This window comes from Neolamprologus brichardi, chromosome 16 (genome assembly GCF_056152115.1).
Source record: "Neolamprologus brichardi isolate AB-2024 chromosome 16, ASM5615211v1, whole genome shotgun sequence".
Lineage (NCBI taxonomy): Eukaryota > Metazoa > Chordata > Actinopteri > Cichliformes > Cichlidae > Neolamprologus > Neolamprologus brichardi.
Genome location: NC_142119.1, coordinates 9,790,385 through 10,037,323, shown reverse-complemented (window position 1 = coordinate 10,037,323; position 246,939 = coordinate 9,790,385). Strand labels below are relative to the sequence as shown.

The 246,939-nt window shown below is 40.6% G+C and overlaps 16 protein-coding genes, 1 long non-coding RNA gene and 3 pseudogenes across 21 annotated transcripts in view; 11 read left to right on the top strand and 9 right to left on the bottom strand.

The window, feature by feature from the left end:
* Positions 1-5,017: 5,017 nt before the first annotated feature.
* Positions 5,018-5,410, bottom strand: LOC148098153 (uncharacterized). Its single transcript, XR_015720781.1, has 2 exons — positions 5,270-5,410; positions 5,018-5,187 (listed from the first exon to the last, which is right to left on the bottom strand). It is a non-coding gene; the product is annotated as an uncharacterized LOC148098153 (long non-coding RNA).
* A 621-nt stretch (positions 5,411-6,031) lies between these two features.
* On the top strand, positions 6,032-6,934 carry LOC148098152 (olfactory receptor 6N2-like). Its single transcript, XM_087853094.1, has one exon. It carries the CDS (start codon positions 6,035-6,037, stop codon positions 6,932-6,934), a length of 900 nt encoding a protein of 299 aa, XP_087709220.1. The 5' UTR covers positions 6,032-6,034.
* Positions 6,935-16,073: 9,139 nt separating this feature from the next.
* On the top strand, positions 16,074-17,030 carry LOC148098151 (olfactory receptor 13C2-like). The gene has a single exon (XM_087853090.1). The coding sequence runs from the start codon at positions 16,083-16,085 to the stop codon at positions 17,028-17,030; it is 948 nt and encodes a 315-aa protein (XP_087709216.1). The 5' UTR covers positions 16,074-16,082.
* A 16,165-nt stretch (positions 17,031-33,195) lies between these two features.
* LOC102791947 (olfactory receptor 6N2-like) lies at positions 33,196-34,173 on the bottom strand. Its single transcript, XM_006808157.3, has one exon. The coding sequence runs from the start codon at positions 34,171-34,173 to the stop codon at positions 33,196-33,198; it is 978 nt and encodes a 325-aa protein (XP_006808220.3).
* A 980-nt stretch (positions 34,174-35,153) lies between these two features.
* Positions 35,154-101,009, top strand: LOC148098147 (uncharacterized). The gene is made up of 9 exons (XM_087830028.1): positions 35,154-35,283; positions 35,426-35,576; positions 38,818-38,981; positions 39,086-39,383; positions 39,720-40,197; positions 40,309-40,696; positions 40,753-40,943; positions 98,469-98,484; positions 100,549-101,009. Exons 1-9 carry the CDS (start codon positions 35,154-35,156, stop codon positions 101,007-101,009), a joined length of 2,277 nt encoding a protein of 758 aa, XP_087686154.1.
* On the bottom strand, positions 51,996-52,931 carry LOC102792237 (olfactory receptor 6N2-like). The gene has a single exon (XM_006808158.3). The coding sequence runs from the start codon at positions 52,914-52,916 to the stop codon at positions 51,996-51,998; it is 921 nt and encodes a 306-aa protein (XP_006808221.2). The 5' UTR covers positions 52,917-52,931.
* Positions 56,853-72,469, bottom strand: LOC148098149 (syncytin-A-like). Its single transcript, XM_087829993.1, has 3 exons — positions 72,424-72,469; positions 66,392-66,933; positions 56,853-57,125 (listed from the first exon to the last, which is right to left on the bottom strand). Exons 1-3 carry the CDS (start codon positions 72,467-72,469, stop codon positions 56,853-56,855), a joined length of 861 nt encoding a protein of 286 aa, XP_087686119.1.
* On the bottom strand, positions 57,729-66,331 carry LOC148098150 (uncharacterized). 4 transcript variants are annotated; one of them, XM_087830150.1, is made up of 7 exons: positions 66,053-66,331; positions 64,961-65,024; positions 62,207-63,437; positions 60,956-61,983; positions 60,258-60,413; positions 59,370-59,462; positions 57,729-58,881 (listed from the first exon to the last, which is right to left on the bottom strand). In XM_087830150.1, the coding sequence occupies exons 4-7, from the start codon at positions 61,973-61,975 to the stop codon at positions 58,555-58,557; spliced, it is 1,596 nt and encodes a 531-aa protein (XP_087686276.1). In that variant the 5' UTR covers positions 61,976-61,983; positions 62,207-63,437; positions 64,961-65,024; positions 66,053-66,331; the 3' UTR covers positions 57,729-58,554. The 4 variants fall into 4 exon arrangements, with proteins under 4 accessions (XP_087686276.1, XP_087686275.1, XP_087686278.1 ...); XM_087830149.1 differs by lacking the exons at positions 64,961-65,024; positions 66,053-66,331 and having other exon boundaries at positions 62,207-64,000; XM_087830152.1 differs by lacking the exons at positions 64,961-65,024; positions 66,053-66,331 and having other exon boundaries at positions 62,150-62,209.
* Positions 75,368-76,270, top strand: LOC118455487 (olfactory receptor 6N2-like; annotated as a pseudogene).
* On the top strand, positions 92,745-93,701 carry LOC148098148 (olfactory receptor 13C2-like). The gene has a single exon (XM_087830154.1). The coding sequence runs from the start codon at positions 92,754-92,756 to the stop codon at positions 93,699-93,701; it is 948 nt and encodes a 315-aa protein (XP_087686280.1). The 5' UTR covers positions 92,745-92,753.
* A 4,360-nt stretch (positions 101,010-105,369) lies between the features above and the next one.
* Positions 105,370-106,329, bottom strand: LOC148098146 (olfactory receptor 6N2-like). Its single transcript, XM_087830153.1, has one exon. The coding sequence runs from the start codon at positions 106,327-106,329 to the stop codon at positions 105,370-105,372; it is 960 nt and encodes a 319-aa protein (XP_087686279.1).
* Positions 106,330-114,893: 8,564 nt separating this feature from the next.
* LOC118453500 (olfactory receptor 6N2-like) lies at positions 114,894-141,450 on the bottom strand (annotated as a pseudogene).
* On the top strand, positions 127,587-130,204 carry LOC148098145 (uncharacterized). Its single transcript, XM_087829992.1, has 4 exons — positions 127,587-128,755; positions 128,869-129,066; positions 129,200-129,307; positions 129,443-130,204. Exons 1-4 carry the CDS (start codon positions 127,691-127,693, stop codon positions 130,202-130,204), a joined length of 2,133 nt encoding a protein of 710 aa, XP_087686118.1. The 5' UTR covers positions 127,587-127,690.
* Positions 141,451-143,707: 2,257 nt separating the features above from the next.
* LOC102792540 (olfactory receptor 6N2-like) lies at positions 143,708-144,667 on the bottom strand. The gene has a single exon (XM_006808159.2). The coding sequence runs from the start codon at positions 144,665-144,667 to the stop codon at positions 143,708-143,710; it is 960 nt and encodes a 319-aa protein (XP_006808222.2).
* A 30,049-nt stretch (positions 144,668-174,716) lies between these two features.
* On the top strand, positions 174,717-175,646 carry LOC102792837 (olfactory receptor 5M5-like). Its single transcript, XM_006808160.1, has one exon. It carries the CDS (start codon positions 174,717-174,719, stop codon positions 175,644-175,646), a length of 930 nt encoding a protein of 309 aa, XP_006808223.1.
* An 8,683-nt stretch (positions 175,647-184,329) lies between these two features.
* Positions 184,330-204,319, top strand: LOC102788978 (MAGUK p55 subfamily member 4-like). Its single transcript, XM_006808148.3, has 21 exons — positions 184,330-184,415; positions 185,841-185,898; positions 186,870-186,991; positions 187,080-187,157; positions 187,881-187,964; positions 188,113-188,244; positions 192,116-192,197; positions 192,437-192,522; positions 192,841-192,912; positions 193,166-193,362; positions 193,676-193,734; positions 194,078-194,095; positions 194,891-194,932; positions 195,040-195,060; positions 199,481-199,519; positions 199,813-199,980; positions 200,522-200,602; positions 202,061-202,154; positions 202,334-202,442; positions 202,569-202,703; positions 202,835-204,319. The coding sequence occupies exons 2-21, from the start codon at positions 185,877-185,879 to the stop codon at positions 203,018-203,020; spliced, it is 1,827 nt and encodes a 608-aa protein (XP_006808211.2). The 5' UTR covers positions 184,330-184,415; positions 185,841-185,876; the 3' UTR covers positions 203,021-204,319.
* LOC148098144 (uncharacterized) lies at positions 195,187-196,847 on the bottom strand (annotated as a pseudogene).
* A 2,655-nt stretch (positions 204,320-206,974) lies between the features above and the next one.
* Positions 206,975-212,809, top strand: LOC102789473 (CD209 antigen-like protein C). The gene is made up of 5 exons (XM_035915498.2): positions 206,975-207,100; positions 207,913-208,014; positions 209,257-209,558; positions 210,672-210,781; positions 212,600-212,809. Exons 1-5 carry the CDS (start codon positions 207,031-207,033, stop codon positions 212,754-212,756), a joined length of 741 nt encoding a protein of 246 aa, XP_035771391.2. The 5' UTR covers positions 206,975-207,030; the 3' UTR covers positions 212,757-212,809.
* A 27,994-nt stretch (positions 212,810-240,803) lies between these two features.
* On the top strand, positions 240,804-244,177 carry vtcn1 (V-set domain containing T cell activation inhibitor 1). 2 transcript variants are annotated; one of them, XM_035915497.2, is made up of 5 exons: positions 240,804-240,938; positions 241,490-241,554; positions 242,847-243,197; positions 243,438-243,689; positions 243,936-244,177. In XM_035915497.2, the coding sequence occupies exons 1-5, from the start codon at positions 240,907-240,909 to the stop codon at positions 244,052-244,054; spliced, it is 819 nt and encodes a 272-aa protein (XP_035771390.2). In that variant the 5' UTR covers positions 240,804-240,906; the 3' UTR covers positions 244,055-244,177. The 2 variants fall into 2 exon arrangements, with proteins under 2 accessions (XP_035771390.2, XP_087686115.1); XM_087829989.1 differs by lacking the exon at positions 240,804-240,938 and having other exon boundaries at positions 241,446-241,554.
* A 2,251-nt stretch (positions 244,178-246,428) lies between these two features.
* trim45 (tripartite motif containing 45) overlaps positions 246,429-246,939 on the top strand; it is a 22,857-nt gene continuing 22,346 nt past the window's right edge. The window contains exon 1 of the mRNA XM_006808149.3: positions 246,429-246,939. This exon is cut by the window's right edge and continues 225 nt beyond it. Within this exon, the coding sequence (XP_006808212.2) occupies positions 246,677-246,939 (263 nt within the window). The 5' untranslated portion in view covers positions 246,429-246,676.

Below are 246,939 nucleotides of genomic sequence, written 5' to 3'. Positions count from 1 at the left end.
TGTATTGTATTAATTGCAGATTGGGATTTTTAATCAATTTAAAGGTTTTTAAGCACATCTGAGACCAGACGTTTTGGTCTAAGCTGACTGATAAATCTGCTTCCCACTTTGCAATAGGAAGGGATATTGATTCATCTATTTTAGAAAGTGTTCTGTATATTTTAGATAATAGTTTGGGGGATTTAAGAGTAAGAAATTGAACCACACTTGGTGGTGTTTGTAATTCAACTTGACTGAGGTTAAATTTCTTTTTTACTATGGATTTAATTTGTTGATATTCTAAAAATCTTTTCTTGTTGATCCCATATTGTGTAACTAGTCTGTCAAATGGAATAAATTCTGTTCCCTCTAATATATGTTCTAAGTATTTAATTCCTTTACAACTCCATTCTGGGAAATTAATCATATTATTGTTTTGTAATATGTCAGGGTTATTCCAGATAGGTGTACGTTCGCATGGGATTAATGAAGACTCCGTTATTTTTAGAAACTCCCACCATGCTGTCAGAGAAAAGCTGATGTTGATGCTTTTAAAGCATTCATGTCTTTTGATGTTTGAGCTAATAAATGGTAGGTCTGAAATCCCTAGATCATTGCATAGTGCCTGTTCAACATCTAGCCAGGGCTCATCTAAGAGGGTACATTTTAACCATTCTGAGATGAACTGAAGCCTGTTGGCTAAGAAGTATTGGTGAAAATTAGGCAGATCTAATCCTCCTCTATCCTTGGTTTTTTGTAGCGTTTTTAAGCTGATACGCGGGGGTTTATCTTTCCAAAGGAATTTAGAAATATGTGAATCCAGAGATCTGAACCAATCTTGTGATGGTTTGTTGGGGATCATTAAAAATAAGTAATTTATTTTTGGCAAGATCATCATTTTTATAGTGGCGACCCTTCCCATGAGTGATATGGGTAGAGATTTCCATCTAGTCAGATCGTCTTCTACTTTCTTTAGAAGTGGGATGTGGTTTAATTTAATTAAGTCTGAAAGCTTAGGAGAAACATTAATACCTAAATATTTAATATTTCCAGATTGTAGTGGGGAAGAAGATGAATTATGGAAGGAGCAGTTAATGGGAAGAACTGTAGATTTTGGCCAGTTAATTGAATAATCTGAAACTCTTGAAAACCAGTTTATTAGAGTAATTACCTCAGAGAGGTTGGTTTGTGAGTTTTGCAGAAAAAGCAACACATCATCCGCATAAAGACTGATTTTATGTTCTACGTTCTTACATTTTATGCCCTTAATTGTTGTAGCCTGTCTAAATGCTGCTGCTAGAGGTTCGATAAAAATTGCAAAAAGTGAAGGGGAGAGTGGGCATCCCTGTCTGGTGCCCCTCAGGAGACAAAAGCTGGAGGATGTCTGGTCATTTGTTCTGATATGAGCTGTTGGGGAATTGTATAATATTCTTATCCAATTTATGAAAGAGTTTCCAAAACCAAATTTGTGTAAAGTTGCAAATAAAAATTTCCAGTTAACTCTGTCAAATGCTTTTTCTGCATCTAGAGATAATATTATGGTTTCAATGTTTTTATTGTATGAGTAGTCTATTAAATTAAGTAATCTACGAGTGTTTGTTGAGGAGTGCTGACCTTTTATGAAACCAGTTTGGTCAGGATGAATTAAGAGGGGGGTTATTTTCTCTAATCTCTTTGAGAGAGCTTTGCAGATTATTTTAAGGTCTACATTTATAAGGGATATTGGACGATAACTTGAGGGAAATAAAGGGTCTTTTCCTGGTTTTAGCAGGAGACTAATGTTGGCAGAATTCATATTTGGTGGTAGTCTGCCATTTTTCTTGATTTCCTGCAACAATCCATGGAATACTGGTGCCAAAATTGTCCAGAATTCTTTGTAGAATTCTGCAGGAAAGCCGTCTGGACCTGGAGCCTTGTTATTGGGCATACTTATCAGGGCTTCCTGGAGTTCACCTGGCGTCAGTGGTGAATCCAGTGCCATTGCTTGACTGTCTAGTAATTTTGGAAGAGTTACGTTGTCAAGAAACAAATCAATTTCATTTTTAGACGGGTTTATTTGTGGTGAATATAAAGTTTCATAGAAATCCCTAAAAATGTTGTTTATTCTTCCAGGGTCATATATTGTGTTCCCCGATAAATCTTTAGTAGCACATATAGTTGTTTTTTCTTTATTTATTTTTAACTGGTTTGCTAGAAATCGACCTGATTTGTTACCGTGTTCAAAATTCTGCAAGCGAAGTCTTTGTACAAGGAATTGTGTTTTTCTATTAATAATTTCCTTTAATTCTAGTTTTGTTTTGCATATTTTGTTCATTACTTCTTGATCTTGGTGGAACGCGTAGGCTTCTTCTAAGGATTTGATGGTTTTTTCTAATTCCTGAATATTTTTGTTTTCTTCTTTCTTTTTGTGTGATGAGAAAGAAATTATTTTACCTCTCATCACAGCTTTTCCTGCTTCCCATAGAACAGAAGCAGATGTTCCGGGAGTGTCATTAAAGTCTAAATATGAAATCCATTCCTTTTTAAAATATTTAATAAAGTCTTCATCTTTAAGTAGTGATGTGTTAAATCTCCAGTTTTTACTTGGCGTAGTATTATTCTTGTGCATTAGTGTTAAAGATACAGGAGCATGATCGCTGACAGCTATAGGGTGAATCTCAGTGTCTGAAATGTCACTCAGCAGTGAGCTGCTGACCAAAAAATAATCCAGACGAGAGTAGGAGTGATGAACATGTGAGAAGAAAGTATATTCCTTACTGTTGGGGTGAAGGGAGCGCCATGCATCGCAAAGGCCATAGTCGCTCATATACTGTTTGATTATATTTGTGGATTGCCAATTGCGCTGAGTTCCTGTTGTGTTGAGCCTATCCATTTCTTCATTTAGTCCAAGGTTGAGGTCGCCTCCGAGAATGAGTGTGCAATCAAGGTGTTCAGAGAGTGCACTAAAAAATCCGTGGAAGAATGAGGGTTCATCAACATTTGGACCATATATACTTACAATACATAGTTTTTTGTTCAATATTGATAGTTTAATAATTAGAAATCTACCCTCTGGATCTATAACTGTATCGAGTACTGCAAACACATTAGGAAACTCAGGTGTTTTAAGTTCGTTTAAACCTGTAACAGGTCTGTGAGTTTCTTGTAATAAAACAACATCTGCCTGTAGTTTTTTAAGCTGGTTAAATATCTTTAACCTCTTTCCTCTGGTGCCAGCCCCATTTACATTCCATGTGACAAACCTCAGCATGCCCATAATTGTGTGTGTATGTCTAATGATGTAAGCTGGGTGTTTCGTTTAGACGGGTGGAGAGAATGTGGAAACATCACTTGTTTGTAAATAGAAAGAGAAAAAAGTGTGGTGATAGGCTCCATAAGTCTGACTATGTGTGTGACTATTCACTAATATGAACAAGCGTGGCTTGTGTATGTGTCCTGTAAGTCTGTGCTTGCTGTGAGGCTGTTGTAAATGTGCTGCCGTTGAGCGCATGTGTTTGCGTGATCGTGGTGTGAAAATATGGAGAAATAGAGGGCGTTGTTTGTGGGTGACTGGGGAAGTAGGTGATCACAGCAGTGAAAGACAAGAGAAAGAATGAAACCACATAAACTGTGAGCGACAACAAAAAAAGAAAAGAAACGGAAACATTCCAATTAAAGTAATGACGGAGGGTGACGGTGTTATATCTGCTATGACATCATACTGATATTACTAGGTTAAACCCATGTTAAAGGAAAAAGTGTGAATGAGTAAGAAAAGAATGTAGCGGGTTCTTATCTGGAGTGCAGTCAATATAACCACGGTGTGGTGCCGGGGTCGCGGTAGAGCTGTCCGTCCACGTAGAGCCGGTCCACGGCGATGACAGCACGGGAGCTACAAAACAAATATAGCAGCATAACCAGTTTATTTGACGAAATAAAATCAAAATTGCACTAAAATGCAACCTGTGTTGTCTGTATTATTCTTTTAAAGATATCAGAACTTCAAATACAAGTACACTCATCAATCAAATGCATATAGTCAATCATATGTATGTGGACTGAAGAAGAGTTTTATTGGTTTGCTTCAACCTTGAGGGAGCTGAACTGTGAAAGTCAGTTACATCATTGTTCAGCCTCTTTTACTTGAGGCTTTAGTAGTTACAGCTAATGGATCCTAAGTTGCAGCTAACAATGACAATGATCAGCCAACTTCTATTAATCTAGTATAGAATTTTAATGTAGCAAGATTTTATTGTTGAGTGTATCCTGGCTTTTGTGCAGTCGGGTTCATATCTTATTTCATCAGGAGTTTTTATTTGGTTTCCAGTTTAGGTGGTGTGGTCTTATGCCTTGTGTACATTTTCAGTGTAAAAAAAACTTGGATAACTACCATACTAAATAATAATAATAATAAAAATAATAATTAAAAAAAACAAAAACAAGGACATCAAGCTTGTGCATTGCAAATGTCTTTTCATACGTTATTTTATTTATAGCCTATAAATAAAGCCTATATATAGCATACATGGAAAAAATTCCCCCGCTGGCCCCTGCGGGCGGTCTATCCTTCAAGCTCGGGTCCTCTACCTAACACACACCTAACACTAAGACTAGGGCCTCAGCACAGTCAAAATGAACATACTGTTATGTCTTAATTTCCTTTTATTCATGTTGCCACTCCTCCCTCCTCTGATATACTTTAAGGATATACACTCTGTGGTGTCTAAATTTATTTGGAATGGGAAAAGGCCTAGAATACGTTTGTCAACATTGCAGCGGGCCAAATTACTTGGTTGTTTGGCAGTACTTCGAGTTTTACTACTGGTCATTCAAAATCAGGGTGCTTAGGGGTTGTTCATGAGGCTACTACTGCATGGAAAATGATTGAATCCGGTAAGGAAGCACCACAATATACACACCAAAAAGCTCAGCAACGACAACAAATTTGGGCCTATTATTGCAAACTCTATAAAGGGTGTAGTTTCTTTGTGGCAGAATAGACTGACAAAACCAAAGTGTTCCTGTCACGGTTGTTAAAGAGTGGACTCAGGCGCGGAGCTCAGAAATAATGACAGTGCATTTATTTACAGTGCAGCAAGGTGACAACAGTTCAAAATGTGCAACGATGGTGATAGTGCGTCCCTCCTTCCGTGTAAGCCCGTGCGTGGTAGTGAGTGCCCGTCTCTCCTCCAAGTGCTTCCTTTGTGTCCGTAAATCCTCCGTCAATCCCTGGGTGAACACACACACGACAGCAAAATGAATACGAAGATCTGACAGTACTTCTATAACGTTAGCGACTCGAAACCACTACCAGGCTTAGTGCAATACTCCAGCGCTGTCTGTCGCTCAGCCACACCATTAAGTAGCCCTGCTGAAGATTGTCGTTGATGGGCAGCAGCTGGTGGATTGGCTGCAGGTGCGGCAGCTCCGGGCGACAGCACTTCCGGGTCGGAGGTAGCCTGTTGCTAGGTTACCTCCTAACACACAGCAGAGCCGGAGGGGAAGACAGGGTGATAGGAGAGACACATACACACGCACACAAATATACACACACTGGCAGGTCGACCGGTCAGGGCGCCGTCAGATCCTGACAGTTCCATTATTTAGAGCCCACACTTTTTTACTAACTTTTCCAAGTGTTTTGCTCTCTATAATAAATTCCTATAAGCAATAGAATTTTCTTAAAATACATTTATTACTTATGAGAATCGCATGGTTTGTTGTGTTTAGTGCACCTAACGCTGAATTATTTTTTTTCAAAGTGCAAAGTGTGGTTAGGAAGATAAAAAAAGAATGTGCACCCATGTAGGTAAGGTCTAACAGCTAACACTCTCTTAAAGTGGTCAACATAGTAGCAAGTCCATGTGGACGGTTTAATGAGACCCATAGAGACTGAAGTTTCATTATATAGTTGATGTAACTTGAGTTGTTCACTTTTAAAAAATGAACACACACCAAGTTTAGGTAGGTATCAATAAGACAATCTACATAAAACAAATATTTTATATACACTGCTTGTTACATATTCTACCTGTTTTACATTTTAGTTCAGTTTCTGATCTTCACAAATGCTGAAATGAATCTAACATATATAACCTTCAGTGGTCACGTGGAAGTGGAGAAATACCGTTATCTTTATTTTGTGATCATGTTTATGGTGTATGTTCTAATAATTTGCAGCAATTCCACTATTGTGTGGCTTATCGTAGTTCAAAAAAGCCTTCATGAGCCTATGTACATTTTCATTGCTGCTTTGTTAGTGAACTCTGTTGTTTTGAGCACTGTCATCTACCCGAAGCTTTTGATTGACTTCTTATCTGAAAAACAGATTATTTTGTATCAAGCCTGTCTCTTTCAAGTATTCCTGTTTTATGCCTTAAGTTGCTCAGAATTCCTACTGCTGTCAGCTATGGCTTATGACAGATATGTGTCTATATGTAAACCTTTGCAATATCCAACTATCATGAGAAGAACAAGAGTCAATATTTTCCTGCTTTTGTGCTGGTTTTTACCTGCTATTCAGGTTGCAGTGCCAATAGCAGGAAATGCAAATACACCACTCTGTAACTTTACTCTGAAAGGTATTTTTTGTAACAATTCGGTCAACCATCTTTATTGTGTCAATTCAAGAGAATTATCTATATATGGTATGGTTGTTCTATTTAATGTTGCACTTTCTCCTATGTTTTTTATACTTTTTACATACATAAAGATAATTATAGTTGCCTATCAGAGTTGTGGAAATGTCAGAAAAAAAGCTGCACAAACCTGTTTGCCTCATGTGCTAGTTCTAATTAACTATTCTTGTTTGCTTACGTATGATATGGTTATAGTTAGACTGGAATCAGAGTTTCCTAAAACTGCACGTTTTATAATGACATTACAGTTTGTAACATATAACCCTCTCTGCAATCCAATCATATATGGACTAAAGATGAAAGAAATTTCTAAACACCTCAAACTACTGTTCAGTTAATTGCAAGCAAACCAATTTATTAATTTATACTCTTTTTTATTACTCATTTTTTATGCATTGAAGAACACTAAAGACAATCACCTTTTTCAGCAGTAACTGATTCTTCAGCTTCTGCAACTATTAAAAATGTTTTACTCTGTTGTCATTCAAATTTTTAGATTAATTATTAAAAATATTACTTTCTGTAGTTGTATTCTAATTATTCTTTTTAAATATAGAGCACAGGATCATTTGAACTGCACTACAGCACAGTTCGATGTTCAAAAACTGGCTTGATGTTTTCCTCCTATAACTGATAATTGATCATTATTTAAAAACTAAAATGAAAAGTAAACAGATATTAAAATGAATCTCTGATATCAGTCTCCTCATGTATATTTCTTAATAATACATTTGTTAAAAGTTTCATCTAATGTGATTGCCCCTATTGATTTTCACAATGAAATCAAACGTGAATATCCTTCTTAATGGATACTAACACAACATCAAGAGAAATGAAAAAAGGATGAAGTAGAGTAACATAAGGTCGAGTACTTAAAAAAATGAGATAGTTATCATGCCAGTCACGTTTTATCTTGTGGCTCTGTGTAAATGAAATTACATTACAATCTTGTGTTACATACAGTTCAGACACCTCAAAATACATTTTATTTTACATTTAAAAACTATATATCTTGATTTTTTTTCCAGTTTGTTTTCTTTTGGAGTGCAAGAAAATGTAGTTTAGCTAGTAGTTATGACTTTCTTTTTCTGGAAAGGATCCTTTATTTGGTCTGTGTGGTGGGGCGTGGTCTGCGGGGCGTGCAGGGAGGGCGGATGCACCTGCACGGCATCCGCAATCACGCCCGCCAGGTTAAAACACGGGGACTCAGGTGTGTGTTGTATTCTGGTGTGTGGTGAGATGTAAATCAATAAAATGGCTCAAAACACTGATCCCTGGACCCGCCGTGCCTTATTCTCGCCACAGTCAGTTTTACTATTTTTGTTCTGGAAGGCATGGGTGTAACCCGAAGTCTCTGTTGAGATGATTTCAATCTATAGAGGCCTTCAGGACCAGCCAGGCTTCCACGCAGAGTATTAACCAATTGAAGAGATAGTACAGGACCTTCACTGACACAGAATGCGGTATAAAAACACAAAACAAAAACAAACAAACAAACAAAAACCTCAGACGTGAACAACCATACCTGTTGATTATAATAGACTGATATACAATACAGCTGGACTTGAACCCTCAAGTAACGTTTTTGGTATTCTGGCCTTAATAACTAATAGGACAGTTTTTGCAAGGCGTAGGGAATCTCTTGTCTCATCCAGTTTTTTAACTGTTGTTCATCTACAACCTACAGTTTCTTTGCTACCTCCATTCACCTTGCTAAGTTTAGTCTTTTTAATGTTAGAGCACTTGATAATAAGACTTATTTTTAAATGATTTTACAGTTTTATATTTTTAACAGGAATGTGAATAAACTCTGGAGAGGACTGCCTAGTTGGTGAACTATGCCCTCCCTTTATGATTGTTTTAATTGGCCCAGAGAGGGTGAAGTGGCCAGGGTGAAGTTTCGGCTGTAGCATTTCTCAAATGTTCACTTTTTAAGATTGATGAAGTCTGTATCTCTGAGGTTCTGGTTTTTGAACTAAAATGTGAAAAAGCTACTGTGTGTACAGTTATGTAACAATCTATGTAAAAATCTGTTATCTATGGGATAATAAAGGTGTATTCTATTCTATTCTATTCTACGATATTAGATATTTTTATCAGAAAGGCCCGGATGGGTTGCCCACTGCCAAAGGGTGAGTCCCAGAGGACCAGAGGCAACAGGCAGTCAACACTGCTGGAGACTGGCTTTCCTAGCAGTTTCTTCATGGTTATTTGTTTGTGGGATTCCCAGGTACATCCAACTACATTTTTCCAGTACAAATTACATTCCGATGTTGTTACTGTCAATGACTCAGGGGTTTCAGGCATATGCAGAAAACAAGTGGGGAAAGCGCATCTCCTTGGTAAATCCCGCACTTGATGGCGACTTGTGCTATAGGCTTGAAGTTCGCCACATCCACATCAAATTTTATGATTCAGGCTCTTAGTATCCTTTCTATCTTGAACAAATCTATGCATTCCAAGATCTGTGTGTGGGGCATCGAGTCATAGGCTTTCTTGTCAATCCAGGTGATACATAAGTTGCTGAGCCTGGTCTTGCAGTATTGGGTACCTTGTACCAGTAGCTGGTGTGTTGTTTCTCTGCAATTACTTCTTATTCCCTTCTGTGTATTGAACCATATGTCTGTTCATCTTAGTAGGGTCATGTGGTGTGGCAACCTCTCCCTCATGGTGGGGACCTGTTCATTTGTGCTGCCAGACGATCATGGACTCTAGTCAGCTTCTTTAGCGTTTTAAGCACTATTTTCCTAAATCCAGCAACACACACTGTCAGTTTGTGAGAGCTGGGCTCCATCATGTAAATTAGCCTCTATAAATGAAGTGTTTCATGTCCACTTTAAAGGCCTGTGGTATGTAGCCCATATTTAAGACTGAGGTTAGGGATGCACCGATACCACTTTTTTGGAAACTACTACGAGTATGAGTACTTGCATTTCAGTACTCACCGATACCGATACCGAGTACTTAATAAAAACATGATTTAAATTTACAGGTAACAGCTTTAGTCCTATAATTTAACAAAAAAAAAGCAAAAAAAAAAAAGGGACTGGTTTGGAATTAAGAACATTTATTTAAAATGAAAAGCATGTTGTATGCAACATATTACAGAATAAATAATTATGAAAAAAAAATTTAAACAGTGACAGTGCAACTCAAGTATTTTTTTCAGTTTATTGTTAACTCTGCCGCTTTGAACAACACAAGGGGCATTAATAAACATCTTTGCTATTTAGTGCACAATATTTGAATAAACTAACAATGACAACAACTAACGCTTTTGCTCAATGAGGGACTGGAGCATGTAATACGTGCTGTTCCAGCGCGTCTGTACGTCCTGCTGCAGTCTCTTTATTGGCTGGTTGAGCTGTCCCTGAATGTCCTCGAGGCGGGAGTAGGCTAAGGCGGAATGTTTAAAATGCCCAACTATTTTCCGTCCCACTCCTATAGCATCAGCTATGCTCCTCTGTGCTAATAAGCATGGGTAAACTCTTTGTACTCGTTGTCGTGTTGGGATTTTGGTGCTTGATTAAATTACTTGTGTTAAATGCGCTGCCTTTTGAGCCTCCTCTGGACAATTTCGCTGAGCACAATTTGCAGTCCGCCTTTGTTTTTGAGTCTTCATTCACTTTGAAATAGTTCCACACGGCTGACTTGTCTTGCCTGCCCCTCAGCTCTGAGCTGCAGCCGGGGCCTGGGGGCGGGCACTCAGGGCTTGGGGGCGGGCACTCTGCACCTGTGATTAACCCCTTACATGCCGCTCAAACATAGACAGGTCTCAGACCGTGGTATCGGTCCCCGGTATCGGGGGACTTTTAACGAGTACGAGTACTTTAGAAAATGTGGTATCGAGGCTGATACCCGATACTGGTATCGGTATCGGTGCATCCCTAACTGAGGTATAATTTAAGGTAGGACCTCTTTGAGCAGTCTTATTGGAATGGGGTCTACTAGCTGTAGTGATAGATGTACTGTGGTGTTACCAAGTGATAGCAACACCAGGAAGAAGGAACATGAGAAGCTTTAGAAGTACCAAGGGCTGAGAGAGGAACCTGAGAAGATGTGGAGGGTGAAAGAAACAGTGTTTCACATAGTAATTTTAGGACTTGGGGTAATGAAGGACATCCCAGATCTCTGTCCAGAAAAGGGCAGTCCAAATAACAGCAAAGATGCTGCACAGGACCCTTAAGCTCCTCAAGATTATATTAGTAAATATATTGGACACCAGAGAACTTTGACTTCGGTTAACTTAACTACTAATAATGTAGGTATAGTGGTCTGTTGTTTACAAACCCTCAGATACGATGATATACTGGCAGCCATGAAGAGGACCAGATGATGGGGGAAAAAAGACATACACAAAAAAGAAAAGAAAAAACCACAACAAACTTTGTTTGTTGTCATTTTCCAGTGCTCTGAATATATTTCTTTTAAGGATTTAGGATTTAAGGTTCAACAATCTCACCAGCAGCACATCTTAACATAAACATCATTCCTTTGCCACAAGAAACTCTTGGGTTGCTTTTGCACTCTGCTGTAGATGATGTGTGAAGTTTTAAGGTAACACTAAATTACTTCTAGAAAAAACTGTTTTAATACCAAAATAAAGCCAATTTCAGGAAAAAACAATGGTGAAAACACACTGTATTACAAGCTTGTTGTTAGCTAGCAATTCTACACCCATGTGCTACTCTTATATTTCTTATTATGTTTGAGTAATTTGTCACTCTTCAGTCTGATAACATGGCAAAAGAATACTTACATATACAAGGGGAAGGTTTCATTTAACAGCAGGACCCAAATCTGCATTATTATCAACAGCTATGTTTCTTTTCCTATCAGTGCCCACATGAAGAGCTGCCTTCATAATTAATTTTCTTTTTGTCTTTACTTTTTTCTATTGCATATGATTTTGAGAAGTCTGTCAACATGTGGCTATAAATGTGACTGTTAGTATAGAAGTCCTCACCAATTTATAAAAGAAGACTTCATCACATCAATAAAATGTTGATTCTCACACAAAGTGAGAGATTGTTAAATAAATAAGTAAAAGTATAATTGTTAAGTACAAAGAGATATTAATCAATATTTATATAGGAGATATATCAATATAAAGAATATCTGATAAAATAAACAATAAATTTGCTTCAGGGATCAACATCAAACATCTCACTATACTTTGTTGTACATCACTTTTCTTAGCAGAACAATCTCTTTAGGTGTTTAGAAATTTTTTTCATTTTTAGTCCATATATGATTGGATTAAATAGTGGATGATATAAAACCACTTGCAAAGTCATTATTAAACGTACAGTCTGTGAAATATCAGATTCCAGTCGAAGTATAATAACTTCACATGTACAGAAGAATGAATAGTTGAATAAAACCAGCAGGTGAGGTAAGCAGGTCTGTGCAGCTTTTTTCCTGACTTCTCTACACCTTTGCAATAATAAAGCTGCAATAAAAATATACATGGGCTCATGAAGGCTTTGATGAAACAAAATAAGACAAATAATGGTGGAATTAGAGAAAATTACTGCAGCATATATTGTAAAAATAATCAGAAAATAGACATATCTGTACTTTTCCACCTCTACATACCCATTAAGTGTTATGTAAGTTAAATTTAGTTTATTGTCCATTGAGTTACCTGGCTGGGAATTGTATTTACAAGATCCTATCCACAGTTCTAATGCGGCCTACTTTGACCATGCAGTATGTTTTTAATCACACTACTTCACCCTCCACGGGTTTCAGCAAACCCTCCACCACAACATGCATTCATGTGACCTTCTTTAATCTGTGAAGAGTTGTTTTGACTTTAAGGCAGCTTTGCAGTCCAGAAGTTGACACCGACACCAAACAGTGTCTAATAAACAGTGGCCAAGATATGTAACTTAATGAGTCTACTTTATTTATACCAAAATTTGCTTTACAGAAAAATGATAGCATTTGGCATCCCTTCAAAAACACACATACCTAATAAAGATATAAACCTCACTGTAGCACATATATAGTAATTTAATATTTCAAATCAAAAACTGTTCTTATGTAATTCAGTGACAGAAACTGGGACAAAGCCATTTTTATAACTGTGGTGGGGCGTGGCCTGCGGTGCCGTGCAGGGAGGGCGGACGCACCTGCACGGCATCCGTAATCACGTCCACCAAGTTTAAAACACTGGGACTCAGGTGTGTGTGGTGTGTGGTGGTGAATAAAATGTCTGAATACGCTGATCCCTGGACCCGCCGTGCCTTATTCCTGCCACAGTGGTGCCGAAACCCAGGAGGCGGCATGGCGGGTCCAGGGATCAGCGTATTCAGACATTTTATTCACCACCACACACCACACACACCTGAGTCCCAGTGTTTTAAACTTGGTGGACGTGATTACGGATGCCGTGCAGGTGCGTCCGCCCTCCCTGCACGGCACCGCAGGCCACGCCCCACCACAATAACGCTTTGTCCTGCAACTCAGCTAGGATAGATGTTTTCACTGTTAAAGAGAGGACATTTTTACCCATTTGTGAACATTTTCATCATGCATTCTAGATTAATTTAGTTACTGGTCTATTAAAAAACAAATTATCATGATCCAGGTGAGTGCTGGGCTTTTACACAACACTGGGAACCCCTTTGGCAGAGACTCCAATCAGCCTTCACACCTGACTGCAATCAAGTCACCGGTATTTAAGTTCAGCACTCACAACAGACCTCTGCCAGATCTATACCTAACTTATTTTTGTGCTAGGCCGTCAAGCTCTCGTTAAATCCTTTAATGTTTTGTGGTTTTACTCATGCAGTTGGATAGTGTAGTGGTAAGACTACACACCTTCGGAAAAGGAATCGCAAGTTCGATTTCCACCCAGTATAAGAGTCCTGGTTAGACCTCCCATCGTAAAACCAAGCCCTGGAATGGCACGGCCTGTTTGCAGCTCAGACACAAACATTTCACTACATGTTGTACTTTTTATGTGGCAAATAAAATTTTAATTAGATTTTTTGATTTCATAGTATTTTCTTTCTGCCGTAGTTACCCACTTGGTCATCATGTTTCACAGCTGGAACAATACTCACCTCTGTTTGGATGCTGGTTTTCTGCTATCAGGTCAGGCTCCCTTCATTGCGGCACTCCACCTGCCTGTCTCCCTGCCAGCCTGTTGGATCAAGTACATTCAGGACTCTCTCTGGATCATTGCTCACCCGGACCCCTTGGACTCCCTCCTCCCATAACGTCTTCACCTGCAACTGTAATGTAAGCTATTGCAACATCATTTAACCAACTGGCCCTGATTCACTGGATTTCCACCCAGGATCCGTTCATGGACTTTTTGAATCTAGCCAAAGTTCATAGTTTAGGTTTCACGTTTCATAGTTTTCTCATAGTTCATAGTTCTCAACCTCACAGTTCATAGTTCATAGCCTTCAGAATTTCTTGCAAAATTACTATTCATTGTTATCAAATTAGTCACTGTAAATAAATTTATCCACGTCAATGTTTCCTCCGTCTATGTCTGCACTTGAATTCACACACAAAGCCTGGCCTTTTCGGTCGTAAAACACTGTTTTCAAGCTTACCCTCTTGTTCTTTTTTTTCTGAGGTAGTTCTGGCATAGCTTGGACTTGGATTGTTCCGGGTCATTATCTTGCTATAGGATGAATCCCTGACCAACTTGGTGCATACCAGAGGGGATTGCATTGCGCTCCAGAATGCTGTGGTAGCCCTTTTGGTTCAGGGTGCCTTTCACTCTCTATAATCTCTGTATCATACTTCCTCCTCTATGTTTGGCAGTTGATGGTACACACTCTGGAACCATCCTTTCGCTGACCCAATGGCATACAAAGACCTTGCATGATGAACAGAAGATTTAAAATTTTGATTACTCAGTCCAAAATACATTCTTCCAGCCTTCAGTAGTCACCACAAGTATATACAGCAATGACATCGGAATTTTGTTCGGACTGGATAAGTGTAGCTGGATGATAACGAAGAGAGGGAAGGTAGTCAGAACTGAGGGAATGGAACTACCAGAAGGCAACATTGCAAACACTGAAGACAGCTACAAGTACCTGGAGATCCCACAGGCAAATGGGAACAAGATCTGGGCTATCAACACCTACGCCCTGCCCTTGATCAGGTACCCTGCTGGCATAATAAGTTGGCCAGTGGTGGAGATAGAAGTCAGTGACATCATGACCAGGAGACTCTGACCATGCATGGAGGGTTTCACCCCAAATCCAGCACCCTGAGGCTGTATGCTAAGCGAAAGAACACGCTCTGAGTACAAGATTGATAGAAGCTGGGGTCTATCACACCACCCATATAGAAAAGAAATAGTATCTAGTATAATATCTGTTTTCACTCTTGTATGCTTTTCATACAAGTTTCACACAACAGATACAAACTTAAGATTTATATATATCTTTTTCATATGGGCAGGCAAGACCCCATGTGCAGGCTGTGTAAAGATGCCTCTAAGCAATCCAGCACATAACGGCAATGTGTACGATGCTATCAGGCAGGGCATACATGGAACACCATAACCAAGTGGTTGGCATGGTATATAAAAACATATGTGCTGAATATGGCCTTAAAGTCCCATGGTCAAAATGGGAGATGCTCCCTAGGGTGGTGGAGAATGACCGAGCTAAGTTCCTGTGGGACTTCAACATACAGACGGACAAAATGGTGGTGGCTCCAAATGACGGCAACATCAGGAAGAAGGAACACAAGGAACTTGAGAATTACTAAGGGCCCAATATATATATATATATATATATATATATATATATATATATATATATACACACACTATATATATATATACACATAGGTTTTACTTATAGGCTATAAATAAAACAATGTATGAAAAGTTGGACATTTGTAATGCATAAGCTTGATGTCCTTGTTTTTGTTAAAGTTTTTTTTTAAATTATTATTATGTTATGATTATTATTATTATTTAGTATGCTAGTTATCCAAGTTTTTTTTTACACTGAAAATGTACACAAGGCATAAGACCACACCACCTAAAATGGAAACCAAATAAAAACTCCTGATAGAATAAGATATGAACCCGAGTGCACAAAAGCCAGGATACATTCAACAATAAAATCTTGCTACATTATTAAAATTCTATACTAGATTAATAGAAGTTGTCTGATCATTGTTATTGTTAGCTGCAACTTATTGTCCATTAGTTGTAACTACTAAATCCTCAAGTAAAAGAGGCTGAACAATGATGTAACCGACTTTCACAGTTCAGCTCCCTCAAGGTTGAAGCAAACCAATAAAACTCTTCTTCAGTCCACATACATATGATTGACTATATGCATTTGATTGATGAGTGTACTTGTATTTAAAGTTCTGATATCTTTAAAAGAATAATACAGACAACACAGGTTGCATTTTAGTGCAATTTTGATTTTATTTCGTCAAATAAACTGGTTATGCTGCTATATTTGTTTTGTAGCATTTTTTTTTAAATTCATGGACGAGGAGTTAAATACCACATATGTAACTCTAGATGGATACATTGAAGTTAACAAGTACAGATATGTTTATTTCTGTATTATCTTTACATTGTACATTATAATAATATGCAGTAATTCTACCATTGTGTATGCGATCTGGATTCATAAAAACCTTCATGAGCCTATGTACATTTTCATTGCAGCTTTGCTACTGAACTGTCTCCTTTTCAGCACAAATATTTATCCAAAACTTCTGATTGACTTTTTATCTGAAAAACAAGTCACAACATATTCAGCCTGTCTCTTTCAGTTTTTTATGTTTTACACTTTAGGCAGTTCAGAGTTCTTTCTCTTGGGAGCCATGGCCTATGACAGATATGTGGCTATTTGTAAACCTCTTGAATATCCAACTATCATGAACAAAACTACTGTGATCATTTTCCTGGTCGTATCTTGGCTTATACCTGCTTTTCATATTGCAGTCCAAGCAATAGGGAGTGCTGAAGCAACATTGTGTAACTTTAATTTAAAGGGAATATTTTGTAACAACGCAGTTTACACTCTTCAGTGTCAAAGATCAAGATTAATTACCATCTTTGGTGTGGTTGCATTACTAGATCTTGTAATACTTCCTATGATCTTCATAGTTTTCACATACACAATAATATTTATTGTTTCTTATCAAAGTTGTAAAGAAATTAGGAAGAAAGCTGCAGAGACCTGTTTACCCCATCTGTTAGTTTTAATCAGTATTTCCTGTTTAAGTATCTATGATGTAGGCATAGCTCGAGTGGAATCAGATTTTCCAAAAGTTGTTCGATTACTAATGACATTACAATTATTACTCTATCATCCATTGTTTAATCCATTCATTTATGGGCTCAAAATGAAGGAAATTTCTAAACAGCTAAAAAGATTCTTTTGTCATCCCAGAATCATTACGTGTATTAACTATGAATGCTAATGTGCCGTAATTGTTATGTAATCAGTTTGCTGAAGTTACTGAAAATGTTTTTCATTTAACATAATCAAAAAGTAAAACATAAAAATGTCATTTTTACTCATTTAATTATTCATAAATTATTGCTATTATTTTTCGCAGGTATAGTTCATATTGATAATAGGACAAACAAGTTCTAAGTTTATTTTTTAAATATACTATTCCTCAACAAGTTTTTCTTTAGTTTCTCATAATTACAAGTCTAACAGAGTAATCAATCTTTTTAAAGAAAACATATTTAAGCAAAATAAATGACATAGTTTTAATTCATTTCACACATTTATTTTTTTAAGTTGTATGTTGCAGTGCTCCGTACAATGCTCATCTAAACAGGATGTAATATCGACAGTTTCAGAGCTACAGAGTTTTGGTTACAACCTAGGAGCTTTGGAGAAGCAATTAATGAAAAATGTATGCACTTGTTTTAACATAAACATATTCATTCTGCCATAGGTAAAATGATAGGTAATTAAATCAATTTTCAGATTAATGTCTTTAAACTTTTATATTTCTTCATTTTTACATTATTGCTAATTCTTATTTATGATATGCTAGTGGAACATAGTGAAACATAGATTCTCCATTAAAGGAATAAGTGGTAACACTTTGTAACTGTTGCCCAAGGACCTGCATCTTCACCACTTGTCACAATTTATCGGTGAGTGTGAGTTATTAACCAAACAGATGTATGTAGAAATTTTCATAAACCCACAATATTATTAACAACAGAACATTAAAAAACATGTCAAATGTTTTGAAATGAAACTACAATATTTTACCATTTCATGAAAAATATTAACACCTTCACAGACAGATATGTTATAAAATCTACCTTCACAGTCTGCAATTAACTTATATAAATAATTTGTAAAACAAGTGAAACTTCTAAACTCAATCTTAAATTTTTCTTTTGTCAGATCTAAGTATAATAAATATATAATTGGGAAAAGTAGATGAAAATTTAAACTTTTTTTTTTCATGATATGACATCTTTGCCATTACTTTTGTTGTTGCAGGGTGGGTTCAGAATCTTCCCCATGATATCTAATATGGTATCAAGAATTTTCCTGGTTAATATTTATCGAGTTTGAAATTGTAGTACTATAACAACCCAATTAGTCATCATAGCTGTTATTTTATCAGACCGATTACCTTACCGTAATTATCTTAGAGATTCATATGATATTTTAATGTGTAGAGAGAGATAATGAAAATTTATTTTTCCTTAGTGTATTGATCACCTGTTCTGACAATAACACATATAACAGGCTTATTTGAACCATAGTGGGACAGACACTCATCACAGCAAGACCACCCTAGAACATGATAATCTGCAAAACATATCCCTCTGTGGGTATGACTGTTACTGCTTTACTGCTTTCACGGAGTAGATGCTGTGTGTGTTCCAAGGAAGAACCAAGGTATAAACCATCAACACCTTATATGGAAATGATAAGTTGTGCTACAAGTTATGAGAGTTGTGTGTCTGTGTGCCTGACTGTATAAGGGAAGCCCAGCTCTGCTTCCGCTTTAGAGACGCTGGCTTGACTTTGACTGACTGGACTCTCTCTCTTGCTGCAACGTAAATAAAACTCACTTCAAAGTCACACATCAAGTGTTTGTATTTCATTTTTTAAAAATTCCACGACAAGATATAGGTGAATATTCATATCTGTGCATTCCCAGGTGCTGCCAGCTAAATCTAAGTTTTATCACTCCCACTTTTCCATTCAAGCAATCTCCACCACCAGCATCTTGGCTCCGGGGGGATTCTGCAGTAATCCCTCTCATAGCTTTGGTTCCGTTCCACCAAGATGGACCATTGAATTGCACTCAGTCAATCTATTCCGTCATTTCCATGTTTACTCAATTTTGAATTATGAAAAATATCTGAATATAATAACCTTTTTGTGTTGACTGTCAAGTTTACTTTATTTATATAGCACAATAATTAACAGAAGTTGACCAAAAGAAAAAAGGACACTTACATTTACATTCCAAGTCTTAAAGAAACCCAGTTCCTAAATATATGGCAAGCTGACAGGTCTGTTTTATTGTGTTAACTATTTCTTGTGGAAGGTGATTTAATTGTCATTAAAATGTGCTCAGAATTTTCAAATTGATGATGATTTATTTGATAAATCAAGACACGCGGGTCTCTGCCATATAAGCTACCTTTATAAGTTAAAAGTATCAAAATCAGTACTCAGTATCAGTAATGCTGAACCTGTATTTACTTTGCAGTGTTGCAGACTACTAGGAGCCATGATTCTCATTTGACTGTCATGAAACGTCTGTGTGCTGGCAGGAGAGGACCCAAACACAAACTCATGGAAAACGGGATGTTAGGTTTTGTAATGTTGATTGTCATTTATGCTTAGAAATATCTACTTATATATGCTTAGAGTTTTATAATTAGTTTTAGATTGGTAGAGGTGTTTAATTAATTGTGTAGTGATAGGATGTGTGATCTTTAGCAGGCTGCAAAGGCTTGGTGTGCATTCAGAGTATTCTGGAATCCACACCTATATCCTGGGAGCATGGGAAGAGGTCGTACCTTGTTTTATTGTTTTATGGTAGGATAGACGTGGCTATATCTGTTTTAGTCTAAGTGCCTTTTGTTTAGATAGACTGCTGGACTTTCCAGACCAGTAGGTTTAGGGAAGTCATTTATGGGGTCATACTCTGACCCCACACACACACACCACACACACACACACACAGTATTCTTTGTTCACATGTATACCTATGGAAGATGTTATATGTTAATGACCCTATGCATATTCATGTAACCACAATAAAAGGAGTGCTATGGGGAACCTGGCTGAGAGTCTGACGGAGGTCAAGTGGTGGAACGACACTTGGCTCCAGGCAGGTCTCCCTCATGCATGAGTAACATGAAGAACTTTGCCTACTTTGTGTCTTGCTTTGCTGTGTAATTATATTGTCTTCAACGTTCCAGCGAATAGGTTCAAGCTACAAACCTATCACGGGACTTAACTCAAAATACAGCTTTATTACAGAATGGGGGGAAATGCGATACAAGACAATGCTAATCTAAACTGGGAAATTCAAATGCTAATCTAATCTAATTACTCGGGGAAACACGGGGAGAGACACGCAGCCATGAGGGAGGACCGAACTGAGAGAGACGCTGACCTAAATACACAGAGGGATGACAGGGACGTGAGGACACGCACAGCCGATACGAATAACCATAACGAGACAGGGGAAGCTAGACTAAACGGAATGAACATGAAAATATGGGACCTTTACAATAAAACAGGAAACATGATGTGTAAGTGGAGGAGAAGCAGGCTAGAGGGATCACAGGAACACGAGGGAGAGCACAGACCTGACGGGCTGGGGAAACATGATGGACTAAAACACAAGGATGGGAAACAAGGCACAAGGACTCACACAACTAAATAAACACAGATGCACAGGGGGAGACAGAGGGCAAAGACACAAGGGGAAATCTAATAAACCTGTCATGATTCGGCTGTGTGGCAGGCAGGAATGGACCCAAACGCAAACTCACGGGGACAGAACTTAAACTCAAAAGCACAGCTTTATTGCTGGGAAAACAGATCATACCAACAATACAAAACTAAACTAAACTGGGAAAAACTAATTATAATGTGCACCAGGAGACACAGGGAGGATCACACAGCTATGAGGGAGAACGCAACACAGAACTGAGGGAGACGCGGACATAAATACACAGAGGGTCAACGAGGAAAGTAGGAGCACATGGGGAACACAGCTGACACTGATAATCATAACAAGACATGGCAGGAGTAACTCAACACTGACTCATACTGACGGGAGACTGTCAAAGTAAAACAGGAGGTACACAGGGGCGCAGACAGGAGGGCAGGAGAGAACACGGGGAGAGCACAGACATAACAGGCTGGGGAAAACATGGGATAAAACATTAGGAGAGGAAACAAGGCATGGGGACTCACAGATGCGTGGAGACACATGGGGTAAGGTCACGAGGGGAAATCTCATAAACAAAACTGAACAACCTCGGAATCATAGAATAAATAAAGAACAGAATACAAAAACACAAGAAAACTAAGAACGCTGGGTCAAAAGGACACAGGACCATGACAAAACCATAGTGAACAGAATAACCTAGAAAACAAATGTGATGTTTACAGAACTTTTATTTTGAAAGGTCGAATGTAAGGCAGAAGGAGGATATAGAAAAAAGGAGACAACAGAAAACGGTAGATGAACAAGTTAGCGCTGCAGACTGTGTTGCTGCTGCAAGCCTGAGAATTAAAGAATGGAACTGAGAAATACTGAAGGTGTCATTATTAATGTTTGAGGCATGCAAACATTACATTGGCGACGAGAGTAAAGGTTACAACCAAAGCAAGACGAAGGAAGTTGCCCTACTCGGAGCTTAGGAGACAAGAACATGGCTGCACACGCTACTCCACTTCCACCCTTCGACATGGAGACCGACCTCGGTTTCGTCGGATCTCGCTGCACGAAATGGCTTCAGAGGTTTGCAAACTATACCACTGCAATGAATATTACTGGAGATGCGAGATTAAGAGCATTATTGCTGCATGTGGCTGGTGAAAAAGTGCATGACGTTTACGACACGTTAGCAACGGATGGCGACAAGTACGCAGATACAAAACAGAAATTGTCAGCGTACTTTGCGCCTAAGAAAAACGTGCAGTATCAGATTTATCTGTTCAGGAAAGCGGTGCAGGAGTCAGGTGAAACGTTGGACAACTATCACACCAGGCTTAGGATTCTAGCCAAAAACTGTGAGTTTGCAGACATGACTGCAGAAATCAAAACACAAATTATCCAAAGCTGTACATCATCACAGCTGCGTAGAAAAGCACTCAGAGAACCTGATTTAACGTTGGATGATCTATTAAATCATGGGCGTGCATGTGAGTTGTCTGAATTGCAAGCTACAGGGATGGAAGCTGACAAGACAGCTGCAGTTAATAAAGTACAGCACAAAACAGGACGTGACACCACGGCTAGAAACAAATGGACACCCTCATGTCGCTCAAAGAGAAAAGAGACACATTGTGGAAAGAAGTATAAGAAAAATCTGCCACCGCAAACTGTTCATCAAGTAACAGATAGCGCTGCACATGTGGAGACAGGGCACACATCCAGCAGTGATGACGCCTATGTATATGTGGTGAACACAACTAAACATCCTAAACTCCCATATACTGAAATCAGAGTAATGGGCACCCAGATACCAGTGCTAATCGATTCTGGGGCCACTGCTAACTGCTTAACTGAAGCTACCTACAACAAACTGACACCACGTCCTACATTGACTTCTACAGACGTCAAGATTTACCCATACCACTCATCTACGTCTCTCCCTGTGTGTGGTGCGTTCAGGTGCAGTGTGGAAAAACAAGACAAAACAGTTAGGTGTTCCTTCTTTGTCATTAAAGGAGGAGGTTTCAATATTTTGAGTTTTGAAACCTCAAAAGCCTTGGGACTCCTCCATATTGTCACTGCGGTCTCTTCTCAGTCTCAACGTTCTGTTGCAGACAAGCTAGTAGAACAACACCCAGAACTTTTCCAGGGCATTGGAAAACTCAAAGATTTTCAAGTGAAACTGCACATAAACACAGATGTAAAATCAACCTGTCAACCACACAGACCAGTTCCTTTTCATTTACGTCAAAAAGTGGAGGACGAACTTTAGAAGCTGATGACATTATTGAAAAGGTTACGGGACCAACACCGTGGGTTTCACCCATTGTAACACTGCCAAAACCAAAGAATCCGGATGACGTACGGATATGTGTGGACATGAGACAAGCAAACACTGCAATCGAACGAGAACGACACGTCCCGCCCACGATTGATGATGTAATCCATGAGCTGAATGGATCTACGGTGTTCTCAAAACTTGATCTCAGGGCAGGATGCCACCAACTTGAATTACACCCTGACAGCCGCTACATTACGACGTTCATTGCTCATCTGGGACTTTGGCACTATAAAAGACTGAGCTTTGGAGTCTCTTCTGCAGCTGAAGTGTTCCAAAATGCTATTTATCAGACGCTGCAAGGACTGAATGGAGTCAAAAATCTCAGTGATGACATTATAGTCTTTGGCAGGGACCAGGCTGATCATGACAGCAATCTTACAGCTCTCTTTAAGCGACTATCAGAGTCAGGTCTTACTCTGAATCGAGAGAAGTGTGAATTTAATAAAACGAAACTTGAGTTTTTTGGTTTCATCTTCTCTGCAGGTGGCGTATCAGCAGATCCTAAAAAGGTTGCAGCAGTTCAACACGCTCCCAACCCAAAAACACCTGCTGACATCAAAAGTCTCCTTGGCATGGCCAATTACTGCTCAAGGTTCATCAGAGACTTCTCATCGATCTCTGAGCCACTGCGCAGGCTCACACACAAGGACACCCCTTGGACATGGGGTCAAGACCAAGAAACTGCGTTGCAGGCACTCAAGGTCAGTCTCACAAGCGACACGACGATGTCCTACTTCTATCCCAGCAGACAGACTGAACTGATAGTTGATGCTAGTCCAATAGGACTGGGCGGCATTCTCTGTCAAAAAGATGAAAAGGGGATGAAGCACATTATTGCATATGCAAGCAGAGCACTGAGTGATGTGGAAACGAGATACTCGCAGACTGAGAAAGAAGCACTCGCCATTGTGTGGAGTTGCGAACATTTCCATTTGTATGTTTATGGACATCCATTCACACTGGTGACCGATCACAAGGCACTCGAAATCATCTGGAATAACCCAAGCTCAAAACCACCTGCCAGAATAGAAAGATGGGGACTGAGACTTCAGCCATATAACTTCAGAGTGGAATACAGAAAAGGTGCTGATAATCCAGCTGACTTTATGTCACGTCATCCAGTGCCAACACAGGAGAATGAAAGTGCTCGTGCATGTAAGGTTGCAGAAGAGTATGTTAATTTCTTCTCTTATCACTCCACCCCAAAAGCCATGACACTTCACGAGATAAAAACAGAGACTCTGAAAGACCAGGTTCTGCAGGAAGTCATCGGTCACATCAGGAACAACACGTGGCATCTAACAGATAAATCCCAGCATGCTGACATTTTGAAATCATTCAAACATGTTCAAAGTGAACTAACAGTAGCCGACTCATCTGACTTCATACTCAGAGGCACGAGGATAGTCATTCCAACTGTCCTACAAGAAAGAGCAATACAACTGGCACACGAAGGGCACCAGGGTATCGCCAAGACCAAAGCGCTGCTACGTACCAAAGTATGGTTCCCAGAGATCGATCGGAAAGCAGAATCTGCAGTTCAAAACTGTCTGCCATGCCAAGCTAGCACACCTGTCACACACACTGACCCTCTGCAGATGTCACCATTACCTGAAACGCCCTGGCATAGTGTCAGTGCAGACTTTTATGGACCGCTCCCTACGGGGGAATACCTGCTCGTTATCACAGACGAGTATTCTCGCTATCCAGTCGTTGAAAGTGTACGCTCAACATCAGCATCTTCTGTTATCCCAGTCATTGACAAAGTGTTCTCCATGTTTGGAATCCCAAGGACAGTAAAAACTGACAATGGTCCTCCTTTTAACAGTGAGGCTTTCTCACAGTTCGCAGACTACCTAGGATTTCATCATCGCAAAATCACACCTTGTTGGCCTCAGGCGAATGCCATTGCTGAGAGATTTATGAGAACCCTAGGCAAAGCACTGAGAGTTGCCGAGACGCAGGGCACATCATGGAAACAGCAACTGAACATCTTTCTTCGTGAGTACAGATCTACACCTCATAGCACAACAGCGAGCTCACCAGCTGAAATACTGTTTCAACGCCAGCTATACACCAAGCTCCCTTTCGTTAACACCACTCCACGGAAGTGTTCAGATGCTGAAGTGAGAGCAAGGGATGATAGTGCAAAGATCAAGATGAAGGTGATCGCAGATGCAACTCGTCACGCCAGACCACACTCAGTAAGTCTGGGTGACACAGTGCTGCATCGCCAACCGAAGCACAACAAATTATCCACACCATACAATGCAAAACCCTACAAAGTGACTAAGGTTAAGGGTTCTGAAATTACAGCTACAAGGGATGGACACTCAATTGTCAGGAATGCCTCATTCTTCAAGAAAATCAGACATGGACTTGAAGATGCCCCACCTGGACGGCATGTCGACCCCGCCTTAACAGACAAGCCCAGATACCCAGTCAGATCAAACAGACGCGTACCTATGCATCTGTCTGATTACATCAGATCTAAGACTTGAATATCTGAGTGACCAGTTAAAGGTTATGCTGCGTGTAACATGTTTGTTGTTCCTGAATCTAACACTGTAACCAGTATTATAGTGTTGAATGTTGATAGTGTTTAGTCAGAGATCTGCGCAAATGCAGTGCTGTTTAAGTGATGTTTAGGTGTGGAGACACTCAAGTAATAAGAACGTTCAGTAATTTTATTAGGTGTCGTTGTCATAGGTTCAGATTAATAATTCACCTCGCTGAGTACCTAAGTTTGTTAAAGAAAAAAAAAAGGAGGTGATTTTGATGTTTACAGAACTTTTATTTTGAAAGGTCGAATGTAAGGCAGAAGGAGGATATAGAAAAAAGGAGACAACAGAAAACGGTAGATGAACAAGTTAGCGCTGCAAGCCTGAGAATTAAAGAATGGAACTGAGAAATACTGAAGGTGTCATCATTAATGTTTGTGGCATGCAAACATTACACCAAATAATACAGAATGATCAAAAATGTATGAAAACTAAAAAAAACTGGATCAAAAGACCCAGGGCCATGACATTAACCCTCTGGGGTCCAGGGTGACTACTACTACCACTACTTTTGATTTTATCTCTATATTTCTATGGCGTTATTTTAGTGCCTCTATTCTGAGCGCACCTAAAAAAAAATTGCAAGCGCAAATGTTGCATGTTGAGGAGAAAATTATTTTGCCAAACAAAATTCATTTCTGTGTGCAAGAAATATATTTCAGTGTTTGCGATTATCATTACACACAATAACAGCATTTTGTCCAAAACTCAAATGAGACAGTAGCAGAGGAACACAGAATGGCAGAGTTTAAAATATTAGTCTTTCTGGATCACGAAATAAACTGATGTTGCCATATAAACTTCAAATATCTGCTCAATTTACCAAGACATCACATATTTGCAAGAGTGCTCTAACTTTTTCGGAGATGCCTGTTACCCACCAGCTGACCCCAAAGCTGGACTGGAATTGGGCGTACTGGGAATTTGCCCGTTGGGCTGATGGTAATTTTATGTTTGTTTGTTTGTTTTTGTAATGGTATAAACAATGAAAGGTGGTGGATTTGCCAATTGGTCATGATGGACTCTGGGCTGGACCAATTACAATATGTCCGTATTGAGATGAAAAGGAACGCAATTTGTTCTGTACTTCTGCTAGAAAGAAAAAAAGAAAAGCTGGAGTTATTCTGTGTTTTTACGCTGCACAGCTGTCTCTTCTTCTCTCATTCCCCCCCCCCCCCCCCCCCCACACTCCTGTTGCTACTTCAATCATGAAACTAGTCAATGATCAGCCGATTAGCTTTTTTCTTTTGTTTGTTTATCGCCCACTTTGCACCAGAAAGAGGAAACCAGCGGATTTCGCGCTAAACAACAGCAGCACATTTAAGCAGTTGTTGTTAGAATTCATTTAATATTACTTTCTAGTATCAGCTGATGTTTACTGGAGCCACAGCCGTAAAAGCTGCTTGTCATGATATCGGTTTGGATATCTGGTGAGAGGGAAACACGAAGGTGAAATCAAGAGATGTCCTTAAGTGGTCATCTGATGTAAACTGTTTAGAGCTCATACATATATACCAACAAGACAGTGTACATCACTGTCACAACAGCGTTTGCTTTCATCCAAAGGCTTTATGGTTTTTTCTATAATACCTGGTGGCCACTCTCTAGTCAAAATGCCCGGACCGATTTTTTGTCCCAGTCCAGCTGACCAGGTGGTCAAGGTGTGGACTCAAGGTCTCTTGCTTCTACAGCCGAACAGAGCAGGCGGGCTAAAACTTTGTTATCGGTAAGCTGAAGAAATTAATCTCTAACGAGTTAAAATACCATCAGACTTTATGCTGCTTACTGCTTAATTTTTTGATGTCAATCAGTTGTTTTACAATACAGTGGAACCTGGACTTACGAATACCCCATTTAACGGAAATTTCAAGTTACGAAGGCACTTAACGGCATTTAACGGCAAAATGCCCGTGTAACGAAATCCGCTGGCTCTGATTGGCTGATCTTAGAATGCCTACAATGCCCACAATGCCTTCCAAATCATGTGACAACCCCCTTGGCTTTCGTACTTGCGCTTCGCTGTTCCACTTGAACGACATATTGTTGTTGCAGTTACCAATTAGCCTATAACCTATCGTTCACTCAAAAGGCGTGATGGGTGCTTCGACTAATTTCGTAAGTCGGGGTTCAACTGTACTCAGTATTGAATACTTGGAGGTAATTTTTAGTGTATTTCCACTTGTACTAGTAGGCCTATGATACAAGCGGGATTAAGCACATCTATTCTAATACTCCTATTCGTGGACTGAGTCCTTGTGTTTACATGTTATTGAAATTATTTGCACTTTGTTCGGTTTCTGATAAGCGTTTGTGTATTGCTCCAACAATGATTTTATATCTGATGGATCTAATGAATGTTTACCATGAAAAGTGAATTATATGGTGACTATAATTCCTGAATGTTTGAAGCCTTGTAGATAATCTCTAACATTGCTGCAGGTTACAACTAAATTTTGAAGACTGATACTTTCAACTTTGAAACTTGATATCTTAATGTTGTACAACATGACTGAACTGATAATGATTGAATTGATGATAGCTGATCTGAATAGTAGTTACTGCAGTGTGACACTACTTTAGTTTAATTTGTGAGAGTTATTCTTAAATTGTTCGTGACATATATTGGACCATTGTTTATAGGTCAGGTTTTTATATGGGACGAATCCAAAGACCAGGTCAGCGATTCCAGAACCCAGAGTGTTCCAGTGTTCACTGGACGGCGAGCCAACCCAAGATCCTAGGAGACGATATACATACACACACACAATCATTTGCACATTGATCGACTACAATCCTCTACTGTACAAGTAGTATGGTAGGACAAACAATCACACACACACACTCCTCATCGGACGGACTCTATTGCAATACACCCGTTTGTCATGGGCCCCACCGTTACCATTTGGACTTAAAAAAAGACTAATTCTTCACTTGTGCACAATTTTATTTTATTCTATTTTTTTGCTACTTTGGGGGAATTTTTTATTTTTGAAGATCTGTTAAAACCTGTTGTAATTCTGTGTTGTTAAAAAAATAGTTGCTGGTCCGTCTGTGTATCCACCATGCTTCATCTGTGTGTTCTCCCTGCTGTCATCTGTCGTCATTCTCCGCTGCTCATCCTCCTTCATGATCATGTCTTGGTTTGTGTTCACTAGTTTAGTTGTTCTCAGTTTAGATAGCCTTCTGTTCCTTTTGCCGTTTGCCCATTTTTATTTTGTGTTTAATAAACCACCCTCACACCTTTAGTGCCTGCGTTTGGATCCTCCTTTTCTTTCTTCCACACAGCTCACTCAACTCGCCGTGACAGTACGGACCAGCCAGATATGGATCCAGTGGCATTCAACCCACCCAGGGAGCTTCAGGAGGCCGTTATCGACTCCGCTTCAAGGTTAATCAATCTGTGGGTAGAACATGAGGGAGAAGCGTTTCTCTATGCTGTGGAAGACAAGCTACAACAACTTATTTCCGGTTACCCCTGGTTATTGGGCTCACTGCACCCGCTAGTACAGAATTTTGTTCTTCACGAGCTTTACCCTCCCGCCGCTACCGCTCGCCCACTTGCTTCGATGGAGGACGTGCTGTCCGACCCGCCGGACGAGGAGTTTCCCGGCCCGCCGGCGCGGCACTCCACAGCCAGATGTTGGGACATATGAGCAGCCGGCTGTGGTGAGTGAAAGGGACACTTTTTCTGCTGCGTCAGGTTCTGTGACTGTGTTTTCTGGAGCTATTTTTTGTGTGTCTTCTGAAGATAACAATGATTTTTCCGTCGCACCCGTGGCCACTGCTCCAAAGACTGCCTTTGCTGAGCCCACATTCAGGGTTAATGACTGTGTTCATGCTATTGTTTCTAAACCTGGAGTTACTGAGTCTAGCACTACGAGTTTAGGGAATGACTATGTTAGGGGAGCCTTTTCGTCTGCATCAGTTCCTTCAGGTAAAGCAATAAACTTCCCTGAAACAGTTTTTCCTGACCATATCCCCCCATCCACACCTTCACCACAATTCAATGTGGGGTCTGTAACACAGTTAGCAGTACAGTTATCAGTTCAGTCTGGGTGTCAGTCACCAGCCAACTCTGGACCCCTAGAGGTCAAGACGCCAGTGCCAGCAGCTCCACCAGAGAACTCACCTAAATAGTCTCGGCTCTCAGCACCCCCTGAGAATTCAAGTGAGTTCACCCATCCGCCTCCGTCCTCTGCTGAGTGTGTTGGGGAACACTTTCAGCTCTTTGAGGACTGCAACCCACTGTTGCTGCCTGAGTCTAGCCACTGTGCTGCTCAGTCCCAGCTAGTGTCCGCACTGCCAGAGGTTTCCGTACCTGCTGCTTCGGTGTCTGTCTCCACTGGAGGGCCCGAGGAGCCCTTCCAGTCTCGTCAGCTGGGGGTTCAGGAGAACCCAGCCAGCCTCAAGTTTCGTCAGCTGGGGGTTCGGGAGAACCCAGCCAGCCTCAAGTGTCGTCAGCTGGAGGGCCCGAGGAGCCCGTCAAGCCTCAAGTGTCGTCAGCTGGAGGGCCCGAGGAGCCCGTCCAGCCTCATGCCACGTCTGCTGGAGGGCCCGAGGAGCCCGTCCAGCCTCATGTCACGTCTGCTGGAGGGCCCGAGGAGCCCGTCCAGCGTCATGCCTCGTCTGCTGGGGGTCCTGGAGGACCCAGCAAGCACATCCTCGCGTCTGCTGACGGTCCGGGGAAGTCTGTTCAGCCGTCACCTGCTGAATCATCCCCTGCGACTTCTACACCGTCACTGGCAGCATCCACATCACCACCTGCAGCATCACCACCTGCAGCATCCGCATCTCCGCCTGCAGCATCACCATCAACTGCAGCATCACCGCCAACTGCAGCATTACCGTCAACTGCAGCATCACCGTCTGCAGCATCACCATCGTCAGATTCTGCAGCCATCCCGCTGCCGTCAGGTCATCCACGCCTGGTCCAGCCTCTGTGTCATCATCAAGCCTCGCCTTTCCTGGTCCAGCTTCAGCCTCGCCTTCGCCTGGTCCAGCTTCAGCCTCGCCTTCGCCTGGTCAAGCTTCAGCCTCGCCTTCGCCTGGTCAAGCTTCAGCCTCGCCTTTGCCTGGTCCAGGTTCAGCTCGCCTTCGCCTGGTCCAGCTTCAGCCTCGCCTTTGCCTGCTTCGCCTTTGCCTGCCTCGTCTGGTCCTGCAGTTGCCACACTGTCATCAGTTCCAGCTCGTCCTGTTCCGCTTCACCTCTGCCGGTCGCTTTCCTGGCCTCTAGTTGGGCATCATGGCCGTCGAGGCCGGCCTCCTGAGACAGTTCGTCGCTGCCGCTGGCATCGCGACCGACCTCCGGACCTGCTCTGTTGCCGCCACTGCCTTCCGCGTGGCCGGCCTCCTAATTTGTTTTGTCTGCACCGCCGCCATTGCCGTGTGCACGGTCGGCCCCAAGAACTGTTTGCCCGTCGCCGCTGTTGTTGTCCGCACGGCCGGCCCCCTGAACTGTTTTGGCTCTTGTGCTGTCCCTCCCTCTCTGTCTTTCACTCACATAGACACGCACACCACCACTATCAACTTTGCTAAATTGCTAATGAAAAACGTTGATCAGGCAGCTGTGATTGAGTAGCAATGTCCATCCAACTATATTCACGGTTGTTGTGGTCATGATAATATTGTGAGGCCACATTGAAAAGGCTTGGATGAGCTTGCCAAAGTTATACAAGTTGTGCCTCCATCGCTTGTGTCCAGATCACACGCTGCACTGCTGTGCTGCCCCATCTTTTCACTTTCATTACTGTGTTTGCGCGTGCGCAGTGTGAGAGGCTGCGTTGACACCCTCACAACGGCCGACAGGATTTCAAACAGGTTTGATTTTCTTACGACCAAACGACTGATGATCTGGAGCTGGTCGTGAGGTGTTAATCGCTTCTCGTTACCCCACGTATACTACACGATGCATAACACACGATGAAGGCGAAACTCGGGACGATCACCAAAATGGTTGCAAAACTGAAAAATCGTCTCAAAATGAGCCAAAAATCGCACAGTGTATGCCCAGCATTAGGGAGATTAGCCTTGATGTAGCCAACAGCCCTCTGTCATTTCTGGTAAGCCAACAAGTCCAATGTTATTCCTGCGACCCCTGTGCTCCAGATCTGTGAGCTTTGTAGCGAGTTGGTCAAGTTGTTTCTTTAGATTGATAGTCAATCGTCTGTCCTCTCGTGCAGCTGCTTGCACTGAATCCACTCGGTCTTGAGTACACTTAGCCATTGTAGCCACTCTCTCGAGTTCGCCGCTAACATCATTTACCACTTCATTGGTCTTTTGAAGTTCTGTGCATAAGTTGTGTAAAGCAGGGACCGAGACAGAGTCCATAGCTTCTCTGACTGCCAAGGCAACTAATAGGCAACTATTGAGGGACTTTTGTTGTTCTTGAAGTGCTAGCTTTAAGCCATTAGCAATAACCTCGTTGAAGTCATCCTTAGTAACGGAGGATTCTTTAAACTTCTTTAAGGGAGATTGAACAATCTCCCTTTTCCATGAGTCTCTGGTTAATGAAGTGTCCATAGTAGGATAGGCCTCAAAATAACTAACTTGTATGACAGGATACGTGAAAAACTGTGACTATGTGAGCAGAGCTAGAAACTATTCTGGCATCGCTGCCGAAGGGTCACGTCACAAACTTAATTTCTTAATTGCTGAAAATGCATGACAATTTCTGTCCAGTCATACTTGTCCAATAATTTGAACATCACAATCAAAAAACAGGACATGCTCAGATGAAAAGGGTTTTCAGATTTGCAGTCATCAAGTGAAATTTTTTAAGGTATGGCTAAAAAATTCCTAGCAGTAACATGCTTGTTGACAATAGATTTTAACCATAAAAAACATTTTAAAAAGCACTTAGTCATGGTAAAAGTGCTGTATGAATATGTTATTTATTCACAATATGTTATTTTGTGAATAAGACTTCTTGTGGAAAGTGCTTTGAGTGCATAGAAGGGTGGTATAAAAGTACCAGTCCACTTATGATTTGTTAAGGTTTTTAACTATATTATGTTTATAAATAATGAGATATGGAAAGTTCAAAAGAATTTTTCATTTAAAATTTTTTTTAAGTGTTGTAAACTTCATGTAGCTGATGGAGGTGATTTTACAATTGGTCATGCTAATTTTTATTACCTTATTTAGCTGCATAAATATATATAACTGAGAAAACAGTTATATATATTTAAGGGCGACCGTGGCTCAGGGAAGCGCATCTGTAACCGGAAGGTCGCCGGTTCGATCCCTGGGCTCTTTGAGGGGCCGATGGCGCGATATGGCAGCCTCGCTTCTGTCAGTCTGCCCCAGGGCAGCTGTGGCTACAACTGTAGCTGCCTCCACCAGTGTGTGTGAATGTGAGAGTGAATGAATAGTGGAATTGTAAAGCGCTTTGGGTGCCTTGACAAGCGCTACATAAATCCAATCCATTATTATTATTAAAACAGAAGACACTGTGATGAATATTCATATGCTTGTCAGCATCAAAGAGAGACTTCTACTAATTGATTCATTCTACTAAATTATTTTTATGTGAATATACAATAGTAAATAATAATCTATGACAATAAAGAAGGGAAAATGTGAAATGCAGGCATATAAGCTGTTTAGAATTTAAACATTACCAGAAACAGTTTAAGAAATTGTTTGTCTTTGTTTTATGACCATTATGCTTTCATCAATAGAAGAACAGAAATCAACATTTACATAAATGTCATGACATTTCTATAAAATTGATCTCTTTTCCTCTGTCTGGAGAAAAGGTACTCCATTATCTAGTTTGCATTACAATTTCAAATTATATGCCATACATTTGATAATAGGGCATTAACACCAGTGTTATTAAACCTGACAACAATATTTTGATATGTTTGAAAATTGCATTCATTTTAAGTCCATATATGATTGGATTTAAAAGAGGATGGAATAAAATTGACTGAAACGTCAATGTCAAACGAAGAGTTTTTGATAGATCAGAATCCAGTCGAACTATAATTACATCAAAGAAAATAAAACAGGAAAAGTTGATTAACACCAGCAGGTGGGGTAAACATGTCTTTACAGCTTTTTTCCTCACTTCTCTACAACAATGGTAAGATATTCTAATAATCCTGATGTATGTAAAAAGTATGAAAAGCATAGGTAGAAGGGCAATGTTTATCAACATGACCATACCATATATAGATATTGCAACCGAGGGCACACACTGAAGCTTGTAAAGTGAATTGTTACAAAAAATTCCTGTCAGAGTAAAGCTACAGAGTTTGACATTCGAATACAACACACCCAGTACTGAGGTTTCAAAAGCAGGTATAAGCCAAGCTAAAATCAGACATACATATATAGTTATTCTATTCATAATAACTGGATATTGCAGGGGTTTACATATAGACACATACCTGTCATATGCCATTGCTGCCAACAGTAAAAACTCTGACCCAGCTGAGGTGTAATATAAAAATCCTTGGAAAAGACAGAGTGGATATGATATAGTCTGTTTTTCAGACAAAACATCAGATAAGAGCTTTGGATAGATAATCATGCTGTAAAGAACACAGTTGATTAACAAAGCTGCAATAAAAATGTACATTGGCTCGTGAAGGTTTTTGTGAGTCCAAATAAGGTACACTATAGTGGAATTAAAGCAGAGAATCAGAATATATAACGTGGATATAACTACAAAATAGAGATACCTGTATTTGTGCAATTCTGCAAACCCACCAAAAGTTACCAATGTTACATTTAATTCAACATCCATTGACAAAAACAAAAACATTACTGACTATGGAACTATATTACATAAATGGTATTCAAGAATAACAAAAGAAAATGCAACTGTTACTGTATTGGAATAATATATTTTCAGCTCTAAACTAAGAAGGTAAGTGACTGACTATATGGCTTTGTTTTATTAGAAATCTTCCATCCTCTATGGGACTCATTAGGTTCTCCACTAACATGTAAACAACTTCAGGAAATCTGACCTATAAACATCTGATCTGATGTTTATATCACTGTGCAATTCATTGAATTTGCCCATGCATTGTTTTTAAATCGTTGAACTAGTATAGGCTTACTATATACTTTTGCCAGGCTTTTATGCCAGCAGGGTACCTGATCACAGGCAGGGTGTAGGTGTTTATAGCCCAGATCTTGTTCTTACCATTCATGTGACTTCTCAGGATTTGCCTGAACCTCTGCAGGTACTTAGTGGTTGCAGCTTTCCGAGTGACCTCTTTGTGGTTCCCATTTGGCCGCATGATCCCCAGGTACTTGTGGCTGTCCTCGATGCTTGCAATGTTGGCTTCTGGTAGTTCGATCCCCTCAGTTCTGACTACCTTCCCTCTTGTCGTTATAATCCGGCTACACTTATCCAATCTGAGTACTGACAGGGACTAGAAAGAGAGTGCATATTTCTCTTACGGTGTGTTCACACCGAAAGCGATAGACGCAACCAGAGCATCAGGTTTACATGTAAAGTCAATGGAGGAACGCGATGAAGCGCGACTGGGGTCCCGCGAAAATTCAGAAGCAGATTTGCATCGTGAAAACGCATGAGTCGCGCGAGTAGCGTGACTGACACGTTTGAAGCACGAATAAAAATACATGCGGCAGTTTGTGTGCTGCATTTTGTGCATTCGCGCATATCCAGCTTCAAGCCGCGCCACGACAACCAATCAGGAGCCTGGTGACATGATGCTCTGACCGTAGTTAAAAGGGGCAGGTCCAGCCAAAGCCATTTATTCTTCATTCAATATGGAGGAAAGGCTCATCAACGCCGTAGCAAACCACCCGGAGCTGTACGACACCAGCTGTTTTCTCTACCGAGACAGGACTAAAAAAGGCCTAGCTCGGAGGAAGATGTGTGAAGAGATCGGGCAACCTGGTAAGTTCATTCATTTCTCTTTTGAAATTTTTGACTGACCCGGGGAAGCCGCACAAAAGCTAGCAAGCCGCCTACTGTCCCGCTATTTTCCTACTGATGTACAAATACCTTTCTGCTAACGAGATAATGTACTTATTCAGAGGACATCTGCAGGAGAAAGTGGAAGAGCCTCAGGGACACATACTCCAAGTAGAAGAGGATGGAGAAGGAGAAGAGGAGCGGGTCTGCAGCAGGATCGGAATGAGATGGAAGTTCTTTGCGGTCATGGGGTTTCTGGCAGCAGGGGAGTCCCAGTCAGAAGGTATGTTTACAATGAATTAATGTAGGCAGTTAATTTATGCATGTTGTCATATGGGAATATATGTTATTGTTAACATATATTCAGGGCATCAGTTTCCTCATGTGCAAATGGTTACTGGACTTCCTGACCAACCACCCCCAACATGTCCGGCTGGATAACCACTGCTCATCTACAATCACAATGAACACCTGTGTACCACAAGGCTGTGTGATGAGCCCTTTCCTCTACTCCCTCTTCACCCATGACTGGAGACCTGCCGATGGTTCTAACACCATCATTAAGTTTGCAGATGACACCACGGTGATTGGCCTCATCAGTGACAACGATGAGGCATGCCTACAGGGAGGAGGTGGATCATCTGGCTGAGTGGTGCGACACAAACAACCTGCTGCTTAACACTGAGAAGACCAAGGAGCTCATCGTGGACTACAGGAGGAATGCTGACCCACATCCACCCATCTACATTAAGGGGACGGCTGTGGAGCATGTGAGCAGCTTCAAGTTCCTGGGAGTCCACATCTCCGAGGATCTCATCTGGACGACTAACTGCTCCAAGCTGGTCAAGAAGGCTCACGAGTGCCTCTTCTTCTTGAGGACTCTGAGGAAGAACCACCTGTCCTCAGACATCCTGGTGAACTTCTATCGCTGCACCATCAAAAGCATCCTGACCAACTGTATAACAGTTTGGTATGGGAACTGCTTTGCCTCGGACCGGAAGGCGTTGCAGAGGGTTGTGAAAACTGCCCAGCGCATCGCGAGAGCACCACTTCCTGCCATAAAGAACATCTACAGGAAGTGGTGTCTGAAAAGGGCTGGGAAAATCATCAAAGACCCCAGTCACCCATCACAAGGACTCTTCACCCTCCTGCCCTCTGGGAGGCGCTACAGGAGCCTCCGGACTAAGACCACCAGGTACCGAAACAGCTTCTTCCCCACAGCTGTCAGACTCCTGAACTCTGCCTCCTGACATCAGACCCACATTAAACACATGGGCTATGTCCCATTTCAGGGTTTGCACGCTTGAAGTACGCGCACTACGCGTACTACGTACGGTGCGTACTATAAGTACGAGAAGTGCGGAAGTGAGAGGCGTGTGAAATGGGACGGTATATGCTTCGTCGCGCTGTTCAGGTTGCCTAGCAACCATGATACTAACCGCGAGACACGTTACATACAGCTTTGTGTGACATAAATGAAGGAGAAAATTGTTTTGTCGGTCAATCATTTTTGTCATGACATTACTTTGATTATTTGAGTATCTGAGGCTGAGACCACAGGACTGTAAAACATGATTCAAGGGCTTCATTTCTGTACTGAACAGTCATTTAAGATTAGCTAGTAAATAATAATTAGTTAATGTTGTTCATGAGACTAAAGTCATCTCACTATGGTAATGTAAATATAATATGGCCAATATTATAGTATTGTCAGATTATTATGATATATATCTATATATATCTATATCTATATATATATATATATATATATATATATATATATATATATATATATATCTCACTGACTTTCAGTTTGTTGTGTTTGTGGATATATGACTGACTTTAATTATCCATAAAATCATCAGATTCTCTGTAAGATTAAGGTCGACTATATATATATTTAGAAGTAGAGGCTTCAAAACCAAGTTAATGCTGAAAGTACAAACATCTCTAATGTCACACAACTTTGCCGACATGTGGCCAACAGCAATGTTTTAATGTTCTTCATTATTAAACATTCGCACATGAATAAGTGACGTCATGTTCAGTACTTACTTTTGACAGTTCACTTTTCGGCCGCTCCCTTCTGCCGTATTTTGCGGCAAAATTATCCACACCCACCGCCGCGCTATGAATTGTGGGATATATGGGACCACGAAGCGTGCACCGGACCACGCTTGATATTTGGGGAAATCGACGGCGCATTTGGAGTATGCATTTGAAGTACACTTCGAATTGGGACAGCCGTCGTCGCGTGGCGGTGACGTGATCACACTTGAAATGCGTACTTCAAGCGTGCATACCCTGAATTGGGACACAGCGATGGACTGGACATACACACACCCACAACCACCTACACACACAATGGACAACTGTACCCTCATACACACAATAATAACATGGACTGAACCACCACTCTCAACCACTAGCACTTTATATAGCCTTTGTAGAAATTATCCACATATCTCACTTATCTTAACTGCACTACTGTATAATTCTGTATAAATATTCATTCTGTATAATACGATAATTTTTAATTCTACAACTGCTTATAACTTGCATAGTTCACATTTCTGTATAGCTGTATATCTCATATTTCTGTATAGTTTTTTTTTTTAAATTTCATATTTCTGTATAGTTTTTTCATATTTATATCCTGTTCATAGCCTGTACTTAGCTTGTACTTAGGGCTGGGCCATATTATACTGTTCACGGTAATACCGGTACAATGTTAGGCAACGATGAGAAAATTAAATATCATGATAGGATATGGGTAAAACTGTCACGGACTGCCGGGGCAGACCGTGCGGAGTGAGTGGAGGACCCAAGAGCAGACGAGCAGAGCCGAGGACACAAAACTGGACTTAACAAAAAGCGAGCCTTTATTTAGGGCCGAAAACTCACGGAAAAAACAACAACAACAAAGTAACTGAGGGAAAACCTGAACATACACTGGGAAACTATGACTCTACTGAGATTTAGACTATGACTAAACAACATACAAACTATGACTTACTATGGCTGGGAAACTGTGACAAGGGGTAGGGGAGATAACACAGACAACGTGACACTGAACACAGCAAGACTGAAGACTAAATACACACATGAGGTGATCAGAGGAAGTGGAGACACATGAGGACACAGCTGACACACATAACCTAATGACAGGACAGGGGAAGTGAAAACTAAATGCAATGAACAAAGAACAGAGGACTCTTTCAAAATAAAACAGGAAACATGATGAGACAGACCAGACAACATGGGCTTGACAACATGAGACGTGGAACACAAAGGGCAAATGAGACTAAGATCCAGGGGAAGGGGAAATTAGGAGATCCACTAAACAGAACTAAGGCTGAAAAACTTAGGGGTGTCACGGTCCTGGGTCAGTGACTCGGTATTTTGAGTTTCTTGTGCCTCTGAGTTTTTTGTATTATGTTCTTAGCCTTGTGCCGCGGAATTCTTCACCTCCCACGTCCAGCTCTGACCACCGCTCACCTGCCTCTTTCCTCGCAGCAATGTGGTCAGAGGAGGAGGAGTCAGATTCAACCTCTCTGCCATTACCGGCAACCACCACTATCTCTGCTCCCGTCTCCAGGGAGAAGCGGCGGCAGCACAGGCAGCGAAAAATGCCACCGCCAGAACCCAGGACTTCACCAATGCAAACGCCTGCGGCGAGTGTAAATGAAACTACAGTTTACTGGGTCTGAAGGCCCAAGATCTGCTTATGTTGGGACTGAGGTGAAAAAGACTGTTTCGTCTGAAACCAAAATTTCCCATTTAGGTAACCTAGAAGACTATTCTTCTCATGCTCCTCCTAGCCATAACAACGCAAAGAACTGTGGTAATCCTGTTACGTTTGAGCCTGGACTAATTAACTCCGTGTCTGCTAGCTCAGCGGATGTTAAGTCAGAGATTATTAATTCAGAGACCGTTTTTCCAAAAGCTGCCCAGCCTCCTGAAGCTCACTTAGCTGCCCAGCCTCCTGAAGCTCACTTAGCTGCCCAGCCTCCTGAAGCTCACTTAGCTGCCCAGCCACCTGAAGCTCACTTAGCTGCCCAGCCACGAGCCCAGTCTCCATCTCCTGTGTCCCCGCTAGCTGCGTCTCCTGTGTCCCCGCTAGCACAGTCATTTACTCCGCCACTAGCTCCATTTTCACCTCAGCTATCACTCCAGCCTCCTACGTTGCCTTTAGCCCAGTCTGCTAATCATTGTTCGATTCAACCCTTAGTTCGGCCACTTGTGCAATCCATAGCTCAATTACCCGTTCAGTCCTTTGCTCATGTGCCTATTCAATTCCGAGCTCAGTCTCCTCCATCACCACCGGTTCAGTTCCCCGTAGCACTTCAGTCTCCCTCAGTTTGGTCTGTCACTCAGTTGCCCTTAGCTCCATCATCCACACTACCACCCGTTTCTCTCCCACCACAACCATCACTACACTCAGCCATTCAGGCTGCTACTCAGCCAGTCATTCAACCTATAGCCCTGCCATTAAGGCACTCTGTAGCTGAGCCATTAGCCGCCCGACCCGCAGCCAATTCAGCCACTCCTCCACCCGTTACACCTCCACCACAACCGTCACTGCAGTCTCCAGTTCAGTCTCCTGCAGCTCAGCTTTCCCCAGTGCAGTCCCCAGTGCAGTCCCCCTTAGCACAGTCATCCACTCATCCACCAGCACCACTACCGTCACTACTACCTCTAGTTCAGTTTCCTGTGCAGTCACCCCTAGTTCATTCCCCTGTGAAGTCCTCAACTCCACCACCTACTCCACTCTCACCACCACCGTTACTACAGACATCATTTCAGCCCCCTGTGCCAGTGCAGACGCCCTCAAATCAGTCTCTCGTGCATTCATCTACTTCACCACCGTTAGTAGCCCAGCTCCCCGTGTCTCCCGTGCAGTCATCTACTTCACCACCGTTAGTAGCTCAGCTCCCCGTGTCTCCAGTAGCTCAGGTCCCCGTGTCTCCCGTGCAGTCATCTACTTCACCTCCACTAGTAGCTCAGCTCCCCGTGTTTCCAGTAGCTCAGCTCGCACCTGAATCATTGGCCCAGTCCCCGGTAGCAGTACAGTCTTCTGGTCAGCTTAACATTCAGCCAGGGGTCCCAATACCCTCTGGCTCTACATCAGCCCCTGCTGGAAGGTCGGATAAGTCCATCCAGCACTGTGCGGCCTCGTCGGCTGGGGGTTCTGGTGAGCCCGGCCAGCCCTTCCTCGTCTCCGCTGGGGGTTCTTGCGAGCCCGTTCAGCCTCCTGTCTCCGCTGGAGGGTCCGAGGGGCCCGTTCAGCCACCCGTCTCCACTGGAGGGTCCGAGGGGCCCATTCAGCTTCCCGTCTCCGCTGGAGGGCCCGAGGGGCCCGTCCAGCCTCTTGCCTCGTCAGCTGGGGGTCCGGGAGGACCCAGCCAGCACATCCCCATGTCTGCTGACATGGGGATGGCGAGACCATTCAGCCACCACCGGCTCCACCGCCTGCAACCTCAACATCCACGCCACCTGCAGCATCAGCATCAGCTTCTGCTTCCGCCTCGCCTGGTCCGGCCTCCGAGCCTTCGTCCTCCACGCCTGGTCCGGCCTCCGAGCCTTCGTCCTCCATGCCTGGTCCGGCCTCCGAGCCTTCGTCCTCCACGCCTGGTCCAGCGGTTGTTACACCCCCGTCCAAGGTACGTCCAGCACCTCAGCATCGTCGGCCAGTTTCTGAGCCTCTAGCCGGACGTCATCGCCGTCGTGGGCGGCCCCCAGACCGCCTTCGCCTGAGTCGCCGCCGTTGCCTTCCGCACGGCCGGCCTCCACACCAGCTCTGTTACCTGTGCCACCCACCTGGTCGGGCCCCCGACCGTTTAACTTATGAACTCTTGTGCCGGCGACCTCCGGGTCGGCCCCCCGCACTGTTTCTCTGTTGTTGCCGTCTTCACGGCCGGCCCCCTTAACTGACCTGTGTTTTTGTTTTCTGTTGAATAAAGTTTGATTTATCTGACTGTTTTGTTTCGCGCCTCTTTTTAACTTCAGTGGATATTATATACATGGTTATGCTGAGGATATGTCAGCCCATTTCTACTGGAAATGCCTTTTGGTTAAACTTTCAGCAAGGAATTTGCACTGTTAAATGTTTATATAGCTTTAATGCACATAAAAAACAGCTGCTTGTTTAAGTGAAAATAAATGGATGGGGGTTTTTTTGTGCTAGTAAAGTTGTGGAGTTGTATTTTGTCTCGCAGAAATTATATTGTCAGTTATATCAATATCGCAAATTTTCAAATATATATCGTGATATATTTTTTTGGCCATATCACCCTGCTCTACTTGTACTCACTACAGCCTGTACATACTTATAGTTATAGCATATTCATAACATACCTTCATACTGTGTACATTATAACATACCACAATAGACCCATTTCTGTAATATACTTACATATCTATATTTTTGCTAATATATATTTGTAATATATCTATATCATGGCTAAAGCACTTCTGGATGGATGCAAACTGCATTTCGTTGCCTTGTACCTGTGACATGTGCAATGACAATAAAGTTGAATTCTATTCTATTCTAATATTATTTCAAATAATTCTTTTTTAATAACTAATGTCTCAGTTCTACTACACAGCAAAAATATTAGCACACAACTTGACACATGTAGATTTTTTTTCATAGTATACTAATGAAAAAATATACAACTATATAGGAACATAGTGAAGACCAATTATTTAAGACAATAAAGAGAGGTTAGTTTATTTTGGAGGCAAGCTCCATTTATTAAGTAAATTTTAAAAAGGCAGGAATGCACTTTAGAGGTTTGTGGGTTGCTCCCAGGCTGTACTTCCAGGCTGGACTACTGCAATTCATTATTATCAGGATGTCCAAAAAACTCACTGAAAAGCCTTCAGCTAGAAGTAGAAATGCTGCAGCAAGAGTACTGACAGGGACTAGAAAGAGAGAGCATATTTCTCCTGTTTTGGCTTCCCTTCATTGGCTTCCTGTTAAATCCAGAATTGAATTCAAAATCCTGCTCCTCACATACAAGGTCTTAAATAATCAGGCCCCATCTTATCTTAATGACCTTGTAGTACCATATCACCCTATTAGAGCACTTTGCTCTCTCACTGCAGACCTACTTGTTGTTCCTAGAGTATTTAAAAGTAGAATGGGAGGGAGAGCCTTCAGTTCTCAGGCCCCTCTTCTGTGGAACCAGCTTCCAGTTTGGATTCGGGAGACAGACACTATCTCTACTTTTAAGATTAGGCTTAAAACTTTCCTTTTTGCTAAAGCATATAGTTAGGGCTGGGCCAGGTGACCCTGAATCCTCCCTTAGTTATGCTGCAAATGCTGGGGGATTCCCATGATGCATTGAGTTTTTCCTTTCCAGTCAGCTTTCTCACTCACTATGTGTTAATAGACCTCTCTGTATTGAATCGTATCTGTTATTAATCTCTGTCTCTCTTCCACAGCATGTCTTTATCCTGTCTTCCTTCTCTCACCCCAACCGGTCGCAGCAGATGGCCGCCCCTCCCTGAGCCTGGTTCTGCCGGAGGTTTCTTCCTGTTAAAAGGGAGTTTTTCCTTCCCACTGTCGCCAAAGTGCTTGCTCATAGGGGGTCATGTGATTGTTGGGTTTTTCTCTGTATCTATGAAGCGCCTTGAGGCAACTTTTGTTGTGATTTGGTGCTATATAAATAAAATTGAATTGAATTGAATTGAATTGATAGCACACCACATCCATGTTATCAGTGTATAAACTGATAGTTTAACATATATTAGCATAGGTATCAATAAAGGACTACTGTATTAAACACTTTTACCAGGCATATGGACAGGCGCTCTGCAGGTGGGATTGAGCACCTGTAGTTGGTGTCCAGGCGGGTGATGCTTGGACCGACGCGGGACAGCAGCTCCTCAAATTGGGCGAGGGTAAGACAATGGTACCGCTGAAAGCGGCCATCATCCAGACGGAGCTCCTGAAGCAAATGGTGAAACTCACCAAACTGCTCACGCTTCTGGAGGACCTGATGGTCCCAGGTACGGCGAGGAAGTCCTTTACGCCGCTGCTCTGCTCTCTACAGTTAATAGAGAAGGGAGACTCTCTCTTCAAACGCTAGATCAACAGCTGCCATCTTGCAAACATACCGTCTGGCACTACTTCCTCCCACATTTCCGCTTCACGCGTGTGAGAATTGCATATTTTTAAGTGCGACCAGTTTGCGTTGGATGCCCTTCGAGGTGCGAATGTGAACGCGACCAGCTTGGGGCTTCTGGCGCTTGTTAGTCGTGTCTATCGCGTTCGGCGTGAACGCACCCTTATACTGCCTTCCCTTCACTGGCTTCCTGTTAATTCCAGAATTGAATACAAAATCCTACTCCTCATATACAAGGTCTTGAATAATCAGTTCCCATCATATTTTAATGACTTTATAGTACCAACACCCCATTAGAGCACTTTGCTCTTGCACTGCAGGCTTGTTTTTCCTAGAGTATTATAAAGTAGAATGGGAGGCAGAGCCTTCTGTTTTCAGGCTCCTCTTCTATGGAACCAGCTTCCAGTTTGGAGTTTGGGGACAGACATTATCCCAACTTTTAAGATTAGTCTTAAAACTTTTCTTTTTGCTAAAGGATATAGTTGGGGATGGATCAGGTGACCCTGAATTGTCCCTTGGTTATGCTGGAATAGGTGTAGGCAGCTGGAGGATGATGCATTGAGTATTTCTTGTTCAGTTTTTTTAATTCACTGTGTGTAGATAGATATATGGAGGACCACAAGAGCCACGCGCATCGAAATAAAAAATCCTGTGCTTAATTAATGAATTGTAGAATAAAATCTGCATTTGTAAATTCATTTTTGAATTCCAATTTAATAAACTGATTTTTAAAATGCTTTTTAAGTCTTCATTTCAAAAAACATTTTCAAATTGCACTTTAATAAACTTCATTTCAAAAATCTTTTTTGAATTGCACTTTAATAAACTTCATTTCAAAAACCTTTTTCGAATTGCACTTTAATAAACTGCATTTCAAAAACCTTTTTCGAATTGCACTTTAATAAACTTCATTTCAAAAATCTTTTTCGAATTGCACTTTAATAAACTTCATTTCAAAAACCTTTTTCGAATTGCACTTTAATAAACTGCATTTCAAAATCCATTTCCCTTTCCTGTTCGCTCAGGGATTAACATGTGGATTAGCATTTGGATTAGCAGTTGGATTAACAACTTCATTTTAAAAAACCTGCTGCTATTCAAATGAGCCACACCGTGGGATGTAGCTCTCTGATTGGTTGGTCAGACACAGGCTGTCTGCCAGCCTGGATGTTTCTAGCTCATAGCTTCGCCCTGCTAAGAAGCCTGTGTGCTTGTACAAAGGCCGTTCAACCTCGGGATTTACACTCGGCTCGACACGGATATGTGAAGAATGAAGGGACCCTGCAGCGAAACGGAGAGCCAACCTCTGGCTGAGTGCCTGTTTACAAAGTCTGACCACCTGTGAAGGTAACGTGCTAACGTGGCTAACGCTAGCATCACCGCACGTAGCCCCGTTATTTTAAGGTCATTTCATTCATTCATTTATTCATTTATTTGTTCATTTCAGGCACAACAAAAATACATATATTAAATATAAAGTGCACAAAAACAAAAAACAAAAAATTACCTGAAAAGGAGTGGGACGAAGAAAACTTATTAAATCCCACCCCTATACTCACTCATCAACAAAAAACAATAAGCTTCCCACAGCTACGCCCATCGTTGCAACCAAACAAACCATCAACAGCCCCGGGCACATGCAAGCATCTCAATGGCAGCTCGCAACAACAAATAGGACCGTCATAACAGAATACAGAATATATATTAATTATAAATTGCGTTACCACAGGTAACAGGCAATAATAATTACATAGTGACAAACACACATACATATTAGAGATGGCACGATACCACTTTTTTATGTCCGATACCGATACCGATATCATAAATTTGGATATCTGCCGATACTGATATGAATCCGATATAGTGTGTTTTTTAATCAATAAAACGTTTTTTTAAATATCTTGTTGCATTTTGTATAAGTTCATACTCAAGTTTAAATAAATAACAACACTAAAGCTATTCTGTTATACCTGTATGTAAAAAATACACTGCGCCGAAAATATTTCATAGTTCAGCAACACTGATCAATCTAATAAACTTAAACCTGCACCATCCTCCCTATTCTGGTATTTTAAAGAGTACTTAGCAGAAATATTAAGCAACCTAACTAATAGGGTTGCAAACTCCCAGAAAAAAAAAAAATAGGGAACCACCCTCCACCTCATGATGCTTAATCGATGTAATCAAATTTAATTTGATGCAGGGAGGAAATGCACAAAAATAAATTATTTTTCAAGAATAATTAAATAGATTCAACATCTTTCTTCAACAGAATTGCAGACTGCACAGATGGTATCTTCCCAAAGGAAAAAGTACTATAGCTTACTAGGGTATATTAGACTTAACAGTTACTATATACAGTAATGGACTTCTATATATTTTACATCAGATTAAAACTTTGGGTGTAAGAGTCAGACAATTATTTTTAAAAGTTAGACATTTTAAATGAGAATAAGAAAGAAAAGTATGTCTTTGTGCCCCCTTTTCCCTGTTCATGCCCTATCGGCCCCCCTGGCTAAACTTTGCTAGATCCGCCCCTGCACAGTTACCAGCTGTCAGCTGTAGAAAAAGATCCTGGTGTAGAAAGTAATATTAAATAAATTCTAACAACAGCTTATCAAGCTTAATAGTGCTGCTGTTGTTCAGCCGCTGGTTTCCTCTTTCTGGTGAGAAGTGGGCCAAAAACTAAGAAGAGAGACGGACTCGCGACAGAAAAGCCGATCAGCTGATCATTAAGCAGTTTCACGATTGAAGTAGCAGCAGGAGAGAGAGAGAGAGAGAGGCAGTCGCTCCATATATCGGTTGTTAAGCTTAAGGTGGGAACGCTTTACAAACATTCAGAGATGAACTTACACACTTGCTTTACTTCTCTCTGGGAAAACTTCCTCGGAGATGAAATGCTGGTTTGCTAGCTAGGCTACAAATACACACAGCGGCTCTATCATGTGAGGCATACTGCTGCGAAGTGCTACGGTTATGAGCCGAGTTACGCCGTGTAGCAAGCTTTGTGAGGTGCTTTTTTGATATTTAATGGATCGGATTACATTTTTTATTTCTCGCCGATATCCGATCCAGTAATTTGGGTCAGTATCGGACCGATACCGATAGGTAATATCGGATCGGTCCATCTCTAATACATATACATACATACATATATATCTACACACACATGTACATACATATGCACACACTTTTTTTTTTTTTTTGAATCCATACCAGCAATGGTAAGAGAACAAACATTACAGAGCACACTATAACCATCATTGAGTATACTGTGACCAAACAAACTGTTTGTAGAGGAATTTAAATCTATGAATATTTTTGCATTGTTTCAGTTGTAAACTCAGACTGTTCCAGATTTTCACACCACGTACAGACACACAAAAACCTTTACGGGTTGTTCGAGTTCTGGGTAATTTGAATTCTCCGAAGCCTCTCACATTATAAACCCTTTCTCGAATTTCAAATATAATTTGTAAATTTGCAGGTAGAAGTTTATTAAAGGCTTTGTATAAGATTATGGATGTATTGTAATTAACCAGATCCTGGAATTTAAGTAACTTTGCCTGAAGAAAGAGTTTGTGAGTATGATCTAGATAACCGGCCTTGTGAATAATACGCAGTGCTCGTTTCTGTACTGTGACTAATGGATTAGTTGTATTTTTATATGTGTTTCCCCACACTTCCACACAATATGTAAAATATGGAAGAACCAGGGTACAGTACAGAGTACGAAGTGCATCTTTATCAAGGTATGGTTTCACTTTGTTCAAAACTGCGAGGCTTCTGGAAATTTTGGTTTTTATGTGTCTGACGTGGGGTTTCCATGAAATTTTGTTATCAATTACGACTCCCAAAAATTTGTTTTCACTCACATTATCAATTGGTACACCTTCAATGATAATCGGTAATTCTATATTATATTTTAAATTACCGAAAAACATTGCTTTAGTTTTATTTATATTTAATGATAATTTATTTATATCCATCCATTTTTTTATTAATTTTAGCTCCCTGTTTACGGTCATTACAAGATCAGTATAATCATTGCTACTGAAAAATATGTTGGTGTCATCTGCGAACAGTATGAGTTTAAGTACTTGAGAAACATCAAAAATATCATTTATGTATATATTGAAAAGTTTTGGTCCCAACACTGACCCTTGGGGAACACCACATGTAATACCAAGTTTCTCTGAATGGTAATGCCCTATGCTAACATATTGTTCCCGACCCGTTAGGTAACTTTTTAACCAGTTACCAGCTTTCCCTCGAATACCATATCTTTCCAATTTATCCAATAAAATTGAGTGATTGATTGTGTCGAAGGCCTTTTTGAGATCAACAAAAATACCAACTGCATATTTATTTTTATCCAGTGCATTAGTAATTTCTTCTACTGCCTCAATTATCGCCATTGAAGTGGTTCTTTGCGTTCTGAAACCATACTGACCAACATTTATTATTTGATGTTTTTCAAGAAATTTTTCTAATCTTGAATTAAAAAGTTTTTCTAAAATTTTTGAGAATTGAGGCAGTAGAGAAATAGGCCTATAATTGGTAAAACTGTGTTTTTCATTACTTTTGTATAGTGGTATTACTTTTGCAATTTTCATTTTTTTTGGAAAACAACCGGACTGAAATGATGACTGATTTGATTTTATATTACTGATGTTTTCATTTTTTTGACACGGGATGTCCGCTGCTAGTTCAGGGCCAATATTTATAAAAAATTTATTAAACCCATCTACAATGTTACTCATGTTGAGATTTTCACCATTTGCATCAATGAAACATTCAGGATATGATGTTCCAGAAGATCCTTGTTTAATTAAGTTATTTAACACATCCCAAGTTCCTTTTATATTGTTTTTATTTTCATATAATCTTCTTCTATAATAAAGTTGTTTACTCGTTCTTATAATATCAGTCAATTTATTTCTATATGCTTTATATCTTTGTTCCACTTCTTTTGTTTTTACTTTGATGAACTGTTTATACAGATTGTTTTTCTTTTTGCAAGCATTGATAATTCCTTTTGTGAGCCAAGGACTTTTTATCTTTTTTTTCTTTGTCTTGTGTTCATTTACAGGACAATGTTTATTGTACAACATAGTGAAAATATCTAGGAAATTGTCATAAGCCTTGTCCACATCTGACTCTTCATACACCGAACTCCAATCTTGTTGTGCTAAATCGAAATTAAAGGCATGAATTGCTTCTTCATTTATTGTTCGCTTTGCTATCGTAATCTTGGTATCTATTTTTTTTAAATCACAGTCACACAAAGTAAAAACTGGTAAGTGGTCAGTTATGTCACAGACAAGCAGGCCACTATTAATTTGGAAATCCATGACATTAGTAAAAATGTTGTCAATAATAGTGGCGCTATGTGATGTTATTCTGCTTGGCTTTGTTATTGTTGGATATAGTGATAAGCTGTACATCGTGTCAGTAAAGTCATCAATGGCTTTTAACCTTGTTGGGTTTAGCAAATCAATATTAAAATCACCACAGATGAATAGTAATTTTTGGTTCACCGAAGCAAACATTTTTTCTATCCATTCATAAAAAGTGTCAATACTTGAACTGGGTGTCCGATATATGCAACTTATTATAACATTTCTCTTTTTTTCATTCATGATCTCAATAGTCAAACATTCCAAAATTCCATCAATAGCCATAGACATAGTTGTTACAACATTATATTTTATAGAGTTATGAACATATATAGCAACCCCTCTCCTGCATGAAGTCCAGGTGCTGGTTTTCCAGTGTGTGCGTCTGATGGCCCAAAGCTGACTCAGAGCCGTAACACCATCAATGGCTGCAGTATGGAACAGGTGTGGGTGTGTCCTCATCTCCCAGAGGAGTCCAAATCGTCATCAAACAGCCCTACAGACACAAAAATGTGAAAATATAAACAACCAGACTATCAGCAGTGATTTAAGTACTTTAAGACCTCTGTGAAAATCATTTACAGTATACATCACAGAATTTAAGGCCTTTATGATCACAGAGCATACAGAGAAAAGTACTAAACTGAATCAATTTCAGCTTTCGTTTCTCATGACGTATATTGTATTAATAATTACATTTCATTATCTGTAGCTTTACCACACATTTGCCACACAGGTGTAGATACTGTAGGTTCAGTGAATGCTTAGATTGCAGTGATTAGAATATACTGGACATTCAAAGCTAAGATTCAGCGCACTGTGTTACAGGCTGGGGTTTGATGAATTCATCATATATACAACCTTTGATCATCGTTTATGTCCAGTTGAATGAATCTGCACTCACATATTAAATGAACTGAAATCAGTAGTGTGATCTCCAGTCTTTATATGCTGAATGAGAGAACTGAAAGCTGTTATTTTAATCAGCCTGTTTCAGTTGTTTTAACTCACAAGTATCACAAAGTAATGTGGTAACATCTGGACTGACGAGTTTACTGTCAGCATTTTAATCGCTAGTTTAAAGGCTATAGGCTGCAGCCGTTGCTCTAACACTGTATAAATGTAACGGGCCTCAGTGCTGGTTCTAATAGTTTGAGCTGCTTCCAGCTTTATTTGTGAAGAGCACAGCAGCTTACAAAACACGTAGCTAGCTCGTACAGCTGCGACGTAAAACTTTCATAAGCTAAAATGACCTTAAAATAATGGGGCTACGTGCGGTGATGCTAGCGTTAGCCACGTTAGCACGTTACCTTCACAGGTGGTCAGACTTTGTAAACAGGCACTCAGCCAGAGGTTGGGCTCTCCCTTTGCTGCAGGGTCCCTTCATTCTTCACATATCCGTGTCGAGCCGAGTGTAAATCCCGAGGCTGAACGGCCTTTGTACAAGCACACAGGCTTCTTAGCAGGGCGAAGCTATGAGCTAGAAACATCCAGGCTGGCAGACAGCCTGTGTCTGACCAACCAATCAGAGAGCTACATCCCACGGTGTGGCTCATTTGAATAGCAGCAGGTTTTTTAAAATGAAGTTGTTAATCCAACTGCTAATCCAAATGCTAATCCACATGTTAATCCCTGAGCGAACAGGAAAGGGAAATGGATTTTGAAATGCAGTTTATTAAAGTGCAATTCAAAAAAGGTTTTTGAAATGCAGTTTATTAAAGTGCAATTCAAAAAAGATTTTTGAAATGCAGTTTATTAAAGTGCAATTCGAAAAAGGTTTTTGAAATGCAGTTTATTAAAGTGCAATTCGAAAAAGATTTTTGAAATGCAGTTTATTAAAGTGCAATTCAAAAAAGGTTTTTGAAATGCAGTTTATTAAAGTGTAATTCGAAAAAGGTTTTTGAAATGAAGTTTATTAAAGTGCAATTCGAAAATGTTTTTTGAAATGAAGACTTAAAAAGCATTTTAAATATCAGTTTATTAAATTGGAATTCAAAAATGAATTTACAAATGCAGATTTTATTCTACAATTCATTAATTAAGCACAGGATTTTTTATTTCGATGCGCGTGGCTCTTGTGGTCCTCCATATTAGATAGACCTCTCTGCATTGAATTTTTAACATTACGTGTTATTAATCTCTGGCTGTTTTCCACAGCATGGCTTTTGACCTGTCTTCCTCCTCTCACCCCAACTGGTTGCAACAGGTGGCCGCACCTCTCTGAGCCTAGTTTTACTGGAGGTTTCTTCATGTTAAAAGGGAGTTTTTCGTTCCCACTGTTGCCAAAGTGCTCGCTTATAGCGGCTCATATGATTGTTGGGTTTCTGTCTTCACACTGAAGCAACTGTCGTTGGGATTTGTATAAATAACATTGAATTGAAACCAATATGAACTGTTAAAATGTATCCCAGTTTCTGTTCATTCACCCTAGTTATCCAGTTCTTGTTCACCATGTTTTACACACATATAAATGAACAAAAGATTACTATATATTGTACAATAACTTGTCATTTTATCCAATTTCGACTTTTTTCTATCACTCACCTTTACATTAAATCAGAGAATGAACCTGTTCTATATCAAGGAAGTCATTTCCTTTATACACTCACACCCAACAGTCCGGTTTGCTGTCCTCGTGGAGACATTTAATTGACATATTGCTTTCTTTCGCAACTTACCCTAACCCAGTGATTCGCAAACTGTGGTAAGTGTACCAGTGGTGGTACTTGGGCTCCCTCTAGTGGTACCCGGGAAGTCCAGATTGTGTGTGTGTGTGGGTGTGTGTGTGTGTGTGTGTATGTATACATATATATGGATAGATGTAATTGGCATGTGATAGATATATTGATTTGCTGTAGTAAATTACAGATTTTGGTCCCCACAAAGTAAAAACCAGTACACACACACACACACACAAAATACCAGCAGAATTTGACTCTTTTTACTAAATCATTTTCATAACAGTGATTAATAATCTGTGATAAAGGGAAAAGAAGGAAAAACCTGAAATCCAAGCATGTTTAGACTTTAAATATTACCAGCATCAGTCTAAAAAGTTAAATATCTTTGCTTTATGACCATTACATATGTCAGCACTAAGAGAATAGACTTGAACACTTACATAAATGCCATAAATAATAGTGCAGTCATTTCAGTGTTATTTAACTAGACACAATAATATCTTGAGATGTTTAGAAATTTCATTCATTTTGAGTCCATATATAATTGGATTTAAAAGAGGATGAAATAAAATCAACTGAAAGGTCAATATCAAACGGAGAGTTTTTGATAAGTCTGTTTCCAGTCTCACTATAATTATATCAAAGGAAATAAAACAAGAAAAGTGAATTAAAACCAGCAAGTGGGGTAAACATGTCTTTACAGCATTTTTTCTCACTTCTCTACACCTTTGGTAAGATATTTTAAGAATCTTGATGTATGAAAAAAGTATGAAAAGCAGAGGTAGAAGGGCAATGTTTATCAACATGACCACACCATATATAGATATTGCTACTGATGGCACACACTGAAGCTTGTGAACTGAATTATTACAAAAAATTCCTGTCAGAGTAAAGCTACAGAGTTTGACATTAGAATACAACACACCCAACATCAAGGATTCAAAAGCAGGTATAAGCCAAGCTAAAATCAGACATACATATATAGTTATTTTATTCATAATAACTGGATATTGCAGGGGTTTACATATAGACACATACCTGTCATATGCCATTGCTGCCAACAGTAAAAATTCTGAACCAACCGAGGTGTAATATGATAAACCTTGGAAAAGACAGAGTGGATATGATATCATCTGTTTTTCAGACAAAACATCAGATAAGAGCTTTGGATAGATAATCATGCTGTAAAGAACAGAGTTGATTAACAAAGCTGCAATAAATATGTACATTGGCTCGTGAAGGTTTTTGTGAGTCCAGATAAGGAAAACTATAGTGGAATTACAGCAGAGTATCAGAATATAAAGTGTAAATATGACCACAAAATAAAGATATCTGTATTTGTACAATTCTGCAAACCCACCTAGAGTTAACCATGTTACATTTAATTCAACATCCATTCAAATGGTATTCATTAAAAAAACAAATGAAAAGACAAGTCTTACTGTATTGTAGTAATACTTTTCCAGCACCAAACTAAGAAGTAATTGGCTCTGTGGTTTTGTTTTATCAGAAAACTTCCCATTCTCAATGGGACTCATTAAGTTCTTCAAGAACATGTAAACAACTTCACCAAACTTTATCAGTTGATATTTTTGTATGTATGATCTATCATCATACATCATACAGAGGTGGGTAGACTTAGTAGTGTAGATAAAATAATAATAAAATATCATTATTATTATTATTATTATTATTTGTATATAACTTTACATAACCAAAGTGTTTGCTGGTACAGGAGAAGCACTTCTAGTATATATTCTGAGCCCAGGCCATGAAGGACAGGTAATTAGTAAAATCTTAAAATCAATTCTAATGCAATATGTTAATTTTTCTTAGTCTTTAGAAGATGTCTAGCTGCTGTACTTTGCACGATCTACAGTCAATTTAATGCTTTCTGAATGGTACCTGTTAGAAGACCATTACATTACTGTATTTCTTGGATTATAAAGGTGCACTTTAAATCCTTGATTATGTTGAATGATGAATTGAAGGCAAAAAAATACTGAATGCAATTCTAACAAGCTTGAAAGTCAATATGTGTTCAACACAGCTTGAACTCCTTTGAGCAAATTTTACTGAATTTCTTTAAATAGTCTTCGGGAATAGTTCTCCAGGCTTCTTGAAGGGCATCCTAAACCAGTAATGTTGAGGTCCTGGTGCTGTGGACACCAGTCCATGACTGACAGTGTTCTGCAGTGTTGTTGTTTTTTTCGTTGTTGTTTTTCTTTTAAATCCAGGTTATTGAAAGCCATTGCTAATTAGATATTTTCTAAATTATATCACATGGTGGATCAAACTCTGACATAACTTATGAAATTCAATTCAATTCAATTCAATTCAATTCAATTCAATTCAATTCAATTTTATTTATATAGCGCCAAATCACAACAAAAGTCGCCTCAAGGCGCTTCATAGATACAGAGAAAAACCCAACAATCATATGACCCCCTATGAGCAAGCACTTTGGCGACAGTGGGAAGGAAAAACTCCCTTTTAACAGGAAGAAACCTCCGGCAGAACCAGGTTTAGGGAGGGGCGGCCATCTGCTGCGACCGGTTGGGGTGAGAGAAGGAAGACAGGATGAAAGACATGCTGTGGAAGAGAGACAGAGATTAATAACAGATACGATTCAATACAGAGAGGTCTGTTAACACATAGTGAGTGAGAAAGGTGACTGGAAAGGAAAAACTCAATGCATCATGGGAATCCCCCGGCAGCCTACATCTATTGCAGCATAACTAAGGGAGGATTCAGGGTCACCTGGTCCAGCCCTAACTATATGCCTTAGCAAAAAGGAAAGTTTTAAGCCTAATCTTAAAAGTAGAGATAGTGTCTGTCTCCCAAATCCAAACTGGAAGCTGGTTCCACAGAAGAGGGGCCTGAAAACTGAAGGCTCTCCCTCCCATTCTACTTTTAAATACTCTAGGAACAACAAGTAGGCCTGCAGAGCGGGAGCGAAGTGCTCTAATAGGGTGATATGGTACTACAAGGTCATTAAGATAAGATGGGGCCTGATTATTTAAGACCTTGTATGTGAGGAGCAGGATTTTGAATTCAATTCTGGATTTAACAGGAAGCCAATGAAGGGAAGCCAAAACAGGAGAAATATGCTCTCTCTTTCTAGTCCCTGTCAGTACTCTTGCTGCAGCATTTTGGATTAACTGAAGGCTTTTCAGTGAGTTTTTTGGACATCCTGATAATAATGAATTGCAGTAGTCCAGCCTGGAAGTAATAAATGCATGAACTAGTTTTTCAGCGTCACTCTGAGACAGGATATTTCTAATTTTAGAGATGTTGCGCAAATGGAAGAACGCAGTCTTACATATTTGTTTAATATGTGCGTTGAAGGACATATCCTGGTCAAAAATGACTCCAAGGTTCCTCACAGTGTTACTGGAGGCCAAGGTAATGCCATCCAGAGTAAGAATCTGGTTAGATACCATATTTCTAAGCTTTTCAGCGCCGAGTACAATGACCTCAGTTTTATCTGAGTTAAGAAGCAGAAAGTTAGTGGCCATCCAAGTCTTTATGTCTTTAAGACATTCCTGCAGTTTAACTAATTGGTGTGAAGAAGTATGAAAGTGACCAACATTATTAGAGACAAGGAAACAGAAGCAGGGCTACAGAGTCAGAATACAAACAGACTAAAGAAGTCTCTCCATAAACAACCACTGCCCAGTATTTACATCATAAGTGCCAGAATGCTCAGAAATCAAACAAATAAGTTGGAATTTGTTTGATTCCAACTCATCCCCAGCATGTCCAGTTTGGAAGTCGAGGTATACCATCACCTCGACTTCCTTCTTTTCTTGTGGCGTTCGTGTTGCATATAAATTATGTCAGGGGATGTTTGGCGACATCGCTTTTATGATCCCACTCGGTGGTACTCAATTTAAATGTAAACAAGCTGAGTCAAGTTGAGTTGCCTTGAGCTGATCAGAGTATGTTCTAATTGAAAAGGGGTATTACTGTGATCTCTTTGCACAAGAAAACCTAGAGAACTACACAACCACTCTCCTGTTTTATATAAAGAACTGTCTGAATAGTGTCTATTGATATTCTCCTGATAGAAGATTCACCATGTGCGTCTGTACCATGGGCTTGCTTACAAATCCAGGTCTTATGGAAATGTGGAAATTCTTAAAGGGAGATAGCATGTTAATTCTCAAACATCTCACAACTCTGGCAAGCAAACTGCTGGATCCCCTGCTGGTCACTTACTATCCTAGTATTGGGGTGAATGATGCAGTCATGTACCTCCTGCACAGATCACTGTCACACCTGGAGAGTACTGGAAGCACTGTGAGAGTCATGTTTTTTTTTTCTCCCTTCCTAACTGCCACCTCCAGAAATTCTCTGATGATACAGTCATTGATGGATGTCTGAGGGGAACGATCTAGAGTAAAGGAAGATCATCACCGACTTCATCATCTGGTGTGAATTCAACCAACCACCATCCATCGCACCAGTGAACATCCATAGTTTGGATATTGATGTGGTCGACACATACAAATTCCTGGGTGTTCACCTTAACAAGTTCCATCTGCTGGGCAAGCTGAGGTATTTTGGGTTATGCAGGACATTGCTGAGGACCTTTTATGACACTGTGAAGGCTTCCGCTACCTTTTATTTTGTTATCTGCCCTGGAGGTGGTTGCACAGAGCGGGACAGGAAAAAGACTGATAGACTGGTAAAGAGCGCCACCTCTGTCCTGACCACTCCAATAGATCTCATAGAGGAGGTGGGTGATGGTGCCCATGCATGAGACTGTGGAGGCCCAGAGCACCTCCTTTATCAGTAGGCCGTTACAGACACAGAAAAATATAAATAAGGAGAATCTTGGAGTATTTTACTGTATAAAGTAACCATCTGTACATAGTATAGTACTTGGTCTTTTTTATGTTTCTTATTCTTTTTTTCTATTATATTGTTTTCTAGTATATCTGTAATTCAACTTTTTCTTCCTGCCCCTTTTACTGCTGTTAGAAGTAAATTTCCCTAGTGTGGGATTAAAAAGTCTATATTTCTATGTATAATGCTGGGTGGCCAGAAAGCTATGTTAAACAAAATGAAATAAAAAACTTCAGGCAGCCCTTTTTCCTGGTAAGAGCTCAGAACTGCTTGTTCAGCTTCTTACTATCGCTGTGGGAAGATTCAGATAAAAATATCAGAACAAGTTTTATAAAGAACAATCAGTTCTAAGTAATAAAAAGGTCATCATGCAGTATTCTATCACATGTAAACTTATATCATTAAAAGCTTATATTGACTACTAAGTACAATTTTCCATTGACATTCCCTCCTGTTGTCACCTATAACATTTAAGTGAGATATCAGTATGTAACATCTTGTTGTACATTTTCTGTCACATCATCATGTTCCAACAGGTCGGGGTCATCATCATCATCATTTGTCACGGCTATGTATGCAGCAACAGTGGAAACAATTATGCGGTTAATCATGAGTTTTAGACATGGCAGGATACATGTTACAAAAACACAAAATAAAAGTGAAAATATTCCAATTCCAATGAGTAATCTTTTTAGCACCTGTAGCCAGGAGCCAGTGTAAAGCCAAGAAAACCAGTCACTTATATTACTTACACTCTAAGAAATAAAACGTTGGATTTAATTGACAAAGTTAAGGCAATCTTTTCCACAAAACCTGGTCAATTAAACATAAATCAATATGGTTGTTATCTGCAATTTCAATGGTGATGTATATCAGAAGTGAAATTGTTCATTAAAAGCAACAGCTTTCCTTTCATTGTTACTATTTAACACCATTAATTAGAATTTAAACACCTTGTTCATTTTATTAACTGTATTGCTTTAGGTTCAATTGACAATATTAATTTGAATTTAATGGCACCATTTAGATTGTGCTTTGGACCTAATTAATTTGATTAATTATGATTTAATGAATAGTTTCATCTATATGCTAAATGTTTAGGTACCAACAAAACAAGTCTAGAAAGGTTCCTGAGTTGTCATCTATACATTGTAATTAGGTGTTTGGACCTTTCAGAGGTCTTCAGCAAAGGTCTAACACTTAATTACACAGTACAGGTGACAACTCAAGAACCTTTTTACACTTGCTCACACGTTACCATTTAGAACATTCAAGATTTTTGCACTTCAATAGAAAACTCTTACACCAAAGCTTACATAAAGTGTAAATGCAAAAAAAAAAAAAAAAAGGGTGCTGCATCAACAACTTTATTTACGGTAAGCCTTAACAAGGCAAAGCTTCTACAGGGAACAACACCGCATAAGGCAATATTAAATGCTTAAAGTGCATGACCAAAATTTAAACACTGGAAACAACTTTCGAGTTTCAACAAAGTGACATTGTAGTGTGCCGTAAGATGTCAAATTCAATACAATTGGTGATTAGTCAGATCCACAAATTTACCACAGAAACTTAAAAATCACTGTATAATGCAATTACAGAAAATACTTAAGTGACACAAAAAGGTAAATCTGGACAATTTAGTCCCCAGTTCCAAAAATCAGATTCAGAATTATAAGTTTTCTATTATATAATAAATTTTACAATAAAAGAAATGCATAAAGCAAATCTCAAAATATTCTTAATTAAATCTTAATTAAATTAAAAGTACAGGTGACAACCTTAGAACCTTTTCACATTTATAACACTCAAGATCCTTGACCTACAATGGAAACCTGGTACACGAGAACTAATATGAAGTGCAAATACAAAAAAATTTGTGTTGCTTTAACAACTTGAACAAAAGCCTTCAATGAGGCAAAGCTTAAACAGGGAAACAACACTGCATAATGCAACATTATATGAAGTGTGCAAAATAAAATGTAAACATCTGAAACAACTTTCCAGTTTCAACTAAGTGACAGTGTAGTGGCATTGGCATGTGGTAATGGCATTCAGTAAATCTCTTAAATATTAAAAGCTATGACAAAATATTTATAAACAAGGATCAACATATGCATATTTATAAACTTTTAAACAGTAAAACAGAGCACTTATTTTGGGGGACATTTCGATCTAGAAGAGTCATTGCGTCTCCTTTTGGCAGAGTTTGTTTTTCAGCACTTGTATTTTGTTAGACAGTTTTTTGTCTTCCAGTCTCATGAGCACCTTCTGGAAGAACTCAAATGTGTAGCGAAGTGGCTTTGGGTAACTCAGATTGAGACAGTAAATTAGCCCAAACAAAAGTGCACACCCGCTCGCCACATCGAGAAGATCCGGCAAGACGGTGCATCTCTCGATAATGATGCCAACATCTTCAAGGGAGTCATCAGGCTGTGCTCCTTCATGGATTATTTTATAAACACCCAAATCCATCCTCTCGAGCTCTTCAGCTTCCATCACATTGACATCCTGAAAACAGGAAAGACAGAAATATTTTAAATCCGTTGTATTTTGGTCATCGCATCATCTATTCACTCCATTTTAGTTAAAATGGTCCACACTACCCTAATTACACATATCTCTGAATGAGACTGAGGAGAACAGACCAAAGAAAAATGTGGATTTAAGACTATCACCAAATAAAGACCAAGAAGAAGATACATGAAACATGGACAGAGGGCAGAAGGAGTATGCATTAATAATATTATCAATATTCTGCTGACCAAGGTTATTTTCTTTAGTTTTGCATAAAACAATTTAAGTGAATGGAAACAAAATCCTAGTATTTCCCATGCACTTTATTGTTGGAAGCTAATTTAAAGAAAACTGATTGCTGCCAGATCAGGAGAATGCCTGGGCTTGTTTAGAAAATACACTTTTCAACTTACAAAACTCTGGGAATTATGACAGTCAAAATTTTACTGAGGGGTGGAATATCCCTTTAAAAATAAACTTACCATGTACTCTTTGATGAGATTTTCAGGGTTCTCATTCAGGTATATAATCACAGCTTTAAGGATGCATTCACGCTTCACTTCGATTCGGGAACTCTAAACAAAACAACACATGCAGCACAATTACTTTTTTGAAGTTTTTAGAGACCCCCACAGAACTTAAGTCAATTTTTATTGTTGTTTAACCAATTCATAATTGTTTCTAAGTAATTTTAAACATGCTTTTTGCAAGCAAGTAGTATTTTGTGTTAGAGAATGAGAAGCTTACCAATTCATTCCCATAAAGATGATAAGTTATGAGTCCAATTACACTGATTGCGATACATTGGGTCATGGAAAATGCAGCTTTAGCGTGGTGTACCACCCGAATAAAGGAAGAAAAGTGTTGTTGCATAGGAGTGTTGTTCAAAGGAATCAAAAACATTTTGATAGATATTTCCAAAAATTAATGACAAAAACTACACACTGTCATGTTAATATGAGGTATGCGGGTTACCACCACATTTGCAGTATTTATACCAAGTTTGAGTGAAAAAAAATAATCTATTGTGTCACTGAGTTGTGGCGAAATGTGAAATGTCCTCTGCCTTTGTCTTTTCTCAGTGTAGCTAATTATTCCTTTGGACAATTAATGAGTAACAAAAAAAGAAAAAAAAAAAGCTACAATGCCAGCAGCGGCACTTATGGCCTCTAGGGGCATGAGTTACTTAGTTCTGCTTTGTGTCAGGACCAAATCCAGAATATAAGCCAAAAGCGAGATGAGAAGTATAACGCAAGAGAGAACAAGCAGAAAATGACCCAAGAAAGTTAAAAATACAGGTTAATAACCAGACCTGAGATCAACCTGCAACTAATCTATTAGTTACAGAACATTTTAACAAGACAGAATACCTGTGAAATTGCAGACAACGCTGCTGTGATCCGCCGCGCTGTTTCCCCTCCTTTTTTTCGTAGAATCTTCATCAACTGGTCAGAGTACTGGTCAAGACTGCTCATGAATGTGGACAGCAGTGGAACTGTGGTGATTCGGGTGAACTCCGCATTGATCTACAAAGTTCAAAAATACAATTTTTAAATAGTTCAGCTAAAAACAGGACTAAATCCAGACCAAACCTGATCTAATCCCAGACAAAAACTTCTGGTGCTGTCCAGGTTTGATTTAAAGAAAAAAAAAAAAGGGGAGGGGGGGGGGAATCGATTAATCAGATGGGAATGTGCAAAATCAATTACGATTACAAAAAAAAAAAAAAAAAAGATTTTTAAATCGACAGAAAAGTTATTCCAACATGCCACCCAAAACATTTATAGATGGACCGGCAGAGTCAGGTGGCTGCAAAAGAGTGCCTCACCCATGCAGTACGAAAATCACAAAATGCACAAATTTTGCACTTTAGTTGTAAAAGGAAACTCTGACGTGTATCATGTTAGCAACGTCCTGTTTTCCCAAAATTTTTCGTTCCATTGGAGCTGCCCTTCTCACAACACAATTTAGCTGCACTAAGCTGAAAAGACATCAGCTCGGTGACATCAGCTTTGTAGCAGTACTTTTCTGTTCACGGACAGTTTTTAACCAAGACTCAAACTCATACCTCAGGTACTTTGAAGAGGGCCGGCCATCTGCTCTTGAACTCTGCGATGAATGGCATCTCTTCAATCACCTCTCTTCTTCTGTGTGCAAATGTCTTATCCATCTTTGTTTTGATTATTTGATCGTTGTTTGTTTTCTTCACCTCAATCAGTAGTGCTTGTCGTTCTTCCTCCAGACTTTTCTTCGTTTCTCCTGCAGGGTATTGTGGTAAAAAGTTCACTTCTGCTTTCCGTGGCTTTTTGACGTTGTTTCGACGTGGACTCTTCTCTCGTTCTCTCTTGTGTTGTAGAGTGTTTATTGCCACCTCTGGGCACCCTATGTTTCTCAGTGTTGTCCGGTAATTGGCCATTTTGTATTTTAGGCTTACTTTCCAGCCTTCACAGCCCGTCACAGATCCGGTCTCTTTGAGAAAGGGATATTTTTGAATTAACGCTTTAGCGACATCATCAATATCTCCACTTGATGGATAAACTTTGTATTTTGCAATTTCTGAGGCCAACATATCTAATATGTCAGATTTGAGTTTTGGGCTCGGGTCTAAGAGAGTCCCATTGTTTTCATATTCTTGCTGGGCTCTGTGTAACTGAAACTCCACATCAAAACTAAACTTTGGTATTGGAAAGTTTAAGGGCCATTTCCGCAAGCGAAGAGATGAACAAGAGGCACTGGAGTCTGAGGAGGAAAGGATGTCAGTGTCTGGCAAGGATGGTGCATCAAACTCTGGTAATGTCTCTCTGGAGGCAGCTGTGGGTGCTGTGGTGGGCACAGTGGACGGCGCAGAGTTTAAATTAGTGTAAATTACTTTGACTGTACTGTTGTCTTTAATGTCCTCAGTTGTGGTTAGATTCATGTATTCATTGTTAAACTCAACATCTCTATATTGAAGCCTGAAATCTTCAGTCAATCCAAACTGTCTTTGTATTTCCTCTTTTAAAATGTCCACTGAACCAGGGATTCCAGAAGGAAGCATCAACTTGGATGAATTGTCCACTCCAAGTATCACCCTCAAAGTAGCAGCCATTCTTCAAGCTGAAAAACAAGACCAGTGCATAGATTATCCATAGGGATTTTTTTAAGAAATACTGTCCAGCAGACAATATTTCTAAATACATACATAGATAATTCCTGGATCATGAAACACTACTCAATACAGTCTAAAGAACATGACATTTTTATTTGTAAAAAATACACTTACTTGTTGCCACAAATGTTTGTTTACCTAACAATGAGTGAAAACAAATAAAACAATTACCAATGTGAATATATCTTTTTAAGGTGACCATCCGCAAGTGTCCCACTTCATAGTCGCATAGCGGGTATGGGTCGGCCAGCTCTGTTATGGATACAACAACAACATCTGTTGTTGTTTGTAGGTGAAAAGCTCTATAGTGCTCCATGTACCATGAATTTAGTCTTTTCAGAATAAGGAGGGTCTCTTTTTTAATAATGCACAAATGTTGAATTTCACAGAAATCTGGTAGCCCACCACATGATCCGTGCACAACAATCATCCCCTTTTTGTACTGAATATTGTTCACAAAACCGCCAGTGGCTAAGTTAACAGCAGTCGCGTCTGGATGTTTGTTAGAGATACTTTTCACAACATTGTCTTTAAGGACATCCAACGGCACTTCTGTCACGCGAGTAACATCTGTAGAGTTTTCATCATCAGGACAAAGCATTCTATACGCAACCATTAACTGATGTTTACGAGCTAAAGAGCCGGCCGGCTATGTTTCTGAAGCTTTTGATGTTCCGAACAGCCTGTTTGAAGAAACTATGCTTGGCCTCAAATCTCATCGTCCATAACGAGACAAGAGGACCAAAACATTTGATCATTTCTGCATAGTGCTCAATAAAGTGGTGTTTAGGCATCAGTTTTTGGTTAGGAAATAGTTGTTGGTAACGCTTTCGGTGCTCTGAGACCTTACATTCCAAATATGCAACAGATTGAAGACTGTGAACAGGAGCTACTACAAGCTCGACAATATCTTTTAAGTCTAAAATAACCAGCCAGGCTGGTTCATCAGCAGGGACATTTGGTCCAATGATAAAAGGAAGCAAGCGAATAAGACACCAGTTTTCGTGTGCGTTACCCCCAAGAGAACGTCTCTTCTTCTTACTTACAGCTTTTGATAACACAGTGGGGCGATTAGTTTTATCTCCTTCCTTGTAAGGAAAAGAACGAATACGATTGTTCAGTTGTTCGAGAGAAAAATACTTTTTTGACACGAGAAGGTCAATACACTGGGCCAACTCGACAGGAACGATTCCTTCAAAGAAATCGTGCACAATGTCGGGAGGGTAACCAGTAACAACATTAAAATACGAGAGGTTATCCGTTAAAACACACGATTTTCTTACACCTAAACAGTTCACACCTTGTTCTTGAGCAGTCTTGATATGAAGCCGATGATTTTCCTTTGTTCTTCGTTCAAATGATCCTGTCTTTACCTCACACGTATTTATATCAGAAAGCTGGGCTGTACAGAAACGACAAAAATAATTAGCTGAAAAATTCTCCACAAATCCTCCAAGCCCATGGGCCCCCAGATTATCAGCAACGACACACTGAACGGTACCCTTGATAACCGAACCAAGGAGGGGCACGAATAAACCTTGCTTCTCAAGTCTGACTAAATCACGCAGCAGAGGCTCAAGTACTTTTTCATAACCAAAAGATTTAATTAATTCACTTTTACACAACAGTGCCAAGTAGATTGAAGAAAGGGCTGAGCTGCAACCAGAAGGCAAGTTGCCCAGAATCCAATAAACCGCACAAAGTTTATGTTTTTTGCGAGATGTTCCTAGTGGGTTGCACACTTCAAAATCATCAATATATAGGCATAATGAAATTCTGAGCTCTTCACTTGAAAAAAAAATATTGTTCTTCTGATTCTCACCGTCCTGAAAACATGTAAGCAGTTGTGAATTTGAGTGACTCCTTTTATAGTTTTCAACTAGCTTTCCGACAATATCTTCACGTTGAAGTAACTGCTCCAATAACTTTAGCAGTGGAATATATTGAAAGGTTTTTTTTTCCCCTCTAGAACATTTTCCTCTAGAACATATTCCTCTGGCTCAACAACATTAAACTTTTCATAGTAAAACTTCTTGCGCTTAAATGTTGTTTCGAGTGATCCTCCTTTTGCAATACTTCTAAGTAGTGGATTTCCAGTGTATAATGCAGTGCACAACTCATTCACTAGTGATGCACTAACCTCAATATTATGCTCCTTGAGAACAGCCAAAGTTAAGCTATTTGTTAAGGGTAAAGCAGAAGTAGTGAATAGAAAATGTAGCCCCTCGAGTAAATTGTCAATTGCTGATGTTGGTACATGTGAAAAGATCTCCAACTTTAACAAAACCAAGGCAAGGTTTTTAACTACAGCTTCCTCCAAATTTTCACTAACTACACCAGCTTCACAATGCAAGTCAGAGGGCCCTTCATCTGCAGACTCCTCAGAAAGATCATTCTTACTTGTAAATTCAGTTCTTTTCACTATTTCATTTTTGAAATCTTTTAGCGTGCATGAAGAATGTTTTCTACTCTTGTGTGTCTGGAAAGTACCATATACATTAGTTTTGAAAGAACAATTTTGATAAACACAATCTACTGTCTCCAACCTCTTGAGATGTTTATTAATATGGAGAAAGTATTCTCTGCTTGTTGATATGTGGCTTTCAGGACAAGAAGAACAAGTCAAAATAACATGTTCTACAGTGTGAGAGGGCTTAGCAACATGTGCACGACTTAGATGAGTCCTAAGACCACCCCATGTTTTGAAAGTACAAGGACAATGACTGTAAATGCACGGATATGAGCGTCTCAGACCAAGAATGGAGTGTTTAAGTCTCAAGTGTTTTAGAATTTGGTACCTTTTAGATACACTTAAAGAGCAAAGCTTACAACACCACATTCATAACCTAAAAGACCAAATAAGAGAATTCAAAATGTAAAATTGCGTATTAAGGAAAAAGTAAATAATATGAAAGCATTAGGTACCTTCAACATGCACTTTTGGAGCACAGCTCAAATCTCCGCAGCTCCAAATTCCACAACCAGCAACCTGAGAGAAAAAGAAAACCAGAAAAAATTAATCGTGTACAGTGAGACACAAAGGGGTAGCACAGAGATGGTCTAAACTTAAGAACAATCCTGTTTCTTTTAAAATTTATTAATAATAGAAGTTAAATTTCAAATGCTCTAAAATTTCTATTACTCATTTCATAAATCTGTTCCTGTGAGCACGTTTACCATTATATACCGGAGCAGCCCAGTCTGAACGTGACCCACTTGCCCCCAAAAATAAAATCAAGTGGTTAGTGCTCCGTTTGTGTCGGTTTGTGCTGGTAAAATCATCGTTTGTATCGCTAGGTGTCAAAGATATTACACTTTTATTTAATAGGTCATTCAGAGTTCCCCCCCCCCCCCCAAGCAACACGAAAATGGCCCAAAATAGGTCAAAACATGCCACAAAATGCTCGGGTGCGAGCGAGCGTTTCCTACGACGTCTACATCACCCGGACGCTCACTCGCGCCCGTGAGCACGGGGAGCGTGCTTGACGCCCGTGACGTCATCGCGAAAAAGTAAAACATTAATAACTGGAAAACCGTAGCAGCACAAATGTTAATTTTAATGGCACAAACAAGCACTAACCAAGCAGAGCATACTTGATTTTATTTTTGGGGGCAAGTGGGGGTCACCTTCAGAGGTCTCTTTGAGACTCGATGCGCGAAGATATGCAAACTACGCAGTTCGCGGTTCTCTTCAGTGAAGCAGACGAGTATGGACTCGTCAACAATCACTGCACATGTATCCCAATTCTTGTTCGGGCTAACGTTCTCCTAACTTGATAGTGCAATAAAACAAATAAAATAAGTGTGCTATTAAGAGTTCGAAAGAAATTTTAAACGCAAATGGGACAATATTCAGATGTGCAGTAACGTCGAATATGCAAATGAATGTTTCCAATGCTAGCAAAATGCTAACCTATAGAACACATACGGCCCACATATTTACCGGAAAAATATACGGCATATATTATCACAAAGTACTAGTTAAATTATATTCTATTAAAAATAAGAAGAAATTACCTTAACTCCAACGGATGAATCGTGATTAATCCCTCTTTCCAGACATGTGGCCAAAGCACACTGTGGCGTAGATAAAGAAGGTCAACGCGTATGCGCGAAGATTTTTTTTCATTCTCTGCGCATGCTCAGAAAGGATGTGGAAAGGGCTCTTTGGATTTAATTAAATGTGTTCAATAAATTGGAAATATCAATATTATTTAACATTAAAACAGTTTAGAATTAATTAAATCAAATTTAAAAATATTAATTATACCCATAAGATTAACAATTTTAAGTATATTGAACATAAAACTATGAATTAATTTTTACAAAGCCCATGTTTTATTTCTTAGAGTGTACATAGTCCTGATTTTGGGCCTGTTGGATCTGTCTCAAGGCGTTCAAGGCATCAGTCATGTTTGATGAGTGTACATTGTCTGATATGTAAGTGCAGCAGGTGTTGTTGAAGAGGACACAAAGTCCCCCTTTCTCTGCTAGTATCATGTCCAGAGCTACTTGATGTTGCATCACTGTGATCCGTAATGCATCAATTTCTTGGTTCTGCTGTTTGTTGATTTTGCATGAAGCATTCAGGAAAAGTCCAAAACGGTAGTCCAGAGTTTCAATCCTCAGCATGTTTTTTCCGGTTCCCACCCAGGGGAACAATGTATGGAGAACTTTTTGTCCGGTAGTCCACAGTTTGAACTCCTGGGGTACGTCGCTTCCCCATATTGGGTCATGTGGTTGAATTTCAGGAGGCGTTGATCTTCTTTTCCGGCGTACAGTAGAAGTGGTGTTTACTGTGGTCATTCTGAAAGTGTGGTCTGACAGGAATATAGGAGCACATGTTCCTGTCCAGCCTGGGGGCAGTATGAAATATGCCCGTTGTCCACATGGACGATCTGATATCCTCGTGTTAGTGTTGTTCCCACATAATCATAATAAATGTTGTTCCAGGTTCAACATTGCAAGTGACCAATCACATTGTTGTGACGTCCCCCTTTTGTGCCTTTGAAAAATACAGCCTTAAAAAAATGTACTTCACTTGCGAGAAGAGAAACCGCTTCTGTCCGCCGATCCAGGAACTTGAATTCTTTGCATTTCAGGATACTTTTCTTTAATAAACGGTAAGCATTATACATATAGTCCTTACAGAGGCGGTTTCTCTTCTCGCAAGTGAAGTAGATTTTTTGAAGGCGTTTGTTTTTTTCGAGGTCGCGGATGACCTCAGGAGAAGGTATTTATGATGACGAGGGAACAACACCAACACGAGGATATCAGATCGTCCTTGTCGACATAGCCAAGCCATGTCTTGCACCTAGTACATGCCGTTAGATGGTCCACTCATATTCACAGGAGCGCCCTCTCCGTAGCCTGCGGTTTGGACACAGTTTGTGGTGTTTCCAAGGGGTCTGTTACCTTTCTCTTGTTGATAGCACATGGAGTGGTTCTTCCCTGGGGTTTGGTCCAAGAACACTGGGAAGTGGATGGATGTATTCCGGTTTGTCACATTGAAGTTGATCCAGAAAAGTTGATCACATGTTCCATTACTAAGTCCAGCAGCATGTGGGTTTGTGTCATTGGTGGTGATTTGGCTGTGTTGGAATCCAATGCCAGCGAAGCTAGCTGCACACTTTGCTTGAGTGTTGTTCATATATTTACCATATAGTGTAAGGTGTGTCGACGTGCTGGGCATATGAGAACAGACATAACAGTCTGTATTTTGCGATTCCGCCCAGGTCCTGTCGTGGATATAGCGGTACCTGGCATTATTCATCCAAGGGTGGATGTGGTCTTGTGTCATGTCTCTTAGGTGGGAGTTGTCATACGTCCATCTTTTCTATCTGCCTCGTGGTTCAGCTGTTTCCGGCATCAGCCGGGGGCCTGTAAGGGTGAGCATCGTAGTCAAGGTAACCAAGAGGGTCCACCTTCCCATGGCTGCGTACGGGTCCTGTCACACCCTACTGCTTGGTTGCCCTAAAGTTGGCCAATGGCTGGAGGTGGAAGTGCGAGCAATGCTCCATCAGCACTTCCCCCTCACCACTGAAGCAACCAAGCGAGGGTGAAACTTTCCAAGTTGATTTCTGTGGAGGAAGTGGAATCCTCTGGGACCTCAACCTTTTTGCAGTGGCTTTGGTGTATCCAGGAAGGTCGTTCCGCTATTTTACAGGTAGTTGGAGTGGTCAGAAGCACTTGGTATGGACCCTCCCACCGTGGCGAGCTCCAATTTTTTCTATGGAGTACTCGGACAAAGATCCAATTACCTGGCTTCAACCTGCAGGAAATAGAAGAAGAAGTCTTGCAGCAGTTTATTGTTCAAAACAAATTCTCTGTTTGTCAACAATTGAGTCATCCAATCTGCCAGAGTGGTTTCACAGATTGATTTATCTAGTGGCTCGCTAGTAACTGATAGTGAAAAAGGTCGCCCATGTATAATTTCAAATGGGGACAGCTTGTTATTTCCTTGTGTTATTCTCATCCATCCAGCTTTTTTCACTGGGTAGATTTCTGGCCATTTTGAGAAAACATCTATAATTACTAGAGCGTATTTTGAGCCCTGACACTCATTCAATTCAGTGAAGTCCATGTGAATTGTATGAAATGGGTGAGGTGGTGTAGGAAAATGTCCTGTTTTTGGTCTTTAAGTTACCTTGGGAATTGTGATTTTTTTGGCAGGTCATACATGTTCTCACGTATTCTTTTGCTTAAGTTTCCAAATTTATAGTATAGAATTGTCGGTTTATTATAAAGACCATCCCTCCCGTTGAGACATGGCTTAAACCATGGCTCACTAGAGCGGCTGTTTTGTGTAATGATTTGGGAAGAATGGCTTTTCCTGCTATTTTCATTATGTCATCAGTGTCTAGTACTGCTCCGTGTTTTAGCCATTGTTTCTGTGCTTTTGGTGGTGCTGCTTTTTGTTCGTCCTGCAGTACAGATAGTGGAAAGGTGTGATATTCATGAGTTGTTAGTGAGACTGTGGTTGCTATGGCTGCTGCTTTTGCAGCTTTGTCAGTAAAATTGTTTCCCTTTGTAATTTCAGAGTCATCCTTCTGATGTGCTGAACATTTGCAAATTGCTAAATGTCGTATCACATAAGGAGTTTTCTCCGATGTAAACAGATGTGTGCCATGATAAAACCTTCCCCCACACACTAGAAATAAGAAACTCATTTCAACCCTCTGTTACATCTTATTCACTTATTTTATAATCCAGTCATTTTTCCAAATCTAGTATCAACTAATTTGTATATCAGCTTATAATGCGCTAAGTTGACAGGTCAACAGAAATGCACGTTCAAAATATTATCGCAAAAGAGAATTTCCTTCATATAGTAAATTACTTGTGTTGCACCAATCAAACAGAAAGCATCTTACAATTTATTGTATTACCAACTAAATTTATTGTGTGATTACTGCTTGGTCATACCAGACTCTCTCTGCCTTTATTATTATTATTTTTTTCTTCTTCTCTATTTTCACAAATGTTTCACCTATTGTCCTGCAAGCTGGAGAGTTAAATGTCAGCAGTGGATAAATTCAGCATTTGATAACAAAACTCCTTAACAACTTACGTTTTCCCTGCTTTAACACCAATGGGAGATATAGGCGCATGCATAGTGTGTGCTATAGTGTAAGCTGTTCTTCATTGCATGTATGTGTGTTAGTATGCTTGCATGCAGGGCCTCTGGGCCTGTCTCACCCAAAAGGGCATTTTCTTAACAGCTGCCTTTCTCTCGCGTGTGTTCAGAAAGGCAAATGTGCTTGAAGCAGTTGTGAGATTATTATGCTGTTATATGTTACATTATACCTGTAATCAAAATGAGTGAATCATGATACTGCTGTAGGCCACATCATACTTCTTGTGTAATCAGTATGTAGTTTTAGTTTGCATCATACTTCTGAGTTAAAAGAATGTGAAAATCATTAGATTTATTAGATAAGTTTGTATTATCCTATACTGCTAATTTACTGTGAGTGAGTTACACTGTTTCATGACATTTCATACTGCTGAGTTATGAAGAGAATATTGTGTTTAGAGTATCAGGGCCTGTTTTTTTCGATAATAGAGACAACAGAGCACATTCCACAGGAGCATCACCCCCACCTTTGTTGGGAGAAGAAAAACAGGGAGCTAAGGTCATAACTCAGGCTCACTGACAGTTGGAAAGAATGTGAATGCTTAGTTTGTGGCTGTGGCGCATTTTGTATAGCTTCTTTTCTTTTGTTTAGTAGCTTCCTGCCTTCACCTGAGAGGGTGTGCCTCTCAGGTGAAGGTTCTGTCCTTCAAAAGTGAAGCCAAACAGGTGTTGTGAGTCGGGGTGTAAAGACACTGAGAAAAAAGCGTTTGATAAGTCTATCACTGAGAACCATTGTTCTTTAGGAGTGACTTGATTCAGTATAGTGTGGGGATTCACTACTACTGGTGGCATCATTTCAGTGATTTCATTTATTGCTCGCAGATCATGCACTAGATGGTATTTTGCAGTATTAGCTTTCTTCACCACTTAAACAAAACATCACTCTTTGTTTGTTTTATTATTATTATTATTATTATTATTTTAAATTCTCCTTTCTCAAAAACAGAAAATGAAATTGTAGTTGTTCTTGGCTGAGAAACACAAAACCTCCTTTTGTTTTGTTTTTTCTTCAAGACAAGAAACTAAGTTTTAACTTTTCTGCCTTGTCACCTAAAACAAAGCAGACAACCCAGCTCTCAGCTGGCTCTGAACTTATCATCATCAAGGTTGCATGGTGAGAGCCACTTCAGAAGTCACAGTACTCCTCACTCAAGCAACACTTCAAAAAACAAAGAAAAAACAAAAAGCAAAAACTCAGCACACTACACAGAAAACAACAGCCAAAAACAAAACAAAAACAAGTTGCTGATGGCATGAACGCTTTACACAGATGAGTCAGGATGCAAAAAAGGCTGCTGCCAAAAACAAATCAGAAGTATGAGGGGAAAAACTGAGCTGCATGTTGCGTGTTTGAGCTTTAATAGCATGCAGCTCCTGCACTAAAAAAATGTGTTGCTTGCTCATCAGCTTAGCAGTGACCACATATTTAATTCAGCTTCTCAATTTTGTAGCTTTAGCTGTTATATACAGGGTTTAGCTTATTAGTTGTTAGTATAGGTGTGCTCTATATTTCAGCAATGTCTCATCTAGAATGACAGGTTTTCAAGCAGGTCAAGTGTCTCTATGCACTTAATTAGTTTAGATATTTTCTTTATTTTCTTCATCTCATATGTCATTGTACTGAATTTGAGCAAACCTTAAGCTTGATGCAGACTACTTCTAACAATTATCCACCTCACATCATAACTGACTAAGGTGCCTCTTCATATTAATATTATTTCATTATTAATACTATTATCTTTTTTATATAACAGCAATAGTATATTACAATATTTTACTTATATTTTATTTTGTATCCACCAACGGCTGCGGGTGATCTGCAGTTTCACCCTTTCCCAAGCTGGAGACATTTTCCTTTTCACAAACTTTCCTTGGCTGAACAATGACACAACCTTAATATACCTTATGCATCTCTCTATTTCATTTAATATGTGTTTGTGTGAATTATCTGCTTTCATTCATTCTATTCATTAATTTAGCCTTCTGTTTATTTTGCTTTATACCTCTTGTATTTATATTTATTCAGTCGGGTCTGTTTCCAACCATTTTTAAACTACTTTAAACTACTTTGATCTCTAATTTTCACTTGGTGAGGGATTATTATGTTCTTCCTAGTCTGAACTGCTCTCTTCACCTGAGCTGCTATCCTGTTCTGAGTCACTGTCTTCTTTGTTTCTTACAGTCACGTGCAAAATGTCCCTTTTTCCCACACTCTCAGCATGCAGCGCTAAAATTACTGTTTGGTGTGTATCTAGGTCTGCCTTTACCTCTTGCTCTTCCACTATGCATTCCTCTCCCTTTCTTTTGGATTATTCCTGCTCCAGCTTATTGTTTTTCTAAACATTTCTCATCAGGTGTTAATTTTACTTGTTTATTTCCCATTTTCAAAGATTTTGCTGGGCCGTCACTGGCACGCTTGACTTCAGAGTGGTTGCTGATACTCCCTTCTACTTCACTTCTAAAAAATGAAGCAGTATCAGTTTTATGAGATAAAACTCAACCGTTCTCCTTTGTCACCAGTACGTGAGCCTCAAGAAAAGAAAACAAAAAATGGAAGTAGTTCAGCAGCTGTAAAATCAACTTACTTCCAGACAAATACACATATAGACATTTGCGCCCTTCTACAATTTGTTACAAAGTAATAAAAGTCTAATTCGGTTCGTTACGGCGTAATTGTGGCTACTTCTAACCTATTTTACGCGTTTCATTAAACCTTTGTGGTGGTTTTATATACCAAAATAGTGTTTCTCACCCTCAGACGTCTCACTGGTGGTTCGGATCGTCAGACTGAATCCCATCGCCGTGGACCAGACTATAAACACCGGCCCGGACCCGAATTCACGTCCCGGGGCTTTCTTCCTCGTCTAAGAGGAAAACCTTTTGGTGGCAGTGGTTATTATTATATTCACATGCTTCCATCTCCCGTTTCTGGTCGGTGACAACTCATTCCTTTCGACTCTCCTTTTCCTCCCTCCTCGCGCTCACAGAAACATAACAGGTATTGCAGTCCATTCTCCCTGCAGCACAGACTACACTGCCCATGAGGCTACATTCTTTAGGGCTATGTCTGCAACACTCTGCCTATTGGCTTCATATTAAATTATTTTGAATAATATTTTTTAAAAATATTTCTTCAAGTCATTAGGCGGCCGCAAGTTCAGGTGACAGAGCGAGATTCAGACACAGGCATTAGAGCCTCTTAATGCGTGCTTTCTTTGGGTTTCCACTGTCGGGGAATTACCAAAAATAGAGAGGGCATAGCCTAATATATGAAACAGGGAAAGACCGCAGTGTAATCCATTTATTTTAATAAAGTAACTGTATTCTGAATACCACCTTTTTAAACGGTAACTGTAATGGAATACAGTTACTCATATTTTGTATCTTAAATATGTAACGCCGGTACAATTATTCCATTACGCCCCAACACTGCCGGCAGGGTGCAGGTGTTGATTGGCCAGATGTTGTTCTTCCCATTCAACTGACTATTCAGAATTTGCTCTAGCTTGAAGTTGGCCTTTAGTGTTGTTCTGTCATGGTTGGCTGTGTGGCAGGCAGGCAGGAGTGGTGGACCCAAAATGCAGGACTCTTAGGAAACGAGGTTTAAACTGAAAATGCAGCTTTATTGCTGGAACAAAACTTCAACATAAAATAAAACTCACAAAAGCAAACAAAACTCTAACTGAGGTGCAGGAGGACTGGAAATCATGAACACACAGCAAGTTGACGGTACGATGCGACAGGGAGCACAGGAAAACACAGGGCTTAAATACACAGGGGAGTAATTAGGAAATGAACAACAGGAGGGAGACACAGCTGGGAGAAGTTAGGCTAACGAGACAGGAGAGAGGTAAAACTGAACACATTGACATGAGACATGAACTTTCAGAATAAAACAGGAAACTAACAGACACAGAGAACCAGACAGGACACTGAACTTGGCAGGCAGACTCACGAGCAGACACAGTGACACCATGGACAGACAGAGGGAACACAGGCAGGCATGAAACAAACACACTAACACATAGCAAACCTAAACAAAAGACAAGGCAGAATAAACAAGAATATAGAATAATATAAAGAAACAAAAAACACCGAGTCCTCAGACTCAGGACCATGACATGTTCGCCACATCCCCACTGAATTGAAGGCTCTTAGCATTCTATGCATTCCACGATCCACGAGAGGGTCATTGAGTCAACGGCTTTCATTTTCATTTTTCTCCTTGTGTGATTAAGTCTTATCTGTAGGCCATTCTGTGGATACAGTGATGTTAAGGATCTCTGCCTGTAAAATCTCCTCAAACACATGCATAGCAAAGTAGAATATTACCAAGCTCTCAGAGCTTCACGATTAATAATCAATACTCTTTTGATGTATTTGTTTCGCAACTACTTTCTTCTCCTTTCCCCGTTTGCCACTGATGAACTGATAACACTATCGGAGTTATTACTGTACAACTGTGACATTTAGGAAATCAAAATATTCATATTTTCATTCATTCTGGTGTGTGTGTGTGTGTGTCTGTGTGTCTGTGTGTGTGTGTGTGTGTACATGCACACTCGCATATGCCTTAGAAGAATGAAAAAAGTTACTTCAAACTGTATGATGCAATTTACTTCATAATATCAACATGGCCCCTTAAGGTGAATTCATGACTTTAACATTTGGCTACACAAAGCTGCCCCCTGGTGAGTAAGGAGCCGGCTCGCGTTGTTCACTTCAAAGAGTTGGCTCTAAGAGCCATTTTTGTGCCATTTTGTTCGCGACCGACACGTCACTAATTTGTATTCAGCCAATCTTGATATCTGATCACTCAGCTTTATTATGCAGCGTTGACCTGACTAACACTAAGACTAGGGCCTTAACATAGTCAAAATGAACATACTGTCACGTCTTAATTTCCTTTTATTCATGTTGCCACTTCTCCCTCCTCTGACTTACTTTAAGGATATACACTCTGTGGTGTCTAAATTTATTTGGAATGGGAAAAGGCCGTCAACATTGCTACAGTTTTACTACTGGTCATTCAAAATCAGGGTGCTTAGGGGGTTGTTCATGAGGCTACTACTGCATGGAAAATGATTGAATCTGCTAAGGCAGCACCACATAGACTACAAGAACTTTTGTTTTCAATATATACACTAAAAAGCTCAGCAACGACAACAAATTTGGGCCTATTATTGCAAACTCTATAAAGGCTGTAGTGTCTTTGTGGCAGAATAGACCTACAAAACAAAGTGTTCCATTATTTAGAGCCCACACTTTTTTACTAACTTTTCCAAGTGTTTTGCTCTCAGTACAGCAGAGTACAGTAAATTCCTATAAGCAATAGAATTTTCTTAAAATACATTTACTTATTAGAATCGCATGGTTTGCTGTGTTTAGTGCACCTAATGCTGAAATATTTTTTTTCAAAGTGCAAAGTGTGGTTAGGAAGATAAAAAAAGAATGTGCACCCATGTAGGTAAGGTCTAACAGCTAACACTCTCTTAAAGTGGTCAACATAGTAGCAAGTCCATGTGGACGGTTTAAAGTTGATGTGACTTGAGTGACTGTTCACTTTCAAAAGACAAACACACACCAAGTATCTGTGAATAAGACAATCTACATAAAACAAATATTTTATATACACTGCTTGTTACTTGTTCTACGTGTTATAAATTTTAGTTCAGTTTCTGATCTTTACAAATGCTGAAATGAATCTAACATATATAACCATCGGTGGTCACGTGGAAGTGGAGAAATACCGTTATCTTTATTTTGTGATCATGTTTATGGTGTATGTTCTAATAATTTGCAGCAATTCCACTATCGTGTGGCTTATCGTAGTTCAAAAAAGCCTTCATGAGCCTATGTACATTTTCATTGCTGCTTTGTTAGTGAACTCTGTTGTTTTGAGCACTGTCATCTACCCGAAGCTTTTGATTGACTTCTTATCTGAAAAACAGATTATTTTGTAGCAAGCCTGTCTCTTTCAAGTATTCTTGTTTTATGCCTTAAGTTGCTCAGAATTCCTACTGCTGTCAGCTATGGCTTATGACAGATATGTGTCTATATGTAAACCTTTGCAATATCCAACTATCATGAGAAGAACAAGAGTCAATATTTTCCTGCTTTTGTGCTGGTTTTTACCTGCTATTCAGGTTGCAGTGCCAATAGCAGGAAATGCAAATACACCACTCTGTAACTTTACTCTGAAAGGTATTTTTTGTAACAATTCGGTCAACCATCTTTATTGTGTCAATTCAAGAGAATTATCTATATATGGTATGGTTGTTCTATTTAATGTTGCACTTTCTCCTATGTTTTTTATACTTTTTACATACATAAAGATAATTATAGTTGCCTATCAGAGTTGTGGAAATGTCAGAAAAAAAGCTGCACAAACCTGTTTGCCTCATGTGCTAGTTCTAATTAACTATTCTTGTTTGCTTACGTATGATATGGTTATAGTTAGACTGGAATCAGAGTTTCCTAAAACTGCACGTTTTATAATGACATTACAGTTTGTAACATATAACCCTCTCTGCAATCCAATCATATATGGACTAAAGATGAAAGAAATTTCTAAACACCTCAAAATACTGTTCAGTTAATTGCAAGCAAACCAATTTATTAATTTATACTCTTTTTTATTACTCATTTTTTATGCATTGAAGAACACTAAAGACAATCACCTTTTTCAGCAGTAACTGATTCTTCAGCTTCTGCCACTATTAAAAATGTTTTACTCTGTTGTCATTCAAATTTTTAGATTAATTATTAAAAATATTACTTTCTGTAGTTGTATTCTAATTATTCTTTTTAAATATAGAGCACAGGATCATTTGAACTGCACTACAGCACAGTTCGATGTTCAAAAACTGGCTTGATGTTTTCCTCCTATAACTGATAATTGATCATTATTTAAAAACTAAAATGAAAAGTAAACAGATATTAAAATGAATCTCTGATATCAGTCTCCTCATGTATATTTCTTAATAATACATTTGTTAAAAGTTTCATCTAATGTGATTGCCCCTATTGATTTTCACAATGAAATCAAACGTGAATATCCTTCTTAATGGATACTAACACAACATCAAGAGAAATGAAAAAAGGATGAAGTAGAGTAACATAAGGTCGAGTACTTAAAAAAATGAGATAGTTATCATGCCAGTCACGTTTTATCTTGTGGCTCTGTGTAAATGAAATTACATTACAATCTTGTGTTACATACAGTTCAGACACCTCAAAATACATTTTATTTTACATTTAAAAACTATATATCTTGATTTTTTTTCCAGTTTGTTTTCTTTTGGAGTGCAAGAAAATGTAGTTTAGCTAGTAGTTATGACTTTCTTTTTCTGGAAAGGATCCTTTATTTGGTCTGTGTGGTGGGGCGTGGTCTGCGGGGCGTGCAGGGAGGGCGGATGCACCTGCACGGCATCCGCAATCACGCCCGCCAGGTTAAAACACGGGGACTCAGGTGTGTGTTGTATTCTGGTGTGTGGTGAGATGTAAATCAATAAAATGGCTCAAAACACTGATCCCTGGACCCGCCGTGCCTTATTCTCGCCACAGTCAGTTTTACTATTTTTGTTCTGGAAGGCATGGGTGTAACCCGAAGTCTCTGTTGAGATGATTTCAATCTATAGAGGCCTTCAGGACCAGCCAGGCTTCCACGCAGAGTATTAACCAATTGAAGAGATAGTACAGGACCTTCACTGACACAGAATGCGGTATAAAAACACAAAACAAAAACAAACAAACAAACAAAAACCTCAGACGTGAACAACCATACCTGTTGATTATAATAGACTGATATACAATACAGCTGGACTTGAACCCTCAAGTAACGTTTTTGGTATTCTGGCCTTAATAACTAATAGGACAGTTTTTGCAAGGCGTAGGGAATCTCTTGTCTCATCCAGTTTTTTAACTGTTGTTCATCTACAACCTACAGTTTCTTTGCTACCTCCATTCACCTTGCTAAGTTTAGTCTTTTTAATGTTAGAGCACTTGATAATAAGACTTATTTTTAAATGATTTTACAGTTTTATATTTTTAACAGGAATGTGAATAAACTCTGGAGAGGACTGCCTAGTTGGTGAACTATGCCCTCCCTTTATGATTGTTTTAATTGGCCCAGAGAGGGTGAAGTGGCCAGGGTGAAGTTTCAGCTGTAGCATTTCTCAAATGTTCACTTTTTAAGATTGATGAAGTCTGTATCTCTGAGGTTCTGGTTTTTGAACTAAAATGTGAAAAAGCTACGGTGTGTACAGTTATGTAACAATCTATGTAAAAATCTGTTATCTATGGGATAATAAAGGTGTATTCTATTCTATTCTATTCTACTATATTAGATATTTTTATCAGAAAGGCCCGGATGGGTTGCCCACTGCCAAAGGGTGAGTCCCAGAGGACCAGAGGCAACAGGCAGTCAACACTGCTGGAGACTGGCTTTCCTAGCAGTTTCTTCATGGTTATTTGTTTGTGGGATTCCCAGGTACATCCAACTACATTTTTCCAGTACAAATTACATTCCGATGTTGTTACTGTCAATGACTCAGGGGTTTCAGGCATATGCAGAAAACAAGTGGGGAAAGCGCATCTCCTTGGTAAATCCCGCACTTGATGGCGACTTGTGCTATAGGCTTGAAGTTCGCCACATCCACATCAAATTTTATGATTCAGGCTCTTAGTATCCTTTCTATCTTGAACAAATCTATGCATTCCAAGATCTGTGTGTGGGGCATCGAGTCATAGGCTTTCTTGTCAATCCAGGTGATACATAAGTTGCTGAGCCTTGTCTTGCAGTATTGGGTACCTTGTACCAGTAGCTGGTGTGTTGTTTCTCTGCAATTACTTCTTATTCCCTTCTGTGTATTGAGCCATATGTCTGTTCATCTTAGTAGGGTCATGTTGTGTGGCAACCTCTCCCTCATGGTGGTGACCTGTTCATTTGTGCTGCCAGACGATCATGGACTCTAGTCAGCTTCTTTAGCGTTTTAAGCACTATTTTCCTAAATCCAGCAACACACTCTGTCAGTTTGTGAGAGCTGGGCTCCATCATGTAAATTAGCCTCTATAAATGAAGTGTTTCATGTCCACTTTAAAGGCCTGTGGTATGTAGCCCATATTTAAGACTGAGGTTAGGGATGCACCGATACCACTTTTTTGGAAACTACTACGAGTATGAGTACTTGCATTTCAGTACTCGCCGATACCGATACCGAGTACTTAATAAAAACATGATTTAAATTTACAGGTAACAGCTTTAGTCCTATAATTTAAAAAAAAAAAAACAAAAAACAAGGGACTCGTTTGGAATTAAGAACATTTATTTAAAATGAAAAGCATGTTGTATGCAACATATTACAGAATAAATAATTATGAAAAAAAAATTTAAACAGTGACAGTGCAACTCAAGTATTTTTTTCAGTTTATTGTTAACTCTGCCGCTTTGAACAACACAAGGGGCATTAATAAACATCTTTGCTATTTAGTGCACAATATTTGAATAAACTAACAATGACAACAACTAACGCGTTTGCTCAATGAGGGACTGGAGCATGTAATACGTGCTGTTCCAGCGCGTCTGTACGTCCTGCTGCAGTCTCTTTATTGGCTGGTTGAGCTGTCCCTGAATGTCCTCGAGGCGGGAGTAGGCTAAGGCGGAATGTTTAAAATGCCCAACTATTTTCCGTCCCACTCCTATAGCATCAGCTATGCTCCTCTGTGCTAATAAGCATGGGTAAACTCTTTGTACTCGTTGTCGTGTTGGGATTTTGGTGCTTGATTAAATTACTTGTGTTAAATGCGCTGCCTTTTGAGCCTCCTCTGGACAATTTCGCTGAGCACAATTTGCAGTCCGCCTTTGTTTTTGCGTCTTCATTCACTTTGAAATAGTTCCACACTGCTGACTTGTCTCGCCTGCCCCTCAGCTCTGAGCTGCAGCCGGGGCCTGGGGGCGGGCACTCAGGGCTTGGGGGCGGGCACTCTGCGCCTGTGATTAACCCCTTACATGCCGCTCAAACATAGACAGGTCTCAGACCGTGGTATCGGTCCCCGGTATCGGGGGACTTTTAACGAATACGAGTACTTTAGAAAATGTGGTATCGAGGCTGATACACGATACTGGTATCGGTATCGGTGCATCCCTAACTGAGGTATAATTTAAGGTAGGACCTCTTTGAGCAGTCTTATTGGAATGGGGTCTACTAGCTGTAGTGATAGATGTACTGTGGTGTTACCAAGTGATAGCAACACCAGGAAGAAGGAACATGAGAAGCTTTAGAAGTACCAAGGGCTGAGAGAGGAATCTGAGAAGATGTGGAGGGTGAAAGAAACAGTGTTTCACATCGTAATTTTAGGACTTGGGGTAATGAAGGACATCCCAGATCTCTGTCCAGAAAAGGGCAGTCCAAATAACAGCAAAGATGCTGCACAGGACCCTTAAGCTCCTCAAGATTATATTAGTAAATATATTGGACACCAGAGAACTTTGACTTCGGTTAACTTAACTACTAATAATGTAGGTATAGTGGTCTGTTGTTTACAAACCCTCAGATACGATGATATACTGGCAGCCATGAAGAGGACCAGATGATGGGGGAAAAAAGGCATACACAAAAAAGAAAAGAAAAAACCATTTTCCAGTGCTCTGAATATATTTCTTTTAAGGATTTAGGATTTAAGGTTCAACAATCTCACCAGCAGCACATCTTAACATAAACATCATTCCTTTGCCACAAGAAACTCTTGGGTTGCTTTTGCACTCTGCTGTAGATGATGTGTGAAGTTTTAAGGTAACACTAAATTACTTCTAGAAAAAACTGTTTTAATACCAAAATAAAGCCAATTTTAGGAAAAAACAATGGTGAAAACACACTGTATTACAAGCTTGTTGTTAGCTAGCAATTCTACACCCATGTGCTACTCTTATATTTCTTATTATGTTTGAGTAATTTGTCACTCTTCAGTCTGATAACATGGCAAAAGAATACTTACATATACAAGGGGAAGGTTTCATTTAACAGCAGGACCCAAATCTGCATTATTATCAACAGCTATGTTTCTTTTCCTATCAGTGCCCACATGAAGAGCTGCCTTCATAATTAATTTTCTTTTTGTCTTTACTTTTTTCTATTGCATATGATTTTGAGAAGTCTGTCAACATGTGGCTATAAATGTGACTGTTAGTATAGAAGTCCTCACCAATTTATAAAAGAAGACTTCATCACATCAATAAAATGTTGATTCTCACACAAAGTGAGAGATTGTTAAATAAATAAGTAAAAGTATAATTGTTAAGTACAAAGAGATATTAATCAATATTTATATAGGAGATATATCAATATAAAGAATATCTGATAAAATAAACAATAAATTTGTTTCAGGGATCAACATCAAACATCTCACTATACTTTGTTGTACATCACTTTTCTTAGCAGAACAATCTCTTTAGGTGTTTAGAAATTTTTTTCATTTTTAGTCCATATATGATTGGATTAAATAGTGGATGATATAAAACCACTTGCAAAGTCATTATTAAACGTACAGTCTGTGAAATATCAGATTCCAGTCGAAGTATAATAACTTCACATGTACAGAAGAATGAATAGTTGAATAAAACCAGCAGGTGAGGTAAGCAGGTCTGTGCAGCTTTTTTCCTGACTTCTCTACACCTTTGCAATAATAAAGCTGCAATAAAAATATACATGGGCTCATGAAGGCTTTGATGAAACAAAATAAGACAAATAATGGTGGAATTAGAGAAAATTACTGCAGCATATATTGTAAAAATAATCAGAAAATAGACATATCTGTACTTTTCCACCTCTACATACCCATTAAGTGTTATGTAAGTTAAATTTAGTTTATTGTCCATTGAGTTACCTGGCTGGGAATTGTATTTACGAGATCCTATCCACAGTTCTAATGCGGCCTGCTCTGACCATGCAGTATGTTTTTAATCACACTACTTCACCCTCCACGGATTTCAGCAAACCCTCCACCACAACATGCATTCATGTGACCTTCTTTAATCTGTGAAGAGTTGTTTTGACTTTAAGGCAGCTTTGCAGTCCAGAAGTTGACACCGACACCAAACAGTGTCTAATAAACAGTGGCCAAGATATGTAACTTAATGAGTCTACTTTATTTATACCAAAATTTGCTTTACAGAAAAATGATAGCATTTGGCATCCCTTCAAAAACACACATACCTAATAAAGATATAAACCTCACTGTAGCACATATATAGTAATTTAATATTTCAAATCAAAAACTGTTCTTATGTAATTCAGTGACAGAAACTGGGACAAAGCTATTTTTATAACGCTTTGTCCTGCAACTCAGCTAGGATAGATGTTTTCACTGTTAAAGAGAGGACATTTTTACCCATTTGTGAACATTTTCATCATGCATTCTAGATTAATTTAGTTACTGGTCTATTAAAAAACAAATTATCATGATCCAGGTGAGTGCTGGGCTTTTACACAACACTGGGAACCCCTTTGGCAGAGACTCCAATCAGCCTTCACACCTGACTGCAATCAAGTCACCGGTATTTAAGTTCAGCACTCACAACAGACCTCTGCCAGATCTATACCTAACTTATTTTTGTGCTAGGCCGTCAAGCTCTCGTTAAATCCTTTAATGTTTTGTGGTTTTACTCATGCAGTTGGATAGTGTAGTGGTAAGACTACACACCTTCGGAAAAGGAATCGCAAGTTCGATTTCCACCCAGTATAAGAGTCCTGGCTAGACCTCCCATCGTAAAACCAAGCCCTGGAATGGCACGGCCTGTTTGCAGCTCAGACACAAACATTTCACTACATGTTGTACTTTTTATGTGGCAAATAAAATTTTAATTCGATTTTTTGATTTCATAGTATTTTCTTTCTGCCGTAGTTACCCACTTGGTCATCATGTTTCACAGCTGGAACAATACTCACCTCTGTTTGGATGCTGGTTTTCTGCTATCAGGTCAGACTCCCTTCATTGCGGCACTCCACCTGCCTGTCTCCCTGCCAGCCTGTCGGATCAAGTACAGTGGGGGTGGCTGTAGCTCAGGAGGTAGAGCAGGTCACCTACTGATCGGAAGGTTGGAGGTTCGATCCCAGGCTCCTCCAGTCTGCATGCCAAGTATCCTTGGGCAAGATACTAACCCCAAGTTGCTCTCCGATGCGTCCATCGGAGTGTGAATGTAGTTAGAAAAAGCACTAAGTATAGATAAAGTGCTTGTGAGAATGGGTGTGACTGGGTGAATGTGGCATGTTGTATAGAGCGCTTTGAGTACTCCGGGAGAGTAGAAAAGCGCTATATAAGAATCAGTCCATTTACCATTCAGGACTCTCTCTGGATCATTGCTCACCCGGACCCCTTGGACTCCCTCCTCCCATAACGTCTTCACCTGCAACTGTAATGTAAGCCATTACAACATCGTTTAACCAACTGGCCGTGATTCACTGGATTTCCACCCAGGATCCGTTCATGGACTTTTTGAATCTAGCCAAAGTTCATAGTTTAGGTTTCACGTTTCATAGTTTTCTCATAGTTCATAGTTCTCAACCTCACAGTTCATAGTTCATAGCCTTCAGAATTTCTTGCAAAATTACTATTCATTGTTATCAAATTAGTCACTGTAAATAAATTTATCCACGTCAATGTTTCCTCCGTCTATGTCTGCACTTCAATTCACACACAAAGCCTGGCCTTTTCGGTCGTAAAACACTGTTTTCAAGCTTACCCTCTTGTTCTTTTTTTTCTGAGGTAGTTCTGGCATAGCTTGGACTTGGATTGTTCCGGGTCATTATCTTGCTATAGGATAGAATTAGAATAGAATAGAATTCAACTTTATTGTCATTGCACATGCACAGGTACAGGGCAACGAAATGCAGTTTGCATCCATCCAGAAGTGCTTTAGTGATATAGATATATTACAATATATATTAGCAATAATATAGATATTAGGGGTGCAACGATACTCGTATCGATATTGAACCGTTCGATACAGTACTTTCGGTTCGGTACGCATATGTATCGAACAATACAGCATTTTTAATTTATTTTATCAACTTTCCTTCTGACGGTGCTGTCTGTGTTGAGCGCTCAGTGGATCTGCGCTCGACAGTGCAGCCCAGGCGGAGTAGTCGAACACAGATTCACTGAGCGCAGGGCAAGCTAGCGAGACAGAAGTTAAGCTCTCCTTGCAACATGGCAAATTGAACCTCCCCCACCCTCATTCAGATCTGGCATTTGGAACTATTTTGGTTTTCATGTGATGTATGACCCTGAAGGTAAGCACGTCATTGACTAAAGTAAAACAGTATGTTGGATGTGCCAGCAATGTTCAATTACATGAGTGGGAACTAGTGTGTTAGCGCAGTTAGCTCGTTAACGTGTTGGCTGTCCAGCCCCGTGCACAGGGCAATCCGTGGTAGCTCGTTAAAGGAGATTTGCCGTGTTGTGGCGTTAACCTCATTTCAGATTAACGCTGACAGCACTAGTGGGAACACAACGAATATGACTGCACATTTATGCCGACATCATCCTAGTGCAAAGACAAGTGGAAGCAGACAAAAACAACAAGCAGGCATGCTACAAACTTTAGCCGAGTCATTTAGACAGCCGTTAGCACATGATTCTCCTTATGGGGACCTGATATGTTTAATATGCTGCTGAGAATATAGCCCAGAAGAAGCGTATAGTATAGCTTTTATTTTGGAAAGAGCCATTTCTCTGTAATAAACTCTCTTTTCCAAAGATGAGTGATTCCTCAATCAGATACAGGGCTCGCAAAATCGCAAGCCCGATGTCCCGGGCTAGCGATTTTTCCAGTCGGGCTGCCCTGCCCGTCGGCCTATCGTAGGAAGGAAAAATATATGTCAATGCTTTTGCATTCTTTCGGAAATGTAGCTGGGTAATTATGTCATTGGCATTGGTGAGCCACTGTCAATATGTGACATATTGAAATCGCGTTTGAATTTGCGCTTGTTTTTTGCTTTCACTTTGCAATCGCGCGAACTGTGTATATAGAGCGACAGCACTGATTGGTGAGTGATGATAATTTGCGCACCAATTCCTCTGACATCGTCTTATCAATCGTTAGCTTACTATGCAAACATGACAAGTGAAATCTCCCGCAGCTTAAACATGTGAGAGGTTGATCGCGCAGAGGATTGCTGAGCGTTGTGTGAGTGCGTGTGTAAAAGCAGCAGGATATATAATTTAGTTCTGCTGAGCCAAATAAGACAGGTCAGGGTGAAGAAGTGACAGCCAAAGAAAAGCTTACCACAAAACGGAAAAGTTATGACAAATCAGACTATAAGGCAAAAAGAAAGTGCAGCTTTATGGTTTCATGGACAAACGAATTTCTGTGGCTGCAATATGACGAGCTAAATAACCAGGGCTGCACATAAGTGGTCCGCAGGTGCGCATTCGCTGTCAAAATAAAAAAACGCGCACAAGATAAGAAGTTGCAACGCGTGTTTGCATACATAAGATTTTCTGGAGGAGGACAGACATTTGTTTAGAACTCTTAAAGATGTCGAAGAAGCAAGCTCCTTTAAGCAATTACTGTGATGTTCCTCCACCTCAAAAGAAATGTCAGAAGGAGTCCGAACCACAAATGAAGCGCATATTCTCGGAAAAGTGGTTGCAGGAGGTGAGCTGGCTTTAAACAAATGATGAACGCACAGAGATGTGGTGCAGAATGTGCCGTGGAAATTTAATAAATGACAAATTAATAAAAAGGCATGAACATTTTTTGTATCGAAAAAATATCGAACCGTGACACCAAAGTATCGAACCGAACAGAACCGTAAATTTTTTGTATCGTTGCACCCCTAATAGATATGTAAGTATGTTACAGAAATGGGTCTATTATGGTATGTTATAATGTACACGGTATGAAATATGTTAGGAATATTCTATAACTATAAGTATGTACAGGCTGTAGTGAGTACAAGCTATTAGGGGTGCAACGATACAAAAAATTCACGGTTCTGTTCGGTTCGATACTTTGGTGTCACGGTTCGATATTTTTTCGATACAAAAAATGTTCATGCCTTTTTATTAATTTGTCATTTATTAAATTTCCACGGCACATTCTGCACCACATCTCTGTGCGTTCATCATTTGTTTAAAGCCAGCTCACCTCCTGCAACCACTTTTCCGAGAATATGCGCTTCATTTGTGGTTCGGACTCCTTCTGACATTTCTTTTGAGGTGGAGGAACATCACAGTAATTGCTTAAAGGAGCTTGCTTCTTCGACATCTTTAAGAGTTCTAAACAAATGTCTGTCCTCCTCCAGAAAATCTTATGTATGCAAACACGCGTTGCAACTTCTTATCTTGTGCGCGTTTTTTTATTTTGACAGCGAATGCGCACCTGCGGACCACTTATGTGCAGCCCTGGTTATTTAGCTCGTCATATTGCAGCCACAGAAATTCGTTTGTCCATGAAACCATAAAGCTGCACTTTCTTTTTGCCTTATAGTCTGATTTGTCATAACTTTTCCGTTTTGTGGTAAGCTTTTCTTTGGCTGTCACTTCTTCACCCTGACCTGTCTTATTTGGCTCAGCAGAACTAAATTATATATCCTGCTGCTTTTACACACGCACTCACACAACGCTCAGCAATCCTCTGCGCGATCAACCTCTCACATGTTTAAGCTGCGGGAGATTTCACTTGTCATGTTTGCATAGTAAGCTAACGATTGATAAGACGATGTCAGAGGAATTGGTGCGCAAATTATCATCACTCACCAATCAGTGCTGTCGCTCTATATACACAGTTCGCGCGATTGCAAAGTGAAAGCAAAAAACAAGCGCAAATTCAAACGCGATTTCAATATGTCACATATTGACAGTGGCTCACCAATGCCAATGACATAATTACCCAGCTACATTTCCGAAAGAATGCAAAAGCATTGACATATATTTTTCCTTCCTACGATAGGCCGACGGGCAGGGCAGCCCGACTGGAAAAATCGCTAGCCCGGGACATCGGGCTTGCGATTTTGCGAGCCCTGTATCTGATTGAGGAATCACTCATCTTTGGAAAAGAGAGTTTATTACAGAGAAATGGCTCTTTCCAAAATAAAAGCTATACTATACGCTTCTTCTGGGCTATATTCTCAGCAGCATATTAAACATATCAGGTCCCCATAAGGAGAATCATGTGCTAACGGCTGTCTAAATGACTCGGCTAAAGTTTGTAGCATGCCTGCTTGTTGTTTTTGTCTGCTTCCACTTGTCTTTGCACTAGGATGATGTCGGCATAAATGTGCAGTCATATTCGTTGTGTTCCCACTAGTGCTGTCAGCGTTAATCTGAAATGAGGTTAACGCCACAACACGGCAAATCTCCTTTAACGAGCTACCACGGATTGCCCTGTGCACGGGGCTGGACAGCCAACACGTTAACGAGCTAACTGCGCTAACACACTAGTTCCCACTCATGTAATTGAACATTGCTGGCACATCCAACATACTGTTTTACTTTAGTCAATGACGTGCTTACCTTCAGGGTCATACATCACATGAAAACCAAAATAGTTCCAAATGCCAGATCTGAATGAGGGTGGGGGAGGTTCAATTTGCCATGTTGCAAGGAGAGCTTAACTTCTGTCTCGCTAGCTTGCCCTGCGCTCAGTGAATCTGTGTTCGACTACTCCGCCTGGGCTGCACTGTCGAGCGCAGATCCACTGAGCGCTCAACACAGACAGCACCGTCAGAAGGAAAGTTGATAAAATAAATTAAAAATGCTGTATTGTTCGATACATATGCGTACCGAACCGAAAGTACTGTATCGAACGGTTCAATATCGATACGAGTATCGTTGCACCCCTACAAGCTATGTACAGCTATGTACAGGCTATGAACAGGATATAAATATGAAAATAAAAAAATAAAAAAACTATACAGAAATCTGAGATATACAGTTATACAGAAATGTGAACTATGCAAGTTATAAACAGTTGTAGGATTGTAGGATTAAAAATTATCGTATGATTATTTACACAGAACTATACAGTAGTGCAGTTAAGATAAGTGAGATATGTGGATAATTTCTACAGAGGCTATATAAAGTGCTAGTGATTGTGAATGGTGGTTCAGTCCATGTTATTATTGTGTGTTTGAGGGTACGGTTGTCCATTGTGTGTGTGTGTAGGTGGTTGTGGGTGTGTGTATGTCCAGTCCATGAGTTTAACGTGGGTCAGATGTCAGGAGGCAGAGTTCAGGAGTCTGACAGCTGTGGGGAAGAAGCTGTTCCGGTACCTGGTGGTCTTAGTCCGGAGGCTCCTGTAGCGCCTCCCAGAGGGCAGGAGGGTGAAGAGTCCATGTGATGGGTGACTGGGGTCTTTGATGATTTTCCCAGCCCTTTTCAGACACCGCTTCCTGTAGATGTCCTTTATGGCAGGAAGTGGTGCTCCGGCGATGCGCTGGGCAGTTTTCACGACCCTCTGCAACGCCTTCCGGTCCGAGGCAGAGCAGTTCCCATACCAGACTGTTATACAGTTGGTCAGGATGCTCTCGATGGTACAGCGATAGAAGTTCACCAGGATGTCTGAGGACAGGTGGTTTTTCCTCAGAGTCCTCAAGAAGAAGAGGCGCTGGTGAGCCTTCTTGACCAGCTTGGAGCAGTTGGTCGTCCAGATGAGATCCTCGGAGATGTGGACTCCCAGGAACTTGAAGCTGCTCACACGCTTCACAGCCGTCCCCTTAATGTGGATGGGTGGATGTGGGTCAGCATTCCTCCTGTAGTCCACGATGAGCTCCTTGGTCTTCTCTGTGTTAAGCAGCAGGTTGTTTCTGTCGCACCACTCAGCCAGACGATCCACCTCCTCCCTGTAGGCGGCCTCATCGTTGTCACTGATGAGGCCAATCACCGTGGTGTCATCTGCAAACTTAATGATGGTGTTGGAACCATCAGCAGGTCTGCAGTCGTGGGTGAAGAGGGAGTAGAGGAAAGGGCTCATCACACAGCCTTGTGGTACACCGGTGTTCATTGTGATTGTAGATGAGCAGTGGTTATCCAGCCGGACATGTTGGGGGCGGTTGGTCAGGAAGTCCAGTAACCATTTGCAGATGAGGGAACTGATGCCCAGGTCTGTCAGTTTTCTGATGAGTTGTCAGGGGTGGATTGTATTGAATGCTGAACTGAAGTCTATAAACAGCATTCTGGCGTATGTGTTATTGTTGTCCAGGTGTGAGAGGACAGAGTGCAGTGCGATGGAGACTGCATCCTCTGTGCTCCTGTTCTGGCGGTATGCGAATTGGTGGGGGTCCAGGGTGGGGGGGAGACAGGATTTGAAGTGTGCTAGGACCAGCTGCTCTAAGCACTTAGTGATGATGGGGGTGAGTGCTACTGGGCGGTAGTCATTGAGGCAAGATGGGTTGGAGTTTTTGGGTATCGGGACGATGGAGGTGGATTTGAAGCAGGCCGGTACCACAGCGTGGGCCAAGGACAGGTTGAATATGTCTGCGAGCACTCCTGCAAGCTCCCCAGAACACGCTCTGAGAACACGCCCGGGGATGCCATCAGGACCTGCAGCCTTGTGGACATTGATCCTGCTCAGCACCGCTCCTACATCGGTGGGGGAGAGAGTCAGAGGTTGGTGGTCTGGCGTCATGTCTGTTTTGGTTGTGGTTGTTGGATTCCCTCGCTCAAAACGAGCATAAAAGTTGTTGAGCTCGTTGAGGAAGGAGACATCAGAGGATGCGGGGGAGGGTTTGGTGGTCCTGTAGTCTGTAATGGTCTGGAGTCCTTGCCACATGCGTCGGGGGTTGGAGTTGGAGAAGTGTTCTTCTACCTTCTTTTTGTAGTGGTGTTTGGCTTTTTTGATGCCCTTCTTTAGATTAGCCCTGACTGTACTGTAGGCGTGTGCATCTCCTGACCTAAAGGCAGTGTTGCGGGCCTTCAGGAGGAGACGAACATCCCGGTTCATCCAAGGCTTCTGGTTGGGGTACATGGTGATCCGTTTCTGGGTGGTGACACTGTCTGTGGTTTCGGAGATGTAATCCAGTACAGATGAGGCGTACTGGTCCAGGTCTGTGTGGGTGAACATATTCCAGTCTGTGTTTTTAAATCTGTCCTGGAGCACTGCGTCTGTCCCCTCTGGCCACACTTTAATTGTCCTCACAGCAGGTTTCACACGTTGGATGAGTGGTGAATACCGAGGTGTGAGGAACAGGGAGAGATGGTCCGATTGTCCAATGTGGGGGAGGGGTGTTGCTTTGTAGGCTCCAGCCAGGTTGGAATACACATGGTCTAAAGTCTTGTCTCCTCTGGTGTGGCAGGAGACATGTTGGTGGAATCTGGGGAGGACTGTCTTTAAGTTGGTGTGGTTGAAGTCGCCAGCAACAATAAAAGCAGCCTCGGGGTGTTTATTCTGGTGTTTGTTAATGGCTGCAGAAAGTTCTTTCATGGCCAACCTAGCATTAGCGTCGGGGGGTATATACACTGCAGTGAGTATGATCGAAGTGAGTTCTCTGGGGAGATAATAAGGTCTGCATTTGACCATTAAAAACTCCGCATTAGGTGAGCAGTGACTCTCAGTAGTAGTGGAGTTCATGCACCAAGCATTGTTAATATAAATGCACAAACCTCCACCTCTGGTCTTGCCGGAGTCATCTGCTAGCCTGTCGGCTCGGTGTGTGTGGCGTCCTGCTAACTCGATAGCATTGTCCGGGCAGCTGTTGTTCAACCATGTTTCGGTGAAAAACATGACATTTGAGTCCATAATTCGTCTGTTGTTAGTGATGGAGAGCCGTATCTCATCCATTTTGTTTGCCAGAGAACGGACATTGGCAAGGAAGATACTGGGTAAAGGCAGCCGGTGTGGTGTTAGCTTTAGCTTAGCCCGTAGCCCTCCGTGCCTACCTCGCCTTTGTTTACGATCTCGGCGCCGTCTGCGTGCACTTCCGCCCGGCTGGGGAGAGTGGGCAGCCTCCGGTGTTTTGGAGATCTCTGGGATGAGTCTGAGATAGGCGATAAAACTGTTGGAGTTATGAGTCCAGATGTCCAGAAGCTCTTGTCTGCTGTAGGTCAGCAACGCACAGCAATTCTGGATGAATAATCCGGTCAAAAGTAGATAAAAAACCGCTAAATAGCAGATTCTGGAGAGACACTGAGCCTCGCGTTGTTCACGCGCCGCCATCTAGAGTCCAGATGAATCCCTGACCAACTTGGTGCATACCAGAGGGGATTGCATTGCGCTCCAGAATGCTGTGGTAGCCCTTTTGGTTCAGGGTGCCTTTCACTCTCTATAATCTCTATATCATACTTCCTCCTCTATGTTTGGCAGTTGATGGTACACACTCTGGAACCATCCTTTCGCTGACCCAATGGCATACAAAGACCTTGCATGATGAACAGAAGATTTAAAATTTTGATTACTCAGTCCAAAATACATTCTTCCAGCCTTCAGTAGTCACCACAAGTATATACAGCAATGACATCGGAATTTTGTTCGGACTGGATAAGTGTAGCTGGATGATAACGAAGAGAGGGAAGGTAGTCAGAACTGAGGGAATGGAACTACCAGAAGGCAACATTGCAAACACTGAAGACAGCTACAAGTACCTGGAGATCCCACAGGCAAATGGGAACCACGAAGAGGCTGCTAGAAAAGCTGCAACCACCAAGTACCTGCAGAGGGTCAGGCAAGTCCTGAGGAGTCAGTTGAATGGTAAGAACAAGATCTGGGCTATCAACACCTACGCCCTGCCCTTGATCAGGTACCCTGCTGGCATAATAAGTTGGCCAATGGTGGAGATAGAAGTCAGTGACATCATGACCAGGAGACTCTGACCATGCATGGAGGGTTTCACCCCAAATCCAGCACCCTGAGGCTGTATGCTAAGCGAAAGAACACGCTCTGAGTACAAGATTGATAGAAGCTGGGGTCTATCACACCACCCATATAGAAAAGAAATAGTATCTAGTATAATATCTGTTTTCACTCTTGTATGCTTTTCATACAAGTTTCACACAACAGATACAAACTTAAGATTTATATATATCTTTTTCATATGGGCAGGCAAGACCCCATGTGCAGGCTGTGTAAAGATGCCTCTAAGCAATCCAGCACATAACAGCAATGTGTACGATGCTAGCAGGCAGGGCATACATGGAACACCATAACCAAGTGGTTGGCATGGTATATAAAAACATATGTGCTGAATATGGCCTTAAAGTCCCATGGTCAAAATGGGAGATGCTCCCTAGGGTGGTGGAGAATGACCGAGCTAAGTTCCTGTGGGACTTCAACATACAGACGGACAAAATGGTGGTGGCTCCAAATGACGGCAACATCAGGAAGAAGGAACACAAGGAACTTGAGAATTACTAAGGGCCCAATATATATATATATATATATATATATATATATATATATATATACACACACTATATATATATATACACATAGGTTTTACTTATAGGCTATAAATAAAACAATGTATGAAAAGTTGGACATTTGTAATGCATAAGCTTGATGTCCTTGTTTTAGTTAAAGTTTTTTTTTTAATTATTATTATGTTATGATTATTATTATTATTTAGTATGCTAGTTATCCAAGTTTTTTTTTACACTGAAAATGTACACAAGGCATAAGACCACACCACCTAAAATGGAAACCAAATAAAAACTCCTGATAGAATAAGATATGAACCCGAGTGCACAAAAGCCAGGATACATTCAACAATAAAATCTTGCTACATTATTAAAATTCTATACTAGATTAATAGAAGTTGGCTGATCATTGTTATTGTTAGCTGCAACTTATTGTCCATTAGTTGTAACTACTAAATCCTCAAGTAAAAGAGGCTGAACAATGATGTAACCGACTTTCACAGTTCAGCTCCCTCAAGGTTGAAGCAAACCAATAAAACTCTTCTTCAGTCCACATACATATGATTGACTATATGCATTTGATTGATGAGTGTACTTGTATTTGAAGTTCTGATATCTTTAAAAGAATAATACAGACAACACAGGTTGCATTTTAGTGCAATTTTGATTTTATTTCGTCAAATAAACTGGTTATGCTGCTATATTTGTTTTGTAGCATTTTTTTTTAAATTCATGGATGAGGAGTTAAATACCACATATGTAACTCTAGATGGATACATTGAAGTTAACAAGTACAGATATGTTTATTTCTGTATTATCTTTACATTGTACATTATAATAATATGCAGTAATTCTACCATCGTGTATGCGATCTGGATTCATAAAAACCTTCATGAGCCTATGTACATTTTCATTGCAGCTTTGCTACTGAACTGTCTCCTTTTCAGCACAAATATTTATCCAAAACTTCTGATTGACTTTTTATCTGAAAAACAAGTCACAACATATTCAGCCTGTCTCTTTCAGTTTTTTATGTTTTACACTTTAGGCAGTTCAGAGTTCTTTCTCTTGGGAGCCATGGCCTATGACAGATATGTGGCTATTTGTAAACCTCTTGAATATCCAACTATCATGAACAAAACTACTGTGATCATTTTCCTGGTCGTATCTTGGCTTATACCTGCTTTTCATATTGCAGTCCAAGCAATAGGGAGTGCTGAAGCAACATTGTGTAACTTTAATTTAAAGGGAATATTTTGTAACAATGCAGTTTACACTCTTCAGTGTCAAAGATCAAGATTAATTACCATCTTTGGTGTGGTTGCATTACTAGATCTTGTAATACTTCCTATGATCTTCATAGTTTTCACATACACAATAATATTTATTGTTTCTTATCAAAGTTGTAAAGAAATTAGGAAGAAAGCTGCAGAGACCTGTTTACCCCATCTGTTAGTTTTAATCAGTATTTCCTGTTTAAGTATCTATGATGTAGGCATAGCTCGAGTGGAATCAGATTTTCCAAAAGTTGCTCGATTACTAATGACATTACAATTATTACTCTATCATCCATTGTTTAATCCATTCATTTATGGGCTCAAAATGAAGGAAATTTCTAAACAGCTAAAAAGATTCTTTTGTCATCCCAGAATCATTACGTGTATTAACTATGAATGCTAATGTGCCATAATTGTTATGTAATCAGTTTGCTGAAGTTACTGAAAATGTTTTTCATTTAACATAATCAAAAAGTAAAACATAAAAATGTCATTTTTACTCATTTAATTATTCATAAATTATTGCTATTATTTTTCGCAGGTATAGTTCATATTGATAATAGGACAAACAAGTTCTAAGTTTATTTTTTAAATATACTATTCCTCAACAAGTTTTTCTTTAGTTTCTCATAATTACAAGTCTAACAGAGTAATCAATCTTTTTAAAGAAAACATATTTAAGCAAAATAAATGACATAGTTTTAATTCATTTCACACATTTATTTTTTTAAGTTGTATGTTGCAGTGCTCCGTACAATGCTCATCTAAACAGGATGTAATATCGACAGTTTCAGAGCTACAGAGTTTTGGTTACAACCTAGGAGCTTTGGAGAAGCAATTAATGAAAAATGTATGCACTTGTTTTAACATAAACATATTCATTCTGCCATAGGTAAAATGATAGGTAATTAAATCAATTTTCAGATTAATGTCTTTAAACTTTTATATTTCTTCATTTTTACATTATTGCTAATTCTTATTTATGATATGCTAGTGGAACATAGTGAAACATAGATTCTCCATTAAAGGAATAAGTGGTAACACTTTGTAACTGTTGCCCAAGGACCTGCATCTTCACCACTTGTCATATTATATCGGTGAGTGTGAGTTATTAACCAAACAGATGTATGTAGAAATTTTCATAAACCCACAATATTATTAACAACAGAACATTAAAAAACATGTCAAATGTTTTGAAATGAAACTACAATATTTTACCATTTCATGAAAAATATTAACACCTTTACAGACAGATATGTTATAAAATCTACCTTCACAGTCTGCAATTAACTTATATAAATAATTTGTAAAACAAATGAAACTTCTAAACTCAATCTTAAATTTTTCTTTTGTCAGATCTAACTATAATAAATATATAATTGGGAAAAGTAGATGAAAATTTAAACTTTTTTTTTTCATGATATGACATCTTTGCCATTACTTTTGTTGTTGCAGGGTGGGTTCAGAATCTTCCCCATGATATCTAATATGGTATCAAGAATTTTCCTGGTTAATATTTATCGAGTTTGAAATTGTAGTATTATAACAACCCAATTAGTCATCATAGCTGTTATTTTATCAGACCGATTACCTTACCGTAATTATCTTAGAGATTCATATGATATTTTAATGTGTAGAGAGAGATAATGAAAATTTATTTTTCCTTAGTGTATTGATCACCTGTTCTGACAATAACACATATAACAGGCTTATTTGAACCATAGTGGGACAGACAGTCATCACAGCAAGACCACCCTAGAACATGATAATCTGCAAAACATATCCCTCTGTGGGTATGACTGTTACTGCTTTACTGCTTTCACGGAGTAGATGCTGTGTGTGTTCCAAGGAAGAACCAAGGTATAAACCATCAACACCTTATATGGAAATGATAAGTTGTGCTACAAGTTATGAGAGTTGTGTGTCTGTGTGCCTGACTGTATAAGGGAAGCCCAGCTCTGCTTCCGCTTTAGAGACGCTGGCTTGACTTTGACTGACTGGACTCTCTCTCTTGCTGCAACGTAAATAAAACTCACTTCAAAGACACTCATCAAGTGTTTGTATTTCATTTTTTAAAAATTCCACGACAAGATATAGGTGAATATTCATATCTGTGCATTCCCAGGTGCTGCCAGCTAAATCTAAGTTTTATCACTCCCACTTTTCCATTCAAGCAATCTCCACCACCAGCATCTTGGGTCCGGGGGGATTCTGCAGTAATCCCTCTCATAGCTTTGGTTCTGTTCCACCAAGATGGACCATTGAATTGTACTCAGTCAATCTATTCCGTCATTTCCATGTTTACTCAATTTTGAATTATGAAAAATATCTGAATATAATAACCTTTTTGTGTTTACTGTCAAGTTTACTTTATTTATATAGCACAATAATTAACAGAAGTTGACCAAAAGAAAAAAGGACACTTACATTTACATTCCAAGTCTTAAAGAAACCCAGTTCCTAAATATATGGCAAGCTGACAGGTCTGTTTTATTGTGTTAACTATTTCTTGTGGAAGGTGATTTAATTGTCATTAAAATGTGCTCAGAATTTTCAAATTGATGATGATTTATTTGATAAATCAAGACACACGGCTCTCTGCCATATTAGCTGCCTTAATAAGTTAAAAGTATCAAAATCTGTACTCAGTATCAGTAATGCTGAACCTGTGTTTACTTTGCAGCGTTGCAGACCACTAGGAGCCAAGCTTCTCATTTGACTGTCATGAAACATCATTGTGCTGGCAGGAGAGGACCCAAACACAAACTCATGGAAAACGGGACTTAACTCAAAATACAGCTTTATTACTGAATGGGGGAAAAGGCGATACAAGACAATGCTAAACTAAACTGGGAAATTCTAATGCTAATCTAATCTAATTACTCAGGGAAACACGGGGAGAGACACGCAGCCATGAGGGAGGACCGAACTGAGAGAGACGCTGACCTAAATACACAGAGGGATGACAGGGACGCGAGGACACGCACAGCCGATACGAATAACCATAACGAGACAGGGGAAGCTAGACTAAACGGAATGAACATGAAAACATGGGACCTTTACAATAAAACAGGAAACATGATGTGTGAGTGGAGGAGAAGCAGGCTACATGGAGCACGGGAACACGAGGGAGAGCACAGACCTGACGGGCTGGGGAAACATGATGGAATAAAACACAAGGATGGGAAACAAGGCACAAGGACTCACACAACTAAATAAACATAGGTGCACAGGGGGAGACAGAGGGCAAAGACACAAGGGGAAATCTAATAAACCTGTCATGATTCGGCTGTGTGGCAGGCAGGAATGGACCCAAACGCAAACTCACGGGGACAGAACTTAAACTCAAAAGCACAGCTTTATTGCTGGGAAAACAGATCATACCAACAATACAAAACTAAACTGGGAAAAAATAATTATAATGTGCACCAGGAGACACAGGGAGGATCACACAGCTAGGAGGGAGAACGCAACACAGAACTGAGGGAGACGCGGACATAAATACACAGAGGGTCAACGAGGAAAGTAGGAGCACATGGGGAACACAGCTGACACTGATAATCATAACAAGACATGGCAGGAGTAACTCAACACTGACTCATACTGACGGGAGACTGTCAAAGTAAAACAGGAGGTACACAGGGGCGCAGACAGAAGGGCAGGAGAGAACACGGGGAGAGCACAGACATAACAGGCTGGGGAAAACATGGGATAAAACATAAGGAGAGGAAACAAGGCATGGGGACTCACAGATGCGTGGAGACACATGGGGTAAGGTCACGAGGGGAAATCTCATAAACAAAACTGAACAACCTAGGAATCACAGAATAAATAAAGAACAGAATACAAAAACACAAAAAAACTAAGACCGCTGGGTCAAAAGAACACAGGACCATGACAAAACCATAGTGAACAGAATAACCTAGGAACCAAATAATACAGAATGATCAAAAATGTATGAAAACTAAAAAAAACTGGATCAAAAGACCCAGGACCATGACATTAACCCTCTGGGGTCCAGGGTATAATTGGCCGCTTTTCACTACTTTTGATTTTATCTCTATATTTCTATGGCATTATTTTAGTGCCTCTATTCTGAGCACACCTAAAAAAAAAATTGCAAGCGCAAATGTTGCATGTTGAGGAGAAAATTATTTTGCCAAACAAAATTCATTTCTGTGTGCAAGAAATATATTTCAGTGTTTGCGATTATCATTACACATAATAACAGCATTTTGTCCAAAACTCAAATGAGGCAGTAACAGAGGAACGCAGAATGGCTACAGGTTACAACTAAATTTTGAAGACTTACTTTCAACTTTGAAACTTGATATCTTAATGTTGTACAACATGACTGAACTGATAATGATTGAATTGATGATAGCTGATCTGAATAGTAGTTACTGCAGTGTGACACTACTTTAGTTTAATTTGTGAGAGTTATTCTTAAATTGTTCGTGACATATATTGGACCATTGTTTATAGGTCAGGTTTTTATATGGGACGAATCCAAAGACTAGGTCAGCGATTCCAGAACCCAGAGTGTTCCAGTGTTCACTGGACGGCGAGCCAACCCAAGATCCTAGGAGACGATATACATACACACGCACAATCATTTGCACATTGATCGACTACAATCCTCTACTGTACAAGTAGTACGGTAGGACAAACAATCACACACACACACTCCTCATCGGATGGACTCTATTGCAATACACCCGTTGCCATGGGCCCCACCGTTACTATTTGGACTTAAAAAAGACTAATTCTTTACTTGTGCACAATTTTATTTTATTCTATTTTTTTGCTACTTTGGGGGAATTTTTTATTTTTGAAGATCTGTTAAAACCTGTTGTAATTCTGTGTTGTTAAAAAAAATATTTTAAAAGGCTTAACATCACTAAAGTACTTTTAAGCCACACAACTGTGTTTGTCTGGTTCCTCTGCCATTCATGTACCAGAGCTCTAAGAGTCGTTCTGTCATGGTTTTGGGTCAGTTTCGACCCAGCGTTTTGTGTTCGTATGTTTTGGTTGATTGTTTTGTTCTCTGAGGCTACGATGATTATTATTGTTAGTTCCATGTTTCTGTTTATTTGTGTTTCAGGATTTGTGTCTCATGTTTAGCATTTAGGTTCCATGTGTTATATTCAGTCTGTCTCTCAGTGTCAAGTCGGCGTCTTTGTGTAGTGAAGTCTTGTTTCCTGTTTTATTGTGAAGGTCTGCATCTCTTGTGAATGTGTTCAGTTTTACCTCTTGTCGCGTCCCGTTAATTACTCCCAGCTGTGTCCACCACCTGTGTTTAATCTCCCTGTGTTTCTCTGTGTGTATTTAAGTCGCGTCCTCTGTTATTGTAGTTGCTGGTCCGTCTGTGTATCCACCATGCTTCATCTGTGTGTTCTCCCTGCTGTCATCCGTCGTCATTCTCCGCGGCTCATCCTCCTTCATGATCATGTCCTGGTTTGTGTTCACTAGTTTAGTTGTTCTCAGTTTAGATAGCCTTCTGTTCCATTTTTATTTTGTGTTTAATAAACCACCCTCACACCTTTACAAGTGCCTGCGTTTGGATCCTCCTTTTCTTTCTTCCACACGGCTCACTCAACTCGCCGTGACAGTACGGACCAGCCAGATATGGATCCAGCGGCATTCAACCCACCCAGCGAGCTTCAGGAGGCCGTTATTGACTCCGCTTCAAGGTTAATCTATCTGTGGGTAGAGCATGAGGGAGAAGCGTTTTTCTATGCTGTGGAAGACAAGCTACAACAACTTATTTCCGGTTACCCCTGGTTATTGGGCTTATTGTTCTTCACGAGCTTCACCTTCACCCTCCCACTGCTACCGTTCGCCCACTCGTTTCGATGGAGGACGTGCCATCCGACCCGCCGGACGAGGAATTTCCCGGCCTGTCGGAGCCGTCTCCAAGGAGGAAGCGACGTTCGCACCGCCGGCGCGGCACTCCCCAGCCAGATGTCAGGACATATAAGCAGCTGGCTGTGGTGAGTGAAAGGGACACTTTTTCTGCTGCGTCAGGTTCTGTGACTGCACTTTCTGGAGCTATTTTTTGTGTGTCTTCTGAAGATAACAATGATTTTTCCGTCGCACCCGTGGCCACTGCTCCAAAGACTGCCTTTGCTGAGCCCACATTCAGGGTTAATGACTGTGTTCACGCTATTGTTTCTAAACCTGGAGTTACTGAGTCTAGCACTACGAGTTTAGGGAATGACTATGTTAGGGGAGCCTTTTCGTCTGCATCGGTTCCTTCAGTTAAAGCAATAAACTTCCCTGAAACAGTTTTTCCTGACCATATCCCCCCATCCACACCTTCACCACAATTTAATGTGGGGTCTGTAACACAGTTAGCAGTACAGTTATCAGTTCAGTCTGCAGCCCGGCTGCCCACAGTTCAGTCTGCAGCCCAGCTGCCCTCAGTTCAGTCAGCAGCCCAGCTGCCCTCAGTTCAGTCTGCAGCCCAGCTGCCCTCAGTTCAGTCAGCAGCCCAGCTGCCCTCAGTTCAGTCAACCACTCCACCACCTGTTACACCTCCGCTACCATCATCTTCGCTACCTGTAGTTCAGTTGCCACTAGTTCAGCAGCCCACCCACTCGTTCATCCAGTCACCATCCTCACAGTCTCATTACGAGCAGGGAACACACTTCATCATTACATCTGCTGGTTCTCTTAAGCTGGCCACCTCAGAGACAGTTAATCCCTCTAGGGCCTCACCAGAGGCTGGGTGTCAGTCACCAGCCAACTCTGGACCCCTAGAGGTCAAGATGCCAGCGCCAGCAGCTCCACCGGAAAACTCACCTAAATAGTCTCTGCTCTCAGCACCCCTTGAGAGTTCAAGGGCCCGAGTCGCCGTCCAGCCTCAGTGTCGTCAGCTGGAGGGCCCGAGGAGCCCATCCAGCCTCATGCCACGTCTGCTGGAGGACCTGAGGAGCCCGTCCAGCCTCATGCCACGTCTGCTGGTAGTCCTGGAGGACCCAGCAAGCACATCCTCGCGTCTGCTGATGGTCCGGTGAAGTCTGTTCAGCCGTCACCTGCTGAATCATCCCCTGCGACTTCTACACCGTCACCGGCAGCATCCACATCACCACCTGCAGCATCACCGCCTGCAGCATCCGCATCTCCGCCTGCAGCATCATCGTCAACTGCAGCATCACCGTCAACTGCAGCATCACCGTCAACTGCAGCATCACCGTCAACTGCAGCATCACCGTCAACTGCAGCATCACCATCGTCAGATTCCGCAGCCGTCCCGCTGCCGTCAGGTTCCGCAGCCATCCCGCTGCCGTCAGGTCCAGCCTCTGTGTCTTCATCCACGCCTGGTCCAGCCTCTGTGTCTTCATCCAGCCTTGCCTTTCCTGGTCCAGCTTCAGCCTCACCTTCGTCTGGTCCAGCTTCAGCCTCGCCTTCGCCTGTTCCAGCTTCAGTGTCTGGTCCTGCCTCATCTGGTCGTGCCTCGTCTGGTCCTGCGGTTGCCACACCGTCATCAGTTCCGGCTTATCCTGTTCCGCTTCGCCTCTGCCGGCCGCTTTCCTGGCCTCTACTTGGGCGTCACGGCCTCCTGAGACAGTTCGTCGCCGCCGCTGGCATCTCAGCCGACCTCCAGATTTGCTCTGTTGCCACCACTGCCTTCCGCGTGGCCGGCCTCCTAATTTGTTTTGTCTGCACCGCCACCATTGCCGTGTGCACGGTCGGCCCCGAGAACTAGTTGCCCGTCGCCGCCGTTGCTGTCCGCACGGCTGGCCCCCTGAACTGTTTTGGCTCTTGTGCTGTCCCTGCCTCTCTGTCTTTCACTCACATAGACACGCACACCACCACCATCAACTTTGCTAAATTGCTAATGAAAAACGTTGATCAGGCAGCTGTGATTGAGTAGCAATGTCCATCCAACTATATGCATGGTTGTTGTGGTCATGATAATATTGTGAGGCCACATCGAAAAGGCTCGGATGAGCTTGCCAAAGTTATACAAGTTGTGCCTTCTTGTGTCCAGATCACACGCTGCACTGCTGTGCTGCCCCATCTTTTCACTTTCATTTCTGTGTTTGCGCATGCGCAGTGTGAGAGGCTGGGTTGACACCCTCACAACGGCCGACAGCATTTCAAAAAGGTTTGATTTTCTTACGACCAAATAAAAAAAGATGATCGGGAGCTGGTCATGAGGTGTTAATCGCTTCTCGTTACCCCACGTATACTACACGATGCACGACACACGATGAAGGCGAAACTCGGGCCGATCACCAAAATGGTTGCAAAACTGAAAAATTGTCTCAAAATTAGCCAAAAATCACACAGTGTATGCCCAGCATTAGGGAGATTAGCCTTGATGTAGCCAACAGCCCTCTGTCATTTCTGGTAAGTATAATTAGTCCGATGTTATTCCTGTAACTCCTGTGCTCCAGATCTGTGAGCTTTGTAGCGAGTTGGTCAAGTTGTTTCTTTAGATTGATAGTCAATCTGTCTGTCTTAGCTAATTATAGGCCAATCTCCAACCTTCCTTTCATATCAAAAATTCTTGAAAGAGTAGTTGTCAAACAGCTAACAGATCATCTGCAGAGGAATGGTTTCAGTCAGGTTTCAGAGTTCATCACAGCACAGAAACAGCTTTAGTGAAGGTTACAAATGATCTTCTTATGGCCTCTGACAGTGGACTCATCTCTGTGCTTGTCCTGCTAGACCTTAGTGCAGCATTCGATACTGTTGACCATAATATCCTATTAGAGCGATTAGAACATGCTGTAGGTATTACAGGTACTGCACTGCAGTGGTTTGTATTATATCTTGTGGGCGATCGTGGCTCAAGAGTTGGGAGTTCGCCTTGTAATCGGAAGGTTGCCGGTTCGAGCCCCGAATTGGACAGTCTCGGTCGTTGTGTCCTTGGGCAAGACACTTCACCCGTTGCCTACTGGTGGTGGTCAGAGGGCCCGGTGGCGCCAGTGTCCGGCAGCCTCGCCTCTGTCAGTGCGCCCCAGGGTGGCTGTGGATACAATGTAGCTTGCCATCACCAGTGTGTGAATGTGTGTGTGAATGGGTGGATGACTGGATATGTAAAGCGCTTTGGGGTCCTTAGGGACTAGTAAAGCGCTATATAAATACAGGACATTTACCATTTACTATCTATCTAATAGACTCCAATTTGTGCATGTAAATGGAGAGTCCTCTTCACACAATGAGGTTAATTATGGAGTTCCACAGGAACTCTAGGACCAATTCTGTTTACATTATACATGCTTCCCTTAGGCAGCATCATTAGAAGACATAGCATACATTTTCACTGCTATGCAGATGACACCCAGCTCTATCTGTCCATAAAGCCAGATAACACACACCAATTAGTTAAACTGCAGGAATGTCTTAAAGACATAATGACCTGGAAGGCCGCTAACTTTCTGCTTCTTAATTCAGATAAAACTGAGGTTATTGTACTCGGCGCTGAAAAGCTTAGAAATATGGTATCTAACCAGATTCTTACTCTGGGTGGCATTACCTTGGCCTCCAGTAACACTGTGAGGAACCTTGGAGTCATTTTTGACCAGGATATGTCCTTCAACGCACATATTAAACAAATATGTAAGACTGCGTTCTTCCATTTGCGCATCATCTCTAAAATTAGAAATATCCTGTCTCAGAGTGACGCTGAAAAACTAGTTCATGCATTTATTACTTCCAGGCTGGACTACTGCAATTCATTATTATCAGGATGTCCAAAAAACTCACTGAAAAGCCTTCAGCTAATCCAAAATGCTGCAGCAAGAGTCCTGACAGGGACTAGAAAGAGAGAGCGTATTTCTCCTGTTTTGGCTTCCCTTCATTGGCTTCCTGTTAAATCCAGAATTGAATTCAAAATCCTGCTCCTCACATACAAGGTTTTAAATAATCAGGCCCCATCTTATCTTAATGACCTTGTATTACAATATCACCCTATTAGAGCACTTCGCTCTCGCTCTGCAGGCCTACTTGTTGTTCCTAGAGTATTTAAAAATAGAATGGGAGGGAGAGCCTTCAGTTCTCAGGCCCCTCTTCTGTGGAACCAGCTTCCAGTTTGGATTCGAGAGACAGACACTATCTCTACTTTTAAGATTAGGCTTAAAACTTTCCTTTTTGCTAAAGCATATATGGGGGCTGGACCAGGTGACCCTGAATCCTCCCTTAGTTATGCTGCAATAGATGTAGGCTGCCGGGGGATTCCCATGATGCATTGAGTTTTTCCTTTCCAGTCACCTTTCTCATTCACTATGTATTAATAGACTTCTCTGCATTGAATCATATCTGTTATTAACCTCTCTCTCTCTTCCACAGCATGTCTTTTATCCAGTCTTCCTTCTCTCACCCCAACCGGTCGCAGCAGATGGCCGCCCCTCCCTGAGCCTGGTTCTGCCGGAGGTTTCTTCCTGTTAAAAGGGAGTTTTTCCTTCCCACTGTCGCCAAAGTGCTTGCTCATAGGGGGTCATATGATTGTTGGGTTTTTCTCTGTATCTATGAAGCGCCTTGAGGCGACTTTTGTTGTGATTTGGCGCTATATAAATAAAATTGAATTGAATTGTCCTCTCATGCAGCTGCTTGCACTGAATCCACTCGGTCTTGAGTACACTTAGCCATTGTAGCCACTCTCTCGATCTAACATCATTTACCACTTCATTGGTCTTTTGAAGCTCTGTGCATAAGTCATGTAAAGCAGGGACCAAGACAGAGTCCATAGCTTCTCTGACTGCCGAGGCAACTATTGCATTGAGGGACTTGTGCTAGCTTTAAGCCATTAGCGATAACCTCTTTGAGGTCATCCTTAGTAACGGAGGATTCTTTAAACTTCTTTAAGGGAGATTGAACAATCTCCCTTTTCCATGAGTCTCTGGTTAATGAGGTGTCCATAGTAGGATAGGCCTCAAAATAACTAACTTGTATGACAGGATACGTGAAAAACTGTGACTATGTGAGCAGAGCTAGAAACTATGCTGGCATCGCTGCCGAAGGGTCACGTCACAAATTTAATTTCTTAATTGCTGAAAATGCATGACAATTTCTGTCCAGTCATAGTTGTCCAATAATTTGAACATCACAATCAAAAAACAGGACATGCTCAGATGAAAATGGTTTTCAGATTTGCAGTCATCAAGTGAAACTTTTTAAGGTATGGGTAAAAAATTCCTAACAGTAACACGCTTGTTGACAATAGATTTTAACCATAAAAACATTTTAAAAGCACTTAGTCATGGTAAAAGTGCTGTATGAATATGTTATTTATTCACAATATGTTATTTTGTGAATAAGACTTCTTGTGGAAAGTGCTTTGAGTGCATAGAAGGGTGTTATAAAAGTACCAGTCCATTTATGATTTGATAAGGTTTTTAACGATATTACGTTTATAATGAGTTATGGAAAGTTCAAAAGAATTTTTTTTTTTTGTTATTTTTTTAAGTATTGTAAACTTCATGTAGCTGATCGAGGTAATTTTACAATTGGTAATGTGGTCAGCCGTCGACCATCACAAGCCACAACGTGAGCGTGTGTCAGTGACTGTCTATCCTTTCTCTACAAATACCTACCACATTACATGAAGAGGTACACCAAATGGATAGATGGACAAATTAAAGGCTTCAAAATGTTCTGATGATAGGATCAACAGAAAAATCTAATTTTTTGCCCAGAGAAGTGTAAATTTTAATTAGCTTATTTAGCTGCATAAATATATATAACTGAGAAAACAGAAGACACTGTGATGAATATTCATATGCTTGTCAGCATCAAAGAGAGACTTCTACTAATTGATTCCTTCTACTAAGTTATTTTTATGTGAATATACAATAGTAAATAAAAATCTTTGACAATAAAAAAGGGAAAATGTGAAATGCAGGCATATAAGCTGTTTAGAATTTAAACATTACCAGAAACAGTTTAAGAAATTGTTTGTCTTTGTTTTATGACCATTATGTTGTCATCAATAGAAGAACAGAAATCAACATTTACATAAATGTCATGACATTTCTATAAATTTGATCTCTTTTCCTCTGTCTAGTATGTAAAATCGGAGAAAAGGTACCCCATTATCTAGTTTGCATTACAATTTCAAATTATATGCCATACATTTGATAATAGGGCAGTAATACCAGTGTTATTAAACTTGATAACAATATTTTGATATGTTTGAAAATTTCATTCATTTTAAGTCCATATATGATTGGATTTAAAAGAGGGTGGAATAAAATTGACTGAAACGTCAATGTCAAACGAAGAGGTTTGGATAGATCAGAATCCAGTCGAACTATAATTATATCAAAGAAACTAACACAGGAAAAGTTGATTAACACCAGCAGGTGGGGTAAACATGTCTTTACAGCTTTTTTCCTCACTTCTCTACAACAATGGTAAGATATTCTAAGAATCCTGATGTATGTAAATAGTATGAAAATCAAAGGTAGAAGGGCAATGTTTATCAACATGACCATACCATATATAGATATTGCGACCGAGGGCACACACTGAAGCTTGTAAAGTGAATTGTTACAAAAAATTCCTGTCAGAGAAAAGCTACAGAGTTTGACATTCGAATACAACACACCCATCACTGAGGTTTCAAAAGCAGGTATAAGCCAAGCTAAAATCAGACATACATATATAGTTATTCTATTCATAATAACTGGATATTGCAGGGGTTTACATATAGACACATACCTGTCATATGCCATTGCTGCCAACAGTAAAAAGTCTGAACCAACCGAGGTGTAATATGATAAACCTTGGAAAAGACAGAGTGGATATGATATCATCTGTTTTTCAGACAAAACATCAGATAAGAGCTTTGGATAGATAATCATGCTGTAAAGAACAGAGTTGATTAACAAAGCTGCAATAAATATGTACATTGGCTCGTGAAGGTTTTTGTGAGTCCAGATAAGGAAAACTATAGTGGAATTACAGCAGAGTATCAGAATATAAAGTGTAAATATGACCACAAAATAAAGATATCTGTATTTGTGCAATTCTGCAAACCCACCTAGAGTTAACAATGTTACATTTAATTCAACATCCATTCAAATGGTATTCATTAAAAAACAAATGAAAAGACAAGTCTTAATGTATTGTAGTAATACTTTTCCAGCACTGAACTAAGAAGTAATTGGCTCTCTGGCTTTGTTTTATCAGAAAACTTCCCATTCTCAATGGGACTCATTAAGTTCTTCAAGAACATGTAAACAACTTCACCAAACTTTATCAGTTGATATTTTTGTCTGTATGATCTATCATCATCATCTAACATCATACCTCATACAGAGGTGGGTAGACTTAGTAGTGTAGATAAAATAATAATAAAATATCATTATTATTATTATTATTTGTATATAACTTTCCATAACCAAAGTGCTTGCTGGTACAGGAGAAGCACTTCTAGTATATATTCTGAGCCCAGGCCATGAAGGACAGGTAATTAGTAAAATCTTAAAATCAATTCTAATGCAATATGTTAATTTTTCTTAGTCTTTAGAAGATGTCTAGCTGCTGTGTTTTGCACGATCTACAGTCAATTTAATGCTTTCTGAATGGTACCTGTTAGAAGACCATTACATTACATGCATTACATGCATACTCTCTCTCTCTCTCACTAAGGAGTTGGCAACACTGCCTGTCGGTGGCGCTGTCACTTGGTGTTCGCTCGCTCTGTGGTATAGTATCGCTTCCTGTTCCTGCTCAAACACAGTGGTGTTCTGAGTAGCTTATTTGCTTAGCAGTTTAATTAACAAATTTTAAATACATTCTTTTTTCACAGTATAATCTTCACGTGCTTCATCCGAAGCACACTTTCTGTGTACTCATTACCTAATTTATAGCCAAAGTATTCACTCACTGTCTCTGTACTGTTTCGCTAGCTTAGCTCATAGCCGACCCGTTAGCACCATGGCTACTTCACCTGTCCCTTCTGCACTTTCTTGCTCATTGTGTCAGATGTTTAGTTACTCCTCGGCCTCCTTTAGCAGTAATGATATCTGTAACAAATGTAGCATATTTGCAGCTCTGGAGGCCAGGATTACTGAACTGGAGACTCGGCTTTGCACCCTGCTATCACCCTTAGCTAGCCAGGCCCCTGTAGCTGGTGCAGCCGAAGATAGCGTAGGCCCCGCTAGCTGTTCCCCGGCAGGTCCCAAGCAGCTGCGGAAAGAGGGCGGCTGGGTAACGGTGAGGAGGAAGCGTAGTCCTAAACAGAAGCCCCAGGTACACCACCAACCCGTTCATGTGTCTAACCGTTTTTCCCCACTCGGTGACACACCCGCTGGGGGTCAAACTCTGGTAATTGGTGATTCTGTTCTCAGACATGTGAAGCTAGAGACACCGGCAACCATAGTCAATTGTCTTCCAGGGGCCAGAGCAGGCGACATTGAAGGAAATTTAAAACTGCTGGCTAAGGGTAAACGTAAATTCAATAAAATCATAATTCACGTCGGCAGTAATGACACCCGGTTACGCCAATCGGAGGTCACTAAAATCAATATTGAATCGGTGTGCAACTTTGCCAAAATAATGTCGGACTCTGTAGTTTTCTCTGGTCCCCTCCCCAATCAGACCAGGAGTGACATGTTTAGCCGCATGTTCTCCTTAAATTGCTGGCTGTCTGAGTGGTGTCCCAGAAACGATGTGGGCTTCATAGATAATTGGCAAACCTTCTGGAGGAAACCTGGTCTTGTTAGGAGAGATGGCATCCATCCCACTTTGGATGGAGCAGCTCTCATTTCTAGAAATATCAACAAATTTATTAAACCCCTCAAAACATGACTATCCAGAGTTGGGACCAGGAAGCAGAGTTGCAGTCTTACACGCCTCTCTGCAGCTTCTCTCCTCCTGCTACCCCCCCAAAAACCCATCTCCATAGAGACTGTGTCTGCTTCCAAAAAGACAAAAAACAAACTAAAAACCAGCAACAAACAACTTAAACATTTACAAAGAAAGAACAATACAGTATCCACATCTGAACCAAAGAGTAAAACAGTGAAATGTGGATTATTAAATATTAGGTCTCTCTCCTCCAAGTCTCTGTTAGTACATGACTTAATAATTGATCAACAAATTGATTTACTCTGCCTTACAGAAACCTGGTTGCAGCAGGATGATTATGTTAGTTTAAATGAATCAACACCCCCGAGTCATTCTAACTACCAGAAATCTCGAAGCACAGGTCGAGGGGGCGGTGTGGCAGCAATTTTTCACACCAGTCTATTAATTAATGAAAGACCAAGACAGACTGTTAATTCATTTGAAAGCCTGATGCTTAGCATTGTCCACCCCAGCTGTGAAACTCAGAAACCAGTCTTACTTGTTATCATCTATCGTCCACCTGGGCCTTACACAGAGTTTCTGTCTGATTTCTCAGACTTTATATCTAATTTAGTTCTGAGCTCAGATAAAATAATTATTGTGGGTGATTTTAACATCCATGTTGATGCTAAAAATGACAGCCTCAACATGGCATTTAATCTGTTGTTAGACTCAATTGGTTTCTCTCAAAATGTAACAGAACCCACCCACCACTTTAATCACACTCTAGATCTTGTTTTAACATATGGCATAGAAACTGAACATTTAACAGTGTTTCCTGAAAACCCTCTCCTGTCTGATCATTTCTTGATAACATTTACATTTACAATAATTGATTACGCAGCAGTGGAGAGTGGACTTTATCAAAGTAGATGTCTTTCTGAAAGCGCTGTAACTAAGTTTAAGAATATAATCCAGCCACTGTTATCATCGTCAATGCCCTGTACCAACACAGAGCAGAGCAGCTATCTGAACGCTACCCCAACAGAGGTCGATTATCTTGTTAATAATTTCACCTCCTCACTACGTACGACTCTGGATACTGTAGCTCCAGTGAAAACTAAGGTCTCTAATCAGAAGTACCTGACCCCGTGGTATAATTCTCAAACACGTACCCTAAAGCAGATGACTCGTAATCTGGAGAGGAAATGGCGTGTCACAAATTTAGAGGATCATCATTTAGCCTGGAGAAATAGTTTGTTGCTTTATAAGAAAGCCCTCCGCAAAGCCAGAACAGCTTACTACTCATCACTGATTGAAGAAAATAAGAACAACCCCAGGTTTCTCTTCAGCACTGTAGCCAGGCTGACAAAAAGTCAGAGCTCTTTTGAGCCAACCATCCCTTTAACGTTAACTAGTGATGACTTCATGAACTTCTTCACAAATAAAATTTTTATCATTAGAGAAAAAATTAACAATAATCATCCCACAGATGTAATATTATCTATAGCTACTCTTAGTACCATTGATGTTAAGTTAGACTCTTTTTCTCCAATTAATCTTTCTGAGTTAACTTCAGTAATTACTTCCTCCAAACCATCAACGTGCCTTTTAGACCCCATTCCTACAAAACTGCTCAAAGAAGTCCTGCCATTGATTAATTCTTCGATCTTATATATGATCAACCTATCTCTAATAATCGGCTATGTACCACAGGCCTTCAAGGTGGCTGCAGTTAAACCTTTACTCAAAAAGCCATCTCTAGACCCAGCAGTCTTAGCTAATTATAGGCCAATCTCCAACCTTCCTTTCATATCAAAAATCCTTGAAAGAGTAGTTGTCAAACAGCTAACAGATCATCTGCAGAGGAATGGTTTATTTGAAGATTTTCAGTCAGGTTTCAGAGTTCATCACAGCACAGAAACAGCTTTAGTGAAGGTTACAAATGATCTTCTTATGGCCTCTGACAGTGGACTCATCTCTGTGCTTGTCCTTCTTGACCTTAGTGCAGCATTCGATACTGTTGACCATAATATCCTATTAGAGCGATTAGAACATGCTGTAGGTATTACAGGTATTGCACTGCAGTGGTTTGTATCATATCTATCTAATAGACTCCAATTTGTGCATGTAAATGGAGAGTCCTCTTCACACACTGAGGTTAATTATGGAGTTCCACAGGGTTCAGTGCTAGGACCAATTCTGTTTACATTATACATGCTTCCCCTAGGCAGCATCATTAGAAGACATAGCATACATTTTCACTGCTATGCAGATGACACCCAGCTCTATCTGTCCATGAAGCCAGATAACACACACCAATTAGTTAAACTGCAGGAATGTCTTAAAGACATAAAGACTTGGATGGCCACTAACTTTCTGCTTCTTAACTCAGATAAAACTGAGGTCATTGTAATCGGCGCTGAAAAGCTTAGAAATATGGTATCTAACCAGATTCTTACTCTGGATGGCATTACCTTGGCCTCCAGTAACACTGTGAGGAACCTTGGAGTCATTTTTGACCAGGATATGTCCTTCAACGCACATATTAAACAAATATGTAAGACTGCGTTCTTCCATTTGCGCAACATCTCTAAAATTAGAAATATCCTGTCTCAGAGTGACGCTGAAAAACTAGTTCATGCATTTATTACTTCCAGGCTGGACTACTGCAATTCATTATTATCAGGATGTCCAAAAAACTCACTGAAAAGCCTTCAGTTAATCCAAAATGCTGCAGCAAGAGTACTGACAGGGACTAGAAAGAGAGAGCATATTTCTCCTGTTTTGGCTTCCCTTCATTGGCTTCCTGTTAAATCCAGAATTGAATTCAAAATCCTGCTCCTCACATACAAGGTCTTAAATAATCAGGCCCCATCTTATCTTAATGACCTTGTAGTACCATATCACCCTATTAGAGCACTTCGCTCCCGCTCTGCAGGCCTACTTGTTGTTCCTAGAGTATTTAAAAGTAGAATGGGAGGGAGAGCCTTCAGTTTTCAGGCCCCTCTTCTGTGGAACCAGCTTCCAGTTTGGATTCGGGAGACAGACACTATCTCTACTTTTAAGATTAGGCTTAAAACTTTCCTTTTTGCTAAAGCATATAGTTAGGGCTGGACCAGGTGACCCTGAATCCTCCCTTAGTTATGCTGCAATAGATGTAGGCTGCCGGGGGATTCCCATGATGCATTGAGTTTTTCCTTTCCAGTCACCTTTCTCACTCACTATGTGTTAATAGACCTCTCTGTATTGAATCGTATCTGTTATTAATCTCTGTCTCTCTTCCACAGCATGTCTTTTATCCTGTCTTCCTTCTCTCACCCCAACCGGTCGCAGCAGATGGCCGCCCCTCCCTGAGCCTGGTTCTGCCGGAGGTTTCTTCCTGTTAAAAGGGAGTTTTTCCTTCCCACTGTCGCCAAAGTGCTTGCTCATAGGGGGTCATATGATTGTTGGGCTTTTCTCTGTATCTATGAAGCGCCTTGAGGCGACATTTGTTGTGATTTGGCGCTATATAAATAAAATTGAATTGAATTGAATTGAATTACTGTATTTCTTGGATTATAAAGGTGCACTTTAACTCCTCTAATTTTCACAAAAATCAACAGTGCGCCTTATGTATGAATTCTGGCTGTGCATACTGACCTTGAACCAATTTTATGTGGTACACAGTGCTCAAGAATCTGTGAAAAAATGTCTTAGCACGGGTCCAAAACTCTATCCGCTTCAGGTCTCAAAGTCAAATGAACACTGCAGCATCACTGAGAGTTAAAAACTGTCTAAATTATTTCATCTTTAATAAAATGGGTGTTCTGTTTTACAAAGTGTAACAATTACATTTAACATCCAGCTATTCATGGAAACAGAATTTATTAAATTTAACAGAGTTAGAAATTAGCATTAAGTTTACACATTACACATTATATTACACTATACAATACACTATATTACGTTTATAAATAATGAGTTATGGAAAGTTCAAAAGAATTTTTCATTTAAAAAAAACTATTTTTTTAAGTATTGTAAACTTTATGTACCTGATGGAGGTGATTTTGCAATTGGTCATGTGGTCAGCCGTCAACCATCACAAGCCACAATCTGAGCGTGTGTCAGTGACTGTCTATCCTTCCTCTACAAATACCTACCACATTACATGAAGAGATACACCAAATGGATAGATGGACAAATTAAAGGCTTCAAAATGTTCTGATGATAGGATCAACAGAAAAAACTAATTTTTTACCCAGAGAAGTGTAAATGTTAATTAGCTTATTTAGCTGCATAAATATATATAACTGAGAAAACAGAAGACACTGTGATGAATATCCACATGCTTGTCAGCATCAAAGAAAGACTTCTACTAATTTATTCATCCATCCATCCATCTTCATCCGCTTTATCCGAGGCCGGGTCATGGGGGCAGCAGCCTAAGCAGAGAGGCCCAGACCTCCCTCTCCCCAGGCACCTCCTCCAGCTTATCCGGGGGAACACGAAGGCATTCCCAGGCCAGCCGAGAGATATAATCTTTCCAGCGTGTCCTGGGTCTGCCCCGGGGCCTCCTCCCGGTGGGACATGCCCGGAAAACCTCACCCAGGAGGCGCCCAGGAGGCATCCTTGTCAGATGCCCGAACCACCTCAGCTGGCTCCTTTCGATGTGGAGCAGCAGCGGCTCTGCTCTGAGCCCCTCCCGGATGCCCGAACTTCTCACCCTATCTCTAAGGGAGAGGCTAGCCACCCTTCAGAGGAAGCTCATTTCTGCCGCTTGTATCCGCAATCTCGTTCTTTCGGTCACTACCCACAGCTCGTGGCCGTAGGTGAGGGTAGGGACGTACATCGACCGGTAAATTGAGAGCTTCGCTTTTACACTCAGCTCCCTCTTCACCATGACGGACTGGTGCAGCGTCCGCATCACTGCAGCCGCAGCCCCAATCATGTCTGTCGATCTCCGACTCCCTTCTCCCATCACTTGCAAACAAGACCCTGAGATACTTGAACTCCTCCACTTGGGGCAGGAACTCATCCCCGACCCGGAGTGGGCACTCCACCCTTTTCCGGCTGAGAACCGTGGCCTCAGATTTGGAGGTACTGATCCTCATTCCTGCTGCTTCACACTCGGCTGCAAACCATTCCAGTGCGAGCTGGAGGCCCCCACCTGATGAAGCCAACAGAACCACATCATCCGCAAAAAGCAGAGATGAGATTCTGAGGCCACCAAAGTGAAAGCCCTCCGCCACTTGGCTGCGCCTAGAAATCCTGTCCATAAAAATTATGAACAGAATCTGTGACAAAGGGCAGCCCTGGCGGAGCCCATCACCCACCAGGAACGAGTCCGACTTATTGCGAACCAAGCTCTTGCAACGGTTGTATAGGGATCGAATGGCCCGTAGCAATGGGCCAGACACCCCGTACACCCGCAACACCTCCCACAGGACACCCCGAGGGACACGGTCGAATGCCTTCTCCAAGTCCACAAAACACATGTAGACTGGTTGGGGAAACTCCCATGCACCCTCAAGTATCCTTGAGAGGATAAAGAGCTGGTCCGGTGTTCTGCGACCAAGACGAAAACCGCATGATCAAATGATTAATTCTACTAAATTATTTTTATGTGAATATACAATAGTAAATAATAATCTATGACTCTCCAAAAGTTGATTCTGTTCATCTGGACGCAGCGTATTCAGGGAGAAACGTTTCGTCACTCATCCAAGTGACTTCTTCAGTCTCAGCTGATTCCCCAATCTTATAAACAGTACATTTGCATAATGACTGAAACCAGCCCACTGAAGGAACAATGGGCTGTGAGGTCAGTTCCTTAATCATAATTATGCAAATTCTCATGACCATTGATCAACAACCACTGACCAAAACCCACTGATCAAAGACCACTGATCAATGGCCATGAGTACCATTCACAGAGAGTTGGGGAATGGCTGCAATCACAGCATTGTAAGATGGCGAAAGATGTACACTTAGGCCCCTCCTCGATTCAGAGATGGTCTTTCCCTTTTCACGTAAATGGCCTCCTTGACTCCACGCTCAAACCAGCGTTCTTCCCTGTCCAGGATGTGTACATCCTCATCCTTGAAAGAGTGTCCACTAGCCTATAGGTGTAAATAGACTGCGGAGTCCTGGCCTGACGAGGTAGCTCTTCTGTGTTGTGCCATCCGCTTCGCCAGAGGTTGTTTGGTTTCCCCGATGTATAAATCCTGGCAATCCTCCTGGCACTTAACAGTGTACACTATGTTACTCTGTTTGTGTCGGGGGACCCGATCCTTGGGGTGGACCAATTTTTGGCGCAGCGTGTTTTGGGGTTTAAAAGCCACAGAGACCCGGTGTTTCAAAAAAATTCGTCTCAACTGTTCCGATACTCCTGACACATATGGGATCACTACAGGTTTTCACTTGGGCAGCGGTTTTCCTTCTCTCCTGGATCGGCTGGAGCTTTCTTTAGGTGCCTTTCCAGCTTTGACAAAAGTCCAGCTGGGATAACCACATTTACTCAGGGCCTTTTTGATGTGCTGTTCTTATGCCTCCCTGGCCGCTGTGTCAGTGGGGACAGTCAGTGGGGACGCAGACAAAAAATAATCTATGACAAGAAAGAAGGGAAAATGTGAAATGCAGGCATATAGGCGTTTTAGAATATAAACATTACCAGAAACAGTTTGTTTCTGTTTGTTTCAAATTGTTTGTCTTTGTTTTATGACCATTATGTTGTCATCAACAGAAGAACAGAAATCAACATTTACATAAATGTCATGACATTTCTATAAATTTGATCTCTTTTCCTCTGTCTAGTATGTAAAATCGGAGAAAAGGTACTCCATTATCTAGTTTGCATTACAATTTCAAATTATATGCCATACATTTGATAATAGGGCAGTAATACCAGTGTTATTAAACTTGATAACAATATTTTGATATGTTTAAAAATTTCATTCATTTTAAGTCCATATATGATTGGATTTAAAAGAGGATGGAATAAAATTGATTGAAACGTCAATGTCCAACGAAGAGTTTTGGATAGATCAGAATCCAGTCGAACTATAATTATATCAAGGAAAATAAAACATGAAAAGTTGATTAACACCAGCAGGTGGGGTAAACATGTCTTTACAGCTTTTTTCCTCACTTCTCTACAACAATGGTAAGATGTTCTAAGAATATTGATGTATGTAAAAGGTATGAAAAGCAAAGGTAGAAGGGCAATGTTTATCAACATGACCATACCATATATAGATATTGCGACCGAGGGCACACACTGAAGCTTGTAAAGTGAATTGTTACAAAACATTCCTGTCAGAGAAAAGCTACAGAGTTTGACATTTGAATACAACACACCCATCACTGAGGTTTCAAAAGCAGGTATACGCCAAGCTAAAATAAGACATACATATATAGTTATTCTATTCATAGTAACTGGATATTGCAGGGATTTATATATAGACACATACCTGTCATATGCCATTGCTGCCAACAGTAAAAAGTCTGAACCAACCGAGGTGTAATATGATAAACCTTGGAAAAGACAGAGTAGATATAATATCATCTGTTTTTCAGACAAAACGTATGGTTACGGTGTAACCTTGGTTCTCTTAGTGAGAGACTATCTCTCCACACCGTTACATATTCCATATGTACGGGGGTACGACCCACCTTGGTTGTGGCGTGTGGATATTTCTTTAAGACACTCCAGGAAGCCCGGCTACGCCCTACAGCTTACGTATAAAACAGCTGTGCAGACGTGACACCGGTGATCGTTTGATCGCAACGCGTCTCCGAGTGGCCTCACGGTGGAGAAATAGTCTGTCACTAAGAGAACCAAGGTTACACCGTAGCCGTACGTTCTCTAGCATATCCAGACTATCACTCCACTCCGTTACATATTCCATATGTACGGGGTAACTCTGTAAGACACCCCGCGAGGAGACAGTTCAACCAAACCGCCGAGAGTGAAAACCAAAGAACTATGTACAAATACACATATGTACACACCACCCCAGTCAGGGCCAAGCCAGACGCGAAGGACGAGCCAGGGGGTGGAGGCAGCAGTCTGCAGATGCCAGACTGGCCTGAACCGGTCCTGCATCCTGCATCCTGCAGGACCGGCCAGCAAGTGATCGGCCGCACAAGGTCATCCCGGGAACCGCGAGGCAGATAGCCAGGGAACGCACCACACCGAACCGCCAAGTAACAGCCCGCTGGTCGCATAGGGCTACAACATGCGGGCAATGCCAGACAGAGAGTTAGCACTACAGCTGGAGAACTCTTACTCGCCACAGCGAGGTCCGACTGGCGTGTACGCCGGCGAAGCAGGCAACCACGGGTGAAGCTTGGGATGTGACCCGTCCATCCTCAAAGCTGAAGCCACCCGAGCTGTCAACAGACAGGGGGGGGGGGGCTGGCAGCCTAGCCTGCATAAGTGGAGGGCTGAGCAAGGCAACGACCCGACGGTCTACCCCCAGCACCGTCACCACGTGCATGTCCGCAGACAGTGGAGCCTCAAGAGTGAACTCGCAATGAGACACTCGAGGTCAGACACAAAGTCCCAGCTACTGGGCGTCCCTGTGCTGGCCACGTAAGTCCATGACACACAGGCAAGCACCAACCGGGAGTCAGCATCGCAGGCTGGGACCTCTCCCTCGCTGGCCAAAATGTCAGACACAGCAAGGTCTGACAAGCCCAACCCGCGGCATGCGGTTGGAGCGACAAAAGGCCAGAAGCACGGGCACTCGGCTAGGACAAGCCCGCGCATACACTCCCCAAGGATCCTCAGCTCGAGCCGTCAGAGCCTAGGGCCCGAACCTGGAATCCCAGGAGCAGGAAGAGGAAGCGTAGCTCATTGAGCCGCTGAGAGGAGACCCTATACTGGGTGCCTGCAAGAAGCGGGCAATGCCAGACAGGGAGCCAGTGCCGCAGGCTGGGGAACACTCACCCGCTGGCTGAGGCATCAGACACAGCAAGGACCGACTGGCGGGCAAGTCGGCGAATGCGGCAACGCGCCAGGGAAACACAGCCTGCAGCCGCAGCAGCCTATATGCCAGACAGAGACTGGCTAAGGAGGCTGGAGAACCCACATGCGCTGGCTGACGTATCAGACACAGCAAGGACCGACTGGCGGGCAAGCCAGCAAATGCGGGCAACACGCCAGAGAACACAGCCGACAGCTGCAGTGCAGCCGCTGGAGAGGAGGACCAAGCCATGGACCCGACCTGCAGGTCGCCCCAGGGCCAAGTGGCTGCCGAGCGCTGTCCGTAGACAGGGGAGCCACAAGAGTGAACTCAAGGACGAGACACTTGAGTACAGCCAGCACCGCAGGCTGGAACACAACACACTCGCTGGCTGGCTTATCAGACACAGCGAGGCCAGGCTAACGTGTAACGGGTGAACCCCTGCAGAGAGCCTGGCATTGCAGGCTGGAGAACACTCACTCGCTGGCTGAGCATCAGACACAGCGAGGTTCAGCTGGCGTGTAAACCGGTGAAGCGCGGGCAATACGCCAGGGAAACACAGCCTGCAGCTGCAGCAGTAGCAGTAGCAGCTGCAGCAGTAGCAGCGGCAGCGGCGGCGGCTTAACCTGCGGTCAGAGCCGAGAAGCTGTCCCAATCAAGGAACGACAGGAGCCCTGCTGGCCGCGTGAACCGCGCACTGCGGGCAACACGCCAGACAGGACAGGCTACACTAGGCTGGAGAAGGCACTCGCCGCAGCAAGGTGCGACTGGCGTGTAAGCCGGCGAACGCGGGCAAAACGCCAGGGCAACACAGCCTACCTAGCCACTCGAACACAGCAGCTGGCTATCGCTATGACAGAAGCCCACGACATGTGGATGACGCCCCAGAAGGGAAGGCGGAGCTGCCAGCTGGAGAAGTCAAGTCACAACAGATCCCTGCCTGGCACTAGGCAGTGACACAGAGCCAGGGAGAGAGAGAGCCTGTCGCAGCAGCTCAGCCACTCAGAGGATGGCCGAGGTAGGATGAGGCCCAGGGCCTGTCCCAGGAGTAGAGCAGCAGACCTGGACCATCCACGACAGGGGAGGTGCTGGTGGCTCAGGCCACTGAGGGCCCAAGTGGCAACCCAAGGTTCATCACTAGGGCATAGCAACCACTCCGCGGTGTCTATAGACAGGGGGCCAGCAGAGTGGGCCTGATGAGTGAGACACTAACGGACAGACGGGAGGTGTCAGCTCACTGAGCACCTGCTCTGGCCAGGTGACCCGCGATACAGGGGCAACCCACTAGACAGAGAGCCAGCGCTGCACGCTGGAGAACGCCCACTCGCCGACTGACGTATCAGACACAGCAAGGTCCGACTGGCGTGTGAGTCGGCCAACCGCGGGCTATATGCCAGAGAAACACAGCAGCAGTACAGCTGCAAAGACGCAAGGCCAAGGCAGGGAAGCAACCTGTAGGGTCCATCCAACCACGGAGCCGCCCAGCCATCCGCAGATGGGGGGGTGGTGGTCTAGCCCACTGAAAGCCAAGTGGGGACTCAACCCGGAGGTCTGCCCCAGGGCTAAGCGGTCGCTAGCGCTGTCCGCAGACAGGGGAGCAGCAAGAGTGAACTTCGAAAACGAGACACCCATCCACAGCGTCGCAGGCCGGAGAACACCCACTCACCGGCCGAATAATCAGATACAGTGAGGCCCAGCTGGCGTGTCAACTGGCGAAGCGCAGGCAACACGCCAAGGGAACACAGCCAGGAGCTTCAGCAGCTGACATGCCAGAGAGAATCCGGCTAAAATAGGCTGGAGAACGCACACTCGCCGCAGCGAGGTCCAACTGACGTGTAAGCCGGCGAATGCAGTCAACATGCCAGGGGAAGACTGCCCGGAGCTGCAGTGCAGCCAGGGATGTGACTCACTGGGGGTGTCAGCTCACTGAGCAGGCCCTGCCGGCCACGTAACCCGCAACATTTGGGCAATGTGCCAGACAGAGAGCCAGCGCCGCAGGCCGGAGAACTGTCAACTTCTGGCCGAGCCGTCAGACGCAGCGTGGTCCGACTGGCGTATGAACTGGCAAAGCACGGGCAATGGGTTCACCCGTCCGGACCCTGACCCAGTGGCAGCCAGAGGAGATTGAAGCTTCTTCAACATCCACCTCACGATAATCAACCTCCACCGGCCCAGGCCTCGCAGAGGCGGGGCCCTGGGAGGGAACGCTGCAGCCATCATCCTCATTTAGCCTGAGAGGCACAGGATTGGGGTGGGCTCTCCATGCCCAGCCCGCCTGCAGCTGTCGTGTCAAGCACCATCCATAGAGGGAGTTACAGAATGGCCACCAGCAGGGCATAAGTAACCCTAACGCCCCTTTCAGGGCATGCCGCCCTGCCCAGGGAAGGGCCGAAGGGGCAACTAGGGACCAAGGGAGGGGGCTATGGGGGAGGGGCCAAAGGCAACTACTCCCGCCATGCACGGCCACATCCAACTCCGGGCAGGGGATCATAAACGCAATGAGGCAGGGCACACACGGCCTGCAACCAGGCAGCAGCGGCACCTTAGGCAGTAGGCGCTGAGGCTGCGTGATAGCAACAACCTGGAGGTCCACTCAGCTAGAGGGGACCTCAGGAAGGGCTAATTCCCACACCCGGCATGCTCCCATCAGGAGCTGAAGGGACCCAACTCGCCAGACACCGTGCCCAGGGACCAGCAGGGGGCAGCCCAGGGACAGGTGGGCAACACCGGAGGAGAGAATGGAAGCTTCTTCAACATCCGCCACCCAACAGTCAACCTCCAATCCCAGGCCTCACAGAGGCGGAGCCATGGGAGGGACGCTGTGGGAGGGGCCAGCAGTAAATCAGCAACAGGTGAGGGAGGGGACCCAGCCCATGGCCTGCCTAACTGGAGTCACAGCAGTGGCAGCCATGTTCCCCATAGTAGCCTGCTCTCTCATTTTTGGAGGCAGGAGAGGGGGGGGGGCATTTAATGCTTTCAAACCCAGCACGGTCTGCCTAGTCCGTGGTGGCAACAAAGCAGTGCATGAAAGCAGCAGCTACTTCAGCCAGCACAGCATGCTCTAGGCTGCTTTCATATTAGTTCTATATTTGCCCTTTTTCACCCAGGCACAGCCACACTGCTCGTGCCTACCATAAAAAGGCAAAAATGCCATACACAGACATGTTTGGGACGTGTGGGCTGCCATACTTCTGCCACTAAGCAAGGGGGCGGGGCCACACGCTAACCAGGGAGTGCTAACAGGTAGCCGGCGCTAGCCGCAACCTGAATTCCCCTTCCACTGTTTATTAGCTCCTACGCAGTGTTGGGGAGTAACGGAATACATGTACCGCCATTACGTATTTAATATACAAAATATGAGTAACTGTATTCCGTTACAGTTACCGTTTAAAAAGGTGGTATTTAGAATACAGTTACTTTGTTGAAATAAATGGATTACACAGCAGTACTTCCCTGTTTCATATTGTCACGGGTCAGGACTGTTTGGGTTTTGTTTGACAGCTACATTCTGTTGTTACAGGCGGCAGCGTTACGGTTGCCATGGTTACAGGGTGACGCTCTCTCTCTCTCTGCGTGTTTCCTGGGTGAGAGAGCGCCTTTTTGTTGTTGTTGTGCTAAGCTAATAGGCAGAATGCTACAGGTATAAATCTAAAGAATGTAGCATCATAGGCAGTGTAGTCCGTGCTGCAGGGAGAATGGACTGCCATACCCGTTATGTGTCTGTGAGTGAGGGAGGGAGAAAAAGGAAAAGTACGAGCTGTCATCGAGCAAAAACGTGAGCTGGCAGCATGTAAATATAATAATAACCACTGCAGCCAAGAAGAGTGCTTGACGAGCCCAGTTGTAAGTAAGCTATTAAGACTCGACTGTACACCGTGTTCGTGTTTTCCTCCGAAACAATAAGTTCCGTTGGAGCAGCCTTTCAACTCCTCTCTCTGTCTCTCGCAAGCAAAGTTGACCCAGACAACAAAGTAAAGCTATTTTTCGGCTACGAGCCCGACACAGAACCCACTGTATTTGCCAGAGGTCCCTTAACTACGGTTCGGAGCCGCGGACCTTCAGTAACAGTAATAAATCACAGCAATAGTACATTCACGTAGTTGTAAACAGCATGATAATATATTAAGTAATCCAAAGTATTCAGAATACGTTACTCTCATTGAGTAACGTAACGGAATACGTTACAGAATACATTTTGGGGCATGTATTCTGTAATCTGTAATGGAATACATTTTAAAAGTAACCTTCCCAACACTGCTCCTTGACAGGTAAAAGCATATGCTTGGAACTCTGACACATTTCCCCATTGTAACCCGCGAGCTGCGGACGACACGCCAGACAGGCTAACTGATAGGTTTGTAGCGTAAACCTATTCGCTGGAACGTTAAGGACAATTTACTACACAGCCAAACAAGACACGAGTAGGCAAAGTTCTTCATGTTACTCATGCATGAGGGAGATCTGCCTGGAGCCAAGTGTCATTCCACCACTTGACCTCCGTCAGACTCTCAGCCAGGTTCCCCATAGCACTCCTTTTATTGTGGTTACATGAATATGCATAGGGTCATTAACATATAACATCTTACATAGGTATACATGTGAACAAAGGATTGTGTGTGCGTGTGTGTGTGTGTGTGTGTGTGTGTGTGTGTGTGTGTGTGTGTGTGGTCAGAGCGTGACCCCATAAAGACTTCCCTAAACCTGCTGGTCTGGAAGTCCAGCAGTCCATCTAAACAAAAGGCACTTAGCCTAAAACAGATATAGCCACGTTTATCCTACCATAAAACAAGGTACGACCTCTTCCCATGCTCCCAGGATGTAGGTGTGGATTCCAGAACACTCTGAATGCACACCAAGCCTTTGCAGCCTGCTAAAGATCACACATCCTATCACTACACAATTAATTATACACCTCTAAGCATATATGGTTAAATATTTCTAAGCATAAATGACAATCAACAATACAAAACCTAACATTCCCCCCTTTTTGACCTTTATGCTAGAAAAGTTCCCAGTTATGATCACCTCATGTCTGACAGTTTCAATGCAAACATTTTTATACACAGCATATGTCAATCACCCTAAATTACTGTAAAAGTACACAGTTTAACAAATGTATTAGCAGTTATCCCATTCCTCATTGACCTCATCCAATGGCAAACTGCATCCTACGAGCAAACAAATGAATTGTTAAGTTAATAGTTAAAATAAGAAAGTAACATTTTCAAAAACATCCTAGCTCTGCGATGATCACCCATCATCTGTGCAGAGTGGTTTTAGTTCGGCAGGGCGTCATGAATGTTCATCCAGTTGTTTCCATCACTGTCCATAGGACCAGAGTCCAAATGTATGTAGAATAGAAATTCAAACATACCAGTTGGTTTTGTTGTTTGTCAACATGGGTCTCAGCTATCTCCAAAGCTGCAGACCTCTTCAGCACTCTAGTTTTATGGCCTCTACCAACCCCCATCATCTCACTTCAGGTCTTCGTCCTGCGAGGGGGATACTTATGACTCCTCCATTGTCCATGCTCTGCAGAAAAACCCCTCTGTGGAAAGGGTGCTGGGTGCAGTTATCTTACTGCTGTTATGATCCCAGCAGTCTTCAGAGTGTCATCATATGCACAGTACAGTGGCACAGCATTAGGTGGTGTTCATAGGAAACTGCTGCCATCACCACCATAGCTTCTGGTTCCTGTGCTTTTCACAGAATCATGATGTCATCCTCGGACCCCCCCTGCGCTGTCGATGGAGCTTGGCACGCTCCCCTCATCCTTCAGGTGCCCGTCTGTTGTCCACAATCTCCTCTGTTGGCCTCTGGAAATCCCCCTTGGCACAGCTCTCATTCCAACGCAGCTTCGTTGTCCTTGCTGTGGCTCCGGAATCTGATCTCATGATGGGCCCAAACAGCTCGACCTTTGACCTCAACCACTGCCTGGACTGTCAGCCATGCCTGGAATGGTTCTTGTTTCTCACTGGGCCTCTGGAGATTTCTCAGGAGATTCCTTCCAGCAATACTTTGACTGCTGCACCTGTATTTCCTTGTATTTCCTAGGAGGAAAAACTTCTATTTGGAGAGCATGTCAACAATCATCAAACCACATTCTTTAGTTCAGTGAACTTCACTTATAGGCCATCAAAGCCTCATCTGAACATGGATGCACCACTTGCATAGGTTAAAATACCCATAAATGAACTGTTAATCACACAAATCACTGCAACAATCATAAAAAACATTGTTTCATGTTAATCCTGGACCCCTCCTCTTGACGCATGGACACTCCCATGAGTCAACTCATCAAACCTAGATTCCTGTCTTAAAGAAAAAGGTTAGCTAGATCATGTCCCAGGCAACATCAGGGCATCTCCTCCGGAGTAGCTCCGTAACCCTGCAATAAAAGATGTTAGTGTGTTTTGCATATTAGGTTTGCTTAACACCTGGCTCTGCCAGGAGCCTGCATACACACCATCATGGCCTGGAAAACAAGATCTGGAAGTGAAATCAAACTTCACACCTATAAATAATTGTATCATAAGAGTAATAAAGCATTCAACATCAGCAAGACAAGTATCATGTGCAGGTTTTCTCAAATCAGTAAACTACAATTATTACCATAATTTGCCTCAGACATGGATCATCCCATGTACTCAGTTAACATTAATGTAATCGGTGACTTCCCTTAAGCAAAGTCACTCCACTCATGTATCACTAGGAGCTCAAAAAACTTATTTGTTTTTCTCATGTCACTTGTCCGCTTCTGCCGAATCCTCTACATGTACTCTTAGAAAAACAAACATTAGCAACACACATAGATGGTGACCAGGCGCAGGTCGACAGGTTCCAGAGGTGCTATAAAAAGACCATAAAGTTAGCCATCCATAGCTGTGGAAAGAATGTTATTCACATCATCAAAGTAACCTTCACATTTTCCCCAAAACACAGTGTAACAGCATCACCACTCATAACCTGTAAACACAGTTTTCTTCATACATGAACCCAGAAATCCTGTAGTAGAAAAACATTAACCAGTCCTGGTATAAATCACATGATCAAATCACATGAAGAACTGTAATGCTGTAGAAAAGAAAATGCAAATGTTAGCGCTGCGCAGATGTATACACTCTTTCTCACAGTTTCCTCTGTGAGCAACACAAGGTAGTGAATAACACCCCTGGTAGATGCACAGACACAGAAAGTGGCACCTAAAAGGTTAAATCATGACGCAACCTCGAATGTTGCTGTCATCTTTCTGCTCCTGTAAAAAGAAACACACATAGATTCATCCACCCCTTTGTCCTGTCTAGGTGGAGGTTAACCTTGAGTAGTGGTCAAGTCTTGTCAGCTTTTACCAATCAGTTTTTTTTTCTCTTTTACTCATTCATTCATACATTCATTCTTTCTTTGCTGATAGTGGAACCTATCGTCGCATTTAGTTTCCACTCTCAGCAAAATGACGTCATTTCCAAAAGAAAAAGGAAAACTTTAGATCGGATTACCTCGCTGAATCCTTTTTGGACAGGAACTTACTCTCTAATTGTCCCAGATAAGTGACTTTCTCCGGAGCCCATTTTAATGTGGAGAAACTCACTTGTAACAATTTTCTCGACGACGTGTCGTACAGCGCTTTCTGTTCTAATCGTGCAGATCTGCTCAAACAGAGATTATCGAACAAAACTTTCAGTGCACGGTGAAAGTAACAAAATAAAAAGGCCTTGTTAAGTCATGACACAAGCTCCTCATCTCAGGAGGGTAAATCATACCATCAGCATGGTTTATCATACCATCATACTGATTGGCAGGCTCAACTTCACAACAAAAGAAAAATCATCAGCTAGATTCACTTCAAACCAACCATCAGCTGCACAACACACAACATAAGCCTAACGTCTTATTAGCTAGGAGTTTAATCCCCAGGTCTGTGCTCTTCACTCATTTAGGCCACAGATTTTATTCAGTTTTCCTGTTTCCCTTCATCATAAAACATGTGACATGTTGTCATGCACTTCACAAAAGAAGTTTGTTCTGACGTATTCAGAATTGTGTATTTAGGTACAGGATTCACTCGCACATCAAAACAGGAAACTCAGTGTTTTAGAGTCTCCACTCAACACACAACAAACTCCAACACAGCCCATTCACTCGTGCTAAAATTCAGTCACCTTTCCTTAATCTAAGAACGATCATCTAATTTGCATATCAGCTATTAACCCACTAAGTTGACAGGACAACAGAAATGCATGTTCAAAATGTTATCACAAAAATAGAATTTCCCTCATACAGTAAATTACTTGTGCTGCATCAATCAAGCAGGAAGCATCTCCCAATTTACTATATTAACAACTAAATTTATTGTCTGATCACTGGGTGGTCAAACCAGAATCTTTTTTTTTCACAAAAGTTAAACTGTTGTCCTGCAACCTAGAGAGTTAATTGTCAGCATTGGATAAATTCAGTATTTGATAACAAGTGTCTGTTAAATTTACACTATTTTAACACTGATGAGAGATAACAAGCTGACTTTCATTGCATGTGTGTTTGTGTTATTAGGCAGGTTTAATCAATGTCTGTGGAGCTGCATCTCCAGCAGGGCATGTTCTTAAAGCTGCCTTTCCTACACACTTCTCTGCTATTATTTGATCATTTTGTAACTGATGTGCTATGAGTCCACTGATCTTTGCCTCACTTCTCATCACACTAAGTGACTTGGACAAGATGATAAACAGACTCACATGCTCAAGATGTTGTCTAATCTTCATGAGCTCTCTTGTGTTTGTGTTAGTAGGGTTAATGCATGTTTTGCTTGTGTGTGTGATTTTGTATGTTTCTTTTTGCAGTGTTTCAGACTCCTTCTCAATTTTCCAACTTAAGCAGTCAGTTTTCTTTTCCCCAGGTTTGCTAACCCAAATTTTGATTTCCCATATTAAAAACAAAATTCCTATGTGTTCTCACCACTCCTCTCACTCTGTTGTCCTCTCCCACCTCAACAGTCCAATAGCAGGCAGTCCTCTTTCAGCTTTGTCCTGTGTTTCACTGTCTCTTCTTGCCATTTTCTCCAAAGGTGGCAAATATCAAACTCCAACAGTCTCCTCAGTTCTCCTCAAACGTTCTTTTCACATGCACAGTGAATTTGCAGCTTGTTGGGAACACAGTGCCATTCATCCAATCAGGCAGGATGATGGGTTTGCTCTTCTTCTCTGATGCTGTTTGTCCACACTGCTGCTGCTTGCTGGGAGTCTTTGCTCAGGACTTTGCTGCTGTCTCTTTATCTGCCATGTTATTGCTCTTTGGAGCTGCATTCCTTGTCTTCAGGGAGGAGTGAGAGCTCGCTTGTGAGTTTGAGAGACACATGGTGCTGTAAATAAGTTAGCCAGAAACTTGGCCTGAATGTTTCTAATGATGTTAAACTATAACTTTCTTCCGACCGCTGCATGTGGAAAATTGATTCAGGTCTGCTTGTCACCTGAAAGTGACAAACTAAGACATTTTCATTATTATTATCACTGCTTAATCAACACACATCTCTCTCCCTGTTTGGTTTTGTGAACAGTCCTTTCTTAAAAGCAGAAAATGAGATTGTAGTTGTTCTTGGCTGATCAACACAAAACCTTTTCTCTATGATTATTTTTCATCTACAATGTAAATTTTGTCTCTCTTGTACTCTTTTTTTTTTTTTTTTTTTTTCAATAGCTGGTGACCTGCAGAATCACCGCTCTCACAATCAGAGGCAATTACTTTTACACAGCGCACAAAAACACTGTGACGTCAGACACATTCACACTCACTTTTTTCATCTGCGTAAATAAATCATTTGGCCAATGGCATGTGCCATGGTGATCCATAAATAAGATCACAAGTTTATTTAATTATTTTCAACCCAACAAAATAAATAAACAAAAACATGATGCTGATGCTATGAACTCTCTACACACATGAGTCAAGATGCAGGAAAACTGCTCACGGAAACGCTGCACACTCCAGTTATGTCACGGACCCGGTTCCTGGGACTCGGGGTCCGTGAACGGTGTGAACCTTTTATTGTTATTGTTATCATTATTATTGCGTGTATGTTTGCTGCACTGTGCTCTTGTGTTCCATGCTGGTGTGTGTGTGTGTGTGTACGTGTGTCTGCGGGTGTGGCTGGAGGATGAAGGACAGCCACCTGCAGGCCTGATGGGTGTGGCCCTGCCAGCTGCCGGTCACGCCTAGGTTCCCACACACCTGCTTCTGATCAGGCTCGTCGGGGGAGCTACTTAACAGAGCAATGGAGCTTCCTCCGGCGCAGGATCGTTGAGTTAGACTCCATGTCAGTGTCGCAAGTACTGTTAAGTGTATGCCTGCTGGAGTGGTGCCATAACGGCTGCGTCTGTTGGTTTTTCCTCAGGAGAGCGGAACACGGGACTGCAGGACGCACGGGGTGTGCGTAGGCACAGGAGCAGAGAGCACGGAATACCAGCACTTGGGAGAAGGCACGACACAGGAGTTGAGGGAACACTCGGGAGACTTATTGTGTGGTGTATATTTACCCCCACTGTAAATAAATGCACTGTTAATTGCACTAAGTCCAGCGTTTGGGTCCTTTCTCTAACATTCCCCACGGCTTGCCCTGGCAAACCGTGACAGAACGATCCTGCCAGATGGACCCAGCGGACTTTTCGGAGAGGTTCAGGAGGGAGGTGACAGAATAATCCCACCAACCACCATGGACCCAGCGGACTCGGGAGTCGCCATGGAGGAGGGATCACTCACACAGCTCTGGGGTTACTGCCGAAGCGTAATCCAGGCTGTTGATCCACACAAAAGACACATACAGGTAGTGTTTTTTGACAATTACCTCTCCTCCACTACCTTCTCTATTAGCTTTCCGGACATTGCAAAACTAATTCAAATTGTAACTGTGCTGAGGGCAAGCACTAGCTTTGAACTGTTTGGTTTGGGCTGTCCGGGCAAGGATGATGCGGCTGCCTCCCTGGCAGCCCTTGCTGCCTGGTTTTTTCTTAATAGGCGGAGAGTTTTCCCACCGCCGCTTGCTGCTCACCTATTGGACCCTCCACCGCAAGGAAGACTGCGCCCTACTCCAAGTCCTCTCACTCCTTCAATGGCCTCTGTGTCGGCAGTGCTGGTCACCACAGTGAGTAAACCGGACCCTGTCATTTCAATTAATCCAGTCACAGATGAACAGGGGACAGAGTCCTTTGCCCCGCCATCACGAAAGAGACGGCGCCGGCGTCATCTTCGCCAAACCGAAGCTCACCTCACTCCTGTGGTTTCGGAAGAACCAGCTGACTCTGGACTAGCCGCACAAAGAGCCGCATCAGACTCTCATCTACATCCTCAGTCGGAGGTCGATTCACCGGCTGCACCCACTCCACCAGCGTCCCATCAGTCTGCAACCATCACAGCACTCTCGGCTTCACCATCCACATCACCTGATCTACCATCGTCTCCACCGCCTGCAGCTGCTGTATCACCATCTTCGCCTCCGGATCAACCATCTGTAGCTGCAGCGCATCCGCTGGAGCTCAGCGAGCGGGAGGAGCCCGCGCCGCAGCCGCTGGAGCTCAGCGAGCGGGAGGAGCCCGCGCCGCAGCCGCTGGAGCTCAGCGAGCGGGAGGAGCCCGCGCCGCAGCCGCTGGAGCTCAGCGAGCGGGAGGAGCCCGCGCCGCAGCCGCTGGAGCTCAGCGAGCGGGAGGAGCCCGCGCCGCAGCCGCTGGAGCTCAGCGAGCGGGAGGAGCCCGCGCCGCAGCCGCTGGAGCTCAGCGAGCGGGAGGAGCCGGTTGCTTCTTTGTTTTTAGTGGATGGTGACACCGCCGACGCTGCTGTAAGCCAGCCAACAGTGCAGCTAGCGTCTCCTCGTTCAGCGATCTCCACACCGCTCAGCTCTTCACCATCTGTAGCAGTGCCACCTGCTACGACGCCATCCGGACCTGCTCGGCCCGAGCCGGAGGAGCCCGCGCTGCCAGCCGAGGAGCAGCTCAGCGGGCAGGAGCCGGAGGGGCTCGTGCTGCCAGCCGAGGAGCAGCTCAGCGGGCAGGAGCCGGAGGGGCTCGTGCTGCCAGCCGAGGAGCAGCTCAGCGGGCAGGAGCCGGAGGAGCTCGTGCTGCCAGCCGAGGAGCAGCTCAGCGGGCAGGAGCCGGAGGAGCTCGTGCTGCCAGCCGAGGAGCAGCTCAGCGGGCAGGAGCCGGAGGAGCTCGTGCTGCCAGCCGAGGAGCAGCTCAGCGGGCAGGAGCCGGAGGAGCTCGTGCTGCCAGCCGAGGAGCAGCTCAGCGAGCCGGTGGAGCCAGCGCCGCTGCCAGCCGAGGTGCAGCTCAGCGAGCCGGTGGAGCCAGCGCCGCTGCCGGAGGGACCTCCACGTCTAGCGCGCCCTCCCCGCCGTCCACATCCAGCACGTCCACGTCAGTGACCAGCGCGTCATCAGCCATGTACCACATCTCGCTGTTGCTCACCGGAGCAGCGCCACCGGGCCCGGGGCAAGCCGCCGGAGGAGCAGCTCAGCGAGCCGGTGGTGCCAGCGCCGCTAGCTGAGGAGCGCGGCAAGCCGGAGGGGGCCGAGCTGGAGCTCAGCGAGCGGAGGGAGTGGGACGAGCCGGAGCAATCCGCGCCGCAGCCTGAGCTGGAGCTCAGCAAGCCTGTGGAGCCCGCGCCGCCACCGGAGGAGCTCAGCGGGCAGGAGGAACCCGTGCTGCCCACGCAAGACCTTGGAGAGCCGGGGGGGTCAGCACGTCCGCGACCCGCACGTCCGCGACCCGCACGACCGCAACCAGCACGTCGTAGATCAGGTGCCACACCTCGCGGTTGCTCGTCGGAGCTACGCCGCCGCTACCGGACCCGTGGCCGCCCGCCGCTGCTGCCACGCCGCCGCTACCGGACCCGTGGCCGCCCGTCGCTGCTGCCACGCCGCCGCTACCGGACCCGTGGCCGCCCGTTGCTGCTGCCACGCCGCCGTTACCGCCCACCGCAGCTGCCACGCTGCCGCCACCGGACCCGGGGCAGGCCGCCGGAGGAGCAGCGCCGTTGCCGCCACCGGACCCGGGGCAGGCCGCCGGAGCTGTCACACCGCCGCCAGATCCGTGGCCGCCCGTCGGAGTTGCAGCGTCGCCGCTGCCAAATCCATGGCAGGCCACCAGAACCGTTTCGCCGCCGCCACCGGACCTGTGGCAGGCCACCGGACCTGTGGCAGGCCACCGGAGCTGCTGCGTTTCCATCAAGGGGTTAGAGGTAGGCCACCTGAACTGTTTTGCCGCCACTGCCTAACCCACAGCAGGTCCCGCTTGTTTTGCCGTCCTACGGGTCGGCCGCCAGAACTGTGTTTGCTGCCACCGGACCGGGGGATTGGACTGTTGAACTGTGTTTTTCTTTTGTTGCTTTGTGGTGGCTGTTTGGCGGAGAGGTTTTGGGGCCCTCCGTCCTGGGCCCCCCGCCGCCCGCCCTGGGTTGGTTGTACTGTGGTTTTTGGTTTTGGTGTTTTTGTTTTAGGGTCGTCGGGAGTCGACCCTTAGAGGGGGGGTACTGTCACGGACCCGGTTCCTGGGACTCGGGGTCCGTGAACGGTGTGAACCTTTTATTGTTATTGTTATCATTATTATTGCGTGTATGTTTGCTGCACTGTGCTCTTGTGTTCCATGCTGGTGTGTGTGTGTGTGTGTACGTGTGTCTGCGGGTGTGGCTGGAGGATGAAGGACAGCCACCTGCAGGCCTGATGGGTGTGGCCCTGCCAGCTGCCGGTCACGCCTAGGTTCCCACACACCTGCTTCTGATCAGGCTCGTCGGGGGAGCTACTTAACAGAGCAATGGAGCTTCCTCCGGCGCAGGATCGTTGAGTTAGACTCCATGTCAGTGTCGCAAGTACTGTTAAGTGTATGCCTGCTGGAGTGGTGCCATAACGGCTGCGTCTGTTGGTTTTTCCTCAGGAGAGCGGAACACGGGACTGCAGGACGCACGGGGTGTGCGTAGGCACAGGAGCAGAGAGCACGGAATACCAGCACTTGGGAGAAGGCACGACACAGGAGTTGAGGGAACACTCGGGAGACTTATTGTGTGGTGTATATTTACCCCCACTGTAAATAAATGCACTGTTAATTGCACTAAGTCCAGCGTTTGGGTCCTTTCTCTAACATTCCCCACGGCTTGCCCTGGCAAACCGTGACAAGTTATCACAGTTATCATAGTTCTGTTTCCCTCTCTTTGAAGAGTTCTCAGCCAGCTCCTGATCTGATAATGTGTAGCTTGATCATTAACTCAGAAGAGACCAACGCAACCTCACACAGTGGTTGTGTGCTTTGCCCCACAGTGGCAAAGACTTGCACTTTCATATTCAATTCAGCTTTTCCATCAAGTAGTTTTAGGTCGAGCTACTCACTAGCCGGCAGCTGCACAGCATGGTCCGACCGGCGCATAAGCCTGTTTTTTTTTTTTTTGAGGCGATATGCCGGGGAAGGGGGACCAACCAAGGGGAAGCAAGGGGACCTAGAAGGGAGAAATACATCGCCCACGGAGGATGCCGAAGCACGCTCCAATTGACCCCATGCACGAACAAATGCTAACTTCCTGGTTTGAGACCGGATGTGGGGTTGTACATTTCTGGTAGCTTTACTTTGCGGTTGTTAGAGCCAATCTATAGAGAAATATTTTTGATACTGTTTCAGTTATTATGTTACATGTTTGATTTTGTATAATATGTTGTTAGAGAATAAATGCTGCGTGTTTAATTTGTGTCGGGTAAGAAAACATTACAGCGCATGTGTGGTAGCAGGTTAGAGTGAGCCAGGACGGCAATGGAAATGTGCGCTGTAGCAGCAAATAGTTTTTTGACCGTGACATCTTTTGTTTGTATGTACGAGTCAGAAATAAATCTGAACAGCTCACATTAAGAAGTGGAAGAATTATTTTTTTCGAAGCTTGGGACAGAAATTCGCCACTACATAAAAGTCAAAAAACTAGCGAGTAACGGAGGAATGTTTTCCGCGGTGGAGCCACTGACTGAGACATAGAAAAGTCACCGGATTGTCGGCATAAGGACGCCTACACACAACAACACAGCGAACAGCTAAGTAAAAAGTGTTTTGTCAGATGCATCTTGCCTGTGGAAGTAGCATAAAGGAGTTTGTGCAGTACACCACCCGACAGCTGTGCCAAAGAAAATCATTACGGCTTAGCGGTGTTATATAATTACAATGGCGGACGACATTAATGACAGTGTGGGTGTAGTTACGCGTGATGACAGCCAGAGGGCGATGACAGACAAAGGTCTGGAGTTCAAACTGCATCAGCTCACAAAGGTGAGAAGAGGCAAATTAGGACAAGTGACAGCACAGGAAGATGAAACTGAGCGAATTTTGAGCCGTGAAATTCTGCCGGCTGTAAATGATGTGAGAGAGGCACTGAAAGCTTACAAGAAATTGTATGAAGAGTTTCAAGAATGCAATTATGCAGTGTTGCTGTGTATTAAAGATGAGGAGGAAAAGGAGGCTGACCAACAACTTTGGTTTCAGCCAATGTCAGAACGATGTTTGCAGTTCATTAATAGAGTTAATACATGGATTGAAATTCAAACATGTGATCAAGAGATAACTCCCATGGACAGTGCATCCAGAGTGTCAAAAACATCTAGAGTGTCAAACACGTCTAAAGTATCCAACACGTCAAGGGTGTCGACAGCATCGTCAGAGCGCGTCAAGGAAGAAGCTAACAGAGCAGCTCTGATGGCACGAGCAGCGTCTCTGAAAGAAAAACAAGCTCTAGAGTTAAAAGAAGCAGAAATTAAAGCTGCAAAGGAAAGACTGGAAATTGAAACAGCCATTGCAGTGTCTACTGCCAAAGTGAAAGTGTATGAGGAATGTGAAGGGGTTAAGTCTCAAGTGAGTGAAACCAGACTTATGGTAATGCCACGTCGTGACCTCCTGAAGATGAATAATGAAAATGGTCATGCCAATGTAAAACACACACCAGGGAAGCCAACAGAGATAGAGAGGTCTGCCTCTTGGAGGAATCCTGGTGATTCAGGTGCTGCAGCAGGGGCCATACCTAAGACACATAGAACTCCACTGCAGGGGCCGAGCCAACGCCAAGATGGTGTCTCACTTCAGGAGACCGGACCAAGTGAGCTTTATCAAGTTATGCAGAAACAGGCAGATATCACAGAGATGCTTGTAAAGAACCAACAGCTGGCTCGGTTACCACAAAGGGATGTGCCAGTGTTCCACGGAGATCCTTTGGAGTACAGGTCGTTTATGAGGGCATTCATGCACGCTATTGACACCAGAGCTGATAGCAATTCAGACAAGCTATATTTTCTGGAGCAGTATACTCGAGGCGAGCCTCGTGATCTTGTGAGGAGTTGTCAGCATATGCCTGAACATCGGGGGTATGAAAGGGCTCTCCAGCTGCTTCAAGATAAATATGGAAATGAGTTACAGATTGCTAATTGAGAAGGCATCGAAGTGGCCACAAATTAAGGCTGAAGATGGAAAGGCGTTGAGCGCATTCTCTGTATTCCTGGTGAGCTGTCGTAATGCCATGGAGGATGTGGACTATATGGAAGAGATGGACAACCCTGCAACTATGAGGGTCATCATTTCCAAGTTGCCATTTAAAATAAGAGAGCGCTGGAGAATCCACGCATATGATATCCAGGAGTGGCGCTGCAACAGAGCAAGATTCACAGAGCTGGTGGCCTTCGTTGAACGCCAAGCAAAGATCATGTCCAACCCGCTCTTTGGCGATCTTGAAACAGCAGTGTCAGACAAGGTCATGAAAAAGCCACAGTAAGGAAATAAGTTGAAGAAAGACATTAGACATGGGAGCAGCTTTGCTATCAAGGTTAACCAAGGTTCAGAAATGGACAAAAGAAGCAGAGTGAGTAAGAACCAGAGTGACCTGTCACTCAATTGCGCCTTCACAAAACCTTGCATGTTCTGTGGGAAACTTCATACACTGCAAGAGTGTTACAAGATTAGAGAGGAGACTCATAAGGATAGAGTGGACTACTTGAAGAAAAACTGACTTTTCTTTGGATGCCTGCTAAAGGGTCACATGAGCAGAGATTGCAAAAAGAAGATGGTGTGCGAGGTTTGTTCACTCAAGCATCCAAGTTTGTTGCACTTCTCAAGTCATGAGGAAGAGAAGCCTCCCGCTGAGGTCAATACGGGTAGCACTGCTAAAGGCCCAGCAGGGTTGTCTGAAGAAAAGGAGACAAGTGCCTGTACTGGGGCTGGAGGCAGCTGCGTGCTTGCCATTGTACCTGTAAGGGTGAAGTCCTGCAAGAGTGACAAGGCTGTGGAGGTTTACGCTTTCATTGACCCAGGTAGCTCTGCATCGTTCTGCACCGAAGCCTTGGCAAGGCAGTTGAAGGTGCAAGGCAGACGAACCGAGCTAACGTTGAGGACCATAAATTCCAAAAGTCGAGAGGAGAGTTACGTGCTCACAGAATTGGAAGTCAGCAGTCTGGCAGACAACAACTTTATCGCACTGTCAACGGTCTTCACACAGAAAAGTATTCCTGTTTCCAGAGAAAACATCCCACTCCAGAAAGAGGTTGACAAGTGGCCATACCCCCGCGAGGTGAGGTTGCCTCATATTGAGGCTGAAGTGGAGCTTCTCATTGGAACTAAAGAATACACCATATTGGAGCCATGGAAGGTGATCCCAAGTGAGGACAATGGTCCATATGCCGTAAAGACAGCACTTGGATGGATTCTGAATGGACCACTCAGAGAAACAGATACTGCAGCCAATGATGTACAACCATGTGCTATTGTGAACAGAATAGCCATCGACGACGTGGAACAACTGCTTGTACGACAGTATAACCACGACTTTCCAGAGCGTCATTGTGATGATAAAGCAGGAATGTCTCAAGAGGACCACCATTTCATGGAGTCTGTGTCAAGCTCTACTCGTCTCACTGATGGACACTATTCCATAAGTCTTCCTACGAAGAAGTCGTGCATTCAGATGCCGAACAATCGAAGTGCAGTGTTACAGTGTGCACTGAGCCTTCAGCGCAAGCTGAAAAGGAATCCTGCACTCCATGAAGAATACACTGCCTTCATGAGTGACATGTTGAGCAAGGGATATGCTGTTGAGGTTCCAACAACACAGTTAAACCGCAAGGATGGAAAACAGTGGTATATTCCCCACCATGGGGTATACCATCCACAAAAAAAGAAGCTGAGGGTGGTCTTTGACTGCGCTGCCAGCTACCAAGGAGTTTCACTGAATAGTGAACTTCAACAAGGGCCAGATTTAACAAACTCATTGATCGGAGTGCTGACACGGTTCAGGCAAGAGTCTATCGCCTTTACAGCAGATATCGAAGCAATGTACCATCAGGTGTGTGTCCCGGATGACGATGCTGACCTGCAGCGCTTTCTGTGGTGGCCAGCAGGGGACCTCAATCAAGACATTGCTGAGTACAGGATGATGGTGCATATCTTCGGTGCGACTTCTTCTCCCAGTTGTGCCAACTATGCACTGCGAAAAACAGCAGAGGAGAACCGCAGCAAATCATCACCTGAAGCTGTAAGCACAGTTCTGGAAAATTTTTATGTTGACAACTGCTTGAAGTCTGTTGCCACGGAAGCTCAAGGTATGGAGTTATACACAGACCTCACTGAATTGTGCTCTGGTGGAGGATTTCACCTAACGAAATGGACAAGCAACAGTCGTGCTTTGCTCGCATTCATCCCTGAGCATGAGAGAGCCAAAGATGTCAGAGACCTGAACTTGAACCATGACCTGCTGCCTATGAAACGTGCTTTAGGAGTTCTATGGTGCCCTGAGTCTGATGCATTCAAGTTCAGGATTATCATCAAAGAAAGACCTGTGACGAGACGTGGAATACTTTCCGTCACCAGCTCCATCTACGACCCACTGGGATTCCTTTCCCCAGGAACTCTCCCTGCAAAAATTATCTTGCAGCAGTTATGCAGGGAGGGTCTTGCTTGGGATGATGAGATCCCAGAACAGCTCAGTCATAAGTGGAACAAGTGGTTACAAGAGCTGTGCCAGCTGTCAGAGGTAATCGTACCCAGGTGTGTGAGACCATTGGACTTCGGTCCTGTCGCAACAGCACAGCTCCACCATTTTTCTGATGGGAGCGAAAGTGGATATGGAACAGCATCATACTTGAGGATGACCAGCAATGACGACGTGTTCACTGTACGTTAATGATGGGAAAATCCCGTGTGGCGCCCCTGAAGCAAACCACTATTCCACGAATAGAGTTGACTGCAGCTATGGTTGCTGCAAAGACAGACAAAATGTTAAGAACAGAGCTTCAGATGAATCTTCTTGAATCTACGTTCTGGACTGACAGCACAACTGTGTTGAAGTATATTGAAAATGAGAATCTTCGCTTCAAGACATTCGTGGCCAATCGCATTGCGGTCATTAGAGAGCTAACAAATCCTCAGCAGTGGAGGTACGTTGGTACAGCAATCAATCCAGCTGATTGTGCATCCAGAGGGCTTGCACCATCTAAGCTCATGAAGAATCTAAGCTGGTTCCACGGCCCAGCTTTCCTGAAAACCCCAGAAAGACAGTGGCCAGAAAGACCTGACAAGGAAAGGATTGATAAAGATGACAGCAAAGTGAGGCATGCAACCATGGTACATCTCACAGATGCAGCTGAGAATGTTCACACGTTGAACAAGCTGATCAATCACTATTCCAGCTGGCATCGAGTGAAGAGAGCTGTGGCATGGATGATCAAACTCAAAGACTTACTGCTATGACGATGTGAAAAAAGGAAAGAGACGTACGTTAAACAGAAAGAACAAGACAACGAATCAATGCAGACAACACTTACCCTGAAAGATCTGGTGCAAGCTGAGACAGAGATCATTAAGTTCTGTCAAAGTCAACAATTCCAAGAAGAGATCACCATGTTAAAGAAAGGCAAGTGTGTGACAAAGACTAGTCACTTGAGGAAACTTGATCCAGTGATGCAGGACGGAGTTTTGAGAGTTGGTGGTCGCCTCGCAGCTGCTGGGATGCCAGAACATGTGAAGCACCCAGTCATTATCCCAAAGGGCTCACATATCACCACACTGATCTTGCAGGATATACATGAGAAGATTGGGCACTGTGGAAGACTGTATATGCTTTCACGGCTGCGACAGAAGTATTGGATTCCATCCGCTAACTCAGAAGTGAGGACGTTTCTGTCAAGGTGCGTAATCTGCAGGAAAACTAGAGGTAAACCACTGGAACAGAAGATGGCAGATTTGCCAGAGGATAGGCTTCTACCTGATGAACCCCCCTATTTTAATGTTGGGGTGGATTACTTTGGACCGTTTAATGTGAAGCATGGCCGCAGCACAGTAAAAAGGTATGGTGTGTTGTTTACCTGCCTTACAACAAGAGCAGTGCACATTGAAATTGCGCACACTTTGGACACTGATTCATGTCTGAACGCCATCAGACGCTTTGTGTGCAGAAGAGGTCAGGTATCTGTCATGTATTCAGATAATGGCACCAACCTAGTCACTGCTGAACGGGAGTTACGCAAAGCCATTTAAGAGTGGAATCAGTCAAAGATTCTAGATTGTCTCATGCAAAAGGAAATCCAGTGGGTATTTAACCCACCCGCTGGTTCTCACTTTGGAGGGATATGGTCCTGAGGTCTATACTGAAGGAACAGTTGGTCAATGATGAAGGATTACTGACACTAATGTGTGAAGTGGAGTCAGTACTAAATGACAGACCGCTGACTACAGTAACAGATGATCCAACAGACCTGGAACCCCTGACTCCTAACCACTTGCTACTGATGAAGAAAAAGCCGGGTTTGCCTCCTGGACTTTTCAGAAAGGAAGACTCATACTCCCGCCGCCGTTGGAAGCAAGTGCAATATCTTGCTGACTTGTTTAGGAAGAGGTGGGTGCGCGAGTACTTGCCTATGCTTCAAGAGCATCAAAAGTGGACTCAGGTCAGAAGAAATGTAACTGTGGGGGACATTGTAATGGTGGTCGATGAGTCAGCGCCAAGAAGCTCGTGGATGTTGGGGAGAGTTCTTCGTGTCATTCCAGATGCTAAGGGTCTGGTGCGTGTGATCATCAAGACAAAGACTAACACCTTAGAAAGACCCATTGACAAGCTATGCTTGATCTGTGAGAATGTCATGTAACTTAGAATGAGAAAATACAGTATATGTTCTGGTCGGTTACAGGTTTTGTGAAAGATAATTTGAATGACCATGTGTGATACAGGAAGTGTTAATGTTATTTGGCTCTTTTGTAAGTGTTCGCTAATTGTCAGTCTTCACGCCCTCCAATTAGGGGGCTGGAAATGTTAGAGCCAATCTATAGAGAAATATTTTTGATACTGTTTCAGTTATTATGTTACATGTTTGATTTTGTATAATATGTTGTTAGAGAATAAATGCTGCGCGTTTAATTTGTGTCGGGTAAGAAAACATTACAGCGCATGTGTGGTAGCAGGTTAGAGTGAGCCAGGACGGCAATGGAAATGTGCGCTGTAGCAGCAAATAGTTTTTGACCGTGACATCTTTTGTTTGTATGTACGAGTCAGAAATAAATCTGAACAGCTCACATTAAGAAGTGGAAGAATTGTTTTTTTCGAAGCTTTGGACAGAAATTCGCCACTACAGCGGTCAATCGCTGCTGCAAAGATATACTCCAAAATCATGTCCAAAACTCGAAAACGGAAAGATCGCGTTAAGTTACAAAGAGCAGAAGGTGGGAACACTCACCACTGTTGTGTCATAAAAAAAATCTAATGATCAATTTTGACGTTTAAAGAGTTTAGATCGATCAGTTGTTTACATCACTCAACACAAGCAGAACTGCATTACTGCATGCAGAAGACACATGTCCACATTCAGAAGCACATCTCTGTATAGTGACTGGTCTTATGATTTAAACAGGCAAATGTTTAGCATTCAAACTACAGGTGAAGAATAGTCAAACCAGATGTTTCCCCCATTATGTCGAGATCAGCTAGTCAAGTACACACCTACACAGCATGTTAACAAACCGTGAAAAAAGCCACACAAAAAATGAATGATTGCAGGTAAGGGTTTCTATACATTAGTATGTACGAAGGGTATGTTTTGACCTTTCACCTCGCTGTTTCGCAGATTTTTTAGTGCAAGTTTGCATGCTTATTTTTTTTACATCACATTGTGTCCTGCGTCCTGATCGCTGCAGACGATCTCCTCCGTGACATCTCTCCTTTACAGTACAGAATCACTGCATCGATCGCTAGCAATGTGACTCTGAAGTGCAGTACTGTATGTCCACGATGTCCACGAAACGTTTTGCACCGTCAAAAAATACAATTGGCTACTTGATTTCACCTATCGCTGGTTATTTTTAGAACATAACACCCACGATAAACGAGGAACAGCTGAGAAATATAACATTTGAATCTATTTTCTCTTTTGCCCTGAGGCGCGGGGAAAAAATATCAACAAGTCGATGAACATCATTTACAGATATATTGGGTAAATGCCCAAGACATCTATAGAAATGTAAATCGCCGCTTGATTCATTCATTTGCTTAACTTGTTTTGGACTGTAAACAAGGCGCGAAAAGGACACCGGAAACAAAGCTCCCCACAGGAGTTTACGCACCGGAAGTAGCATATGCTAACATGCACATAGTCAATAGATGCACACACACAGTACTCTCAAGGTAAGCACTCTTTCGCACACACACAACAAGTGGAGATCAACGATCACCGGTGTCACGTCTGCACAGCTGTTTTATACGTAAGCTGTGGGGCATAGCCGGTCGTGCCAGAGTATCTTAAAGAAATATCCACACGTCACGACCAAGGGGGGTCGTACACAGCAAATCCAGCATGTCCAAATTAACACTGTCAGATTTGATTTCAACACTTTTAAAGTGTCTATATGGGTCCACACCAGAGAGTGTTAATTTGACTCTTTTTGGAGAGTTGGTACGTTAACTCTGATTTAGTGTTAAACACCAAATCTCTCTGGAGTTGATAATTTGGCACTTGGTGTTAAGAGTTTATATATTAACTCTCAAAGAGTATTTTAGTTTAGCTACGTAGGAGTTATCTTCTAATTAATTCTAAAAAGCGGGAATTTTACTGTTCTGAACTTCTAGAAATTTCTTTTGGAAATAAACATTTACTAAAAAGACGCAATGGTTTTTGAAAAACATTTATTCTGAACAGTGCACCACAATTTCAAAACATTTTCTGAAAGATGTAACAGTGTACATGTTCTCACTTTCATTAGAATTTCGTTTATCAAAAGGTCTGACATAGGTGAGCTGGTAAATGCAAATAACAGCATTCTCATCACTTATTTTAATAAATACAAAATACAATATGCATGTCCTTCATTCATCACTTTGTGGAACTTCAACGCACTTCTGCTCTCCCCCATATTCCATCTTCACAAGCATATCCTATGTGGAGATTGAATAAAAATTAGTTGACACTAATTAATGGCACAAATCAATTGCAGCACAGTAAAAAAAAAAAAAAAAAAAAGGAATCCTTTTTGAGCCATTACTTGTGTAAAGTATTTTCCCAAAAGACAAGGACACAGACAACAGGTAATACTGAACTAAATGTAAAACCTCAACCTTTTTCATTTTTACCTAAAACCGTGTGCACAAAACTCTGGAGGAATCTAAATGCTAACGCAGAACTCAGTCGGGACTTGGGACATCTGCTACTGCTGTTTGCTCGTTTTTTATGGGAGATCGTTTTCAGGCTTCAAGTAGCACCATTATACCAACATTTCACATTCTAGACATTGTTTTAAGTGTATTTGACCAAGAAATTTGACTGAAAATTCACATGCAAGCTTTTTTTTCAAGGCTGTGGTATTTGCCCGCAAACAATACCTTTCAGCTAGCTAAAACAGAATATTATGCTATCAGCGAGCAACATGGCTAATGCCTTTCACACAGCTTTGTCTCAACTCCAAAGAGCCACAGAAGTAAAAGCTAATAACAATAATTGAAACAATCTTTGAAAACATGACTTACCAAGCATGGCAAACAACTCAAATATGTAGAGCAAAATGTTTTGAAACGGCTTCACTTCAGCTTCGATTGGAGCCGTGCTGGGGGCGGAGTCTGTGAATTTACTCTATTGGTGTCATAGCCCCTGTAGGAGTTCAGAGTTAAGAGATCAAGAGTTAATGTTTCCATTGTAACACCTCCAGATTTGAAATAGAAACACTCATTTTTAACACTCGATTTTAACTACTATCATTTTACACCTCAGAGTTACATTAAAAGAAGGTGACTCTACTTAGAGTAAAATTAACTCTAAGACTACTAACACCAAAACATTTAACACTTTTGAATTTGCTGTGTACCCCCGTACATATGGAATATGTAACGGTGTGGAGAAATAGTCTCGATATGCTAGAGAACATCAAATAAGAGCTTTGGATAGATAATCATGCTGTAAAGAACAGAGTTGATTAACAAAGCTGCAATAAATATGTACATTGGCTCATGAAGGTTTTTGTGAGTCCAGATGAGGAAAACTATAGTAGAATTACAGCAGAGTATCAGAATATAAAGTGTAAATATGACCACAAAATAAAGATATCTGTATTTGTGCAATTCTGCAAACCCACCTAGAGTTAACAATGTGATGTTATGAATTCTGGCTGTGCATTATGACCTTGAACCAATTTTATGTGGTACACAGTGCTCAAAAATCTGTGAAAAAATGTCTTAGCACAGGTCCAAAACTCTGTCCGCTTCAGGTCTCAAAGTCAAATGAACACTGCAGCATCACTGAGAGTTAAAAACTGTCTAAATTATTTCATCTTTAATAAAATGGGTGTTCTGTTTTACAAAGTGTAACAATTACATTTAACATCCAGGTATTTATGAGAACAGAATTTATTAAATTTAACAGAGTTAGAAATTAGCATTGAGTTTACACATTACACATTATATTACACTATACAATACACTATATTACGTTTATAAATAATAAGTTATGGAACGTTCAAAAGAATTTTTCATTAAAAAAACTAGGGATGCAACAATACCAATTTTTTCAAACCGATACGATACCGATACTTGGATCTGAGTACTTGCCGATACAGAATACAAAAACCGATACTTCTAACACACACACACACACACACACACACACACACACTGAATTGGAAGACAGGTTTTATTTTATTTGCTGCCGATAATAAATAATATCTTAATAAAAAGAACAACAAAAAAATTTCAAGTGAAAAATAAGCACTTCTGTTAAATTATTGCAGAGTCTCCACATTGTAATTTAACAAAATATCACTGAACTATTGGCACTGTCTCGAGCTTTCGGAATAATAAATAAACACTTCTGTTTGGAATAAAATAAATACAAATTAGGTTTGAGAATTAAATAAACTTTTAAATTGTTGTAGAGTGTCCATATTATAAACAAACAAACAAAAAACGAAAGTATTTGGCATTGACAAACGAACTCCCCATCTGCCCGTGGATCATCAGTCCACTGTGCCGTTAAACCAAGGACTGACATTGCGCACACACTGCTTGTCTTTACCTCTTTAGAAAGTTTTGGCACCATTATCTCCCTGATGTGTGGGCGGCTGGCAATTTCATATCGCAGCTCGAGTATGCTGAGAAGAATCCTATGTTTTCCACGACTGGCATTGGCTGGTCATCCAGAGTGATAAAATGAGTCAGAGCCTCTGTTATTTTAACTGCCCATGGATTTTCTCTTGGCATTTTTCATTTCTTTTCCAAAACCTGAGTTAAAGTTGGCTGTTCCGGTCCACACTGCTGACATTTTGTTTAGCCTAGCTACAGCAGCCTCCAATTTCTCTTTTTTTATCTGGAGCTGCCAGTCTGACTCGTCTAACCCTGTGCCTGTTTAGCGCGGGATGTCCCCCTAGTGGCCAATCTAAAAAACTACAACAAAAATGACAAGCCACCCTCTGATTAATGAAATAAGTGAGTATCGGTTCATGGTATCGGTTAACTTTTACGAGAATGAGTACACACACATTTTACAGTATCGGCCCCGATACCCAATACCAGTATCGGTATTGGTGCATCCCTAAAAAAAACTATTTTTTTAAGTATTGTAAATTTCATGTAGCTGATGGAGGTGATTTTGCAATTGGTCATGTGGTCAGTTGTCGACCATCACAAGCCACAACGTGAGCGTGTGTCAGTGACTGTCTATCCTTCCTCTACAAATACCTACCACATTACATGAAGAGATACACCAAATAGATAGATGGACAAATTAAAGGCTTCAAAATGTTCTGATGATAGGATCAACAGAAAAATCTAATTTTTTACCCAGAGAAGTGTACATTTTAATTAGCTTATTTAGCTGCATAAATATATATAACTGAGAAAGCAGAAGACACTGTGATGAATATTCACATGCTTGTCAGCATCAAAGAGAGACTTCTACTAATTGATTCCTTCTACTAAATTATTTTTATGTGAATATACAATAGTAAATAATAATCTATGACAATAAAGAAGGGAAAATGTACAATGCAGGCATATAAGCTGTTTAGAATTTAAACATTACCAGAAACAGTTTAAGAAACTGTTTGTCTTTGTTTTATGACCATTATGTTGTCATCAATAGAAGAACAGAAATCAACATTTGCATAAATGTCATGACATTTCTATAAATTTGATCTCTTTTCCTCTGTCTAGTATGTAAAATCGGAGAAAAGGTACCCCATTATCTAGTTTGCATTACAATTGCAAATTATATGCCATACATTTGATAATAGGGCAGTAATACCAGTGTTATTAAACTTGACAACAATATTTTGATATGTTTGAAAATTTCATTCATTTTAAGTCCATATATGATTGGATTTAAAAGAGGGTGGAATAAAATTGACTGAAACGTCAATGTCAAACGAAGAGTTTTGGATAGATCAGAATCCAGTCGAACTATAATTATATCAAAGAAAATAAAACAGGAAAAGTTGATTAACACCAGCAGGTGGGGTAAACATGTCTTTACAGCTTTTTTCCTCACTTCTCTACTACAATGGTAAGATATTCTAAGAATCCTGATGTATGTAAAAAGTATGAAAAGCAAAGGTAGAAGGGCAATGTTTATCAACATGACCATACTATATATAGATATTGCGACCGAGGGCACACACTGAAGCTTGTAAACTGAAGTGTTACAAAAAATTCCTGTCAGGGTAAAGCTACAGATTTTGACATACGAATACAACACACCCAGCACTGAGGTTTCAAAAGCAGGTATAAGCCAAGCTAAAATCAGACATACATATATAGTTATTCTATTCATAATAACTGGATATTGCAGGGGTTTACATATAGACACATACCTGTCATATGCCATTGCTGCCAACAGTAAAAATTCTGAACCAACCGAGGTGCAATATGATAAACCTTGGAAAAGACAGAGTGGATATGATATCATCTGTTTTTCAAACAAAACATCAGATAAGAGCTTTGGATAGATAATCATGCTGTAAAGAACAGAGTTGATTAACAAAGCTGCAATAAATATGTACATTGGCTCGTGAAGGTTTTTGTGTGTCCAGATAAGGTACACTATAGTGGAATTAAAGCAGAGTATCAGAATATAAAGTGTAAATATGACCACAAAATAAAGATATCTGTATTTGTGCAATTCTGCAAACCCACCTAGAGTTAACAATGTTACATTTAATTCAACATCCATTCAATGAACAAAAATGTTATTTACCAACTAGATGACATAAATGGTATTCATTAAAAAACAAATGAAAAGACAAGTCTTAATGTATTGTAGTAATGCTTTTCCAGCACCGAACTAAGACGTAATTGGCTCTGTGGCTTTGTTTTATCAGAAAACTTCCCATTCTCAATGGGACTCATTAAGTTCTTCAAGAACATGTAAACAACTTCACCAAACTTTATCAGTTGATATTTTTGTCTGTATGATCTATCATCATACATCATACCTCATACAGAGGTGGGTAGGCTTAGTAGTGTAGATAAAATAATAATAAAATATCATTATTATTATTATTTTTTTATTATTATTATTATTATTATTTATTTTTTTATATAAATATTTGTATATAACTTTCCATAACCAAAGTGCTTGCTGGTACAGGAGAAGCGCTTCTAGTATATATTCTGAGCCCAGGCCATGAAGGACAGGTAATTAGTAAAATCTTAAAATCAATTCTAATGCAATATGTTAATTTTTCTTAGTCTTTAGAAGATGTCTAGCTGCTGTATTTTGCACGATCTACCGTCAATTTAATGCTTTCTGAATGATACCTGTTAGAAGACCATTACATTACTGTATTTTTTGGATTATAAAGGTGCACTTTAAATCCTCTAATTTTCACAAAAATCAACAGTGCGCCTTATGTATGAATTCTGGCTGTGCATTATGACCTTGAACCAATTTTATGTGGTACACAGTGCTCAAAAATCTGTGAAAAAATGTCTTATCACGGGTCCAAAACTCTGTCCGCTTCAGGTCTCAAAGTCAAATGAACACTGCAGCATCATTGAGAGTTAAAAACTGTCTAAATTATTTCATCTTTAATAAAATGAGTGTTTTGTTTTACAAAGTGTAACAATTACATTTAACATCCAGGTATTCATGAGAACAGAATTTATTAAATTTAACAGAGTTAGAAATTAGCATTAAGTTATCTCGCTAAACATGATATAGCATGTTCTGACTGAGAGAGTTCTGAAAAAATTAAAACGTACAGCTCTGCTATCACTTCCAACATAAATGAAGACAGAAGACTAAACAGCAGTGACTTTTGCTGGGTTACTGAAGTTGGGCTAGCTGGTATATAATGATGTGCAATGAGATCGCTAGCACAAAACTATGTTAGCATAACATAAACACAGTGAAGCTGGAGGATGAATGCTAACCTTTTTCCACTCGATTAAAGTTAACGCCAGGGTTCCCGATGGTTAGGGCAAATGCAATCGCATGGCAGGATGCTGTAAAGGGACCAAATTTCAGTTGGGAGAACAGCTGAGATAATCCTTCCACAATATGAGGGAAAACTAAAAACTGGCAAGATAAACAAAAACCAAAAAACAACAGGAAAAGTACCCAGAGAGCACAGTACAGGGACTTATTGATCTTCAATTAATAGAAAAATTAGTTATAAAAAAAGAATATAAATGAATAAATTGGTTTACTTCTGATTAACTGAGCAGTGTTTCGAGGTGTTTAGAAATTCTCATCTTATATCATTGGATGAGAGAGAGGATTATATGTTACAAACTGTAATATCATTACAAAAAGTGCAGTTTTTAGAAACTCTGATTCCAGTTTAACTATAACCATATAATTAGCAAACAAGAATAGTTAAATAAAACAAGCACAAGCGGCAAATAGGTTTGTGCAGTGTTTTTTAAGCTACTATGTTAACAACTTCAAGAGACTGTTACAAAGGTGTAGGATTAAACTTACATGGTTGAACATTCTTTTGATGTTTCTTAACCACACTTTCTACTTGAAAAAAAATAATGCAATGTGTATGCAACATTCAGTAAACACATGGAACCATAAAATTTCATCAACAATACTTTATAAAATGCTGCCTGTAATCCTGTAGTTTGTCAAACAAAAATCTTGTTTTTTTATGGCACCTTAAAAATTAAGTGAACAGGCCCATATTGACCCATATAGCTCATATGTGAACAGGATATGCAATAGCAAACGACTTCACTGATTTTACAGAAAGTGTGTTTGCTGGTATGGCCACAAAAATAATAAAAACGGAAAAGACAAATATTATTTGTCTATCATAATAGGTTAAATATTGACATAGATAACTTAAAATGTGGTTTTTGTGATTCCATACACTGTAAGAAGTCATCTATAGAATTTACCCAATAAATCTGAGGTAACAATTTGCATTGACTTTTTTGGGGTAGATTTAAGTCAATATATTGTGTATAAAATAGCTTCAATAAAAAGCTATGAAATACTTAATTAAATTGGGTAAAATTTACCTCATATTTACGTGTATATTCAACAGCTACTTACTCATTGAAATTAGGTAAAAAGAATTATATAATTACTAATAAAATGTAATTATTATCAGTTGATAAACATTACCTATTCATATAAGGTAAAATGTACCCCCCAAAAAAGACATTCAGATGGTTCATCATCTCAATGTTTTTATTCCATAAAAACACAGAATAAAGTGCAACACAACAGCTAATGCAGACAACACTTTCAAAGGCCACATAGTCCATTTTAAAAACCAAAAACACATACAGAAACTCTACAAGGTTGTTTCTGTGCATGTACGTTATCAAAAATATGGATACACAGAACAGAACACTAACACCAACATTCAATCTGCTTGCTGTCAGAAGAAAGATTACAGCTCCATCAAGCTATGTCTGGACAAAAGATTCTCTTGGAACAACAGGGGAAATGTGTGTGCATTGCACAAGCTTATTTTTGAGGCCATGGACCTTTTTCAGTAGTTTGGCCCCGTCAAGTTCCAAAAAAAGTTTTTGAAAAGTATCAAATGTGTTCTTCAGCTCCTTCGGATATTCGAGGTTGAGGGCATATATCAGTCCCATCAGCAGTACACATGCCTTTGTTCGGCTTCCACATCCTTCCATCACTTGGTTTCCCTCAATCACAATGGACACATCTGATGGAGCCTCCTCAGCCATGATGTTGTGGATCACGATCACCTTCATCATATTGTCTGTGTAATCCTCACATTCCTACGTGTTAAAAAGAAAGAAACAAAAAGCATACCCATGTTTTATTTTATTTAAGATGCTTTCTCAATATATTTCAGTTTATCTAAAGAGGGGTGTGGACAGAAGATGAATGGAGAAGGGGAGAACAGGGGATAGGAGAGGACAGGAGAGAAGAACATTAGGATCCCTTGAGTTAATAAGTAATCTGTTATCAATATGACATACCTGGCAGTCATGAAAAAGATCCTCTTGTCTGAGATCACCGGTGTCACGTCTGCACAGCTGTTTTATACGTAACCTGTGGGGCGTAGCAGGGCGTGCCGGAGTATCTTAAAGAAATATCCACACGTCACGACCAAGGGGGGTCGTACCCCCGTACATATGGAATATGTAACGGTGTGGAGAGATAGTCTCGATATGCTAGAAAACATCAGATAAGAGCTTTGGATAGATAATCATGCTGTAAAGAACAGAGTTGATTAACAAAGCTGCAATAAATATGTACATTGGCTCGTGAAGGTTTATGTGAGTCCAGATAAAGTACACTATAGTGGAATTAAAGCAGAGTATGAGAATATAAAGTGTAAATATGACCACAAAATAAAGATATCTGTATTTGTGCAATTCTGCAAACCCACCTAGAGTTAACAATGTTACATTTAATTCAACATCCATTCAATGAACAAAAATGTTATTTACTATACAACTAGATGACATAAATGGTATTCATTAAAAAACAAATGAAAAGACAAGTCTTAATGTATTGTAGTAATGCTTTTCCAGCACCGAACTAAGAAGTAATTGGCTCTATGGCTTTGTTTTATCAGAAAACCTCAATGGGACTCATTAAGTTCTTCAAGAACATGTAAACAACTTCACCAAACTTTATCAGCTGATATTTTTGTCTGTATGATCTATCATCATACATCATACAGAGGTGGGTAGACTTAGTAGTGTAGATAAAATAATAATAAAATATCATTATTATTATTATTATTATTATTATTATTTGCATATAACTTTTGTTAAAATCTCCCAATTCTTTGAATGTTTGGGCTGAAGGAAGGACAATACTCGGTGTATAAATGCTCAATCAACAATCATTTATTTCCATACAATGAGCATAAGCCATCCGGATGGGGAGACATGCATGAAGAGGGTCACAGCAAATCTCAAAATGGTGATGGGTTACACAGCTTCTTATAACCTCTACTGGCCCCCACCTAGTCGTAAAAGCCTAAACATTCACATTCTTTCTCTGTCACGGCGCCTAAGTTATGACCTCGGCTCCCTGTCTTTCTGCCCTCTATAAAGGTGGGGGCACCTCATAACATGGAATGTTATGAGGTGCCGTAAGGGACATTATTACTGAAACGCTCTCACACACACTACTGAAACGCTCTCACACACACTACTGAAATTTTAGCTCTCACACACACTACTGAAACGCTCTCACACACACTACTGAAATTTTGGCTCTCACACACACTACTGAAACGCTCTCACACACACTACTGAAACGCTCTCACACACACTACTGAAATTTTAGCGCTCACACACACTACTGAAATTTTGGCTCTCACACACACTACTGAAACGCTCTCACACACACAACTGAAACGCTCTCACACACACAACTGAAATGCTCTCACACACACAACTGAAACGCTCTCACACACATTACTGAAATGCACTCACGCACTCCACTGAAACCAGAGGCATTTCCGCTGAACAGGAAGTTGTTTCCTGACAAGGAAACTGATGGAAAAAGTGGTATATTTCAAAACACTACAAGGATGTCTACTCAGCAACCTGCTAGTACAGCAGTTCCCAACCTTTTTTGTGCCACGTAAACAACATAAAAATAAAAAAAAAGATAAATACCATGAAAACCATAAATTTCAAACTCAAGCCTCAACTCTTGCGACCCGGTACCAAACGACTCACAGACCGGTACTGGTCCAGGAACTGGGGGTTGGGGACGGCTGTGCTTGTAGCCTAAGTGAAGCAGCCGCATTACTTAACAATATTTTAGCTTCCTTGAATCAAGGAATGGATTCAAGGTGCAACAGGGAATTCGGCAATTATGTCCTGTTTCCCCTAAGCTTTTTATATTGGCAACTCAGTTGTTAACACTATTAATCAAAAATTCTAATGACATACAAGGAATATCAATTTTTAATAAAGACTTCAAAATAAGTCAATTCACAGATGATACATCTATGTTTTTGAAAGATAAATACATGGTAGAGAAAACTAAAGCTTCTCGTTTATCTCTCAGTATCAAAAAATGTGAACTTCTCCCGATTCATACAAGCTCTGACTCCTCAATAGCTTTGGTTAGAGTTGAATCTAAAGTTAAATATATAGGGCTGATAATATCTAAAAAACACAATTAGCAGAAAAGACACCAATATTTCTAACTGTATCATCGAGATGAAGAAATCACTTAGCCACTGGTTAAGCAGAGACCTCGCTTTTTTTGGCAGAAACATCCTATCTAAAGCTGAAGGCATCTCCAAATTGATTTATCCTTGTCACTCTCTATATATCTCCTCTAAAAGCATTAATAAGGCTAACACAGTTATTTTCGAATTTTTGTGGAGGAATAAAACCCATTACATAGAAAGATATCAGCTTGTGAAGGAATACAATAAAGGTGGTATCAAAACTCCAGAATTAGAATTTATGGATGGCACCCTTAGAATTAAATGGTTAAAATCTTGTCTGTCACAGCCAGACTCTACTTAGCTCCACATCCTATGATCCTTGTTTAATAAAATAGTATATAGGATTAGACTTTATTTTGAAATGTGATTTTGCGGTAAATAAAATCCCCATAAAGATATCAAACTTTCCAAAACAGACTGTGCATTTTTGGGAAAATGAGATTTACCCACAACTTCTCCCCATAATTCAACCTTATGGAATAATAGGGTAATAACACTTAATCAAAAATCAATTTTCAAGAGTGACTGGTTTGAACAAAAAGATTATATTCATAACAGATTTGTTGGATGATAACGGTGTAATTCTAAGTTACCCAGACTTTTCAGAAAAATATTGTCTAAACTGTTCTCAAAGAGAATATAACACATTTTGTGAACTGGTCCCACTGCCTCTGCTTCATTTGATTAAAATTTTTATGATATACAATAATTTCTCATCAGTGCTCCCAAATTTATTGCTAGGGCAATGTCAGCTGTTTGATAAATTTGTTAGTAGTTTCTTCAAAGACAAAAATATTTCATAGTTACAACAGAATGGTTACATTGCATGGTTCTAATTTAGTTATTTCATATACACTGGATAAAGCATATTTTATGAAATAGCCTATTCTACCTAAAGTTAAAGAAACACACTTTAAAAATTTCTAAAAAAAGAGATTTGGCTTTGAGGTGGATCAGTGTTCTTTTTGTACTGATGAAAATGAAACCCTAGAACATCTTTTTTTTTTCTATGCCCTATCACACAATGTATTTGGTGCAACTTATAAATTTGGATTTCCCTAAATATTAATGATGTGCCACTATTTGAATTACATCATAATTTTTTTTATATGGATCATCTAGCATTGGGTGTCTCAGACATTATTAACATCATCATACGTTTGAGTAAATATCATATCCATTGTGTTAAATGGAGGAACGCTAAGCCTTCTCTCCCTGGTTTTATTGATGATTTTAAGATATTTTTTTCTTTGCTAAAAAAGACAAAAAGCACATATGCCAAAAAAAAAAAATAACCAGGATAATGCCCATCTCCTGCTATTCTAAATTTTGACTTATGCTGAGGCTAATATATTTTTAAGTAATGCAGCTGTCTCACTAAGACTAAGCTGTCTAACTTATCGTTCCATGATTCGATTCAATTTGATTCAATTCAATTCAATTTGATTCTGGGAAATTTTGACAGTCAGCAATATTATAATTCAGATCAGTACATTTACATATTTTTGTATCTAAAAAAAGGAAGCTGACACACGCAAGACTTTATCAAAGGTGTAAGCGTCACAGCAGATGCCTTTGTGTAAAAGTAGCTGAAGATAAAACACAGAAAAACATGAAGGTGATTTTTCCTGGCCTGGATTTTATAAAAAATATTCTGCAGTACATCAAAAACGAAAGAAAACCATTAATCAACATATGAACGTTACCTCTGACCTTCCAGCGGTTTTATTAGAGACATGGCTAAGCGTTTTGCATTTTGCATAATTTTTAAATGTTTAAATTTGTTCAGTATTGAACGGCAGAAATAAGATTTTCTTTTCGGAATTATGTAAAACGAAAAAAAAAAACAGCGGCCGACAGCGCTGTAAACAACAGTAGACTTGTGCGTAACAAGCAAGCGAATAATGCAGAAAACAGATTTTTAGATGGGAAACTGTTCTTGAAGTACAGAGAGAGAGAGAAAGAGAGAGAGAGAGCTGTGCATGACGTGTGATTTTATCGTGGTGGAAGCAAAACAGTAAACGTCAGAGGGAATTCATGACGATGTTTATGTGAAGCGCAGTTTGGATCTTCTTGGATCTTCTCTGGTTCAGTCAATATTGTTTGGAGAGTGTTACGGATTCAAATATTGAGGATGGATACAAGAGGAAAACCAAAAATAACAACACTAGTCCGGCCGGGTCAAGTCAAACCAGGGGCGATTTTAGCCCATTTTTGGGGGTGCTGAAGCACCCCCAAAATGAATCAAAGCACCCCCAAAGATTTCTTACTTTTTTTTGACAATATTTGTTGTTTGTGTGACACACTATTAAAAATATAAAAAATATACAGTACTTAATTGAGATGGAAGATTTAACAGCAAAAGTTTAGATAACCACCCCCCCCCCCCCCCCTCCCAAAATGGTTTGTTCCAGCTCGGCTCTCCCCTGCTCTGCAGCGCCGTTGCTGCCAGAGCAATGGTGGCTGTTACGCAGCGGAACGGAGGTGTGAGTGCCTGGCTTAAAACAGGACATATTAGCTGCATTTAACCTTCAGTTACTCTTTATATAGTTTGGTAGGAGTCAGACCATGTTTCTTTTTAGCTGAAAAACATTACACCCAGGTAACCTGCAGTGTTGAAAATGTCTTTTCCGACGATGTTTGCTACCCTACAATCCGTCCTGCTCTGTAGTAAAATCAGTGATATTTGACCGTCCCGTTGCGCCCATTGAAATTTATATAGCCTATTTAAAATCTAAAACTTAACATTATCTAGCCTGCTGTTGTTACTACTGTCCTGTTTGAAATGTAATGAGAGAAACTGGTTATTTTGTCATATGTGCATGTGCCGATATTGAACCCAAGTTACTAACTAGCTAACTGACTGGATGCAGTACAAAGAGGCAGCCAGGTTCATAATGGATATGAGGAAGTTTTTTCAAAAGAAGGAGCCACATTTAGGTAAAAGTGTAAAATCAAATGATCCATCAATAAAGGATAATGTTGGATCAGTGTTTCAATATTTGTATCCTTTATTAGATGTACATGTGGTTTGGTTATTTGCGTTTTGGTTGAAAGTACACTGAGAGAGGACTTTTTTTTATTAGTGATCTTAATAGTATTTTTTTTTAAATCTAATTGAATACAATCTATTTGTGTATGATTGTCAGTCCAAAGAGGGAGAGAGGAAAGAGGAGAACATGAGGAGAAAGTACAAGATCAGGAAGAACCAGGTAAGAAAACAGACAGGGAGTACTAACAGGCAAGACAGAAACTGTTAAACTGGCAAATAAAAAAAACAACAACTAATTTTACTCATACAATCTGGAAGTTGTGTTCTCCCTATATTAAAGCTGCTATACAGAATCTGCTAAACAAACTGGGTTGTCAGCCCTGGACTACATTACCATATTGAGCTTCAGTCAGAGGAAGTCGGGTTGCCAAAAACATTTTGAAGCTCAAGAGTGAGGCTGGTGCCATCCCAGATATGTTAACATTGTACAATCTTCTGGATAATCAGATCTTCCCCACACTGAAAACTGTTATTCAGGTTGCCCTAACAAACCCAGTTAGCAGCTGTAGCTGTGAGAGGTCTTTTAGTGTCTTGAGTCAGCTCCATACCTGGCTGAGAAGGACCATGGGTCAAAGCAGACTCCAGCACCTGGCTGTGATGTCAGTTGAGAAAGAGATGCGTGAGAGACTTGACCACCAAAATGTGACAGATTTACCAACCTCAAGGTGAGGCGACATAGGTTAAAAGAAAAGAAAAAATCTGCAGAGCCATAGTAGTATCTGCAGTAAAGATCTTTTCATATATTGTATACATTGTACCAAAGGCCAAGGTCTCTCAATTTTCTAATTTTTTAATAATATTTTGTACATTTCAAGGACTCTTCTATTTTTGGAGTGTATTTTTTATGTATCTATTTTATATTATACATACACATTAAAAGTGAATCTCTGTCCAAAAAATGCACTGAGTTTACTTTTTACTCACTATGAGCATCACTCATTATTCTCCCGCAGTAATTAAGGTTAGGATATGTTTTTTTTTATTCCAATCCATTCTTCTTTAGCAGCATTTAAATAACCTTTATCAGATTTGATGGTTTTGTTACAGACTTTTCAAAAAAAGTGTTTTGCTTTTCTTTCACAAATGTGGGGATTAAATTGTGTTAAAACGTACAAAACAGTGATGTCATGTTTTGTGACGAGGACCCAGGCACAGAGAGACTTGATGAATTTAAGAATCTTATGATTTAATAAAGAAATTTGCAGACTTGCACAGAGAGGGTAAAATTATGATGACTGATAATGGAGATGAAGTCAGCAGACGATGAGGACAGAGAGGAACAGGGGTTTAAATGCACCAAGGAGACATTCAGAGAGAACTCGGGACAACTGGAGACATTTAAGGATGCAGGGACTGACAGAGACAGGGAAGACGTCTCATTATGACGAGTAAAGTTTATCTTGCCTGGATGGGCAGCTCTCTGGGTGCTCAGCACCCCCAAAGCTCTGATCCTAGAATCGCCCCTGAGTCAAACGATGATTTAATGAACACGCGTGGGAGATGGACACCATACAGCAGACAGCATCAGATCTCAAAATGGTGGAGCCTTGATCAAACTCTTATAGCCTCTAGTGGCCCCTACCTAATCATAAAAGCCTAAACATTCACATTCTTTCTCACACACAGCACCTAAGCTACGACCTTGGCTCCCTGTTTATCTGCTTCTGCTGAGATGGGGCAGCATGCTCTGTTCTCTTCTAACCAGACAAATAAGGCGATGACTTTCTGCAAACAGTATTTCTTATAACTCAGCAGTATAATGCATCATAAAACAATATCATTCATTCACAATAAATCAGCAGTCTAATGTAATGCAAATCAGTTTAACAAATGTAATAGTTATCACCTTCTTGTAATTCAGGAGAATAATGCAAACTAAAACTACATAATAATTCACAATCTTTAATTAGGGGTCTAACATGGCATAAAATAATATTATAATCCGACAAGAGAGATCAAACTAACAGCTTTAGAATCAGGCAAAAACGGCGTGAAAACAAAGCGCGGACCGCCGACAGATCAGAATCAGCCAGCTGTTGGCTTTCAGCCCCGACCGTGTCCGTGCCATCGGGTGAGAAAGGCGACATCCCATTGATTCTGATCCGCAGGTCCGCGCTGTGTGTTTACGTCTTTGTGCAGAATCCGTGTTCCTGCTCTCATTTACTGTTTTAGCTGTTTGGTGGTTGTTGAAATTTTGTGAGGTTTCACCTGAGATTCTGGCATTTCGGGCAAAATTAATTTATATTAAAAAATCGATTCAGGATTTTAATGAATCGATTTCACGTTATCCAAGCCAGAATCAATTTTAATTGATAAATCGATCATAAAAACCCATCCCTAACTAGCAGGTTGCTGAGTAGACATCTGTGTAGTGGTTTGTTTGAAATCTACCACTTTTTCCTTCAGTTTCCTTGTCAAGAATTAACTTCCTGTTTAACTGAAACGCCTTCCTGTTTAACTGAAATGCCTTCCTGTTCAACTGAAATGCCTTCCTGTTTAACTGAAATGCCTTCCTGTTCAACTGAAACGCCTTCCTGTTTAACTGAAATGCCTTCCTGTTCAACTGAAACGCCTTCCTGTTTAACTGAAATGCCTTCTTGTTCACTGAAACGCCTTCCTGTTCAACTGAAATGCCTTCCTGTTCAACTGAAATGCCTTCCTGTTCAACTGAAATGCCTTCCTGTTCAACTGAAACGCCTTCCTGTTTAACTGAAATGCCTTCCTGTTCAACTGAAACGCCTTCCTGTTTAACTGAAATGCCTTCTTGTTCACTGAAACGCCTTCCTGTTTAACTGAAATGCCTTCCTGTTCAACTGAAATGCCTTCCTGTTCAACTGAAATGCCTTCCTGTTCAACTGAAATGCCTTGGTTTTTCAGTAGTGTGTGTGAGAGCGTTTCAGTTGTGTGTGTGAGAGCATTTCAGTAGTATGTGTGAGAGCGTTTCAGTAGTGTGTGTGAGAGCGTTTCAGTAGTGTGTGTGAGAGCGTTTCAGTAGTGTGTGTTAGAGCGTTTCAGTAGTGTGTGTGAGAGCTAAAATTTCAGTAGTGTGTGTGAGAGCGTTTCAGTAGTGTGTGTGAGAGCGTTTCAGTAGTGTGTGTGAGCGCTAAAATTTCAGTAGTGTGTGTGAGAGCGTTTCAGTAGTGTGTGTGAGAGCGTTTCAGTAGTGTGTGTGAGAGCGTTTCAGTAGTGTGTGTGAGAGCTAAAATTTCAGTAGTGTGTGTGAGAGCGTTTCAGTAGTGTGTGTGAGAGCGTTTCAGTAGTGTGTGTGAGAGCGTTTCAGTAGTGTGTGTGAGCGCTAAAATTTCAGTAGTGTGTGTGAGAGCGTTTCAGTAGTGTGTGTGAGAGCGTTTCAGTAATAATGTCCCTTACGGCACCTCATAGAATGTGGTCTGTTTCTTCTATTATCGGCACAAGGTCCTTTGCACACAACATTCTCTTCATGATTTAGCAGTCTGACATGTCAAGAAAACAGTGTAATACATTCACAGCAGATCAATGGCAGCGCACACCTGTCTAACAGAATCCAAAAATGGTCATGTTCTTTTAACCTAAAAATATAAGGGAAACTAAGCTACATACTTTGCACACAATCTAGACTAAGGGATATATTTATGTTCTACAGCTGTTAACATAATTCAACTACCTTGACTATAGGTATAAGATACCATACGTTTAGAATAATAATCTCACACTTTCCATAACCAAAGCGCTTGCTGGTACAGGAGAAGCACTTCTAGTATATATTCTGAGCCCAGGCCATGAAGGACAGTGTGAAATGCACTTCACACACGTACACACACGCACAGTTGTTTATCGCCAGATGCCACGTTTATTTTTAGTTTTCATTTGTTATGACAGTCCACAGTCTGACAGCTCCGGTCTCAGCTGATTCCCAGCTTCCCCTCCGCTCCTCTCCCGTCTCACTAAAAAAGGGGAAGGAAACCATCATCAGTCCAAACGCCATCAGCTGTTCTCACCTGCGTCTCCAGCACCGCCCCGTTGAGCTCACTGCACCACTCCTCCCTTGCAGCGGCGCCCGGGACCACACCTCTGCCACAGACAGGTAATTAGTAAAATCTTAAAATCAATTCTAATGCAATATGTTAATTTTTCTTAGTCTTTAGAAGATGCTGTATTTTTCACGATCTACAGTCAATTTAATGCTTTCTGAATGATACCTGTTAGAAGACCATTACATTACTGTATTTTTTGGATTATAAAGATGCACTTTAAATCCTCTAATTTTCACAAAAATCAACAGTGCGCCTTACATATGAATTCTGGCTGTGCATACTGACCTTGAACCAATTTTATGTGGTACACAGTGCTCAAAAATCTGTGAAAAAATGTCTTAGCACGGGTCCAAAACTCTGTCCGCTTCAGGTCTCAAAGTCAAATGAACACTGCAGCATCACTGAGAGTTAAAAACTGTCTAAATTATTTCATCTTTAATAAAATGAATGTTTTGTTTTACAAAGTGTAACAATTACATTTAACATCCAGGTATTCATGAAAACAGAATTTAGTAAATTTAACAGAGTTAGAAATTAGCATTGAATTTACACATTACACTATACAACACACTATATTATGTTTTTAAATAATGAGTTATGGAAAGTTCAAAACAATTTTTCATTTTAAAAAAACTATTTTTTAAGTATTGTAAACTTCATGTAGCTGATGGAGGTGATTTTGCAATTGGTCATGTGGTCAGCCGTCGACCATCACAAGCCACAACGTGAGCATGTGTCAGTGACTTTCTATCCTTCCTCTACAAATACCTACCACATTACATGCAGAGATACACCAAATGGGTAGATGGACAAATTAAAGGCTTGAAAATGTTCTGATGATAGGATCAACAGAAAAATCCAGCTTTTTACCCAGAGAAGTGTAAATTTTAATTAGCTTATTTAGCTGCATAAATATATATAACTGAGAAAACAGAAGACACTGTGATGAATATTCACATGCTTGTCAGCATCAAAGAGAGACTTCTACTAATTGATTCCTTCTACTAAATTATTTTTATGTGAATATACAATAGTAAATAAGTCATTTTTCCTTGTGAAACAGTGAGGTGCTGCTTAGCCAGAGCATTAGCCTGACTCAAACGCTCACGGAAATCCTGCACATACTTGGTCACTCCCACTCTAGGGCTCCCTTCCTGGATCAAAAGTTTCTCTTTCACTGCTTTAAGCGGGCCACGAGGCATGTGGCCAAACACTATTTCAGAGGGACTGAACCCGAGTGACTCTTGGACAGCTTCGCGAGCAGCAAACAACACAAAGGGAATCCCTTCATTCCAATCCACTTTGGCCGCAATTCTTGCGGAGCATGGCTTTTAAGGTTTGATGCCACCGCTCTAAAGCTCCTTGGGATTCTGGGTGATAGGCAGAAGACACAACCTGTTTGATTTGTAGGTTTTTAGCTACTTGCTTGAATCATTTAGACTGAAAGTTAGAACCTTGATCTGTTTGGATGACTTTAGGCAGGCCGAATGTAGAAAAAAACTTAGTAAGGGCTCTCACAACAGACCTTGCCGTAATTTTGTGCAGTGGAATAGCCTCAGGGAAACGTGTAGCAGCACACATAATGGTGACTAAATATTGGTTTCCCGACTTTGTTCTTGGTAGTGGACCTACGCAGTCTACTATGACGTGATCAAATGGTTGATCGACTACTGGGATGGGACATAATGATGCAGGGGGTATAACCTGATTTGGTTTACCTGCAAGTTGACACACATGGCAACTACAGCAGAAAGCGGCCACATCACGTTTCATGCCAGGCCAGAAGAAGTGTTTTAATAGTAACTGATACGTTTTTGTGATGCCTAAATGTCCCGACCACTGGCTTTCATGAGCAAGCGCCAGGATCTTTGACCGATACAGCGTGGATATGACAATCTTCTTAACCTTACTCCAGTCCACACTCCTAGCACCCAATGGAAATCATTGACGCATTAGCACACCTTGTTCTATGAAAAAGGCTTGTTTCTCATTCTTAGCTTGCTCAGCACTTACCACATGCTTAAAACATCGCTGCAACGATTCATCAGCCAACTGGGCCGCCGACAGATTTTCTCTGGTTAAAGGCAGTGGTATTTCTTTTACAGATGTACAAGGCTCCTCAGGGTTTACCAAGTCTGGGGAAGACAAAACATTGTTGTCGTCAGATCTCACTCTCTCCAAGGCCCAGGGCCGTAACAGTATTGTAGTAATACTTTTCCAGCACCGAACTAAGAAGTAATTGGCTTTGTGGCTTTGTTTTATCAGAAAACTTCCCATTCTCAATGGGACTCATTAAGTTCTTCAAGAACATGTAAACAACTTCACCAAACTTTATCAGTTGATATTTTTGTCTGTATGATCTATCACCATACATCATACCTCATACTCAGGTGGGTAGACTTAGTAGTGTAGATAAAATAATAATAAAATATCATTATTATTATTATTTGTATATAACTTTCCATAACCAAAGTGCTTGCTGGTACAGGAGAAGCACTTCTAGTATATATTCTGAGCCCAGGCCATGAAGGACAGGTAATTAGTAAAACCTTAAAATCAATTCTAATGCAATATGTTAATTTTTCTTAGTCTTTAGAAGATGTCTAGCTGCTGTATTTTGCACGATCTACCGTCAATTTAATGCTTTCTGGATGATACCTGTTAGAAGACCATTACATTACTGTATTTTTTGGATTATAAAGGTGCACTTTAAATCCTCTAATTTTCACAAAAATCAACAGTGCGCCTTATGTATGAATTCTGGCTGTGCATACTGACCTTGAACCAATTTTATGTGGTACACAGTGCTCAAAAATCTGTAAAAAAAATGTCTTAGCACGGGTCCAAAACTCTGTCCGCTTCAGGTCTCAAAGTCAAATGAAAACTGCAGCATCACTGAGAGTTAAAAACTGTCTAAATTATTTCATCTTTAATAAAATGAGTGTTTTGTTTTACAAAGTGTAACAATTACATTTAACATCCAGGTATTCATGAGAACAGAATTTATTAAATTTAACAGAGTTAGAAATTAGCATTAAGTTATCTCGCTACTTTCCACCTAAACATGATATAGCATGTTCTGACTGAGAGAGTTCTGAAAAAATTAAAACGTACAGCTCTGCTATCACTTCCAACATAAATGAAGACAGAAGATTAAACAGCAGTGACTTTTGCTGGGTTACTGAAGTTGGGCTAGCTGGTATATAATGATGTGCTACGTGATCGCTAGCACAAAACTATGTTAGCATAACATAAACACAGTGAAGTTGGAGGATGAATGCTAACCTTTTTCCACTCGATTAAAGTTAATGCCAGGGTTCCCGATGGTTAGGGCAAATGCAATCGCATGGCAGATGCTGTAAACGGACCAAATTTCAGTTGGTTGGTCGCCTTGCCAATTTTTGTTGTGTTTGTGTGTACTTTGTGTTGTTCTCCTCTCCATGTGTGTTCGTATGCGGGAACGTGTACTTCCGGAAGCCGTGGCACGGAACGGCAGCTGACCTGGGGGGAGTATCCTGAGCTGGAATTGTCGCACCTGTGCTTAATCACTTCGCTGGTTACTACTAATCCGAAGCAGACCTATTTAACGGTGCGGTCGAGTCACAACGAACGCTGGAACGTTGAGCTAAACCGGGTAGCGTAGTCGCGATTAGCATACCTAGTTTGTGAAGGAGAGAGGACGTTTTCGTTACGATAGATGTGTCCCAATTCAGGGTGTGCACGCTTGAAGTACGCACACTACGCGTACTACCTACGGCGCATACTATAAGTACGAGAAGTGCGGAAGTGAGAGGCTTGTGAAATGGGACGGTCTAGCCCTTCGTTGCGCTGTTCAGGTTGCCTAGCAACCATGATACTAACCGCGAGAAACGTTACATACAGCTTTGTTTGACAGAAATGAAGGAGAAAAATGTTTTGTCATGACATCACTTTGATTAGTTGAGTATCTGAGGCTGAGGCCACGGGACTGTAAAACATGATTGTTGGGCTTCATTTCTGTACTGAACAGTCATTTAAGATTAGTTAGTAAATAACAATTAGCTAATGTTGTTCATGAGACTAAAATCATCTCACTGTGGTAATGTAAATATAATATGGCCAATATTATATTATTGTCAGATTATTATGATATATATATGTATGTATATATTAGGGGTGCAACGATACAAAAAATTCACGGTTCGGTTCGGTTCGATACTTTGGTGTCACGGTTCGATATTTTTTCGATACAAAAAATGTTCATGCCTTTTTATTAATTTGTCATTTATTAAATTTCCACGGCACATTCTGCACCACATCTCTGTGCGTTCATCATTTGTTTAAAGCCAGCTCACCTCCTGCAACCACTTTTCCGAGAATATGCGCTTCATTTGTGGTTCGGACTCCTTCTGACATTTCTTTTGAGGTGGAGGAACATCACAGTAATTGCTTAAAGGAGCTTGCTTCTTCGACATCTTTAAGAGTTCTAAACAAATGTCTGTCCTCCTCCAGAAAATCTTATGTATGCAAACACGAGTTGCAACTTCTTATCTTGTGCGCGTTTTTTTATTTTGACAGCGAATGCGCACCTGCGGACCACTTATGTGCAGCCCTGGTTATTTAGCTCGTCATATTGCAGCCACAGAAATTCGTTTGTCCATGAAACCATAAAGCTGCACTTTCTTTTTGCCTTATAGTCTGATTTGTCATAACTTTTCCGTTTTGTGGTAAGCTTTTCTTTGGCTGTCACTTCTTCACCCTGACCTGTCTTATTTGGCTCAGCAGAACTAAATTATATATCCTGCTGGTTTTACACACGCACTCACACAACGCTCAGCAATCCTCTGCGCGATCAACCTCTCACATGTTTAAGCTGCGGGAGATTTCACTTGTCATGTTTGCATAGTAAGCTAACGATTGATAAGACGATGTCAGAGGAATTGGTGCGCAAATTATCATCACTCACCAATCAGTGCTGTCGCTCTATATACACAGTTCGCGCGATTGCAAAGTGAAAGCAAAAAACAAGCGCAAATTCAAACGCGATTTCAATATGTCACATATTGACAGTGGCTCACCAATGCCAATGACATAATTACCCAGCTACATTTCCGAAAGAATGCAAAAGCATTGACATATATTTTTCCTTCCTACGATAGGCCGACGGGCAGGGCAGCCCGACTGGAAAAATCGCTAGCCCGGGACATCGGGCTTGCGATTTTGCGAGCCCTGTATCTGATTGAGGAATCACTCATCTTTGGAAAAGAGAGTTTATTACAGAGAAATGGCTCTTTCCAAAATAAAAGCTATACTATACGCTTCTTCTGGGCTATATTCTCAGCAGCATATTAAACATATCAGGTCCCCATAAGGAGAATCATGTGCTAACGGCTGTCTAAATGACTCGGCTAAAGTTTGTAGCATGCCTGCTTGTTGTTTTTGTCTGCTTCCACTTGTCTTTGCACTAGGATGATGTCGGCATAAATGTGCAGTCATATTCGTTGTGTTCCCACTAGTGCTGTCAGCGTTAATCTGAAATGAGGTTAACGCCACAACACGGCAAATCTCCGTTAACGAGCTACCACGGATTGCCCTGTGCACGGGGCTGGACAGCCAACACGTTAACGAGCTAACTGCGCTAACACACTAGTTCCCACTCATGTAATTGAACATTGCTGGCACATCCAACATACTGTTTTACTTTAGTCAATGACGTGCTTACCTTCAGGGTCATACATCACATGAAAACCAAAATAGTTCCAAATGCCAGATCTGAATGAGGGTGGGGGAGGTTCAATTTGCCATGTTGCAAGGAGAGCTTAACTTCTGTCTCGCTAGCTTGCCCTGCGCTCAGTGAATCTGTGTTCGACTACTCCGCCTGGGCTGCACTGTCGAGCGCAGATCCACTGAGCGCTCAACACAGACAGCACCATCAGAAGGAAAGTTGATAAAATAAATTAAAAATGCTGTATTGTTCGATACATATGCGTACCGAACCGAAAGTACTGTATCGAACGGTTCAATATCGATACGAGTATCGTTGCACCCCTAGTATATTTATATATATATATATATATATATATAGGCTTTAAAACCAAGTTAACGCTGTAAGTACAAACATCCCTAATGTCACACAACTTTGCCAACATGTGGCCAACAGCAATGTTTTAATGTTCTTCGTTATAAAACATTCGCGCATAATTAAGTGACGTCATGTTCAGTACTTACTTTTGAAAGTTCACTCTTGGCTGCTCCCTTCTGCCGTATTTTGCGGCAAAATTATCCACATCCACCGCCGCGCTATAAATTGTGGGATATATGGGACCACGAAGCGTGCACCGGACCACGCTTGATATTTGGGGAAATCGACGGCGCATTTGGAGTATGCATTTGAATTGGGACAGCCGTCGTCGCGTGGCGGTGACGTAACCGCACTTAAAATGCGTACTTCAAGCGTGCAGACCCTGAATTGGGACACAGCAAGTGTGTGTGTTTTTCTCATCTGCCTCCAGGATCCAGGGATCGGGGGAGGAGCGGGCACAAGGAGTTGTTTTGGATTGTCACTGCATTTTCACCACGGGGAGAAGCCACTGTATCACTGTATTCACTGTGAATAAATTCACTGTCACTCTGCAAGGAGTCTCGCACCTGAGTCCTTTAACCCAATTCACCATGACAAAAAGTGCAGTTTTTAGAAACTCTGATTCCAGTTTAACTATAACCATATAATTAGCAAACAAGAATAGTTAAATAAAATGAGCACAAGCGGCAAACAGGTTTGTGCAGTGTTTTTTAAGCTACTATGTTAACAACTTCAAGAGGCTGTTACGAAGTTGTAGGATTAAACTTACATGGTTGAACATTCTTTTGATGTTTCTTAACCACACTTTCTACTTGAAAAAAAATAATGCAATGTGTATGCAACATTCAGTAAACACATGGAACCATAAAATTTCATCAACAATACTTTATAAAATGCTGCCTGTAATCCTGTAGTTTGTCAAACAAAAATCTTGTTTTTTTATTGCACCTTAAAGATTAAGTGAACAGGCCCATATTGGCCCATATAGCTCATATGTGAACAGGATATGCAATATCAAACAACTTCACTGATTTTACAGAAAGTGTGTTTGCTGGTATGGCCACAAAAATAATAAAAACGGAAAAGACAAATATTATTTGTCTATCATAATAGGTTAAATATTGACATAGATAACTTAAAATGTGGTTTTTGTGATTGCATATATCTATGGGATTTTTAAAATTAATAATCAAACAAGACTCAAACAAAAATAAATTAAAAGAGGATAGATTTATTTTAAAATATTAAGAATTAGTTGAAAGGCAGGAGTAACTATATAATGAAAGTATTATTTTATTTCATTGTTCACAATAAGACAATTTAATGTAGATCTATAGCAAAATCAGTATTCTCCTAGTTTAGCTTCATATAATATCAGATTGTGAACCACAGTGCAATGTGGGAAGAAAACAATAATTAATGCATTTTAGGAGAATTATATTTCTTACATTTTTTACTGTGGAGAGGGGAACACTTGGAAAAGTTAGCAGAAAAGTGTAGGCTTTTGCCACAAAAGAATGGCAAAGCAACAATCCACTCAACTTTGTCACAGATGTCTGAAGTTACAAAGAACCGTGGTTATCTTTGAGATTTCCATTTCATATTATTCCCTTCTGACTACTAGTGGCATTGAACAATGTGAAAGACTCATAACAGCAACTTATCTGTCAGCCAGTGGCGTGGGCCTTGAGGTCACATGAACCTGGCAGAACATATAGAAGTTGTTGTCTGGGATGCTGCTGCATAAAATTTCTCCAGTAGAAAAACTGTTATTGTTGCATGACCACACCACAATAGTGACAGATAACAACTGAAAGGGAAGATGTACCTGGAACTTCTTACATGGGTTTTATTGTGTCAACAGCTCAGTGGGAATTTCACTCTCTGGACAAAGCTTTTTCCCTGTTCTTCACATTACAAAAAACTAAGAGCCGCTCTCTGCATCTGAGTCTAAAAGACTCAGTGCAGTCAAATTCCGTCCAGCAACAAAACTTGCAAACCACAAAAATCTTTGATAACTTTCTCAAAAAATTTGATATAGTGTAACAATTACCAGTGATCAACTAACTGGATTGTTTTGTTAGACTTACTAAGACATATTTTGAAAAACTAAATTCTGAAACTAGTATTGCAATGCCCTGGCGTAGCGATCCCCAGCTACCAAGAATAGCAACTGGGATATGTAACGTCACTTCTCTGGTGGGGAAGGAGCCTGAATTAGTGCATGAGGCTGAGAGATACTGATCAGATATAGTTGAGCTCACCTCAACGCATGGCTTGGGCTCTGGAACCTGGAGAGGAGCTGGACTCTGTCTCAGTCTGGAGTTGCCCTCAGTGAGAGGTGACAGGTTTCAGAGATGGCACAATACCACTTTTTTATGTCCGATACTGATATCATAAATTTGGATATCAGCCGATACTGATATGAATACGATACAGTGTATCTTATAATCAATAAAACATTTTGGGGGGTTTTTTATATCTTGCTGCATTTTGTGAAAGTTCATACTCAAGTTTTAAAAAGCAAAACACTAAAGCTATTAAAAATACACTGCACCCAAAATATTTCTTTATTCAGCAATACTGATCAGTCTAATAAACTTAAACCTACACCATCCGCTCTATTCTGGTATTTTAAAGAGTACTTCGCAGAAATATTAAACAACCTAACTAATAGGGTTGCCAACACCCAGCAAAAAAAAAGGGAACCATCCCCACCCTCCGCCTCATAATGCTTATTCGACGTAATCGACTTTAATTGAATGGATTTGTAAAACAAATGCACAGAAATCAATTATTTTTCTACAATAATTAAAAAGATTCAACATCTTTCTTCAAAAGCAGTGCTCTACATGTGTTGTGTATAGTGCAGGTGGAGAGCTGCTGACTTCAACTGAGCACATTGTCTGTTTTTCTAACCACTAGATTATCAACATACCACAATTGCAAAAATGGAAAGATGGGAGAAAAAACTTTTTCAACAATGACCAGCTACTCTGCCAAAAGGTGCAGAAATTATATAAACAATCTTATATAAACAAAAGTCTCCAACACAATCTGAGTGCTTGTGGGCAAGAGTTCATGTACAAGTGGGTCGGGGGATTCAGTAAAAGGGCGATGGTAGAGCTCCAGAGAAGCACCCATGATCCTCTCTGTGTTGTCTTCGTAGCGCTTGTTAAAAAGACCACAGCATCCACTTATGCCTTATCTCTCTCTAGAAGGTTTTGATGATGGGGGTTGAAGTTCTTGCTCTCCTCAGTTTGTGGAGAAAGTAGAGTCGCTGCTGGGCGTTACTAACCAGTGATGCTGTGTTTTTTGGCTAGGAGAGATCTTTTGAGATGTGCACATCTAGGAACTTTGTGCCGCTAACCCTCTCCACAGCAGCACCATTCATGGTTAGTGGGGTGTGCAGGGTGTGAGTTTTCCTGAAGTCTATGATGATTTCCTTAGTCTTCTCCACATTTAGGGACAGCTTGTTGTTGCACGTCATTGATGATGTGACCTACCACAGCTGTGTCACTTGCAAATTTGATGAATAGGTTGGAGCTGTGTGATGGTGTGCAGTCATGGGTCACCAGAGTGAAAACAAGGGTCTCAACACACATGCAGAGGGAGCCCCCGTGTTCAGCATTCTAGTGCATGAGGTGTTGCTGTCGACCTGTACTGTCTCCTGTCTTCCTGTCAGAAAATTTAGTAGCCAGTTACAGAGTGAGGTGCTGATCCCCAGCAGATCCAGTTAGTGAATGAGTTGCTGGAGAATGATTATGTTGAATGATGAATTGAAGGCAAAAAATACTGAATACAATTCTAACAAGCTTGAAAGTTAATATGTGTTCAACACAGCTTGAACTCTTTTGAGCAAATTTTACTGAATTTCTTTAAATAGTCTTCAGGAATAGTTCTCCAGGCTTCTTGAACGGCATCCTAAACCAGTAATGTTGAGGTCCTGGTGCTGTGGACATCAGTCCATGACTGACAGTGTCCTGCAGTGTTGTTGTTTTTTTCGTTGTTCTTGTTTTTTAAATCCAGGTTATTGAAAGCCATTGCTAATTAGATATTTTCTAAATTATATCACATGGTGGATCAAACTCTGACATAACTTATGAAAGTGACCAACATTATTAGAGACAAGGAAACAGAAGCAGGGCTACAGAGTCAGAATACAAACAGACTAAAGAAGTCTCTCCATAAACAACCACTGCCCAGTATTTACATCATAAGTGCCAGAATGCTCAGAAATCAAACAAATGAGCTGGAATTTGTTTGATTCCAACTCATCCCCAGCATGTCCAGTTTGGAAGTCGAGGTATACCATCACCTCGACTTCCTTCTTTTCTTGTGGCGTTCGTGTTGCATATAAATGATGTCAGGGGGCGTTTGGCAACATTGCTTTTATGACCCCACTCGGTGGTACTCAATTTAAACTTGCTGAGTCAAGTTGAGTTGCCTTGAGCTGATCCGAGTATGTACTAATTAAAAGGGGTATCACTGTGATGTCTTTGCACAAGAAAACATAGAGAACTACACAACCACTCTCCTGTTTTATATAAAGAACTGTCTGAATAGTGTCACTATTGATATTCTCCTGATAGAAGATTCACCATGTGCGTCTGTACCATGGGCTTGCTTACAAATCCAGGTCTTATGGAAATGTGGAAATTCTTAAAGGGAGATAGCATGTTAATCGTGTAGTATACCCTGAAGAACCTGGAGAGGTTAATTCTCAAACATCTCACAACTCTGGCAAGCAAACTGCTGGATCCCCTGCTGGTCACTTACTATCCTAATATTGGGGTGAATGATGCAGTCATGTACCTCCTGCACAGATCACTGTCACACCTGGAGAGTACTGGAAGCACTGTGAGAGTCATGTTTTGTTTTTTCTCCCTTCCTAACTGCCACCACAGAAATTCTCTGATGATACAGTCATTGATGGATGTCTGAGGGGAACGATCTAAAGTATAGGAAGATCATCACCGACTTCATCATCTGGTGTGAATTCAACCAACCACCATCCATCGCACCAGTGAACATCCATAGTTTGGATATTGATGTGGTCGACACATACAAATTCCTGGGTGTTCACCTTAACAAGTTCCATCTGCTGCGCAAGCTGAGGTATTTTGGGTTATGCAGGACATTGCTGAGGACCTTTTATGACACTGTGAAGGCTTCTGCTACCTTTTATTTTGTTATCTGCCCTGGAGGTGGTTGCACAGAGAGGGACAGGAAACAGAGTGATAGACTGGTAAAGAGCGCCACCTCTGTCCTGACCACTCCCATAGATCTCATAGAGGAGGTGGGTGATGGTGCCCATGCATGAGACTGTGGAGGCCCAGAGCACCTCCTTTATCAGTAGGCTGTTACGAACACAGAAAAATATAAATAAGGAGAATCTTGGAGTATTTTATTGTATAAAGTAACCATCTGTACATAGTATAGTACTTGGTCTTTTTTATGTTTCTTATTCTTTTTTTCTATTATATTGTTTTCTAGTATATCTGTAATTCAGCTTTTTCTTCCTGCCCCTTTTACTGCTGTTAGAAGTAAATTTCCCTAGTGTGGGATTAAAAAGTCTATATTTCCATGTATAAATCTGGGTGGCCAGAAAGCTATGTTAACATGGCAAAAATGAAATAAAAAACTTCAGGCAAACATATGTCAGGTCCTTTGGAACTGAGGCCAGGTTTTCTCTGTATGGTAAAACAAAAGGACTTCATTGCTGTAGTTTGGATCAACTAAATCAGATTCAGGATTTAATACAACTTTATTTGAGAAATTATTATTTCAGTTTTTACGTTTTCAAATTACTTACTGACTATATTGTTTTTTCTTGGTGCTATCAATTGCAGTAGAAAATAGGGCATGTAAAAAGGCACATTTTACTGTGAGGCTTAACTGAGATTATATGACATGATAATATTTCCCTTTAACAAATACAGCTTAGGTTATAAATGCTGTGGTGTGCAACATGCCTCTTGCTACATACACAAATAAATCCACCATTAATTCACCAAGTACTGTAAATTAAAGATAAGATACATGCATTGTAGTGTGTGTCAAATACACATTTGATAATAAAAAAAAACAGATTAGCAGATCATGAAAAGTAATAATCAGATTTTACATATTGATCCCATAAAAAGCAGAGGCTTAACATTTCTAACCCTTTAGTTTATCCATCCATCCATTTACAATAATGGGGCATGTAATGCAGCAGTATTTTTTATAGGAGTTATGTCAGGCATAAAATTATCATGCTACCATTATGTTGCTTCTATGGAGTGGACTTTTTTGTCCAGCACATCTCACAGATGCTAAACTGAATTGAGATATGGGGGATTTAGAGGCCAAGGCAACATCTCAAACTCATTATTGTGCTCCTCAAACCATTCCTGAACCATTTTTGCTTTAAGGCAGGGAACATTATCTTGCACATTATCAGGGAATATGGTTTCCATTAAAGGGTGTACAGTTGTCCCTCACTATAACGTGGGACAACTGTTTTTGCAGTGTAATTACCCTCTGCACAGCCTTCCTGTTCTCAGTAGTGGCCCCTTTGTACCAAACACCCAGGCAGTAGGAGACCACGCACTCTACTGAGGGGTGGTAGAAGGCCAGCAGCAGCTTCTGGTTCAGGTTATTCTTCCTCTGGTCCTGGCAGAATAGGATGCGGCCCAGTAAGTCCCTTGAGGCATTTGGGATGTTTTGATGGAGCCAGGATTCAGTTACAATCAGTAAACGACACTCATAGACAAATCTGTTATAGTAGGTTGTGATTGTAGCTCCTCCATTTTCTTTGTGAAGGATCTTGCATTGGTGAGGAAGATGAATAGATACATAACATGCAGGGGCATGTCCGTCAATGATGGTCCTTCTCCTTGCTCCTCTTCTTTCTTGGGTTTCTGCTCCCTGAGGTATTCAATAAGCAGCTGTGAGTTGTGGCCATTAAATCAGGAGAAGGAGCTTTCTTGTCTTGATGTCAGTGGCTTCTATTTCCTTTTTTGGCTAGCTTATTATCCAAGCAGGGTATTTGATCACCTGCAGACAGTGTTGGGAAGGTTACTTTAAAAATGTATTCCACTACAGATTACAGAATACATGCCGCAAAATGCATTTTGTAACGTATTCTGTTACGTTACTCAACGAGAGTAACGTATTCTGAATACTATTAATTAATAATATTACCAAGCTCTCAGAGCTTTGCGATTAATAACCAATACTCTTTTGATGTATTTGTTTCGCAACTACTTTCTTCTCCTTTCCCCGTTTGCCACTGATGAACTGATAACACTATCGGAGTTATTACTGTACAACTGTGACATTTAGGAAATCAAAATATTCATATTTTCATACATTCTTGTGTGTGTGTGTGTGTGTGTGTGTGTGTGTGTGTGTGTGTGTCTGTGTGTGTGTGTGTGTGCGCGCGTGCGCGCGTGCGTGTGTGCGCGTGCATGTGTGCGCGTGCATGTGCACTCGCATATGCCTTAGAAGAATGAAAAAAGTTACTTCAAACTGTATGATGCAATTTACTTCATAATATCAACATGGCCCCTTAAGGCAAATTCATGACTTTAACATTTGGCTACACAAAGCTGCCCCCTGGTGATGTAAGCATACCTTAATGAGTCATTAATGACCTATACTGTGCCTTTGCATCTATCTCACTTGCACTGTGGAAAACAACAGGCCAGGCCTCAGAGGAGTGGCCTGACTACAGCCAGTCTCGAGTGGCCTGACTACAGCCAGTCTCTAAACCTCTAATTATGACCCAGTGGCAACAGTGAGCTCATGGGATGTTCTCCCATTTACCTCTGTAATTACAGGGATCCAGTGGCATTGATCTAATGTGTTATTTCATAACAACCACTCAGCATACCTTTGGGTTTTTATAACAGAGAATTTGTGGTGGTCAACAGGTCATTATGTCTTTTGCCTCTAGAGAGCAATTAAAATGCAGCTTGGTATTAACTCTCACAAATACGAGCTCTTCGACAACAACAATAAACGTACTGTTTATAATAGTAGTTTTCTCTTTCATAAAACAAGTAATGATGCAAATGCACCAAAAGTTTAAGGAGTCAAATAAATGTTTCTGATTGTCAGAAGAGAGTGAATCTTATATTTTAAATGTAGACTTTCCACAGGTCTACAGCCAACATCTCTTTCAGAATTAATAAATCATTCTTCTTACAGGTTGTGTATAAATTACATTCAGCGTTTCATGTTCTTTATGACTTTCAGTCTCATGAACCTTGCAATTCCTTTCTAGAGGGCTGGTGTTGGTAGGGTAACCTCGTAGTAAAGATCAGTAAAACTGAAAAATATTATGTTAACTTAACCAGAAAGTATCAGGGGAGAAGATGTGAGTTTTGTCACATCATTATTGTCATGGATTGCAGTGTGGCTAGCAGGAGTAGGACCCAAAATGCAGGACTCAGACTCAGGGGATGAACTCAAAATCGCAGCTTTATTTGCTGGCAGGAAAAACATAAATTAAAGTTCACAGGGAATTAACAAACTAAGACTCACGGGGAGACACAGGGAGATCCACACATCAAGAGGGACGACGCGACACTGACTCAGAGAAACACAGGGTTTAAATACACTGGGAAGTAACGAGGGGAATGAGACACAGGAGAGCACAGCTGGGAGAAATCAGAACTGACGAGACAGGGAGCAAAGTAGGATACACTCACATGAGACACAGACCTTCAAAGTAAAACAGGAAGACGCAAACTAGACTAGGGGAGACAGAGCAGCTAAGAAACACAGACAATACCAACAACAAAGAGACACAGAGGGGAGCTACTAAATACTCAGAGAACTAAACAGAATACAAGAAAACCAAACAAAGGCACTACACTAAAGAATAAGCTGGGACAACAAAGTGAACTAAGAACATAATACAAAAATCACAGAGGCACAAGAACTCAAAACACTGGGTCACTGACCCAGGACCGTGACAATTATGATAGTCAAAAAAGTCTGAACGAGTCTTGACCACTTCATGTATGCCCAAAGAGATTTTAAAATGTGAATCCGGATCCAGTATTCTCAGGAAATTGCAGTAATTTCACTGTAGTTTTATCGTAAATAAACACATGTGGTTTATACTGTATAGTAAAATTATTATTTTGCTGGACTCCCTTAAAACAGCCATGTATTATGGTGAGCTGTGTGACAGGCAGGGGTTGGACCCAAACGCAAGTCTCGGACGCAAAAACGTAACTGAAAGCGGCAGCTTTATTGTTGAAAAAACAAACTAAAACAAAAAGAGTTGAACACTAAGGACACTAACAATAGATACTAACAACTGGACATGACATAACATGACATAACATGACATAACATGACATAACATTACACGACATGACATGACATGACACGACACGACACGACACGACACGACATGACATGATGGGAGAACACACAACTAACAGAAGAAAACACAGCTCCAAAGTCTTCACACACTCCCGTTCTCTGTTGCCTGTTGGGGGGGGGAGTTGGCCGTCCGATTGAGTCTGGAGTGTGGGGCCTCCCTGCTGCTGCGGAGTCGTGGCGGTCTGCTTCTCTCCACCCCAGGGAAGAGAGTAACGCTACCTGAGTCTGGGTGCAGTTTCGCTCTTTAGGGGCAAGGGTACCTAGACCTGGGGTATAAAGTACGCTTGGGGAGTGTGATTGTGTGTATAGTGTCTCTTATGTCTGTCTCCACGTTGGGTGAGTGCTGAGTAATTGCATATGAGAGCATGAGGGTGGGAATGGATGTTTGTATCTGTGTGTAACTGTTTGTCTGTGTCTATATGTCAGGTCGGGTATCAGACGCCACCTCTCTAGGGACATCTCAGGCCCTCCATGGTATGGAGGCCTATCTCCCCCCACCACTCCCCCTGCCACTTGCAGACAACCTCAGTCATCGGTGCATTGGTGGTTCTTGATGTCCGGGGATGGGCGTCCAGGTACGCACTGGCTCACTCCTGGTGGCTGCTTGTCAGGGCCTGGAGCCTGGGGCTCGTTCAGGCCCCTTCGGGGGGTGGGATGCCCTCGGCAGAAAATACAGCTAACAGGGAGAATGCAACAATGAACAGAGGGAGACCGAAGACTTAAATACACATGCAGAATAACAAAGGGATGGGAGACAGGCAGGAACACAGTTGGGACTAATCAGACCAGACAACATAGGGAAGAAGTTAAACTAAATACAGTGAACACAGGACAAAAGACTACGAAAATAAAACAGGAACCAAGACACACTCTAAGATGTGGAATGACTAAATACAAAGAACAGGGGGGACCGAGAGACACAACAGGGAAACAGATCAATTAACACAGAAACAGAACTCAACATGCACAAGAGAGAGACAACATAAGCAACAGGGACACAGTGGAGGCACAGCATACCACCATGACTAAAACTAAACACAAGGATATGAATAAAGCCAGGAAACACCGACACTGGGTGAACGTCCCAGGACCGCGACAAATACTAAACAAAACAAGAACCAAAACCAGGGAGATGAACTACATTTTAGAATACTGTATAAACCATAATCTCAAAAAGAAGAAAACGTAAACAACACCATGGAAGAATTCTAATATAATAAATAATAAAATATTAATTCCTCCTGTAGGCCCATCACTCTACAGGAGGAATTAACAGATACTGTTCATAATTTTTATGGATGGAATTTCTAGGCGTAACCAAGTGGTGAAAGGCTTCCGCTTGGGTGGTCTCAGAACTTTGTCACTTCTATTTACATATGATGTGGTTCTGCTGGCTTTAAGTGGTGGCCTTCAGCTTCCACTGGAGCGATTTGCAACCAAGTGTGAAGTAGTGGGAATGAGAATCAGCATATCCAAGTCTGAGGCCATGGTCCTCAGCCAGAAAAGGATGGAAAGCCCAGTCTGGGTCAGTGCCGAGTTGCTGCCCCAAGTGGAGGAGTTTAAGTATCTCGGGGTCTTGTTCACAAGAGAGAGTCGAAGGGATCAGGAGATTGACAGATGGTTTGGTGCTTCGGTTGCAGTAATGCTCTGCTGGTCCGTCGTGGTGAAGAGAAAGCTAAGCGTAAAAGCTAAGCGTAAAAGCTAAGCGTAAAAGCTAAGCGTAAAAGCTAAGTGTAAAAGCGAAGCTCTCGATTTACCAGTTGATCTACATCCCTACCCTCACCTATGGTCACAAATTTTGGGAAAACGACCAAAAGAACAAGATTGCGGATATAAGCAGTGGGAATGAGCTTTCTCTGAAGTGTGGCTGGCCTCTCCCTTAGCAATCTGCAGTCTACAAACAAGCATATGATCAGAATCCCCAGTGTGTCAGCTAGGATATTAATATGTGGTTCTGAAAGGAGACATAGTTTCAGGAATGCAGCCACAACACACGACAAATGATCCACTTTTTAGGTGGTAGCTCGGAATAGTATTACGTTGTGGCAAGTTAAGAAGCAGAGTTTTTAATTCACATTATGGATAATGTTTCTACAGTGAGAATTTTTAATCTGTTAGCATTCAATGAGACAGCTAATTACAGAGCTGCTCTCTTTTCTGCCACTCTAGTGTGTTACTTTGCAATTGTATTTCTTAATGTCACAGTCATCATGATTATTGTCTTAGATGAAAGCTTACATGAACCTATGTATATTTTAGTATGTGTGTGTTGCATTAATGGGCTTTATGGAAGCACAGGTTTCTACCCCAAGTTCCTCATTGACCTCCTTTCATCTTCACAGGTCATCTCTTATAGTGAATGTCTTTGTCAGGCATTTGTAATGTACTCTTTTGTTTGCAGTGACACATCTATTCTTGCAGTCATGGCTTATGACAGGTATTTGGCCATATGCCAACCACTTGAATACCACTCTGTCATGACAAAAAAGAAGCTCTCCAAACTAGTATGCTTCTCTTGGTTAACACCTTTCTGCATTTTCTCCATTAACATTATGCTGACAGACAGGCTGATATTCTGTGGTACAGACATTCAGAGACTCTTCTGTGTTAATTGGCTGATTGTTAAAGTTGCCTGCCCTGGCATGGACACTCTTGTCAATAGTGCCTTTGCATATACTACGCTTTCAATTTACATATTTCACTGGATTTTTATTGTTTGGACTTACATCTATCTTGTTAAATCATGTGTGCAATCAAAAAAGGACAAGGCAAAGTTTATGCAGACATGTGTGCCCCATTTGATCTCTTTGGTTACTTTTTTTGTAATTGTGATTTCTGATTTGATGCACATGCGATTTGCATCAAATGATGTACCTCAAAGTTTTCAAAACTTTGTTGCTATAGCTGTTCTCTTTATTCCTCCAGTTATGAATCCTTTACTTTATGGATTCAAACTATCAAAGATCCGTAACAGAATTCTTGTTACACTTCATAACAAAAGATGTTGACTTTTTCTTTTAATCCTTATTAGTTACTTGTGATAAGCAGAAGCTATGGAGGCTTTATTAAAACATTTTTCTTAAATTGTAAATAGACCACTGTTTAGTATGACATGACACTGGTAACAGCCTTTGCAAGTCCATTGTTTATAGCTTAGTTTAAGATTCTGACTTGACTTAAATTACATGAAAAAAAGAGGTTCAGAGTAAGTGTGTGTGATTTGAGAAAACTTATGCAAAAAAAAACCAAAGCCATACCCTGTGTGTACCACCCTTTATCATTGAGTTATCTTAATATAGAGGTCACATTTAATCTTTATGCCACAATGTACTTTACATATCATATTTATTTTCATAATTTGTGAACAATTGCTTTTAAATTTAAATTTTATTTTGCAAAAAAATCCCACTTTAACTTTTTTCCTTGTTGTCCTTTACATACAAAAAATGCAGAGTGAGACACGAAAGTGAGAAAAGGATAACTTGATAAATAAATGCCCATCTTACTTATTATTGTTTGGTCATTTTGATTTCATTGATTAAAGTTAATTACAAAGAGTTTGTACCTCTATGAAACCTGAAGAGCTGAAAATCTTAAGACAGAAACCAAACTGTTAGCAGAATAAACAATTTGGTATTAGTGTTTAGAAAATGTGTTTGCGGGTCTTTTATAGTGCCGAGTGTTTTGATTTTCTTTTCCCTTTTTCATTTATTTTGTCTACTTTTATTGTCTTGAATGTTTCTTTTTTTTCCTTTTTTTTTTCCTTTTTTTTATTTTATAAAAAGGAGAAAGAAAGAGAGGTAGGGAAAGAAAAAGAGCGGGGAAGAGGAACGGTGATAAAGGGCAAAAAACAAAAACCAACAAACAAACAAACAAAAAATACATATATCAATCACCTGGATCACCTGTTGAGAAAGAAAAAAGAGAAAACAAGCAACAAAAAAAGAGAGCAATATAATAAACAGCATCATCGCAATAATCTATGTGAATATAACAGTAAATACTAAATATTGAACATTATTGCGCAGCACGTGGGATCGACAGCGCTTTGAGGTAGGAGCCAAAAAAGGTGTAGTTTGTATGTGTGAGCACCCATGTGTACACCTGTGAGCATGAGCGCGCTTGTATTTTAAAAGTTGCAGTGATGTGCCCGTGAGCTCCGCCGGCAGCCAGCTGTGCCAGAGTGACCGAGCCCCAGGCCCAGAGGCCGAGGGCATCCCACCCCCCGAAGGGGCCCGAGCGAGCCCCAGGCTCCAGGCCCTGCCAAGCTAGGAGTGAGCCCGTGCGTACCTGGACGCCCATCCCCGGACATCAAGAACCACCAATTCACCGATGTCTGAGGGCGTCTGCCACTGGCAGGGGGAGTGGTGGGGGAACATAGGCCTCCATACCGTGGAGGGCCTGAGATGTCCCTAGAGAGGTGGCGTCTGATACCCGACCTGACATATAGACACAGACAAACAGTTACACACAGATACAAACATCCATTCCCACCCTCATGCTCTCATATGCGATTACTCAGCACTCACCCAATGTGGAGACAGACATAAATAGACACTGTACACACAATCACACTCCCCAAGCGTACTCTAAGCCCCGGGTCTAGGTACCCTTGCCCCTAGAGGGGGAAACTGCACCCAGACCCAGGTAGTGTTACCCTCTTCCCTGGGGTGGAGAGAAGCAGACCGCCCCGACTCCGCAGCAGCAGGGAGGCCCCACATTCCAGACCCCAATCAGACGGTCAACTCCTCCCAGCCCCCCCGCCCCAACAGGCAACAGAGAATGGGGGTGTGTGAAGACTCCAAACCTCCCTCCGCCCGCTCATATGCAGTGTTGATGCATGTGTGTTCTAAGGTGCATTTAAAACCCAGGAGGGCATGGAGCTAACTGCCAGAGAGCAGCAGGTAAGTGCATAGCCCCTCCTGACAGCCCTCAATATATACGTGTATTTAAAATTAAAAGGTGGGCAACGGCGCCAGGGGTGAGGTTGTACACCCTGATGGTCTTCTGGATGCCGTGTAGTGTGTCCACCCCCAAGGTCCTATATGTATGTGTTATGAGAGTGTGAGTAATGTGAATGTCTAAGTTGTGGGATAAAACTGAGGCACAGGCAGCCAGAAGGGGACGGGGGGGGGGGGGGGGGGGGGGGATGCCTCCCCTGCACCCTGGTGACACACCTGTTGTGGGTTTGAAAATGTTGAGCAATGGAACAAACCAACAGAGGCCCAGAAAAGTTCAGTCAAACAATGATTTATTGAGTACACGCATGGGAAGATGTATACTGCAACACCAGCATCGATCTTCCCCGAACAGCTCAATTCAGAATGGTTTCATTCATCAGGGTTACGCCCCTTCATGCATCACAAATGAACATAATATGCATCAGTTATAGTAAATGGTCAATCTTAAACCCCTAAAATTAGACAAAGAAGTTCCTTTTTCTATCACACCTTCCATACAAGGCAATAAGTTGCAAGCCTAAATGGTCCCTGAGGGCTTGTCCTTTTCTTGACTTGGGCGAGAGGCGGGCTACACCCTGGACAAGTTGCCAGTCTGTCACAGGGCTAACACACGGGGACAGACAACCATTCGCACTCACATTTACACCTATGGGCAATTTGGATTAATCAATTAACCTATCCCCACAAACTGCATGTCTTTGGACAGTGGGAGGAAGCCGGAGTGCCCGGAGGGAACCCATGCAAACACGGGGAGAACATGCAAACTCCACACAGAAAGACCCCGGCCTGATGGTGGAATTGAACTCAGGACCTTCTTGCTGTGCAGCAACAGTGCTAACCACCGTGCTGCCCTAAACAGTTAATATTTAATAATCAAATTAAAGTTTCTTTTTATCCAGACTTGATAGTAGAGGGCTTTCAAAACAGTCTCTGATGATGTCTGAGGAACTGGAACAGGTTTGGGATCCAATGTGTTTGAGGACTTGCATGTTGTTCTTCAGATGCTCGGTGTAGATTAGCCTTCTTTCCTTGCAGTCTGAAAGCAAATACAAAGCACAATAAAGCAAACTGCCCATTTCAAAAGCAAATATACAATCTTACATCTAATAGAGCTGACACAATTAATCGTATAATGATTTACAATTGTGATGCATTGCAATGCGGAAAAAAAAGCATTCTTAATCCATTCAGAAGAAACTAATCGATTATTAAATACAGTCCCAGTCAAAAGTTTAAGACCACTTGAAAATAGCAAAAAATCATCTTTTGCATGGTGGGATCTTAACAAGGTTCCAACAACATGCAACAAGCAGAAATGGGAGTGAGACAAAACATTTAACTTAACATTTCACAAACTTAAACTGGGACAGGTTGTTTTACAGCTGATCAAATGTTTAGGACCACATGCCTTTAAAAGGCCAAATCTGTGCAAAACTGTGGATTCATTGTCATTTTCTGTCAGGTAGTCAGACTGTCAGGATGTTCTGATGGCAAAAGCAAAAAAACTTTCCTTTTTGAACATGTTCGGCTTGTTGAACTCTCACAGCACGCCATCGCTGCTGAGGTAGGATGCAGTTAAGACGGTCATTCCTTAAATAATCCTGGGCGTGAAGTGGAAGACCTAAAAAATCCTCAACCCGAATTAAGGCCATTAGTGGTGCCGACTGCACCCTCATAACCATCAAATGGCATCTGAGACTGAAGGGCTTCAAAAACCAATTCTCTGATGAGAAAAAAATATAACCTTTTTTTTCTCCTGTAAAAAAATGCAACCTTGATGGTCCTGATGGTTTCCAACCTTACTGGCATGACAAGCAGGTCCCACCTGAGATGTTTTCTTCGCCCTACAGACGAGGGGGTGCCACATGATTGGGGAGATGCTTTTTCCTTCAGTGGAACAATGAAGCTTCAGGAGGGGCAGGGATGTCAAAAGGCTGCTGGCTATGTCCAGATGTTGCAGAGAGCATCCCTCATGACTGAGGGCCCTCATCTGTGTGGTAATGACTGGGTTTTTCAACAGGACAACGCTACAGTACACAATGCCAATAGGACAAGGGACTTCTTCCAGGAAAATAACATCACTCTTTTGGATCATCCTGTATCTTTCCCTGATCTAAATCCAACTGAGAATGGACAACAGTTCCAGACAGTAGATGCCCTTTGTGTGGCCGTCTTCACCACTTGGAGAAATGTTCCCACTCGCCTCATGGAAACGCTTGCATGAAGTGATCAACAAGAACAGCGGACCAATTAATTACTGAGTTCAAGTTTGGAACTTTCTGTTTTGGGGGTTTACCCATGTTTTTTGGAGGTGTGGTCCTAAACTTTTGATCAGCTGTAAAACAGCAGGTTTCAGTTTAAGCTTTCATTTTAATAAATTACATGCTCAAAAAATGTTTTGCCTCACTCCTATTTCTTCTTGTTGCATGTTGAAGCTCTACTTGGAACCTTGTTAAGATCCAACCATGCAAAATATGATTTTTTGCCATTTTTCAAATGGTCTAAAACTTTTGATCAGGACTGTACAACCTAAAAATAACAGCAATTTGTTTTCTTCAGCCTTTCTTCACATACATCAAAGTGGCCCAACAAGTGCAGTTTGTGTTCAGACAAGTTTTAAGCAATAAAAAAAGTAGCTTATATGTAACTTCCTTTATTTGTTGATGAAAAGAAACAAACTGAAATGAAGTTATCATGATGCATTAGGAAAAAAATTATATTTTTCGATGCAAAATGTCTGTAGTTTTCTAATAAAATCTCTGTTACTGAGCCTCACAGGTCCTTTTCTTCTGCTGCTGCAGCAGTGGCTTCGCACATGCGCGATTCATTTGCAGTCTGGATGCAGTGGGGTAAAAATCATCTGTTCCATCTTCCACTCTGTCACCAGTTATGAGAGGCAACAGCCACTGATTTGGATCACCACCATGAAAAACAGATTGCGTCATTAAACAGTATCTACAGAAATGTTGTGTATGACTAAAGCAGAAGCCACCAGTACAATGTAAGCCCAAATTACCTACAGCATGCAAAACATGGTTCCTCTAAAGTTTTATCTATTTATTTCAATAACCTAAATGATTAACAACTTCAAAGGCATCTTGGTATAGCAATAGTTTGAAACATAATGGTTTTTGGTAAGAAAAAAAAATGCTACTTTTGAATATCTTACCATCACTAATGTCACACAGTACATCTGAAGAAGACTCAGCTGATTGCTCACCTGTTACACATATCTGGATCCCTTGACCGCCTCACAAAGCTTGGAAATACCCTCATCAGATAGTGTTGTTTCAGTTTTAAGTCCCGGTCGTTGTGTCCTTGGGCAAGACACTTCACCCGTTGCCTACTGGTGGTGGTCAGAGGGCCCGGTGGCGCCAGTGTCCGGCAGCCTCGCCTCTGTCAGTGCGCCCCAGGGTGGCTGTTGCTACAATGTAGCTGCCATCACCAGTGTGTGAATGTGTGTGTGAATGGGTGTGTGAATGGGTGGATGACTGGTTGTGTAAAGCGCTTTGGGGTCCTTAGGGACTAGTAAAACGCTATACAAATACAGGCCATTTACCATTTATGTGTAGTGAGGTTATTCAGAGTATATGACTGACCCAACTCATATTTTTTTTTAAATTTCCTCTACAATGGTCAGGATGGCAGAAGCAGGTCGCAATGAAATACATAACCCCTCAGTGACTTCACTGACTTGCCACAGAAATCAAAAACGAGCATTGTCTTTAACTGCTCCTGGTAAATTAAAGCTAGCTAAAATCTTCAACCTGCTGCATTACTGAAGGCGAAGCCTGTGACAGAGGAATGCTTTCAATCAACAAGAAAACTGACTAAGCGAACTATGGTTACAGCTGATATACGTTTCAAGTCTAATGATATACTTACATTGAAAGAGAAGGTTGTTGGTTCGGCGCAGGGTGCTGCTGGGCTCCCTTGCTGAGCAGGAGTCAGTCTGGCCCTTTAGAAGTGGCGCTATCTTCCTCTTTGTTGGTTTGGTGGACTACACGCTTACAAGGAGTATTGGTGCCCTCTGCTGTTGCAGTACCTCACAGTCAGACAGCTATTTCTGACAACATAGTACCCTCCTCGTCTAAGTTTTTTATAGATAGATAGATAGATAGATAGATAGACAGATAGATAGATAGATAGATAGATAGATAGATGACGGTTTAGACACGGGATGCATTGTCTCCCAAACGTGCATGGACTTTAAGGAAACTAATTGTTACAGCTTTTATAATACATTCGTTGACTGCTCTTGACCTTGCAAACTACGCCAATTTATTAACATTATTTCATTACTTTTTTGTATTTCATTTTGATCAATTAATTCTAATTTCAGCAGGTGGTATCACACTCAAACAGATTGAACACAGACTGAACAGTGGTAAATCCATGATTTAAACCTCCCTATACCACAAAAAAAAAAATCATTGTAAATAGCTGTGTTATACTTGGTGAGACTCTAGAACTTAAAGAAATATACATATTTTTTTATTAGTAGTAATTGTTTGTATGTACTGTTAACATATACTGTTTTATCAAACAGCCTGAGCTTGTTAATATTAAAAACATTTTACTGTAATTTTCACAATAATTCTAACAATGTTTTGACATTTTGTTAAAATTAAAAGTACGCTATGTGTTAGGTAATTAATATAGAGTTGTAAATCGTAAATTCAAATGAAAAAAGCAGGAAAGATTGTCATTCATAGAGTTATTATGTAAATTGTAGGGTGATTAATTGTAAATAATGTTACAGATTTTCCCTGTTGTTTTCAAAGACAATGTGCCATATCACAGTACATTTATATATTTTTAACTTTTTAGCAGTGTAAAAATAAAAGCAAATCACCATTTTTCAATTTACAGAAATGTAATGTCCATATTACAATCAATTACTCTTTTTGATTTAATGGTAATTTACCGTTGCCATTTTACAGTTATCAACTGTAATTTTATGTACATTTCTTACAGTGTGGGGTGGGGCTATCCCAGCTGTCTTAAGGCGAGATGCAGTGCTAACAAATAGACACAGACAACCATTCACACTCACACCTAATTTTGAGTTTCCAATTAACCTAACCCCACTAACTGCATGTCTTGGGACTGTGGAAGGAAGCCGGAATACCCGGAGAAGACCCTCATAAACACAGGGAGAACATGCAAACTTCACACAGAAAGACCCCGGCCTGATGTTGGAATTGAAGTCAGGACAATCTAGCTGTGAGGCAACAGTGCTAACCAAATTTCATGAAAAATATTAGCTCATTTTGAATTTGATGGCAGCAACAAGTCTCAAGAAATTTGGGACAGGGCCATATTCACTACTGTGTAGCATTCCCTTTCTATAAACATCTGAAAACAGAGTTTTCAAAACCATCAAAAGCAAGAAAACACATAAGTTAGCTACTAAACAATGGAGTAAGTTAAGAAGGTTAAATGATCAAACTTTTCACAGAGTAAGCGTAAACACACACATCCACCTAACAGCATGCAAAGCAAAACGTTCCTCTGGCACGGGAATGCTTTTCTCCTTGGACTTAAGTACTCCGGCCTAATTGCTAAATAGAATCAGCTGTAAAGAAGGGCAGCGTCTAAGACTGGAAAGACAGCAAGACCACACCCACTGGGTCAAATTCACAGAGGCCCTTATATGGCCCTAATAATCTCCCTTTATCCTAGTCATGACACGAAATCTATATTCCTAATTTATCACTTAATTTATCACTTGATCACTTAATGTGGGTATTGTTATGTGAATTTTGCAAAGAACTGTAGCTGGTCAGATATTGAGAAAGAGTTGCTGGAAAAACATGCTACTACTTTTCCATGTTTTCTTGCATCTGTTTTTGTTATATGTCCTCTCTGTCTTTCTTTGTGTTTTAGTCTACCACTGATCCTTCAGAAAGCAGAATAATCCTGGAGGAGGTGACCCAGTGACCATTACCCTGCAATAACCCCCAACACACACATACACAAAGCAGATACAGGCTGGCCTCACCCAGATGTTGCAGTGGGATTTAATGCACCAAAAGTACTGTTATTCTTTGCTGCCACTCTGATTCTGGTTGGTTTGCTGACCTGCTGTTTGTATGTGCCAACAGTTATTGTGAGAATCAAGACCAATGTTCCGCTTACGAGGACATTAAAGATAAAGGATCATTTTGTTGAGCTTCACATCGTGACAAACCTGCCGCTTGTCACGGCTATTTGAGGCTTTGGGCTCTGTCTTAGGCTTTGATTTGGAATTAAGGGAAGATTAAGATAAAGGGCAGGGTAATGCATTATGCCACAAAGGGTTCTCACAAAGACAGCTATACAAACATGTGTGATTATACTGTGTGTGTGTGTGTGTGTGGGGGGGGGGGGGGGGGGGGGGGGGGGGCTAAAAGCAGTGAAGAGTTAAGAAGCTTTGTGATTTGATGACTTACTTAAAGTGAATGACAGAGTGAGTTGATGAGGATGGCTTAAGAATACAACGAGAAAGCGGGAACTAGAATAAAAATGGACATGGGAACACTGACAGGGTTAGCGATAAAAACTTCAAGCTGATAACGAAATGTTTTTTAAAATATTACAAAAATCAGCAAACAGGGAAGAGAGAAGGGGGAGCAGGAGACAGCGCAAGGGAGTGAGAGAGGGAGATTGGTGGTTGGTGGATTAAGTCGGGTCAGAGAGGATTAGTGTCAGTTCAGGTTTGGTAGTAAACTCACATTCATGTTGTTGGCGTTGACTGCTTCTGACACACTCGCCCTACTGGTTCCTTTCAACTGAGAAATCCCACACTGAACAATTGGACCACAGGAAGGGAATGTGAGTTTACCTTTTTTGACATTTCTGACTCTTGTAGTGCAATTGATTAAAAAAAATCAGACTAAGCATATACAGCCTTCCTGCTTGCTCTATGGGGCTTTACTTACAGTTGTCCTTTTAGCTGAGTGCTTATTTGCTCACTGTACTTTTTATATGCCTTTTTGTGTTTGCTTAGTAGCACAGCATTTGAAATACCAAGAACTTGAATGGATGAGGGATGAAGGATTTACGTACATACAGAATAATCACAAAGAAATACTAATAAATGCTGCCATCCACTATCGGACCCTCCTGGCGATAATGTAGACACAATAAAATATTGCATATTTTATATACAATCGCATAGCAACAAAGTTCTCCCTGGTGTATATAGGTCTGGATTCAATTTATTTTTTAAATGATAATATGTATCTTACATGATTGATAAGCGACACCAACAGAAATAGTCCAAAAGAAGTTCCGTGAAACTGTGTAACGAGTTTCACAGAACCCAAGGTTTCATGACTAATGGAAGCTCTTCCCGGACAGTGTAAGTGGAAACGGAAGTTGAGCCGAGGTAAGCAGCTGAAGAATAGCCGTAACCTGAAATTAGTCCACATTTAGTAACCTGACGCTGTAACAGGAAGTTCTAAAGTAGTATAAGCTGCATTTAAAACATTCACTTCATTCATTGTTTCCCTCTCTGCTGTTCAAAGGAACATAATTTTTAAACATTGCTCTGCAATTTTGATCATTTGTTGTTCTTTTTTTAAAAATAAATTTTAACATTAACATTTTATTTGTAATCTCTGTATTTATTCAAAGTAACCCCTAATAACGACCAAAACTACACAATAAAAATAAATAAAAATAATCACAGCATGATTTAAGTTTATTATTTGGACACCATTTGAGGTAGAATGTGTATTATAACATGGTATAAAGATACACCTATTTTCTACAGCCATAACATTTAATCATAATAGTAAGACTTTGCTATGATCTCTCAAAAGTTACAGACTCTTAACTTTGAAGTACAATTAACTTAAAAACGACTCATTTTATCCAGCTGCAGTCAAATTGTTCAGGGCATCAAAATCTGTTTGTTGAATTAAAATCATGGTTATCAGCCATAACTTCCAAACTCTGAAGATTATATCCATACCAAGTAAAAATTTTGAGTATTTTCATGCCTTGAAAACACGAACATCAACCTGATATTCTGCCTAAGGTGAAATGCTTTTGGAATGAAAACGTAAATGTGTCATCTTTCTTTGTCTGTTGTAATAAAACAAGATGATAGTCACACACAACATGAATGTTTAATAATGACATGGGTACTAACTAAAGATTGTTAAATTATCTAGATTTGTTTTATTTTTAATATGTAAAACATGAGGTTGTTACATAAATCTGTTTTTTATTTCTTTCTCCATATCTTTTCAGTGGAATAACCCTTTCATTCTCTTCTGAACAATTACCATGAAACAAGCTATGGAGGATGGTGAGAAGCACATACACGTATACAGACAAATTCAGTAGACTTGAATTCACCTGTCTCAGTCATGAGTAGGTGCTTACTTGAAAATACTTATTATAAAAGAAGGGTCAGGGCTTCTCTATAATGTTAATCCTGTCTGGTTCTGTTGGCTTTTCACCTTCTGCTCAGGAGAAATGTGAAACCTCAAACATCTGCTGTGATATTAAAGGCAACATTCATTGGAATCTGTCAGTCACAGTGTAATTAATCATGCAGTACCCCAGTTTTAATGCCCCAATTCTAATTATTTCTGACAATACCAAGTGAAAGATAAAGAGACAGTTAAGCAAACACTGGAACAATGCAGTAATCAAACCAAATTTGGACAATATGAGAGCACTTTTATTTTTCAATTACTAAAAAACTTTCTCCACTGATATTATTGTACCAATGTGAAATAAAGTAATATGGAAATGTGGTTTTACTCTAAGCACTTGAACCACATTTTAATGTCAACATTTCAGACAATGCAAATTTGTTCCCCAAGCTAACCAACTTGAATTAGCTACGTATGGATCACTTCAGCATCTGTACTGGATAGCAGTGTCTCCAGTTTGTTAAAGCAAATATTTGATTTGTACAATTATTTATCTTCTGTGCTACCTTGACTACACTCTAAAGCCTCACTCTATCTGCCTTAGTGCAGCTGCCGTACCATACTGTGATATATGTCTGCAGGCTCTCAATGAACGAGTGGTAGAAGGTCAGCAGCTGGTTGGAGTCCAGTTTGCACTTCCTGAACTGCTGCATAGGCATAAGTGCCATATGATTGTGTGTGTAATTTGATGAATTAGTTGCAAGTGCTTTGAGCGCTCAGCTGTGTAGAAAGGTGGTGCATAACTACCAGTCCATTTACCAAGAATTCCCTGTGTCTTCCCTAATTCCCTATGTCATCATTTGTTTTTCTCTTTTTTAAATTATGCACATGTGTTCAGGTGTCAGTGTGGTACTGTCCAGTGTGGTGAAGGATGTTGACCAAGCTGTTAGCAGGAACATTAATGGTGCTCAGCTTCTGCATGAACTACTGAGTGCACCGTGGCTTTGTGCCCTGCTGAAGGTACATGATTCAAAGGTCCTGGAGTAAAAGACACACACCTACCATCTGTCTGCAAACTAAAAGTGATCATTTGGTGCTTTGTCTCCAGATTTATGAGTGCCTGTTAAAGTTCCAGAGACTGACACCAAGCCCCGTTTTGCCTTATGCTGCAGGACTCTCACATGAGGTGTGTATATATACAACACAACAAACAAGCAGCCATAGACGAAATGTTTAGATCCCTAAATATCAGTCATTAGTGTTCTGTAAAATATCACTTTATCACAGCTGATTCAATTGGAATTTTAATCCTGCATCTTGCAAAAGGTAACAAAATTAAAACTAAGTAAGCCTGATAGTGTAATCAATACAGAAACCAACGAGAACATGTCTGCTTTCTGTAAATAATACAAAGCACAACAGGAGACACCCTCTCTACGTTTACATTTAGATTTAAACCTTTCCTTTTTGAAAAAGTTTATAGAGGATGTGGATCAAGTGACCAGATGACTGTGATAAGTCATTTTAACCTCCTAGGACCTGGCGTCCACATATTAGGACATCACACTTTGAGTTATTTAGACCAAAATACTCAATTTTGCTCTACAAGGGCCTGATATCCACTTACGAGGACATTATGCTGTTACTGTTCTATCGAAATTTTAAATGAATATCCTCATATGTGGCTCTCATTTTTCTTAGAAACAAAAATAGGGTAAAATTAAGATGGGTTAAAATGAGGGTTAAAATGCATGCTCTGGAAGAGTTCGGGTCGTAGGTGTTTAAAGTCATTAAAATTATGTCTGGATCTTGTGGTAATATTTCCATAGAAATAAGTGTTTTTAGGTCTGTCTTGCCAGTATAATATAATTTAACATCTAATTCAGGAATCTTCTTAATTTTCCATTAGGTCATAAATGCAATACTGACAGCTCAAAAGCCTTCAGCTCCAGCTAGAGAGTTGTGCAGCCTCCTGAGTTCACCTCATATCCAGGTACATATATATATATATATATATATATATATATATATATATATTCGTTATATATATTCATTTTAGAATCCATGCCTTTCTTAACTTCTAACTTATATTTGAAGTTTCTGGTTACCCATTACTGATTATCTATCTCTCTGTATATCAGGCTCTCTTGTCATCTCATGACAGTGTTGCACAGTCAGACTATGAGCCTGTCTTACCCCCTCTGCCTGATGAAATACCAGAAGATGAGGAGGCAATGAGGATTGTGTGTCTTGTAAAGAACAACCAGCCTCTGGTAAGACATAAGCATTTTTCTCATAAATGTAAACTTTTGCTCAGAAATACAGTTTCGTTTGCAGTTCTTGAGTTTACACAAAGGGCCTTATGTATATATTTCCTATGAGTATATATTCCTTTTTAAATTGTAAAAGGAGTAAAAGGAGTTAAAAATCCTGGTAGCTTTAGTGCAATCAGTCACCCATGTCAGGAATCCGTAGCAGGCAGAGGTGTACATTTGTCTTTTCTCTTTTCAATTATAACTACTCAGAATAATTTGACCAAAAGGTCCTTTGAGAGTATGTGAATGAGTTGATGAATGAATCATTCAAGACCAGTGTTTCATCCAACAATAATTTTTTGATGACTTATTACTAGTATTTTTTTTAACTGTCAGCTATAGAAACCTATAAATATACATAAATGTGTTTTTGTCATTTTTTGTCCTTGTTTTTTGTTTTACATAAGTTAAGGTAGCTTAGCTTTCTATTTACATGGCGTTATTAGTCTCAATATCTATGTCGTCCAAAACTCTCTGAAAGAAAAATGACAAAAAACATTGCTTATAAGCACAATCCAGAGAGTGATTACATTTTCAAACAAACCAAACAAATTAGTAATATATTCCTGGAAGATAGGGATGCAGAAATGATCACTTTTGTTAAACAGAATCTATGAAGTCAACAAGATGGCTTGTTGACTTCATAGATTCGAAGACAAATCTGAAGGTAGCCTTGCAGGGTGCCCTCAGATTAGTCATAAAGTAGTTAAGACTTAAATTGCTTAACTATAAATTACATTATGTTAACTTTAAAATGTTCTATTAAACCCTAAAAACTCAAAGTTTCTCATCTTTCATTCATTAAGAGTGGAGAAGAGTGTAGAAGGAGTGTAGGAGAAATTCACAGCCGCTGGAGCAGCCTGCACCGCTTTACATTGGAACGCCTCATCCCTGCAAGAAGAGCTCAGTCAGGGGAGGAGCTCAGCGTGCCCAAAAGTGAAGCAAAGCTTCCCCTTGTTCATAAAGACGGCAGGTCCCATCCCTTTCTCCCTCGCTATGAATCCACAGGAAGTTGCTATTTGTGTTCGCCAACTGTAAAACTTGGGAACAAAGGACTCAATCAGTCAGCTCCCTCTGTTTTGAACCCTGCTACCTGCACTGGTAAGAGGAGGAAGAACAGATGATGACAGTCCATACAGTCACCAATCATCTGACCATTTTCATTTGATCATTCTTTGTCTGTATTTAAGCCATCGAATATAAAAAACAATGGCAACATATCATAGAAACGCAGGCCATCCATCAGTACCTTCACTAATCATAATCGAGGATTCATTCCTTCTTGTATCTAATCATTCTAGTATTTGCTACTTTCTGGGCAAATATTTTCATATGTCTAGCAATGGCAATGAAAGGCAGCAACCACTTCATCTATCTTGGTGTCATTCCTCGGTGCAACCAAGTGTTCATTTCTTCATGAACCTGCCATCATCTGGCAGTCTATAAGTCTTTTGGGCTTTCCTCCCATTACATTTCTTTTCAGACATAGTTTGCTAATGTCTTTCTGTTCTCTTGAACTGCAAATTTATTTGGTGGTTCATTTTCAGAGGAACTCAAACCCAATGGGAAAGATGGTGCTTCAACCAGAGAGAGTAGTGATGACTACTCATACCCACCTCCTCCAGTCCCAGCTTACAGTTTTAGCCTTCCCAACTCTCCTGTGTTGTACAAAAAAAATTCTACAGGAGGACAGTCAAAAAATATCCCCACACCTGGAAGGACCTTCTCTTGTCGTGGCATGAACCCTCTTAGATCTCGCACTGCTCCTTCTAGTCCTGCAGCTAGAAGGAGTACTCAGGAACAAGGGGTCAGCACTATCTCCAGAAGAGATGGTTGTCAAACCACTCAAACTAGACCTCATAACACACATCAGGAAGAGTCTTTACATCATCCATTAATGTTCCACTACGCTACAGCTCCTCGTCACAATGAATGCCAGAACATATCAAAACGTAAACAAAATGCGCAGCAGCAACAATCAAGACACCATAATCAGCCTACTGAACTCAAGAAACAGTGCAGTGTGGAAGAGCTTAGGTCCACTGTTCAGATGGTGGCCAGCAGTATTGAACACAATAGTCAGGATGTACGCCAACTTGGTGAGAGGATGGTGGCAGCATCAGAGATGATCACAGACAGCGTGGAAGAGAACGCCCAGGCACTTAACCTGCTTGCCGAGGTGGTGGACAAGCTTCAGGGGCTAATCGTAACCAAAAAACACCTCGAGTCATCTCCTCTACAGAGAAAGACACAAAAATATCCACCCTCACCTCCTCCAAGGGTCTCCTCATTATCGCCAAAACTTGTCCGCAAATCTCCAATACCATACCCAGGCCCACTCTCACCATCCTCTTCCACTACTTTCTCCTCTTCTTCATCCACAAGTTCTTGTGCAGATGACTTTACAACATCTAGGAGTCCAACACAAATTAATGGTGGATCCAAAGGGATGGTGGCAGCTCCTCAGAGGGCAGGTAGGGGTGGTAATAATGGACAAGTGAGGTTCAACACTGGAACCGTTTCAAGAGCTCCTCTGGAGGACCAACAAGACTGTAAGAGTACAGGCTGCTTAAAAACAAAGAAGAAGAAAAAGAAAGAGTAACTAGACTAAAAACAAACCTTTTCATCTCTTTCCTGCATTTGTACTGGAAAAACTGTGACAGTGACAAAAAATACCTAATATTTTAGTCTAAAAAGAAATATCAGCTACAACAACATATGGACTTTTTTTTTTAATTTGAAGACTTTTTCGATTTTTCAAACGATCACTCAAAAGAACAAAAGCAAACAATATAAAGGTACAAAGCAATTTCTTTCTGTCTTGTTTTCTTCATCTAGTCCAACTATTCTTAGAAAGTATGACAGCTTTCATTTTTTTCATCAGCTCTGATTTATTATTTTGGGTTCTTGACTATGATGGTCTGAATATACATTGAGCAAAAAAGGAGGAAAGTGTTTAGGGTTAAATTTATTTTTAATAATATTTGCTATGGACTATTTTGTACATGTTGAACTGCATTCATCTTGACTTATTGTTTGTACATTTATGTGGTATCTATTGCACATCAAATACAGCAATAAAACCCTGTGGAAACACCTAAGAAGTTTTACATTATTCCACGTATAGAAACATCAAAATTAATTTTCATGTTTTAGCGCCTTGTTGGAGCTTATGCAATTTGCATTTTTTAAATAATTTAGCATTTTCATTTCCCAAAACTATGGTAGCAAATTTGCAGAACTACTAAAGTTATCCTTAATTTTCATGAGCCCCTGCTACCAGTTTGCTTCTAGCAATGGCCTGTAGTGGACATGGTATTGTGTTGATAGTGTTTACCTTTAGAGTCCCCATGATATTTTGATGTAATGCAAAATGTAATGAGTTAATATCAAATGCCCAAGCATTAAAATATAAAGAAAAAAACCCTTTAGTTATCTATTTAAGTTTGATCTACCACCAGCACTAAACTGTGTGGTTTTGAGTTGAATGTATGTTCAGCTGCTGGGTGTATTATGTTAGTGTGTATATTAATATTCCTCAAAAAATGGCACAAAAATGGCCTTATAAAAAAAATAATAATAATAACTGCCGTACAAGAAGAGCTTTTACTTAATTTGCTGATTTTTTAATGAGGATCTCATGAAGAGAAAATGTGTTTAGTATTTATTATTTACTTTTAAAATTGTGTACTTTTAAAAATTAATTTAGTCAAAATTTTCCATTTGCTAATCTTAGAAGACATTTTGCCTTTGCCTTAAGATCTCTTGTCACTATTTTTGCTTGCTTTTTACTTTGTTGTTAAATTTTGAACAACTCTCTATCTGTTAGGGTGCAACTATAAGAAAGGATGAGGCGACGGGGGATATCTATATTGCCCGGGTGATTCATGGAGGATTGGCTGACCGCAGTGGTATACAAGTATTTTAAGTGTGTGTGTGTGTGTGTGTGTGTGTGTGTGTGTGTGTGTGTGTGTGTGTGTGTGTGTGTGTTACATGTTTAGACAGCTTTGTGAGGACAGAAAATCGGCATGCCACTATACTTATACAGTCGCTTATAACAAAATTTTTGCTTATGTCTGTGTGTGAGAGATGAAAACATCACGCCTAGCAATAATATGTCTTAATAAATATGGGTTTTTGCCTGTATCAGGACTTCTACATCCTGGAGACCTATTAGTGGAGGTAAATGGAAACCCAGTGGTGGGCCTGGAACCAGAACAGGTCATCCATATACTGGTATGTTATCAGCATCTGCTAAAAATAAGAAAAACATTTTAAAAAGAAAATACTATTATCAATGCTATTGTATAAATTTTAGAAATATTATAGGCAGTTTTTACCACCTCAATTCAAAAGCCATTCAAAGTAAAAAAAAAAAAGAAAAGAAAAGAAAAAAAAGAAAACGAAAATGTTAAACACAAGCTTTATAGCTTTATAGTATTAATAATATGTATAAATGATAGTATGACAACATGCTTGCTGAAAGTGTGTACATTTGATTATTAAAAATAATTATCACCATGTTTACTTCTTGTGTATGACTTTCCCTGTCAGGCCGATTCCCAAGGCACTATCCTGTTTAAAGTCATTCCAAATCCATCTCAGGCCATCCTCAGCCAGACACCAGTAAGAAACACACACTTTATCACTTTACCTCCAGTATCACTTTAGTAAAAGCACATTTTGTTGACATTAAACTTACTTATAAGCAGGAAAATCCCTGTACAATTACTGACATGATTCACTGATTGTTATTTTCCAGGCTGGTGTTCCAGGTTTAAAAACATGATTTCCCTCAGTACATCTGTGAATGTTTCACTTTTTGATTAATTTATTTTTTAATCTGCAAAAAAACAAAGTTTATCTGTCTGTCTTCCAGGTATGTATGAGGGCAATGGTAGACTACTGCCCTCTGCAGGATTTTTCCATCCCATGTCCAGATGCAGGAATGGCATTCAGCAGAGGAGACCTTCTTCAGGTGGTTGACCAGTCAGATGGACAGTGGTGGCAAGCCAGGAAACTGCCCTGTGCTACATCCTGCGCTGGTCTGATTCCCTCTGCCAGCATGCTGAAGAGGTGAGACGCACTCACATACTGTGAAGATGTGACGAACCTACAGGCCGCAGCCAGAGGAAGCGGTTAGTTTACAGATCTGACATTATGAGAGTAAGAAAACATTTATAACATAATTCTAAGTAACTTTTATTACATAACTTTTTAGTACACTTTTATTCTGCACATTTAACTGATGGCAAAGCCGTAACACTGTTAGGTAAAGTTAGCTTATAATAATGTCAGAAAGAATATATTTTTGCAGTTTGGCTCCATGATTTTAGCTTAAGACTCTAATACATTGGTTGCATTTAACAATGTATTTCTCTTTCTACAGTAAACAGAGGGAACAATGGTGGTGTCAGCCTTTACAGGTTCATACCTGCATCAGACCACGTGAGGAATCATGGTTGTTATTATTAAACGTGTGCTTATTTAATGGTTTATATATTATATGTACATTTATTGCAGAGTTGTTTGTAACTTGGATATTTCTCAGTAATGCCTAAAGTTTTACAAACCAGTGTGATTACATGAAGCACTTTTAATGTATTTTTTAGTCTTTAAAATATTTGAAAGATAAGTCAGTCACTACAAAAATAATATGTTATTTTATGTCGGTGTGTGCATAAACGTTTTTTTTTTTCTCACCTGTGTGTAAATCTCTACCTGCTGTGACATAAAATGAGCAATGCTTTTAACGGCTGCTTATTTTTTCTGTTAACCCTGCTGCCCTCAGTGACCCTGACTGCTAACGGTGGGTGTGACATGTAAAACATCATCCATAATAGTAATTTAATGTCATAGTTTAGTTCATTTTATTTTTCTGAGTGTGCTTGTTTGTTAGCTTGTTTTGATGACACCTTTTTTAATTATTATTCAGCACTAATTACTGTTATCTGCACTAACCTGTCAGTTCATTCCTAACACAGAGAGGTGTCGCTTAGGCTAATAATAAACCACCAATAACAAAAACAAGAAACCACAGAAGACTTTTTTTTTTTAATCATTGAATAAAACTATAATAATTGAGGTCTCTGAGACTATTAACAGAAACAATAATCTATACTACTAGTATACAATATCTCCCAAACATCACTTGCTCATCATGTTAGGGAATATCTTGTAGTCAAAACCAGCTATCCATGCACGCATACTTATCCAGAGTCAATCACAGCTTTCATAGGATGAGAATTCTATGAGAAATCTATCCACAGGTCACCAATCTACCAAAGAGAGAAAAACAACCATTCGCACACATGAATCACCAATTGAACTACAGTGTTAATTAAGCTGCTTCTGCAGGTGCTTATTTCATCTTCTCAGAGATCTCAAAGGGAGAAACAAGAGCTAAGATCGTGCCAGGCTGCTCCTTTCACAGTAACTGAAGTGTGTTATGTTGTGTTACAGTCTGTCACATTAACACTTTCAACCAAACATAGTTTTTTGTGCCTTTCAACCGTACAGTATGTTGTCTTTGTTGGTGTATTTAAACCCAGCTACATGTATGTGAAAATAAGCTTTAACTAACTTTTCTGTTATTTTGTTCCAGAGGAAAATCCTGCAAATTCTGATGAGAAACATGCAATAACAGGTGAACATAATAAATACATATTCATATATATTTTAAATATTTAGTTTTTATATACGAAAGCTATGCATTATTCAACTACCCATTGAATGTCACTATTTTTTTTTCAGATCTGGAGGAAATAAATTTTGGTAGGTAAGTCTGTCCAGTGATGAATGTGTAAAAAGTGCAACCTTTTGATTGCATGACACTCATTGCTGTTCCTTTCTATTTCTTAGTGGGGGGTTTTCTCATATTTTTGTCTATTAAGTTTCTCATCAATACTTTAGAGTGACAGAGAACCAAACAACAAATTCTTTACACATGAATAAAAAAAACTAATCGCAAATTATCATAAAAACAATGATGCAGAAAACTGTTGTGCCTCATGTGAACAGTGCTAGTTTAAAAGATAAATTATTTAAAACAAACAAACAAAAAAATATATGTATTATATAAAAAAAAAATTCCCCACTCGCCCCTGTGGGCAGTCTATCCTTCAAGCTCGGGTCCTCTACCAGAGACCTGGGAGCTTGAGGGTCTTGCGCAGTATCTTAGCTGTTCCTAGGACTGCGCTCTTCTGGACAGAGATCTCCGCTGTTGTTCCCGGGATCTGCTGGAGCCACTCGCCTAGCTTGGGAGTCACTGCACCTAGTGCTCCAATTACCACTGGGACCACCGTCACCTTCACCCTCCACATCTTCTCGAGCTCTTCTCTGAGCCCTTGGTATTTCTCGAGCTTATCGTGTTCCTTCTTCCTGATGTTGCTGTCATTCGGAACCGCTACATCGATCACTACGGCCGTCTTCTCATGTTTGTCTACCACCACTATGTCCGGTTGGTTAGCCACAACCATTTTGTCCGTCTGTATCTGGAAGTCCCACAGGATCTTAGCTCGGTCATTCTCCATCACCCTTGGGGGAATCTCCCATTTTGACCCCGGGACTTCCAGGTTATACTCGGCACAGATGTTCCTGTACACTATGCCGGCCACTGGGTTATGGCGTTCCATGTATGCCTTGCCTGCCAGCATCTTACACCCTGCTGTTATGTGCTGGATTGTCTCTGGAGCATCTTTACACAGCCTGCACCTGGGGTCTTGCTTGGTGTGATAGACCCCAGCCTCAATGGATCTTGTGCTAAGTGCTTGTTCCTATGCTGACATGATTAGTGCTTCCATGCTGTCTTTCAGTCCAGCTTTGTCCAGCCACTGGTAGGATTTCTGGATATCAGCCACCTTCTCTATCTGCCGGTGGTACATACCGTGCAGGGGCCTGTCCTTCCATGATGGTTCCTCGCCTTCCTCCACTTTCTTGGGTTTCTGCTGCCTGAGGTATTCACTGAGCACGCTGTCAGTTGGGGCCATCTTCGTGATGTATTCGTGGATGTTCGTTGTCTCATCCTGGACTGTGGTGCTGACACTCACCAGTCCCTGGCCCCCTTCCTTCCACTTAGCGTACAATTTCAGGGTGATGGACTTGGGGTGAAACCCTCCATGCATGGTAAGGAGCTTTCTTGTCTTGATGTCAGTGGCTTCTATCTACTCCTTTTGCCAGCCTATTACCCCAGCAGGGTACCTGATCATGGGCAGGGCGTAGGTGTTGATAGCCCGGATCTTGTTCTTACTGTTCAGCTGACTCCTCAGGACTTGCCTGACCCTCTGCAGGTACTTGGTGGTTGCAGCTTTCCTAACGGCCTCTTCATGGTTCCCATTCGCCTGCAGGATCCCCAGGTACTTGTAACTGTCCTCTATGTCTGCAATGTTGCCTTCTGGTAGTTTGATCCCCTCCGTTCTGACTACCCTCCCTCTCTTTGTTACCATCCGACTACACTTCTCCAGCCCGAACGACATTCCGATGTCATTGCTGTATATCCTGGTGGTGTGGATCAGTGAATCAATGTCTCGTTCACTCTTGGCATACAGCTTGATTGTATCCATGTACAGGAGGTGGCTGACAACTGCTCCATTCCGTAGTCGGTATCCGTAGCCAGTCTTGTCAATTATCTCACTGAGGGGGTTAAGGCCTATGCAGAACAGCAGTGGGGACAGAGCATCTCCTTGGTAGATCCCGCACTTGATGGTGACTTGTGCTATGGGCATGAGGTTGGCCTCCAGTGTTGTCCGCCACATCCCCATTGAGTTCCTGATGAAGGCTCTCAGGGTCCTGTTGATCTTATATAGTTCTAGGCATTCCAGGATCCAGGTGTGGGAAATTGAGTCATAGGCCTTCTTCTAATCAATCCAGGCAGGACAGGTTGGTCAGTCTGGTCCTGCAGTCTCGGCTGACTGCTTGGTCTGCCAGTAGCTGGTGTTTTGCGCCTCTGGTATTCTTGTCCATCCCTTTCTATGCCCCGCTCATGTGTTGACCCATGTGCCTGTTCATCTTAGCCACTATGATGCCTGACAGGAGCTTCCACGTGGTGCTGAGGCAGGCTATTGGTCGGTAGTTGGAGGGGACCGGTCCCTTCTGGGGGTCCTTGAGGATCAGGACTGTCCGGCCTTCGGTTAGCCATTCCGGGTGTCTCTCGTCAACTAGCAGCTGGTTCATTTGTGCTGCCAGGCACTCGTGGAGTGCAGTCAGCTTCTTCAGCCAGTAGGCGTGAACCATGTCAGGGCCTGGTGCTGTCCAACTCTTCATACTGGAGACCCTTTCTTGGATATCTGCCACTGTGATAGTTACTGGACCCTGTTCAGGGAGGTCACTGTGGTCTGCCTTCAGATCCACTAGCCACTGAGCATTGCCGTTATGGGTTGCGTCCTTCTCCCATATGCTCTTCCAGTATTGCTCTGTCTCAAGCCTTGGTGGAGCTGTTCTCTTATTGCTCCCTTGCCACTGAGAGAACACCTTGGCTGGTTCTGTGGAGAACAGCTGGTTTATTCTCCTGCCTTCTATCTCTCTGGTGTACCTCCTCAAGCGGCTGGCCAAGGCTGTGAGTCTTTGCTTGGCAGTTTTCATGGCCTCAGGTATGGACAATTTCCTGTACTTCTTAGGCACCTTCCTCATCGCGCCTTTCTGCATCTCCGATAGTTGGCTAACCTCCCTCCATGCTAATTTGATCTTAGCCTCTAGCCTCCTTCTCCATGGAGGGTACTGCCCCTTGTGGCTGTTCAACTTGTAGCCAAGCATCTCACTGATCACTGCTGCCGTATTGTAGATCAGCTTGTTAGTGTCGGTAATCGTGGCTGTAGGTATCGTCCATAGTGCTGCATTAACATCATCTAGCAGACCTTCTGAGGGTACTTCACGTAATCTTGGTAACCGGCTATGGGGGGTCCAGGTTTCAAGCTTGGCCATGAGCCTATCTTTCAGGTCAGTTCCTCTCGCACTCAACGATCCTTCTCCTATCGCACTTGGGGCTTGGTACCCAATCTCGGGTGGGGGTGATAATATCTCCCCCCTGACCTTCCATCCTGGCTCCCCCTTGATGTAGCATTTATGTTGTACCTCATCCATCTCTAGCTGTGAGAGCAGTCCCTTCTTTCGAATGTTGGAACACTGAGTTACTAGTTGTTTCACCGTCATTGTGGATGTTGGGTATCGAAGAATCCATAGGTCCCTCATCCTATTCATCTAACCCCTTCCGCCAGGGTTACTTGCGTAGTAGCATTCCAACAATGCCTTGTTTTCGTCTCTTGCCCACCGATGCCTTCTTGTTCCAGTAGCCCACTTCTCGTCAGGGTGCCCTGGTTCCTCAACACCTGACGCGGACCTTGTTGAACTTGTACTACTGGAACTTGTTGAGGACGCGGTCGGGAATCCCGTCCGGAACAGTAGCTTTGCGTGCGTTCACCTTCCTGAAGCACTTCCGCACATCCTCCTCAGACACAGTGTGCGCGCTGACGTCATCCGCGGTGCGCACACTGTCCGGTCTCATGGTGTTCGCTGTGTCGAATCTAGCGTAGAATACGTTTAGATCCTCACACAGAGAGGCCGTGGTCTGCGGTGTACTGGTTTTCCCTCTAAAGTCTGTGATTGTGTTTAGTCCCTGCCACATACTCCGAGGGTTGTCAAACTGTTGCTCCACCCTGTCCCTGTACTCATGTTTGGCTGCTTTGATCGTTTTCCGGAGTTGGTAATGTGCATGTTTGTAGTCCGATGTGTTCGCGGAGGCAAAAGCGGTGCTCCGTGCCGCCAGTGCCGTGCGAACATCTCTGTTAATCCAGGGTTTTTGATTTGGGAAGGATTTAACTGTTCTGGATGGGACGACATCTCCCACGCATTTCCTGATGAATGACTGAGTCTGTGTACTCATCAATGTCATTAGCAGCCACGTGAAATATTTCCCAGTCCACGTGATCAAAACAGTCCCGCAGCGTAGACTCTTTTTGTATATGTACTTGTTTATTCCGAGTCATAATTCAATGAAATTATTTTAATGAAAATTTTAAATGGCAGTAATTTAGGTGCATTTTTAATATGACCATGAAAATTAAGGTCAGGCTTACAAACAAAAAATAAAATGTAGTAAATACATATAAAAAGAAATGCTTACTTATTTCTGTACTTAATAAAAAGAAGAAATGTACTGCCTGGTGATAAATTTAGGAGTTTGAATGTTTCTTTCCTTCAGATGAAGCTGAATCTGATGTTACTGATGGAATCTACCTGGGTAAGACATACATGTTATTCAGATAATTAGGTAGTATTTAAGTAGTCATTTTGTGGGTAGCACTGATAATAAAATCTATACTAAAGGATGGATTTAATAAGACAAGTTATTATTTAATAATACATTCCTACAATCTAATGAAATCATATCTATAGAAAATATATATTATCAATAATAAATCATTTTACTGCTGTCTCTAAACTTTGGTAACTTTCACCTTATAAGGAGAAGTGTGTGTGAGAAGTGTGTCAAGTTTATTAAGCGAAACTAAAAGTGCTCTTTAACCTCACCAGCTGGTTTCCGTCGAAGTTTCCGTGTCTGGAAGAGGACTTCCTACAGGAAGCGACGACAGTCGTGCACCACCTGCTCTCCCAACACCAATGCTTTGTCCACCCCCTATGAGGAAGTGGTTTTGTACCAGCGCCCTCCTCAGGAGAACCACCGCCTCATCATCCTCGTTGGTGAGATGAATAGCTGCATTAATAACACATGAATGCTTCCATGAGAAATCAATCACTGCCTCCCAGCTGACCCTGAAATTATGGAATGTCGGTAAAGTGTTTCAAATAGACCTTCCACCTCATGTCAAAAGACAACTGCAGCACAAAATTGGTGAACAGAATAAAAATTAACAAAATCTGAGATTATCAATTCATCTTGAGACCCTCTGTAATAGAAGCCTCTCTGTATGCTTAGATTTTTCACTGGTTTTTTGAACACTGAATTGCTGGCAGAAGTACAGTAGTCCTTTGAATTAAGTACTTATCTAATTATAATACATACAATAAATAATGCTTTTCTTTATGTACTGTTCAACACACTGGTCTCATTCTTGTATCAGGAGAATGTTTGAAATCATTTCACTTCTACTGTTAACAGCACCTGCTGTTTTCTCCTTGTTTGAAAAGGTTTATTTTCCAGCATTCTTGTCCGTCTCTGTATGTATATCTTTGGAAGTCTGAAGGAGATTCCTACCAGTCGATTATTTGTTCTTCTGCACAGGTGCTTCAGGAGTTGGAGTAAATGAAGTTAGGAAGAGACTCATCAAACTGAATCCTTCGACGTTCCAGGGACCAGTGCCTCGTATGTGCCTTTTACTTAACACGTGTGAGGTTTTCCTACAGAAATAAAATGAACCTGTTCTTCTCATTTTAAATGACAATAAAAAGAGGGCTCTACATTTTTAAAAAAAAGAAATATATGTTTTTGTTTTGTTTGTTTTTAAACATCTGGAATATTATCATGGACTGTGTGTGAAGATGGTTGTGAGATTTGAAGTCACCTGTTGGTTTGCAGTTGAGCCCAGTTTAGTATAATTACTTATGAGAACTGTCCTGTGACTTCCAGATAAGAAGCATGACTTACTGGCTTTTACACTGTTGAAAAAAAACTATTTAGCTCAATAGCGGAGGAGGTAGTAAAGTCAAGTGATTTTACCTGCTTTACATAATTATTAGGGGTGCAACGATACACAAAATTCACGGTTCGGTTCGATACTTTGGTGTCACGGTTCGATATTTTTTCGATACAAAAAAATGTTCATGCTTTTTTAATTTGTCATTTATTAAAATTATAAATATATATTTTAACTCAAACATACAGTTTTTAAATGTAATGTTGCTGAAACAACAAAGTAATAAAAAACTAAATCTATCTGATCGAGAAATCACTCATCTTTGGAAAAGAGAGTTTATTACAGAAAAATGGCTCTTTCCAAAATAAAAGCTATACTATATGCTTCTTCTGGGGTATACTCTCAGCAGCATATTAAACATATCAGGTCCCCATAAGGAGAATCATGTGCTAACGGCTGTCTAAATGACTCGGGTAAAGTTTGTAGCATGCGTGCTTGTTGTTTTTGTCTGCTTCCACTTGTCTTTGCACTAGGATGATGTCGGCGTAAATGTGCAGTCATATTCATTTTGTTCCCACTAGTGCTGTCAGCGTTAATCTGAAATTACGTTAACGCCACAACACGGCAAATCTCCGTTAACGAGCTACCGCGGATCGCCCCGTACGTGGGGCTGGATGGCGCCAACACGTTAACAAGCAAACTGCGTTAACGCAGTAGTTCCCACCCATGTAATTGAGCATAGCGTGGCACATCCGACATACTGTTTTACTTTTGTCCATGACCCGCTTACCTTCAGGGTCATACTTCACATGAAGACAAAAATAGTTCCAAAGGCCAGATCTGAATGAGGGTGGGGGAGGTTAAATTTGCCATGTTGCAACGAGCTTAGCTTCTGTCTTGCTAGCTTGCGCTGCGCTCAGTGGATCTGCGCTCGACAGTGCAGTCTAGGCGGAGTAGTTGAACACAGATCCACTGAGCTCTCAACACAGACAGCATCATCAGAAGAAACGTTGATAAAATAAATTTTAAAATTTTGTATTGTTCGATACATATGCATACCGAACCGAAAGCACTGTATCGAATGGTTCAATGTCGATACGAGTATCGTTGCACCCCTAATAATTATACTGCTGTTTTCACTGTGACTAATTATTAATATAAACATTCTAATTGGTCTGTTCTTCTAGACACCACTCGCTCAATCAGAGCAGGGGAGCAGAACGGTAGAGAGTACCACTTTGTTACCAAAGAACTGTTTGAGTACATGGTCTGCAACCACAGGCAAGATTTTTTTCCTTTACTATAAATTTTGCTATTGTTCTTGGTGTTGATTGTCATGATTTTGGGGGCTTTTTGTTCAAATTTTAGGGAATTATATAAGTTTATCATTTATTTAACTATAATTGTATGCTGTTTTTGCACGTGTGGATGTATGAATGTGTGTGTGTACATGTGTTCAGATTTTTGGAATATGGGGAGAGTAAAGGTCAGCTGTTTGGAATTAGCACTGATGCCATTGATGAGGTGCTAAAACGAGGGCGGATGTGTATCATTGACGCCGAGCCCCATGTGAGTTTCATTTAACACAGATTCACTTATTTCATGTATTCTGAACAGTCTCTAAGTTTTCTGTGAAGCTTTTTGTTTGCATATGATTGAAAAAGCTTTGGTGTTAATATAGTATTTTATTTCCAGAGCATCCAGCTGTTGCGAACAAAGAAATTTAAACCCTATGTAATTTTCATCAAACCACCCAGCCTGGACAGACTCAGGGAAACTCGGAGAGATGCTCGAATCATCACCAATTATGCCATCAACAGAGTTTTCTCAGTAAGAGCATAAAAAAATTATGTGTGTGTGTGTGTGTGAGAGAGAGAGAGAGAGAGAGAACAGCTGCTTATGAAATAGAAAACCAAAAGAATGAATGTTATTTAAAACTGACAGTATTAATGTCGTTTTAGGAGGAAGACTTTGCAGAGCTTGAAGAGACATCAAAGCTGATTGAAGCAAAGTACAAGCAGTTTTTTGACAGCGTCCTGGTGAACGATGACCTACAGGACGCTTGCATAGAGCTCTGTTCCATCATTCAGCAGGCACAGGATGAACCACAGTGGATACCTGTAAGCTGGGGAAGAGCAGAGGATTAGCACAGGGGAAGAATAAAATACTTAAAGAGATACAAAATGACAATGTGAAAGTGAAATAAGAAGAAACAGGCAGAAAAAAATATTTAAAGACACGGTGAAATCCTCAGAGCAGAACACAAGGATAATACATTTATATGGGATGAACAGATAATCAGTCATATGATTATGATGTGACACTATCCATGATGTCATATCTTTGCAATTTGGGAACAAAACTCTTTATTTGTATCCAGTGGTTGGTAACCCTAGCAACAGTTTGTTGTTTCAGTACACTTTAATTATATTTCATATAATCACTCCCACTTTTGATGCTGTTTTTTTCAGTGACAGCTGTTCAATGTATTTACTTTCAGTCTTTCCCTCTCTGTGCTGTAGTGAAATCTTATTGGTATGTTATTGGTATGTTGTGGTTTAGAGGCTAAGTAGGCTTCATTTTTAATTTGAAATGTATGTCATATGGAATGTAATTAAGTACAGTTACTGTCATATAAAGGTACTTGCACTTTACTTGAGCATTTCCAAATTGGTCACCTTTGTGCTTTTGCTTCACAACATTTCAAAGATATACACCACAACATTCACTTAAAGTCTTTGGTATTTGTGTTAATATAATATTCAGATTTTACATATCAAACAAGTCAGTTAAAAGTTTAAAGTGTTACCAGCAGGAGCAGCTACAGCAGTTAAATGATATCTGAACATTAATTCCGCAGTAGTTACATATTCTTGCTATCCTGTAGGCAAATTCAGTATCTTGTTGGCTTTTTGTAAAAATAATGGTGACCACCAGTGCTACCGCTCAGCCTCTTGGTAGACACAACTATGGTATCAATTTCAAAATCCTACGTCGCCTTGTTCTCAAGTTATCGCATTCACAAACTTAGGTGTCCACGCTGCCTGCCTGCCCTGAGAATGTCAAAAAGACAAAATTGCCACTTCTTCAGCTCAATAATAAGAAATAAAGAACAATATCTAAGACAACAAAAGGAATACACAATGAGAATATCTCAAAGATACATTCATGTGAAGATAAGTGACATACATTCATATTACACAGTACCCAGTATGTGCTGGTAGTAGTATCCACACAAACTCCACTAATTCAGCAGTCTGTCATGTTTCACTGACTGGTACAAAAACATCATAGCAGAACGATTACACTCTTATGTGTAACACTTGCCAAGGAATCCTTTTCATCAAATTCTGATGATTTAAAGGTGAAATGCAGTTAGTAAAATGGCCTTCATTTGTGATTAGCCTTTTCCTTCTTGAATAAATATAAAACAAGCGCTTGAGAAATTGACTGATTTTATTTGTAGCTCTTTGGTCAAGAAAATAATTTGCTTTTGCAATGAATGTAGAACGTCTTATTAACACTGTACAAATGTTTAATCACAGCAATTGTATTTTAATGGCATTGCATTTGCATGTATATGATACAATAAAGTAATTAAAACCAAAATGTTACAAATAATAATAATAGTGAAAAAAAATTGTTGTACTGTCATGTAAGTTGCACACTGTGTTACATTAACATCAAACTGGTCCTATCCCTTCACCTAAAAGTTACCAAAACTTAAAATTAAATCAACAGGGAACTGCTTTTGATCTTCACATTGTGTTCCATTGTGTTAAAACATCTTTGCAGACAGTTAAGATGTTTAATTACCTGACCTTCATAGAAGCAAAATATAAAGTATTCACTGTACCTGTATGATGGACATGACTGAAACTGACAGCTTACATTTCTCCTGTGATGTTTTGCATAACGTCCCGGTTTTTCCACTTTGGAAAATTTGCAGCACAAGGGGATAACACATCTTTTTGTCCAGTGTGTTTACTATTTTCGAGAAGCTTAATTATTTGCCATGTTTAAACAACAGAACAACTCAGGTTGTTCATTGTTAGTCTTAAAGGCACAGTTTTATCATTGTTTAAATATCTATCTATCAGAAAGGTCCTTTTCTGTTACTATTGGACAATACTCCACTTCCTTTGCCCCAATTTTTGTGGTGTGCCTCAGGGGTCTGTTTTGGGTCCAACTCTGTTCTCCTTATACATGCTGTCTTTGGGATTTCTTTTTAGGAAATACAACATCCCCTTTCACTGTTATGCTGATGACATCCAAATTTACTTCCCCTTGAAACTGGGTGTTTCTGTTCCACTGTAATGTTAAAGACTGGTTAGCACAAAATTTTCTCATCCTGAATGTAAATAAGACTGAAGTCATTCTACTTTGGATAAGTTAACTGTTACCCTCAGTTCACTTGCTTGTCATTGTCAAAGGAAAATTGTTTATAGTGAGATCAGCTTCATGAAATGTGCTCTTTTATTTATCACTAAGCAAATTTCTATGTGACTTTTGACATGTACTTTTGTGTGATAAACAACTAACAGCTTGTTCTTTCTGTAAGAACATACAGATTTAGAAAAAGGGGAACCTCAGCTCAGAGTTCTTAGAATAACTCTGTTATCTTTGTACACACACACACACACACACACACACACACACAAGCTTGTATAAATAAAGCACGCAGACAGTGATGAGACGCAGGTCTTGCGTCCATGACTGCCCTCGAGAGTAAAGACAACTGCAGTGTTTGTGTTTTCTAACTCAGGTGTCTTAGCTGAAGAACTGCGGGGTGATTTTTAGAAATCCCCTGTCAGTCATCATTCTCACACTGTAAGAAATCTTGGGAGTGTTTTTAGATAGCTTTTATTAATTAGAGAGGCAAGTGTCCACAGTTCAAACCAGTTTTTATCTGTTATGTGAAGCTTTATCTCCCTCCAAAAGACCTAGAAACACTTATTCATGCCTTCATCACCTCTAGACTGGACTACTGCAATTCTCTCTATTTTGGTCTTCAACACTCATGTCTCGCAGTTAGTCCAAAATGCTGCTGCTCATCATTTAACAGGTGTTAGAATGTATGAATGTATCACTCCAGTTTCAGCAAATTTACACTGGCTCCCTGTCAAATACCATATAATTTTTTTTTACTTAACTTTTAAAGTTTTAAATAATATGGCACCCAGCTATTTAAGCAAACTCCTCAACATTTATAACCCCAAAAGAGCACTGAGAGCTCTTAATATAACCGAGGTCTCGATTGAATCCTATTCAGTCTTTTAAATTGCATCTTATAACTCCCCTTTTTTCCATTTTAAACCTCTTTAGTCCCACACGTTGGAAATTTTGTAGTCCTCTGCATTTAATCCCTTCACTCAGTGAAGCAGTGGGCAGCTACCAATCCAGCGCCTGGGGAGCAGTGTGTAGAGACTGTACCTTGCTCAAGGGTACCTCAGGGTAGCCTGGATTCGGTGGATTTGAGTCCCCGACCTTCCGATCAAGGGGCGACCACTCTACCTGAACTATCCCCGCCCCCCCACAATGTTGGCTTTTAACTCAAGTTAATAACCTCAGACCTGTTTTTTAACGTTAATACATTGTCCTCTCATTTATCTTTATGTGTTTCTCTATTTTCTTCTCTTGTTCCTAACTGATTGTGAAGCACTTAGGTCAACTCTGTTGCTTTTAAATGTTCTATAAAAATAAAGTTTGAATTGAATTGAATTGAAGTTCATTGGACACAAGGCCGAGTGGAATGTGATTGATTGGTGATTTCAGTGCATCTTTGTGAGATTAATGTATATGCAGATTGCCTGCTCACTTTCATTATACTTTTATGATCCACACAGTGGGTAATGAGCAGCTTCAAGGGACAAGATCTAGACCTTCTGCTGAGTTTTGAATTTTGTTGCATATCTGTCTTTTCATGTAACATTAGTCATTCAGACTATTCCAGGAGACTTCAACCTTCAAACTTAAACTGCGTTATAGAAATGTTATTAGAAGTGACACTTCTGGGTTCAACACATACAGTATGACTTCCGATAAAACTTCTGTAAAAGACAAGAAGGAACTAAGCTAAAAACTTCCTCATTTATGCTTCAAGTAACGTGTACTGCAGAGCCGACTCTCTAAAAGAAACCTGACTATCTCAGGAGAGATGGAAGAAATCTATGTCAATGTTCAACATGGCAAGTCAGTCAACAGAAGCTCTTCAACAATTCAAACAGGTAAGAATTTCCAGTTTGATGGAGATTGTCAAAGGACTGAAATCCCCCAAACCTCATCCATCTAGGACTTGAAGTAATGTGATGAATAGGCTCTCAGTGGGGTACCCATGTACATAGTTAAAAACAAGTTGTAAGCGTTGTGAAACTGGAGTCTCTGGAGCGGTGTCAGCAATATAATATTTCAGAGTGTTCCAGACGGTTAATTATAGCCAAACAATTGTGATCTAAAAATTGGAGCCACAAGTCTTTTCTTTGCTGCAAATTTTTTGCGATGTTGAATTATGGACTTTGGAGGAACTATGAGACCATAGCGGTATTTAGTGGCAGTTATCCCATTTCATCTATTATGATTAGTCTTGGTGATTTATAAAGTGATTTATAGAAATTGGTTTCGTGATTTAAATGAATATCTTACCTGCATTTAAAGTCTGAATTGTGTTGTTAAACGGTAAAGGTTAAAATATGTGTATGGCTATTACAGCTTTTATTGCTTCTAAGAGGTTGCTCTAGCCCACAAGCTGACCGTCGCTTAGGGCGTTTATTTCTTGGCCTGCTACTTTAGGGAAACAAGGGGAGTGATTGACTGTACTTGACTGACAGAGTTGCTTAATCAGAGTATGTTATCAGAGAGAGTGGTATCATTATCTAGATGTAGGCAGTTAGGCATGTCTCCTTTAATTAGTTTCTAGTAATTCTAACTCAGAGTCTTAAGACGGAGAACCAGTCCAGACTTACTGTACCGCAGTAACTGAGTATATGTTGCATATGTTGCATTATGTGAAAGACGTCTCTGACTTTTTTTTTCTTATCAGGTCCAAAGAGCTCTGACGGGAAGTTTCACAAAGCTGTTATTCTTACTTTGGGGCTGCTGAGTGTTTCCCTGTTGGCTGGGCTCATTGGCCTTGGTCTTCACTGTGAGTTTTGTTCACATTTAGCTTTATTCAGTTCATTTTTATATTCTGTATTCCGTATTCATACGGGCAGTTTATGCCAAGCCTTCAGTGCTCGTTTAGTTCGCTCATCTATGAGAACACAGTCATGTGTTAATTTATCATTGAATTATTTATAACTTCATTACATCACTGTATATAATTAGAAAATAATAAGAAAATATGGCTGTTCATGAATACAAAACAAATAAAAATAACAACAGATATTTATTATTCTTCTCCACTAGCTTCATTGTCATTGTATGAGAGAAAATAACAAATTATAGGCACTATTAGAATAGCTATTTTTATTTACAGATACGGAAGACAATGGATTCCAGTGACTCCAAAGTGCGACTGCATTAAACATTGTTTGGCCAAATGTATTTCTAAACAGTGTATATGTAATGTACACATGAACACATGTACACATCAAATAATTTCAGTCGCTGAAAGGACCAAGCTGCAGGCACCCCGTTATTCCAACAGACACCATCTTTCTTAGGTGGCAACTATGGTGTTATTTTTGTGCCTCTATTCTAACTGCATGTAAAAAAAAAAACTTTGCAAGCGCAAATGTTGCATTTTGTGGAGTAAATTATTTTTTAACAAAGAAAAGTGTAGCTTAAACTAGATTAAAACCAACAGTGGTCTTAAAAAATTATATATTTTAAAATGAAATAATTAAACATACTAACCGAAAATGCATTTGGCAACATTCTGGACCATGTTTCCGGAATGCAGTAGCTAGCAAGCTGATTGGAGGCTGTAACAGCCAATCAGAATTTTCACATCCAAGTCTGTGATTGGTTGGTTGGTACACCTAGAATGGTGTACAGAGAGTTGAGCGTGCACCGAGCAGAGATGTTGTGAGCACGAACGTCACACTGAGAACAGCCAACAACTGAGCAAGAGGGGCTGTTATTGTGTGTGTATATGCATAATAGCAAACACTGAAATACATTTCTTGCACACAGCAATGAAATTTGTTTGCTCCAATTAAACGTTTTTTCACTCAAAATAATTTTCTCCTCAAAATGCAACATTTGCACTTGCAAATTTTTTAATTTTTTTTAACCTGCACTCATAGAACAGAGGCACAATAATAATGCCATAGGTAACATATGTTGTAACAAAGCCTGTCGGTATTGACCAACTCAGTTGTTAGTTTTGTCCTTAACATAATAAACATAAATATGTCATTTTTTAAAATGTTTTTATTTCCAGATCACAGTGAAGCTGCACATTTTTCTTCTCTCAAAAACAACCTGACCGAGCATCTCCAGGCCTCTATTAATGCGATTTCATTCATGACCAGAGAGAGAGACCTGCTGAATTCAAGCATCACTGAGCTAAAGAAAGAACTAATTTTAACCAGACAGAGAGAGAAAACTTGTCCAGCAGGATGGAGGATATTTAGTAGTTCTTGTTATTTCCTCTCCAATGACTCTGGTTCATGGACAAGAGCCAGACAGGACTGCAAAGACAAAGGAGCAGATCTAGTTGTCATTGACTGCAACAAGGAGCAGGTACTTCCCTAACAGTTGACCAGACTGCTTAGTTAATGATATGACCATAATCATAATAATGTGTAAGTAAATAAACAAAGTAACTACAGATCGAATTGCATCCAATGATCTTTAAGAATGACATTCTTAAAGTTGTTTTAGCTGAATGGAAAGCCATGTGTGTGGGTTTGTTTGTTTGTTTGTTTTTAACTGGAAAGTTTCTGGTGTTTTTAGTGTTTATTGAGTCATACTCAGCATGTATCTTCTTCCATCATGGTGGGGTGAGTTGATGCCAAATAGTAGGATTTTGGAGAAAGAGAAGGAAGTTAGTCAGAACTGAGGAGACTGCACTGCCAGAAGGCTACATCGCAGACACTAAGGACAGCTAGAAGTACCTTAGAATTATACAAATGGCAACCATGAAGAGGCCGCTAGAAAAGCCACAACCAAATACCAGCAGAGTGTCAAATCCTAAGGTGTCAATTGAATGGCAAGAACAAGATCTGCTGAATCACCACATACAACCTGTCAGTCATCATATACCCTACTGGAATAACCAGCTCACCAAAGGAGAAGATAGAAGTCCCTGACATCAAGACAAGAAAGCTCTTTACCATGTATGGAGGGTTTCACCCCACGTCCTGCACCCTGACATTTTATGTGAAGCTGAAGGAAGGAGGATAAGGACCAGTGATTGTCAGAACCATCATCCAGAATGAAACAACAAAAATGGGTATATCAGGAAGATGGCCACAATTAATTTGTGCTTGGCAAATACCTCAGGCATTAGAAACCTGAGAAAAAAAGATGAGCAAGAACATCATGGAAGGACAGTATGTACTACGGGCAGATAGAAGAAGTGGCTGATATCAAAGAATCCTACCAGTGGCTGGACAAAGTTGGACAGAAAGACAGCACGGAGGCTCTAATCATGGTAGCACATGAACAAGCCCTGTGCATAAGACTGAAGGCGGGGGTCTATGGTGGTCTAAGTCTCGAGGTCAAAATGGGGTACAATACCCCTAATATAATTTAATGTATAATAGCTTCATTTTCTGTTTAATGATTTTATAATAATGATTCAATTTTTAAAATATGATTCGTATCTTCTTTTTTTTTTATCATTAAAAACAGACTTTTCTCTCCAAGTTAACAAAGTCAGAAACATGGAGCTGGATTGGTTTGATGGATGGGAGCAATGAGGGAACCTGGAAATGGGTTGATGGATCTTCTCTCACTCTAAGGTTACAGGCCCTTCTTTATTTTATTCCTTTTTTCCCCTTTCTTAAATATAATTTTTACTATGTATTAAATGAGAAAGAAATCAAATTTTAAAAATAATTTGTGTAGAAATTTACTGATGTTAAAAAAAATGTTTGTTTTTGTTGTTGTTTGTTTTTCTGTAAAAATGTTTACAAAGTATGCAAATCACCACAGATCACTGTTTCTTTTCACTTTTTTATCACTTTTGCATTTGAAGAGTATCCTATTTTGAACAAAAGAAAAATATTAGGTAGTTTGCATTACTTGTTGTGCAGATCATTAGATATCACAAGCAATGCTGGCTGCTCAGCATGCAAAGAATGTTCTGTATTTATTTGTCACACATACAAGTGTTTATGGTTTTAGAGAAAGAATCTGTCAAGAATCACATTTGATTTTTAAGCCCCACCCACATTTTATCGCGCATGTATTCTAAGTATTAACTTTACACTTTGAAACTACCTCTGTACATCAGCTGTTTGCCAGAGATGCGGTTCTGAGTTGGTTGCTTTTACAGTTTGCTCATTTACTTTTTATTTGCTACACTGATCTGTGCATGTGTATAATCACCTACAGATCATAAACATCACAGTTCTGCTTGGCTTCTACTCTAGTCTTCCATCAGTCTCGCATCAAAGAGCATGGATTTATCCATGGTGTGCGTTTGCAAATAACCACAAAATTCTGCTGGGCTCTAAAGTAATCCAGGTCCAGCCTTTGATAATGGGACGTTGAAATGCACATGACAACAGAAAGTATAGATGGATTCTTATTGCTCAGTTTGTTTCCACAGACAATACTCAACTGTTGCCACAAGGTGGCAGTAATTTACATGATAAAGGCAAATACCATGATCTTCTACCTTTTATGAGAGAGACATGATATAATTTAATGGTGCGGCATTCAAGCAGGCCAAGAACTGCCTCTGAGTTAAAACATACCACTGAAAAAACGTACCATGGCATACGCAGATGAACCACAACAGACAAGCGATTGACAGGAATTCCAAAATATTTATATTTGATCCTGGAATTCTTGACAGTATTTTGACACATACCAGCAATCATACATCGTTAACAGGCCAGTGTTTTTGCCACTCTGCAGAAATAGCTTAGGAGCCTCTTAACTGTTCTAGACTAAACCTTAGAATCACCGTCAAAAGAAAATGTAATAATAACTTTAAAAGTATACACTTGTCGAACTCCAGGCGTCGTGAGCCGGTGTCCTGCAGGTTTTAGATATTGCCCTGAGTCAACACACCTGGATCAAATGATTCATTCATTACCAGGCCTCTGGAGAACCTCAAGACATGTTGAGGAGGTAATTTAGCCATTTGAGTCAGCTGTGTTGGATTAAGGACACATCTAAAACCTGCAGGGGTGTCCCGCAGGCCCTCGACTCCTGGAGTTCGACTCCTCTGAACTAGAACAAAAATGACGTTAACCAAACTAAACCACCATACTACGTGTGGGCATATTACTACCACATATGCCACTTAAAGCCTTTATTGTATCATACACCATACATAGAACTTTGAGGTTATATAATGACTTGGGATGTCTCTGTTCATTAAGACTAAATAATTTAGATTTGCTAAACCCATAAAGCAGAAAAAAAAAACCACCACAAGCGATCCAAAGATTTATTTTGCACAGTACAAATATCAGTGTTACTGGAGTTGTCATTTTTAGGCTCAGTACAGAAAAAAATGTAAATGTGTACAAAAGTGGGAATCATGGAAAGACTTCTAATATTAGAGATTAACAGTGTCACCATTGTCTTGTTCTGAAACCTGTTAGGTACTGGGAGGCTAAGCAGCCTGATAACGGTGGTGGTGATCCAAAGTGGGGTGAAGAAGACTGTGCACATATTAGAACTGGCAAGGATACAGAAGAAAACTGGAACGACCGCTCATGTAATGCTACTCTGAGGTGGATCTGTGAGAAACTGGCTTAGCACTGAGCTATATGTTTACATGCTTTTGAAAGTCATAGTGCCAGTTCCATCTCATCAAGAATATTTATTAAAAAGGTTTATTTGAAAGGTTCAGATTACCTGAAACCAGTTATGCCACTGTCTGTATTTATGTAGATTTAAATGGAAGAAGAGCTGTACATTAACTCCAGAGGTAGAGAGTCACTGTAATTTCAAGAAATGAAATCTTTACTCCAAGTAGAAAAGCCATAATTCATTAAAAGCTATGAGTATTTAAGAGTTAGTTAAAAAAGAAAATAGAAGAAAAAAAAGGTTAAATTCCAAACATAAAAACAGATAGACTGTATATAAAAGATAGTTACACCATGCAGGTTAAAAATGAAGCCAGGGTGGAAATGTCATATACCTGTCTTTTTTTCTACTGACCAGCAGAGGGAAACCTTGTAGCTGTCTAGAACTCTACTTCTCGCTTGATTTAAAACCTCAGTAAATATTTTTCAATGACTTTATGGTCTCATTCAGTAGTATTATGACTTTATCATGTTTAGTTTGGAAAATGCCAATTTAAAAATTACCATGCCATATAAATAAAATATGGCATTGTGAATGAAACTCTATCAAATGATATACAAGTTAATATTCTATCAATACCTATATAAACACATACTGTGTTGTTATCCACATTGATTAACTGTATTTGCATTAAATTAAATTAAAATTGTGTCATAATGTGCAAACATTAGATATAATCGAACAATTTTCCATTGCTTTGAGTAACAGATGATGGAAATACATCAACACCTCACATGCACACACAAATTTTTTGATAAATTACAGTGTAAAATCCTGGCTCGATGCCGCAGAGGCCTCTACTGGATGTGAGCTTTGACACCTACATACCTATCAGTCACATCTGCAAATAAAATGACTTCACAGGAAGGTCTTTCACATAATTTAAGCTTGATTTTCATTTTAACTTTTAAAACAGCTTTTAAAGCATGACCGACAGTTTTCTGGTCTATGATTGGTGAATGAGGAACAACATGGTAGTCCTCTATTACAAAAAAATGTGTTTGTACACAGACAAACACAAAAAGCCACACACAAACACACCACTGAGCAAGGTAATAAAACCCATATATTAATCTAAGATAGACTGCAGCCTCAGTGTTTTAAAAGAAAATACATGCCAGCCTAGAAGGGCCTCTTGTGGCCATGTGAAGCACAATATTGATATGTCACCTTTGAAATGTGTGACTTCTGTTTTCTATTTTGTTTTAATATAAAGAGCATACTACAAAATTAAAGATAATATAATAAGAGTAAATGTGCACATTTAGCAGAAAAGGCAGCAGATGTTTTTAGGCTGGATTTAAAAAGGTTTCAGGTTAGTGGTAGAAGAGAGCAAGATGTCAATATATTTGTTAAGTAATCATGAGGCCCCGATTAAATCAAGAAAATTAACAAAAAGCTGTCTTAATTATTAGAAAACTATCATTAGACTAGATTTTAACTGAATCCTGGCACCATTTGCAAATCCCCAATGCTGGAGACGTTCACTCAGTCTGCTGTTTTCTACACTAAGTGCTGTGTAGACATTATAACAGTAAGCAAAACCATCCAGGTTTTTCCAAAATGGAAGCCTTGAATGATGAGTGAAGTACAGGCTCTGATCAAAACTCATAATTTAGCCTTCAGGCTGAAAGACAGTTTTCTGCACAGTACTGTCGGAGTAAACCTGAGGAGCAGCATCAAACAGGCCAAGAAGGCCCACAGAAGGAGGATATAGGGCTTCCTCACAGACAACAAGCCCCACCAGGTGTGGAGAGGCATACGAGCCTTCACCAACTTCAAAGACCAGAGTTCCCCAACCCCCCATAGCAGCCTCACACATGCCAACAAGCTTAACAACATCTTTGCTCAGTTTGAGAAGTGATATAAAACTCATCACGGGAAACCCACAATACAAGCAATTCGGTGAGCCTGTCAACCCCAGGAGAACGGAAAAGCCTGTGCAGACCAAATGCAGGGACCCTCACCAAGCTGTTCAACCTCTCCCTGACTAATGCCACCATTCCAACCTGTCTGAAGGCCTCCACTATCATTCCCACCCACAAAAAGCCTGGAACAGAAAGCTTCAGTGACTACAGACCTAAAGCCCTCACGCCTGTATTCATTAAGTCTTTCGTGCGGATGGTGTCTGGCACATCACATCATACCTCCACGTCTCAACACATACCAGTTTGTTTACAGAGCAAATCATTCCATGGAAGCTTCCATCACAATCTCCCTTCACAGAACTTTGAGCCATCTGGAAAACAGAAGAATTACGTGGATTACAGCTCAGCATTCAACGCCATAATCCCAGACATCCTTAGCACCAAAGTGTCATACTGTCAAACTGATTGTCCTGTCTCAGAGCCATCACAGGTGACCCCTTGCACCACTTGTATGACCTCCTGCCCGCTGGTACATGCCAGGTAAGTCAATCAGGTCCCACACCTCCAGCTTCTTCCACTCAGAAGCCATTCAGACTGTTGACAACCATTCTGTATTTGCAAATAGACTGCAGAGTCCTGGCTGGATTAGTTAGTTCTTCTGTGTTGTGTCATCCACTTAACCAGAGGTTGTTTGGTTTCCCTGATGTACTAATCATGGCTATTGTCCTGGCACTTAACTGCATATACTATATTACTGTGTTTGTGGCTGGGGACCCAATCTTTGCGGTGGACCAGTTTTTGCCGTAGTGTGTTTTGGGGGTTGAAAGTCATAGAGAGCAGGTGTTTGGAGAAAGAGCATTTCTGTTAGGGTGCCTGGGTCACTGGCCCAGTGTTTTTGGTTTTATGGATTATTTGAGTTCTTGTTGACTGATTATTGTTATTCTCTGTGTGACTTATGTTTTTTTTTTAAACTTTCTTTTTATTGTTTTTTTTTAAACACTATACACTATACAACAAAACAAAACAACAACAAAAAGATAGATACAACAAGTAGAATAACAAAAACAAACAAACAAACAAAAAAACATGTTGGCTCTCTTTGTTTCTACAGTTTGATCATTTCTCATTATCAATGTGTTGGTCTATATCCTGTTGGGTTTATGTACTCAGTCCATTTCTCCCACTTTTTATGGTATTGATCTTCCTGAGTCCTTATTCTGTAGGTCAATTGTTCCATGGTTTGTATTTCATCTATAATTTTGATCCATTCGTCCTGTGATGGTGGGTCTATCTTGTTCCATTTTCTTGTAATTGCCTTTTTACAGGCAGCAAGCATAATTTTCAATATGTATCTATCTTCTTTCATCACATTTCACGTAATGACACCAAAATATAATAATGTACAAGTCTTAGATACAGCATAACCCAGAATTTTACCTATAACTAAATGAATATCTTCCCAAGATTTGTAATCTTGGGACAGAACCAGAACACGTGGGAATGATTCACATTTACCTCTCCACAGCCCCTCCAACACGGTTGTGGTAAGGAGGTATGTTTGTTCTTAATTTTGGGTGTTATAAAAAATCTAATTACATTTTTCCAGCAGTGCAGTCTCCAGGCACGTGATGATGTTGTTGACTGCTGTATTTTCCAGGTTTGTGACCATTCCTCATCAGATATGTTCACTCCCAACTCTCTCTGCCACTTCAGTTTTACATATGTTGTTGTACACCCTCTTGCCTCCATTATATGCTCGTAAATTGTAGAGATTACTTTAATTTTTTTTGCTTTGTAAACTTCAGTTATGGTTTTAATTATTGAATTTTTATCCAGATCTACACTATGTTTTACTTCTTTATTTAAAAAGTCCCTAATCTGTAAATATCTGTAGTGATCTTGATTACTTAGGTCATATTTTTGTTTAATCTCCTGGAAACTCATAAAATTCCCATCTTTAATTAGTGTACACATCGCTGTTAATCCAGTGGGAATCCACTGTTTAAATCTTTGGTCCATAGAACCGGGTGTAAAACCCTCATCATAGGCTATCCATCGAATTAATCCAAGCTCTTTTTCTAGTTTGTATTTTCGTATCAGGTTAAACCATATTTTAAGCGTAAACTGAGTGACTGAATTCAGCTGTTTAATTACTCTCATTGTTTCTTTTCTGTCTCCTATAAGGCTTTGAATTTCTCTTCCTTGTGCTGATTTTTCTAAATTCTTCCATTTGGCTTCATAATCATTGTCACACCAACAAATGATGTACCTGATTTGTGCAGCATAAAAGTATGCCTCAAGATTTGGGAGTGCCAAACCCCCCTTATCCTTTCTTATCTGTAGTGTTTCAAATTTAATTCTCGGTCTATGACCATTCCATATAAACTTAGATATAATTTTGTCCCATAATCTAAATTGTTTTTCAGGTATATCAACGGGTAGTGACTGAAAAAAGTAGAGAAGTCGGGGTAAGACACATACTTTTATCGTCTCTATTCGAGCGCCAATATCTGATGGAAGAGTAGCCCACCTATCCAAATCACTCTTTATTTCCTTATCTAAGTTAACGTAGTTAAGTTTGTATAAGTTCTCAACGTTTTGTGATAAGGTTACCTCAAGATATTTCATTTTTGTTGCTCTCCAATTCAAATTATATTTTTGTTTTATGGTTTTGGATGGGAGATAGTTGAATGTTAAAATCTGAGTTTTATTCAAGTTAAGCTTGTATCCTGAATAAAACCCAAATATCTCGAGTTGCTTAATTAATACGGGAATACATATGTCGGGATCCTCTAAAAAACAGATCACATCATCTGCAAAAAGTCCTATAATATGTTCCTCATCCCCCACCACTATTCCTTTAAGATTTCTATTTTGCCGAATTGCTTGTGCAAGGGGTTCTATAAAGATTGCAAACAAATTAGGAGAGAGGTAGCAGCCCTGTCTGGTAAACCGCTCTAATTTTATACTCTCAGTCAAACTGCCGTTTATTCTTATCCTTGCAGTTGGGTTTTGATAAAGCGTTTTAATACATCTGATAGCTATATCATTAAATCCAAATTTCTCAAGTACCTGATATAGAAAATTCCAATTTACGCTATCAAAAGCCTTTTCTGCATTGAGGATTATAAAGACTGCACATTTTCCTTTTTGTTGAATATGATTGATAATATATAAAGTTCTCCTTATATTGTCTTGGGTTTGACGTCCCTTTATAAAGCCTGTCTGATCTTCATTGATAATATCTCTGATAAAATATTCATATCTTTTAGAACTAATTGAGGTATATATTTTATAATTAACATTGAGTACTGATATAGGTCTATAATCTGAACAAATCTCACTGGATTTTTTGGGGGGATCACTGTTATAACCGCTTCTTTCCATGAAGGGGGCATTTCACCATGTTTGAGTGTATAATTGAATGATTTTTCGAGTAGTGGTATAAGCTGTTCTTTAAAAGTTTTATACCACTCGGAGGGTAAACCATCACTGCCGGGAGATTTATTTGATTTTAATTTATTTATTGCTTTATCTATCTCTATCTATCTCTTATCTAGGTCATTTTGATTGTTCCCAATTGAGGGTAAATCCAGTTTCTCAAGAAAAGCTTTTATTTGATCAATGTCAGCGGAGTGAGGTTGACTGTATAACTTTCTATAGTAGTTCCTAAACTGATTTCCAATCTCTTTAGAGTCATAAATTATTTGATTAGTTTCTATATCCCTTATCTTATGAATTGTCCAATCTGTTTGCTGTTTTTTTAATTGTTTTGCCAATAATTTGTTTCCCCTTGGTCCCACTTCATAGTAGGATTGTTTTAAAAAATATTTTCTTCTTGTCTATTTCTGTAACTAATATTTTATCTATTTTATCTCTAATTTCTTTAATGTTTGGAAGCAATGAAGGATCTTGTGTAGTATTGTGTGGTTGTTCCATTAAAAAAAGATTCTCCTTCTCTTTTTTGTATACCTCCTCTCTGTTTTTTTTAATCGCGGCAGTCTTTGCAACCAATTTTCCCCTTATAACTGCTTTAAGAGCATCCCATAAAATGACTGGGGTAACCTCTCCATTATCATTCTCATTTTGATAGGTTATAAAGTCCTTCTTTAGTTCCTCCACGTTAGACTTATTATTTAATATTCCCACATTTAGCCTCCATAACGTATTTTTCTCCTGGGCTTTCAAATTAACTATAAGGTGAATTTCACAGTGGTCAGATATATCTGCTTGTTGAATTTCACACTCTTTTACCCTATTTAAATCGTTATTATTCATGAAAAAATAATCGATTCTAGCATAACTGTTGTGGGGGGGAATAGTGTGTATACTCTTTTTTTGAGGGGTGAAACTCCCTCCATATATCAACTATCCCGTATTCTTTAAATATTCTCTTGACCATTCTCATAACCTGGTTGGTATGTTTATTCTTATTAGTTGTATCTAGTTTACTGTTCATCACAATATTAAAATCACCCCCACATATTAGTATTCCATCCGTTTGTGAAATAATGGTATCGAATAATGTTTTAAAAAATTGTTTTGTACTATTAGGTGGGGCATACACATTGACTAATGTGACCATTTCATTTTCCAGTTTTCCTCTCACAATAATAAATCTCCCTTCTTTATCACAAATTTTTTTAATATTATTATTTTATTTTAATATAGAATATATTTTATTTTGGCCATGTCTGTATATAGTATAAATATAGTATCGTTCTTTGTTACTCATATCGACTCACATGCTACCCTTGCAGCAACAACTGCAATCAAGGGTTTGGATAACTGGCAATAAATCGCTCACAGCACTGTGGGGGAATTTTGGCCCTCTCATCTTTGCAGAATTGTTGTAATTCAGCCACATTGGAGGGTTTTCATTTTTAAGCTCAGCATCTTAATCAGATTCAGGTCAGGACTTTGACTAGGCCTCTGCAAAGTTTTCATTTTGTTTTTCCTCAAGCTAGTCAGAGGTGGACCTGCTGGTGTGTTTTGGATCATTGTCCTGCTGCAGTGCCCAAGTCCACTTCAGCTTGAGGTCACAAACAAATGGCCGGAAATTCTCCTCCAGGTCATGAGGCAGCAAAACAACCCCAGAACATGACACTACCACAACCATATTTTACTGTTAGTATGACGTTACCTTTCTGAAATCCTGTGTTACTTTAACAACAGATGTAACAAATGTAAACTACAGCTTTTGTCTCGTCAGTCCACAGAGTATCTTCCCAAACGTTTTGCAGGTCATCAACATGTTTTCTGGTGAAACTGAGATGAGCCTTTATGTTTCTTTTGCTCAGCAGTTGTTTTTGTCTTGAAACTGCCATGAAGGCCATTTTTGCCCAGTCTCTTTCCTATAGTGAAGTCATGAACACTGACCTTAACTGAGGCAAGTGAAGTTTGCTGTCTTTTGTAACTTCTTGCATGAGTCATTGCTGCACTCTTGGGGTAATTTTGGTTGCGTGGCTGACCAATAATCACTTTCTTACTCAAGTTTGGATTTTTTTCCCCTTAATAATAAACACCTTCATTTAGAAACTTCCTTTTTATGTTTACTTGAGTTATCATTGCCTAATATTTATATTTGTTTAATGATCTGAAACACAGGAAAAGGAAATCAGGAAGAGGGCAAATTCTTTTTACATCTCTGTTCTTAGATGCACTTGTAGGCACAGCATCAGTGGATATATAAATGGCTTCTGTTATTTCATTTTAACATAGTGTGTCTGATAACATTCCTTTTAAAAAAAAGCAGCTGAAGGACCTTAGCACTTCCGCAACATGCAACTTCCGTTCATGTCACACAATGGAGCAAATCTATATCAATCTTAAGCCTGTCGAAAGTACTCAGTCAAGATCTGCTTTAAATGAGAAAGGTAAAAATATTTTTAGTGTAAATACATCTCATTTGTTCTCGGTTATAATTGTTTGTTTGTTTGTTTGTTTGTTTGTTTGTTTGTTTGTTTGTTTGTGTTACGTGCCTAGAGATGTGGCTTGAGTTTGTTTGTCAGTTTGTTTGTCGTATTGTCATGTTTGTCATATTTTTCTCTGCTTAGGTCCAAGGAGCTCACAGAGTTTTCCTGCAGGTTTAATTCTCTGCCTGGGCCTACTGAGTTTTTTCTTGCTGGCAGGGCTCATCATTGTCAGTGCCCTTTGTGAGTCCGATGCATTTAAGAGCATAATTTTTGACTATAAACGATTCAAATTCAGATATTGAATAGATTTTAATGAAAATGATTAACAGTTTGATCAAATAAAAAAATGCAGACTACATATACTCAGAGGTTAAAAATCACAAATGACGTGATTGGTTGATATATAATATTTCTTATAAAAGAATACAAAAGGAATTAGTGGTATCTTTTTTTTACTATTTTGACTATAACATAACAAAGACTGATTCTTCAAACACTCATATAGACAAATGCATTGGTTCTGTAATCATCAAAAATGACTGCAGGTCTGTTGACGTCACTGAAAAAGCCTTTTAACATCCTAAACTGACTAAATGAAGGCTGTATTGTGTGATTTATATATTCTATGAATTATTAATTAATTAATTATTCTATTATTATTTGGTGTTAAACTTATCTGCTTTTGAGACCCTGTGCTAAATACAACAATTGTCTCTGAACTATTTCAGATTTTTACTCCACACAGTGTTCAGCTGCCGGTCAAAATGTTTCTTCCCCGATTAACAAAGAAGACATGCTGAACGCCAGTCTCACTGAAAGAGGTAAAGTAAGTTAACACTTAAGCTAAGTAGGTGTTACCTGCTGCAGAAATAAGCATCAATAAAGTGAAAACCATAATAGATGATGTGGTAGAACGTGTTAATTCCTTTTCTGCAAATCTATAGTTAAGGGTGTTGTCAACTATGTGCTATCATTACTCATTCTGATTCTTAGCACCACAACTGTACACAAAATAACATATGAGGCAGCTACTGATTTATTTTTTGATTAAGCCTCTTCTTTATAGAGTTTTTAATTTATCCAATTAAATACTGTTTTGGCATGTTTTGGGTTACTGAGACATAATACTTTGTGGGCAGATGCTTTTTTTCCTTTCTCTGCCTTTTTTTCATTTTTCCTCTGTCATGGTCTAGTTGCAAACAGGTAGGGCTTGTCAATCACAGAGGACACTTTAAATGGATGGATGTATAAGTTGCAGTTAATCTTAAATTTAATGTCCTCGTGTATCTTATATTCTACATGATGATTTGTTTTCACTTAAAAGCTCCTTGTTTCTTCCAGAGAGAACATGCCCTCCAGGATGGGTGATGTCCAATCATACCTGTTATTTTTCCTCTTATGGGACTGGTTCCTGGAAAAAGGGCAGTAGGACTGCACAAACAGAGAGGCTAATCTTGTCATAATAAACAGTGTTAATGAACAGGTGCTGTGCTGGAATCTTATAAATGTTTCATCTAGAACTTTCATCTTACATCTATTACCAAATATTTTTATGTCTGGAGATTCTGTATGTGGGTGCCTGATATAATATAATGTTTTGCTGTGTTTACTATGTTTATTCTATTATATCTGGATGCAATCGCACAAGGTATTTTGTCAAGAAATTCTTTTAAAAAACATATACATACATATTACTTCTACAATTTTGAAGAAAACTACAGACAGCTTTGGAGGTGTCATGTGATTAAAATTTAAACTCATCCATTTTTGCTCCCCTTCTTTATTGAACAGATGCTCCTCTGGGAAGATACCCACATTTGGATTGGTTTAACTGACAGAGAAGAGGAAGGCAAATGGAAATGGATCGATGGAGCTCAACTGTCTGAAAGGTAAAGCAAAGTAAATTTCTAACTAATCATCAGAATTGAAGAGATCAGAACTTCCAGTATCAATAATAAAGTGTAGTCAAGATAAATACAATGTGTACAAGTAAACTTAAAATCTATTTAATTAGCTCAGAATACACTGTACAGCATGTGAAATTAAACTACACACAAGACAATTTTGAAAGATAAAAAAAATACCCATGATTGCCAGCAGATGGTGATGTGGTGCTTTTGATCAGACCGCAGGTGTACAAGATTAATTAACAAAAAAAATGTAAGTACCACATTATAAAGTGCTTCATCCTGCTTTCAGAATTAGACCTAAGTAAAAATGCTTCATATTTCGATTGTTTTAGTAAATAAACTGGTTTCAAAATAAATTTAAATTTATCAACTTCCAAGAGGAAAAGGTTGATTTATAAGACAAAATTAAATACAAAAAAACCCACAGAAACTAAACAGTGTTAAAAAGTAAAAATAACTAATACCTAGAAACAGGTAAAACCAAAAACCATAAAATAGCTCCATAAAATTTTTTACAATACTTTAATAATATAAAGGTTTTGTCTTGAATTTCTCTATTTTGGATAATTTTAGACACTAACACTAATTTGTTCCAGAGGAACAAATTGTTCAAAGTATGAACGTCTATTTAAACTTTAACAAACTTCCAGAGTAAACTCTCATGTCAAGCCCTCATTCTGTAACAAAACAGGAAAATAGTAATCTTTCACAGAACCACCACAGGAACTGGTATGTTTGGTGAAAGTGAATGGCTAAGTTTGAGGCAACATCTGTAGTCATCTCAATGCTGCACTGACTTTGGGGTGGGTTTAAAAAAAATCAATTTCCCGATTCAAATTGATTTTAGTCTGACTAATGCGATATCATTTATTAAATCCTGAATCAATTTTTAAATATAAATGTATTTTGCCAGAAATACCAGAATCTCAGGCGAAAGCTCACAAAACAATTTTAGGCAAACGGATTCTGCAAAAACATAAAGTGCGGATCATTGACCCGACGTCACGTCAGGGTGCCGACATCTCACAGATTCTGATGCTGCAGGTTTTGTCACTCTCCGACCAAAATTCACTGAACCAGCAGCAAAAAGAGATCAAAATGATGTGTCATGTTTGAAAGACATTGTTATGAATTTCCTCTTTTTGCTTTTAGTTACTGCACAGCTCTCTCAGTGTACTTCGGCAAACAACTTCCACTCCACAGTCATCAGTTTTGGGCTCAGTGCAGCTAATGAACTTTTAAAGGTGTTTCAGTTTTCCTATCCTGCCTTAGTCTGTTAGTCTATTCACTTTACATAAATCATATCATAGGCACCTCACATATACCCCCCTTCTGGGGTATATGTGAGGTGCCCCCCACCTTCAAGTAAAAAGTAAAATCTTTAATGTACCACATTGAAACCAAGCACACCATTCTTTTTCTTGTGACATTACCAATAAGTTTGATGTGTCACATGGCCCTCTTCCTATAGAGATTGAAAATGTGACGTCATTCAGGGGTAAAACCGCAAAAGATTCTGGGAACTCGTGGCAAGAGGTACTAGTGCATGCAGGCTTTCAATTGAAATCAGTTACACAGCGATAAAATGAAACACAAAAAATGGCAAGAGGCTGTTGTATTATTAACTGCAATAGCATGACAGCCACGGGAAGCTGACGGGTAAAGAGATCGGTTGTTATCGGATTACGTCGTTGAAGAAAAATTGTTCAAGCCATGTTTCCGAAGTAACAAAGAGGCGACGGGTGGCCTGGATTACAGCCATTCAAAGACCAAATATAACGTCCCAGAACACTCCAGGCTCACATATTAGTCTGCTCCAAGCATTTCCACAAAGGTCAGTGTTTTGTAGTAGTTAAAATGTCATTTTTCATAACATAATTGGTGATGTAGTGTTACAAGCAAGTCTGGCGCTGAACAGAAATTGTCGCGCTATGCTCCTTTGTTTATTGTGCATAAATAGTGAATTGTCCTGACACAATATTGCGTTTCACTTATGTTATTACCATGGTACATTGACAAAAACATATACTTTTATTCACAGGGTAAAACAGTTGTTTTGTATGACTAATTGCCCAGTACGATTACAGCATACAATATTATTGTCACTGCTACATTTCTGTAATGCGTACCAGAAATTATTTCCACTACTAATTAATTACCGTTGAGCTCAAAGGTCCTATTAATAAACGGTTAACGAATGTGTATTTATGAAGACGATTTGTGAGACTGGTAAACTTATGATACGTACGATGGTCTTTCGTTCTACACGGTGCATTTCATGGTCCTGTACCCATCCGTCGGTAAACTGTACCTGGGCTTGTTGCAGTGACCTGAAGTTACTAAACTTCATGAGTGTATGCACTCACTCCAATAACCGTATAATTATAAATATGAGTGTGGTGAAAGTTGGGCAGCACGCTAACGTCTTTTGTCCACTCTGTGTGCTCGTAAGGGTCTAACCCTTTCACTCCTTTGATTTTTTCCTCGTATATTTTCTTTGCCTTTTCATCAAGTCTGTCTTTGTACAGTCCGGCATTGTTCTCCTTTGTTTTGTACATACCTTTTTTGGGGGGCAAAGAAAAACCAAGAAGGTATTGGAGCCGGAGAATGAACGTTTTGCAGTGCTGCAAATGCTTGCATTTGATGTGGTACTTGGATTGTTTTGCCACGAGTTCCCGGCATGCAATGCGCGAAAGTCACGTGGTCTGTGAAGCTCTATTGAAAAAACTAAAGTTGTATCCAAGATGGCCGACTTCTAAATGGCCACCATGGTCACCACCCATCTTGAGGAGTTTGCCCTACTAATGTGCCACAAACAGGACTTTAATATCAGCAACTATTCCCATGTTATTACGGTGTATCCATATAAATGACCCACCCTGTACATTAAAATGTGCATCACTTGCTTTCTACAGATTTGCAGTTCTTTTGGCCATTTGTGAATTTGCATATGTAGCGTGAGCTTGTGGTTTTTGAACTTCAGACATTTGGTTTTAATTTCCCTGTTTGTATCTCTACTTCTTCTTTTGAGATGCATTTCCTTACATTGCAGTACATTGTTTGTCATTTATCAGCAACAAAGAAATGTTTCAATGAAATACTACAGTCACCAGACCTCAATGGTACACCTTTGGGATGTGGTGCAACAGGAGTTTCAGATCATGGGTGTGGAACTATGTGATGTTATCAAGTCACTGTGGGACAAATCTCTGAGGAAAGTTTCCAGCACATTTTTAAATCTATGCAACAAAGAAGTAAGGCAGTTCTGAATGAAAAAAATTCTAATTCTAGTTTTGATGCCTTCAGTGAGAATCTACAATGTAAAACAAAGCAAAAAAATATTAAATGAGTGGGTGTGTCCAAACGTTTGATTGGTAGTGTATGATGACTTGCCTTCAGTCTGCAGAATCTTCCTCATCTGAGGTGCAGGAGCATTGCAGCAGCCAATCCCTAGGGATCCCCTAAGGATCAATGAAGTATTCTGATTCTGATTGTGATTATTTTGTGGCGACCCCATACAATTACATCTCCATATTGTCACCATACATTTGTAAGTGTCACATTCACAGTGGTGGAATCTCCAGCAGTGTGCCCTCTGCAGTCCCAGTCTGTCAATACCAGGCTCTCCTTCTGCATGCAAGTTTCATCCAGAAAAGACGACAGCAGGAATATTCACTGATTGGAATGTCCTCAAGAGTAAAATTATGTTTAATTGGAACATGAACTGTAGCTGACGCTGAAATGTTTGTGTGGGTTGCCATGACAACACCAAAGTGTATCTGAGATTGTTATTGTTTTCTATTTGTTTTCTTTATTTGCTTCTCATGCTTATGTACATTTGCAGTAGAAAAAGATCATCTATGAATCCAGTGATACATCCTTCTTATAAGAAATGTTTCTGTTAAAATATTATTGTGAAGTAGTCACTTCCTGTGAGTCGCGGGAACCGGAAGTTGTGCGTGGGAGAGACAAGACAGAACGGTAACACAGCGGACTTTTCGGAATGTACAACTTTTCTACTGCTTGTTTTACAAGGCGTACACAGTAAAAAAACCAAAAAAAACCCATTATGCTGTTATTTGTTTAACACTTGTGCACTTTGTGAAAGGAAATAAGTGGCTGAGATGAATATCATATGTGCTATTGATATTATTTTACTTGTTTCTAGTTTTCACGGTGCTCTATGATTGTGAGAGGAATAAAAGACCAGAGTAGATACAGTGAAAACGTGTCCCAATCCATCTGGAGACCACGGTGTACAAAGCTCTTCTCATCCTACAGCAAGCTACAGGTCTTGGTTGCTTCTTATCCTGCAGCGAGCTACAGGATTCAGTGGACAGTTGCTTTGCATTTTGTAACAACCAATCGGGAGCTGCAGATTCAGCGGACACTCCAAGTAGCGGTTTTAGGCTAAAGCGTGAGTCCTCAGGCTATATTGCGCAGTTATTATGCCTCATGAGTTGATGGATAGAACATGAGCTACAAATTTGCTCTATTGGACAAGAAATTAATAGTGTTCAAATTTCAGACTGTGTAAAAAAAAAAAAAAAGACAATCTGTTGAAGTTCTGGAAATTATTGTTGTTTTCTTACCCATTGTTTGCAAGCTTCATGAAGGCTGAAACTGAAGATTTATTTGCTGTCATATGTAAGAATTAGGGGTGCAACAATACTCGTATCGATATTGAACCATTTGATACAGTGCTTTCGGTTCGGTACGCATATGTATCGAAAAATACAAAATTTTTAATTTATTTTATCAACTTTCCTTCTGACGGTGCTGTCTGTGTTGAGCGCTCAGTGGATCTGCGCTCGACAGTGCAGCCTAGGCGGAGTAGTCGAACGCAGATTCACTGAGCGCAGGGCAAGCTAGCGAGACAGAAGTTAAGCTCTCCTTGCAACATGGCAAATTGAACCTCCCCCACCCTCATTCAGAGCTGGTGTTTGGAACTATTTTGGTTTTCATGTGAAGTATGACCCTGAAGGTAAGCGCGTCATTGACTAAAGTAAAACAGTATGTCGGATGTGCCACGCAATGCTCAATTACATTGGTGGGAACTAATGCGTTAGCGCAGTTAGCTCGTTAACGTGTTGGCCGTCCAGCCCCACGCACGGGGCGATCCGCGGTAGCTCGTTAACGGAGATTTGCCGTGTTGTGGCGTTAACGTCATTTCAGATTAACGCTGACAGCACTAGTGGGAACACAATGAATATGACTGCACATTTACGCCGACATCATCCTAGTGCAAAGACAAGTGGAAGCAGACAAAAACAACAAGCACGCATGCTACAAACTTTACCCGAGTCATTTAGACAGCCATTAGCACATGATTCTCCTTATGGGACCTGATATGTTTAATATGCTGCTGAGAATATAGCCCAGAAGAAGCGTATACTATAGCTTTTATTTTGGAAAGAGCCATTTCTCTGTAATAAACTCTCTTTTCCAAAGATGAGTGATTTCTCCATCAGATAAATTTATTTTTTTAATTACTTTGTTGTTTCAGCAACATTAAACTTAAAAACTGTACTTTTGAGTTAAAATATATATTTATAATTTTAATAAATTACAAATTAAAAAGGCATGAACATTTTTTTTTGTATCGAAAAAATATCGAACCGTGACACCAAAGTACCAAACCGAACCGAACCCTGAATTTTGTGTATCGTTGCACCCCTAGTAAGAATCTAAGCTAAGGTGCCTTTGTGTTCATTTTAATAATTCTCCGCCTATTACATCCATTCCATTCTTGTAATTACCTTAGATATCTTGTCCTCTTCATAAGATACCCCCTTTAAAGTCTGAAAATGTCTAAAGATGGTCATAGTCACCCTGATGTTATGTCAGAAGTACAAGATGCAGTTGATTTGGAAGAGGAAAAAAGTGTAGTGTCTGAGAAATCTGAGACAAAAACAAGAAAATCCTCTCGTGAAAGGTGATTAACGCCAAAAATGCAGAACTGAACAGGAGTTAACTCAAAAGGAGAAGAGGTTCAAAGCAACATATGAGAAATGGAAAAGCAACGTAAGAGATATTCGCACAAAGTTAAAGCAAGTATGCTCTGAGAGTGACATGTATAATATGATGGATGAGGCTGAGAAGCTAGAGTCTGAATTAAAGGAACAGTATGACAGAATTCGACTCCAAACCTCACCAAGCCAAGAAATTCGAAGAAAGATCGATGCATGCTCAGCCGTCTTGCTGCAGCTGATGAGAGTACGTCTGACTGAAGATGAAGGTGAGTTTGACACGGTGGCAGAAAGATCAAGGTTACGCATGCTACTTGATAATGAATATGCTAGGTCCGTATATGGATCCACAGCCTCCAAAATTACTGCACCCAGCTGTCACAATTCTAACCATCTCTCAGAGTCACCTAGCATTTCACCTATGAGGGCAGAAGCGGCTGCTCAGCTGGCTGCAAAGAGAGCCGAAATTGATATGGAAGCTGCCATCGAAGCTCAACGTCAGCAGTTGAGAAAACTTGAAAATCAGAGGGACATTGATGTAATTCAGGCAAAGCTAAATGTCTACACTGAAGAAGAGGGATGGGACACGCAGTCCTCCATTCAGCAAAGTGAGTGATGCACACCACATCCCAGATCAAGAACGGCAGGTTGTGCAAAACGAGACATCATTGGTCCAATCACTACAAGAGTCATTAGCTCTCACTCGCTTGCCAACTCCAGAACCTTCTGTATTCTCGGGCGATCCTCTGAAGTTTACAGAATGGAGCATAAGCTTCAAAGCCCTCATAGAGAGACGATGCTCTGACCCTGCAGACAGGCTATTCTACCTGCAAAAGTACATAGCAGGTGAGGCAAAATCTTCTCTTGAAGGCAGCTTCTATAGAAGAGATGAAGAAGCCTATCAACAAGCATGGGATAAGTTAAATGCTAGATATGGCCATTCCTTTGTAGTGCAGCGGGCTTTCAGAGATAAGCTAAATGCGTGGCCGAAGATTGGTGGAAAGGAATATCTCAAGTTAAGAGAGCTCAGTGATTTCCTCCAAACATGTAGTAATGCCATGCCTCACGTAAAGGGCTTACAGGTTCTTAACGACTGTGAGGAGAATCAGAAAATACTAGTCAAGCTTCCTGATTGGGTGACATCTAGATGGAACCGTTATGTCACAGAGCAGCTCGATCGGGGCAACGACTATCCAAGCTTTCATGAGTTTGCTTCCTTTATCTCTAAGGAGTCACGCATAGCATGGGTCCAGGGTCATCCTTACATGCCTTAAGGCACTCTGCAGAGGCACCACCAAGAGAGATGAAGCGTTCAAAAGCAAACACGTTTGCCACAAATGTGAAACCCCCAATTCCATCAAGCTCCACCGCCAAATCTGACCCTGGTGAAATCAAGTTGGGAGATGCAGGGAAACCAAAGAAATGGACCACACCAACACAAAATTCCAATAATGGCCAGTGTATTTGCTGTAGAGCAGACCTTCCCAAAGTGTGGGGCCCGCCCCCTCGGGGGGAGCGCAGAGCCATTGCAGGGGGGGCGCGGAATGAAAAGGGGGGGGGGAAACAAAACGCTTGGACACTGCTAGCACGGGGCGCCCACAGAAACGCAAAGCAGGAGATGAAGCATCACTGAATATGTTTCCAAACCAACTTCATTCTAAGCCAAAGACTAGAAAATATGGTGAAGCATATCTTCCCTTTGGTTTCACCTGCACAAGTGCCGAGGTAGGTCTCCCCTGCAGAATTGCTTTTCCCTGTGTCGGGACCAGCGCTCGGCTGTTCAAATCACGGACAAACAGAATCCCAAAGTTGTTTATGTTTTTAAACCCATTTTGCACAGAGAGGCATTTTTTGAAAAATGTATTGATAGCAATGTTGAATATTATTACACATGAAAAAAAAACTACACATAAAATAATCACACCGTGACGCCTCTGCCTTTCTAAATAGAGGGACAGTAACTGCGTGTGTATATGTAAGCGTGTAAAACCTTAAGATAGTCAGATTAACAGTATTTTGTCTCTATCTGCCATTCTGCAATTCATCTCATGTAAACAATAACGTGGCGCACAGCGTGACGTGAAAAAAGACACATACCTTTGACGTTGCGTGACCAACTCTGTATTCCTCGTCCACACGTAAACGCAAAAAATGAGTTTTAAAAAAAATCTCAGTTTTCGGTGATTCGAAACAACGTTTACGTGTGGATGAAACAGCTGCGTTTTCACAAATACCCGTGTAGGTGCGGACATAGCGTAAAAGAGTTAGTAGTTTATTTTATTACTATCTGTAATTTATTGCAGATTACTTGTATTTGCTTAATTGTTTACTAAATGTTTGAGGTGTGAAATAAACTGCAATGGAGCAAAATATGGCTGTGCGTGGTTGGAGGACGTGTTTGTGTTTGTGCGTGTGCACGCGCGCGCACGCGCGAGAAGGGGGGGGCGCAAACATTTTTCTTGTAAAATAAGGGGGGCCCAGCAAAAAAAAGTTTGGGAACCACTGCTGTCGAGAGAACCATTCCATACATAAATGCAAGAGGCTTATGGACATGTCTGTAGAGGATAAGAAAAAATGCATACTTGGAAATAAGTTGTGTTTTGCATGTCTAAGAAAGGGTCACAATTCTAAAGACTGTAGAAACAGGTCCATGTGTGCCATATGCAAAAAGAGTCACCCAACGCCATTGCATGAAGATCGTTCTAAAGCAGGAGTACCATCAACACCAGGCGCAGTTGAAGAAAGTACGTCGTCATTATCATGTTGTGTGAGTGGAGGTGAAGGTGGGAGTACGTCGATGATAGTCCCAGTGTGGATCTCAACACTTAGTGCTCCGGACACTGAAACCCTAGTGTATGCACTATTGGACACTCAAAGCAGTCACACATTTGTTGATCAGGAGGTGTGCGAAAAGCTACAAGCAACAATGGAACCAGTGAAACTTAAACTTTCCACTATGATGGGGAGAGACTCAGTCGTGAAGAGTCAAAGAGTATGCAAGCTCAAAGTTAGAGGATTTTCCTCTAATGTTTCCATCAGTTTGCCTCCAGCCTACACAAGGGACTTCATTCCTCTTGACCGCCCACATATTGCCACTTGTCAGACAGCCAACAAATGGAAACACCTTGTAAGCATGGCCCAGGAGATACCCCCGTTGATGGACTGTGGTGTTGGATTGTTGATTGGATACGACTGCTCCAGAGCGTTAATTCCAAGAAGGGTCATCACTGGGGGCGACTATGAGCCTTATGCTATTGAGACGGACCTTGGTTGGAGCATTGTGGGAAGAACACCACAGCGTTTGCAGGCTAAAGATGTGACTGGTTTTTGCCATCGAGTGTCTGTCAGAGAGGTGCCACCCATAACACCATTTGCTGTCATCAAGGCCCTGGGGTCTGATTTTGCAGACACAAAACCTGGTGACAGAAGCATATCTCAAGAAGATATTTCCTTCCTGCAGATCTTGAAAGACAGAATCCAACAAAATAAGGATGGTCACCTGGAGATGCCTCTCCCTTTCAAAGCACGTCCGCATCTCCCAGACAACAAAAGGCTGGCGTTAGTACGGCTGAAGCATCTAAAGAGGAAGCTGGACAGAGATCCCAAATTCAAAATAGACTACGTGAGATTTATGGAAGGTGTCTTCAAGGATGGAGATGCAGAGAAAGTGGAAAACCAAGCAGAGCTGGGGAAAGTCTGGTATATCCCACATCAAGGAGTTTACCACCCCAGAAAACCAGGCAAAATCAGAGTGGTTTTCGACTGCTCTGCAAGGTATGAAGACACTTCCTTAAACGACCATCTGCTAACAGGACCTGACCTCACAAATAGCCTAACAGCCGTGCTGTGCCGCTTCCGTAAATATCCCATCGCAGTCATGTGTGATGTGGAGAAAATGTTCCACAGGTTTCATGTGAGCGAGAATGATAGAGACTACCTGCAGTTTCTCTGGTGGGAAAATGGAGACACAAACTCTGAACCCAAAGAGTACCGCATGAAGGTTCAGAATCATCCTCCCCTGGCTGCGCCAATTATGGCATGAAACACCTTGCCAGCCAATGTGAGAAAGAGTACCCCTCCGCAGCTAGCTTCATCCAGAAACATTTCTATGTCGACGATGGTCTCATAATTGTAGAGTCGGTGGGTAAGGCAATTGAACTGGTCAGAGAAGCCCAAGCTGTGTGTGCCAAAGGAAAGCTGCACCTTCACAAATTTCTCTCCAACAGCCGAGAGGTCCTTGACTCTGTTGATGTTGCAGAGCATGCTATGGAGGTAAAGAATGTTGATCTTAATCACAATGATTTACCAGTTCAAAGAGTGCTAGGTATAAGGTAGAACATTGAAAATGATAGCTTCTCCTTCAAGGTGTAACTTGAGGAGAAACCAGCAACACGTCGAGGGATTCTCTCAATTGTGGCCTCCTTGTATGACCCTTTGGGGTTTCTAGCCCCAGTCCTTCTTGAAGGGAAAAGAGTGCTGCAAGAGATGTGTCAGAGAGGCACAGGGTGGGATGAGCCACTACCCAAAGGCTTGAAGTTAAGGTGGGAGACTTGGATGAAGGATTTGGAGAACCTGGAAAGAATTGAAATTCAAAGATGTTTCATACCTGACAGCCTCGGTGAGATTGAGAGAGCCGAGCTTCATCATTTCTCTGATGCAAGCAGTCAAGGGTATGGCCAGTGCTCTTACATCAGAGTGGTAAGCAGAGAAAGGGTATGCTGCTCCTTGGTTATGGGCAAGGCGAGGGTTGCACCAACCAAAATAGTTACCATACCGAGACTTGAGTTAACTGCAGCAGTAACCTCGGCATCTGTGAGCAGCATGTTAAGGGAGGAGCTAGAGCTCAAGATTGATGACGAATATTTTTGGACAGACTCAAAGGTCGTGCTTGGTTACATCAATAATGAAGCAAGAAGGTTCCATGTGTTCATGGCAAATCGCGTTCAGAGAATTCGAGAAACCACCGATGCACGGAAATGGTATTATGTTGACACAGGAGAAAACCCGGCTGATCATGCCTCGAGAGGCCTCAAAGTAGCTGACCTCATCAAGTCAAATTGGTTCTCTGGTCCCAGCTTTCTATGGGAAAGAGAGATAGCCACAAAACAGGCTACTTCAGATTTGCTGGTGGGAGACCCAGAGGTGAGGACTACTCAGGTGTTGAAGGTTGATGTAGCAAGGCAGTTTGACATCCAGAAGCATCTGCTGCGGTTCTCAAGATGGACTACAGCTGTCAACGTCATTGCTCGTATCCAGCGGCTGGCAAAAAGGATCAGGACCGCTGAGCCTTTAAACGTGGAAGAGAGAAAACAAGCTGCACAGACTCTCGTCAAGCTTCCACAACAAGATGCCTTTCAAGAGGAGTTAAACACACTCAGCCAGAAACTAGGAAGGCTGCCTTGCAACCACCAACTCTTTCAGCTTGACCCATTCCCCCAAGATGGCATAATGAGAGTAGGAGGAAGACTGAGGAAGGCATCTGTGCCTCTCAAGTTAAGACACAAAGTGATCCTTCCTAAAGATGGTGCTGTTACAAACCTCATCATTGAGGTTTGGGGGTTAGGGTATCATCATACCAAGATACAACACCAAGGCGGAGGACAAACCCTCAATGCACTGAGAGCCAATGGTTACTGGATCGCTGGAGGAAGTAAGGCTGTAGCCCAATACATCAGGCAGTGCGTACAGTGCAGGAGAGCCCGCGTGCCACCAGAGGAGCAACGGATGGCAGATCTACCTAGTGACCGTGTTGATCCCACACCACCATTCACTTATTGTGGTATGGACTGCTTTGGTCCTTTTCAAACCAAACAAGGTCGCAAAGATCAAAAACAGTACGGCCTCCTCTTCACATGTTTTTGCTCAAGGGCAGTGCATATAGAGATGTTGGAAGATTTGACGACTGACGCGTTCATCAATGCTTTGCGCTGCTTCATTGCCCTTCGTGGAGCTGTTAGGCGCATTAGGTCTGATCAGGGAACTAACTTTATGGGGGCAAGAAACGAGATGGCAAAGGCTCTGAAAGAACTTGATAAGGAAAGAGTGACTGCATACCTAGCAGAAAATCAGTGCGACTTCCAGATGAATACGCCCCACTTTAGTCATGCTGGAGGTGCATGGGAGTGTCAAATCCGGACAGTGAGAAGCGTACTGAGCATGGTCCTTGCCTGCAGTGTGGGAAGGTTGGATGATGCCTCATTAAGGACATTCCTTTATGAAGCTATGTGCATTGTGAATAACCGCCCACTCACTGTTGATAACATCAATGACCCCAAAAGCTTGGAGCCACTCACACCGAACCACTTGATCACCATGAAATCCTCAATCCCACTTCCACCTCCAGGTAAATTTGTCAAGGAGGACCTGTATGCTAAGAAACGGTGGAGAAGGGTCCAGTATCTGACTGAGCAATTTTGGCACAGATGGAGAAAGGAATACCTGGCCAATATTGCTCTGAGACAGCGATGGCATACACCAAGACGTAATGTGGAGGTGGGTGACATTGTGATTCTCAAAGAGGAAGATGTTCCTCGCAATGAATAGAAACTCGCTAGGGTTGTGGAAGCACATGAGGATGATGATGGACCTGTACGGAAGGTGACAATCCAGACTGGTGATCAGAAGTTAGGAAAGGGAGGCGAACGCCTCGTCCAACCCTCCATCATTCAGAGACCCATTCAGAAATTAGTGGTCCTGGTGAAAAACAGCTAAAATTGGGAAAATGTCATTCATTGATTAGATTTTCCTTCTAAAATAGAAGTTGTCATTATGCTGTACTTCATGCACATGTTATGGAGATGTAAATTCTACTGTTCATATTGTTGAATTCATTTGTTGAGAAAAGAATATTGTTTATGTCAATGCAAGAGTGTTTTAAAACAACAACATGGTGCTTGGGAATTACCATTGATTTAATGAGCAATGCAAGTGTATTTACGTTCACAATTGTAATAATCAAAGGTAATTGGTGGGAGTGTAGCTGACGCTGAAATGTTTGTGTGGGTTGCCATGACATTTCTATTTGTTTTCTTTATTTGCTTCTCATGCTTGTGTACATTTGCAGTAGAAAAAGATCATCTATGAATCCAGTGATACATCCTTCTTATAAGAAATGTTTCTGTTAAAATATTATTGTGAAGTAGTCACTTCCTGTGAGTCGGAAGTTGTGCGCGGGAGAGACAAGACAGAACGGTAACACGGCGGACTTTTCGGAATGTACAACTTTTCTACTGCTGGTTTTACAAGGCACACACGGTAAAAAAAACCAAAAAAAAACTCATTATGCTGTTATTTGTTTAACACTTGTGCACTTTGTGAAAGGAAATAAGTGTCTGAGATGAATATCATATGTGCTATTGATATTATTTTACTTGTTTCTAGTTTTCACGGTGCTCTGTGATTGTGAGAGGAATAAAAGAATTGTGGACATCAGTACGAAGCGTGGATTCTTTCGACCAGAGTAGATACATGAACATTATTGCTTAATACACCTCCTTTATTATTGGACTACTTTTCATGGCTGAATTGTAGTTCCTTTTATCTAAAAAAAAAAAAAAAAAAAAACCAATGTTAAGTACATTATACTCAAAAGAATCATATCAATCAATCAATCAATCAATCTTTATTTGTAAAGCACTTTTCATACAGCAATGTAGCACAAAGTGCTTTACATGGTTAAAAGCAGCCCACCCCACCCCGCCCTCCAACTCACTCCCCACACTCTCATTAGCATAAACAATCATGGATACATACACCCCCCCCACACACAGACACACACACACACACACACACACACACTTAAAAAGTAAAATTGGGCTCGACAGACATGAGCCAGGTGATGCACATTTTAATTCCAGTGAAAAATACTATGTATTCCATTTTTGTTTACATTTAAGTTTATTGCTTGAACTGTTCTTTCCTTGCCATATGTTTTCTTAATGTTGAACAATATTTTCTGACACAAATAAATAGAAAACGATCATATGTATAATTTGCTTGTCATATTCTCTCAAAATTAGTGTAGTAAACTATTGCAAAGAAAGTAGAAAGAAAGTAAAATTATTTAGGAAATATATAGGAAAAACTTATAACACAGATTTTCGTTTGTAAAACGTCTTCTAAATTAACAGATAAATAGATAACTGACTAAATAAAATATCCACATGAAATGTACATACAGAGATACAGACTTTTATAGATGTAAAGGTTCTAACAAATGACAGTTTAAAATATTGCTACAGTGTCTCCAGCTGTTTATTGTTCTTCATCTTCCATCAAGTAGAAACCAGGGATGGAAATTTTCTCCCAGGCTTCAGAAGCAGCAGTGTTTGCATCGTCATTATCATCATCGTTTCCTGACAGCTTATGAGCCTTAATAGCTTCAAGGTAGGGCTTACAGATGTTTTTTGCTTTTTCTGTTGCCATTTCTTTTAGTTTGTCATTTAGGTGAATACTGACTTCCTCTGCTAGAAGGTCTTCAAATACTACACTGTAGTAAGGCTGACAGCGTGGCCTTGTTTTAAAACAGCTGCAAGACAGTCTTTTAATTTCACAGGTCGTCCAGACAAATAAAAAACCACAGATGAGAAAAAGACCATAATCCTGGAAAAGAAAAAAAAAGCTACAATTTGAAAACAATTCACATACTTGCTTTAAATGTAGGTTTGTTCTTTTAGTCAAGTTCAAGTTTATTTCAACTCTTTTCGCATTTCTTAACATTCAGCTTCCAATAACCTGGCAGTACATAAAGGACTTTTGAGCATGAACAGTTGTTAAAGTGATGTTTTCTTTCTCTATTGTCAGTCAGACTTACAGCTTTTGAATTTTGCGCAAGCATCCACTTGATGCTCTGAGCGCACTAAGTAAAACATTGTGATACTTACATGGAGGTAGAACTAAAATGCTTTTAAATGTAACAAAATTTCATTGTCTTACATTTTTAAACATATGAATTTTAGTTTAAAAATTATGTTAGTCAAATTGATGTTGCATGATTGTTGTGTGTTGTTACTTACAAGTGATTGAGTCATATAGTCTCCTATAATCCGTTGCTCCTCATAGGTCAGATTTTGTTTGCATGGAATTCCAGTCTGGTTCTTGTTAAAGTTTGTCTTTAGGCAAACGAACCAGTCTCCATCAAACAGAACAGCGGCTATCCATACAGCCGCCAAACTGATCCACTTAATGAAAACCTTACAGACATAGCTGCCAACACACATAGCACATCTCGAGAGAGAGTGACACCAGTAAAAAATCTTTCTTTGGTGAAAAGGTTCAACAATGATGACAATAAAGGCGAGGATCAAAGGCGGCAGAGCCATGTACAGTACACCATTTGGATGCAGGCCCGGTTCACACGAGCATAAAAAATGCATGTTAAAAATGTACTGCAGGATGTAGAAAATGACTATGAGCACCAAAACACCCACAGAATTTCTGATTACTTGAAGAAGTTTGTAAGTAAACTCCGGAAATGCCATCCTGGATGAAACTAGTATCAGATGTCTTAAGTTAGTAAGTTAGATTTTTAAAATGTTCCTCCTCCAATGGCTGAGTGAAAATGAAAAATAATTTTGAAGCATAAAGCATATACTGCCATTATATTGCCTTTAAATACATTGTGTCCACGGTTTACCACAATGAGGCTCTTTTAAGTACTTTCAGAATGATGCAAATCTTGGTTTTCACTTCTCAAATACATTTTTAGGGTTTTCCAGACAGATTCTATTCACTAATGAACAACATCACGGGGGAAAATTTCAGGAAATACACGTTAAAGTTATTCAAACAACATAGTGATATGGTTAATAAGATATCAAGTTGGTTAACTGTGACCAGTAATAAAAATGACCTAACTCAAGGAATGTGTTGTGTTTACACCGACAACTTGTCACATAACAGCAATTGTAAACTGTATCATAAGGCACTTACTGGCAGCTTGTTGTAAAAACACATTTATTCACATTTTTTTTAGTTTAATCTATAAAACAAGCAGTTTAACTGGCATAAAACAGTATTTTTGCAATAAGATGAAAACTTGGCACATTTCCGTATGGTTAGCAAAGTGTGCTTAAAGAACCTTAGGGAAATGCACAACCAGAGGGCAAACTAAGAAATGGTAGGTATATAAAAAAAAAAAATATCTACAGCAGCTGGACAGTATCTGAAAGTCATGTTCTAGAGAAATAGAAAAATAATCAACAAATACCTGACACGGGATGTGAGAGATACACCTAGCACTTTGCCAAGGTAAGAAGGAAAAACTCCCTTTTTAAAGCCACGACCAGTTGGGTGGGAAGAGAAAAGCAGAGAAAGACAGGACAAAGGATACACATGGGAGAGAACCACAGTTTAAATTTAGTTTTTAGAGGTATAAACACATGGAGACCAAAAAGAGAGGTGTGAAGAAGAAACACTCAGAGCCTTTAGGCAACCTTGGCCTATAGCAGTGAAACTAAGGGAGGATTCAGGGTCACTTGATCAAGCCCTAACTATATGCTTTATCAAAAAGGAAAGTTTTGAGCCTAATCTAAACTGTAGAGAGAGTGTCTGTCTCCTGAATTCAACCTGAATCTTTTTCCACAGGAAAGGAGCCTGGAAGCTGAAGGTTGTGCCTCCCATTCTACTTTTAAAAACTCTAGAAACCACAAGTAAGCTGACAGTCTGAGAGCAAAATGCTTTGAATAATACAGTACTGTGTGGTATTTAAAATATCAAGGGTCCTGGTTATTCAAGACCTTGCATGTAAGGATAGGGATTTTAAATCCAACTCTTGAATTAAGCGGGAGCCAGTGAAGAGAAGGGAGAATTATGCTCTCTCTTTCAAGTCCCTGTCAGGACTTTCACTGCAGCGTTCTTGACTAACTGAATGCTTTTCAAAGAACTTTTAGACAATGATGAATCACAGTCGCCCAGCCTAATAAATGCACCAAGTAACACCATGCATAACAATACAATAACATCTAGAAAGCACCTGGTAGGAAAAGGCTTCATTTTTCAGCATGACTGTGATACCAAACACACTGTCAATACAGTAAAAGCATAGCTAGATAGAAAAATTCCCAATGGAGCACTATCAGTCATTGATTGGCTTCCCAAGTGCCTCCAAAAAGAGCTTTGACTATCTTTCCAGAATCATGGAGGACTAGTCCTGAAGACATCTGAAATTACAAGAATGCTTGCATAAGTTGAGGCTGTGTTGAAGAATAAAGGCGGACATACGAACTGTTAGCTTTCAAGCTTGTTAGAACTGAGGTAAGGGCAAAAAAAAGATTTGCTTTAATGGTTTGTGGCTTGTGTGCTATAATTTCATGTATGTTTGTGTAATATGATCATTTTGAGCATCCATTTTTATAGCAAAATAACATTTTACATAATGCGCACCTTTCTAACACTAATCTTTAACAAGGATTGTCAACAAAGTAGGATTTTGGTTGCAGTTATCTACTACAAAATGCTTGCACCAAGAATATATGTGTTTGTTGTTTGCTACAAAGCAAAAACTAAGAGCTTCATTTTGTTTTATGGCTTAACAGTTTAAACACTCTAGATTTCACAGTTGCATGTTCACATCTCTTGCAAAACTAAAATAAAAACTGAAAAAGAAAATGTTTCTTGTTTTATAAGATCACATGATGTGACATACATGTGCTTTCAGTTTCAGTTACACATTTGAGGTTGGCAGAATTTCTCAGTGGTCAAGAGGACTCTGTAATGTCTTCACTTGTCACACAAGTGTTGCATGGCACATTTCTTTCGATACTGTAGTTCAGTCCAAGCAGATATTAGTATGAATAAGGCTAATTGTCTGTTTTGAAATGCCAAAAATATCACCAGAGATTCTCATCATCTATTTTTTCTGTTGTTATTTTAGTGAACAATGTTTGGTCCTTTTCATAAATAAACAAGTGTTACGTATGTTCTCTTTTTCCTCGACAGATCAAATTTTGTCCACCTTGAGTCAATTTGCCAAACCCAGTGTGCTACTCTTTTTCCTTGTATGCATATTATGCTTTTGCCGTAATAAAACCAGCAGCAGTCGGTACTGCATGCTATTAATATATACATGAAAAACATATTCTATGTCATAAGTACTGTAAAAATGCTTTTCTGGATGTAATCCCTTCACTTTGTAAAAGCTTAACTAACATCACAAAAATAATCTCTTTCTCTTGTAAATCAGTCACATGAACTTTTATTTTGGTAAGATAAACGAGCTAGATGATGACCTGTCAACCAAAATGAAGAACACACCTTAAAAGTAATATTTACTTATGGTGTTGTATTGTATTTCCTAAGTGCTCTGAGAGAGGCTGAGCAGACAGTTCTGTGCAGGCTGCTGACAGACAGCAGCAGAAATATATTACTTGGATAAAAAAAGTGGATAAAGAATAAATAATTACCATTTTTCTTGGTCTCAAGAGATTTCATCAGGAGCCATGGCCACACTCGGACAAATCATCTTCTACAGGTGCGACCATGAGGTTTGAATATTTAGTGTTGTCATTCAACTTTGAAAATATTTACGTGTCTCCAGTGGTATGTTTGCTTTTACTGCACCAGTAGAGAAAGAAAACATCTCACTTTTGATGTTATTTGACAGCTGTAGTTGCTGATTACCTTTAAAGTTTCAGATTATAATACAACAACATGTTATTATATATAAACTTATGGTTTGCGACTAGTTTAATATGTGATCCCTAACAAAATAAAAGTTGCTGACAGTCTGTCAAAGAGATATTTCTCCTTTAAATATCTGCCAGGACAAAATATTAACATTTTTGAACCACAAAGAAAACACTTACAGAAGAATTGAAAACAATCTCCAGTTTCCAGCTTTCTTATTGCAATGGATTTTTTGTCCTGATCATCACGAGACCCAGAAGACACAATGCATGGAGCCCAAACCCTACAGTTACAGGAAGAATAATAGAAGCTAGAAGAACTGCTATGAAACTAATCTTTAAAAACTAATACTATGTGTTTTGTTACAATTGCACTTGTGTTTTTCTTTTTGCACAGCATGCTCATCATCATCGTCATACTTAGTTTCTTCATCATCCTCTTCTTCTCTCTGGCCTTCTCAAGTAAGACCCACAGATCTGTTTGGATCCTCTTGTCATTAGTGATGGCTCTGTGAGGCCTGGGGTGATACATGGGTGTGCTCACCATGTGCTGTGTTTGTCTAAACTAAAATACAGTTAATCCATGTGGACGGCAACACGGCACGGCACAGCATCGAGTGTTTAACTGTAAATATTCATTTGTATCTGCATGTGTAATGATCTGTAAATATTTGTAAGGGAGGCTGACTTTCCACTTGACAGAAATAATGTTGATAGCCAAGTAACACATATACTCTATATTCATGTTTCATTTCCTTGAGAAAATGTTTATGTGTGTTTAGGTATGCTTGACTGGTGCCGGTTTAACATGGTATTAAGGGAATATTGACTTTAAATATCAATTGATAGTTTCATTCATAAACATGGTGCGCCTGAGTTTTTACTGTGGAATCCTGTCCTATATGAACCTGTGAAACTGGTATTTTGGCCATCACCTTGTTGATGTCTTGAAAGTGGGCGTGACTATATTTTAGAAGAATGTGTGAAGCTGATAGCTAGCTAGCATTCAAGCTAGATTAATTGGCATGTTAGTTTTATTAAGTTACAAATTTATTAAATATGCGCAATGTTATTACCTGAAAAAAGGACTTCTTTTTTTAGTTTAACTGAAGGCCAAAAAAGATCTGATTGTGAACCAAAGGACACGCCATGCTCATACAGTAGTGAGTCATCAGTCACAGAGTAAAAAGCATACCACACTTTGAGTGGGTTATTTTTATAAATGGCACGATAATTTCCAAGCTAAACATGATGAAGTCATAATACTACTGACTGAGACCATAAAGGCATTAGGAAAATATTTACTGAGGTTATAAATCAAGTGAGAAGTAGATTTCTTTTCTAGACAGCTACAATGGTTGCCCCCTGCTGGTCAGTAGAAAGAAGACAGGTATAGGACATTTCCACCCTGGCTTTGTTTTTCAGACCTGTATGCTAGAACCATCTTTTATATACAGTCTATCTATCTGTGTCTTTAGAATTTAATCTCTTTTACTAACTCAGACCCCTAAATAGTCATAGCTTTGCTTGAACTATCTCTTGAAATCACAGTCGCTCTCTCTCTCTCAGGATATGTGAATGTGAAAAATGTGAACTTGTCCTTAAAATCTTCCTGCTAAAAGTTTTATAACTGCCAAAAGCAAACAACACTTTCACTAAATATCATTTAAATCGGTTATTAAGTTGTCAACAATTTGGAACTGATTCAAATGTGCTAGTCTATAATATGTGTATAAAATGTCCACATCCCACAGAGCCCCAGTCCAATGTGATAAGCAGCAGTACAAAGCCTGTCGCCAACCTTGGTGGGGATCAGCTGCTCAGCTGCTATCTTGACACACAAACTTCCCAAGACAAAGTGACAGTGACCTGGAAGAGGACGGACCTGACCGGCCTGGTTTACTTTTATCAGAATGGAGCTCCGGATCTGACGAATCAGGCGTCACAGTTCAGTGGGAGAACTCAGCTCTTCCCTGAGGCTGTAGTCACAGGCAATGCCTCTCTGCTGCTGAGGAATGTGAGACGCAGCGATGAGGGGAAGTACACATGCAGCATCAGCTCCTCTAAAGGTGGAGGAGAGGTCAGCATTCAACTCAGAACAGCAGGTAGGATGACTCACTCTTCAAGATTAATTGTGTGTTTATCTAAACATTCTTTATTGGCATTCATTAGCAGCATGGTTTGCAACACATTGGAATAAGATGGTATAAGGGTATTCTTAGTTTTTGTAATGTTGGGAATTTTAACCAACGTGCTGTTCTGAGTAATGTGAGTACTGAGTGAAGCTTCACTCTTGATTGCTATATTAATTCAGGATTTTTTTCTTCCCTCTTTTATTACATCAGCTTTTTCAGCGCCCACTTTCACCTTCTCAAATGGCACCCTGTCTGCTGAGGCAGTCAGGTGGTTCCCTAAGCCAAGCTTTTTGTGGTTAAACCAAACTGAGAACATCCTGAATGGAAGCTCCACTTTCACAGAAAACTCTGAGGGGATATTCAGCATCTTCAGCACACTGCTGTCGGTCCAAGTCAGTGACACCTACAGCTTCAGGATTGAAAACAACTTGGTGATGTCTCTTTCTGAAGCAACTATATCAGGTAGTCTATATACTTTTACATTGACCTGATACCAAACACATTTGTACTAAAGGACTAAAATTCATCCTTTGGCCTATCTTTTATTTATGGAGGTGTAACACTAAGTCAGGGGAATATTTCTTCAATTTAAATCAAATCTACCAGAAAATAAAAGCAAATATATGTATTAATATATATATATATATATATATAGCTAGGCAAATAATATTATAGGAAAAAAATCAATTATTTTTCTTATTTTTTCAGGCTCGAACGTTTCATGGAGGACTTATTTCACCTTCAGTGCTGCTTCATTCCGTCCAGTTGGATCACTTTATCTCATTATTATGACCAGTTTCCTCTGCATCTATTATGTGACCGTTTGACACACTAATGTACACAAAAAAACACAACAGATATAGGCAGATACTACCCCTGGCTGCATATGTGTGTGCATGTGCTGCATTTAAGGTCAGGATATGTCCAAAGTAAAGACTGACATTCACAAAAGCGGTCCTCTTGTGTAGCTTTACTTTAATGTAATTTATTACTGCGTGTGTTACAGTTGTGTAATGCCATTTAACTCTGTGCTGGATGTTTTTAATAATTTATCTATTAACTTTTAATATTATTTTTTACATCCTCTAATGCATTTACAGTGTGTGAACTGAGAGTTCCATTTAAATTATGTCAGTAAAATTCAGCTATCTTGACTTTGAAATTTTACTTTAATGCAGACATGTAACATAATGAAATACAGAAATATAGAAACAAAACAAGAAAAACATTGAAACATTGACATTTTAGCACATTTTCTGTTACAGTTTTACTGTCTAATTATAGAAGCACTCACTTTATTTCTTTAGAAAGCTCTACCTCTGGAGTTACCTTACACCGTTCATTCAAATCTGAAAACTACAGACAGTGTCCAGTAACCATGGCAGAACTGGTTTCAGGTAATCTGAACCTTTCAAATAAACCTTAAACACCTCAGTCTATAAAAAGCTGTATATTCCTCTTGGATTTTGTGAGGATGATGTCTGCAGCTGTTTATTCATACTCGAATTATACTGTTGTTCTATTTCCATCATCTGATAATGTTTTTATAAATGCTTATTGTTCTAATTCCTCTCCACAAATATATTTTCACCCCAATGAGACTCAGATTAATGACGGAATTTTAAAAAATTAAATAATTAAAGTTTTATTTTTGAAAAATGCTTTTTGTGATGTCAAGGGTGATAGTGTTGCTTTAAAATGTTTGGTTTTTTTTTTTTTTAACTTAAAACCTTTGAAAGTAAATCCTGGGGAATTGATGATTGTGTCCTCCTGTCTGTAGTGACACTAACTTTGCCTGATTAGAAGTCTGCATTTGGGTCCTTTCCACATCCACAGCACAAAAGGTTTATCCCTGGTGGTAGGTGTCAGTTTAATTTCTCTGGTCTGCAGAGGTCCTCCATTAAATGTGTTTTCTGCATCAATTTATGATGAAAAACCTTTTACATAAAGGAAAACACAAAGCTAAAAAATCAGCCAATAGTTCAACATAATGCAGTGAGTCACATCCCGTATTGCTTTTCAAGTATTTGGTATTGTCAGCTTTTTTCTTTTAGTATTATCTTATTATTATAGTATCATCTATGTATCTGCCTGGTGTCCGGCTGGTTTTGTGCCTTTTGTTACCTGCTTAAATGTGCATATGTCACCTTTTTACCTCAGTGATATTTCCATTATTTTAGTTGATTTATCTGCTCCTGGATTTTATTTCGACTTTACTGTGTTTCAGCAAGATCTCATGTGCAAAACTTTTTCACACCGATTTTTAGGAATCGCGTACATCTCCACTATTGAGGCTGACTGAAAAGGAGAAGTGTGAGCAACACTTCCTTAAGATTAGTTTGTCATCTAGCAACAGCACTTCGAAACTGGAACAAACTTGGCTCTCACACATTCTTCACTATCTCTCCTCCCTTTTCCTCCTTTGCGTTAAATGTGGCTTCTTCTTCTTCTTTTCTAAGTAATTATGCTTCTTTAATGTTTTTCTTCGGGTGAACTGAATCAGTTGTTAGAAATTCTGGTGCCATGCTGTAAACACAGCAAGCTATTTTTGGTGTTGATGCCATTGTCCCAAAAGGTGATTTCGTATGCTCCACAGATTATAGGACGACGGGTCATTTACAACAGTTTAAACCAGCCGTCCCCAACCTTTTTTGCGCCACGGACCGGTCTAATGTCCGACAGTATTTTCACGGACCGGCGCCGGTCCGTGAAGGTGTCGCGGATAAATACAACAAAAAAAATGATACAACCAAGACAAAAACTGTGGTATTTTGTAAATAATAAACGCGAATTCACTGTGTAATTGTGTAACTACTTTAGCAGCGTCCTCCTGAAATGCGCCAACAACATTAAGAGTAATGTTCTCTCTGCCCCTTAATGCTCTCTGGTCGCTATGGTAACGTAAATATTTTTTTCAAAATAAGACACAACTACAACACGGGAAAAGACCCAGGCAAACCGAGTTAACGATAAAACCCATGAAACCCGTAAATTTCACACCCGAGCATCAACTCTCGCGGCCCGGTAACAAACGACTCGGTCCGTGGCCCGGGGGACTGCTGGTTTAAATGCAGGCAGTGAGTGGATATATCTTCCACCGTCCTGCCAGTAGATGGGGGCAGTCAAAGTCCCACACTGTGCTGAAGACTTCGGTAAAGTTTTGGACCACCCCGGATAGCCCGGGAGAGGTTTCCTATTGGTCTGCCAATGAGAGAGGTGTCAAATGTCCCATGGAGCAGTAAACTTCTCATGATCAAAAGTGGAGCTTTCGAATGGCCTTATAATTAATGAATGGGGTGGATTGCCGCAGTGCAGAAAACGTGTGATTTATTATGCAGAAAGGGGATTATACAGAAGTTTCCTTCAGCTCTGACAACTTTTTCGAACTCGCTGGGGTTTTTTTTTTTTCCCCCCTTTATTCTTGCTCCAGAAATCACCCAAACTGAACAATGTCGCAGTCAGAGCAGAAAGAAACGTCGGAGCAGGGAGCACAGAGCTCTGGACGCGAGCAGAGCGACGTGTTGGTGAATCCCAGAGCGGTGTGTAAGGTGTGTAAGCGCCTGTACCGGGACCCTAAAATCCTGCCGTGTCTGCACACGTTCTGCTCTGACTGCATCGCTCAGCTGGAGCCGTTTTCGGTGTCTTCACGTATCCAACGGGATGTTCCGGAGGGCGGTAAGCGGGACAAACCACTAGAGGCAGACCGACCCGC

Excerpts from the sequence above, each read along its gene's own strand:
- LOC148098148 (XM_087830154.1), top strand. The coding sequence starts at position 92,754 with ATGGATGAGGAGTTAAATACCACATATGTAACTCTAGATGGATACATT.
- LOC148098147 (XM_087830028.1), top strand. The coding sequence starts at position 35,154 with ATGGAGGAAAGGCTCATCAACGCCGTAGCAAACCACCCGGAGCTGTAC. Across the intron at positions 40,198-40,308 it reads CCCAGCTCCCCGTGTCTCCC|CTCCCCGTGTTTCCAGTAGC; the intron begins GTGCAGTCATCT and ends CTAGTAGCTCAG. Across the intron at positions 40,697-40,752 it reads CTCGTCAGCTGGGGGTCCGG|AGCCACCACCGGCTCCACCG; the intron begins GAGGACCCAGCC and ends GCGAGACCATTC.
- LOC102792237 (XM_006808158.3), bottom strand. The coding sequence starts at position 52,916 with ATGGATGTTGAATTAAATGTAACATGGTTAACTCTAGGTGGGTTTGCA.
- LOC148098151 (XM_087853090.1), top strand. The coding sequence starts at position 16,083 with ATGGACGAGGAGTTAAATACCACATATGTAACTCTAGATGGATACATT.
- LOC148098152 (XM_087853094.1), top strand. The coding sequence starts at position 6,035 with ATGAATCTAACATATATAACCTTCAGTGGTCACGTGGAAGTGGAGAAA.
- LOC102788978 (XM_006808148.3), top strand. The coding sequence starts at position 185,877 with ATGAAACAAGCTATGGAGGATG. Across the intron at positions 192,198-192,436 it reads AGGATTGGCTGACCGCAGTG|GACTTCTACATCCTGGAGAC; the intron begins GTATACAAGTAT and ends TGCCTGTATCAG. Across the intron at positions 202,443-202,568 it reads TCATTGACGCCGAGCCCCAT|AGCATCCAGCTGTTGCGAAC; the intron begins GTGAGTTTCATT and ends TTTTATTTCCAG.
- LOC102792540 (XM_006808159.2), bottom strand. The coding sequence starts at position 144,667 with ATGGATGTTGAATTAAATGTAACATTGTTAACTCTAGGTGGGTTTGCA.
- LOC102792837 (XM_006808160.1), top strand. The coding sequence starts at position 174,717 with ATGGATAATGTTTCTACAGTGAGAATTTTTAATCTGTTAGCATTCAAT.
- LOC102791947 (XM_006808157.3), bottom strand. The coding sequence starts at position 34,173 with ATGTTTTTGTTTTTGTCAATGGATGTTGAATTAAATGTAACATTGGTA.
- LOC148098146 (XM_087830153.1), bottom strand. The coding sequence starts at position 106,329 with ATGGATGTTGAATTAAATGTAACATTGTTAACTCTAGGTGGGTTTGCA.
- LOC102789473 (XM_035915498.2), top strand. The coding sequence starts at position 207,031 with ATGGAAGAAATCTATGTCAATGTTCAACATGGCAAGTCAGTCAACAGA. Across the intron at positions 209,559-210,671 it reads TTGACTGCAACAAGGAGCAG|ACTTTTCTCTCCAAGTTAAC; the intron begins GTACTTCCCTAA and ends CATTAAAAACAG. Across the intron at positions 210,782-212,599 it reads GGATCTTCTCTCACTCTAAG|GTACTGGGAGGCTAAGCAGC; the intron begins GTTACAGGCCCT and ends GAAACCTGTTAG.
- LOC148098149 (XM_087829993.1), bottom strand. The coding sequence starts at position 72,469 with ATGGGATTCAGTCTGACGATCCGAACCACCAGTGAGACGTCTGAGG. Across the intron at positions 66,934-72,423 it reads CACCAGTGAGACGTCTGAGG|ATCGTCCATGTGGACAACGG; the intron begins GTGAGAAACACT and ends CGAGGATATCAG. Across the intron at positions 57,126-66,391 it reads AGGCCCAAAATCAGGACTAT|AGTGTAAGTAATATAAGTGA; the intron begins GTACACTCTAAG and ends TTTATTTCTTAG.
- vtcn1 (XM_087829989.1), top strand. The coding sequence starts at position 241,446 with ATGTGTTTTGTTACAATTGCACTTGTGTTTTTCTTTTTGCACAGCATG. Across the intron at positions 241,555-242,846 it reads CTTCTCTCTGGCCTTCTCAA|AGCCCCAGTCCAATGTGATA; the intron begins GTAAGACCCACA and ends CACATCCCACAG. Across the intron at positions 243,198-243,437 it reads CATTCAACTCAGAACAGCAG|CTTTTTCAGCGCCCACTTTC; the intron begins GTAGGATGACTC and ends TTATTACATCAG.
- LOC148098145 (XM_087829992.1), top strand. The coding sequence starts at position 127,691 with ATGGACCCAGCGGACTCGGGAGTCGCCATGGAGGAGGGATCACTCACA. Across the intron at positions 128,756-128,868 it reads CGCTGGAGCTCAGCGAGCGG|CTCTTCACCATCTGTAGCAG; the intron begins GAGGAGCCGGTT and ends CACACCGCTCAG. Across the intron at positions 129,067-129,199 it reads GCCGAGGAGCAGCTCAGCGG|CAGCTCAGCGGGCAGGAGCC; the intron begins GCAGGAGCCGGA and ends CCAGCCGAGGAG.
- LOC148098150 (XM_087830150.1), bottom strand. The coding sequence starts at position 61,975 with ATGGCTGCTACTTTGAGGGTGATACTTGGAGTGGACAATTCATCCAAG. Across the intron at positions 60,414-60,955 it reads CCCTCTTCAAAGTACCTGAG|ATCAATGCGGAGTTCACCCG; the intron begins GTATGAGTTTGA and ends TGAACTTTGTAG. Across the intron at positions 59,463-60,257 it reads CGTTGTCTGCAATTTCACAG|AGTTCCCGAATCGAAGTGAA; the intron begins GTATTCTGTCTT and ends TGTTTTGTTTAG.